The sequence below is a fragment of the Megalops cyprinoides genome, chromosome 3, assembly GCF_013368585.1.
Source record: "Megalops cyprinoides isolate fMegCyp1 chromosome 3, fMegCyp1.pri, whole genome shotgun sequence".
In the NCBI taxonomy this organism is placed as follows: Eukaryota; Metazoa; Chordata; class Actinopteri; order Elopiformes; family Megalopidae; genus Megalops; species Megalops cyprinoides.
In genome coordinates this window covers 43,397,572-43,661,686 of record NC_050585.1, presented here as the reverse complement: position 1 = coordinate 43,661,686, position 264,115 = coordinate 43,397,572, and the positions used below count along the sequence as shown (strand labels likewise).

At 45.5% G+C, this 264,115-nt stretch overlaps 4 protein-coding genes across 6 annotated transcripts; 1 reads left to right on the top strand and 3 right to left on the bottom strand.

Annotated features, from left to right (window-relative positions):
* Positions 1 to 45,592: 45,592 nt before the first annotated feature.
* On the bottom strand, positions 45,593 to 48,733 carry spry4 (sprouty homolog 4 (Drosophila)). The gene is made up of 2 exons (XM_036525770.1): positions 48,562 to 48,733; positions 45,593 to 46,656 (listed from the first exon to the last, which is right to left on the bottom strand). Exon 2 carries the CDS (start codon positions 46,622 to 46,624, stop codon positions 45,632 to 45,634), a length of 993 nt encoding a protein of 330 aa, XP_036381663.1. The 5' UTR covers positions 46,625 to 46,656; positions 48,562 to 48,733; the 3' UTR covers positions 45,593 to 45,631.
* Positions 48,734 to 77,794: 29,061 nt separating this feature from the next.
* On the bottom strand, positions 77,795 to 83,482 carry LOC118775520 (fibroblast growth factor 1-like). The gene is made up of 4 exons (XM_036525476.1): positions 83,384 to 83,482; positions 80,762 to 80,963; positions 79,175 to 79,278; positions 77,795 to 78,283 (listed from the first exon to the last, which is right to left on the bottom strand). Exons 1-4 carry the CDS (start codon positions 83,423 to 83,425, stop codon positions 78,083 to 78,085), a joined length of 549 nt encoding a protein of 182 aa, XP_036381369.1. The 5' UTR covers positions 83,426 to 83,482; the 3' UTR covers positions 77,795 to 78,082.
* Positions 83,483 to 89,406: 5,924 nt separating this feature from the next.
* On the top strand, positions 89,407 to 170,335 carry LOC118774374 (rho GTPase-activating protein 26-like). Its single transcript, XM_036523714.1, has 24 exons — positions 89,407 to 90,049; positions 122,555 to 122,650; positions 124,069 to 124,130; positions 124,511 to 124,582; positions 126,620 to 126,721; positions 127,289 to 127,399; positions 128,391 to 128,495; positions 128,699 to 128,828; positions 129,840 to 129,940; positions 133,136 to 133,230; positions 136,514 to 136,592; positions 137,604 to 137,640; positions 137,971 to 138,036; positions 138,725 to 138,799; positions 141,794 to 141,878; positions 142,502 to 142,560; positions 147,070 to 147,175; positions 149,799 to 149,958; positions 152,837 to 152,981; positions 153,324 to 153,492; positions 165,542 to 165,577; positions 167,692 to 167,802; positions 168,199 to 168,290; positions 170,145 to 170,335. Exons 1-24 carry the CDS (start codon positions 89,896 to 89,898, stop codon positions 170,231 to 170,233), a joined length of 2,337 nt encoding a protein of 778 aa, XP_036379607.1. The 5' UTR covers positions 89,407 to 89,895; the 3' UTR covers positions 170,234 to 170,335.
* Positions 170,336 to 177,587: 7,252 nt separating this feature from the next.
* Positions 177,588 to 242,004, bottom strand: LOC118775732 (glucocorticoid receptor-like). 3 transcript variants are annotated; one of them, XM_036525786.1, is made up of 10 exons: positions 240,756 to 242,004; positions 235,119 to 236,266; positions 194,542 to 194,708; positions 190,590 to 190,616; positions 188,108 to 188,224; positions 186,590 to 186,868; positions 183,769 to 183,913; positions 181,823 to 181,953; positions 178,927 to 179,084; positions 177,588 to 178,170 (listed from the first exon to the last, which is right to left on the bottom strand). In XM_036525786.1, the coding sequence occupies exons 2-10, from the start codon at positions 236,255 to 236,257 to the stop codon at positions 178,018 to 178,020; spliced, it is 2,316 nt and encodes a 771-aa protein (XP_036381679.1). In that variant the 5' UTR covers positions 236,258 to 236,266; positions 240,756 to 242,004; the 3' UTR covers positions 177,588 to 178,017. The 3 variants fall into 3 exon arrangements, with proteins under 3 accessions (XP_036381679.1, XP_036381680.1, XP_036381681.1); XM_036525787.1 differs by lacking the exon at positions 240,756 to 242,004 and adding an exon at positions 239,712 to 240,080; XM_036525788.1 differs by lacking the exon at positions 190,590 to 190,616.
* Positions 242,005 to 264,115: the final 22,111 nt, after the last annotated feature.

Genomic DNA, 264,115 nt, shown 5'->3' with positions numbered 1-264,115 from the left:
TTTTAAGACAATTTCTTGAAAGTTGTGAAAATAGTATAATTTTATCTTCCAGGTAAGTTTATAATACATGCGTAGAATGTATGCTTAGTGATCACAATTCCAGATATTCAAGGTAAGATACAGAGAAATGCTGTAAGCAGGTAAGCAGGCTAAGGCAGTACTACTCGTCTGCACTTTAATTTGCTATTTAGTCCACAGGTCTACTGGAACCTGTGGAACTTTAATCAAGCACCTGTACTGATTTGGTTAAAATGCACAGTGTACACGTGTGACAGTGTACAGTTTTATCGGAAGTCTGTCAGGGGCAGTTAGTGCTTGCCGTTCTGGTCCATGTGCGGTCACTGTAGTCTGGAGTAACTGAGAGCAGACCTGTTCGCACAGGAGGTTGTACGTTTAGGCCTGCGGTTGTCTGCTAGTCCTCAGTGAAAGCACGGGACCTGGGTAGTCCGCACCCCCTGTGAGTCTTCTCGTCTGCCCCAGGGAGCGAACAGTGGCTGAAATCCCAAAACGCCGCTTTCCCCCTTAATTCTGATAATATCATCCTGGAGCAGCAAGCACGTGGCACCTTCTGCTTTAATATTATAATTAAAGAGTCCTGCCTCAATTCAGTTAAAGAAATCAAAGCGAATTTTCTGCAAGGCCCCCCCTACCTGATCCTCTCGTTCTGTGGGTGTCTTCGTTGCTTACAAGTTGACGTGATGTGTCCGTGTCTTTTTTTTCCATCAAATTACAGGAACTTCTTTTTTTTTTTTCCTTGCTCTCGGCCAAGTAGTACTGCACCTTGGAAGGTTTCATGGGTACAAAAAAATTGTACGATTGTAAATATAGCAACACGTCTAATAAATGTCACTTCTATAGCAACTTGACTGGAGCTTTCTTTTTTGGGCCCTTCGCTGTGGGTATTGGGAGGCTTTGACGGAGTTTTCCTGTGTTTTCTGGCCCTGGAGTGCTGCCTTCCAGTCTGTGTGTGTACACCAGTGAGCTGGAACTGTCAACTCTAGATGTGCCATTAGTGGAATGATTATATATCTTCCTCTAACACAATATGGAACATATTTCATGTCACAGCAGCTGTTTGTTATGTTAACCATATAGTGTTGGATTGCTTGTCTTTTAGAAGGTTTTTGCCATAATGAAATGCTAATAATTCATATGATTCATTTTAAGTTTTCATAAGTCTCTGAAATAATGACTTCGGAAAAACAGTGGGGAAACCTGTACCCTAGTACAGGCAAATCGCATGTACTGTTAGGTGACAGGCGTTACATTCACTCCAAGAGTTTTGGTTGGTGAATGGTATTTGCTTTGTACTTTATTAAAAGCACATTTTAGGCTTTGATCAGCATTGGGAGTACGTGGGGATAAGGGGAGTATGACCGCTGCAAATTCACAAAGGAAGCGGGTTACACAACCCAGGAAGGAAACATCCGTACACATTCTGCCACCTGAATCGTGAAAATATATCAACTAAATATCAGCCAAGGACAGAGGCATTATCAAAGGTTGCACAACACTTCCTTTCCGGCTCAGTCATCCTGAAGGTTACGCGCCTGAATGGAAGCTCAAGGAGAGATGAATATGGTTTTACAGAAAGGACAACACTGAATGTGCCGTCTCTCTGATGCGTGCCCAGGAAGCTTCATTGTGCTCTGGCACGACCCGTGGCTATGTGGTCCGGAATGTGGAGACGAATTGTGCACATCGCTGAATTTGTGTAATGAGTTTTAGGCAACCTCTAAAGGTTGTGTTTGCCGAGGATGCTGGTGAGCGGGTTCATTGAGTAAGTCACAATATTGAAAACAGGACAGTTATGCAAGAGGAAATATGAATGTGGTCATTTTATGTGACATAAGATGATGATTGACTGGCCCAGGATTAGCAGGTTTTCTTGGGTTGATTGATGGCATTTACTTGGTTTTTAAATGTATGCCATGGATCTTGTTAGTCCTATTTCCCTGTAAAGCACGGTTCACTTCACTTATTTCAGTGGTAGTATTGGTTTTACCAGCTGTCATTTCCTGATGTTTTGCCCCCCCCATCGTCCTTTTGGAAACGATATTTCCTGCAGATGCACGGCTCAGATAGAATTACGGTGTGTTTCACCTCTTCGGGATTTGGGTGGGGAGGGGGTCGGGGGGTTGGAAAGCTATCTGTGTGTCGTGGGCCTGCCTCAATCTCTTTGTGACATCGTCACTTCCTGCTTCCATGCTGCTGTCACTTCCTGCCGTCTGATTCATCCTGACTCTCTCTCACCAACCCCCCCCTCCCCTTCTCCCCGGCTGCGGCCTCCTGTTCGGATTCCATTTGCGCAGACAGAGGGGGGTGCTGACACTGCACTGATAATGGCTGTGTGACGGGGTTGGGGCGGGAGGGAGGGGGGGAGGGTGATGGATGAGCTGCAGTGAGTCATCCTCGGCCCGGTTCGGCTGTACCGTGGGGATCCTGATGTGATGCTCCATTCGGTCAGCGAAACGCCCCCCCCCCCCCCCCCCCCCGGTGCGATTCACCTGCCTCCCCGGCCCGCGGATGACTCATTGAGTGTGCTCCGTGAAGGGCAACACATTCGTGTTAGGGGTAAAAAAAGGGGATACTGAAATGTTTTTTTTTTTTCCAGCAATGAAAAATCCACACAGCATTACACTTCTGCGGTGCCAGGGTGGGATACACAGAGGCAGCAGCATTGACCCAGCCAATCCTGCGATAGGCCACTTACTACGCGTCATCTCGTACGTTTATGAATGAAAATTCAGGCACTCCCGGGTACCCCCCCCCCCCCCCCCCCCCCCCCCCCCCTTTCTCCCCGCGTGACGCGCTTGTCAGAGAGAGCGCACCCCCCTACACCCCCAGCAGCAGCCGGTGTCACCGGTGTGTCTGTAGCCTCGGGGCTGTGTGCAGATGGGGGCCCTCGCGGCGGACAGGGCCGGGCTGTGCTGCTGCTGCGGGGGGGGGCAGGGAGGGAGACGTCACGCCACGCTTCCGCAGCGCATTAAGGGAAGCGGCCCGTTTCTGACTCATGCTGTCGAGGGAAGAGGAGGAGGGGGCGGTGGTGGGGGGTGGGGTGGATGGGGGGTGCTGTGCGCAGCCTCGCCGGTCGTCCCTCCCCTGCTGAGCTGTTACACTGGTGCAGTAATCCAGGTGACCCCGGCACCGCTGCCACGCGCTGGCATCTCCCTCCCTCCCTCTCTCCCTCCCTCCCTGATCTTCTCTCTCTCTCTCTCTCAGCTGAATGACTGCCTGAATGCATGAATGAGTCTTATTTCTTTTTTTTATTTTGGACTGCAGAGTGAAGCAGTACAGCGTCATTCCTTATGAGAAAAAAAAAAAAGACTCCCAGCGGTAGCTGGTGTGAATAGCTCCGAAATGAGTGGTGATCTCATCCTTTGTCACACATGTAGGCAGCAGTTTTGAATGTGTGTGTATGTGTGTGTTTGGTGGTGGTGGGGTGGGGGGGTCTTGTCCTTTTAACAGTGCCTATTTGTATTAACTTCCACCTGTTATAACTTATTCATCATAGGATTAGTGAAGTGTTCACTTCATGTGTGTGTATGTGTGCATAAGCATGTACGTGTGTGTATGCGTGCATGCATGCGTGTGCGAGATCACTGTATGGGGCCGACGCACTGTGGTGTTTGCTCTCAGTGCCTCAGGGTTATTTAGGAGTCACGTGATGTGCTACAGTCTATACAGCGCATCGAAACACCAGATAATCGTTGCTCTCCGTGATGATTCACACACAGGTTGCTGCAGATTTGGGACTGGCCCAGGAATATGCTGCTTACACAGTGCTCTGTGTTCTCTCTCTCTCTCTCTCTCTCCCCTTCTCTCTCTCTCTCTCTCTCTCTCTCCCCCCTTCTCTCTCTCTCTCTCTCTCTCTCTCTCTCTCTCTCTCTCCCCCCTTCTCTCTCTCTCTCTCTCTCTCTCTCTCTCTCCCCTTCTCTCTCTCTCTCTCTCTCTCCCCTTCTCTCTCTTTCTTCTTTCTCCGCAGCTCAGCTCGCACCCTTGGTCTTGCTTCCTGCTAGGTGATCCTTTCTGCTCCTTTTTAGATCCCTTTTTATCATGGCCTTGCACCCTGCTCTGTATGCACTTGTCTGGGATCCCTGTGTTTTCCTGGACTGTCTCATCTGTCTTTCTCTGCTCGCTCTCCCCATTGGTGGAGCAAATTGTCAGCCAACATTGAAGTAACAGTCTCTTACTGCCATTCCTTGCCTGTTCCCTCCAAATATTTGCCTCTTTTCAGTTTTTTAATAATATAATTCTCTCGTTTGATGCATTGCATCTGCACTGACCTTGTATTGTTCCATAAATATGTAATTTTCTTTCCCCTTGAAGATGTTAATTTATATGCTTTTTGAAATAAGAGTAAGTTAACCTGCATAAATCACATGCCTGTATCTGTTCTTTGATATATTCAAATGTATTTTTAAAGATGGTTCCTTATTTCATTTATCGTAACTTTAATGCATCGTGCATATATTTGAGCAATGGGGTCTGCTAAACAATGTAACATTAGGAATAACATTACCAATATTATTAATAGTCATGATTATGCTATTTAGGGTGATTATAATGATGTATTTGTATCTACTGTTGAAGATCATGATGATGATGAAGGTGGTGGCAGTTCCCCACTCCACTCATTGTGTGTGTGTGTGTGTGTTTGTGTGTGCGTACGCGTGTGTGTGTGTGTGTGTGTGTGTGTGTTTGAGTACCTGTTAGTCTATATGAAAGTGTAGACTCCGTTTTCTGCCAGCAGTTCTCAGGTCTTTGTATGTGCATAAGACATCAAGGCAGTCTGAATATATCAGAGAGCCCAGGGTGTGTGCATGCATGCGTGTACACGTGTGTATGTGTGTATTATGCATGAGTGCACGTGTGTGCACGGAAGCGCACGTGCGTGTCTGTGTGCATGCGCGTGTGTGCGTGCATACATTTGTCCATATGCGTGTGTGCGTGCGTGTGTGTGTATGTGTGTGTGTACACACAGAGTCAGACTCAGGTGCCTCTGCTGCGATCCTGTATGAGTCAGAGCTGCTGGGGTTTGTGGGAGGGGCCGTGGCGCTCCCCGCGAAGGCCGAGCCGAACGCACGCACACCGCATGCTGTCACATCCGGCCCTCGGCTCTGCAGCGCCGGCTATAATTAGCTGCCCGCATAGCTCATTGCTTCGTAATGATCTAACAGAATGGATTGGAAGACGTTCAAGAGAAAAAAAGGGGGGGAGGTGGTTGGAGAACGGAGAGTGGGGGTCTCCTGTGAATAAGCCGGTGTGGGCTGTGCAGCAGGCTGTGACTGGCTCCCCCTCGGCCGAACGCGGGACAGGGGCTGCCGCGTTGTGTGGCCGGGCTCCCTGCATAAACGTGCTCACAAGCGCACGCACGTGCTGTTGTCGTTTCAGTGGGATGAAGTCATATCTGGAGACAGAGGGCAACAGATAGCTTTCTTATGTTCCTGTGTGTATGTGTGTGTGTGTATGTGTGTGTGTGTGTGTGCGCCACGATTGATGTTTTACCGTGATGCAAGCCAGTCTTCTCTTTCTGCTATCATTGCCAAGATTCACAGAGTACCCACTAAGCCTCATTTCTGATACATTACGTCATTACCGCCAATCATGTGAGTACATATAGTACTGTTATCGTTCAGAGCTGTTATCGAATATTTTGGGACTGAGTGTTACCGGCTCTGAAAAGTGGCGATGACAGATGAGCGAAGGGGTGAAGACGTATTCCTTCCGTGGAATTTCTTGCTGCCGAAAGTCAACTGGTGAAAAGCAAATGCTTCCGCTGTGCGTTGTGGGTATTTTTTTTTGCGCATAACAGGTTGGGAAAGTCAAGATAAATGTCATTGTGAAAAGGGGGAACCGCACATGCTTGGTGAAGGGCTGAAAGATTGGCAGGAAATGTATTGCATTGCCTCATCTGTAAGAGGCTTTATGCCTCCGGATGAGGGTCTTCTTGAGTCTAGTGTCCAACATCCAAAGTGCAATGTGTCCAGTTTGAATGTGAGTTGTTTCTGCTCTGGACCTGAGAAGAGCAGACAGGATATTCCCTGAAGAGATTCAGCACCCATCTCTTCCCCAACCTGAGGGTGAATGATGGGGATACCAGCCAAGGTGCTCTCCCCAGCTCCACTCCCCTAACCCACCTGCTGTGTGCATTTATGTAGCTGTCCTGCCCCTCCTCTGCCCAGACCACCGCAAACACAGACAGACCAGGGGGGAGATGCGCATTCTCACTCACATGCAGATACTTGAGAGACTTCAGAAGGGTGAGATATTGGGTTTTGAGGGGTGGTGCTTTGTACATTGCTTGAAGGTATAGCAGTGACCCACCCCTTCCCTGGCCTGTGTGAGATATTGAGCGCTGTTCCTGTCTAACCTTGCTTTTTCTTGGGAGTCTTTCTCTCTAGTGTCATTTCTAGCAGTATATTCTTATTGCCACTCAACATGTTCCTCATGTGGAGCATGTTCCAGGTCTGTTGGCAGACCTTATTCTATGGGTGATGCAGCCACTATACATCAGGAGCGATGCCAACACAGGGCTTTCTTCAAAGACGGGTTGGGAACATGTTGTCTAGCTTGGGTTGCGATGCGGTCCCTTTGACATGTTAATGCATTCAAACATGAGTAGAGAGCAAAGAGACTTAGCTAATATGAAGTGTTGTAGTTAACGCTAGTGCAGTCATGTGGCACTTATGTAACGCCCGAGTTAGCCAGAGGGTGGCAGTAATTACCAAAGCTGTAGAGTAAATTAAAAGGTCAGTTATCCCCTCTTCTTGAAGGTTAGCCAGTTGACTGATAGCTCTTGAGTTAAGCATTTCAAACATAGTGCTTTTATCGCTAAATTGTGCAAGTTTTCACACGCCATCAACAACTTTTTTTGTGCCTGAACACACATACTGTCAAATCTAGTGCTTTTCAAGATGAGTTTGGCAACTTTGAAAAGTGAATTAACTTAAACAGCACAGTGGGTGCACAGTCATAGCATATGAGTAATGGTGATGTCACAGCGCTTAACATTATTATATATGATGTCACACTACAATAAACGTGTCATAGCGTAATCTAGTGCTCTCTGCCTCTCAGCTGGTATGCCTCTAGCAGGATACGGTGAGAAAATATAATATCAATATTTCAGTAGAAGCAGTTGTGTCATCTTGTGAAACTATATGAATCACACTCTGCAACTTAGAATTTCCCCAGCCAAGATACCACAGCAATGCAAAAAAACCTGCCTGGTCAGAATGCTGGTTACTGTTTCATGATGGTAAGTGTATGTTTGCATAGGTAAAAAAGAAAATACGCTTAAATGTTTACTCACATTTGCCCATGTTACTGAGTAGTTAGTATGCTGGCCATTTACAAGATATAGGATTTTAATTCTGTATTAGCTGTATCACCTAATGTTTCAATGTACTCATACTGTACGTTGATACTGCACCATGTTATTGTCAACCTTGTTTCAGTATGTGTGTGTTACCTCTATGACACTGTACACACAAAATGATCAGTATTAAACACTATGTTAACACAGTGCTACCCCCAGTGATCTGAATAGTAGTGCATGCTCATATGTGTGCTCCCTAGCCCTGCTTTAAAGACTCCGACTCTGGTCACTCTTCCCCTACTCACAACAACAAGGGTCCACCTCCACAGCGGAAACTGTGGGTGAGCAGCCCACTCAAAGGAAACAGAATCCACCAAAGGGAGGTCAGGCCAGCTTCCCACAGTGGAAAACCTAAACCATTTTGCTGCACTTATTGGTCAGTCATTTATAGACCAGCACAGGTACTGTGTAGCCAGCTGAGATGTTTTTCCTTCCACCTTTGAACAAGTATCTGAGGATGTATACATAAGTCTGTATTAAGAGGCATGATCTTAGTGAGATATTTGCTCACTCCTCTCTACCAGTGCCATTTCCCCAGGCCATCTGGATACAGGTGTTCTGTGTATTTTTGTCTTTTAGGGTGCATTCCACTGCTGTGACATGGTGAACAGTAGACTTTACTCCATGTGACAGCTGTGTGGACCTGCTGTTTCTGTTTCTCTCTGATGGTGCTCTTAGAGAAACTGCTCTTTAGACAGGTTTTATTACGAATACAGGAAGAAAGCCAAACGTAAGAAAGGGTCACCGCGGTAAACGTTCGGTTTCGTTTGGCGTCAGCGGAGAGGACAGGGGGAGGGGAGATGCTCCACCACGGCTGTTTTGGCGGCACCTTGTCGATCAAGGAGGATCCACGGCTGGCGAAAAGGGCCTGGTTTCCCGATTCAACCGCCAGGCAATGAGAGAAGTGTTGGAATAACAGCCAGTCATTGTGTCAAGTGTCGCGGGCGTTAGAGGAAGTGCCTCTTGGAGGAGGCGGAGGAGGAAGAGGGTTGGGGGTGGGGGGGTGGGGGGCAGGACGGGTAATGAAGGTGTAATTTGGGAACCATCTGTGAGGTGCCTGGAGGGCTTCCTCTCTGGGCCTCCCCCTCTGGAGCAGTGCAGGTGCTGGGGGTGTGGCGGGGAGGGCCGCGCGAGCGTGCCGGAATGGGGTGAAGGGGCAGGGCGCACCCCCCACCAAACAGGGGCGGGAGTACACACAGGCTATTTGTAAAGTATAGAGGGGTCTTGTCACAGAACGTCAGCCGGAATGGGACCCCTTTTGTCCCCTTATCCCTCCTGGATGAGGCTGTGCTTTCAGTGGCCGCGGCCGACTCTAATTGACAGTGACCCCACTTGAAAAGAGGGCGATTATGCAGGTCCCGCTCACACGCAGGGAGACGGAGGATGGGGGGTGGGGGTGGGGTGTTGGAGGGGGTAGGAGCCAGAGCCCTTGATGTGGAGAATAAAGACGTTAAAACGGGAAAGGTCCCAGCCCTTAAGTGGTTAAGCCGGTTATCTGAGTGGGGTTTAATGGTTCAAATTAGCCCCAAAGATAAAAATAACATGCAGGAAGAGGGGGCGCTTTCTACGTGCCGGCCCATATGTTTTCACAGCTTCCGCAGAAATGTTCCTTGACACCCTGTACATGTTGATTTTTCATGTTTTAGTTAGCTCTGTGTTTTTTGCCCACACGTTTTAGGAAAGAACTTAAAGTGGGCCCCAGAGAGATGTGTGTGTGTGTGCGTGTGTGTGTGTGTGTGTGTGTGTGTGTGTGTGTGTGTGTGTTTGTGTGTGTGTGTGTGTGGATGTGTGACAACTGTAGGGGGAGGGGTACTGGGGGGGGGGGGGGGGGCAGTGGGTGGCTCTGTAATAAACAATCAGCATGCTGTCAGCTGACTAGTCTTGCTGTCTGTGGTAAGGGTGTTCAGGACAACGCTGTGACAGACAGCCCAATGTCTCCTTCGCCCGTCACGCAGCTGCCACTGCTCTCACGTGAGGTCCGTTTCACATGGGGGGGTTTGGGGGGGGTGGGGAAGGGGGAGGGGCGTGGCTGGCTGCCACCCTCATCCCTGCTTGTGCACGATGTGTCACCGGAGAGCCCTGCCTCTGGGACAGAGGAAGTCTGCAGCGGCACCGCGTCAAAGTCAACATTCTCGCCTTTCACTCAGACGTGGACGCGTCTGACTTCCTGCCCTGTCACCTCTCGCAGGAGAGCGCCCCAGCTGCAGCTGTAGGCTGAAGACATGATGCTAAATAACGCTAAAATAACGCTGATTGAAATGCTCACCATTTTGACCTGCAGTACTTAATGCTTAATGCTTATGTGCTACTTATATATTTCATATTGGATATTGCCAGTGACCATTTTTCACATTTTTCTTTTTTTTTTGCTAGGCAAATTTAGTTGCATAGGATGGTTAGAATATTACATTACATTATTGGCATTTATCAAACAGTCTTATCCAGAGCAACTTACATACATTACAGTTTCTTTTTACATGTTACCCATTTATATAGCTGGATGTTTACTGGGGCAATTCTGGGTTAAGGACCTTGCCCAAGGGTACAACAGCAGTGCCCCAGCGGGGAATCGAGCCAGCAACCTTTCTCTGCCTGGAATATTAGTATAGAATTAGCGGTTAGAATGTTAGCGAAGCCCTGTCCTGTGTGCTCTCATTTCTTTTGCCACTCAGTGCCTGCCCTTCGTATCTCTCAATCCGTTCCCATTGTAGTGACAGGATTCCTTCCCCTCCAGGGGATGGTGGTAGCGTTTTGGGGGGGGGGGGGGGGGGGGGCTGGTCGGCTGTTGAAAACACCCATTATCTGATAGGTGAGGGAGGTTTGGAATCTTGCCAGCAGAGGTTAAGAGCTTTAATCCGTTTCCGCCCCGCTCTCCCTCCCAGGAAAAAGCGCACGGCGGCAGTGCTGGCGGCGGAGGTGGAGGTGGAGGAGGCGGCGGCTCCTTTTCCTGCTTTGATGGGGCCCAGTCAAGCGTGTGGGCCGCGCTGGTAATGGGCTTAGGAGCCACTGCTGGGCCACCATGCTTTCTCTGAACAATGGCTCCTTCCGCCAGGCCCTGTCCTTCCCGGGGACCGTGACAGGTGGGTGGGGGGTGTGGGGGCTCCTCCGGGCTCCCCTGTCCCTTTTAATGCCACGGGGGGGGGACCCAACCCAAACCTGCAGCACCCCCCCCACCCAGTGCCCCCCAGTGCCCCCAGGTGTGGGGATGAGGTTATACGTGACTATGCTCATGTCTTGTTTTTGATCTTTTGTGGGTAAACCATGCACAGCGCTGCTGTGTACCAAGAACACACCGTTTCCAGGAGGGTGGTAAGGAGCAGGGTTAGTAACCAAAAGGTTCCGGGTTCAATTCCCTGCCAGCATACCCTTGGGCAGGGTACTTAACCCAGAATTGCCTCAGTAAATAGCCAGCTGTATAAACTGTTAATATGTAAAATTGTAACCCACGTAAGTCACTCTGCATAAGAGCATCTGCTAAATGACAATAATGCAATGTAAGGCAAAAAGGGCTGTAGGTTATATTGTGTTGTTTTCCCATTGCAACACTGCGTGTTGGTCTCTGCTTATTGTTTGGCATCTGGGGCTCAGCGCTTGTGAATGAGCGGCTCTTTCCCAGGCCAGGGAGAAAGGGCTCTTACTGGGTTTTTCCTCGGGCTGATCCTTGTTTTTCTCCCCCCAGAGAGGGGTCTCTGTTCATCAGATGGGGCACAGATCCCCCCTAATCTGACATGCCTCACATTCCTGATTTCCCACAATGATCCCTGACTTCTCTGCTCTCTGTCCTGCTCCAGCTGCCCTCACTGGGCCCCACGGGCTCACATGCAGCTGAAGGCGAAGCGGACCCAGCAAACTCACACCAAACAACACTATCACCACATCTTTCACTAATCAATGAGTCTAGCTTGATACTGACACATACAGCCGATACATTTTGCAACACAGTTATCAGATGCACCGTACTGCAGTCTTTTTTGGCCAAGGCTAGGCTATTCAAACTGTCTGTTTGTGTGTCGTTATAAATGCTACGCATGACTGCAGTGCAGATTTGTGCTTACCCATGGCGATTCCCCATTTTCACGTGTTGTTATTTTGTATGCCTTTTACCACAGCTCCATACTGCTAACTTAGCATTAAATGTGGTATTCATACGCCTTTATTCCACAGAAGCTCTAATGTAGACTGGCTAACAAGGTCATATACAGTATATATTATGCAAAGATACATATATTGTATATTTTAGGAGCAGTAAGAACAGGGACATATACTTTGTACAGAACAGTCTTCAATAGTATAGAGAATAACAGCAGTAGACAAAGTCACACATCAGAGATGAGAAAAGACGTAATTTATATGGATACGAACAAACACCTAAATTAAATCAATATTCCACCTTAACTTTGGCTTACAGTTAAAAATGCGACATTTTATTTTAAGTACAAGCAATGTTTTTTTTCCATTCACTGAACTCGCTGAAATGTGTTAGTAAAGAAAAGCAATGACATTTATAGTCACATTGAGTCAGAGTTAATTGATCGATTTGTTGATCAATTCTTAGCTGAAACTGTATTAAGCACATACACAGTGCTTACTGTGATCCTGCTGAATTTTTTGCTCGAAGTCACTCTGGGTAAGAGTGTCTGCTAAATGCATGTAATGTAATGATTATAAAAGAAAGCAAATTACAAATAACGACTGTGATACTGCCTATCAATGACTTAAAAGTAACATAGCCTTTCATTTCAATAATATACATTACAGTAATATACTCAATATACTAATAATATACTGTATTCAATAACATACATAATGTACTCAACAATATATATCTTGTTTGCTTAGCATTTACTTAAATTTTATTCCCGAGAAGTAACTTATAATCTAAAATGTAAGCATTACACACTGTTGAACTCAACATCGCACCATTGCCCCTCGGGTGATGTTTAAAAAGCTGTGTATTTCAGTGCCTGTGTAGAGGCTCTTTGGGGTGGGTTTCAACCTCATCACCATCTCATTCTTTGGCACGAAACACTTCCCTTCTGTCTGTGTTGTCAGTTGTTCTCCAGATGGGGGGCTGCAAACCGCCAGTTGCTTATTTCGGGATGGTGAAATCAGCAATCACAAGACCACACTGTGGGGACCAGCTAACCTGAATGCTATGATGTCATAGCTTTGGTTTCCATTCTGTGGAAGATTCCCGCCAAGCAGCGTTGTGTCACTGGGTCACTAACGAGGTTCGTTAGCTTCTTTTTTGCGGCGCGGGAATCGGGCGTCGATGTGTGCGGGAACACTGCAGATCTGAGTGAAGCAAAACGTAAAGATATAGTGGAGTGTGACCAGATGGTCACCTGTAGAGGGGTCAGAGATAAACTGTCTCTATAGGAAACGATCTGTGAACCATAGGAAGCATAAGAAAGTATATTGATGTGGACAGGCTAAGTCCATGAGCTAGTCATTTTTTTGTAATCTAGAGGAAATCCATTTGTGGATCAAGTTTGGTTATGAAGGATCCCAGAATCTCTCAAAAATCCTCCACAGATCCCAACTAGATATACCATGCAGTAATAATTCTCAGGCTGAAGAAATATCTTCAGTGCAAAGTAATGCTTTTTTTTCTATTTGAAATGTACTTTTAACTCATTTCCAAATGTGCATCCTTGGTCTGCTCGCAGAACTTAAATTGATGCACGCCTGTGATCTGTTTTACTGTGTTAGTCCCATTTAATGTTGTATTTATGGAACGAAATTGCATCATTGGTTTGGAATCAACAGTGAGCAGCCTAAGGCCTAATTTGGACACCCACCAGCTGGGAGTGAACTGTAGCACGGTTTCTTCAATGTTAGATGACATAAATGTCACAGTGAGCTAAGTCTCTTTCCTCCCATAATATTAAGCTGTCTGTGCATTGCTTCTCCTTTTTCTTCAGTGAAATAAAGGCTTTGGGCTAAGCCTTTATGTGAATTAGATACACAAAAGGAGGCAAACCGCCCTCTCAGCGCCGGTGTACCCTTCAAGAGTTAATAGGAGGACAGCGTGTGACGCACTCCTTTGTGTATGTGTGTCTGGGGGTGGGGGTGTCTGTGTGTGTGTGTGTGTGTGTTGTGTGTGTGTGTGTGGGGTGGGAGGGGGTTGATTGGGAGGGCAATGCAGGTCTGAATCATGACTCATCCTGAGAGATCTGCCACATTCATCACCCCCCCCCCCCCCCCCCCCCCCCCCCCACCACCCTCCCTCCCCTCCTCAATAAGAACACTTCCTCCTCGACACCCCCGTAGTGCTGATAAGGAGAAGGTAGTCGAAGTGGTTTCTGCCGTTCCCCAGATAACAGCCGGTTCGTGTTTGTACAGATGGCTGTAGTGAGCTGGAAACACGGATCTTTGAGTAAATGTGTTAACCGTAGAACCGAGAGTCCGTCCTTCACTGATCTGAGACCTGTGGCAGTGGATTGACGTGTGCACAGCAAGGGATGCAGTGACACAGCTCCCAAACCGAACCAAATGACAGCTACAATTTTCGCATTGTATGTCCATGCTAGCTTTGTACATGAGCAAAGGATTTTTGAATAGGACTGTAAGTTCTTGGTAGGGTAGAATTTGACAGATGATGGGGGAGAGCAGAACCAAACTGGGGAATCCCATACCAAAGAGAAAGACCCATGGTGACAACAGGGAAATCTGTTGGCTATAATGTAATGTGTGTATTTAATGTGTCTATTTGGCAAAAAAAAAAACCTTCTGTTGGTCTGGAAGCCTCGTGACAGTGTTACTGGCAACCAGCTGTCCAACAGCACTACATACGGCAGTCAAAATCAGCATTCTATTGAATTTTGGGTGTAACCCCCACCCCAATGGCCCCCATCCAGGGTGGAATACTTTCATCTTGTGTCTGAGGGGTGCTGGACAGGAAGTGAACCCGCAGCAGTGTTTGGGTGGGGAAGGTTGCACGCTAATTTAGCGCCACAAAGCCCCTGAAAAAGTAGCTCTCTGGCTGTGGGGACTACTCTGACAGTGTTTAAGCTCCTCCTCTGTTTTCCTTCTCTTTCTCCTTCTTTTTCTCACTCTCTCTCTCTCTCTGTCTACCCCCCCCCCCCCCGCCCCCCAGGGGCTGTGGAACCTCCCAAGGTGGGACTAAGGTACAAAGAGACTTGAGAGAGGGAGGCGGAGCAGAAGGGTGGGGAGCGGATGTCCTTATTGCTAAACCAGAGCCGGAGCATTCGCTTAGCGCACAGGAGAGATCCCTGCGCTCAGCGAGGAAACCCAAGCCTTCAATGAGCTGTCTGTCTGGCCCGTTCCCTCCGCCCGGGGCCCTGCGGCCCTGTGACCAGGCCCTCGCATCCAGGCGCGAGCGCAGGATATTCGACCACGATGAAGCCCCACAGCACCCCGACGCTATTTTCTTTACCGGGGGCGGCGGTGTAGCGTAGTAGTACGGGGGAGGGCTCGTAACCGAAAAGGTTGCTGGTTCGATTCTACACCAGGGCACTGCTGCTGTAATCTTGGGAAAGGCACTTAACCTAGAATTGCCTCAGTAAATATCTAGCTGTATATACGCATAGCATGTAAAAAAAAACCTGTAACTTATATAAGTTGCTCTACATGTGAGCATCTGCTAAGTGACAATAATGTAATGTAATGTCATGTACGCTGGGTTGGATTCAGTTAAGAGTGACAGCCCTTTTCCCTTCCTGAACGTGCTTAATAACACTGCTCTGTCAGTCACATGTTTTAAACCCTGAACGCAGCGCGCTCCCTGTTCCGCCTGCACCCTCGCAGGGCAATATTTACACTTCAGGCCGAGCGGAGCTCAGCTGTGGCCCTCCCCGCTCCGAGGCGGGCGCGCGGCTCCGTGCGCAAACACAGGGCCCACACAAAACGCGGCGGCGGGAGGGAGGCTTGCTGCCCGCTTAATCAGATGGCAAATAGACGCACCGGAAACGCGAGAACACCCTATCAGCGCGGTATCTCTGGCTCCCCCTGTTTATCCTGCCCGTTTTTAAACTATATATTTTTTTTAAAACGCGTCACATGAGCGCGGCCGGGCACATAAACACGGCCCTCGTGCACCGCGTGCAGCCCGAGGCGAGGTAAGAGCAGAGGAAAACACATTCTGCAGCTCCGTAGGTTCAGCAAAACACACGTCAAGCATGTGTTCCAATGCGTCCTTTGGCTCACGGTTTACAGTGAGAACGATCAGATAATGTAATAAATGCATGTGTACATACATATGCAGGAGGTGCAGGAGAGAGTGTGTGTGTGTGTGTGTGTGTCTGTATATATAATATATAAAATATATAGATGTACTGAACATATACATATACCTAAGCAATATGTGTGTGTGTGTGTGTGCTTATGTGCAGAGTGTTATGTACTGAGATTCAATTCAGTACATTCAGACCCAAGTGGCCAGCAGTTAAGTTACAGAACTATTTTTTGCAGTTCCATCAGTTCCTGTCCCAAATACGTAACGTGCATTTCGAAAGCTAATAACAACCAATCTTCTGCGACCGGCGTTTCCGTTACCTTCGGACTAATCTCAAATCAGAAACAGACTTGTTTACAAACGAAAACAAACAACTTCCTGGAATTAAACATTTTATGAACGGCGTAAACATGTGGTTTTGGAAGGCCCGGGGAAAGGGGGGAGGGGTGGGGGGGGCAGGGGAGGGGGTTTTCGCGGGACGTGGTGTGCAGATTGAGATGCAGGCGACCGCCGCCTCGCAGCCGCGCTCCTGCCGTCGGGGGAAGGGTGGGGTTGGGGGGGTGGGGGTTTAACGAGCACAGCCCTTGATTTGTTTTCCGCTGAATGACAAGGCCCCCACGTAGCTATCAGTAAATAAAAAGAGCGGTTGTAAAATTAGCTACAAGACAGGTCCAACAGGAATCCCTTCCGGCACTTCCTCCTCCCTAACAACCGTAAACAAAGCTCAAACAAGCCCGGCTGGCTCCAGCCCGTATCCCACGACGACAGGCTGGGGTCGTGACGGGCCTCGCTCTGCCTGACCGCTGAGGGACGGGGCTCCGGGGAGCGGGGGGGGGTGACCTCACGTGGGTGCAGGCGCCGCGGCAGACGCTGACGCTTACCTCAGCCTGAATGTTTGCTCTACCACTTCAAACGGCTCGGTAATAGCAACAATAATGATTATAAGGAAGTTCTTTGAGATATTAAAAAAAGTATTTGTTTAACCTCATGAGCCACGGAGTGATTGTCACTGCAATTTTTGCATGTTTAAGTTTGCTTTCTGTGTGTGTCTGTGTGTATGTGATTTGTATCAATGCCATGCCATCTGCCCTATATTGTTGTTTCACCACAGTGTGGTGACATTTTTTTCAATGAGGGTGGCTTGAACCTTTGGGTCCCCTGGTGAGCTGTCCAGAGACAGACGACCAGCGGGGGGCCAGTGGGGAAGATCTAATTTGGGCGAGGTGGGGGGCGTCTGGACACACCAACCGTGTCAGATATGGTCAAGGCTGGAGGTTCCCTGGGTACCCTAAAACCCTAATGACTTTCTGCACAGAGGTCTACAGGAAGGACTTAAGGGTGTGTGCCACCAGTCTCAATATCTGTTTTGCCCTGTAACTTCTGACAATGCCTTAAAGGGCACAATCTTTTGGAAGCATTCCAGGACATCCATGTTTGTGTGTGCAGGTGTTTATGATTGATTTTATAATGTGTTTGAGGTTTAGTTTAATTAAATGACCTTGGTGAACATCCACCTTAATCTTCTCATTCAATCAGTATATCAGACCTATTTCTATGGAAAGCTTGTCTGATAATGAAATCATCTGATAAATCACCATTGTTGTGATGAGGACTGTTATGCATGTTAACCACTCGTGATGAAACAGTGCTTGAACTGGCATTTCCTATGTCAAAAATATCACCTACCTCAGGGGCCACTTTCAGTTCAAATGGACTCCTTCATATACATTTATCCCTGTGTTGCTGTAGCAATGAAAAACAATATGTCGTTTTTTAAATTTAAAAGATAATAAAAATTACAAAGGAGAGTTCGTGGACAAACTTTAAGTTGGCATGAAAAATCCTAGCGTGATGGTAATTACAAGCTGTGCTCAAGAGACAGTATTTATCTGTGGCCATTTTGGCAGGCCCATTATGATGTCAGCTGCTACACATCCTGAATGTTCTATCCATGATAACCAATGGGATATTTTCCAAAGTAACATTGCGAGTATCATAAAAATATCTCAGGTATTCAAACAAAAAGGACAACCCCATACTAGTTGAATGTATTGGCCAAGTTTCATAAAGGTAGCTGAAAAGTTATAGGAGGAATTTCATACAGAAAATCAGATGTAAGTAGAAGAAGAACTAATGAGAACAGTAAGCTGGCTTTTTCAAGCCAACTTAATAATAGGGAAAGATAAATGTCCCACCCACCCTTAAATATATTGACCCACGCAACGTGCCCACTGGTGTTCAGCTATTCACTGGGGGCATGCAGCGTTTTGGTATTTTAACCATGGCCTGTTTTTCCTGAAGTGGTACATGAAAGTAACCTTGTAACCCCACTCCAACATGCCACTGCTATCTGGAATTAAAGACTGTCCTACGTGGAAAAGACAATAATTAACCACGTAATATTTCATGAATAGTATTTTATATGTAAAGATGTATAAATATTTTGATGCGATCCTGCAGCAACTGTACGGTTAAGAACTAAATATTTGAAAAGGGAAAATTGTTTTCTGCGATTACTGGAGACGTTAAATTAAACAATGTCAACACTGATGTTATATATTGCTCATGAACATGTTTGCAATTATAAATTTAAAGGAACACCAGCTATCCGGGCATTACTTAAACTCAGGGTAAACACAATTAGCCATAAATATCCTGGCATAATGCTGTTGTCTGGAAAAGAGAACTAAGCTTGTGTCCTCTTTGCCTTGAGTTAGAAATGCGCATTCTACCTTTGATAACAGAAAAGATGACTAACTACCCATTAATACATTTGATTTAGATTTGTAAGTGGACAAGTCAAAAACAAAAACAATACAAAGTGCAGTAACATGCGCACAATTTGTAAGACCATTTCATCATGTGTTGCTTGCACATCTATACAGCTAGCCAATACACAACATTTGATGCATGATTGTATTCATTATAATTATTGAATTATTCTGATTATTTCCAGCTTGCGTTGTGGCACACTTGAACTCGGCATCTGCAGGAGATAATTGCCTAAATAATTCAGTTCCACAAAATTTAGGCTTGAGGCAATGCTGGAAAAGCAGATTACTGCATCCAGTAATCTGTGTCCTTTGTATACTGTGTTGACCAGGATATTGCAATTAATGGAGTCAGGAGGTAAAAAATATAATAATAATAAAAAATCAGGATGTAGGCAACCACAATTCCTTGGAAGCTGAATGTCTTATGACTTTCTTAATTTAATTTATATTTAAGATGACATTAAGAGGGTAAAATATTAATAATATAGCTGAATAATAACAACGTTGAATCTTAAATCATACCTAGATTAGAGAAGTGTTTATAGTTTATTTACTACAGCTAGGTAACATCTATAAATGTTTACCATATTAGCAAAGAAGCATGGTTGCATGTCGCTAGAGACACAGGGTCCACACTGAGTGTTTGTGTGAGAGTGGGTGTGGACATGTGTGTGGATGTGGACAACAATGTGGGTGTTGTATGGATGTGGGTATGGATGTGGAGGTGAGTGTGTGTGTGTGTGTGAGTGTGTGTGTGTGAGTGTGCGTGTGTGTGTGTGTGTCTCTGTAGTTACACATATGGATGTGAATGGTCAGCTCTGTGTTTTACCGCAATCATGCTTTTATAGACCTGTGTCTTGCCATTCACAAGCAAAACCACATTAATCATGTCATCAGTCAGGGCTCAGGTAGCAATGTGTTTGTTTAGGTGATGGATGCATTAGTGCTTCCACTGTGAAGTCAGCTTCCAAAACAAATTTCTACTCTTTACTCACATGTAAAGCAGCTGGAATACACTTTTTTTCCCCTTGATTGACCTTGGTGCGTTTTTAAATAGCCGCCACCTTCTTTAGTCCTTCAGATTCTATATTGGTGTTCTGTTTTCACAAAGGAATGTCGCAGTGATGCAAGACTCATAGTTTACAGTGAGGTTAAGCGCTATTTACTTAAACGAGAAAAAAAAAGGAAAACCCACTAAAGTTTTTTTTTTTTGCTGTTGTTTCTAAACACCAGTTTTCCATTTGGAAAGAGCAAGAGGAACAGCACTGCAAGTATTTATAGCCTGGTGTTCTAACCAAAATTATCAGTGTACCACAAAATAACTTCCTCTGTCCACGCCGCAAAATAACAGGATGCCTTCAATTGTGAGTATTTATTAATTTTAGCGAGGGATCACCACTTTTATAAATAGCTGTATTCCTGCAGCGCTCTGAGTGGGCTGCGCAAGCTTCCTGTGTGCATTTTTTTTTTTTAAATTCCCCTACTCCTCGGGTTGGCAGCATTTGGGACCGCTGGAGGGGAGGTGGAGTGAGGAAGGAGTCCTTGGACAGCGGTGAAAAGCGTCCCCCCCTCTCCTCCTCCCTCCTCCTCCCTCCTCCTCTCCTCCCCAGGGGTGGCGTCTGGGCTCCATTAGAACTCCATTCCGCCGGGTCAGAGGTCGCTGTGCTTTAATGGGTGACATGGGGGGATCCTTTCTGCTTGGCTGGGCATCATCACCATGACCAGCCATACCCCCCCCCTTCCCCCCCCCCCCAAAAAAAAAAACCCTCTGGACCCCCTTCAAATTTTGACCCTATGCTCAGGGCCTAGCGGCCACTGGCAAACATTAGTACCCTCTGTCCCAGCATCTCTACCTGTGTGGTGCCCTGTGAGGGCTCTTGTGTTTTTGTGATTAAGATTCTATGTGTATAACTGAAATTATAACTGAAGTGTATTCAAGCTCCAGGTGGGCAACTGATATTCATGTGGCAGTGTAGAATAGTGGTAAGGAGCAGGACTCGTACCTGAAAGGCTGCTTCAGTGCCCTGCTGGGGCACTGCTGTTGTTCCCTTGGGCAAGGTTCTTGACCCAGAATTGCGGCAATAAATATCCAGCTGTATAAATGGGTAACATGTAAAAAAAATGTAACCTACAGTATGTAAGTTGCTCTGGATAAGAGCATCTACTAAATGCCAATAATGGAATAACGTTTGATTGAAGCCAGCCTCTGCCCCCATATTTATGAAAACTCTTTTCCAGGATGTTCTCCTTTTTTTCGGTGAGAGACTCGGAGCTGTGTTTGTGTTTCGAGTTTTTCTCTGCGCATTATTGCTCTGGTTCGCGGGGACGGGGATAAAATGACAATGATGAAATTAACAGTCGGAACTCCTCGCTGTCGTTTCAAAAAATGGTTTTGTCATCAGGGTGGGTGTCCGTCCGCCTGCGTCGCCTTCATCTCCATCACTCGTTATACACCCCCCCATCCCCCCGCTCTGCTGACCGCGTTGGACGTCCACCTGGGAGCCTCGAGTCAATAAATCTCGCCGAGGAGATTTCAGCACCGCGTTACAGTAGGACACCGTTCATCTGGGAACCCGCTGAATACAACAGCAGACGGCTCGCCTGGTGAAGATGTTAGAGTCTGTAAGGTACACCTCTCTCTATCGGTGTGTCCGTGCACATGACACTCAACTTTAGCTACATAGAGGTGGGTCAGCTACATAGGATACGGATAGAAACACATAGCTGTGGAAATGGATTGCTACACAGAGATGTGTTTTCAAGTGCATGTGTGCGTACGTGCGTGTGAGCGTGGGGGTGTGCACGCGTGCTCACATGCAGCAGGGAGAAAGTGACTGGCAGTCTGCACTGGTGCTGCGCTTGCAATATGCAATATAAGAGCGTGGGTCTACAATGTGTGTGAGTGCATAAGCATGTGACAATGAGGGCGGGAATTTTTGTGAGCGTGTGTGTGTGAGAGAGAGAGAGAGAGAGAGAGAGAAAAAGAGGGAGTCTGTGGTAGCTGTCGAGTTGCGCAATGAGCGGACTGGGTCCTGTGCCAGTTTATCTCCTCTCCTTCCTGCTGTCACATTTAACAAAACAAACACGGAATTTATCTGCCCTGCTCTGTACGGTGAGCAAGGATTTCTCAGGGACGCGGACGTCACGAAGAGCTTGCCGCGGCCAAGAAACGGGATCATTTATCTGCGGGGCCAATGTATCTGCGCTCTTTATTTATCCTGGAGATGGGATGTGACGGTAAGGATGTGATACAACATGTCAGTGAGGAATTCTTCCAGGAGATTAAAAACAAGCCCGGTGCCATCAGACTCCCTCTACAAGGAAAATCCTTGCCAGACAGCAAAAGCCGTGTTTACATTCTAGATTGAGATGGAATGGTGCAAAGGAGAGGAGGTAGAACGAGCTGCAGCACCACGCGGTTGTTAAAAACGTCTTGGCCAAAATGATTCTGTCAGTGTGAAGGGCTTGCATTTTTACTATACTATAATATACTTACTATTTTCCAGGTGGAAGGAGCTGCTCTTGAGTTCCATTGCATAGATTCAGTCTATGGCCTCCTCCATTCATCTCTCCCATGCACCACTGTACACAGTAGGCAACACATGATGCTGTTCCCTTTATGAGTTTTCTTTTTGATTCAGTGATGCTCTAGATGGTCAAGACTTTGATAAATGCTTGAGGGAGAAGTTTGCTCATTGTTCAGAGCTTGTCATTGATTGTAATCAATGGCACTGAGTTCCAGTCATGTTATTAAACTTCTCTGAATGATCATACCATCCCAGCCTCACACTGTAAGTCAGCTGAGAGCTCTCCATGTTCACGTCAGTCCCATAACATGCTCAACGTCAGAAAAAAGTCAAGTAGTCGAAACAAGAAGAGCCACCTCAAAGCTTATCAAAGACCCCAAAGCACTACAGGACATGTGAATTGGAATGACTTGTTTCGAATCAATGCATTTTGCAAAGGGGACCCTGCCCAGATCCAATCTGTGCAACTCCATAGTGCTGAAGCAGCTCTGTGCTGTCTGAATCGCTCTGGATAACAGCCTCAGCCATGTGATCAAATGTAAACGCAGCGGTGGCAAATTCGCTGATACGGACGTCAGTCTGTTCTCCCCTCGGCCCTTGCTTTTTGGCTGTCAGCTCAGGATCTTTGGCTCCTGGGTGGGGGGTGGGTGTAGGGGTATTTCTAAATTTAAGAGAGAAAAAAAAGCAGGAGCGGTGTGAAGTGCACTCACCTCAGCCCGGACGTCCTGCTGGCTTTATTAGGTGACCGTAAATAGACAGCCCAGTCCTGGATTAGGTTAATTATTTTCCTGTGTTAATTTTTTAAAAGGAGCAGGAGGTCATGCTGCCTTTTACAATCCCGCTCTGTGCTGGGGCTCTGGCAACCAGGGGAGGGCGGCTGGCGGGGCCCGGCACTCTCAGAGACCCCCCCCCCCCCCCCAACACCCCCCCCCCCGCAATCAGCTCCTTTTGCGAAGGGCAATAAATAACAGAATTAGTCCGAGGAAGCGTGATCCATAAAACGCTAAGTGATACCGTCTGCTGCCCCCATCGTCCCTGTCCCAGGGCATTAGCGCTGTTGCTAACGTGCACTGTTGCCCCTCCGCCTGGTCCCGGTATGAACCAGGAAACCCAAGTGGCCAAACTTCAGTGTTTACACCTGAGGCGAGCCTCCCCTTCTGCGATGGGGCTCCACAGTGGTATATTGGAATCTGATGATCTGTGTAATATGTGCAGGGGTTGGAGAAGCACTGCTTCTCTGAGAACAAACAGTTTCTTTCTTGCACTTATCGACCGTGTAACATGTGAGTGTTTTTTTTCTCTCCTACCCATACAGTTTGTCATGTGAGTATGTGACAATACAAACCTGTGGAGTTTAAGGTTGCACAGTCTCATCTTTATGTTGCATGATAGTAGTTTGAGGTTCTGTGTCCTCTGACAGCACTTAATCTCATTGTGGCAATCTTTCCCCCAATGGCCCTGCTTTTCAAACATGGCACTAATGTTCAAGATACTAAGGTATCTGTGTAGCTAATTGCCTAATCTATTGAGTGCACTTTTGTCAGTCACTGGATAAGAGCCTTTGCCAAATGGCCGAATGTAAATATAACATCAGGTAAGACAGAATGTGGTGTGGAAAGATTTGTGTGCTGTGGACAGTGGTGTTGTTAACGAACTGTGCTGATGATAGGCTGTCAAGTTCTGTTTTTCATCACTTCCTCCTGGGCTTACAGGCTACCAGTTAGACCTGTACCGGTCCAGTCTGGACAGTTCCAGTTCAGGTTTTCCTGACCACCCAACCTATAATTGTCTCTCGATTCTGGACAACTTTCCATTGCATTGCAAAACAAGACAATCTACTGGGGCTTGCAGTTTGACCAAGGAAATCACTCATTAACAACACTCTTTCATAGACACATTTAATTTTTTCATATAAGATTTGGGAGAGCTTGGAGCGGGCCAAAAAAAAAAAGGCCTGGCTCGTGCTGTGCTCCCACTGAAAGGACTGGGCACTGCAGTGCAAGAGCTGACCTGCTTAGTCTGTAATCCAGTTTTTCCCCCTCCTAACTTCTCAACACAAACAGGAAAAAAGGTTAGGAAATAGTACAAATTGCTAAACGAAACCTCGCTGCTCTTCTGGAGCGGGTAATGTTTATTCCGTGCGTGGGGGCCTTTGCCAGACTGCCATGTTTGTCCTGCTCCAGAACCTGCTCCGTCTCCCCCTGGGATGACAGCCATGTGTTTTGGAAGCTCTCAGTGAAAAACCACACAAGAGGGCCCTTGCAGGGGGTAGAATGTTCCAGAAAAAGCCTGCTCTGCCGAGCCAAGACACCAGCAGAAACCAAACTGGATGTGGTAAAAAGACAAATTACTAAAGGAAACTGAGGGAAAACCTCAGGCCAGGGGAAAAAAAAGGGAGAGAAGGATGCATTTGTGTTTGACAACATTACCACGTTTCTAAAAAACTAAAGGAAGGAAAAGGAAAAAAAAAAAGGACTGCGGAGAGCGAAAGAGCGAGTGAATGTGGAGACATGGCAATGGGGAGAGGAGGGGATTCATATTTTTCTCGCTGTTTCTTGTTGTGGAGGGGGGGGGGCGTTTTGAGGCTGAGGGTTTGAAAGGCCTGCCATTGCTGTGTGTCTTTTTAAAAGGATCTGTCTGCCGTGGGGTTGCGCCGGCTCCACCCAGGCTCCATCCTTACTGGTATTAGAGGACACAGAGCCTTAACTGCTTCCTCCTCACTCCATAACAAACAGTGAGAGGCCAGGCCCTCCAGGCCTTCCTGAGTCCCACACGCAGCCCACAAATAAACACAATCAGGTTCCTTTTTACTGCCCAGCTTTTCCCCCTCTTTCTTTGAGCTGGGTGGAAAAAAAGGTCTCAAGCCAAACTGGTAAACACTGCTCCTCTCTTGCTCTCTTTCCCCCCCTATCCCTCCCTTCCCCCTACAATCAATCGACCCCCACTCCCCCACCCCCAAAAAAACTTTCACTCTCTGTCTTTTCTTTTCTTTTGAACGGCAGTTCTTCTGTAAAAGCGTGTCGGTTATCTCAAATTTAAAAACTGTTGGTTTTAGCAAATGTGAGCTGTCCCCATTTTACTCCCAATTCAAAAGACCGAAAGATCTTGATTCAGGCCAAGTAAGCGCTGGCGTGGTCTGTGCGCTGAAACCATAAGAAAACTTGCAGTTTGCACAGTAATAGCCAGAGCTTAGATTCATTACGGTACAGTAATCAGGAAGAGGTCCCAGAATGCGGATGGGCTTCCGACGGGTCCTGGCGGACTGCTGTGTGAATGGCGCAGAGGGTATCAGCGATGGACAGGGGAAAGGGGCAGCGGTGTTAACTCATGACTCCCAGAATAAACTGACCGAGGGAGGAGATGGGACAGGAGGAGAGAGGGACGCAGTCTCCCGGGAGCCTGTGGAATGAGGAAGTTCCTGTGTGAGGCGGGCGGAATTCAAACACAGAAAAACAGAATGGGAACTGACCTCAGACATAAAGGAAAACAAACATATTGGGGGTGGGGGGGGGCTAAGCCATCTTCCCTTCCCCACCGGTAACGCCGAAACCTGCGCACCTCTATGCCTTAATACAGACTCTGCATTAACATGGAAACCGACACACCGCTGTGCATTAACACAGAAATGTACACACCGCAGCATATTAATACAGACTCTGCATTAACACAGCGAGCTACATATCACAAGGCCATTAATAGACTGCATTAACACCGGAAAAAGGCACAACTACATATTCATGTATAAATTATATCCAACTGTGTGTGTCGATTTGGAAACCATGTGCCATTGCCTATTCATATATAAAACATACCCACTCTACTGCAAAAAAACATATCCAACCCTGTGTTCTAAAAGAGGAAACCATAAGCTGCTATGCATTCATATATAAATCATAACCAACTTGCTACAGGAAACCAAATGGCATGTGAAAATCAACCATACTCAAGTAAATGCACTTACACTGAAAACACAGCTATGTACTGACACGTGGGTCAGACCCAACGTGCAAGAGTGCGCTGTGCCTGTTTCTGTCCGTGAACGCAGAACCTCAAACCCAGTTCTGCACGCAAATACTCAACCCAGCATCCAGTTTGTTTGTAACTACAGAACCCAACACCCGGCGCTGTTCACAAATACAGAGCCACTTGTCCAGTTCTGTTCATGAATACATAGCCCCTTATTCAGATTTGGTCATCAATACAGAACCCCATCTGCAGCTCTGTTTGTGAACACTGAACCTGTCATCCAGTTCTGGTCAAAACTACAGAACAATACAGAACTCCATATCCAGCTCTGTTCATAAATACAGAGCTACTTATCCATTTCTGTTCATAAACATATATCACCTTATTGAGATCTGTGCATAAGGTCTAGATAAAGAACCTCATATCCAGTTATTTGTGTGATTCCAGAGCCATGTGCCATCCATGTACTCTATGGTAATGAGAAGCAGAATCAGAATCACATTTGATTGGCCAAGCATGCTTACATACATACAAGGAATTTGACTCTGGTTCTAGTGTGTGGCGTAGTGCTTGCATACAATGTCAAAGTGACAACAACAAATGCCAAACAAAAAGCACTGAGCCGAGGAGGCCAATCATGGCACCATTGTCGCGATTTTTTTTTTTTTAAATACCGTAATCTATGGTATTTTAATGCCCTGTAGATATCAGAAGGCTCATGGTTTGTAGATCGATGGCATGGATCACCTCCTTGATGTGTCCACCTGAAAGCTTAAGCGCTCATATCCTGTGTTGAAACTCTGCCACCTGGAAATCTAGGCTCTGTCTTCCCGTCTTCCTGAAGGGCAGCCGCAGTAAAAACAAAACGCGCACTTCCCCGCGCAAATAGCGCACGTTTCTGAGGGAGTCACCGAGGGGGTGAAGCGGCTATCGTGCACAGATGAGCGCAGAGAGGTCTTGCATCAGTCAGGCTTGGGCTGGCGCATTCCTGGAAAAAGCATGCAGGCAGCGCTAATGACTAACTCACATGTGCAAGTCTGGGAGAGAAGGGGGATCATGAGGGAGAGGGAGCACGCACGGGCGTGTGTGTGTGTGTGTGTGTGTGTGCGTGTGCGCGCGCGCTTGTGTGTGCGCGTGTGTATGGGTATGTGCATGTGTGAGAGCATGTGAGCATACTAATGTTTATCTCTTAATGAGGCTGGAATGTCAAGCACATAAACACATGTGTAAATACATGTTTATACTGTATATGCATGAATGTAAATGTGTGCACATGTGTGTGTGCATGTCCATCTCTCAACACGCGTCTGTGAGAGGGTCTGTATAGATGCAAGTATGCAAACCCACATCAACTACAGTAAACTACTGTGTCACATATGTATACATGGATCTCTGAGTGAGAACACATAAGCGTGCGTGAGCATGTTTGCGCATATCCACATATGTGTGTACACCCGACCCGTTTCCGGTCCTGTCTCCTCCGTCGCACGGAGAACGCCGGAGTGGAACTGCCGGAGCGAGCTGCACGGTCATCCGCCCGGATCAAAGCCTGTTTGCTTAAAGAAAAGCACCCCCCTATTAGCAATCACATTGTTTATGCCTCTCCTAATTTGGCCCAATGGCCGTGTATTTTCATAGAAAAAAAAAACACACACACAAAAATGTCCTCTCTCTCCCTCTCTCCCTTTCTCCCTCTCTCTCTCTCTCTCTCTCTCTGGTGTTCATTTCCAGCTTTTCATCTGGGTTTGATTTCTGCTGAATTAATGTAATGCTTGCTGTCAGTTCCTGCGCAGAGACCCGGCCGTCGGATGGGATCTGCGTCAATGTTTTATCGATTCATGCAGCGCCGCCTCTATTCGTCTCTGCTCCGAGGCCCGGGCCCCTGTTTATACGCCGAGGAACGGGGTCGCGTACGAGCCGAAAGGGGGGGGGGTTGGGGGGGGGCAGCCGTGTGGCCCGCCTGCGCTCTGTCTCCGCCTCTGCCCCGCGTCCTGGTCGCGTCTGGCGTCCACATGTTGTGACGCAACCCGGCAGGGCAGTCCTCTTCTGAAACATGGAGTACTTGTGTTGCTCTGTTCGTTACTGCATGCTCCCCTCTGTGTGACCGGTTGAGGCGTTAGGTGCTCGGAGCACATCAGGGCCTGCGTTGAGACGTGGCCTCTTCTAGGCTGCTGTTTGGTTGTAGATACGAGAGGTCTGCTCTTGCTCCGCAGCACTGCATGATGGGAGGAACGCGTGTAATCTCCCGTGAGTCAGGCCTCATTACTTCTACAGGGAAGAGGAATACGGCACAGTCTCTCCAACTGTCTCACTGAAGCGCGTGAAACCAAAGTGGAAGGCTGCAGCTCACCAGGCCATCCGGCAAATCTTAGGGGCATATGCTTGGGAACTGATGATTTTATTGGTAAAAAGTAACACTGACTCCAAATATAAACCCAGTGCTGCTGAACAAGCAGGCCAGCCACTGCTGGTCTGAAGAACGAATGTTTTGCTGTGTATCAGGAGGGGATTGCGTTCAGTTTTGTTCCTGTTTGAAGAACCACGCACTGCAGTTGATCAGCATGAATGCAATTCACAACAGTGTTTTCACCCTTGACTGGTACCCATTGCCTTTGGCTCCTTTGCATTTATCCCTACTATGAGAATGACGTGAGTCTTTTTAAGCTCTGCCTCTACGATCAGCATTGTGATCACCATTTGTATGTGACCAATAAGCTTACCTGTCTTCTAAGGAGCATCAGTGCCTTCCAGTGTCCCTGGTGGGGTCAAACAGGAAGTGGTGTCTATGTGTGCATCCGTACATCCATACAAATCGTTTCGTGTTCTGTTATTCTTATAGATCGACTTTTCGTCTCGATGCGGTTAACCCGTTGACTCACTGGCTCTTACCAGTTTAAGACACAGGCAGTATAAATATTTGAAGGGGGCGTGTGAGTGCATGTGAGCTGGGCTCTCTTGCCCCGGCCCTCTCTGGCCCATGTCACCAGAGATTAATGCGGCCCCACCAACGCACTGAGTGGGAGACCTGAACCCTGCCATTGTTCTGAGAGAGAGAAAGAGAGAGAGAGAGAGAGAGAGAACTGTGATCCTTTCACTCCCATGAACCACCGAGTTCAGCAATTCAGCCACGTGAGGCTGGAGAGAGAGACGCAAAGAAAGGATGACAGAGAGAGAAATACAGTGAGAGAGGGGGGAAAGAGAGAGAGAGAGAGGTAAAGAAAGATATGGAGAGAGAGAAGGATGCAGAGAGAGAGCGAGAGAAAGAAGGGAGAAGAGAAAGACATGGTGAGAGAAGGATGCAAAGGAAGAGAGAAAAGAGATAAAGACAGAGAGAGGGAGAGAGATACAGGGGTAAAGATAGAGAGAGAGAGAGAGAGAGAGAGAGAGCTGTGATCCTTTTGCCCCTGTGAACCACCGAGTTCAGTGATTCAGCAATATGAGCCTGGAGAGAGAGGCAAAGAAAGAGAGACATACAGAGAGCGGGGGAAAGAGAGGCACAGAGGCAGAGAAAGGGAGAAGGAAAGAAGGTGGAAGAGAGAGATGGGGAGAGAAGGATGCAGTGAAAGAGAGAGAGGGGGTAAAGAGAGACAGAGAAATACAGGGGGTTAGAGTTATAGAGAGAGGAAGAGAGAGACAGAGAGAGAGTGAAGGAGAGAGAAGACTGAAACCTGACACAGGAGGTCCGGGTGAGAGGCAGACCTCGGCAGAGTGGAAATTCCTTGGTGTGTTATTAGGAGCTGCTGCAGCTGGAGATAGGGCAGTGCCACTAAAAGGCATACCCGGTGACTGGAAATCAGTTCCTCCTGCTGCTTCCGTCAACTCAATTAATTTAATCAAAAACCAAAAGAGGCAGGGGGGACAGGGGGTGATTGACAGGAGGGGGTCGTGCTGAGGTAGGTCCCCCCGGTCATCCAAGGCCGAGGCCCTTCGGAGGATGCCAACCATGACATCGTCCCCATATTTTCCCCTTGCAGCAAAGTCCTTGCATCCCAAAACAATAAGTTGTGGAGGGGGGGCTGGGGGTGCTTCAAAGGGCACGTGTGCAGGTCTGACTTCGACTGAGGCAAAGAGGGATCTGAACGCAAAGCGTGACATTGCCCCTCTCCCACCCTGATTGCACTCCAAGACCACGCTTCCTCACTGTGCTCCCCCATGTCCTTTGACCCAAACTGTTCCCCGACCGTGGCAAATATCCGCATAACGGAGGCCCTTATGAGGGATTTTATTTTTTTTTCCTTTCATTTTTGTTTTGTTTTACCAGAGGACTTTTTTTTTCGTGGTATTCCGTGCGCCGTTTATGCCACATTGGTGAGACTCGAATGAGCCCTGCAGGAGCGGTGGCCAGTCCCCTGTGTGTGTGTGTGTGTGTGTGTGTGTGTGTGCGCGGAGACGGGGGAGGGAGCCGCACAGAGGGGCCTCAGAGAGCCGGCGCGGTCAGCTTGCTCGTTGCGAGGGCTGCCAGCGTGGGAGAGAGAGAGCCTCGGCCGGCATTGTGCGGGCTGGACAGAGGTGCCTTTGTCTGGGTGGCCGCGGCCTGGCAGGTGCTTTCTCCCCCCCTCCTCTCTGCTCCGGGAGCTCCTGTGTCCCGCCCCGGGCAGGAAAGAGCTGCAGGGAGGGTGTGCGGATGTGTGCCCTATCCCAGCTGGGCCCCCCCCCCCCCCCCCCAAACCCTGAGTCCCACGGGAGAGTCATTCTAATCAGCAGACAGGAAGGACTTTATTGATCAACCTCTTAGGGAGAAAGGAAATACTTCAGCACATGAAGTGGACTTTATTAAACAGCCTCCACATGCACTCTGGGGCCTTATTCACAGAGAAGGGAGAGAAAAGAGAGGGAGAGAGAGAGAGGAAGAGGGAGAGAAAGAGAGAGAGAGAGAGAGTATGTGTATGTATGCATGTGTCTGTGTGTGTACGTGCATGCCTGTTTCTATTTGTGTATATGTATCTTTGTGTATATGTGTGCACATGTGTGTTTCTGTGTGCATGTATGTGTGTTTGTGTGCATGTGCATGTGTGTGTAAGTGTGCACCAGTGTTTCTATATGTGTGTATGTGTCTGTTAGTAAGTACGCAAGTGTTTCCATGTTTCTGTGTGTGTATGTGCACACACGTGTTTCTATGCATACTTATGTACACATGTAGGACAGCAAGAAAGAAAAAATAACATGAGTGGAAGAGAGAGAGTGAGGGAAGGACAGGACTTGTGGGAGGGAGACAGGAGAGAGAGAGGGAGTGAGAGGGAGATTGAAACGCCAGCCTAATCCTCCTGGAAGACTGGCCGGAGCTGGAGGATCAAGCTTGTAAGCATTCACCGTGACCCACCACATCCTGACCAGAGAGCATGCGGCCCACAGCCACTTACTAGCCATTCCTTATTAGCTATTTGCTTAGGAGACACCAGGATACTTACAGAGCACACAGTGCTCACAGTTTTACCTATTCTGCCTCTATTCACCTGCTTGCTTACTGTAAGGCAATTCAGACTAAGTACAAGAGTACTTAGTACTTTGTGCAACAGCAGTGCTAAGCCCAGGATATGACCACTCAACCTTCCAGTTACAAAAGCACCCTCATCTGCTGTTCCTCACTTGCTTCCTTAATCTTGCCCATCTGTGCTGTCATGTTCTCTGTCGTCTTCGCCCCCCCCCAACATAAATCTCACTGTTAATCACTCCCAAGCTTCCATCCGGAATTCCGCCCTCATTAAACATGGCGGCCAGCGTCCCATTCAACGTGCCGATACACAACCGCCTCGTTTGTCTCGGCCGAAATTTTATCTAGTTCGCCTCCCGAGTGGCATGAACTGAACGGCCACTCTGATGGGGGGGGGGGGGGGGGGGGTGCATTCACAGAGGGGCTCTCAGTCAGGAGGCAATTATGTGAGAAAAATATCACAGTGGCTCCAAAAAGCCACATGAACACAGGGAGAGACTCTGAGTCTCCACCTCTGTGGAGGCCATTCCAGCTCAATGCAGGCCTAGAGACAGAATGTGACATACCTGAGACGCCCGGCTCCCAGGTGTAAAAAAATCCCAAAAATCTGTTGAGGGGGATCGCCAAGCTTCCCGTGGTGAGGGGCCCCCCGCGAGGGGCGCCTGGCGGTGTTTGGAAGCTCGGACTGGCTCTCCTTCCCTCTGCCCGAGCGCGCTGGAGAATGTGTTTCAGGCGCAAGAGAGAGGTGCACTCGGAGCGCGCCAGAGCTGAGTGCTGTGTGTTTTTGCCATCTGCGGTGACTGCCAAAGGGCCCGGGTTGTTGACTTAACGTGTGCGTTTGGATCCGTCTGTGCAGGGCCGGGCGGGGGGGTGGGGGAGTGAGGGAGGGTTCGGTGAACTGCGAGAGCTCCCTGGGCATTAGAGCGATGACACTCATGACTGCCTTCTGGAGCCACGCTTGGAAGGGTCGTCTTCCCGGCCTCTGTCTCTGTGTGCTGCCTAAGTTTCAGCTCAGTAGCCCAGTGGTGATGGTGGTGGGGGGGGTGTGTGGGGAGGGAGGGAAGTTTCTCTGAGCCAGTTCTGTTGCTGTCCGGGACCTCTGTGTCCTCTTTTGCTTGTTCCAGTCCAAAGTCTCACATTATTGACGATCTAACATTCTCTCCAACAGGGCTGCTTTTTGCTGAAACAAATTCCTGCTCTCAGATATGGTTGGACTGCATTGCACTGAATGCAGGGTTTCACAGCCTGTCCTGGGAACAACCTTTATGAGCACCTATGGTCAGCTACAGCTGCCTCATGGTCAGAGGAGGCTGAACAAACCGAGCCAAAAAGAGAACAAATTAAGACGGTAGTGACAGTCACATGTCTGTTAGTTCTGAACAAGGACTTTTTCTCCCTGGAAAAATCACACCTAGCAGCGGTCCCAGTGAAAGTGCAGCGGGATTTTATGACATTCTCTCTCACGCAGGTACTGAGCGGCTGGTGCGTGGCCTAGCAGCTGCGTGTAACTTTCAGTCCCACCGGCCAAAATTTCTGCTGAACTGCAGATATCCATGGCAACAGGTTCCTTTCAGCTCCTCGCCGTTTTCTCCCGCCGCCACCACCGCTCTGCTGCTCTGACACTCTCTTTCTCTCCCTTTCTCTTTCTTTCTTTCTTTCTTTCTCGTTCTCCCCCCTCTGTCTCTCTCTCTACTTCTCTCCCTCTCTCTCCCTTTCTCCCTTTCTCCCTGTCTCTCTTTCTCTTCCTCTCTTTCTCTCTCTGTCTTCCTCTCTCTCCTTTTCTTTTTCTCCCTCTCTCCTTCTCTCCCTGTCTCTTTCCTCCCCCTTCTCTTTCTCTCTCTGTGTCTCTGCCCCTGGTACATCAGTAACAAAACAGGCCCCTGATGTTCTGTTGGAGGTTTTGACCAGAGAACGTACTGTCTTCTCCCCAATGATTAAAAGAGCTTTGAACCCACAGGTCACCTACACTGAGAAACCAGGGCCACCTACGTGTTTTTTGTCTGACCGCAGTCATGACAGCATCACTGTGAGTGAAATGTAGAGCACAGAGGACCTTTATCTGCGGTCCATGTGCATGCGAGGGCTTTGTTTGATCTGCTTCCGGTGAAGTCATTCCTGTTGCATAATGGCGTCTTCCTGTTTCACTGACCTGTCACTTCAGCGGCCATTGTGTTCGTTCTAACTTTAGAATGCGTCCCTCAGGAGAGACACGGGACACACCGCGGCTGCGGAGCACGGGAAACGGCCCAAGACGAAATCGACATGGCACATGTTTCTCAAACACCAATCTTTCTACAGCATTCAACCGAACGACAAAATCCTCCCTCTGGACGAGAGAAAGAGAGAGGGAGAGAGAGTCAGTCACAACAATGTAGACCATTCACCTGGAGAATCCTCACCTTTGTACCCATTTACAACCAACCCCTGGTTGCCAGGCAACATCACTCAGACACATTTTGTGAAAGGAAGAGCAGGTGGGGGGGAAGGGAGAAAGAGAGAGAGAGAGAGAGAGAGAGAAAGAAATATTAGTAGTGAAGAAAACGTAACTGATGCATAATAACTGTCAGCCCTTAGAAATGTGATGAAACATATTATATATACATATAATATGTACATAATAATATGTACATATTATATACATATTATATGTATATATAGCTCATATCCTCTGGAAAACAGCAGGCCTGCTATTTCTTGCCCTCCGCCCCCTGTCCACAGGCTTCTCGGCTCCTCAGGAACTTGGCACGAGCAGGCTCTACTCATTGTCTCTGCCCACAGCCCTGTGGATTTGCCTGGAAGGGGAGGGGGTGGGGGGCAAGGGTGTGTGCGGGGAGGGGGGTGGGCGGGCAGACCACACTGCAGCAGAGCAGAGCCTCAAACACAGAATCTTGTCTTCCTCCTTTCCTCGTTCCCCCTCATCACCTTCTCTCCTGCGTCCACAGTGACCTGTTTAGGCGGGAAACGGCCTCGCTGAGAGACGCGCGCTTCACCCAGCTGGCGTGGCGGCTTCATTTCCACGCGGCGTCCCGTCGCTTCATTCATTCTGGGGATAACTCAGCTACACGCGCTACACTTCCCCTGCCATTACTCCTGCTGGCAGCACGTGGAGGGGACGTGGAGGTTCTGTGGGGAAGGTGTGGACAGGGCCCTCCCTAAAGAGTGTCATTTCATAATCTAAGAAAAACATGGGAAAGGGTGCAGTAAAAAAAAAGAGTAAACAGCAACGACTGTGCCCAAAGCCGTCGCCGGGCGCCAGCATCCGCCGCCAGAGCTGTTACCTTTAGACCGAAAAAAAAAAACAGAAAAGTGGTGGACTTCAGCATGGTGGCCTCGTTACCAGGCTACTCCAGAGCTCCTCGCCCCCCTTACACCCGGAAGCCCCTACCAAGTGCGCCTGGACATTGGCCAAATTATTATTCCAGTGCAGTGTCACAAATCTTTCTTTTTTTCCAAAAACGCTGCTGCAGTGTGCGGTTTATAAGCAGGACTAATGTCACCTACAAAACTTTGGGGGAAAGAGAGAGAGAGAGAGAGAAAGAGAGAGAGACAGAGAAACAGAGGCACTAAGGGACAGAGGCGGGCAGGAAAACTAGTCTGTGTACGCCACTGTTTTGTTATGACAGATAAATTCATTAAATGCTCTTGTGGCTTTTTTCTGTTCCGCACCAGAGGAAGTGCTGGCTTTTACAGTGTGCTCACCAGGAATGCACTGAAGTTGAGCAAGCTGAGCCTCCCGTCCAAGTGGGCGTGTCCATGCCGCAGGGGTGGAAGCCAAGTTTGGCTGGCTCCAACCTCCCACTGCCTTGAGGGAAGAGTGTGTTTGGTGGAGGGGCTGTTTTTCGTGCAGCAGAGAGATAAGTGTGTGTGTGTGTGAGAGAGCGAGAGAGAGAGAGAGAGAGAGAGAGAGAGAGAGAGAGAGAGAGAGACAGACAGAGACAGAGAGAGGGAGATATAGTGTGTGTATGACATATCCATTGTAGGGAGATAAAACCATAATGTATATTTCCTTTCCATATGTCTGCTTTAGATGTACAACTGCCAGTTTTGTGCCTGCTGCTGTGTCCCTGAATGAAGGAGAAAAATACACAGTACCCAACATGCCTGCGAAATGTCAGGTCCTTATTAAATGCTGAAATCAAAACAGTAATAGACTAATGCATGCCTCAAATGCAATTCACAGTGTGAATGCACATATGTGTGTACATGTGTTACACATTCACAGCATGAGGATAAACCCATAGCATGGATTTGCTTAATATAGGTATGCTTTAGGTATAAAACCTTCAGACTTAACTACTACATTTAAAAAGGATGGAAAAAAATGGACAAAGAGAACTTGCTTCTAACGATGTGACCCTGAAATTCTAGCATTTAGTTTGGACTTTTACCTTGATTATCCATGGAAAATTAACTCCCACCCAAGCTGATGTTTACATTTTAAAGTATGGGTGGAGCTGCATAAAAGTGAAGTTTTGCCGGGGAAATGCAGAAAATAATTACAGGTAGCAACAACGAGGCAAAAAAACTCTTCTGCGTAGTCATTGCTACCTGTAATTATTTTATTTTCGTCTGACCTGGTTGTGACCCCGTTTAAACGTCTATGACATCTGCAAGTTGCAGGTGGTTCTATTGTTTTCATGGGGTAATTTTTTGTAAGTAAGTAATAAAAAATGGTAACAATTCATAAAACAGTAATCCTCAGGAAAGCAAGTGCAAAGTGGTATGTTCATGCAGCATAAGTTGTGCAGTGAGAAATGTACAGTATATGCCTGGACAGAAGAACAGGAGTTGAATGGAGGCTTAAGTGTTCAGCTGTTAACCTTCTATTCTCTGTGTCTGTTTCCTCATAGATCCTCATAAATAATTGTGCTTTCCTGACACGAAAGCATGGAATACATCATTCCATTCATTCTTGCAACAGCTCACATTCAGAGTTCTGTGTTTTGTGGTGCAGGCAAAGGAACGTAAACTTTCTGTCAGGGATTCAGGACTTTATATTTCATAAACACAAACTGATGAACAGGTGACAGAAACAAACAAAAAAAAACCCAGAAAACCCTTCAAGAGGGAAGCATTCTACATTCTGGAATTCAGGAGGGAGCAATCCCGGAAGAGCGCGGTTAGCGTTAGAGGAGAAGGAGGCTCTCATGAGGCACAAGGCGCTCTCTCCATTTTAGGACTAACTGCATTTGTAGCAAATCAGTGGTAAATTGCGCAGTGAGTTAGAATGAAATGAAAGCCCCCCGATACAAGGAGACTACAAGTGGAGATACGAGGAGCCGGGGCAGCAGAGGAAAGAGGAAATGATGCAAGACAGTAGCTCTTTGTTACAAATGGCCGGCTGGTTGGATGCCATGGAGCGCAGAGATTGAAGGAGTCTGGCTGGTGCACACTGAAACTATTGGCCAAGTCTCATTTCAGGCTCTTGCTCTCTCTGTCTCCCTTTCCCTTTCTCTCTCTCTCTCTCTCCTTCCAGGCGGGGGGAGACTGGGCGTAAATGTGAGTGTCACGCATTAAAAACTGGGCCCATTCACCACTCTGACTCAGAGAAGATGGGAAGTCGTCCATGTTTCGTTCACACGAGGCCTTCTCTGTCACACCGCTCTTAGCCTTCGGGGGCGAAGAACGAATAACGCAGTGGAAAAGGGGGGGGGGGTGGGGGGGGTTACAAGGCTACACTCCCAAACAATACGCACGATGCGAAATGTGCCGTTTCCAATCAGTCCATGCGCGCTCTTGCAGACCTGCTCACATCCCTGCAAAAATCTCCCCAAAAACATTGACCTTGGTGCCCGATGACACCACTAATTATTTAGAAGCACCTCTGTTCACGTCTTCTGTGTTCAGCCTTCATATCTTTTTTTAGAATGAAAGAGAGAGAAAGGGAGGGAGAGAGAGAGACAGAGAGAGAGAGAGAAAGAGAGAGAGAGAGAGAGAGAGAGAACACTGAGTGAGTATTGCACCAGATGTTGTAAGACTGTTGTAATATGTCATCTAAACGACGGGACTAATGTTCTCTTGAACCAAGTCAGTGTGGATGAGTTATCTTTGGAAATTTCACAGCCAGTTCTGTTCTTGCTGCAGTACGGCATGGTACAAAATTGTTTTCCATCTTCCTTATAGAGGTTTGAGGTTAAGTGCGGAGGGGAAGATCTTGTGATAATAGCCAGAGCCGTAATGATTAGCCAGACTCTGTCCTCTTAGCACAGACACACTAATTCTGCATCCTGTCCCCATGCCACAGTCCACTGCTGTCAGACAGTGCAGGGAAAATGGGTTAAGACTTTATTCTCTGTCATCGTTACGCCTGTTGTTCTTGACTCTTGATGAAGTTGGACTTTTATCAGGGTTTTGTGTCTTATAAAGAGAGGGTTAAAGGATCTGGCCAAGCTTGACGGTGGTTATAAATCTCTCTGTGCCAGAACCAAATTTCCTGATGTTCAGCTTTGTTTGTGCGCATGCTCATCTCCTGAAACATGTGCTCCGCTCGGGCTGTCCTGCAGGCGCCCTGGGGCTGCATGGGGGGGAGGGTGACAGTGGTGTTATCTACTGTGAGTGTGTGTTTGTGTGTGCGTGTGTGTGTGCGTGTGTGTCTATGTGTGCGTGTGTATTTGTGTGTGTGTGTGTGCTTGTCTGTGCGTGTGGATGTGTGCGTGTGTGTGTGTGTGTGCGCGTGTATGCGTGTCTGTGTGTATGCGTGCGTGTGTGTGTGTGTGTGTGTGTGTGTGTGTGTGTGTGCGCGCGTGTGTGTGTGCGTGTCTGTGTGTATTTGTGCGTGTGTATTTGTATGTGCCTGTTTGAAGGGAGTGGAGGGGATGACAGACAGGTAGGTGAAGCGGCCTGGCTCTCTCAGATCTCACCTGCATTAGCAGACAGCCCCGGTGCCACGGGCTGTGGCGGAAGCCTTCTCTCACGCTGGGAGGAAATGAGCTCACCGGCTCACTCATCTCCCGCTGCACAGGTACAGATGGATTCACAGCTCTGCCTCGCCTCTGGGGGACAGACACAGGTGGGGCCCGGTGCAGGAGAGAGTGTGTGTATGCGTGTATTCTAGGGTGGGGGCTGCAGTCAGATGCAGGAGCACGCTGTCAGGCTTTTGGTGAGACATAAAACAACCCCCACCCCCCCTTTCCACAAACACACACACACACACCCACTCACTTAGACACACATGCATACACACACATTTTCACTCACACATGTCTCTTTCTCACACACAGACACACACACACGCACACACACACACACTCAATCTCACTCACGCTCATCTCTTCCTTGTCTTTGTGTTCGGCACTCAGGAAATAACATTACCTGCCCCACCGCACACTCTCATATTGTTCCATTATCAAACGGAGAAAAAGCATTTACCCAGTTCAAAGCCATTCTCACATCACACACAGCGAGAACCAATGAGTCCCTTTCATTTGTCTGAAAGCGCAGTATACAGTTACAACAGACCGGACACTTTTCCACTTGTGAGCACTTTTTAAAGGAAGGAAATTTCTGAATCATTATGCACATCTTATATAACATTTTCTGTCTCTCTCTCTTTCTCTCGATCTCTCTCTCTCTCTCTCAAAAAAAAAATGGAGGTCACGCCCTTTTACTGGCATGGATGTCAATGTGGTCTACCATATTTTTATGCTTGGATAATAGCTCTCAAACAAAGATGAGAGATTTAGAAATATAATTAAGTATAATTTTGAAAACCAGAAAATGGTTCTCTTTCAAGCGATGCAGAGACTTCGTTTTGACCTAGATGAGGTGGGCAGAGAGCCAGGGTTGTAGCTGGGTAACCCAGTGGATCAGAGAAGCAAAGAGTGGCATCAGCATCTTATACTGGGGGGGGAGTGATCTCCTTTTTCAGGGGGAGGATATGTGGGGTTTGACATTGCAGCGTTTCAGAAATGCTAAGTTTGAAAAGAGTACACTTTTAGGGGTGGAATGAGAGAGCAAAGGGGTATAGAGTGTCATTACTTTTTTGGATGCTGATGGAGCTATGCATATCCCAGACATGGTGTGCCAGACCGTAACTCAGACATGTGTAAGCGTGGGTCCAGTGCTGATATGATATTAATGTTCGATCCCATTCACACTTGCTGTGGGGGGACAAGGGCTTCCAGCTGCAATGTACCAGCAATGTAGAGCTGAGCCCAAATGGAGTCCACAAGGCCATTTCAGATAGTCTCCTATTCCTGACCGTGGCTACAATCGCAGCCACGTTTGCCTTCCTCTGGGCAAATCTGATCCCAGGCCGAGAGGTGAGATTGGTGCGCTACAGTGAGTAAGGTCTGAGAACAAGTGAGGAAATGTTTCATTATCTGCAGAAAAACATTCAGTTCTAACTGCAAGCCTTTTACACTGAGTCCACATTTAAATAAAGGAGAGTTACCTTTGTGTCATTTTTCCCAAGGAGATAACATCACTTCCATTCACCATTTTGCGGAAATAAATCATTTCTGTGTGCATTTCTGATGTATGCGGACACCTACGGCAGCTATTGAGCTCATACTATATTACCTACAAATATGACACTCATGCAACAGGAAACAAGTCTCTGCAACTTGTACTTCATATCCAACTTCTATCTGAATTGGAGTATTTCCAAGCTAGCTGTGATAAATTATAAGTAGCTATAAAACCTAATTAGTTAAATAGCTTGACATACTTTTCAACACTACAATCAATTTTGGTATGTCCACAACTGATTGTATTTTGAACTCATGAAAACTGACACTGTTACAGTCTAATGGATGACATAGCAGGATGGATGGACTAGTCATAAGGATGGGCATTGCCCTCTAACACAGGAAGGATGGAGTCTGGGGGTACAGAAAGATACTGAGGTCATAAAAAAGCAACAGTTTCTCAGTGTTGGGATTCAGGCAGTTATTATTTCAACTGGTTAGGGAAGATAATTAATATTCTGATGTATGGTGTTATCATGATTTTGATAACCGTCCTACTCATCAAAGAAATTAGTTCTGTATGTGTCTGTGGCACTCCAGCACATTCCACAAGCAAGCAAGGTAGCTGGCTAATCACAGTAAGGCACTTCACGTTCTGCATGTCTTTGTCAGCATTTGTCTTGATGACCAGGTGCAGGAGGTAGCTTGCTTCAAATCATTCATTAAAGCATTTTACAAATACCGCTGTTGAAATTTTAAATGTCTCATTATCAACTCTTGAAAATGTTTGAAGACCTAGTAGTCTTGACACGTACCACAAGAAAAAAACACATTTTTTTTCCCCAGGAACATTGTCTCCACTTTAATCAGACTATTTCTGTAGCACATTTGTTTATTCTGATATTTTTTTTCAGCGGCAAGCCATTAGCAACATTTAATAAAACAAATGTTTTTGGTCATGTTTAGTGAGTGCAGTCATACTTTAATAACTTAGCTAGCTAGTTACAGCCCTTGGTAGAGAATGCAGGGGAGAATTATGTATAAAGGCAACTGGAATGAGAAAAAAGATATGCCAACAATAAATAAATGAATAGTTTATTGAAACTGGATAGCATGACTGAATGAGTTGCCTGTCGACATGGGCATCATAGCTTTATGTATTCTATACTGTATGTACTCTCTATGTGTAAGTCCTCTATTTGCTTCAATCTCATTGTGTTTCATTATTAACTGAAAAATGCTGCTCAAGAAAGGATGAACGTGTATATTGAGAGAGGTACATGGTGGAGATATTGAAGAGGCCCAGGCCAAACATCGTTAGACTGATCACTTATCACCCAATAATTTTTTTGTCTCCTACCCACTAGAAGAATTTCAAGTAATCAGATCTTCTTTCTCTAATAAAGCACCACAAGTGAGTCAACGAAGTGAAGTGACAATTAATCAAAGCAGAGTTTTTAATTTTGTTCTTGCACAAAATGTCGTCCTTGAAATTAGAAAGTAAAGGCTAGTTCTTGGGTCTTCTTGGATCAAATACATTATTGTTCCATGATCTTTTGGACACAAACTCATCCTTTCCTTTTTTGTGGTGACGGAGAATGACTTGAACAGTTTGCTGTTCAGCAAGGACTCCCCATGTGACTGTAGTGACACAAATGCAGAATCCAAATGAACCAATCAGATAGAAGGGGGTGGGAGGCTGAGTGAGCTAACTATGATAATCTCTGTTGTTGTTTTTCTTGTTGTTGTTCCTGTTATCAATGGTACTACACAAGTAATTATTATCGGTATCATCAGTATTATTATTTTCATCATTTTAATTGCTGCTGCTGTTATTCTTGTTTACTTATTATTACTGTTAATACTCTTACTCTTTCACCCTGAAAACTTTAAATGTACTGTTTATGATTGCTGTTAGAAAATGCACAAGACATCATCTATCATTGTCATTCAGTTTACATATATGGAAAAATGCCTTAGCAACACAGAAGTTCTCTGTCATGACAATAGATTTGTGTTTGAAATTGAATTTAAGAGAAGGAAGAAGAGAGAGAGCGAGAGAAAGAAAGAACCAGAAAGAGGGCCACCTCATGCCTGCTGAGTTTGGCAAATCCATTAAGCAGAAGCTCAGTCAGGGTCCGACAACTAAAATTCACCCTAACGCATACTGCTGGGGGAATTCCGCTCACAGCTGACTGGAATGATATCACAGTAATTTCCTAATGAATCTAACCGAACAGGGCCGCGCATAGTGGATGCATTAATAACACGTGCCCGAGGACTCGTTATGTAATCGTACACCGGCGAAAGGCAAAAGACAAGCCCATGACAGCACGCATTATCCCACAGTGCCCATTGACAAACTTTGCTGCAATACTAATGCCCCTGTGAATGTCATTTTTGTGCCCTGTTGATAAAATGCTAAAATGATAAAGTGAGCCCGAAGGTTTAGCAAAAAATGCTTTGCCCAAGGCTGCCCAAATGGCCAAAAAACAGAGCCATGCCTCTCTGCCAAGAAGATCTTGTGTGTTTTTATAATTTGACTTTGATATTATTGGCAGTGCACAAAATAATGTATTCTCAGACCAGCTGTTTGCAATGGTGAAGGAAGGCAAGAGAGTAGTTTGGTCCTGCAAGTACATCAAGAATGCCTGTTCTGTACATCATGCATGGGAAGAAAAGAAAGACACCACACCACATCATCGTATTTAACAATATATATTTCTAATTTCAATGTACATTCCGTTTTTGACATAAGCTTTTTTTAAACTTTTCTTCACAAACAACAAAAGTAGGCATCTAAAATAAATACTATATAAAATAGAACTTCAAAATAAATATATCTCTAAAGGGAAACTTATAAGTGAGATTTTTTTTTCTTTTTTTTTCCTAGAACAAGACAAAGGCGGATAGCTTCTTTTCTGAACATTGAAATTGCAAAGGCAAAAAAAAAAAAAAAAAAAATAGAATAGTACAAGCCAGCTATTTGGAAGGGTTAAGTAGGATAAGTTGACTATCCCGGTGATAAAATTCTGGTGTCCTCTAAATGTGGGCCACAAAAGAGGTTTAGTCACAGCATTTGAAACAGAATGTTAATCTTAGAGTCGTCTTTAAAGGTGATTAATCATTTCTTTTTCAGGCCAACAACAATGAACAACAAGAACAAAAAAAGGAACATAAAAATGGGTAATGGAGTTTTCATTTGTGGGAGAGCCTGACAGTGGAATTGATGGAGGGACTGTAGCCTGAGAAGGATCTCTCTTCCTGCCACTGACTGACCCGGGATGTTCCAGATTTAACAAACCCATGCCACGCAGCTGCATTTTGTCAATCAAGCTGGGGGGGGGGATTCGCCGACGACTTTGGAATTTAAAAAAAAAAAAAAGCGCAACGGCGAACGCAAGAACGGAGAGAGTGGGCGAGCGGGTTGGCCAGAGAGGGCTGGAAAAAAAAAAATAGTGTTTGTTTAGCCGTTTCTGTTGAATCTATGGTTTCAGAGGAAACAGAGGAACCAGGGAATTAGCCTCGCCTCTCTCGAGGTAATGAAGCATGAATAACAAAACAAAGAGGTATTTTTATTACCCAGCACACTTCTCTAAAGCAAGTGCTGTTTGCGCTAGGAAGGCCTGTCTCCCCATCACACCCCCCACCCCCACACCCCTCTCCTTCAAGCTCACGACCTTGCCCCTTTTTTTGTACTGCACTGCAATTATACTGTACCATGCGATTTTACAACTACACTACCAGGCTTGGATCACTAGGTCCTTAAAACTATATACAATAGAAAACCTCACTTGCAGCACCATTTCCTCTTCTTAAAGTGATGGCAGCAAGTTGCAGTTCTGCATTAACTATTTGGACCCCTTTCTCTCACTGTTTTGGCATCTACCCTTAAGCTGAATTGCAAAGAGCCACTTGAAAATGATATTGCCTCATACATTCAAGACAGATCAGTGTTTTTTTTTCTTTCTTTCTCACACTTGCATTTTGCTTTGTGCAACATCACAAGTACATACATAATCCTATATTGAGGGGACAGTAAAGAGATGTAAGGACAAGGGACAGGGGCGGAAGGAGGGGGGGGGGTGAGGGGAGCACAGAGAAACATCCCTTTATGTCGAACTTTATCACCCTGCAAAAAAAAAAAAAAAAAAAAAGGACGCCGTACCTTTAAGAGCTTTTACCATCTGACCAGTGGCCGAGTGCACAACCAAAAAAACGATCCCTTGGAAAATCAACAACAAAATAAGAGGAGCAGCGTACTATACTCCTCTGGCTAAGGTCCTGGCATAACATACAAATCACTAAAATAGACTTTCTGATCAAAAATAAAGATTATTTACAATAAAAGACTTTTTTATTATAACACAGACAGAGCTCAACAGCAGCAAATATTAGATTATGCTTGGTGAAGAGACAGCGGGTGAGGGGCACTCGGTACGCACCCCCCCTCCCAACGCCCTCGTGTGAAACCCACATCCCACCCTTCCATGTAATACTGTGCTTTAGTCGTCATTGGGGTCTGCTTGATCTCCAAAGGCTGTGCAAGTGACAGGGGTGGTTTACACGTAAGGCGCTCCAGATTAACCACAATTTATTGCATTATATATTTTTTTTTCTACTCCTCCCCACCTCACGTGGAAAGGTGATTCTTTACCGTGGAATATTTGACTTTTTTTCCCCTCCATCTCTCTCTCAAGAAAATCCATCTGGGTTTAGAGCCGTTCTTTGCTTTTGGTGCAAAGTGTAGTAAACCTGTCCCTCCGCCCGTTTCTCTACACTAGAGCGACACATGGAGCGAAAACGAACGAAAATAATCCCTGAGGTGTTTTTTTTTATTTTTTCTACATCAAACCCACAGCTAGACTGGGGGGGGCTTTCCCCATTTCACCACTATTTCATGCAGGGCATTTAAACACATGCACTTTATAGATATTTGTGAATGCCGGTTAGGTACAAGTTTTTTTTCTTCTTCTTCTCGTAAGATTTCAACAAGGAAACAATTGTCTGACAATCCTGAATACTGATGATCCTGTGGTGTGTACTCGGATTTCTAGCTACTGTGGTATGAGTCTGGAACTATGCTGTCGACTTACACCACCACGCAACCTTGCTCCCCTTTGTCTCATTCAAAAAAAGCTCTACAACAAGCTTGTAGATGGAAGCTTTAAGTGTTTCAGGTAAAGACCAACTCTTTCCACTGCAAGAAAAAAACCTATCAGATTTGAATATATTTCTTTAGCAAAACAAGATCTGGTGTGGTACTGACACATCGGTGAGTACTCTGGAACGGAGAGACAGGTGGGTGGCATTGATCATCTGACAAGCTGTACAGTTCCTTTAGTCAGGTGGGTGAGTCAAATCTACAAAGCAGCTCCGATTTCCTTTTTTTTTTTCTTTCGGAAAAAGTTACTTTGATTATTCATAGCTACCCAAAGGAAAAAAATCAAACAGTTAGCAAACATTAATTAGGATTGTTTTCAAACATTATTTTCCCCCCCAAAAACCATTTTGTATAAATTAAAAAAAACACAGGGAGAGACAGGTGTCATGATACTGGATAATAAATAGCTGAAAATGCTTAGAGAAAGAGACTTGTGCATTTAGCCATTGTTTTTTTTTCTTGTTTGTTTCGTTTTAGCTTTGTTTTCCACCAATCCCTTCACACCTTAAAGTCTGACACAGAGGCGTGCCTCCATGCCTGCTGTCCTGTTTTACTGTTGTTTACTGTTTAGCGGGTAGAGCAATATCGCCGTGGTGATGATCCGTTTTAATCCTCTGTAAGTACCATGATTCTGCCGTCCTCCGGCGGAAGGGATCAAATCCTCGCAGGCTCTCCTCCGGAGATCTGGTGAAGAGCTAAACAGCACCCCGCGACCATGAGAGAGCCAGGGGTGGAGGTGACGGGGGAGGGGGGGGAGGGGAGGGGAGGGGGGTGTGGTGCCAATCAGGACGACTGCTTCTCCAGCCCCGCCACCTTCCCCTCCAGGGCCTTGCAGGCCTGGGAGTTTTTGCAGCGGCACCCGGGCCGGCTGGCGCTGTCGTAGCACTTCTGGGAGAGTTTGGCACAGCCGGTGGCCGGCAGGTAGCACACCAGGCAGGGCAGCACCAGCGAGAGGGCGGCCATGAAGGACCAGCGGGCGCAGCAGTTCGAGTGGGAGCAGGAGCAGGGCCGGTCGGCGCAGGAGCCCTCCTCATCCTCGTCGTTGGTGCAGTGGTAGAAGATGCCCCTGACCAGGCACATGCAGGTGGCCGAGTCCACCAAGCTCTGCGCCGAGCACAGGTACTCCTGGTTGCACACCCAGCAGGAGGGCAGGGTCCGGGGCAGCGTGCACTCGGTACACTTGCATTTGCCGCAGTCCTCACACAGCAGTGTGTGCGTCTTCTCTGCCCTGGGGACGCCAGCGGCGGCGGCGGGGATGGGGGCCTTCAGGTCCAGGGGCTTGGAGCCCAGCAGCTTGGGCTGGAGGAGGCCCGGGGTGCGGGCGGCGGCACTGACGCCGCCGCCGGAGACCTGGTCGGCCACGGGGGTCGGGGCGGCGTGGTCCAGCAGCCGCTGGTCCGAGGAGGTGCTGCTGCTGCTGCTGATGGAGCTGGGCCGCCCGCTGAAGGAGATCCAGGGGTGCGTGACGTCATGCGGGTCGCACCGCGGCAGGTGGGGGTGGGAGTGGGGGTGCGGGGAGCCCCCTAGCAGGCCCTCGTGGGGCCCCCTGGCGGCCTTCTGGCTGGCCGGCTGCTGGGACACCACGGCCGGGCTGTCGATGTAGTCGTTCTCCACGTGGGACGATTTCATTTGGTCGATGGGGAAGATGGTGAGCGGGTGCTGCAACCTCCCATAAGGGACGCGGCTGTCCAGCAGTGGCTGTACCATGACAGAGGACGAGACTCCGGGGATGTGGTGGGGAACCCTCGACTCCATCTGTATGTCCGCGTCCTTCATATACCACACAGAGAGCCCGGCGTCTAACAATCCTGCAGGAACACAGTGGTGAGCTGTAACTCTGAGCACCGGAACTCCCACGTACGCAGCGCTAACGGCTACAAAGCGCTAACGGCTACAAAGGAGGCAGGGATGCATCATGTGACAAAGACCTGCCTTTTCCAGCAGCAGACCACAATAAGCAATACATTTTGCTGCATGTAATTTCTTTGCATAATAAATTATACAAGCCCTGCTTGATAAATGAGCATTTAACTGCTGTTAATTTGAGATGTAGCTTTGAGCCCTCTCAGTTTGAAAGCAGTGATAATATTCTTTCACTATGAATTTTACTGTTCAACATCAATTCATTTTCAAACACTATCTTCCATCATATCTATTACATATCATCTCAGCTAAACTCAAAAAAGGTTAAGTACATAGCAAAATGGAGACCAAAATCAAAAACTACATTGTCATTTTGAACAAAACTGGTCCCACGCCACTAGTTGCGTGTAATAATTAAAACGTAAATTTAAATGTAGGGCACGAGCACTGGAGATCAAGGCACAGAATGTACATCACCCACTTTCCTTGCAGTTTGCTAGCTAACCACAGTGCCGCTGCTCAAAACACAGTTTTACTTTGGGTACATCAGGTACGATTTTTTCTATGGACTCTGGCGTTCTAACGACTTCAGCCCTTGATATCCAAAATTTCAACTTTTTTTGAAATAAAAACTAAAATATGACAAGATAAGCAAAGTGTTTTCCTGCCAGAACCGTGAGTTTCACCGTTTTTATGGGACTCTGGGTTGTTATGATTGGTACAGTGATACATCTGTACCATGGTACGCATGAATTAGTCTTCATATTAACAATAATAATAATAATAATAATAATAATAATAATAACTAAAGATTTACACAAATGCAGGTTAGGGGATGGTAATATTTATTCGCATAAAAAACCTGTTGCGACATACATTTTGGCGGAGGGACAAATGCATTTGAAATTACAATGCAGACGGAATTGAATCCATTACCGATTCCCTTCTATAGCCCATACACAATACACAGACTTAATGTGCATTTTCCATAAGGGAATGGATAGTGGTATATTTATTAGCAATATTTATACCTCCGGGATTGGTTAAACTGCTTGACCAAATCTACGATCTCCGAAATAAATTTGGTGGACCACCAACTTCAAGCGAAACCGTATATTATTCCAACTGCCTTGCATTTCCATCTGACCGATATCAGCTGAACGTTTTCCTTGCGCTATCTCGCCCTGGGTTGTGTTCAGAAGGAAGGACAAAAAAAAGCAGAACTGCACAAATTTAGCACGTTCGTATAATCGCATCAAATCCTCCCGTGGGCACGCGTTTAAATACGCGATTAGTAAAATTTCTCCTTTACTTGAGTCCTTGATCTTCTCTTAATCGGGAGAAATGACAATGCCACCTGACCCCGAACAGATGATCAGCGAATGCAAACGCTGCGCAGAGCCCGTCACGCAATTATCCTCGATGTAATGCGAATGGTGGGCAACACCGCGCTATGAGACCAGCGAGCCCGTGATACCAGCAGGGTACATTCGGTGTCCACGAGATATTCATTAGAGACAGGCTGAAGACGTTCTCCGGAACAGGGCGAACAGCGTAAATATCGTTTCACGCATCCCTGCTTTTCGCCTATTCTTCGCCTATCTGCTCGCGCTGCTCACACAACCTTGTTACGGTAGGATCCATGGTTAAATATTGACACAAATTGCATAGACAGGAACAGCTTGTTGCAAAACCTGGCCGGTGGATATTTCGGCGTACCAAGAATGACCACAAACCTGAAATCAACCCCTAACACAACCGGTTTGAAATAAATATGATCAATTTATAACAGTCAAAAAACTGCATTGCTGATTATATTTTTCAACATATTAAGACGGAATAAAACTTACGTGTTCCGAAAAACAACGCATTTCCTTAATTGCTGTGCGTGGTTGCATGTATATTCCAAAATACGCGTTCCAGGTAAAAAGCCACCCAAAGAAAATCCTTGGTCACAATCGACTCGAACAGCACTGCAGTAGCGACACAGGCTTTTGGTACGATGTTGCAACTACTTGGGAAAATGGCTTTTTTATGAATGGGAGGGTGAAGGACTTACTGCGCAGATGCCCTGATAGATTTTTTTGTGAATGGGAGGGCATAACGTTTCAGCGCGCAAGTGCGGGGGCTACATTTTTATGAATGGGAGGACTCCGAATTTCATTGCGCAAGCGCGTTACCCGGATTTCATGAATGGAAGAATTTGGAGCTTTCCGTCACAAGGGCAATGTCAGAGGATTACATGAATGGGGTGGCTATGTGCCTCACGCCACGCTTCGTATTTATTTATGTATTCGCCCATTCATTATCCCAAGAGGAGCCTTTGACCTGAAATTGTATGCTAATTTCCGGATATTTAACGCCACGTCAGTGAATACATACACATTCGAGGGCGTAATAAACACACATTTAAACAACATCGCAAATTGTGCATCTTAAATTAAATTGACCCTAAACCATTATTCAGTGATGTGCTGAGCGCATTTTTTTTTTTTGGTCACAGACAGCGGAGCTCGCACCGTTCCGTTTCTTCGCGCATGCAGACATTTAAAGAAACAAGCGTGCCATGCGCATCAAATGTTCCCGTGCCTGCTTGCACACGACAGGTTCGGGAGACGTCCATTGTTGCGTTTTGCGAGCGGCCGTGGAGACGGCCATACCTGCGAGAAAAACGCAATGCAGGGCAGCGGAGAATGTTATATAACACGCTTCAGCCCCAGACCGAGAAAGCGCAGCGGGTAAAGGCGAGCGCGAGTGGGTTTCGTCGCCCGCGGAAATCAGTTCAATTTTGGATTAATTTTTAGCTCACGGACTGTGTGTACTTTATTCCTTTTGGGGGGAATGCGATCCGCTCTCACGGAAAACAACCCACAACGCCGTCACATGCGCCGTGTGTATGGCGAATATGCTGCTGGCTTTCAGACGCACACTTTTACAACATTAGCCGTATTCCGCCAGCTGAAAATGGTTCAAAAACCCATAGGGCAATCGTCAAATGGTAATATTGGTAATGGTAATGGTAAAATTGGTTTCCCGTTATAGAGTAGACGTCAATATATATTACACGTTGGATTTGTTTAGCTGTGTGACTGGTCTAAAATTCCTTTTGGAAAAGAATATGTGACAATGAAGCTATAAAGTGAATTCCCATCAAGGGTGTCTTTGCCCTTAAATGTGTGTGTGTGTGTGTGTTCATACATACGTGGTTTAGATATCTGCATCACGTCCTCAGAGCTTGCTTATGATAACCCGTCCGTTTGTGTTTCTCTGGATACTTAAAATGGGAACCTAGGCGGATTTTCAAAGCAGTTAAAAGCCCGTTTATGGCATCGAACAGAGAAGCACGCAGCCCGAGCGCAAGCAGGCACCCGGGGCTCACAAAAGAGCAGGATGTTGTTGATTTGTAAGAAACCACACGGAGGAAATGACTGTAAATTTCCTTTTTAACATCCTACTGTCTACCCCTCCCCCACGGACTACAGCTAGCTTGCGCTGAGCGCTGGACTATTGCTGTCAAAGGTTAACTGTCAGTCACTGTGCTAGCACAGATTTCCATGACAACATTGCTGTAATTATTCTGTTATGCTGTAATTACTCTCAGAGGTAAGTTAATGGCAGAAGACTAATCTCTATTTCCATCTTGACACATCTTACATTTTAGTTAACATTTCTTTATTAACGTCGTACAGCATAATGAGCTAGTTGCTTAATATAGTGGCAACTGGTTCATTCAGTTCCAGTGTAGGATGCATCCATACACCTAGCTAAAAATGATTATGATGATGACATAAACTTTGGAATGAAATGTCATCACAGCGTTTAGCTTTACGAAAGTTTTAAAACTGATAGAGCTTACATCAGTGGTTTGTCATTATTCTGTATTCCTAGCTACTGGAGGGAGCAGCTAATAAGCTGCATGGCATGAATGTGAAAAAGTCATTTTTAAGGGCAGCAATATTGTAGGCCATTCGTTTTTATTCCAAAATATTTCTCAGTCTGCACTGCCCCCCTCCCCCCCTTTCCCTCCCTCCCCGTTTAATTTCTCTCATTAAATTCAATGAGTCATGATTTATTTAAGGACAATCGTTTGGTTTAGGATTCATGCCTCTGGAGCCATCCATGGTAGATGCCTTGCGCACAGCTAGACTGCCTCATTCACAGATTTATCTGGCTTCCAATGTTTTCACTGATGAATCCACTGTATCAAGCAATCAGAGGGCTGTGTGTGTGGCGAGGGAAAAGTTAATTGGGTAAAAGCGCAGCCTCTCGTCAGACATGAAACAGAGGGGAAATGCCGTCTCCCCCCCACCACCACCACCACCCCATATTTTCCCCTTATGCAACGTTTTCTATTCAGAGTTAATGGCCGCCAATTGGAAATGGGATTAGTCCTTGGGAAAACAGGGCCTTATGCGGCAGGAACCGTCATCAAAGACGAGGGAAGCCGCCTCAGCTGTTTGTTTGCTTTTCAGTCTGAACAATCCTTTGTAGAAGCAAAGTATTTTTTTTTCCCACAATTCAGAGCGCTAATGCACAGCGTACCTTCGCCACGGGCAGGCGTCAATGCGGCCGATGGCCCGTGGCCTTTCATATTTCTGTTTCTGGTAGCGCACACCAAAGCTGCCTGTCCGGCTGGCACGGGCTGCATGCAACATTAGCCATTACATATTACATTAAATTACATTACATTTATTTAGCGGATGCTCTTATTCAGAGTGACTTACAGTACATAAGAACAGAAGTGTATCCATCCAAGCTGAATGAGCAACAGTGTCAGATCAGGCTACATATTACATGTTCAATGGAAGATTGTTTTTTAATGGCATCAACAAAAACAACAGGCATGTGCCCGTCTCTTTCCCTCTCTCTTCTTTTTTCCCTCCTTCTTTCTCCCGCTCTCACTCTCCTTTCCGTCTCTGTATCGTGAACTAAAGAACATCTGTTGGACTGGACGAAAGAGTAGGGGTGTGTGCACAACACCAGGCAGTCCTGCATGTCGAGGTATGTTTGAAAAGGTCGAGTATGTCACAAAGCCGGAACTCGGTGGAGGGACTGTGTCTGCTGTTTAATCCCATTAATTTTGCAAAAGCAGTCTCTCCGATGACTTCCACAGAGAACGGTGCGGTTCTTACATAATTCATACTGTTTATGTAAGAACACAGAACAATAGAGATATTTGAAATGACTGCAGAATGATTTGTCAGACTGCTTAAGTTGATAAGAAAGTCTGTGACAATCTTGGCCCTCTAATAATGTTTTCAGCAGAAATACCCCCTGAGTAAAGACGATCTTAAACAGGGAGCCAGGTAGTTTCAACTATTCAAATATTGACTTCCTGGTCAGGCAGAAAGAGAGGTTTTCAAAGTTTGTCAGAAGGTGTGTTTGTGTGCTTTGGAATGGGGAGGGGGGTCAGTGGGGAGGAGAAGGAAGGGGTGGAGAAGGTGTGTGTGTTTTTACAGGAGGGGGGGGAGATTGGTGGGGGTGAGAGACTGTGAAATGCATTCCCCGAAATTGGCTTTTAAACCGGTAAAGGGCCTATGGTGAAATGGTTGTGTGTGTGTGTGTGTGTGTGTGTGTGTGTGCATGTGTGCGAGTGTGTGTGTGTGCGTGCGTGTGTGCATGTGTCCCCACCTACATGTGTGTTTGTGCATGTGTTTATGAGTGCGTTTGATTGGACATAGTTGCTTGAATGTTATGTCTCTGTGGTTCATTTGACCTGGAGCTACAACTCCCATTGGTGGCAAATGAAATTAGCTTAATTAGGCTGCATGACGTTCCCCTCAACTGTAACACATAATAGGAACCGCATAACTTAAAGAAGGGTTTCTCCCTTCATTTGGTAGTCTGATGAATGGAAACTGTTGTAAACCGTTTCTATTTTTAATCAAAAGCAGAGTGATCACATCTGTCAGGACCTGATGATAAATTAAATATGTCGGAAGTGTGCAGGAATTAGATAGCCCAAACAGTCCGGTTTTAAGTTTCTGCTTTGTTATTATGTTTCTTTTCTATTCAGTTAAACAATCAGGTTATTTTTTTCAACCTTTCTATTCCGCCGACAGAAAATGTATTTATCTTTTCTGTCTAGGCGGGACTACACACAGGTAATTAGCCAAACCAAACACTGGGAGTGATTGGGTACAAATCCAGTGCAAATACAGGTGCAGATTTATGCTTAATCAATTAGCTTGATAAACAAGGTACTTCCTGTCATTAAAGCCTTTAGACCAATACACTTGCTAATCATTTTTTTTTTGTGGAGATTACATTTTACAGTTTTATCACAACGTCCTGTAGTTTCTTTCACTGTTCGTTCTGTACTGTGGCCCTGTTGTTTTCCCAGGGTGTGGGTTACAAGCATATACAGTTGCACTGTTTTTGGTCTGATTTGCTGGGAATTTTTGTGTTGTGAACTATTTGGAACAAAATGAATGTATTAAACAGGAAGGGTTGTTTTAATCCTCATTTGGGCTGACTGAGGGGAATGGGGCTGATAGATTGATGGGGGGGTTGTGATGGTGAATGGATGATGAATCTGAGCGCAGTGATTTTGTACAGGACTGCGCTTTTGGATCTCTGAGGTGCCGGGTGAGCGTTGTGACCCACTTTCCTGAGGCTGTCACTTTTCGCCTCTCCCCCTGGTGGCCTGGGGGGGGGGGGGGGGGGGGTGACCCATAACTCCTCTCCAGAAACGGCTGGCACCCTGGCTGAATTTCTACCTGGTAGAGAGACCTCAAGTGAAGTATGTCTGCCATGTTGGCACTTTGTATGACTCTTTCCTCACTTCGGTTCCTGGTGCATTTCCTTGCTGTCTGAAATTCTGCCTAGGTACCTCTAGTCCAAAAAAAAAAAAAAAAACACAGGGGTCCCATCCCAACCCTAACAAAGGGGTTCCATCCCTCTCCCTAGAGAAAGAGGCAAAGAGGCGCCACACACCTATCTGTGAATAAAAGAGGGGTTGCGTTGCCAGTCGGGCCACACCGCTCTGTGGAGATGCCGGAGCGCGCAGGTTCCCTGGTTCTGCGGTCCAGACGGGCTGATCCGGCCGAGCGCGGTCTGGGCTGGCCTGCCCGGTTCCTCTGTCTGCGTGTGCGGTGGCGGGCTGTGTTTGTTCTCCTGGTGTGGTTCTGCCCACTCAGAAGGGAACCGCCTTCCCCACTTCCCATGCTGCGGCTCTGGACAGGATCATCGCGCAACGGCCTAACCAATGCGGCTCTGCAATTACATGGCTGGAGTTACATGTAGCAGGAGAAGGTCAGCATCCTATGGAAAATATCCTCCTCTGAGAAGCCAGACAGCAGCAGCTCTGCCTCTCTGGCCACAGCTAATGCTTGCAATTAATTGGAATATTGATATCTTTGATATAAGACTCTGGGCTAGATTTTTACCCTTTCCTGGGTATGATTTTCCTGTGTTTATGAACACCATGTTTTGTCATGTCATAGCCTATAGGACTCATACAGGACACCCCTGTGGGCAAAGTCAAATCAGTGCATGTCTGTGTTTGGGCGGTTTCCATGCCAAAGCCCATCTTGTGGCTCGGGATGGCTTTGAGGCGTTCCTCCATCTGAGGGCCTCAGGAAGGCTCTCCCTTCTCCAACCCAGACAGATATCCTCCCTCTCTTGGCAAGGCTGAGGAAACCCAAGGCAGCAGTCGACAGACTGCAAAACAATTCGTGACGTTCCCTGTCATCTTCACGTGTTAAAAAAAAGAGATTTTTTTCCATGCTTCCTGTGTTTAGCGCTGAGCATCCCAGCTGAACAGTAGACCTGGAGTTGCCGGGTACGCCCGGGCGTGCGCGTTTATGTGTGTGTGTGCGTGAGCGTTCAGCAGCGGGTAGAGGCACAGGAGACTCACTGACCTTCATTAGCGGAGCATCCACGGGACACCAGCAGCAGGGCTATATTTAAGGACTGATTCAGCAGCGCCGGGTCAGACTAAGCTAAAAAGATCAGCACTATCCATCCAGAGCGCGCCTTTGTTGACAGGCAAATAGCTAAAATAAGCTGCAACTGGGAGGAGTAGATTTCTAAATCAGCAGCACACTTCCTGTGAGACAGCATTTTCACAGCCATCAGAGGCTTCCCACCCTCATCCATGACTTGCTTCCTCTCAAGACCAGGATGAGCAAGTTTTTATTGCATATGAATTAAATCATATATGTATATCTATCTATATATATGTATATAAATGAAATAAACACAAAATACACACACACACACACACACATATATATATATATATATATATATATATATATATATAACTACATTATTATAGTGATAAATATTATTAGATGCTATTGCTATCATCTAATTATGTCACTTGCCAATGCCAACTTAAAGTGCTCAAAACAAAACAGTTTGTGAGGGGTCACAGCCATCTCTCTTTCACTGTAAAATGCAGCTAGTGAAATGACATGTGTACCATGGCTTATTATAATATGTAGAATGAAAGCAAAAAAATATATACTTCTAAAACAAGACTTTGAGAAGTACTGTTCTGTGTAAGCCTTGTGGTCTCGCTTGCATACATACTTCTCAGTCCTGTCTGTGTCTGTGCACGCCCCGTGTTTTGTGCTATGCAGCTCTCCTCCTATGTTTTGTAGATGGGGGGGGCTCGGGGTGCACAGATTAATCAGATTAGATCCTCCATGCGAGCGGCGAGGGTGTAGGAAACCTCTATTCTTACACTCCGGTCTTTCATCAGGGCCCAAGAGGAAGCCGGTCCTTTGATCCAAGGTAATGACCTGCCAGTGCTGGCTTGTGGACCACTTCCTGGGGCCAGCTGGAAGCCTGTGAGTTTGGCCACCTGAAAAAACACGGAGTCTGCCACTGTGGTCCCTGTCCACAGCGTAACACCTCAACCCCCCCCCCCCCTCCTCCACCTCCTCCCTCACCCATCCCCCACTCCCCCCCCCCAAAAAAAAAACCCAACCACCACTTTATATGAAGTGGGTTCTAATTGGGAGGCTGCAAACACATAAAGATTGGCTGAGCTGTCTCCCATTTCTGCCACCTTAACACCATTTGTCTTTTGTGTGTACTCTCGCACCTCTCCCCAGGGGGCGAGCTCCCACAATTACAATTGATTCCTTATTTGCCTGATGCTTCCCTAATATAGTCTGCTTTTGTCCTAGGCTTCTACTGCTACATATTACACGATATATTTTCAAGCAGAAGCCTTTAAACAAGGAGCCTTACATTGTTTTTCTTATATGCATCATCCATTTATATTTCTGGATGTTTAGTGAACTAATTCAGGGTAAGTTGCAAGGTCAGAGGTTTAAACTCTGCTACCTCCGCTGCACTGGAGATTTGAACCAGCAACCTATGGGTAATAAGTTACATTCCCGAACCACGTTGCCAGTTTGCATCCAAATTGTTCTTGTGACCCCAATCAGACGGCCACAAACTGAGATGCATTCATTCACAACGAGGGGCTGTGGTTTTGCGACTTTCAGTCTACCTCACCAAAGGCAGCAGTCTGCTCAAAGGAGGCTGGAGGTGACAGAAAAAAATGATGATCCCTTTCTGTCCTCAGCCCCTGAATGTCACCACCGCAACGTCGTTCCGTTGCACTTTCCACTCCGGTCATCAAAAAGCGCGTCTTTCACATCTATTTGTGCCGTTTGAAGTTGTTGAAGTTTGCTGTTTGAAGGTGTATCGTATTAGTTGCCCTATACGCTGTAGTTGTACAAATCTGATAGTACTGTGTCCTCAAACAGACCTTGCTCTCAGCTGAGAACTGTCTCATTGTGGAACTGTACACATCCTGTCCCCGTACTGTCGCTATACTTACTGTATGCACTTTTGTAAGTTGCTTTGGATAAAAGCGTCTGCTAAATGAATAAATGTAAATGTAAATGTATTTCCCTTAGCTGGCGTTACCGAGCGAGAATCTTCTGGTCTCATCAGAATCAGATGGCTATCGCAGGATGTTTTTCAGTGCGACTCTGATTTACTGCTTTTTGAGACAGAGGAAAGGAAGCAGACCCCAAATAACAAGAGGCACATACGGCATTCATTCAACGGTAAAACGATAGCAGTGTCGCGCTTGTTTCGAATATCCACGGCAACCCAGAGTGGGCGAGGAGGCCTCTGCTTTGGATTCTCCCTTTTTAAAGCCGGCCCTTGATATCAAACCATGTTTGTCACAGTTCCCTCGCTGTTCTCTCTCTGAGGGAACAAACGCACAGTGACCCTTCGGAAAGCGCAAGCTAAGAGCGGAAGTCGTCGTTTTTTTCTGTGGGAGAACAAAGGAACCCGAGAGACATCGGAGCTGCCGGATCTGCAGCCGACTGGCTCGCCGATGCCGGCCGGCAAGGCTTCCAGGCCATCTCCAGTGTGAGGCCTTTTGTGAATTGATGTGAACAAAAAATGGAAATGAGGTCGCAGGTACTCAGACCCAATCAGATTGCAGTGGGAGGCCTCTCCTCGGTGCGATCCAGACACACTCAGATGTAACCATGGAAACGCAAGCAAACGGTTTCGGTGGGTAGTTTACGGCCAGGGCAGCTTTTTATAGCGGACTGACTCCTGGTTGCGCTGGGACTGTGGAATCTGCTGACTCTTGCTCAGCCTGAAAATGTGATCGGATACGTATCTGATCTGGTCACAGATCCTGTGCCGGCCTGTGATATTTGCCCCTGCTATCTCCTGGTCTGCAGTAATTGCCTCATGATGCTGGATGCTTTGCTTCCGGTGTAATCATCCCAGGGGGCATGATGGGAAAATAAAAATCCAGCTGCCTTCCCTCTGTTGCAGCCTGCAGTAAGCAGGCTTATGTGGTTGTGGCTCACAATGTGTTTGAAGCATTAACTAATAACTGTGTATAATTCACTTTGTCATTTTTCCTCCAGATCCTACAGATGCAAGTTCTTTGGCAACCCAGTGCCTGGTTCTTTGCATTCACGTCCATGAGGGACACAATTCTGGTACTCAGCACAACACATTATGCTATTAAACCACTTCATTAGTTTTAGGAATGTCTGTTGAAACAGGACACTTTCCAGGTACATTTATAAGTAATGCTAGGCAGGTGGCTAGCTACCTGTCTGAAAAGCTAGCTATCTTTAGCCACCTTGCTATGGTATTTCAGCTCTAGTACTCCAGTAGCTACCAGGCTACAGTGAGTAGTTCACCAGCTTTAATGCTTTTTCTTAGTGTAATGGTCATAAAAGCTGCCAAACATGGCTTTCTGTACACCTTCTTCTCATGCAACTGGAACATTTTATTTTTCCATTTCTAATGTTTCCACAGCAAGTAAACCTGGAAACGTAAATGTGATCTATGCGCTTGAAGACACAGATGCCACAAAGCAGGAACTCGGAAAAAAAAATTTGGCTGCTGGGGAAATTTTGGTTGTTACCACAGCCCACAGCTGTCCCTTTGATAAGGCTAGGAACTGCGTGACACGGACACTTCCTGGGATGAATAGTGCCCTGACACATGACACCGAGGCCAGCCAGCTTCAGCAGGGCTCTATGCTGCCCTTTGTGGCAGGGGAGGGGGAGAGAAGAAGAGACACAGGGAGGTCTCTATGGAATGTTTCCCATGTCCCTTTTGCCATTTGTACTGGAGTTCCACATAGTTCTACTCTCTTCAGCCATAACTATGATTTATGTCATTTTTAAAATCAGCCAATCGAAAGCAAACATTTAGAAAAACAAGGCTAATGTTCTTTCACAGTCCCTTTGTCATTGGTGTCCCAGTTCCACATAGTTATTCTCTGTTTAGTTGTGACCATGATTTTTATCATTTTTAATCAGCCAATTGACAGCAAACAGAGCAACAAGGCTAATGTTCTTTCACGGTCTCTTTACCATTTCTTCTCTCCACCGTTCTGATTGTTGTATTTTTCTAACATTTCACCTGTAATCAGCTAATCAACAGCGACAACTAATGTTGGTCTAATAGTGTTCTCAGACGCAGAGCGGTTCAGTCGCTCACTGCTCTCCTACACATGCCGAGTTTGCGGAAACTTGGCATATTGCCAATTTGATGGGGCGAATGAGTGTTTTGGTATCGTACAGGACGGGCATATAACGCCTACCTGCTCACTGCTGACGGTTCCTTATATTGAGCGACGCAAGGATACCAAAATGAGCACTCTGGAGCCGTGGTTTCTCATGAAACAAATGCACACCAAAGCCAAGGACATAGTAAGGCAAATACCAAATGCGCCACTGTTGTAAGCTTGAATAGTTACCCACCACGCCCAAAAACCCTCTCACAACCCCACCACCCACCACCAATATACACATCATTATACCCTGCATGCGCCTTGCATTGCCGAATGACTCGGGAATGTCCGGTGAGTGTACAGGATCTCACAAGCAGAATCACGGGAATCATGGCAAATCGGGTCCCATTGTTCACTTCCAAGAACCCTTTAACATCGACTGGGCAGGTCCCGACAAACCCGGTGCTGTGACCGTAATATAATAGAGCCCATAAAATGTACAAGCCACGAGCCTGACTTGTCTTCAGGGGATTTGTGCATTCAAGGAATTTTTAATTGCGGAGATTTCTGGGATGCGTCGCGGATACCCTTTGAGTAACGCGCTGCTGTCACGCAAAAAGACACCTCTCGGCGCTCAATGGGAACGGGGTCCGCGTCCTGGTCCTGTGAGAAGGTATGCCGAAAAAAACATTCCACGGGACCTTGGGTTTCCTGTTACGTCGCCTCGCCTCCCCTTGCCTATCAGCGAAGCAGAAAAGCAATAAGGCGGCTGGCATCCCAGGAATCTCAGAGGATGTTTCCTCTTGCGCATTTTTTCGTGGAAATGAAACATCCCATTTGTCACAAAGGAAAGACAGATCAGAGAGACAATAACAAAAAAATGGGTGTGTGAGGGGGTGGGGGGTGGTGGGGGGGGGTGCAAAAAAGCCAGAAGAAATGGGTTGAAGACGTATAGCGCAGCAGCTGGGTGAGCTCGCTGACGCTGATGTTCCTGACAGGAAGGAGGTGATGGCCGCTAACGGCCCCACAGGTGCGTTTGACTCACTGGTTCTGGCCGTTAGCGGTGCCGCAGGACGCTGGGCTGGGCTCCGGGTCCGGCGCTGGCCCAGCAGACGCATGGGGGTCGCTTCCCTGGGAAGGTTCAGAGCGCCGCACAAAGTGACAAACCCATCAAAGACACAGAGGTTGAATGGAGGCCTTTTATGACTTTCCTTCAAAGAGCGAGTCAGGAGTTCAAAGCACAGAGAGGGAGCAAGAGGATGGAAAGCTCAGAATCATACAGAGGGAGAGAGAGAAAGAGAGAGAGAGAGAGAGGGGGAAAGAGGGAGGGAGAGAGGGAGGGAGAGAGGGAGAGATGAAAAAAGAAAGAGGGAGAAAACCCTCAAAGGGGATTGAATATCTGTCATGAAAGGCTTTGCGTAACCTGGCTCACTTTGTGTTCTGCTTTGCAGTAAATCTACAGCAAGAGCATGTCACTCCTGCCCCCCACATTCATCCTCTCCCAAATGCACGCAAACACACACACACACACACACACACACACACACACACACACACACACACACACACAACCCCCAACACCTACACACACACACACACACACACACACACACACACACATCCCCACATCCCCTCCACATTCACCCCCCATCCCAGTCCACACACACACACACACACATACACATAACCCTCTATGCACCCGCACATACACACATCCCCTCCGCATTCACCTCCCCAAGCACATAAACACACACACACACACACACACCCTCCACATCACACACACACACATATATATATACATCACCCCCAAACACACACATAGACACATAACCCTCCATGCACCCGCACATACACACATCCCCTCCACATTCACCTCCCCAAGCACACACACACACACACACACACACACACACACACACACGCACACATACACACACACACACACACATATATCAAGTGCTTATGCTTCTTGTATTTGTATTGCTTCTTGTATTGTATCGCTCAAACATTTACAGTAAAGTATAAGGCAGAGGGCACTTCCAGTTCATAGAGAGATCTCTGCATCTGGGTCTAAAATAGGACAGCCTTCCTCAGTCAGTGGAAGTGCATTAGCCCAACAGCTATGCGGCAGTCACTACAGATCCTACTCTCCTGGAAACTGAAATCACTGGCTAATTAAGGCTCCTGGTCACTGGCTCCACATCCTTCCATCCTATATTTGGAAAAGCAGAAGAATATGCCCAGAGAAACCCCCACAGATATACAAGAACACTCCTCAGACAACAAAGGGACCCTTCAAGACATTACCTAATGGCCAAAGATTCTCAAAACGACCAACACCCTCACTGTAGCCCAGATCTAAGATTTGGTAAAGGACCCGAGCGTGCACATCCTTTACCTTTGCCAACTCGACAGCATTAAATCTGTCATCACAGATGTGGAAGGAATCACTCATAAACCTGGGAGCGAATTCCTTGTATGTGGATGCATGCGTATGGTGTCATCCATATGTATTAGGACACACCGAGCTATTGCATTCTTATTTGGGGAAGCGACAGACATACACTGGCTTTGATCAATGGATGCAGAATGGTGGTGTTAATGGCTATATCAACAGATAGCCCAGACATTGGGTGCATGGGAAATGTGGCTTTTGGCTTGTGCCAATTGCAGCCCACTTTTTGGAACTTGGAAATAATTGCAGTCTCTGATTGATCCATATATCCTGCAAAAGTTTGTACATTACTGGCATTTAGCAGACACTCTTATCCAGAGCAACTTATATAGGTTCTAATTTTTTTTTCATAGGTTCTAGTTTTTTACCCATTTTTACAGCTGGATATTTACTGAGGCAATTGTGGGTTAAGTACCTTGCCCCAAAGAACAACAGCAGTGCTCCAGTGGGGAATCAAACCAGCAACCTTAGGGTTACGAGTCCTGTGCCTTACCTACTACACTACACTGCCACCCCACATGCTGTGCTGTTGTACATAGGTTGACCTATCTTTTTTAGAGTTCTGCATTGTAAACACAGGAGACTAAAAAAAACCTTTGGTATATGCGAGCAATGGAAACCAACCTTTGTTCCTCTAAAATTCTGAGATATACATTCTTTGAGCTAGAGCTGCCTTTTCATCGAATCAGGTTTGTTGTTCAAAAATCCGTGCAGTGAGAGGAGCAGGGAGACAGTTTCTTTGGCCCTACTAACATTCCACAGAAATAAAAGATGCACATTCATCACCATATTCTGAATTATGAAGTATGATTGCTTCTTTGCCACTGCTGATGGATGGATGAAACAAATTAAACATGATAGCCCAATGAATTTCATGAAATAATACACCCCCCCAAAAAAATACGTATATAGCAAACGCATATGTCTCTCATTAATTCGCAATCATTCAATGTTTGAATTGCCTTAATGGACAGGGAGTAGTCCAGCCCAGTCCATTAGACCAGCAGACGAAATGGTCATCCATACGTTTGACTTATGTGTCACCAGGGTTTGTTTTCCAGTTGAAACAATATCACGTTACCTCGATTTTTATAAATAGTATGGAATGATTTCCGCTTGAAGATATATAATTCAGGTATCTCTTTACAAAAGCCCCCCACTTCAGGCTGGCTGCATGCCTTTGCAGTGCCTCTGAAAATCCCTCAACCCTTAATCCCCTTAGCAACAAAGGTCTGTTTCTCTGCTTAGCATGAAGTAGGCCTCTGAGGCTGAGTGTATGCCTTGGCCTGTAGGCCAACAGCGTCCTGTTTACAATTTCCCTATTCCTGTTTTTAATGTTGCTCTGAGAGCAGCCACAAAGGGCTAGTTTTGTCCAGCAGGAACAAGGGGGCCATTAGAGGAGAGATGGAGGAAGGAAGGAAGGGAGATTCAGGGGGGTGGTGTTGGGGGGGGGGGGGGGGGGGGGTTGGGGGGGGGGGGGGGGGGGGGGAGCAGCCTAGAGGGGATTAGCCGCCCCAGCTGTTCCCTCAGGGACAGGACTTAAGAGGCATTTTTATACCGAGACGGAATAACTTTGTAGGACATGTAGGAAGAATAGGAAAAACAGTGATCAGTTCTTTTTTTTTTTTTTTTTTTGGACATGTCGCGACACCTTCCCAGGGCATGTCAGTCATCTCCACCCTCTCCCTTTCCGCCTGGTTATTGGGTTAAACCCTTTCACCTCTGGCTCCTCTCCTATACGCCCTGACCTGTCCGGTGGTGAATACGCGACACGGTCGATCAATAAAGCTCTCCCCATCACTCAGCCCTCTGTGCTGTTCCTGAGAGCCGCTGCACCCCCCCCCCCCCATACGATACTGCAGAGTCATCAGTCACTGCCCGTTACTGACACGCACACTGCTGTTCTCTGCAGCAAAATAGATGACTGTTTTTTTTCAAAATGTATATCATATTTTGAATGCTGCTTGATATATGTCTTTGTGATTTGCTGATTGCTGTGTCCTCAGAGCAAGTGAACGAATTGGGATGTCCCTTACCTTAATATTGCAGAAACAGTGAATCAAGGTTATTTTTTAATTCAGGCTTACAGGTTTATATGAAAATATAAGTCTTCAAAGTAATTATTAGCTGGTATACATACTTTTCCAATGCTGATACTGTGTGTAATGTAGTTACTTTATATTTTACACAGCCTTGCAATAATTTATACCCTTACATATTGTCCACATTGAGAAATTGTTTTTTTTTTAACGGACAGCGGTGTGATAACACTCTCTTTGGTCCCAAGTGGAAGATATATTGTTTGATATTGTAATAACAGTGACAACAGAGTCCTTTTAACATGAGCTAAGGGCTCATTAGATGTTATCAGTGAGGGCTTGCATAGAAATTATTTCCCCTGCTGACAAATGCAGATTTTTCCTTGCTTGGTTATCTTTGTGTAATCTGCCCTCCGCCCACTTGTCATTAATATTCTATTTTACCACAACTCTCTACTCTACATGCCTCACTATTCCATTCTGCTGCATTATAATATTATTTTCTGCTATACCACTCGGTTCAAATTTCAGGACCTGATTTCACTCAGCACTAGGTTCAGGGAGGGGAGCTATCATTAGGCGAGGCTTGTGGCAATGCCCAGGTGTATCTGGGTTAAGTGGAAACATGCACTCTGGAAGTCACTATGTTTAAGTGCTGCCAGACTCGGTTTAATGGAGAGATGTTTTCGGGCTGGCGTGGAACGCCCTGGGGGTGCGGTGCACCTGCACCCTCTCCCCGTTGCTCTCCGGGACGATCCGCACTGATCTTTGTAATCTCCTCGAGGGAGGCCGAGGGAACAGCTGCAGGACCCCGGGGTTGTGAATCGTCAAGTGCGAACTGGCGCAAACCCGCAGTTTTTTGCTGAGGGCTTTCGAGTGAGGCTCGCGTCAAACGCACACCTTCGTGGCATCGTTTTTAAGAAACTTAAAAAAATAATAAACGGAAACCCCGTGAGGCAAAAAAAGATTAATAATTCATCATTGCATGTTTAAAAGTGATTCAAATGTAAAAAAAAAATGGTATTCTGAAGAGAAAGGAAGCAGAGAGCTTCTTTCCTTCTCTCCATATGGCAACCATTTGTCTTGAGGAGGTCTTCCAGACATAAATAATACTTAGAGAAAAAAAAAAACGGACCAGAATGCCTTTCTTCCACAGGGACTGACTCTCTGGAGGCCTGGTGTCCTTCACAGCCTTTTCCGCGGCAGGGAGGGGGAGAGAGAGAGAGGGAGAGAGAGGGAGAGAGGGGAACACAACCTCACCGCGAGCAAGCGAGTCAAACACAGGCAGGAAAACCAGTGTACTTCTAGTAGAACAGCGCAGCAAAAACTCGATCCAGCTGTTCTTTTGGAGCAGAGACAGTGAACTGTGGCTGTGAGGAAATGACAGAAACAATAAAAAAATGAAAAAAAAAAAGGTGGCGAGGGGCCCGAACAGAATACTGAATCTTCCAAAGCTCCGCTGCCTCGAAGAAACTTGTTTAATCGACCTTTTTATAGTGCTATTATGTTAATCTGAAACAAACCGGTTTTAAACCGAGAGGAAACAAACACCCAGTTAAGACCTTGGAGGGATTTCAGTCTCTTTTTACTGTTTCCCCCTCTCTTTCTCTCTGTCTCTCTCTCTCTCTTTCTCATTCTCTCCCTCTCTCCCTCTCTCCATCTCTCACTCCACCTCTCCCTCTCGCTGTCCCTGACTCTGACTGTGTCCGTCCAGGCGGAGAGTCCAGACCTGGCTCTGTCCATATGTGTGCGAAAGAGATTGTCATTAACATTCATTCAATCCACAGAGGGACCTGCATTCTGAGCCCTTCCTTCCTGCTGCAAGTGGAATTCTCATTAAGTCATAACTACTTTTCAAGAGCAGCATTCTTCTTTGGAAATACGGGGGCTCCTTTCTAAGACCTAAGAGCTGACTGATTCTCTCAAATGGAAATGGATTGCAGAAGAATGTTACAGACCAGCGCTTTTTTGCAGGTTTGTCTTGAGATCTTGAGAAAATCAATTAGCGAAAATGTCAGCCGACGCTAATGGGGGCTGACTAGAGAGAGGTTTATTTTTACACCCGTGTGAGCAAATATTTCCACACGAACAAAATCATAACGGGCAGATGTAGATTCTAGATAGTAATTCTGTGTGGAATAGAACGTGATCATTTCCGTTCAGCACCATCAGATGCTGAGTTGCAAAGTGTCCGTCAAGTATGTTGTATTTTACATCCAACTAAAAAAACATTAAGGTCATTTTGAATCATTGTTACAGAGCTATAATAAATACATATAAAAATTCATATAAATGATAAAGACACACATACACACACGCGCATCACTTCCTTCCTGAGATATTTATTTTATTATGACAATCTGTGGAAAAACCAAATAGTACAATTCTCATGGGTGGCTAACTATCTTGACACTGGGCTTTTGTAAAGCTTTGGTTACATCAGTTCCTCTTGAATCATTTGATTAGATTCCTTCTTTAGAAAGAGGGTAGTGTGTGTTGTTGGGGGGGGTTGCTGGTCACCTGATGACTGCTTCCTCCCGGCATTGTCCCCGGCGGCCGCTCCTCCCTCTCTCCCTTCCCCGGAATGAACGAGATCGGCCGGGCTAATTGGGTACGGTGCCCCCACTTTGCTCTCTCTCATTTAGCCATTTGTCCGGCTCCTTTTCCTTTTGTGCCATTTCCCCTCGGCTTGTAAAATGATCACGGGCTACTTTTCCCCCCTCCACCCTGGAGAAGAAAAAAAAATCTAGATGTCAGTCCCACAGGAGTCGTTAATGGAGAGGTATGGAAGCTGGAGGTTCTTAAGCCCTCTGACAAGGCACTGGCCTCCCCACCTCCGGCTAAAGGTTTCTCGGTTCTCACACAGGGAGAGCCGGTTGAATTAAGACAGCACAGATGATTAAGGCCAACATGTCCGTACAGCTCCTAAAACCATTAAAAATGACGAGGGCCTCTTTTTTATTATTCATTACCAAATTATACTTTTTCTAATGATAAAACGGTAAACATGGACCTTACGAGGGCATTTTATTGTGCCTCACAAAGGCATTAAGGTTCATGTGATGCCTCTTTTTCTGCTTCTCTCTAGTTTGCGCTGTGTCTTTAACAGGGCTGGGAGTTCTGACCCTGCTGATAGCCATATCTGGGGAGGCCTTACAGTGGGTGCCCGGGTTTTTTTTGCGGGGGGGGTTCGGGGTTGGGGGCGGACATGGAGGCCAGGAGGGGCGACCGGACACATGCCCCGGACTTGTGGATGAGGCAGAAAACCATTGTGAGCTGCTTACGGCTGACTGATCACGCCCATTCAAGTGCTGAGCTGCTTCCCAAAGCCCAGGCTGATGCTTAAATAATGGGGTCTGTCCCCCCACCCCTCTGCTGTATGTATGCGATCACGGGGGGGGCATTCTGAAGCGTGGAGGACGCTTTGCCCTCCTGTCCTCTCTCAGTTCCTTCCTGTTGGTAAACGCCAGCTCAGACAGGTGCTGGCTCCTGGGCTGCCGTATGTTCCTCTGCCTCTGACCTGGGAAAGACCACCTTCCCTCACAGTAATGCAATAGTATGAAACATTTTTGGGTGCACACGTGGTACCCAAGGAACCCCAGTCAGGGGTAGGATTGCGCTGGGTGGGAGGCCAGCTGGAGACACTTGGGGCAGTTGGGGGTGTCTGTTGTTGTACCCCAAAGGAGAATATTTATTTCTTTATTGAGTGATACCATTTTTATGTTGGTCGATTACTCATTTACTCATTCGTTCTGCTTGCGAGGGACCCTCCTGACCCACTTGATGTTGCCATCTCTGAGTTTCCTGTGTTTGTGCAGAGAGATGAGCAAGATCAGCAGTCTGGAGCTACGCCACGCACGGCTTAAAGAGGCCAGTTCGCCAGCACCTTGATTCAAACTATCTCTACAGGAAGGAAACACAGCGGGGCCAAATACCAGCACAAATGAAAGGGGATTACTAGTTGTGAGCTTGTTTTTTTGAATACCTTTTTAATAGCCCCAGTCCAGCTCCAGTCCTGGAGGCCTGCTATTCAGCAGGTCGTCCAGCTCTCTTGAAACCACCAGCGCACTCATGACTGGAGAGCTAAACTGCCTCAGTCCTCGTTCAGATGCTGATTGGTCGAATTAAGTGTCTGCCTGAGACAAAAGTGAAAGGACACTACGGCTCTCCAATGGGCGGAGCTACAACTGACCCCCTTGCAGTCCGCCCTGGCAACGTCTCTGTGAAGTCTCTGTTGGACCCTGGAGTGATTGAGGTCTGCCAGTTTCAACAGCTAAATACCTTCCTCGACCTCCTGCAGTATGCAAATAATACCCTACAAGAGCATGGTTGAGTAGCCCTGTTTTAAGTCTGTAACGCCAAAGTGTAGCAGTGTAGCACAGTGGTAAGGAGCAAGGCTCATAACCGAAAGGTTGCTGGCTTGATTCCCCCCTGGAGTGCTGTTGCTGTACCCTTGGGCAAGGCACCTAACCCAGAATTGCCTCAGTAAATACAAACGGACAACATGTAAAAAACTGTAACCTATGTAAGTCGCTGTGGATAAGACAAAAATGTAATGTAAATTGAGTATTACTTGGTACGATTCTATTGCCTTGTATTTTATATTTATTGACATTTTGGCCTTCAATGGAGAACGTATGCAAATGAAAATCCAGGTTGAGATGAAGGTGTCCAAATGTCACGTGTTTCCAAATGCTGCACAGTGGTGGCTGTAATTAGTGCGTCATTCTTGTCATCTGGGTGTTTAGGACAGGAGTGGCTTTTGTCACCCGGATGAAGAAGAGATGACCGCTTTCCTAAATGATGTGGGCCGAGGAGAGCTCCTCTGACACGTCATTTCCTCCGTTTGCGGCACACTCCCGCCTTCCTCGAGGAAGCGGGGTTTTCCGTTCTGCAACCTGGTCAGCACTTGTCCCACTTTATTTTTGGATGCCTTGCGTACAATTCGCAGGTGCGGACTGCTGACTGGACGCATAGCCATTACACAAACACATTCAAAGTGGAATTTGGGAACGGGGGGGGGGGGGCTGGTTAATTAGCCCCCTGCCAAACGTCAACAAGTAAAAATAGCGTTTTCACTCCCTCTCACTTGAAATACAATGTCATCCTCTTGCAAGACTATGCGTTAGATGTGAAGGAAGGAAACACCAAAAAAAAAAAAAATCAGGTTTGTCCTTCAGAATGGACTCTGTTTTTGATTGGCCTTGCCTCTCCCAGACCTATATGATATCTGTGATTGATTAGGACAGTAGATGAAGCTGTTGCTCATTTGGCTGATATTTTGTCCAGCTGTGAGGCAGTGCTTTGGCCAGCTCTCAAATCCTCATGAAGGAGACAGATCGTATGCGGCCTCGACTGGATGTAAAGGATAATGAATTCCACATGTGGCTGCCAGATTTCTCTCTCTCTCTCTCTCTCTCTCTTTCTCTCTTTCTCCCTCTATCACTCTCTCTGTCACTCTTTCTCTCTGTCTCTCAGTCCTTCTCTCTCTCCCTCTCTCTCCCTATCTCTCTCTCTTTCTCTCTCTTCCTCTATCTCTTTCTGTCTATTTCTGTCTGTCTCTCTCTCTCTCTCTCCCTCCATCTCTCTCTCTCTCTTTCTCTCTCTTCCTCTATCTCTCCCTCTATCACTCTCTCTGTCGCTCTCTTTCTCTCTGTCTCTCAGTCCATCTCTCTCTCCCTCTATCTCTCCCTATCTCTCTCGCCCTCTATCTCTCTCCATATCGCTCTCTCTTTCTCTCTCTCTCCCTCTATCTCTCTCTGTCTATTTCTTTCACTCTCTCTCTCTCTCTCTCTCCTTCTATCTCTCTCTCTCTCTTTCTCTCTCTTCCTCTATCTCTCCCTCTATCACTCTCTCTGTCGCTCTCTTTCTCTCTGTCTCTCAGTCCGTCTCTCTCTCCCTCTATCTCTCCCTATCTCTCTCGCCCTCTATCTCTCTCCATATCGCTCTCTCTTTCTCTCTCTCTCCCTCTATCTCTCTCTGTCTATTTCTTTCACTCTCTCTCTCTCTCTCTATCCCTCTTTTTCCTCTCACCGCTGTTTGCAGGCCACACACTGGTCCACTCAAAGCGAGAGACCTGCCAATAATTTTTCGAAAATTACGGCCACGCTCAAAGATGGGTCCCATTTAGCCCGGGAGACTCGCATGACCTCAGCCAGGTGAGCAGGCTCAGAAGTGCGGGCGGCAATAAGGCGGTTGCGAAACGCTCTGGGAATTCCACGTCAACGGCGTGAGTTCGGATTGTAACCGTGCGCAACCGGAGCCCAGGTCACCGGCAGGTGAAGCGCGCCGCGGCCGTGTTTATTTTCACACGGCGCATATCTGACATAGTGCACATATTTTGAATATTACTTCCTGTTAGGAGAGGAAGGGGGAGGGGCCGCGCGTGGGGCATGAGGTGCATGAGGTACTACGCCAGCCGTCTTCGTTTACTCAATTAAGAGTGTTGAGACTTGAAAAGGGAAAAATAACACTATCGTGTACATGTAACGGTGAAAAAAAAAATATGAACCAACTTTGGAAAAAATGAAGCTTTTGAAATGACCGTGAGGCACTAGGGGAGAGCACTGTGGCAGAGGGAGTCAACCAGAATGATCTAGGCTCTAACAGGCAGCAGTGTGGAGTAATGGTAAGGAGGAGGGCGTGTAACCAAGGAGTCACTGGTTCAATTCCCCCACTGGGGCACTGTTGTTGTAGCCTTGGGCAAAGTACTTAACCTGCAATATCCAGCTGCATAAATGGACAAAGAACTGTATTTGTAGGTTGGTCTGGATAAATGTGTCTGCTAAATGACGATAATGTAATGTCATATAAAATCCTGGGTGCAGTGCCTCAAAGATGGGTACTGAACTTGTATAAAATTTTGTATTAGGATTAAAATAATAACAAAATAAACAGTAGAGGAATTATGACAATCCCAATGGCAAGGGTAACGATAATAACTGGCTTGCTGATGGCCTGCTCCGGGGTAGCAGACAGGGGTAATGAGCTACACAGGGGCAGGGAGCTACTGGATGATGGGGGTGAAGTCATGCCCCTGCTTCCTGGATGTGTGAGTAAGTGTTAAAGTGCGTCAGGGCATGGCAGGGGAGAGCTCTAAATGGCAGCGCTGGGGCTGTAACCTGTCCGATCCCTGCGCAGGCACTTCGAGCTGCAGCTGCTCAGACGTGGACGAGAGACGGAATGTTTCACCGCAGTGTGAGATATTCAGCTCCTCCTGATGGACCTCGGTGCTGACTCCCTTTCTCTCTCTCTCTCTCTCTCTCTCTCTCTCTCTCTCTTTCTGTGTGTCTCTGTGTCCGTTTCTCTCCATCCATTGCAGCAGAATGCAAGCCTCCTCCAAAATAATCTACCACGTCAAATTATGTTGAAAAAAGTGAACATATGCAGAGAGAAGAATAAAATATATGTAGGAATAAAAAAAAGTATAAGAAATATATATATAAATGTGTGTGTGTGTGCGCATGTGCATGTGTAAAACCTCTATGAAAAGGACATGGGCAATTCACCTTAGAAACCCACTCGAGTCTCTCTCTCTCTTTTTCTCTCTCTCTCTGTGTCTCTGTCTCCCTCTCTCTCTCTGTATACATCTCCCTCTCTCCCTTTCTTTCTCCGTATATAGCTCCCTCTTCCCTTTTCCCTCTCCCTCTCTATCTCCCTCCCTTTGATTCTATCCAAAGCTCCAGATGCAAAGCTCCCAAATGATCCACCATGTCATGCAAAATGTCCAGGAGTATGATGATATACAGTCTGTGTGAGGAGTGGTGACATACTCTCTGTGTATGCCTTTGGCTTTTTTTCAGCGCATCTGCAAAGCAGTCTTGTTTAAAAGGCTTTGAAAAGTTAACACCACTCCAGCACCTGGTCTGGAGACAGCCCGGCTTCTGCTTCGAGCGATTAATCTGAGGTAAAGCGCATTCATTGTGGGTTTACTGTCAGTGCGAGAGGATCATGTAACACATACCAAGGGGGCGGAAGTGGGTTCTCATGCCACCTTGCAAGATGGAAACAAACTGTCAGCCAGTTCAGCTTCGATTGACTCTTCACTTTTCTGGAAACACGTAATTTAGACATGTCTCTGCCCTTTTATCTTGACTTCAATCATAACTAGAGGCCATGCAGCAAGGAGGTTAAAGAAGGGGCCTGTAACTTTCTGGCTTGCAGGTTTGAATCCCAGGGCCCCTGGGGCACAGCTGTTGTACCCTTGAGTTGTATGCCTAAATTGAAATACTTCAATGACAGTATCCTGTGCATCATGCTAATGGTTAATATGTCATTTGTAGGCTACTTCATGTATAAGGGCACCTTCTGAGTAATTAGAGGAACAGTATGAAAATGTAAAACAGCAACATGAAAAAAAAACATGTCTGCATCACATTCTCCATACTCCAGTCTGCGAAGCATATGTATACATACTCTGGTCTGTGTATCACATAGCCAGCTGCTAATAATGAGTTCTCACGTATATACTCCGGCCTGTGCATCATATGGCAAGCCAATAAGTCTGTGGTCTCGTTACACACATATACTGCACTCCAGTCTGTGTGTCACACACACACAGATATATACACTCCAGTCTGTACATCACATAAATATGTACTCCTGACTGTGTATTTCTAGGCCAGCTACTAATACTGAGGTCATGTCTCATGTATATATATATTCCAGTCACACACAGAGAGTCATTTATACTGAGGTATCACATATAGCCAGCACCTACTATTGAAGTCCTACATATATATGAAGCCTATATGGCACATAGCCAACCCATAGTACCAAGACCCCACATACAAGGTATAGAGGCCACCAAAGCAAAGTGGCTTATACCAGTCTCCATGCTGAGAGTGCCTGTTTAGAGCAATGTCTGTGATACGCACACACTTTCTCTGTGGGCCTGCTTGTTAATTAAGGTACGTAGGAGCAAGACGGGGAGTATGGGCTTTACTCATCCGTACAGAATGTCTGTTTGCTCCACAGCGCTGTCTCTCAATGACTGTTTCAGCAGCGTACTCACTCACTCACTTACTTAACCCTGACCTGTGGAAACGGGTGACGGGAGACGTGTGGACCTGTTTGACGTGCATCAGAGCTCTCTGCTCATGGTGTTTATTGCTCTGTCTGAAGGGGGGGGGGGGGTTCAGTTTTGCGTTTGCATGACGACGCAAACAGGAGCATCAAAGGAGGATCAAATTCACTGCTTTTTGGGGTAAAGAACCTGAAATTAGTTTTGACGAAAAGCCGCCCCCCCGCCCCTGTCTTTTGTAAAGGGCCCATCAGTACGAGCGCTTGAGAGCGATGTGGGCTGTGTGCTTGATAAATGGAACGGTGAGTTGGCGTTGGCTCCTCAGAAGAACACCGCCACTCAGTGTCATCACCTGGTCAGCTTGGCCATCTACGTCAAACCCCTGACCCGGTGAGCTGGCATTCCTGGGCAAGAAAACCTGTCACACAGGATAGACTCAGTGTTCTGTCAGCCCGCAGGAAGCCGCACGGAGAATGGCAACCTTTCCTTGGATTAAGACAATGGCAGACTTCAAAAGCCTGGGTATTTAGACATTCTTTGTGAAAGGAGAATAATGGTAGGAACTCCCTCCTCAGTCACGGGAAAGAATGAAACTCCCCTCCCCAAGACAAAAAAAAAAAAAAATAACAAGCCCCAGCGACCAAGCAAAGGGGTTGATATTTTAAAGAAGGATGCCTCTGTTTTGGAATCCGAGATATTTGCCATAAATAGGCACCAGTTCGGGGCCCGGCTTGTTTGCTTAAGGAGACGTCTGCATCTCGCGTCTATTTTCTGCGGGGGTTTTCAAACAGAGAATGACAGGAAGGGGAAGTGGAAACGGCCGTGAATGAGGCCGACGGCGGTGGCTGCCGCGCTTCCCAGAAACGCCGGGTGGGATATGGCTTCCCAGAGCGATGGGGATGGATGTGATGCGGGCTCCCTGCGTCCGAAATAGACATTCGTCATGGGGAAATTAGGTCAAAGCGAAACCACTCATCATTACCTCTGTCCTTCCTTCACCAAAAACAAAAAAAAAAACATGACCGTATGATGTAAAGATATCTCTGTGTTCAGAGATAAATTAAAATCTCTCCCCTTACCATTACCCCAAAGTGGGGCAGGAATATGGCATAGTGGTAAGGTCCCAGGCTGGTAACCAAAAGGTTTGTTTGCCTGCTGGGGCACTGCTGTTGAACGCTTGGGCAAGGTACTTATCCCAGAATTGCCTCAGTAAATATCCAGCTGTATAAATGGATAAAACTGTAACCTGTGTAAGTTGCTCTGGGTAAGAGCATCTGCTAAATGACAATAATGTAATGTAATGTAAAACACTGAAATTCCTTTCATGGACCATCATTAAATTACTACAAGCATCTCATTATCTGCAGTAAGATCTGAATTCACCCTTATGTCACAAGGAAAAAAAAAATGAAGGCAGCGGAAATGAAATATTTTTGTCCTTCTCTTCCCTGCCTGCCAAATACGTTTCTATCGGGAAGCAGAAACGCGTGGGAGAGAACTAGCCTCGTGAATCAAAGCTCATTGTCTTTGTTGACTCAGATCACGAGAACCATCCCATAAACGGTCATAGCCTAAGATGTGATATCTCCTGTTGCTATAAAATAATACAAGTAGTTTGTTTGTGTTCCTGTGCCTTTTTTTTCAGGAAGCATGTGTGAGTGTGTGAGTGTGTGTGTGTGCTAGGGTTTCTTTGCGTCATCGCTGTTGTCGGATGTGTGATTAAGCAGGAAGTGTGATGATGGTGCTGCGGGCCTCCAGTTAAAGGTGTTTCTGCAGGATTCTGGAGGAGAACAACACACGCAGGGGAATGTGTGAACGAAGCTGAACCCATTCACTCCTCATCGATCTAACCCGCACCGCCCCCCTCCACTCCAAATCCACAACATCCCACCACACTGTATCCCACCCCTCTATACTCCACGCCACCCAGAATCACTCTACACTGATCCATTTACACCACCCCACTCTACTCAACACCTGCACCTAATCCACAATACACCACCACACCATATTTCACACCAGTATACTCTACCACACTATACTCCACACAACCCCACTCCACACCAATCCACAACACACCACCACACTATGCTCCACACCACCCCGCTCCCTTCTACACCAATCCACAACACACCACCACACTATACTCCAGCCTGTTATACTCTATCACACTATACTCCACACCACCCCACTCCACTCCAATATATAACACACCACCACACTATACTCTATCATGCTATACTCCACACGAGCCCTCCATTATCCTAATTCATGTCGTTGTTTGATTCAAACCTCTTGTGTCATTTTATTTGCTATCGAATAAGAAATGTGTAAATAACAATTTGTTGATCTTAACTGTTCTGCTGCTCAGGTGTTTATGACATGGGGGCATTTATCAGCGTGAGTGGGTTACAAGCCCAGCAACAGCTGAAAGTATTTGGAGCCACAATGTACCATTAAAGTACAGCTCGTGATGTGTGTTTATCTCCTGTCCAAAGGGACTGGTCCTGTTCTGTCCCCCTTGCGACTGTCTGCTCGCGGAGTCGCGGGGCAGCGGACCTCACTCCGGCGGGTGTTACCACCGCCTGGAGTGTGGCATCGCGAGAGAGAGCCGCCATTCCGAGAGTCCCGCGCTGAAGAATGCGTCCATGCAGCACAAATCTTCAATTAAAAATTCTGGGATCCCCGAGAGCTTGTCTTCGGGCTAGCCGCAGGCATGCCACGAAGAATTCTCTGTGCTGTCGCTCTACCGTAGGAGCTAACCCCCCCGCACCAACTCCCCACCCCCCAGCCCATTTCCTTTTTTACTTGCTTCTGCTTGGGCAGTAATGGCATTTCTGGGGGACGCTGCGAAGTATTTAACCAGATAGGCACCAGGGATCTTTAATTGCTGCTCAACTGGCCGGAATGCTTCCTTTTTCTCTGTCTGCACTTGAGTGGTGCAAATATCCATAACATACAAATATCCATAACATCCCCCCCTCCTACCCACAATCCCCCTGGTCCAGCTTGTGGGGACAGAGGCTGGTGGGCACTGAGAGGTCCTTTGGGAGCAGCTGAGTGACAGAGGTTTTGGTGGGGGAGGGGGGGGGTGGCAGTGTTTGGGTGACTGAAGGGAAGATTTGGGGTTGGGGGTGGGAGGGGCTGGGAGGGAATGGGGGGGGGTGCAGAGGAATGTTTGTGCAATTTACAGTATTTTTGTCTTCCACTGTGACAGCAGTCTGTCAAAGTGTTTTATAGAGGCCAGACCTTGGCAGCAGTTTGGCTGGGAGTCCCAGAGGATGTCATTGCTTGTTGAGTTTATGGTGAATAGCTCCCTTCCTGCTCCTACTGTGGCCCTGAGGCCAATGGCCAGGCAGGGGTGGGCGTGGGGCTGAGGTGGGGGGGAGGGGGAATTCGCGCTGGGACAAGTGTACCTCCGATCCCACTAGGAAAACCCCAGAGCCTGGCCCTGCTTCCTGCCGTAGATGCTGTCTCATTGTCCTCTGATCCCACTCACAAATCTGGCCAAGTGAGTCCGGACGGTCAGCAGCAAGACGCTAAACTGCCCTTTCAGCTATGGTGGCCTGCCTGCCTGCCAGCACCACCAAGTCTTCCCATATCCTTTACCTCATCCCCTAATGGGGGATTCACGAATCTGGCACCCACTCACTTTGTTTACAGGTTAGTAGCTGCTATGCAGAGGCCAAGATTACTGATTCAAGGCGGTTTATGGCTGTTAGGGGGCTCTAGCTGTTAGTTACTTTTTGGGGTTGTGTCAGAACAACATCTTAATGTGGCACAGGCCTCTATATGAAAAAGACCACACATTCAAAAAAAGTTATCGCTTTTCCCCCATCTGCTGTAAGGTTTGAGCTCTGATAGTTTTCTCAGGTCCGTGCGGGACAGATGTGCGAGTGCTGACAGGGACCGGGAGAGAACATTCTAGAAGGAAGAATCCTGTGTCAGCCTGCGCTGGAGTTGCGTTCAGCTGCATAGCGCGGCCCGCTAATTGAATTACCAACAGAGATGCTAGCTCTCTGGCTTGGGGCAATGTCTTGGAAACACTCTCGGGCCCAACCCCCCTCCCCCCCCCCACACGCGGCAGGGCCCGCAAGTACGGGTAAAATCGGACAACTCTGTCGAGCCAAGTAGGCCTCTGCGCTTTCTCCAGGGCAACAGGAAGAAGCACATATCAGGGTTTTTTGCCCATGTTTTTTAAAATATTCCTGATCCATATTTCTGATAACTGAAAGCCTGGGGAGAGATTTTCAAAAGATGATTATATTTGATTATATGATTATATATAATATACATTATATGAATATGATAATAATTCATCCCCTCATTAGGTAAAATCATGACTAATTTGTCTTGACTCTCAGGTATTTGTCCTTATGTAGGCTGCTAGCCTTTAATTTGCCAGCAGTTAAACAAATGCAGCTTTTATTGCCTCGATTTTAACGAGATTCCCTCTCAACAAGCCTCCTCAGCTTAGAGACTGTGACGCTGGATCAATGACTGACTGGTTAACCGCTTAAACAGGTACGTATCATACCACCTCCAGCAGAGAATGCAGAGGATGTCACCCAGCACAGAGAGCATTCTCTCTGCTCAGACACACACCCATGAGAGCTGGAGCGCCTCTGTATTTTGCGCTAATTCGTGTCATTTCAAATCCAATTAAGAAAGGAAAATCTTCCCATGAGAAAATCACCTATTTTTGGTGCTCTTTGTTACCATGTTTTAAGGTAACATCATATCTGTAGTTGCCGTTGTCAAGGGTAACGGATGAGTGGGAGGATGCTATTTGGATGCTTTTGCGTAATTACACTAGCTTACCAAGCAGAGGTGGAGGGATTATCAGAATGAAGTCAGGAGTACTGTTCAGGCTCGAGTGATATCCCTGAGTTGGCAAAAGCAGAGCAGAATTATCATGCTTGTACACATAAGGGGGTCCTTTTCTTTTTTATTGTGGAGGGGGTGCTCAAGAATAACCACACAAATGTAAAGAGTTCTGTGAATGAAGAGCTTAGAAACTACCGCCCTGATATGTTGCTAGTGGTGCAATGCTGCCCCCTTGTGGTAACCATCTGTGGTATAATTATGTTGTTGAAATAGTTAAAGGCATTATATACTTACTGTATCTGTTGTGCGAGGGGTACAAATCCATCTCAAGAATGAACACACAGCAGCAAAGATACTTACACAAAAATAGTTTACTCATAATTAACATTTATGGACAATATCATTGACAATAATAATTAATTTCAAAATTGACAAACAGTTCCACAAATAGATGTTTGCTTAAAAAAATAAACTTAATACTGTTTTAAATACATATATTGATTAATAAGTGCAGTAAGACCATAGTGCCTGCTCCATTTAAGCAATGTGTTACTTCAGCACAATACGACCTTAAATATACTGAACTCAAATTTTATATAAAACCTGTGAATTATTACTGCTTGTTGAAGTACAATTATGTCCAAAATGTCACGTAGGATTAGAGCCTTTACAAAAGAATTTTCTCTATGATTGACAACACATGGTTTGTTCTGTACAAAACAATCATGTTCTATGAGGAACAGTAATAAAAAGCTTAACTTGGTCACTGAAGTCTTAAGGGTGTTTAGGTAGGCTACAAGCATATGAAGGCATAAAAATTCACAGGACAGAGTTCATTAGTACTGATGGATACTTTTTTTGCCTTTTTGTCTGTCACTCACTTTGAGGGAGCGATGTTGACATCCCTTTAATATTGCTCCACATCCTTTCTACATTGCCTGATACCCCTTTAACACTGCATGCTATATCTTTAATTTTGCTCTCTGTCCCTTTAAAATTGCTAGCTAGGCAGTGGCTCTCTGGTTTGGTCTCGGTCAGTGGGCTCCCTGTTATCCAGCCTTCATTCACTAGCTCTGTCCGCTGGACGAGGGAGAAAGTAGACAGCCTTCTGCCCGATGTGGGTGCTTGGTCCTGGTTTTGGCTGCCCATTCTTCTTGATTCCCACGTACCAGGCGCCGTCTCCGTGCCGCTGGGACCTGTAAGTGTTGTAGTGATTCTCCTCCATGTTCTCACAGAAGCAGCACTCCTCACTCAGTGTTTTCTGGAACGGGAGAGGGAAAAAAAAAAGGATTCGTTATAGTGTTCAGAAGCACTGAAACTCCAGCTTGTGCTTGGAGCTTCACAATTAGCGACATGATTCACAGCCTTATTCTTCTAAATGCTGGCTTCGAGAAAACGATTCAGAGCTGAGACAGAGCAGAAACCAATCGATCCTCTCTCTCTAGAGGAATGGGGTTAACTTCCATTGCATTCCATTTAATTCAAATCCATTCCAGTCCACTTCTTCCAATGAGTGTTATAAACATATGTGCTGTTTCTCCCTTTTACTGCAGTAGGAATCGAGATCAAAGAGCCCCCTTTTTATAAAGCAATAAAACAAGTCAATCTGAAAGTATTTTGTGGTTCCCATAACAACAACAGTCAAAGTATCACACAGTTCCCAGAATGCATTTCACCATCTCTCCCTGGATTAAGCAGCCATGCAGGTTTACTGGGGACCACATGCAAGGAGAAGCAACACAATCTGAATTAACTAAACAATAACATCCATATATAAATATGACTGTACTCATTGGTCCAGGACAGATCACCCAATATGCTTTAAGGGCTCATACTGACATTGTAAAAATACTATCATCATTGCAGGAAATCTGAAATCCAGCACTGTTCAAACACCAGAGTGAGTAAGATGATAAATGTGTTGAATGGTGATTTGGAAGTCGCTCTGAATAGTCTGCTAAATTAATGTAATGTAACGTATATGAAAGGGGGAACTCAACACCCCTGAAACAAGAACTAGACAAGAACATCTTAAAAAAACAAAGGAATAAACATAACACATTTTCTTTGTAGGTCAGAGTCACTTTAACTAATGCAATGTACCTATGAGCTCATGTCAGCTCTCTCTGATCTGAGATCAGCAGATACTTACCGATCCATACAGCTTTCCATCTTTGTCCATTGCCAGGTAGCGGCCTGCTTCGACGCCCGCAATGATCACCACGCCTATGCTCACGGCTCTAACCCGAAACACACCTGCAATGAGGACACCAGAACAGAGGGTCATGGGTTTGGAGGATTACAGAGCACAGACACAATATAGTATAGTATATAAAGGCTTTGATAGTCATCAGAGGATTTCGATGGAAGGAAGTGAACCTGTTGCGGATTATGCAGTCTGCCTAACTCTGCTAACCAAGGAACAGGGAAATGCCAAATATATTTTGATGTATTCACAAGATTTGGTAAACAATTCCCTAATCTTAAACATTAATTCATGATTACACTGATAAGCCACTACCAGCCTAATTAGTTTAAGTGTACTCTGTGATTCATTGGAAAAAAATGCACTTCCTGTAACGAATAAGCAGACCATCATCATCTCAGTGTCATCTCATACAAGTGCACTATTTGAATTTACATGTAAATGCTTACTTGTTTAATGCAATTAAAATGGTAGCCCTACCTGTACGTTTTCAGACAAAAAGGACGCAGATTCAGAGTGCATTATATACACTGAAGTGTGCATTATACCGTATCTTGACGAGGAGCTTTGCTTTTACAATAAATAAATAATAAAGAAGGGCCGTTGTTTTTCATAAAGTGAAATGTCCTCTACCTAATTATTTACGACAGCTCCCGGAAGCTAAGACAATAGTGAACATTTACTCGGCCCGGTTTAACTACAGTGAACACGCATACGACGAGTAGCTCATCGCTCCTTGGATTTAGTACCCTCTGGTGGTTAAATTCAGTTACTCCACCCTTTTGGCCCATCCGAACAGAGCGCATAACTTTTGTCCCCTGCCACTTATTACGCCATCGACTCAAATCCACTAAGACATCAAAAAGATTTGAATGGAGGCACAAAATACATACATTTTGAGTATAAAAGCTGAGTTCTAAATTTAGGGGTAAAAAGTACTTTTATGTTTAAAACAAATTCTTCCCGTATCTACTTTCTTCAACCGTAGAACAAATAGGTTATGTTTGACGTGTCAAGTATATTTACACAGTTCTTTATTAAATAGAGTTATATGGTTACAGGCACTTACCTGAACTGCTTAGGTTTTTCTCAAAATATTTTACGTAGTAGGTGGTTTGCTTAATAGCGAGATATTGGAATTCATCAGTCCCATTGTTTTTTTCAATTCTATATGAGGTTCACTCATATCAATATATATTGTAAATTTAAAGTCAATCCCTGAATTATAAATATGCTACACAGTCTATATGTTTGTTGGGAAAAAATAATTATCCTGAAAATTATCTCTTTTTTCCTGTGTCCGGAGAATAAAGGTCAAGTGATGACGCAAACTATAGATTACCCTTGATGTGGGGCTCGAGTGTTAATTTTTTGCCGAAAGCAAGACCTGGATAGTTGCACTTTAGTGTGTGGAATAAATGGTCATATCTCCAGCTAAAGGCCAGGAGATATAAGGGGTTAACCCTGTCGCTGAAAGCATAAACAAATAAAAGTTAAAAAATACACGGACCGCAATCCGGTATCCATACTTACAGTACAAATCGTTCTCCTCTCTGTTGCCGTCCACGGTTCCGTCTGGCCGTATCCGTAGATGATATCCGCCATTCAAGCAGTACAGCCGTGTGAGCTGTCTGTAGTCCGGTAGCTGGAAGCCGGTGTTTTCAGGTCCGCATATTATTGTACCTTCGGTCATTCTGCAGGATGTTCCGAAGGCCTCTGCTGCTCGTCTCAGCGGCTGGAATGCAGTTAGAGTGTCGGGAAGACATACTTCGACATTATATAGTTGCCCAAACTATTTGCATTTTGCAACTACCAGTAAATAATACCTAACTTTGGAATCAACGTAGGGTGTGGGCTTTCCGCCAAGTGGACATGTGTTGACTTGTCCTCCGGACTAAACTGAACGTGAACGTTTTACCGATTGCTCTGAAAATTTAAAACCCAGTAGAAAGCCACAGACGAGACTGTTAGAATGGATTTCAATGTGAACGTGCGTTTTAGCGATTGGTTTTGGAAAGATGAAATTGAATCGAATTTATGTTGACTACTGTGTCAGGATAAACGTTTTAGAATTACTTTGCAAAGTCTCATACAACTATTCAGTTTTCATATACACACCATTTTGGTATTGTATTGTTAGAAAAGGTATAAAAGGGGGATAATAGAGCGTTCAAACCTCTTTCGACCATCTGGAACATTAATCTCTGCACAGGCAGGTGGGGCCATAGCGTCAGATTTGCCTTGGAAACAACTGCTTCAACTAAAACTAGCAAGGATTACAGCTGATCAGAACCTAGCAAGTTAATTTCCTGGATTTGTGTTCTGTCTAGTAGTTTGTAGACACAGTAGTGCTGTGACACTTGAATGTGGTCATGTCTAATGTACAAAGGTAATTATTCCACAGTGGAATCAGTCAAGCAAGCTTGTGAATAATGAAAAGCAGGGTCAGGAACATTATCTGTCTCAAGGTGAGTTTTTTGCCTCCCCTTTTAGTAATTCACTGGCCACCATTGTAATGATGGTATATAACAATAGGGAGACCATGCTGAGTCCACTTCTCTGGACTGGCAGATAAAATTACTCATATTGTAGTGTCATACCACAAAAGGCCTTGCTGCGAGGTGGAACTGGAGCCAATGGCTTGAGCTCACTATGTAGGCCTCTACAGGCTGTAGCAGGCACAGCTCATATAGCTAATTATCACCATCATGGTCATACCAGATCAGGAGACCTAAAACAGGCTGGAATTGTTTCTCATTCATTCAACCTCATGTCTGAGCACAATGGTGGCATTTGCAAACACTGTGTAATAACATGCGACTTGAAGCATCTATGATGGGATCCCAAGCCCCACCCTGCAGCCAGATATGCTCAAGTAGCCAATTAGCTGCCTATTGCAAGAGGGTAAACAAGGCATGCTCAGGTCCCAGGAGGTCCACTCATGCTCCACTTCCCCCTTACTCATTACAGTATTCCAGGGCTGGCCTGTGACCCCAGGACCTCACATACCCCTGCAGAATGTCATGTGCAGCCCCTGAATTGAGTTTGAATGGGGAATTATGACTGAGATAAAGGCTGTGATTGAAAGCTATTACTGGGCCATGAAGGGCCAAGAAATTACACCAAACACCATTACAGTGTAGGCAGGCATGGGGGCGCTCTTGAGCAAAGGTTAAGTTCAGGTTATCCCTGCCTTCTCACCAAAAGACCAGCAACGTATGTTTTGCAAAGCAGCCAATCAGTCTCCTTCTCATGTCAAGTGTAAGTTAAAATGGATGTCATACACATTGTTTTCTTCTGATGATGTCACACATGTGAATACATGGATGGATAATGGCACCGTTTGCCTTATTCTCTGTAGAATAAATGTACCATGTGTTAAAACTTTACTTCAACTTTACTTAATATACTTTATTAAAACATTACTACTGTGGCCCTTTGGCAATGACTTTGGTAAATTCCAGCTCCTAGTCTCGGTCATGTTGGCCACGTCAGACGATTTTGACGTAATTAAAGGTCAGTTGACATAATATGACAAAGCCACACGTAATTAAAAAATAACTAAATAAACACAAGTCAAATAACATGGTTCAACAGCACTGTCTGTGTGAGTCATATGTCCCCTTGATTTTGTCCGCTTTGAAACTTTCACCATTTTCTTTTTGGAAAAAAATAATAATAAAAAAGTAGCACACCCTTGTCCTGGCAGCTTGTCCAGTCTTACACTGTAGGTCCTATTCAGAGTGCAGGAAGGAAATAGAGTAGCAGTGAGATTTTGGTAATCTTCTGCCCATGGAAGCTCTTTGCAGCTGTCACACAAGCCGTCAATTAAAGCCAGAACAGTAGCCAATAGTAGCCCTCTTATCATTAGAAACCAGACGCTCGGCCGGTCTCTGCATCCGGAATGTACTGGAAACTGTCAGAGCTGGCTTAGGGAGCCCGACCAAAGGAATGTGAGGCTTTCTCATATAAAGCCTATTTTCCAAGGAGTACATTGTATTACTGGAAAAAAGGCACAGGGCCCTGGTGCCAGAGCACTTCCAGAAAACTCAAGCCCAAAATCCGGAGGGAGCGAATGACGTCCTTATTCTTGAACGACAGCCTAACCAGGCAGCAGTTTAGGGGTCGAAGGACCACTCAGTCAGTCAGACTTACCTGTGGGTAGGCCACTGCGGGGTGCCCAAAGTTAGCCAGCATTTGTCCGATGTGAGGATTCCGCACCACAGATCTTCACCAGCTGCTTCTCTCGTTGATCCCTGCGTGTCCCTGGCACTGCATTTGTACTCAGTCCGGTTACCTCACTCAGCAAGGATCGTCGTCACTGGATACGCCCCGCCCCCCCCCGACTCCGGGTTTATATTTACCACTTTAGCTCAGTGTGTGACGTCATCCGTGTCCAAGGGGCGGGAGGAATGTGCCAGCCGCCTGTGCTTGGAGATGTTAGCGGGAAACCCTGGAGGGATATGTCATGTTCCCGTCTGGTCCCTGGAGACGGGAAAAAGCATTTGTTATTACAGAGTAAGGAAGAGGTGAAGAGGACCCTAACTCTTAGGTTCTTACCTCATGCAATGCTGAGTGGCCAGTTAGGAATCCAGCATCCAGAAACATCCTGGAGCTTCTGAAAATCCTGGTAATTTAGGAGACACCCTTCAGTAATACTACGTTAGATTTATAATCAACACACAGCTGAAGAACAAAAAGACCATCAATATCATGACAACACAAACACACAAAGTTTTATGTACATCTCTACCCCATACCAAAAAGGATGAAAAGATGAGGATGAAAAGATATGGGTCTCAATTCAATTAACATTTGACCTTAACTTTGTGTCAGAATTAATTGCAAGAGTTCCTTTTTTCTTTACAAATGTAGTTTGGCTAATTCAGCAATCACCAAAATGGATTTAAAAAATGTGTGTTTATTGAAAAACAGCAACACTTGCGTTTATATGTCAGTCAAAGTTAAAGACAAATGTCAATTGAATTCGTGCCATGTTTCCAGGTTTATGATCATGGCTGCCATGGTAACCGACTTGTCAGCAGACATGCTGAAAGGAAGGTTACACATAACTTTGCTTTTTATGGTAGGAGAGTGGCGTTCGTAATCAAAATGTGAGGCTGACAAATCAATGAGATTTGCCTGAGTATGCTTTTCGAGTTGTGAGGAAATGCAAAAATATGAGGATGTGCGGTCGTGAAAGTTCAAATGTTCACGACTTGGAGAGATGGGTAAGTTTCAGCTAACCCAGTCACACCGGACTTGTATGGCCTTGACTGAAACACACTCATATCTTCTGGGCATGGGGGAATAAAAGGTTCACAGAAAATGTAAGTTTGCTGTGTTCTTTTTGCTTAAACTTGTCTTGAAGCATGGGTATCCTGCTTGTTTTGTTCTCTTTCTTGTGCTCACTTTGTTTCTCGGGATGCTGACGCACCCATGTCGTACAAAGCACTTGTGGGCAATCACAACCACAGCCTCAAATTATGAGGACAAAAACAGACGGGCAGCCATTTTTTGCCCTACTTTCATTCAGGGCAGGATGATATTGCAACATTTTACACGGTCTCTAATGGCACAAGCATATTACGATATACTGCATCGGAGGTGCTCTTGTCTTGTATGTATTGCAATGTATTGTAGTATACTTGTCTTCCCTTGTCTAGTCAAGTTGCACAAATAACAAATAACTTAGGGTATGGCTTGAAAGGAGTCATGCTCACACTCACTGGTCTTGAGGTGTTGTTAGCCTGGTCTGACACTGTTGTTCATTTAGGTTGAATGGATATACTTATGTTCTATTGTGCTGAAAGTACCTCTGGATAAGAGTGTCTGCTAAATGCATGTAATGTAATGTAATGTATTGCTCCCTGTAAATGATTGAATATTGTGCCTGCACACAGCTTTTACCCTTGTATAGCATTGCATTTCCCAACATGTTGCTATGAATGCTCACATAATTCTGAATAATTCATGCCTGCTTTAATAATTAACAAGAATACCCATGTGAATTTGACTGGAGGTGCATCGATCAGCTTGTGCATAGGCTTGTTCAAATGGTTAAATGGTATAAATTTTCTTGATTTTTGTGATGTAATTATGTCTGAATTTTTACTTTTTTTCCACAGCCATGATAACAAATATTACGTGTCTAGTTTATGTGTTTTATTGGTCAGTATTTCAATATACACCGCTATAGAAGATTACAAGGTCTAAAACAGGGTTTGTTACAAAGAAATAAACATTGAAAATGTCAACGTATTAATATTTCTACTTTTTGGGAATATGTTCGGAATATTAGCACTTTCCAAAGTGAAGTCATGTTCTCACCATTGCAATACACAGACATACCAGTAGATGGCGGTGCGAACCCGGCAAGACTGTAGAAAAAGGAGAATAATTAAACAATTACCATCTTTCTGAACGTTTAAAAAGGATTACACACAGGATTGCATGAATTTTAATCATAGAGGGATATGCAGAATCTGAGGTCTAGAAATAGGGAGACACCTCCCACGCCTCGGGGCAGGTATGTGAAAACTATTCTTGACAACTGATACCGTGTGAAAGCCAAAGATGCAAATCATATGCTCTCACCATCCGATAGAAATGTGCCCCGGGCTATTATTGGACAGAAAAGAGAAATGTCAAGTTCTAATGTGTTTTTCCTCACAATGCTTCTGGAGGAGAATTCTGGAGCCCAGCCGGAATGTTCCAGCTGTGAGATCACTGCTCAGAATTTGAGAGAATTCCCTTAAGTGTATCCTAATTTGTGTAACCCCTTGTCTGCATGACAGCCTCCACAGAAAGGTGCTATTTTTGTCCTGTGATACAACACGAAGACGCAAGGGTCAAAGGTCCTGTGTGCTGCCCTGGCCCTCTACATGCTGTTGTAAGTCAGCATTTTTTTAAAAGGATAAATTCTATCTTGGCATTGAAATGTGCATTGTGATCCAAAGTATAAGAACATTACTGTTTTACTTGCTTGGCAGACACCCAAATCCAGGTCAACTTACATTCCTTCCATTTATAGACATCATCCATTCATACAGCTGCGTGTTTATTGATGCAATTCAGGTAGCTTGCTCAGGGGAGCAACACTGGAGCCCTAATTGGATTCAGACCTGCAACCTTCTGGTAACAGATCCAGTTTCTTTACCACTATGCAGCACACAAGTAGCTGACTGGTACAAATCATACACAATGGTGACAGGCCAAAGAGCTTATGACTGGGAGACATGAGCTAGGATCTCTGGGTTAGGTGATAATCAAAAGGCAGAAAATAGGACTGACATGAAGATACCTCAAAAATATTCAACACATCACTTCCTATTACCTCACCCCCACACACCCTCAAGCCATTTTCCCTGCAGATATATAGTACCTGGACGGCTAAAGAATGATTTAAGATGTCTTCATAACTAAAACCTATAAGTTTAATTCCAAATTCCTGACCATGAAGCTGAACCTGTATCTGGGTTGTGAGGGACCATTAACTCTAATGCCTCTGTGACCATGAGTGCCTGGAATGAAATTCATCTCTATCTGCAGCAATTCTTCAAAATAGTATTCACATTCAGGAACCCATCTGCAGGGCCCAGGGACATATCATGGGTAGGTGTGTACGAGATGGGGAATCACATTCTGGAGGAAAGCACTGGGTTTGGTGATACTCATCTTTAGCAGGTCAAAAGACAAGCAGACTGGACATCATTTCATCGAAGCGCGAGTATATTATTGGGGAACTGAGCACACGAGGTGATGGCTGGTGGATGCTCTCCTGCACCCTGCAAAGACAGGGTACTGTTAAAGAAGCGTGCTCAGCAGCGTTTCAGTTCAGCTGAGTGGCAGGAAACAGCAGCTCGAAATGTACACACAAAGAAGCGCATGCATTCACCACAAGACCACTTTGGTATTTATTTTTAAGATATGCCCTGATGCACACAGCCGAAAGTGGAACACCACCTCTGTCACAAGTTCCCCCTTTTTGCAAGCATCTGCATGTGATGTCCAAAGGTGTACACGCACTTCTCATTTTTAATAAAGTAAACTCATGTAATTACAAACAATACAGTTAATTTGATTCAGAGTGCTTGTGTTTGCCAAGAAATAACACAAATATTTTGTTGGCTGACTGCAGGGATGGCCTGTGAGCTATGCTGCTGATGATGCATAGGTTAAAATTCTTTTTTGCACAGACTGTTCCAAGTAATAATGCATAATACAGTGAGCTAAAAACAAAAAAAAAGCCAATTACAAATGCTTACCAGTGTATCTTAACTGGAGTCATTTTAATGTGATTGCATTACATACGGTACTATGATGAACACACATGATCTCTGCCTGAATTCCACCTAAGGACAGTACGGCTCATTTGCAGTGTCAGTTCCCCTTGACTGAAATGTCATAGCATCTCTGAGGTTGTTTGAAATGTTGTTATTTTAGTCTGGGTGTTAATAGGCAGATACTAGCTCAGATGTATTGAAAATTTTGAAAACTTTAACAACTGATAAAAAGCAGCATTGTGTTTCCAGAAAAGTACACTTTTTTAAGTAAGTACATGTTGTCATGTATTATCAAAGCCAATCAGTGAAGAGGCTTGTGAGTGTCTTGGGTGACTATAATTAGTGATAATTAGCAATTATCAATTGACCCTTTATCAATATTAAAGTAGGAGTGACACAGTGATGAACTTGGCCCCACACACCAGCCAGACCACTGCACTTGGCGTCCTCAGGATGGCTGTTACCCCTCTCGTAACCTTGCATCCCAGTCATATTCACTGTCTGACCTGGGCCCTACATAACAACCCCCCCTGTTTCGGTCAAAAGAGCTGAAACACAGGCCATCTTCTGTCATATACTGAAGATCCTTCCTCAGGCTACACCCCCCCTCCTCTCCCCCAGCCATGATTGGTTGTCTGTCTTATGTGCAGTTATATATGTGGAAATGTAGTTCAGAGTTCTATGTAATTGGGTTTGTGGAAGTTTGGGTGTAGCATGTGTTAGCACTATGTTTGGAATGATATATTCCTTAAGTTGTACGCATTGCTTTACGTTTATATGCCAATCAAGGCATGCATGTGTGGTCTCAGCACTGTGTTTAGCACTGACGCTTGTTCGTGTGTGGTTAGCGGTGTCCTGTTTGTGCAGCTTTTCATGCCACTTTATTAGGTGCGCTGTTAAAGTCGCAATGGATTAGAGTGTCCGCCAAATGACAACAACACAAACGTCAGAGGAATCCAACCTGCCATCTAATGTGACTGCAAGTGGCCTTCCTGGACAGAAGATGAGACCTGGATGACACATTTGATTTTCATGTCTTAATAATCAATACTTTATTATATCAATATTTAATACCAAAAAAAACGTATACTATAACATGTTTCTGGTGGGCAAGATTATTGTCTTGAAACACATCCGCGTGATAACTGAAATGTAAGAAATTACCTCGTACAACGCTTAAACCCCGTTGACCAAGGCCTACTTGTCGGCATATATTGTGAAATAATATACGTTGCATATATAACGTAGAATACGTTATATATGCACTGTATGCACAGTAAACGAGTACATAATGTTACAGGGATTTTAAATGAGTGTGCTGTGATTTCACAAATGTATTCAGGTAGGGATTTCCCATTGGTCTATTTAAGACCATTTCTGTATTGATGTTATTTTCACCCTCTGGCTTAATTTGTGTCATACGTAGGATTCTTTAAAATTTAAGGATATTGCAGGATGCAAGCATTTATAGCAACATTTAAGGAGGCATATGTACCTTCCCTGATCGCTAGGTCTTTAAAATTAAAGAAATTAACCTGCGTCACCTCACAGACACGCAGCTAGTTAGAGGTACACTTTAGAAGCGATCATTAAACAATTGACAAAAAAAGGTTTACGGGCGGCGCGATAGCTTGCCTCAGATTTAAAGGCCAATGTGTGCAGTCGAATTTAGACTCCCCGCCCTAGAATGACTTCATCCTTTTTGACCAACCAACCTTTCTGCGACTCCCCTCTCTCCGCAACAATAGCGGGACGGGATAGGTTCCGCGCCGAGCGGCATGCCTTCACAGCCCTGTTTCGCAACCCGGCGACGCTATTGGCCGAGCGCGCTGTCGATCACCAGATTAAACGTTTCAGGGTAGGTTGGTACGGACGCTGAAAGCTGGACCCAGAAGCTGCAGCCTAAAAAACGCCCAGGGATGAATCCGCAACTAATACGTTTGGGGTGTTTTTCTTCCTGCCCTTGCATTCTGAGTGTGACGATGTGATGAAGAATGCACAGGTTCGCTGCGGATCCTTGACAGCGCGGTATCATTCTTGCAGCACTTTTCTTGGGTTTGAAAAAATGTCTTAACACTTGACTCTTAATTGTTGGGTGCGATTTTGTTTAAGTTTAAAAAAAAAAAAACAGAAAGACCAAACTAACAACGTTTGCTTGCTTGATCTAGATCTGGATTTAAGTTTGCTGTAACGTGATACGAAGACTACCGGAAAATTAGAAGTAGCTTGCTAGCTTGGCTAATACTGTGGCAAGCCAGTGAGCTGTATGTACATTTTCTTAAGCTTTCTCCGCCCTCTAATTGGATTGTACTTCGCCAGTCAAAGATTTCTTCACAGCCCTACTGCTCCCGCTGCTGCTGCGGTCGTGGACCGGGAGATAAAATGGGACTCCCCGCTCTGGAGTTCAGCGACTGCTATTTGGACAGTCCACAGTTCCGGGAGAGGTTGAAATCGCACGAACTGGAATTGGAGAAGACTAACAAGTTTATCAAAGAGCTGATCAAAGACGGGAAGGCGCTCATCCAGGCACTGAAAAGTAAGGTGGCAAATTTAATCGCGCCTCTCTGTGGAAGGGGACTGGTTCGAGGTTGACACATGAGTATCGTATAGCCAACTAGCTAGCCAAGCATCATATGTTGGCTGCAGTTTGCAAAATTAGCTTGCCAGCTAGTTAGGTATAGCTAGGTTTATAGCCCTAGCGAATAAAATGCAAGTAAAGCAAGTCACATATGGCTAGACATGATGCATTTAACTAGTTAACCAGCTAGCAATACAGCATATTAAGGTAGGTAGTTTAGCTTGGGAGGTAGTCAACTAGCTGGCTAATAAGCGTGTTTAAATAGCTAGTTATCTCTATGGCAGTCACAGTTCTTATATGTTAATGGGAGAGGTCGAGAAACTAAGAAAACAGGGGGAATATAGCCTAGATATATTTGTGACGGGACTAACTTAGCTGTCTGATCCAGTGAAACAAGCTGATTCCAAACCTGAGTTGGCACTTTATTTGCAGTGAATGTAGCGTAATAAACCAAAGCCACAGCGAGGGAAGCGATATTCTCGTGTGCCATGTTCAGCCAGCTGACAAAAACCCAAGATGAGCCCTCTCTTTTAAACACCAGTAGTAATACCAAGCCATTCCAAATGCATGGTCCAAGCCCACAGTCCAAGGTCAGATCGGACCTCACTGTTAGGCGCAGGGTGCTCACTTACGAGCATGACGCAAACGGCGGGGTAGGAAATGACAGTTCTGCGTTAACGTTTGCGCGTGGTCAAGTGTGAGTGAAGTGCATTAAACACTCTTTTCTGAAACGTTGACGGTCGTCGCTATGCGAAATTTCCCGTGCAGTGTCATGGCAGATTCTTCCGTTCCGGTTTTGTACCTGTGCAGAGGATGTATTAGAAGCACACCTTCGTAAACCTATTTCACAATAAAACGTTAGAGAAAACAATACGTCTAACCTGTTTAGTAGTACTATGACAAATACCTGGATGAAAGCCCGTACTACGCATCCAAAGACAATATTTTTTTACGACATCGAAGGAGAAGGAATCTTGTCTGTCACGTTCATAACCTATGTTGGCACTAAATTTCAGATGCTATTCTTTTATTGTAGTCAGTCGCTAGACTTTAGGGAAAACAATATTGGTGACCCATTCTGTGCTTGTCAGCAAGATGGTTATTTTGTAAGCACAGGGCAACCTGTCATTAGAACCCAAAATGAAAAGACAGCCTTTTAAGTTCAGGCTTAAAATTATGTTAATTGCACAAATTCACACAAATTATGGTTTACTCTTGCTCCACAGACGCAATCGTTGTTCATTTTGATATCATAATTAGCACGTTATGTGAAGAATAGGTGGGGTGGAATATGCATCTTTTGAAGTGTTGTAGGTCTGAGTTAGAACAACAGTGCAGTAATTTCTCATGGGGAAGATGAATTGGTGAGCTTCACAACATATAGATGTGGTTTTCTGGTTTTGACATTGGTGTTGGATGTTGAAAGGTGTGTGATGTAAGGCCCATCTTGCTTAACCTTCGGTTTCACCTCCCAGCAGTGATCGGTTTCTCAGAAGTGACCAATTTACAGGGTAATGCTAAACATAACTTGTAAGACCACCTGAATGTTACAATGACACACGTTCGCACGTGTCTATTTTCAGAGAGTCTATGGTCAGGCGTGCTGCTCAAACCACACAACGTAGGTGGGAGGCCTGCCTTTTGGTGTCTTTTAGCTTGTATGTGTCAGCTTCCCTGTTCTTACTGACTTCCTTTTCCCTTCATGCCAGCATCTTTCAAATCATAGCTTCACTGTGATCAAACTGAGCACAAGGCTGGAAATGAGGGCTGCCTGGAGTATGCCTAGCTGTAATATTCTCCGCTGGAGTCTGCCGGCCGGTCAGGAAGTGCTTATCTAATCTATTTACACTGTCATTTGTGATGATGGATAATCTGCAAGCGGTCACAAAATTCAGACCGTGACTAATTTTCGGCACAGCGCCGTGGTGTCTTTAAAAAGACTGGGGGGGGGGGGATAAAAAAGAAGAGCCCGCGACACAATGATATCCCGCCTCAATAGCGCACGAACGACCGGCTTTTCACGGGCAAGAGCGCGGGACCCGTCCCATGGTAGCCCCACTCCATCTGACAAAGCCCGCGGGGGGCTCTCTGTCACTGGGAATTCCGCCCCAGCGCATCAGATGGGAACAAAGGAAGGGGGGGTGGGTGGATTTCCTTCAGGAACGCTGCTCGAGTACATCCGGAGAGACTCGGGGTAGGGGGGGAGGAAATTAGGGCAGCACACAGGGGGGTGCTCACCTTAGGGGGAGCCGGCTGCCAGCCTCCAGGCTCTCCACTGCGGTGGAAGGGTAAGGCCAGGAGGGAGCTGAACGTTCCGGAACCTCTGGAACGTTTGCCCGTGACTGGCATTGTCCCTAGGCTGGACAAACGCAACACAATGTTGGCCATTTGTTTGCCTGGTTAAATTCCTCAGAGTAGTGTTTTTTTTCCTTTCCAATTCATTCCCCTTCTATATTTGGTTTGGGGGAGCTCTGATCTTTTTTTGTTTTGTTTTGGTTTTTCTTTTTCTTTTTATGGGGGGGGGATGGAATGACAGTAACACTTTTTCCTGGTTCCTCTATCTGTTTGTGATCCTTCAGGCTAATGCAATTGAAATTCAAAACAGTCAGCTCGTATGCTGTCCCTGCGACGAAGCGCATATTTTGCGTCACTGGAATTCCTCTAAGCAGCATCCAGATAAAAGGGGGTTACTAAACGTTGCCAGCTATGATGTGCAGTGAATCATTTTTCTGTAGCCTGGAGCTTATAGCAAGGCAAGCTTACAAAGACAGCGCAGGAGGCGGGTGAGTTATAGAAAGAGGAAAAGAACTAGAAACTGTGCAAGCCCACTTGTTTCTTTCTACATGTATTCGCCACATCTGGTGAAAAATTGCATGTAGCCCACGGTTTCCTAGCTGGCCTCCTCTCTCTTGCCCGATAACCAGAAAAGAGGAAGCGGCCTTTACACACTCAGAAATGGGATTTAATTTTTAGGACCTCGTTTTTGTTCTTGACAGTCACTTAAAGACAACAGAAGCTCATAGCTCAGGGTAGATGTTTACACCATTGTAAGCCTGTGTACATTTTAACGTAGTTGCAAAGAAACACGTTCCCCCATCTCTCCACCCCTTCGATGGAAATGAGAATGCGCGTATGATATCATTCAGTTTACATGAACGTTCTTGGGGTCTGCCACTATCCTGACACACGGCTGTCGGAAATTCCTACATCTTTGGTGCCCATTTACCTGTTCGCACTACTTTGTGGGGGTTGTGTTCATTTTTCCCATATAGCGACCACGTGGGGTGAGTTACGTGGGCAGGGTGTGAGGATTTAGTGAGGGGAGAGAGGAAAGAAAGAGGAAGTAGAGGTAATGCAGGATCTCAGCTCGCTTATCACTCCTCTCTTTCTCTCCACCTGCACATGGATGCTCTCTCCGTTTTTATAGTCTGTCCTCCCAAAAGGGGAGGGGGGAAGCACCAGTCAGAGGGCGTGCTTATTATCCCTGCTGCGGTTCTCTGGAGTCGGGCGAAATCCCCCCCTAGAGTCAGATAAACGGCGGCTTGCATCTAATCAGCGTGCCCATGATAACGTCAGAGGCGGGGTGAAATCACAAACAAATCTCCTCCGTGGAGACTTAATATCACTGAAACTCCAAAAAAAGGATTGTTTTCTTTTTTGTTTTTGTTTTTTTGGGGCAGCTGAGTTCCTCTCATAGCGGTAAACATTCCGATATGAGAGAGTGCTGTGAAATCCGCTGGGGTTGAAGGGATGAATGCATTGCATAAACCGTGCTGGCGCAAGGGCCCGGCTGGAGTTTCATTGTAGTTCCTGGCACTTTTTTTTTTGTCAGTAGCAGCAAGTATGACAGAGTAGGGCTTGGCAAAGCTTTGTCCTGTGCTGGCTGTAGAGGTGCTTGACATGTCTGTTGTTACATTGCGCTTTGTGGATGCTTGTGATTCAGTCTTTGTTACACAGTGATTTGACCGATGTTACAGTCTCGTCATTCCCTGTTTTTACAGCAACCGAAACTGTCATAGCAGTAATTAAACAAACATGACTTGTGCTTTCTGCGTACTGCTTGTTTACAGTGTCTTAAAAGACCTTCATCTTCAGAAGTGAAACAACACCCCTCGGGGGAAAAAAAAAACATTCTGAACCTTAGACTGTAGCCTCGTTGTGTAAATTTAAAGTAGTTAAAAAGGGATTATGGCTTTTATAAAGTGAAACAAGACCACACAGGCTGCCAAAATACTAAGGCCTAATTTTGTAGACTTACATGAGGCGCTGGTTTGAACTCGGCTCCTCTGAGCACGTTGCAGTTGATCAGTGCGAAAGCAAGCTTGAGTCGAAGTTAAGGTGTCCAGGAAGTGTTCGAGACTGGGTGACACGACCCTGACTGCAGGGGCCAGATGTGGCCGACATGGGCTAAAATAGAGGGCCGAGTGTGTTGCTTTTAAATTTTAGGAGATGAAAGGCAGGAGTCTATTAGATTTCACTGAGGCTAATGGGTGGTTAAGAGCCAGCGCACACACCCCCAAACACACTGATCCAGTGTGGCCTGAGATAACGGCTTTCTTGTGTGTCTGGGAGAGTGTGTAAGATCCCCAGACTGGCTCAACACACCAGCCAGCGTGAGCTATTGCATGACGCTACTGCGGCAGTTACCGTGTTGCGCTCCGTGCGGCTTAGGGTGACGTTTTACACCTTCTATTATGTGGAGCTGGATTTTCAGGGAAGGTGAAACCCCTCTCCCAGACTTTCACAGCCTCTGCCCTGGTGCTGCTGGGTAACTTGGTTTGTTGTGTCTTGTGAAAAATGTGACCTGAAGCGATGCCATCTGCTAGGGACGTCACACAAGAAGTTGTGCCCTTGTTTTGCTGTCGTAATCTAGCGGAATCAAAAAATGTACTGGCATGGACTGCACTGTGCACCGTTGCCTAGTAAGAGGAGCGTGAGTCAGTGCGAGCTGCAGTCTACAGTGAATATGTACTGTGTGCTCAAGTAATTATTGCCTGTCTTTCAGTAAGGCATTTCATAATGAGACATTAGGACAAAAGGTGTCATCTACCTGTGTGAAGCTGCTGTTTATACACCCATAGGCACTTCAGGAATGAGACTAGCTGAGATACTTGGTGCAGTGAGACCGCCCCCTTCCACCTTGCGGAAGGAGTAATTTTCCTCGGCGTGTATGTACCTTTAGTCTGTGTTTCAGCGCCCGCTGCGGATGAGCCTGCTGCAGGGAGTGTCTCCCCGCTTTACCGTCCGGACCCCGCCCAAATTTATCATGGTGAAGCACAGCTGCCAGGCGTATGCTGTGCCTACATGCAGGCGGAGTGTACGGGCTTGACTGGGCGCAGGCCCCGTCAAATTTAATGTGTAACTCGCTTTTGTTGAAGTGATAGCACTGAACGGGGGAGAGAAAAAAAGGGGGTTGGTGCAGATGTTCAGTGAGAAACCGCTTTGATGTCTTTAATTAAATTGGGTTCCGTTTAGACTAGTCCTGCTCCTTTCCCCGCTCCCTTTTGCTTTATATGAAAGCATCAGGTGGAAGAGTGCGTTATGCTAGACGCTTAGTAGGCAAGCTTATCGAGAAAGTCTTGCAAAACCTTACAGCTTTTTACATTTACATCTTTCTTCATTGATACAAGAACATGACCATTCATACAGCTGGATATTTTCATTGAGGCAATATTGGGTTAAGTACCTTGCCCAAGGGTGCAACAGCAGTGTCCCATCTGCGTATCGAACCTGCAACCTTTGGCTTATGAGCCCTGTTCTCTATTGCTGTACCACACTGCGTCAGAGAATGCTACCTCTTGGAAATAAATAGAAATGTAGAAAAAAGAACTTCCTTAACTGAGAGGATGTGAAAATACAAAGAATCCTCATTCAGGCCTTGCTGTAAGAACTGTGGTTAGGGGTGAAGTTCACCACGGTCCCTCGTGGCATAATGATTTATAGGAGCAAACAGGCTTCAGCAACTCTTCTGTCCGGGTGCAATCTGTAGAACATTAACTTCCCTGTTTGCTTTTCATAACCGGAGAATTGTGTCCTGTACACCCCCCTCTTTGTGCAAGTGATTCTGTGCCACATACCCCTTAAGCCCCTGACAGGAGGAAGTGAGAAGAGCGTGCACACAGAATGTTGTGAAAATCACTTCTGTCTGTGTGGTTTGCATCAGCCTGTGTCACGGAGCTGCGTCCAGAGTGTAGGCAAACAGAAGGGCAGATGGCATGAGGGTGACCCAGGGTGATCCTCTCTGCCACCCCACCCCCCCCTACAGCGAGGTCACAGGCTGGAGACAGGCCTGTGGCCTTGAGGATTGGACAGTCATAAACCGCTGACTTTCTGGTCGTTGCGTCTGTCAGTCCCTCTTCCTCAGCAGGCTGCCACTGCAGAGGTTCCGGTTCTGGCCCGTGGGAGAGCAGGCCATGGCCCTGGGGCTCTCATGTCTCGGGCTGAATGGGAAGGTCCTGCTGGGCCCCAGTGTGGCGCCGGGCTGTACGTGGGCCCCCTCGGCGCGGGCCGAGCTAGCAGTGTGATGGAGTGATAAGGAAGAGAGCTCGTTATTGAAAGGTTGCTGGTTCAGTTTCCCACTGGGGCGCTGCTGTTGTCCCCTTGGTCAAGGTACTTAATCTACAATTGCGCCAGTAAGTATCCAGCTGCACAAATGGATAAAATTCGTAAGCTGCCCTGAATAAAAGCATCTGCTAAATGACAGTAATGTAATGTAATGTGTTTGGGACTGGATGGGTATGGGGACGTGTCCTGACGTCCAGTCCCTAAAAGCTCCGTGTCGGTGGGTCTGGTCTGTCACTTCACTGTGGCCTTCACATGACTGATATGGTTTCACCCAAATGCATTTAAGTTCTACTGTAACATTCACACGTCAGGACTGACATTCACACAGCGTAGGGGTTGATAACACCGCCCCGTGCTCTTCTGTCTCTCACGCGAACACCAGGAGTAGACGAGTAGTCCACTGCACTGTCCACTGCACCTTTACCTTTGTGTCTGAGAACGCCTGTTAGCAGAAAGCCGTAAGGCTAGGTCCATATGGTTTTGTGCTGTTTTGTGTGGCCTCAAACGGAATGCTGATTCAGAGAAGCACGAGTACTGCAGCAGCAGGGAGCCAGGCTTTCGCTCCCGCTCTGTGGGCTGTCATTCGACCGCGCTGATTGTTTGAAGTGCCTCCTCCATCGGGCGCCGCGTGGAGTGGATATCGCACTCTTCGGATTACTTCACTAATGAATAACCGCTTCTGAAAGGCCCCTAATGGCCGGTTTGTTTCCGCGTACACCCCAGGAGCCGTGGCGCGATGGAAACTCTGATGACGCTCCCCTCTGCGTGAAGCTGCGTGAGGGCTTTTCCAGACCCTGGCGGTGCCGCGATAACGCAGAAGGTGACCTTACCGTGGCGGAGGAGAGGGTGGTGAATTATTAACAGGGTCTGCCGTGCGGCCCGTGGAGGCCGGTTGCCAGCACCGCAGACTTGGGCCCGCGTTTCCCCCCTGCTCTCCCTCCCTGCCCCGGGTGAGAGCCACTCAAAGCCACTCCGCGGGTGTGAGGCAGCTCTGGGAGTAAAAACAGCCCTAATCCTTCGCCTGTCTCTCATTCCGCTCCGCGCCGCCACTCTCCTACCCTGCCACATGAAAGCTAGAGCGTTGGGAAAACCCGAAAGACACTCGGCCTGCCGTTATAGCCATGGGTAACTTTTCTGGGCTCTGCAGGAAATCCACTTCTTTTTTTTGAAGGGGAAGCGTGGTGTCGTGGTTTTTTTTTTTTGTTTTTTTTTTATTTTTGGAGCTGAGCTTGTTGCCAGAAGTTCGCAAGCTCGCAATCATTGGTGGAGAACTGCTGCTGAACAATTTGTGGGAGGTACCTAACCGGAATTGCTTCGGCAAACATCCAGGTGTATGCAGTACGTGGGTAGTGTACCAGGTAAAAGCAAGGTGCCCTGAGAAACACACCTACCATGTGAAGAAATAATGTTCGAAGTGGGGGTTTGCAGGGCACAGTGAATGGAGTGTGGTGGTGACTTTAGTGAAGACAGCAGAAAGGATTACAGCAGGACCGTCTGATGTCAGCTGGCCAGGCCCTTGGCAGGGTTACTGGAAGATTCAGCCCTTTGTTAATCGATCCTGCTTGCTGTACAAGTGGAAACCCCTGTTCCTGAGCAGTCTGATTGTGCCCTCCTTGCCTGCACAATGAATCACTTTGTCACTGACAGATGAACGCGTGTGAGAATTGGCCGTTTTGGGTCCGAGTCCGGCATCACTGAGTGAGCCTTCTTTCAACCAAAAGGCGATTTTCATGGATTTACGAAAGTTGCATTCCATTATTGTCAGTAGTGTTTTCCACACTGCCCCCACAGATGGCATGAGACCCTCTTTGCGATGGTCCCAGCTTGGCGCGGTTTTCTGTGGCAGCACTTGTGAGAGTTATGTGTACCCTTAGTCGGGAATGCATCCATCCCGAGTGCTTTCAGAACAGCCCAGGAACCTGATCCAGCACAGTCTGCTTCTATTATTGGTTTATGATTCAGGTATGGGCACAGAGTGTGGCGGTTGTGACTGTCATGAATGCTTTGTCACAGCGGAGCTTTGGTTTGGGAGCTGAGTTCGGGCTGCTTTAAAGCTAATTCAGTAGCATGAGTGTTTGGATAGAAGTTTTAGGAGGTTGGAAACTGAGAACTTGCGCACACAAAAGTTTAAGAAAAGTAAAGATACAAAATGTGGAGGTTTTTTTTTTTTGCTTCAGTGCTGTGAATCTCTTACTCAAACAGTCAGTCATTTCTTTCTTTATGGGATGGAACCAAAGGATAACAATGGCTAATGGAGAACAGATCACCTCTAATATTGTCCTCCATTATAGATGTCAATCAAATGATTGCAGTGTATTTGTCATTGTGCATTTTACAGCAGGCGCATCTTTAAAGTTCTAAGTTCTACACTAAACTGAGCTCCGCTGGTTTTTAAACAGGACCCTAAATGGCACCCAAAGCTAGACATTAAGAGCCAGTCAGGGGCTGCTGAGTAGTTCAGTGGTTAAGGCCTCTGTCTTGAGCGCAAGATAAGCTCTGCCACACGGATTCCTTAAGTGAAGGTAAGAGGCAGTGTGCAGAAGAAAGATGGTCAGTATTATTGGATATTAACACCACTACGGTTACTGTGGGTCGGGCTCTTGTCTCAAGTCTTGTTATGTGTGGGGGAGAGAGAAGGCCCTCGCACGTGAGCCGAAGCCGAACCTGACGGCCCTGCCCTCCCTCTTACGGCCCGATTGGCCCACGCCCCGGCGTTCCTCAGCTGTGCCGTGTTTGGGTTTGTGACGCCGCGCAGGTCCGTCGCAGCTCCAGAGCCGGCCAATTAAAACAAACCGCAACACGCTGGCGGAGCGGCGGAGTGTGCAGCTCCCCGACTGTTTCCTCCATCTTGCTCCAAAAATAACCCTCGCAGACCGTTTAAACTCCCAGCAGGCCCCCCCTGCCCCCCCGCCCCCCCGCCAGAGGCAAGGGGGAATGCGAGGAGATGCACAGACACATTTGCACTTAATCGGCAGCACTTACCCGGCACCCTGGGTCGGCGTCTGCAAGAAAGGGGAAAAAAAATCCCTATATATCAAAGTCTATCCTACAGTTATTATCAAAATACAGATGTAATTCATTATCATTAAAATGCAGTAGGAGCTTGAAGTGAGTTTACAGTTTTCCTGTTGTGTTTAAAGTTAAGAAGCATTTGAGAACACGCCAATGCGCCCAGACGCTTTCAGGGCTGGTGAGATAAAATGGCCAGCCAGACATGTTGCCTGGGATTATGTAGGGTGTAAATTCAGGAGAACATTTTAATGATTTCTTTTTTTAATACATTACATTATTGTCATTTAGCAGATGCTCTTATTCAGAGTGACTTACATAGGTTACAGTTTTTTTTAAATGTTTTTTACATGTACATTTATAAACTCAGATGTTTACTGAGGCAATTGTCTTGGCAAGTACCTTGCCCAAGAATAACAGTGCCCTACTGGGGACTGGGATTGAACCAACAACCTTTTTGTTACTAGCCCAGCTCCTTACCACTATGCTACACTTCCGGACTTGCTGCCGTTACATCCTGTTGGTGTGGAAATACAGTCAATGGTATAGCTTTAAATGCTAAGCATGCAAATACCTTAATAAGGTCAGTCGGGTTCAACAGCTTATCGACCACCAGTAGATGTGGAGAATGCTGTTGATTCCATTTACTGTAGGTGTATTTGCAACTGCTGTGTGGTTTGATGCATCTCAGTAGAAATGGTTTTTACCAATATACCAGTATTCACCAAAATAGACACAGTGTGTGTCGTGTTCCCCTCTACTTTCATATGTGAACTGTTACAGTGGAAACTTTCAGCACCATAGCTGAGGAATAAATAGCCTGCTCTGTAATAATGAGGTCCGGTACTTTCCTACCGTCTGAGTCTAAAGGAGTGAACGCACACCTTTTCTGAAAGCAGCTCCGCGCAAACGATACCAAACTCTGTGTAGCGCAGCGCTTTTGTTTTTGGTTTTACTTTGTCGGAGTTGGCGCTCGTAGGAGCTCGGCGAGCGAGTGCATCGTTTTCAAGGCAGCTGTTCGCAAAGAGGTGCGTGTGGGAGCACGCCGCGTGCAGGCAGCAGGGGAGGTTACGCCCAGGTCGGGACTCGCAGCGGTCAGTAAAGACCCTGTGGCACACGCTGCTAACAACATGTCCTGGTGTCTTGGCCACATTCCCGGTTTGGCTGTCTGAAACTGGACATACTCACCCACAGTATAGCATAACATCTCTCCTTCTCCACCTCAGCTGTGAGCATTGTTGTTCGGTATGGTTGCAATGTGAGTGGTGTCACCCCCCCCCATTCGTTGTAGAGCAGTTTGAGGTCCGTGAAAGGCATCTTACAAATACAATGACTATCATTCATTTTAGTCTCAGTTGTAGGGAAGTGACAGGATTGGTTTTGAATGGATCGAGTTTTATTCAGGGTATGGCAAGCTGCAAGGGAACAGACTGATTGAAATCCGCAACTAAATGACGAGGAACGAGGCAGAATCTCTCTGCTGTATTTCAGCGACGGGTCAGCAGAAACGCTAAGCAGCTGGAAGCACAGTCGTAAGTCCAATTGAGAGGACGTTGCCTTTTAATTTTGATAGCTGCTTTTTGTGGCATTGTTTGAAATGGTTGAGTAATGACAGCAAATAAACAAGGCCCTCTAATTTGCTTCCCAGCGCGACTTCGTTTTTGATGAATGTGCATATTTCCATTTATAACATTCATATTGTTTGAGATGTTGGGGGAAAGTCCTGCTCCATTTGAATCAGCAGATTCATTATCAGTATGCGTACTGGCAGACGTTTTTAGGAGCAGGGATAGCTGAGACCAATGCAAGCCGAGTGAACACAGTAGTTTAAGGAACTGCAAGGGCTAACATAGTTAGTATGAAAGGATGTCTCACACATGTAACTGTCATAATGAAATTAGTTGGAGAGCGTGACATAGTCAGTTAAAAACGCTAATTTTGAAGCAGTGTTACTTCTGTATTTGTGTTCTCGTTTTTGCAAATAACTCTAGCTAAATATAATTTTTTTTTTTTGGATTTTCCATTTGCGTTCTGGGCCACAGAGCACCACACCAACCTGCTTTCTTTCACAGTTTACCTGTTGCAAATGTCTATAGAATTAATATGCATATGCAGAAATTGACATATGCACTTGTTTATTGCATTTCTCATACTTAAAATGTGATGTGTTGTTTCAGTGTGTTGTTTCATGTTGGGAACAAATCCTCCTTATGCAGCAGTCTTCTATTGATGAGGTTGGTAGATGTATCCATGGTGTCGGATCTCGGGAACATTTTCCCCCCTGAAGGGTGAGGGTCTCCTGCAGCTGGCGCTCCGGTCATTCCTAAAACGGGCACAGGCCATGAAGCCGCCTCTGACACGGCGTACGACAGCGTACCATAAACCACCGGCTTGCCTCTCATCTGGAAGGGGGTGGTGCTGTTAGCTGCAAGCTTTTCATTTTTGAACAGGCGATGAGCTGTTGTCCTTTATTTATCACATTACATTACATTACATTGTTGTCAGTTACCAGACACTCTCATCCTGAGTGACTTTCTAGGTTACCACTTACACGTTATCCATTTATACAGCTGGATATTAACTGAGGCACTTATGCAGCACTGCCCAAGCAGGGGATCGAACCTGCAACCTTTCGGTTACCTGCAGCCTTTCAGTTACGAGCCCTGCTCCTCACCACTATGCCCCACTGCTGCCCTCACTGTTAGACACTGACGCCCCATATTCAAGCACAGCAACCCCCCTGGAAGAGCGGATCCTCTCTGGGAGGAAATGCAGAGGTTTGAGTGCGGCCGGGAAGTGCAGTCTCTGCACGTTCTCCCGGGGAAATAACTCCCCCGTGCCCTTCTATTCTGCCCCTACCTCCTCTTTCCTGTGCTACTGCTTACTGTCTTTCTCTCTCAAATTCAAGGTCAAAGTCGAATGCTTGGCAGCTGTGTGGCAAGACGATGAGCGTTTGCAAATGGAAGTAAATACATGATGAGATGAGAGCTGACGGATGTTTGAAAAGACAATAGCGATTAACTGCGCTGCCCCCACCACACTCTAAGATGAATGTAAATGAAATGGCAAACATCAGCCTCAGAATTACTGGGGTGCAAGAATGTTCTAGCTCTGTGCAGCCCAAGCGCTCTCTCAGACTGTGGCAGACAGAGGTGCAGTGGGCTGCCAGCTCCTCCTCTCTCTGTCTGACGGCTGCAGCGTTGTAGCTGGTTCCACTTCAGTCGAAGAAACCTCCTTCCTACTGTCCCTGTGTCCAGGACTCCTGATTCAGGCTGACCCCGGATCAGTGTGGGAACAGCGAAAGGCGGCGGGGCAGAAAAACGGACACCCTCTCAGGCGACGCTGGGCCTTTGAACGTCAGAGTACGGGATTCCATCAGCCTGGCCCAAAGCTAACGTTCACGGTTCAAAAATGCAGCCGGAGGCTTCGCCAGGAAGGATTTTTAGAAAGTTTTTTTTTTTTTTTTTTCCAATCTCATAGGAAGTGACTGGAGGAATGCTGTGTTTGGCCACCCCGCAGGCCTCAGGCTTGGAGCGGGTTGAGCCCTACCGAAGTGTATCTGTGCGGCTGGATCAGGCTCTCTGTAGCCGTCCTGACGCTTTCGCTTTGACCGTCAGCCCTGTATATCGCACCCCACGCTCCGCTGCACCGCTTCTTCGCCGGAAATGACTGTGCCAGCAGCCCTCTGAAGCTGCCGTGTGGGCAGACCACCTGCTTTTTTTTTTTTTTTACAGGTTCTTGCGGTGCGGCTGGTGTTAGCACTCGCTGCTTAACCGTCTGCAGATCACATGGTTTTCTGTAACCTGGGGCGACGGTCTCCTAGGCGGACCTGTGGGGGTGTGCCTTCAGAAGAGAGAGACGGGAAGAGAGAGACGGGAAGAGAGAGACGGGAAGAGGGAGACGGGAAGAGGGAGACGGAAAGAGGGAGACGGAAATAGAGAGACGGAGAGAGAGACAGGGAGAGAGAGACGGAGAGCCTTCAGCCCTGCCCTAATTCTGTTTATCAGTGCCAGCCTGTTTCCAGCACATCGCAGACGCCCTCCCCCCATCCTCTCTGTCTCTCTTAGATAAGAGGGCTCCTCTGCCACTCGCTTAACCAGTTTGGTGTGGAAAGGTGTGTTGAGGCTCTGCACGTGCACACACACACACACACACACACACACACTCATACTGACACATAGACTCTCATACTATGACAGGATTCCATGCACATGTATGCATGCAAACAATTCTCTTATTCTCCAGCTGTCACTGACAGAGCTTTACACACGCGCACACACGCGCACACACGCGCACACACACACACACACACTAGGCTTCCATCCACACACATATGCGTGCAAACATGTCTCTTGTAGCCGAGCCATCCCTCATAGAGCTACACACACACAAACAAGTATCTGTTCACCCATGTATGCATGCAAACAGTCCCATCTCAGTAATTATCTCCCATGCAGCTACATACACACACTCAAACACATGTAGAAGTTCTGTGCCAAAACCTCTTGTGGTCTGGGGCCCTCCTCTAAATAGCACATTAACCCTCCCCCTCATCCAGTTTTTACGAAGGGCATTTAATACTGTCAGTTGCCTCTGCTGTAATAACGGGGGTTGCCTCGCTGGCCTAGAATCTCCCGGAGGGAGATGACTAAGGTCCCTGCCGCTTGGAACAGCCACGCCCTGAGGTGGAACCCCTGTGCTGCAGACCCCGTCTCCGAAAACCACCGTCTCTGTCCAACAGGAGCGAGATCGACGATCCGGGAGACAAACCATCGACCCTGACTAATGGCGTTCACACAGTAGAGTGGCCAAGTGCAGGGAAAGGTTGGGGGGGGGGGGGGGGGGTTGTGGAGGGTTCAGGGGATCAAAGTGACTTTTGATTTCTACACACTGAGGGTTTTTTTTTTTTGCCTTTGAAGTGGAATTAGCATCATCGTCTTATTAACAGCTGAATCTCTGATGGCTCGTAAGAAGGAATCAGGCGCTCTGTATCGGTACTGATTTGCTCATTTGAATTTCAGATGTACCTAATTGAACGCCCTTTTTTGATTCGTTCCCTTAGGGTGAGAATTTTGCATTACCCCAGAGAGCAAAAAGGTTGTGATAATCATGTCTGCAGTGAGGCATTGTGAAGGTGTTCTCTCCATGGATGACAGGGTTGGCTTTCTGGAGCTAAGGGTACCACATTCTGTGCAAGACAGTGCTGGGGGGAGAATATTTCTAGATTGAAAGAGCCACAAGCATCAATGAAACCTCTATTTTATTTTATAAACTGATGTTTGATCATTTGTGTAATCTTTCCTTTTGCTGAATTTTTATACTTCATCAGTTCACAGGCCCTCATGTTTCGACTGACATACATTTGTTGCATTCATTTGCATACATTTCTGTAGCTCCTTGCTTCTATGAAAGGCGATGTACATCTTGTTCCAGTTGTAGTGTGAAAGTGCTGATCTGCCAGACAGTTATACTCCAGAGAGGAGGATCTCCTCTGTCAGCGTTGTCAAACTTCACACCCAGCAGGTTTGCATCCACTGAAAGAAGAAGGGAAGACGTGCGTTTGGATGTCTTCTGTGGTTTCCCTTCCTGGCGATAATTGTGATCTATTCCTTCCTGCTCTTCCTCTCAGAGTAATCCCAATCGCAATGCACTACTTCACGGTTCTGCACCAATCACAAAGCACTGCTCCACAGTGCTGCCCCAATAAGAAAGCAGTACTCCACAGTGCTGCCCCAATAAGAAAGCAGTACTCCGTGCTGCTACCCCACTCATCTTCCCCACACTGTGCATTCTCCAGGTTCTGTCAGAGAACCCCCGGCTGCAACGAAATCTGACTGAATGGGGTCAGGATCGCCTTGGCAACCGATCGGCCTGGAAACTGTTGTTCACTTTTCAGGTCAAGAGTTGCACCAATGGCCTTTCAGGCTTCAGTCATGTGGAAGAATTGGGAACGCTGCTGATCAGCAGTCTTTGAGAACCCTTTCACAGCAGGCTTTAAGGTGACCTCTCGGGGGGAGGAAGTGACGTCACGCCCTCAGTTCAGTTGCAGCCATACTGTTTAAAAAAATCAAGCCGTTGTATACACGTTGTAGTACACGTTGTGAAAGAACCTTTTATAAAATAATAAAAATGCATGTAAAAAAAAAAACAAGGTGAAATCGGTTGTGATGAACATTAAAGACAAGCAGAGTTGTGGAAATGTGCTGCGATGCAGTGCACAGAAAACGGCTGTGGAAAAATGGAGCTCTGTGTACTGTACCAAGAAAAACTGAACAGATTGCAGAGAGGGGCTCCCCTTTTCCAGACACAGCTTGCATGCCTTTCATTCCCCTCTCATTGCCACGCAGTTTTTCACTCTTCCAAAAACGGAGCGCATTTGACGCTTTTGCGCGATTGTGTTCTCCCCTCTGCTGCCGACAGAAACGAAAGGATTTCGGCGTTTGCGTGAGCACTGCACGGGCTGGAGCTTCGGTCGAAGAGGTAGCGGAGCTCCAGGTTTTGCAGGCCTCGGAGGATTTTTCCAAAACCGCTGCGACGAATCCCGTGCCAATTTAATAAACGGGAGTTTTGGTTTCAAGCGGCATTCCGCAGGGGCCCGTGCCTGATCCTCGTCTTTTAAGGTGAGGGATCCGTGCGGGCGACTTGGGGAGTCATCAGTCTGCCTCAGACAGGGCTGTTTGGGGCTTTGTGCATTTTCATTATAATTATAATAATAATTATAATCTTTTTAAAGTGTGAAACAGAAAGAGCCGTTCGAGGCTGGTCGTCCTCTCCGGTATAAAACCATGTCCCAGATTTCACCTGCCTGATGGAATCACCTGCCTCCTGGGCTGCAGCCGCTTTGCACCAGAACGCTCTCAGCACGCTGCCTGGGGTTTCTGCCACGGCCCTGACACACCGGCTGATGATTTAGATGGCCAGATTGCAGGAGCCAGATTGGGAGTTTGGCCAGGGTGCCAAAAGCAATGCGCAGCACTTTGCAATCGCCATAACAACCGCCGGTTACGACCTTGGATTGCGCGTTTCATACACAAAACGGTACGAAACTAAGCAAAGCAGACCGACCGTGTATTTGCAGGGGTGAACATTTATTTAAGTGACAACACATGGAGCTCGATAAGGCAGCATGGAATTGTTTGAACTATGCTTAAAAAATAAAAGATTCCTCCTATGGTGCAGTGTCATCGCAAAGCTTAGAATCTCTGTTCTTTTGTGAATCTTACTGCAGTGCTGTGTGTCCTATGGAAACTCTACTTTTCAGAAACAAGAACAGAATGTACAGAATAGTGGAATTCAAATACGAAAAGGGACCGACGCATTAAAAAATACATGGCGTTATGCATTTTTAAATAGCAGGGAAGCTCCGTGTTTAGTACGCCAAGAGCCTTAAAAGCTAAAAATGAATGTGCGGCTTGTTTCAGTCTCTCCCCATTGCCACTCCAAACCTCTCGCTGCGGCAGAGCGATGCTCGGCGTCAGTGAGCTTTTAACTGTCACTGTTCTCTCCAGGTGACCTGTGCCTCCAGCAGCAAAGACTGCTTAAAAAAAAAAAAAAAAAAATGACTGAAATGGCATGATGTCACCAAAGTGAAGGGCTTGGCAGTTTCCCCGGGGCTTTTTGGAAATGGCAGGCATGTTTTGTAAATGTTGCCAGTGTGTGCTGTTGACTGGACCCAAAGGGAAAGGTGTGACATGCGGTGGACATGAGAGGAATCGGGAGGCTTAGGACAAAAGGGTTCCTTCATGCACTGCAACTGATGTCAGATTCCCCAGAACCCAGAGTGGAGTCTGTTAAAGAGTTTGTTGTGGAGGCCTTTGTTTAGGACACAGAATAATGATGATAAGAATGATCAGTAATAATAGCAGTATTAACATTTTACTGTTGTAGCTGACTCATTAAAGGACTTAAGAGTGTTAATGCCTGCCATCTGTTATGAACAATGTCAGGGGCTAATTTTTAAAATCAGGATATGTATTTGTGTCATTGACTAGAACACTAAATAGCTCAATATTTCTGTAAGCACGCAGGAAATATTTGCCTTGAGAGACAAACACAATTTAATTGAATTTATTCTTAGCAAAACAGTAGATATAAGAAGTAGATACATTCGGTATTTTTTTTTTAAATTTTCTATTATTTCCTGCTTTTCCGCAAAGATATTCATGTTGCAATGCACAGCCTACATGGCCGACACGTATTGCTTGCAGCAAAGACAGCTCACAGCTTAGCACCTTCACAGATTTTCCTAGCAGTCCTTTCACTTCACACAGTATCAAACAAATTAAAGCTGGCTAACTGTTTCAGACGATAGGAAATTACAGTCCCTTCTCTTTAAAGCTACCTTAAAATTAGTGACTGATTTGCATGTTCAGCAAAAGTTCGGTTACCTTGTAATCAAAGTAATGACCTTAATTAAACAATTTAGACTGGTGGGGGAATGTCAACCAGACAACCCCGCTGTACTTCAGGAGCAGAACGGCCTGTTCCTGGCGGAAATGTTTCGTATTTCAGGAGCAGCAGTGCGCTGTAGCGTTCACGAGCGGTTCAGAAGGTGGTAAAAGGGAACAGAATTCAGCCGTGGGGGAGAGCTTGCAGTATGACATCATCCATGGAAGTAAGAGTGCAGCGTGTAGCGATCCTGTAGCAGTCATAAGCAGCTCAGAAGGTGGTAATAAGGGAGGGTTACTCTGTAGAAGGACACATTACATTATTGTCATTTCGCAGATGCTCTTATCCATAGTGGCTTACATAGGTTAGTTGTTTTTTTAACATTATATATTTATACAGATGGATATTTACTGAGGCAATTGTGGGCTAAGTACCTTACCCAAGGGTACAACGACAGTGCCCCAGCGGGGAATTGAACCAGCGACCTTTTGGTTACAAGTTCTGCTCCTTACCCACTATGCTACACTGCCGCCGAAACAGAATTCGTCTGTGAGAGCTTGCTGTGCAGGCTTGCATTATGACATCACAAGCGGCTGGAGTGTCATGCTCCTGTGCTGACTGCAGGCGTGTGCTTCACGCCTGGCTGAGTCCCGGCCTCCACCAGGTGCTGCGGCTGATTGGCTGCTCGCGGGGGGGACATCTGGTTGTCCCCAGGGCTCCCCGGTTGCGTCTGGCGCAGACCCAGGAGGGCGCGGCGGAGCCCTGTGCTAATGAGCGTGTGCCGGCTCCACGGCCCTGTGCCAGGCAGGTAACGGTCTCCCTGTGCTGTAACCTGGAGTGTCCCCGCTGAGTGTGGAGGAGGGGGCTGGATGGGGGGGAGGGGGTTGCAGGTGTAGCAAAGGGCGAGAGGACAGGTGGGATGTCAGGTGGAACCCCTGAAAGCATGCTGACCCCCGTCTTACTGTCATTGCCAGTTTCTCCATGAAACCAATGCAAAATAATCCACACTCATTTTTTTGGCTATGATCTGGCTGTAATGGCCACTTGATATGAAGTCAATGTGAAAACAATTGTTTGCTTTCTTCACTGACTAATCAACTATCAGCATTAATAGTATAGTCAATCTTGATGTTAAAGATATTAAATATAGATTAATATAGTTCATACCCCACCAGCTGGGTATATAGATTATGAAATGCTTAGCTAACTGTAAAGTTGAACAGAAGGCTTAATATGCTGTGATTAATAACTGGCTCTAGCCAGCTAGTCCGTGCGGAATGTTCCACATGCAGTGCAGAGTCTGTCAGCGTACTTCCTGTGCTTGAACTCCTGGCTTTTTCCAAGAGCGGGTTGGGCCTGTCCAGATACCCTATGATCTGTGGGAGATCTGCTTTGCGGATCTCACAGTTGCCATCCTCCACTGACATCAGCTGAAAGCCTTTGTCCCAGGCTGGAGAGGGGCTAATCTAAGCCAGCTACAGAGCGCTCTGCCAGCAGGCGACGCCACTCCTGGTGCCGTAAGCAAGAACAATGGAAAAATCCTGCATGCTGTGCCAGTGTTGGTGCTCTACAGTAAGTCCACATTAACTCTGTACTGGGTCAGCGTGTGGGAGCGGAGAGGGGGGGGGGCACTTCCGCAAATCTGTGGATGTGTGGAGGGGGTGGTGATGGTGGTGGTGGTGGTGGGGGGGGGGGGGGGAGGTGTGGTCACACTGTGGGGGGACAGATGGAGGAGCTGTCCTACTGAGTCTTTCCATTCACCCGCACAGAATGACTTCCCCTCTGTGCTGGCACAGGGCAACTTCCCAGAATTCCACTGTGCATATTCCTGCAGTTTGTTATCATATGCACACAGCTCCTCTTTCACAACACTGTGTACATCGTCTACACTCCTGTTTGAATATGTAATGGAATTAGTTTTCTATCTGGCCCGCATGTTCACACACTCGACACCCCCCTCCCTCCCGCCCCCCCACCCCTTTTGGAGTTTTTATTTTTTTCTGCAAGTATTTCGGAGTTTCCTGGTTTCTTCCTGGAATGAATCAGCCTGTTATATCCGCAGTGTAGGAGGTGGACTCCGAGGTCAAGTGCTGGGGTGTACAGTGAGGGAGGCCTCACAGAGGCGGGCCTTGCTGGTTTGAAATTTGCCGCAGATGAGATTTTTTTCGTCTTGCATCCTAGTGCACAAAATATTCTCGTAGACTAAAGGACGCTTTCCTTAGCCAAGGACAAACATTGTGCGATTTCCTTAAGATTTCCTTGGTTACATTTCACTCCCTCACTGTAAACACAGTTTATCTCCTCTTGGCCTTCCCTGGGCTCGAATTCTTTTAGAGAGTTTTATGGTGCTGTTGGACGGACTTGCTGTTTGCACCGTGGCAGTTTTAGGTTTGTTTCAATGCATGCAAGGAAAAAGGGAAAGAAAAATGGAAAATATTGCTGCTACTTTGGAATCCTTTGACGTGGTACTACTGTTTTTTCATGACCTGGTTTTTTTTTTCTCGGTAGAAAACTCCGTATTTTTCTGTTGCTGTGTCAGCAGCGGCCGTGGCGATGTCAGAAACTCTGGAAAAGAATTCCAGCCGCCCCGTTCATCACGGACGCGGCTTTGTGCCGGTTGCTAGGAGACGGGAGCAGTGCGGTCGGGCATTGTGTGGCGGACACAGGCAGGAGAATAGGCTCGGGACAGGGGGAACGGGGCGCTCGCAGTCCGCAAACTCTCTCCTCTCTCTTTGTCAGTCCGTTATACCGTCCCGTGCTGGATATGCATTATTGATTGCGTTATTGTACGTCTCCAAACCAGCCCCTTTCATAGGGTTGTTAAGGTTTGGTATTGTATTTTCTCTGTTTGTAGGGTTGTAGAGTTTTGTGTTGTATTTTCTACTGTAGGGTTGCTTGATATGCGTCATTGTAGGGCTCCAAACTGGCCACTTTCAGCTTCCTCATGCCCCTGCCCAGGAATACTGGGTTCTCTAACGGGGCCTCTGCGGCAGTAACGGGCCTTTGTTGTCTCGGGTTCAGCGGGGCATTGTTAAATTGTTTTGCAGAAAGTTCTGGTTCTGACAAAGCTTTGGTTTTTGAGAAACAGGCAAAGCGCAGCAGCAGTCAAATGTTTAATGCCCCCCAGGCGTTTCGGTAACCGCAGAGTTTTTGGTAAGGGTTTTTGGGAGGGTTCGGGTCAGCATGCCGGGAGCGGTCGTGTGCCGAGGCAGGCGGTGCTGTTCGGCCGCTCCCCCCGCCGCAGGGTGGAGGCAGGCGGGGTGTGACCTGGGGCCGGTCAGCCCTCTTTCCCACCCCACGTCCCTCGCCCCACGCCCCTCTCTCAGAGCGCGGCCCGTCTCGTGGGCCCAGCCTCTGTGCTGACACATGCAGATGTTATGAAAGCCAGCTGTTGACCGAAACAAAGGGCGCCTTTCTAGCGTGCGTTTGGCGGCGTTCTTTTGTCACAGCGGTCTGTCTGGAGCTGCCCGCGCTTTGTTTGTTTGTTTGTTTGTTTGTGTGTGTGTGTGTGTGTGTGTGCGTGTGCGCGTGCGTGCGTGCGTGCACGTGCGTGCGTGTGTACATGCACCTGGGTATGCATGCATGTGTTTGCATGTATGAACTTGTATATGTGTGTGCATGCATGTGTGTACCTGTGTGTGTGTGTGTATGGGTGTGTGTGTGCATATGTGTATGTGTGTGTGTGCGTGCGTGCGTGCGTGTTTGCAGTGTGTATGCGCGCATGTGTGTGTGTGTGTATGCACATGTATGTGTTTGTGCATGTGTGCGTGTGTGTGCTTGTGCGTGTGTGCTTGTGTGTGCTTGTGCATATGTGCTTGTGTGTGCTTGTGCATGTGTGCGTGTGTGTGCTTGTGCATATGTGCTTGTGTGTGCTTGTGCATGTGTGCGTGTGTGCTTGTGCATATGTGCGTGTGTGTGCTTGTGCATGTGTGCGTGTGTGTGCTTGTGCATGTGTGCGTGTGTGTGCTTCCAGAGGTTCATTGCTACAGCATGATGCACGAGTCTGCAGCTGCTGCTCCCTGTGTGGGACATCACACCCTATGATATAATCAGAATTAGGATTCTGTAAGTGAGGAGTTTTACAACATCGTCAGAGAGAGTGTTCAGAGCTTGGTGTTGTTTCCCTGGGACTGGATCGCTGTCAGCAGACAGGCTCATGTCTGATCGCCTCTGCCTTGTCCCTTCTGCCCTCTGCGTCACTGTCAGTCACTTCTGACCATTCTCTGCTGGGAACGAGAGAATTTTCCACCCCCTGCAACTCCATGCTCCCAGCCTCTCCGAACGCACCAGCCCCACGCCGCACGGAAAGGTGAAACCGCAGCCAGGGGTATTTACACAAGTGGAAGTGATTAAGCGCGGCGGTGGCGGAGGAAGTGTGCGGGAGATAGCTTGTGGATCACGCGCTGCCGTTTCCTCCCGCCGCCCTCCAGGGTGGCGCCGTGGGGCCGGCACCGACGTGGCGCTGGAGTGGCACAGGGTCACCATCGGGTTGCGCCAGCATATTTCCTCTCCTCCCGGGTCCTGTGATTGGCTGGGCGGAGTGTAGGTCAGTGGGTTCCCCGAGCTGGGGGTTGGGTTTGGATCGGAATTTGGTCAGATGCTCATCGAAGAGACACACGCATCTCAGGCATTGGGAGTCGCTGAGTTGGAACCCTGCAATTTTTTTCAACGTTTAAAAGAATTTTGCTTCGCATTGTCATGTGTGGTGAAAACGTGTAATCTCTCACATCTCGACGCTCGGAAGAGGAGTCCCCTCGGCCCCCGCAGGATGAACGGAGACGGAGAGCGGCCGTGCTTTGATTGGTGTGTGAAAGGAAAGGGAAGGGGCTTTGATGGCATGCGGCTGTTCCCTCACTCCACTTACGTAACAGAAGGAGCCCTGACGCTGCCCAGTCGGACGCTTTGAGCAGCTCCGCCAAGCCTCATTTTTCCACAGCCGTGAGACATAATGATACTATATGGTATGATACAATGTGGTTATTCTTTGAAAATCAGCATGGAAAGATACACTGTATCAACCTCCAGAACCTCCAAAGAAGTCACTTCATTTTAAACAACCAGGTTGTGCTAATAACCTATCATTATCGATATTATATGATTATCAATAATAGTAATAACCCATCATCAGTAATATTATAGTTCATTGTAATGTTTTCCTCCACTGGTCCTATTAAAAATAAATTCACTGTGTCCAACCACAAGTGCACCAGTAAGCCTGTTCTATGGTACTGTGCATGGTAAATGTAATCTCATTTTCCATAATATCCGTTTAAAGTGTGGGGTTTGATCTTTGATGTAGGTTTTTTCTCATTTCAGCCCATCTTAGGCCCCAGACATGTGCCTTAAGTCTTTCTTGAGAAGCCTAGCACTTTGTTTCGACTTATACAGATTTAGCTATATATATATATATTTAAAATATTTAAAGTATTGCAATATATTTCTGCTAGACATTAATATATTGTAAATGTATTTAAATATATTGGGCTGAACAACACATTTCTCAGTATATTACGATATATTTCATTTTCATATGGGATTTTTGACTATACAGCATTCCTTATCAGCTTTTTATCACTCTGAATATCAAAGTTGTTGAGTAAGGAATATTTAGGAGAACAGGAGTCCTGATAAGATTTCACTGAAGTGAGTTCAGCATAATTTGGCCTTATCAGAGGCCTTGATTTTCATAATTTTCTCATTTCCAAGGAGGCTGCTGTCACAGAACAGTGCCACCTCGACTGATGTCAGGGGTAAAGCCATCGAGACAGGCGTTTGCTCCCTCGGCACTCTATGTCCAGCACTTGCTGAAAGTCACTTTGAGGAAGAAGGGGACGATGTGTGACTATGATGAAAACCCACGAGGCGAGTCAAACACCTCTTCCCTCCCCCGGTTCGGGCATGACTTTGACACGAGGCAGCCTGCCAGCTCCTGGCAAAGGAAAATGAGATTTCACGCTCATTTACTTCCCCCTCGGTCTCCATGGAGCCGCGGCAACCGTCCGGGGACCCAGCGTCCTTTCCTGCCACGAAGAGCGGCGCGGCCTGATCTGCGCGCCCCACGTCCGGGGAAGCGCGGCGGCGGCGTAGGTTTTTTTCAGAGCGGCGTTCGTTTTTAATTCGCGGGGGGGGGGGGGAGGTTGGGGAGGTTGGGGGGGACCGTGCCCGTTTGTGTGCTTTTCATTAAAAAAAAAAACCCACCAAGCAAAAGCACACAAACAGATGAGCAAGAATGCAGAGCCCCAGACTGCCTCCCCGGCCGTGGCTGCAGTCCTTCCCTCTGATTTAAGAGTAAACTTTCCGTAATAGGCCACCAAGGGATTGGCTCCAGTTTTGGACCAATTTAACAGCGCTGCGAATTCAGCCCGCTCGGGTTTATGTCAACAAGATAAGATTAGAGAAAATGATGCAGAAGGCCCCAGATCGGCTTTTGAGATTTGTGGTGTGCGGTTTTGCCTCGAGTTTAGACGCTCGGAGGCCCTCGCACGTTTGGCATTTAAATTCTCGCCCATCGCTCTCTGATACATAACCGAGGTGCGAAGTGCGGTGTGAGAAATAAGTTTTGTTTCGTGTTGGTCGGATCTCAGATACTCCCCGCCTCAGAGATGCTTGTAGTTTCCGTGCCGAACTACAGCTCCCTAGCGTGCAGATACGCTGCTCAGAATTGCGGACTGTAATTCGTACAAGCACTCAACTCTGTGGAGGCAGATTGCTTATTTTTCTGAAAAAAGGGACCGCCAAACCACCCCCAAAATAGGGGAATCTTAGCCAGAATCCCGCTGTGCGTTCCTGTTCCGCTCCATGCGCCTGGGCTAGTGTGATACTGTGAGGTCATACCGCCAAGCATGCTAAACGTCGAACTGGCTGTCCGGCTGTTGGCTAGTTAAATGGCGTGCAATTACAAATGTCCCTTTGTGTTATTCATTTAGGAACATAGACGGTAACCCGCAATCGTTTCTGGCCACCAGCCATTTCGTTTAGGACGGTTTTTATTTTAGCGGTAGCACGTTGCTAATAGGGAAGTGAGCGGAGAAAGCGGAACTGCACACACCTTTTTTTAAGGTTTATTGAAGGATTACATATGTTATTTGCCACCGGTCTGCATAACCTCAGTGTCCACATTCTGAGTACATATGAATTAGCATTCAAGTGCGCATAAGCAAAAGAGCTCGTACTTCCTTTTCTACGTGTACATCATACAAGGGACAGGTAAGGTCACGCTGGTGACAGGTGTATAATGGTGCAAACGATCTGCTTGAACTGAAAAGACCTGCGACCGGCAGTAAAGGGTGGAAAGTGAGTCCTGTTTCATTGCTTCTGTAAAACTCCTGGTCCGCTGCCAACCGTAGCATCATTAAACACGAAATATGGGACGTGCAGTCACTTCGGCGGGATAATTCAGGGTATCGCTTTATAAACCGGGTGTGAGTTTTACTGTCCGTGTCCTTGCTTACTGTCAATGTCTGTGTGGTGTGATAGTTACAGGTCTGAGCCTTTGACCTGAAAGTTGCAGGTTTGATTCCCATGTGAGGCACTGCTATTGTATGCTGGAGCAAGGCACTTAACTTTTTTTTAACAGTTGTTTGAGTAAATACTTTTCTGTATAGAATAGATAAAAATGGATGTAAAAGATTAAGCTATGTAACTGGTGGGAGAGCCAATATAAGCAAATAAATAAAGTCGTCTTTCTCCAGTGCCTGCTTCCGCTGCAGGCCCCAGAAACGCAAGATTGACGTTTTCTTTTATGTTTACGGTTGCAATTCACAGCTTCTCGCTCCAGGCTGCCATTTCTTTCCCCACCAATTCTTCTCTGACTTGCCTCTTTCTCCAAAAATGGATTGTGCAAGAATTAGACCGGCAGCTACTATTCAGACCGGCCCTTGTTTCCAGCATTGAAAGGCGTTCCTTTCTACATTTTTAGTGACAAAGCTTTGTGAAAGACTCTTTATATCGAGGATATCCTGTTGACAGAGACGTACAGTGCGGGGATTTTCTTTATTCTGAAAGCTACTGTGCTTAACTGCTCGCTGACTTTTCGGTTGTTCAAGGTTCTCTTTGTATGACCAAGAGTACAATACCGGCCAAACAGCCGCTGCACTGTACCAACGCTTATGGAGCGCTTACAGTAGTTAGATCCTATGCAGTGGAATGCACCAGGCCTGTATGACAGGGACCGCTTTCAGTAAATTTGCATGAAGCGGTAGCGTTCGCCAGACACGATGAGCTTCTGTGACGCCCTGTGGTGTTTTCTGGCCTGTGCTCCGTGATCGCGCTGCGTCAGTTCAGCTTGGCCGCCGCGCGGGTGCTTGGCTGGGTCCGCCGTCGCTCGGCGTCGTCCAAAAAAGTGTGCGGTGAAAGTTTGCTCTGGCGTGTCTTCCTCTGCTGGTCCAAGAGCTGACGAAGAGGGTCTGCATGGATTTATGAAATAAACTCTTATGGGCTGTTGGTCTCTTTAAAGTAGATGGCGAAGCTGTGACGGACCTGCTTGGTGCGGCCAACCAGTCGATATACCTAGGTTTTATTTTCAGTTATTGACTTGAGACGGAGCGCTGAATAACTCATATCGTGCTCCAGTGGGGTATACTCGCACACAGTGCACCCATCATTGGTTTCTGATGGTGTGGCTGCAGTGTGGCATGGTGGTTAAGGAGGTTGCAGGTTCAGCTCCCAGGAGGGGGCTACCACTGTACCCTTAAATCAGGGATGTGCACACCTTCGTGCTATTGTTGCCTGGGCAACGGCCCATTTGCCCTCTTTTGGCCAAGCTACCCCTCTGAAGGATTTTGAGAGCAGGAATTAGCCATTAGCAGCACTAGTACATCATTGGTGAAGTTAGGCCAAATTAAATCCCCCTATTATTTTATGTTAAAGTTATGCGGACACAGGACCAGCGGTACATACGGGTGAGTTTCACCATAGCTGTTGTCGACAAGAGTGATGTACACTGTATGGCCGAAAGTATGTGGACACCCCTCCTAATTATTGAGTTCAGGTGTTTCAGCCACACCAATTGTTAACAGATGCATAAAATCAAGCACATAGCCATGCAATGTCCATAGACACACCTTGGAAATGGAATGTGTCGTACTGGAGAGCTCAGTGACTTTAAACATGGCACTGTCATAGGTATATAGCATATAGTGGTCTGGGGCTGTTTTTCAGGGTTTGGGCTAGGCCCTTAGTTCCAGTGAAGGGTAACATTAATGCTATAGCATACAAAGACATTTTAGGCAGTTGTTGTCTGTATTAAGGCTTAAATATAGTGTGTAAAGCCTCAGTAGCTATCGAGCTGTGTAAAAAAGAGTAAATAATAAAAGTAAATAATGTAGTGTAATGTAATTAAAGAGAAAGGGGGGTTTTCCCATTCTGAGCATGCTCAGACTGTCCTGTCTCTGCACTGCCAGGGGGAACCCGAGCACCACGCCCACTTTATCCAAGCTGTCGCACGCAAGATAACTTCCCCCAGCGGTCCAGCCTGCTCTTTCTCTCACAAGTGTATGACTTGTGCTAATGAGTTAATGTGTTGACAACTTAATGTCGCCCGCCCAACAAAAACACGCGCACACACACGGACTCTCATCACCGTGTCTGATGGCCTGCAGTTGCCCTACTCTGTTGACAAGTTAGCTCCCCGCAGGCATTTCCATGAAGGAGTAATAGGGTGTCAGGGGGAGGGGGGGGTGGGATCCTCAGTGTAGTTCATGTAAGCAATTAAATAACACCCTGTTCCTTAAAACAAAAAAACAAAAAAAAAGCAACAAAGCAAAAACACAGCACTGTTTAGGTGCGCGGTATATGGGCTGTCATGTTTGCGTGCTCGTCTCTCTGCTCAGAATGGCTCCATTGTTGCTGGGGGCCTGAGGTGTGCGGGCCAGTTTTTTTTTTTTTTTTTCACGGCACAGTCGGTGACTTTGTTCAGCGGTTCCGGAGCAGAATTGCACGGCTCCATTGTGCGCCGGCAGAGATCAGGAAACAGAGGACAGTGCCGGAGAAGAATGGAGGGGGATTTTTTTTCTTTTTTTTTTTGGTTAAAGAGGAGGGGCAGAGGTTGGTTGGAGAGGGAGTTGCTGGGGTCACTTATTTTTAGCAGCCGGCTTTGTTATCCTTCCCACTGCCCCTCGGAACATGCCGGAAGTTCAGTGCCAGAACAGCCAGGAGTCCAGGGTCTTGTGTTAAATAACACGTATCTTTCTTTTCCCCCCGTGTCTGTATTGCTGTCTTTCTGCATCTCTCTCTCTCCCTTTCCCTCTCTCTCTCTCCCTCTCTGTTCTCTCTGTAACAAATAAATACACACACATACACACAGAAATGGAATCTGGCATCTCATTTAGATTTAATCTAAATGCAGTGTCCTTTGTCCTTCAGCCCTCGAGGAATGAATAATGGAAGTTTCATTCTTTCAGCTCTTACGCATTTTCGTTCGTTAAGTTAAGGCACAGTAAAGGAAAGTAGCACACTTGCTATAGTTTGTTCCTCAAAGTTAGGGGTAAAATGCCTTCTGTTAAAACTGAGCCTGTATATGCAACCTCCAGCAAAAAACTGAACACTGTTTATGTTTTTACCTGTTTTAAAGTACCAAGTGGAGATAAGAGGTCTAAACCCTGCATGGTTTACACTTGGCGAAAACGTGCTTGTGGAACACAGGCGACTTACTCAGATTTGAATCACAGCGATAGGGGTAGGCTGTAGAGCTTTAGTTCCTCACTGTTTGGGTTGTGGTCCTACGTGTCTAAACTGCTGAGAATGTAGCCTTCACACAGGACGTACCACCGACAACGACCGAAGTGAGATTTCTGCCTGCTCAGCTACAACGTTTGTGCACTGTTTATGTCCGACAGGAGAGGGGTAAAATGCAAAAATGGTGTTTTTTCCTATTTAGGGCATTTCTGAGCCCGCGTCTGCAACCACTGGAACGCATCATGAATGATGCCATTTTTAGTTATTGTTCGCTTACCACCAGGATTTTCGGTACATATGAAATCAATAAATAAACGACCGCTCCTGACTCCTGCCATGCGAGTCTGATATTGTGAAATCTCTCAGATGTTTGGATTTAGGGGAAATGGTTACAGTGTCTATGTGAATTTACTTTGGTGAAATGGAGGCAATCAGAGCGACCAATTTAGGACCCCCTCTGTAGTTTCAGGTTGTTATATGGTCTCCCAGGTTGGCGTATGTGTGGCATTTGGTTTTGGTTGGGCATGAGGGCAGCAGGACATGTTCGGAGGAGGTCATCCAGTGGTTCTGGGGTAATCTGTGGTTAAAAGGTCAGCAAATGCACTCCAGGAACATCTGTCGGTAAAGAAAACAGGATGTTGGCTCTCCCAGAATCGCAGGAACCGTGGGCCAAATATTTTTATTTCTGCTTTAAACAGAACCATGCAGAGAAAAAGGTGTGTTTCCCCAGTGTCTCTAAGGTAACAGGGCCCTGTGGACTCTGAACCTGACGCCCGATTGGCTGCCCGGCAGCTGCAAACGTGGCGTGGGGTAATGTTGTGAGGTGGGTTACCTGGTGATCCACATAACAGAACGCTACCCTGTCCTGTTCTGGGGGCCTCCCGCGAAGCTCCCCCTCTGTCGGCTGCTGCCTTTCTCTGATCCAGGTCAGACCGGAGCCTTCTACTTCTTCATCTCTGTCAGGTTAATTTCTGACAGGTTCACCTCTGTCACATTCACTTCTGTCAGGTCCATCTCGGTCAGGTTCATCTCTCTCAGGTTTATCTGTCAGATTTATCTCTCTCAGGTTTATCTGTCAGATTTATCTCTCTCAGGTTTATCTAACAGGTTTATCTGTCATATTCATCTCTGTAAGGTACATTTCTGTAAGGTTTGTCTCAGTCAGGTTCATGCTAGCCCGACTGCACTGTGACCAGTATTCCTCTCTGCTGTGTCAGTGCTGTTGTGTAAATACATCTCTTGCTTATGGTTCACTCTTTAGCCCCCTTTACCTGTTGTACACAGTTACAGCTGAGGTTACCAGTAAAAGCACTCTTTAGCAGGAAACCAAGGCATGTTTTTTCAGTAGTGAGGCACTTACCATTTTAGACATTGTCATTGCAGCAGAGTAGCCCTGTCTTAAGGCAGGGAATGTAGATTGGTGTAATTATTGTCCCAGAGCTTAACATTTAGCTGGAAGTCATCCATAATGATATCTTCAATAAGCTGCAGTGGTAATGAAGACTCCTCTTTCACGTGTCCTGGGGCACCTTCGACTGTGTCTTGTCCTCTCCTGTTCTTTTTCCATCTGAAACGCTGCAGTTTTGGATTAGACTCCCCCCGGTTTTAACAGTTGGGGGTATTTACAGTGGACGGATCAAACCCATTAGTTTTGTGAGTAGCAGGAGTTTTTTATTTGTCACAGCTGTCATTGTCAAACATTCTGTGCAGATATTGCATAGCGTTGTTGAAAGCATTTACTGTTAAATGTTCAGCTGCTCTTCATTGCTTACATTTTTTGAACGTATTATTCATTTCCTGGATGCTTTACTGAAGTGATTTGGGTTAAGTAGCAGGTTACAAAATCAGTGCCTCATCCAAGACTTGAACCCACAGCCTTCTGGTTGTAAGTGTTGTATCTCACATCTGATGGGTGCATGGCTTGCTGTGCTGCACAGTACATTGGGTACAATGGGTAGACCACTTGGTATATTGTACCCTGCTCTGCACTAGAATGACTCAGCTTAAGCCTGTATGGAATGCAGTGAATTTAAATGCATTTTTTAAAATAATATCTAATATTTTGGTGGTGGTGGGGGGGTGCTATACAGATACATTGTATGTTGCATGGCATTGTACAATTTCCCTGTGAATCCCCACCTTCCCTTTCATCTACATGAGATGCTTATTATTAGCTAAAAATAAGAACAAAACAAATACATAATAATTAGAGGATTAATTGAAAAGCAGCTTGTTATAACTACAGTTACTGCATGATTGGGGGTTTTATTGCCATTAGTGACTCTGAAAACACAATATCTTAGTTTGGAGCCTCTGGTTTATTGTTAGTCTGGGGGGGTTGGGGGGGAGACCAGCATTAGGGAATCATTTTATTTGCAACTCTCATGCCTGCCGAGCTGAGTTTCCGCTCCCTCTCTGTAATTATGAGTGGAGCCATGGTTCAGAATAAGGGCAGTGTCATGAGGGAGCTGTCTCCCAGCAAGGACAGAAATCATGTTCATCACACCAACCAAAAATCTGTCTGTGTCTGGACAGTTCCCGAAGGATGCACGATGTGCCTCGTGTCCCTTGATTAGGTACAGACGGGTTGAAGGGCTAAACTCATAAGATGTCTCTTGCTTGGGCTTATAGGCGTTTTGCGGCACATTTTATGGCTAGTTAATTGATGTCTGGGGTTCTTTTAAGCACTAAAGACACTGTCCCAAACTATATCCCAATTTATGACTCCCGTCTCCTGTCCCCTGGGATAGATATTTGTCCCGTAGCTTCAGGCTGCAGAAAGTTTTGGTGGAGTGCCCCATAAGGCAAGCATTTATCCATGTCCCCTTAGCAGTTGCTCTCAGCACTTGATATACTGCTGGGTGACATGTCAAGTCAGTGCCCCAGGGAACTTTGTAAGCCGTGAAATGCGTTTTTGTAAATTTGCATCACTTCTTTTGTTTTGTGTAAAGCATTGCAGATATGAAAATCATACCAATTCAAAGGAGCATACAGATTTTCAGCATTATGGGCTGTCGGCTGGAGCCCCTCTTTACGGTTCTCGCAGTACTGCCTGGTCCTAATCACCAGCCTGTTCTCACAGCCTCCTGAGCATGATCCATCCCGCTAAATGGTGAGAGGAGTAGGACTGACGTACAAGGCGATGAGGATTGAAACCGCAGCGAACATTGTGGGAACAGTCTCCCAGCATGCCTCTAGTTCAAACAGTCAAGAGGTTCCCACTCCCCCCCCCCCCAAGCATATGCACTGTCAGCCCTGCGCGGGAAGCCGTGTTTGACACAACGCTATCACCAGCTAATGCTGTGGCTGAAATTTTCCAGCTTGTTCCTGTTAATAATCACTAAATCTCCTTACTGGCTGCATATGATTTAAAGCCAAATTGCGATGTCAGTTCGCAAAATTCCTCCCGTTCTCGACGCATGTAATCAGAAGAGTGATTATGGATTTAATGTTCTGCACTGAGCTCTGGCGCCATAACTTGATACGGAGGTGCGCTTTAAGAGGGTAATATGCTCCGACCCGCTTTACAGGGTCAACCTTTGAGCCCCATTAAAGAACAGTAACGGATGTTGTGTTTTTTTTTTTTTTTTTTTGTGGTGAGAATGTGTCAAATTCAAAGGCAGCTAAAGCTTGCAGAGAAAGTTGGAAGCCGGGGGCTTGCGTTTCATGCATTCGAGCCGGCGTCGAAAGCAATCTCCCCTCACACGTAGGCTCTGCACGCAGAGCTCTCTCGGCGCTCATGCAAGCCCCCCCGACAGCTTCACACCTCCTTGCGCACATCTGTCGGTGACGAAGGCGTCTTTCTCTGGCTCTCCTCTTCCCCTGCAGACCTGTCGACGGCCAAGAGGAAGTTTGCGGAGTCGCTGAACGAATTCAAGTTTCAGTGCATCGGGGACGCGGAGACGGACGACGAAATATGCATTGGTAAGCAGCTACCGCCACCCCCCAACCCCCCCCAGCTTTAGTGAGGGCACTGTTGCCTAGTGCCCCCATGTCAGCTGCCCCTCTTTCTGCACACACAGCAGTGTGGCTCTGATTGCTTTGTTTATTGTGTCAGGTAAGCCATTACAGCTTATATGACCCTTCTCTGAGTTGAGCATAAGCAAAAACGTAACATGTTGCACTGGAAGTGGCCTCAATCAGTGTCTACCAGTCGACCTTCTTGGGCCAAGTCCAAGAAGTGCGCTCCCTTTTGGCCAAAAGTTACAGTTTTTTGAAAGGGCATGTTTTTTTTTTTTTTGTCGAAGCACATTTTCATGCTGTAACTCTGGATCCTGTAAAACAAGAAGTGGGCGCGTCCGCAGAGAGCGCGTTATCGGGCGTGTTGAATAGCAGAAAACTGGAAATGCCATCAAAGCGTCTTTGTTCGGCATGCTGCGTGGTCGTGGACGATCTGGCTCGATTGTCTGCCGGAGGGCTATTTATAGTCAGTCCTACTGATTGCATTCTGTTGAGGAATAATGCTACACTTAGACACGCCCACGCCTGCGACTTCCTGCTTTTGGAGACGAATTAAAATGACAAATTTGTTGTCGTGACGTGCTGTCAGGGTGCCCGTTGGCATGGAAACGGCATCGTCTGCCCTCCTGAATTGCAATTGCTGGAATTACTTGGAATGCCCTGGAAACGCCTTTGGGTCATAAACGACATGGAAAAAATGCTTTGGCCTCAAGTTATTTCCATTTTGCTACAGCTGTATTGGAGATATTTTTTCCATAAAGCTATTCATCTTTCATTGCTGGAACCAGAATGTATCTATTGTTAGAAATGCGGTTTAGTTATATAAATCACATTTATTTGTGTTTAGAGATAAGATCTAAGGTTTTAAGTTTCTTTCCTAACAGACTTGGAGTGTGAGGGTTGTTGGTGGGTGGTGGATTTGAAGTATAATTGTGGTACCAGAATCAATTTTGGAATGCATATACCAGTGATGGGAGCTTGAAGGGTCATGAACCCCACCATCACTGGGGCTGTTATGTGGTCTCAATGGCTCACAGTTCTGAGCCAATCATAGTGTTTTTGTCACAGGAAGTAGATCTTTAGTCTTTCGATTGGTTATTGAGAGGGGTGATACCACGGCTCCACCTATTGTTAGGCTGAAGCCTGAAGCCTCATTTTCCCATCACTGATACAGTGGGTCAAACAGGGGCCGAATCATTTTAGAGTCAGAATACGCATTACAAGTGAAAATATTTCCATCACATTCTTTGATACAGCATTTAGTCATCTGTGGGAGGAACTTGGTGATTTGGGATGTGCTGTCAGCATTTGGCAGTAGGGGTTTCTGGGAATTTGGCCCTCAGGGTCATGGCCTTGCTTTTAACTCTCTGCATCCTCTCCAGCGAGGTCACTGCAGGAGTTTGCCGGCGTTCTGAGGAACCTGGAGGACGAGAGGACTCGGATGGTGAGTGACAGACACGCAGGCCTGGAGGCCTCTCTGTTTGAGACTCAGGACCAGAGGGTTGTGGGTGCGCCTCTCTTGACCTTAAAAACTTAGGAGGGGACTCCCCAGAAGATGCTGTCCATTATCTTTCAGACAGTCAGTATGCATTCTACCATGTCTCAAACCAGCGTTGCTGATGCATATCTGACTCTGTCTCCCAGAGGATGAACTGTTTGCTGTCATTCAAAGAACAGGGCTTTGGTGTATTATTAGAGGCTATATGTGGAGTGAGAGCGGGACCTTTGTCTCTCTGAGGATCGGAACCATTCATACATGGCAGAAGTACTCCCATCAGGGCATGAACCCTGTCTCAGTCTGCCTCTCTTGTTTCTCACCACCAGATCGAAAATGCCAGTGATGTCCTCATCACGCCGCTGGAGAGGTTCCGGAAGGAGCAGATCAGCGCTGCGAAGGTAACCCTGCTCTGGACCACACCAGCCTATCGGTTTTCAGAATGGACCTCTTGCAATGATTAGGAGAAATAATCCCTCATGTGCAAGTCATGTTGGCTCTTACGAAAAGATTATATGTTTCTTTTTTCCTGTCACGCCATGCTGGGGCGTTTCAGTAAAATTTGATAACACTGACACCCCCTGGCCAACAGAGGTATCACATTTGGTCTGTGTCAAACCATACCTATTAGGGCAGCTAACCTGTTATCCTTTTCTACAGTTGGACGTTTAGTAAATTAGTTCAGTGTTAGTACCTTGCTCAGTGGAACATTAGTAGTGACTCACTTGGGATTGGGGGTCTGAGACTGCAAATCTGATTGTTCCTCATTTCCTCAGCCAGTATACCTTTAGCAGCCTTATACCAGCCAGCAGGTACACTACTACCACTACTTTTTCATGCATAATATGATGGCGTTTTTGGTACTTTAGGGTATTGTATGGGTATATATACTACACAAAAACCCTTAAAACCCTGAATTGTTTTGACTCTCCAAATTATAGAAGAACAATGCTATAAACTAGTGATTACTGAATTACTAAATTACATGAACGATGAATGTTGTGTAGTCAAATATAATATTTATGCATTTTTTGCATAAGATGTAAGCATTGTTTAAAAGCGGGTCAAGTCTGCCCCAACATATCCAATGCTAGAACATGGTGACAAAGCCCTAACGCTTTGTAAAACTGGATTTAACTTGAAAGATTGTGAAACCTGTGACACACATTGGCTCTCAGAATTGCTACATTGAATTGGAAATTGTGTTGTGTCAACTGTTGCTTTGGGGATTTTCAAGGAATTCTTGTTTATGCGTATTAGCCAATCGGAGTGAACTTCAGGAAGGGCGTAACCATGACATCAGAGAATCCAGTGAAAAAACACTGCCCAATAACAGCAAAGGATTCCCTTTAAACATCACACTTGTGTCAGCTGACCCTTAGCTTTAACAGCCCAGGAGCTATTTTTATGCTGGTCTGACACACCCTCAGTTGTGCATCAGGCGCTAAATAATGAAAAAGATGCCATGAAATGTTTATTTCCTTAGGAAAACACCTTTATCCAGGGACAACTGCACACAGTAGCTTTCAGATAACATCTTCTCCATTCGTACAGCTACTTACTTAAGCTATTCATCTTAAATGCGTTCAGGGGCTCCAAAGCAGTATCCATTCCGGTACTTGAACCTGCAAACTTGCAGTAACAAACCCAGTTTCCTAGCCGCTAGACCACTTGACAGCATGGTGCTATGATTTTTTTTGTGTTCTAAGCTATGCTATAGTGTTGCGATTGTGCTACTCAGAGTGTTCGGTCAGGGAAACGCTCTGGCAGCTGTCCGCAGTGAGGGCTCAGCGACCGTGTCTCCCAGGGAGGCTGGAGGGATATGAAAGGCAGGATTCTGGGAGGGTTTGGGGGGAGGGGGGCGGATGACATCAGGATCCGCAGCAGGTGTCCCATCAGCGTGTCCTTGGGGATAATGCGAAACAGCTGGGGGAAGGCCCCCTCCGCGCTCTCCCTCGCCCCGCTCCGTGTGGCCGCCTGTGGGTCTCTAGCACTGAGAAGTGCCCAGCTCTGAAGAGTGAAAGCTCCTCTCCCCAGCACCACAACTCCACTTTGCTTTCTTTGACATGAACAAGAGTGCTGGCACTTTTAAAAAGGACACACTTGGATACACACAGGCAATACACACGTGGGATGCTCAGTAAAAGTGTCCAGCCATCGCCTGTGGTCGCTGTGGTGTATCCTACATGTAGTCTGCCTGTGTGGCCCATGTGGTTGCCTGCTATTGATGGCCGTTGTTCCCAATTAAAAATATATAAGAGTTAGCCATCAATGGGGGTAATTGTCATACATTATCTGCACCACCGGAAGCTCCTCAGCCGACCATTGTGTGTGTGTATGCGTGTGTGTGTGTGTGTGTGTGTGTGTGTGTGTCCAGATTTGCAGGCCTCTCTTGTACTCAACTGAACTTCCTACTCTTTTTGTGTCCCTCCTCGCAGGAGGCCAAAAAGAAATACGACAAGGAGACGGAGAAGTACTGTGCCGTACTGGAGAAGCACTTAAGCCTGTCCTCTAAGAAGAAGGAGTCCCACCTGCACGAGGTGAACACATCCCCGCCCCAGTATAGCACTTAAACATGCTCTTGATGTGCTGTGTGCAGGCCTTCATATAGCTGGGTAACCAGACTGCTGTCACTACCTGGGCCCTTCTCTGGAGTATTGAATGTGTTATTGTGAGTTTAAGTGCTGGCAGTGCGGTATTGAAGGTGTCCGTGCTGACTGTACATCACTGAGAGTCATTATGGACACTGCAGTGCTGAAAGCGTTAGTGCTGCCTCTGCAGTATATGACAGTGCCAATCCTGAGCGCTGACAGTGTGTTGTTAATAGCTTCAATGCTAATGGAGTGGTATTGAATATCAGTACTGACAGTGGAGTATGGAGACTGTCAGTACTGAAATGTTCATAGTAGTTTACATAACCAATTGAGAATCTATTATACACAATAAAAGTACTGACAATGGAGTACTTCTGTGCATGTCACTACTGACATTATAGTATAGTTTTCAGTGCTGGTAAAACGGTGGATGTCAGTGCTGACAGTACAGTACGGAGACATTCAGCGTTGATGACATGAGGGTTGAGCGTGTGACATTGGCTCTCCCCCCAGGCCGACAGTCAGGTGGACCATGTCAGGCAGCACTTCTACGAGGTCTCCCTGGAGTACGTCTTCAAGGTCCAGGAGGTGCAGGAGCGCAAGATGTTTGAGTTCGTGGAGCCGGTAGGGAATCTCACACAGTCTGTACTGGAGCGTTAAGACTCACGCTGTTCTCAGGCAGTTATGAGCCACCCTCCGTATGTGAGGCTCTGCTGTACAGTATTATGTAACTGATTGTAAGTGCATTCGAGCAGAATGTGGATAATCAGGATACATATGTGTTGTGAAACTGGCAAATGAGCGTGCATTTAAGCAACGTAGAGCTAAGGCATATCCATTTCATAACTATTGATATGATGGCAATGCAGAAAGGCAAACTGTAAAATTGCAGGAGAAGCTCCATGGTAAACATATTTTAGTTAATGCTGCCCCCTGCTGGGTGTGTTGTCATTTGCCAACATTTAATGAAGTCAGTCCCCCGTGTCAGAGCTGCTGAGGCCGTTGCATTAGGAGCAACTGAGAAGGAGCGTTTGGAAGATGTCTCAGTGAACCATAACTATAATTATAAGTTTTTTTTATTTAATTTGTATGCATTACATGACCGTGGGAAGCTGAGGGAAAAACAGCACCCCATGTACGGTGCATCAGTGTTCTAAATGCAGTAATGTGTTGGCAGAACATTTAATGTCACCTGAAGTTACCTTCGAAGTCTTACTCTATGATTGACAAACCATCTAACCCAATACATTTTGGTCAGTCATGCGCTGATTTTTAGACATCTGTAGTAGGTTTTCAGTGTGGTGTAGTAACGAGGACCAGGGCTCCTAATAAAAAATGTCATTCGTTTCACTCTTCTGAGGTGCACTGCTGCTGTACCCTGTACGGCTAGCCTCTTAACCTAAGCCGCTCCAGCCATATAACTGGTTAGTGTGGAAAATGCAAGCAAAGTCCCTTTTGTTAAGAGCTTCTGCCTTGCAAATGTAATTGACCTTCCCTTCTCTGGCATGCCATTGCTAGTCAGTACATGCAGGTTGTCCTTTTGAATGGGTTTCAGCACACTGTCTCAGAGTGCAGTTCCTGACTGGCTCTTCCTCTGTCTGCTTCTCCATTGTAGCTGCTGGCTTTTCTTCAAGGGCTGTTCACCTACTACCACCATGGGTATGAGTTGGCCAAAGACTTCAACCACTTCAAGACAGATCTCACCATCAGCATTCAGAATGTAAGGGGCTGGAATTTGTGGCGTGTGGGAAAACTGTTAAAAAAAAGCTGAAAATAACAGCTTCATTCATGTCTTCCATTGTTATCCACCTCCTGTGTGTCTAGTGTAATACAATACCCATAAGGCCCTGGTGTAGAGACTGTTGATGACACTGTTGATGTTGTTTGCGTTCTTGTGACCAAACCCCGCCATCCAATCTCCAGACGAGAAACCGCTTTGAGAGCACAAGGTCGGAGGTGGAGTCCCTGATGAGGAAGATGAAGGAGAATCCCCACGAGCATAAGAGTGTCAGCCCCCACACCATGGAGGGGTATCTGTTCGTCCAGGAGAAGCGTGAGTATCCTGTCCCTCCTCTACCTCCCTCCCTGCTTCTCCACAGGGTCAAAGTTCATGTGGGAGTGCACGTTACAGTCGGTGCGCAGGTCTCTGTTCTGAGCTGCTTTTCCGCTGACCTGCCTTTCAGCTGACTCCACCTATCAGATGGCTCCGTCTTCCCACTGACCACACCTCTCACTTGACCACACCTTTCCATTGGCCCTGCCTCTCCGCTGATTGATTGCAGTTTGTGAGAACCAACAACAAATGACTGTGGCATTGTCCAGCCTGAACAATTCTATTTTATAGAAGCATCTTGTAAAAGATGCCTAATGGGGTTACATTACATTACATTCATTTAGCAGGCGCTCTTAATCAGAGTGACTTTCAGCTGAAAAGCACACAAGTGTGTCCATTCAAGCTGAAGGAGCAACAGAGTGAGACCAGGTTAACAACACTCCCAGACCAGTGAGTGTGAGAGTAACACTAATTCAAGCCCTACCACAAGTTAACTTGTGCAACCTGACTAGACAGCCTGGAAACTAAGAGAAGCCAACTACACACTGCGCTGACTGTTTTTGAGCCTAGAACGTCATGTTGGAAATCCCCCATAGTTTTGCTTTGTCAGGCCTGTGTTTATTGATGTCTCGGGGTGTTGGCAAACATGCTGTCATCCCGGGTTAATTTACCGTGAAAACGCCTCAAGCTCACCTCGGGTATAGTTGACTTCATGCTGAGATGGGTTAGTGGAAACATGACTCTCTTGTCTGCACGGATGAAGGGGTTGTGCTGATGTGGCCTCCACAGTGTCCAGGGTCCCTGTAAGCCAGTTTAGAACACCTTTGCTTTCACTTTACCTGCCAGAATTGTATTTTTTTCCACTAAGACAGAATGGGAGTGAGAGAACCTTAGAATGGGAATTCAGCTGGCAGTGATGTCACAAAGCAACAGTGATCGTGCTGCAGCCATGGCAACCCTTGGCAAGTGTCCAATTACTGACATTGCCCCGCCCCCTCCTCTGTCTCCCAGGTTCCTTTGTGTCCACCTGGGTTAAATACTACTGCACTTACCACCGAGAGCCCAAGAGGGTCACCATGGTGCTGTTTGACCAGAAGTCTGGGGGCAAAGTGGTGAGTATTCACAGTGGCCTACTTGCAAAGGTTCTGGGGTGAGTACCCATAATTCTGTTCTGCCTGACCTTGGTCTCAGTCCCCAAAGTGCTTTTCTTCCTAACCTTAGTCTCAGTACCCATAATTCTGGTCTGTGTGATATTGGTCTCAGTACCCATAATGCTGTTCTTCCTGACCTCAGTCTCAGTACCCTTAATTCTGGTCTGCGTGATATTGGTCTCAGTACCCGTACGGCTCTTCTTCCTGACCTTAGTCTTAGTACCCTTAATTCTGCTGTGCCTGACATTGGTCTCAGGACCCATAATGCTGTTCTTCCTGACGCTGGTGACACTGGTTCTGGGACTGATGTGGATTCTGTGCCCTGGCATGCCCTCTGTGTTCTGTGATTATGAACAGATTAACACACTGTGAGAAGTGTTAATGAGAACAGGCCATTTGGCCCGTCTGGGCTCATTATTTCACCTGTATCTGTGTGTTTTAATAACAGCGATAAGCTTCATTTTACACGCCACTTCTTTATGCAATAAAACCATTAAAAGACAGCTCTGCTCATGCATTAAAAAGTAACCATAATACCAGCAATAAATATTGCACTTACAACTTCTAAAACAGATTAAGACCTGTCAGGCTGCCGTAAAAACGATGAAAGCCGATTAAGATAACAGTGCATCGAGAGTGAAGGGATTGCCGTGTGGAGTCTGGTCTTGAGGGATCCAGGGAAGTCAGATTCCCCTGCAGAATCACGGCCAGATGTTTAGCGCTGGAATAACTCTCTGTGTGAAGAAAGACTTTTTCTGCCGGCGCGAAGTTTACTCTTAACTAAATTATGACTGTGCCCTCTGGTTCTGTCGACAGCACTTAGCCTGAAATGGGTTTTTGCAGTCCACTTTATTAATCCCTTTCGAGTTTTTTAGAAACTAAATCAAAGTGAGTGAGCCTTCTTTTATTTAAACAAGTTGATTTAACTGCCTTAAGTCTGTCTTCATAAGTCAACTGTTACATATATATTTGAGTGAGTGAGTGTCATTAATATCCATTATGTCCCGATTTGTCTCATTCACTTCCATCTACATTTTTGTGGTAATGTGTGAGACACACTTTTGTACATTTGTACATTAAACTAGGAAGTTATGGACTGCTCTGGAATGATCTGTTACTGATATGGTATCAGGCAGTGGTGCACAATTTTTTGAAAAGGACAGTGGGAGTGGCTTTACCTCCTCTATTGGAAAATAGACTAGCATCCTTGTAACACACCCAGAAAAGCACACAAGCACTTGGCTAGGCACAGTAAAATGTGTGGGGGTATGTGTTTGTGTGTGTGCACGTGTATATGTGTGTGTTTGTGTCCGTGTTTGTGTGTGTGAATGCACCGTGTGTGTGTGCGTGTGAGTGTGCGTGTATGCATGTTTGTGTGTGTGTTTACAGCATGTGTGTGTGTCTCTGGGTGTGCATTTGCATATAAATGTGTGTGTGTTTACAGTATGTGTTCGTGTCTAGGTGTGTGTGTCCATGTAAGCATGTGTGCTGGTGACGTGCCTGCATGTTAGAAGTCATATCAGGCCAGTGACAGGGACTATCCATCACAAACACTGTCTCTCTTAAAGAAGCCAGGACACTCCTGGAAAAAGCCACTTGCCTGCCTGCTGGGCCCTGTGCCCTGTTAAGGCTGAGCACCTCACAGCCTCCTCCGGCTGGGTTTCTCTCACAAAGGGGCTGAAAGAGCTCGGGTTCCCTTGTGTTGTTTTTGTATCGTAAGCGCCGCTGTGGACGGTTAACTCAGCCCCTGTTTGGCGCAGGAAGTTGGCAGCTGCTCAGAAGTTTCCGCAGTGCCGCTCTGAGGGGGATGGGCCGCTGGCACAGAGCTATAGGCCACGCCTCAGTGTCCCCAACAGACACAGAGCCCCACTCCTTCTCTCAGCGCATGGCCCAGAGTCTCCGAAACGGAACCAGAGATCCACACCTCTGTTTAGCACAGAGTCTTAAATGGACATCCCTACACACAGCATCGAGTCCTAAACAGAGGCCTCCACACGCAGCACAGACTTCTAAACAGACACAAGCGCACACAGCACAGAGTCCTTAATGGACACACCCAGACACCCCCACACAGCACAGAGTCCTTAATGGACACACCCAGACACCCCCACACAGCATAGAGTCCTTAATGGACACACCCAGACACCCCCACACAGCATAGAGTCCTTAATAGAAACACCCAGACACACACACACACACACAGCAGACAGTCCTAAACAGTCACCCCTCAGACAGTGCAGAGTCCTAAACAGACACTCCCCCCCAAACGCTTAGCACAAGGGTTTAGACTCCATCACAGAAGTTGTAGCTGTCATGTGGAGTCGATGTTAAAGACCGCCCTGGGTTCCTGGGGGCCGGCAGAAGCAGGCCCTTTGTCACGCAACCTCACATCCGCCCCCCCCCGAGGTCCCCCTGCGGGACAGTCCTTGCCGTCCTCCGGGCCGGCGGGGTAACGTCAGAGCGGCGCCGGGCCGAGTTTAGCCCCGTGCGTGTCCTGAGAGCCCCCTTCACCTGCGCTGAGAGAGGCGGAGAGGCACTGAGAGGAGAGGTGTCAGAACAGATTAGAGTCCCCGCGTGAAGGGCCGCCGCGCCTTGTCTCCCAGGGCCGCGAGAGAAGCCTTTTTTTCTCACTAATGCACTGAGCAGGAGAGAAAGGGGGGAGGCCTCGGTGAGGCGCACTGAAGTAACCCCTGATAGCGCCCTCCCAACCGCGCCATTTCGCCATGACATCACTCTTTATGCTAATCAAGCACCCCACTGCGAGCGTTTGCGACATAATGTCTCCACTGAGGCAAGTGTTGGCCCTGTGATTTGGGAGTTTTCTTTTACATTATAATATTGGCATTTGGAAAATGCTCTTATCCAGAGCGACTTACACTGGACACAATTTTTATGATGTTATCCTTTTTTACGGCTGGATATGTACTGAAGCAGTTGTGGCTGAAGTACCTTACCCAAGGTTACAGCAGCAGTGCCCCAGTGGGGAATCAAACTGGCAACCTTTCGGTTACAGGTCCTGCTCCTCAGCACTGTGCTACACTGCTGCCCCTGAAAATGATAGTGTTCATTTGTACAGTGTTTGGCGTGAAGATAATAAGTTTTTATTGTTAAATAAATGTTTTATTGCTAAATAAGTTTTATTGTTTCTTCCCTCAGGGAGAAGAAGAATCATTCATCCTCAAGTCCTGCACCAGGCGGAAGACGGACTCCATTGAGAAGAGGTTCTGTTTTGACGTAGAGGCCGTGGACCGGTGAGTCCCAGAGGCAGTCGCGATCCGACCACCAGGTGGTGCTGTTGAGGCTGCCTGGGAAGCCGGAGTCCTGGGGGGGGGACAGGCATTAGGATCCTAAGCGCTCAGAGGATCCTAATGCGGTGCAGATGTTACGACTCAAAACCCCAGGACACAACAAATGGCCGTTATTCTTATCTTTAATGTCAGGCTAATTACAGACGAAGATGGAGTGGTACGTTCCGCGGGACGGCCGGCGCTTAAATCCCCTCGTTCGTCTCGGGGATACGTCCCGTCCGTGACGGATGCGGTGGCTAGCGGTGCAAGGGGGGCGGTTAGACAGGAAGCGGGAGGAGAGCTTAAGAGTGTCCCTTTTCCTTCGCTGGGCTGCGCTGACTGCCTCTGGCCTGTCTGTCAGAGAGGGGCCGAACGGGGCTGAGGTTACTGTACGCCGGCACTGAGCCGGTCCGCCTCGGCGTCCTCCCCTGCAGCTCAGAATCACCTTCTCTCCGCTGCGCCCTGCGGACCTGCACACCCTCCTTTCATTATTCATTGTGTTTGTGTTTCCCCTGCTGGGCTTCTCTGTGGGGGGAAACTGTACCTGTGTGTGTGTGTGTGTGTGTGTGTGTGTGTGTCTGTATACATGCTTGTCTATGTGCTCAGTGGGCTCTGGTGAAGGGCACAGTCCATGTAGAGAAAATGGATGCCTCCGAGTGGCATCTTTGCACACACTCGCACGCAAATGATATACACACACACACACACACAAATCATACACATGCATGCATACCCCCACCCAAAAATATAAATACTCACTTGGAAAGACATAAAGACATGCCCACAGGCACTCACATGCGTATTCACCCAATACATATACTCATACATGTACATATTTGTACTCACGTAAACACACAGGCATACAGACACAGACACACATACACATAGACGTGCACACACACACACACGCACACACGCATACACACACACGGGCACACGCGCACACACACACACACACACACACACACACACTGCAGCTTGGACAGCTAGCTGTGGCAGGAGCGATGCCCTGGGAAAGATAAATTGCGCAGGAGAGCCGTGTGGCAGCTGAAGGTGAGAGGCCTGCCAGGCTGGCTGTCTCAAACGGGAGAATTATGGGAAACGTGGGGAGCGCCGAGAGAGAGGAAGGTAATTGAATTTGGGCTGGAAGCAGGTGGAGTGCAGAGAAGACAGGTCTGAGGCGGCCGCCCGCCGAAGTATGGGAGAAAAGCAGGTAAGATCAAGGATGACGTGTTTTATAATGTCAGCGATCGGGAGGGGAGGGGCGGACCAAGCGTGATTTTCTCCGCCAAAAAAACGCTCTCTGCCTCCAAACACGGCAAGTCCCTCACAGGTACACATCACGTACGCCCTGTATGTCAGTACAAACCCATTTCAGTGCCCTGACACGCCGTAACTTTTTCGACCACGGCCTCATGTTCTTCACGCGCTGAAATGATAAGCACTACTTGTAAGCATAGAGGAGACAGTGGGTAGCATTCTTTACGATTCGTGTCCCTTTTCTGTATGCGTGTGAGGTAATGTGTATGTGTTAGTTATTAGCTGACCTCGTATTCATAAGTTGCATGTGGCAGAGCTATTTTTGCAAGTATGAATGTGGTGACTAATGACATATACATCTGCGTGTCCTGGCTTTTTTTTGAGTGCCGCAGTGTCATTTGTCATGGATATCTTGTTTTCGTGGCTCACCTTATCAGTGATCAAACGCCGTCTCCAGTGTTGCTGTGTGCAGTCCAGCGGCGGGAAGTGTTAGCAGGGGCCCTGGAGGATTTGTGACGATGCAACGCAGGGAGAACATTAAGATGGAGAAGCAGAGAAACGCAGAAATATACAGGGAAGAACATGCTGAGTGGTCCAGGTCTGGCCATTTATTATGTGACCCTGGACTTGGGTCCAGACTCAGACCTCTGGGTCATTGTGGTTATTTCTCTGGAACACCCCAAAAAGGTCCCAAGACTCTACTCTGTAGGTATGGGGTATACCTTGCTTACCTGGAACATGCTGGGTGGCAACCTTGCCATTTGTTATTATTATTATTATTATTTTTTTTTAATATGATTTTTTATCATTTTCTTTCTTGTATCTTGTAATACATATATGGATCCTAGTCCAAACAATGGCCTTTGAGTGCTGTCAGACAGATTGTCTTTCATGTAATGGAGAGCCCCCTCTGCAAAATGTGCGCTGTTCCTAGGAGGGTTATCTACTTGCTTCTTGGATGTTTGTGTTGCTTGGAATCCTATGGATACATTTTTCCAAGCCTTTTTTTTTTAAAAAGTCCTACAGCTCCTATAATCACTTGTATAATCTCTCTGGACATTCCCCACATCCTTTTGATCTCAATCTCAAGGTCTTTGTACTTAGGTTCTCAGTTAGCTTGGCAGATACGTTTGTTACTATTATTATTACTATCATTATTAACAGTGTTATTATCATTGCTACTAATAATACCAATGAGCAAAAAAACAATCCTTCTTTGTATATTATTATCAGACACTGAAATCCAGACTGACTTGCACATCTTATGCATGACACTATACAGCTGGAGATTATACCGATAATAGTTCATAGTTCAGTACATTGCTCTCAGCTGTGTCCTCCCCTTGAAGTTCAACCCTGTAAATGCCTGGTTACTGTCCCAGCTGTATCTCGTATCACTACTCCACACTACAAGTGTTTCATGTCACTGTTGTGTGTTTGATAGAACCATTGTTTTGTGTGGTCCAATGATGATGCTGTTGTGTTGTGTGTGTTATAGTGACAGTGCTGTTGTGCTGTGTGTTGTAGTGATGATGCTGTTGTGTTGTGTGTTGTAGTGATGGTGTTGTTGTGTGTGGTAGTGACGGTGCTTTTGTATTGTGTGTTGTGATCATGCTGTTGTTTTGTGTGTTATAGTGATGGTTTTGTGTGTTGTAGTGATGATGCTGTTGTGTGTTGTATTGAATGTGCTGTTGCGTATTATGGTTACTGTGCTATGGTGTCGCGTGTTGTACTGATAATGCTGTGGTTGTGTGTATTGTATTGACAGTGCTGTTGCGTATTATGGTGACTGTGCTATGGTGTCACGCGTTGTACTGATAATGCTGTGGTTATGTATATTGTATTGACAGTGCTGTTGTGTGTTGTGTGCTGTAGTGATGGTGCTGTTGTGTCACATGTTGTATTGAAGGTGCTGTAGTGTTGTATATTGTATTAACAGTGCCATTGTGCTTGTTGTGTGTGTGTGTGTGTGTGTGTGTGTGTGTAGGCCAGGGGTGATCACCATGCAGGCTCTGTCCGAGGAGGACCGTAGACTGTGGATGGAGGCCATGGATGGACGAGAGCCGGTATGTTCCCCGGGAGGGGTCCCAGGACACTCAGGACCTACCCCCACCCTCCACCCCTACCTGTCTGAAGAACACCAACATCTTTTTCTGTTATATGACATGACCCCATACGTTTTCATCATTTCACTAACAGCTGTCGAACTGTCGCCTCTGGTCTTAAACAGTTAGGTCCAGATTCCATCTGGCTGTAGTGTATTTTCTCCTTAACCTCGAGTGGATTTTTTCATGGAGTTTACACAGCACTGCGTTCAGTGGGTGCTGAAAGTAAAAAGTGTTGTATGTTGAGCGTTGAAGAAAAGAATACAAACATTGCCAAAATTCATTACTCACAAGTAAAGAATTGTCGCAAAACTGCAAAGGCCAAAGGACATTGGCATTAGGTTCATTAGTTCTCATTATGATAATCATTCATGCTTTATACATATTAAGGGATTGCTTTGTAAATGTTGAACAGTTGTTTTAAAACATGACTAACATTCCCTAGCGTGCTGCCATGAAGACCTGTTGTTGGTGGAAGTTCCTCTTTCAAAAAAGCTTTGAGATATTTCACAGATGTTGTGGCTTAAATGTGTTTCGCTTCCCAAGGGCCACAACACACAGTGCTGTTAACTGCTTACATTAGGAAGGCCGGGAGCTTGCAGCTCCAGTGCAGTAACTCCATCAAGCCTGACGTTTTTTGAAGGGAGCACAGTATTTACCAGGATTATACATTTAATTACCATTTTAATTGGAACTGTAGGGAACACTGTTAAATGGGTTTTTTGGTTTGTTTTGTGAAAAAAAACAGCCAGAGAAAGCAAGGGAAGTATAATGTTGTCTGATGGCTCTTCACTGTTGCTTTTCGCAAATTTCTGTTGTGTGTGCCGACCCTGACTAAGCCTCCGTCCTTTATTCAAGTTCCCTTCTCTGGAGCCATTCATTCTCCTGTTAAATTCATTAATTGTAGTGGTTGGTAATTGTCACAGACAAATAAATGCGCCTTTGTTAATGTGCGTTATCTGTCTTTTACAGGTATACAACTCCAACAGAGACAGCCAAAGTGAAGGCAGTAAGTATTGTCCTTCAGAGGCCATTGATTTAATGTAGCTGTGGGTTTGTCCGCTAGGAAGTGCTTATTTTTAGACATGTCACAGTTGACTGGCCACCTGATCCATATAGGCTCTTTCTGATAGCATCTCTGTGGTATACTCCCCATCTGCACGTGTGTATCATGATATTGATTAGTGTTGATTTATTCTCAAAGTTATGAGTGATGCATTATTTCCATGTTTGTATAGGTTGTGTTATTGTCATAATCGCAGGCATCTTGTGTAATATTAGCTGAGCTTTTGGCCGCGCTCGTATCGATGAGCGGTGTGTTACTGTCGCATTCTTTCAGTGGCCCAGCTGGATGTGGTCGGCTTCAACGTCATCAAGAAGTTCATCCATGCGGTGGAAACCAGAGGTAAAGCTGTCTGGTGGGATGGGGCAGAGGGTTGGGCCACCGGGAGGTTGCGGGGTCAGATCCAGGGTAGGACACTGCTGTGATATGCCAGGGCAAGGCACTTAGCCTGAACTGCTACAGTGAGTGTCCAGCTATATAAATGGATAATGTGTCACATAAGCTTTTTGATTTGCTCAGTAAATTCATAATGTAATAAAGCAAACTGGATCTAGTTTTTTCCATTATATTACATTTGTTTAGACGCTCTTATCCAATGCAACTTCCAGCACAACAGAACAGAAGTGTATTCATTCAAATTAAATGAGCAACAGTATCAGACCAGGCTAGCAACACTCCCACACCAGTGAGTGTGAGTGTACCACTATTCAAGAGAGAGCCTAGAACCTAAGGGAAGCCAAGAGCACACATTCCCATACATCACAATCGCTAGATCACAGTGTCTGTAGCACATCACGATACTACGCATAAAATAATCAGCAAGTAAATACCAGTAGCAGGCATTAGGGGGTCAGAACTGTGGTGGAACCCAGATGCAGTCTGAAGAGGTGGGTCTTCAGTCTGCATCAGAAGATGGCCAGTGATTCTTTTTTTGTATATGAATTATATAATGGCTGGGGAAGTTTAACAAGGCGCATGCGCTCAGTTGTTGGAGTGAAACACCTGTCTCTCCCATGTCCCCCCCCCACAGGTATCGACGAGCAGGGCCTGTACCGGATCGTGGGGGTGAACTCCAGAGTGCAGAAGCTGCTGGGCCTGGCCATGGGTGAGGGCGCGGTGTTTTAGCAGCAGTGCGGGGGTGTTCTGGGGGCGGGGGTGGGGCCGTGCTCAGGGTTGGGTATTTCAGGTGTTCAGGTCCTTCCTCCTTACAGGTCCAATAAGCTGCAATAAGAGCGGCTTCTGTCTGCCGAGTCGCCTGCAGCCGTGGAAACAAACGGCGAAGCCGATGCCGCTGCTCGTCTCGAAAGCGACACATGGAATTAATCTGGTTTCCAGGCGTCGGTTCGCTCAAAGCCCCTGCGGTCAGGGTAATGAAAAAGAAGGGCGTTCATGCTGTCCCGCGACTAATGAGCGTTTTTAAAAGTCTGTGTGACACTGGGATGTGATTCAGCTGGCAGAGGCTTCCAGCTGTGAGTGTTTCTGTCTGTGCGTGTGTACGTACAGTCTCGTCTGTGTCAGTGTAGACACGAGATTGTAAGCGTACATGTGAGTGCTTGTGTGATTGGTGAATGTGTGTGCGCGTGAGTACGAGTGTAGGTGTGACTGTGTGTGTGTGTGTGTGTGTGTGTGTGTGTGTGTGCGTGTGGGAGCATGAGAATGTGTGTGAGTAAGTGTGTCTGTGTGTCCCTGTGTGTCTTTGTGTGCGTGCATATATGTGTCTTTGTGTGTGAGAAAGTATGAGTGTGTGTGATCGTGTGTGTGATTGAGTTCCACCTTGTGTGAGTATGAGGATGTTTGTGTATGTATGTATGTTTGTATGTACGCATGAGAATTACTGCGTGTGTGCGTGCGTGCGTGTGTGTGTGTGTGTGTGTGTGTGTGTGTGCACTGGGTGGGATGGGGAGCTGTGGTATGTGGTGCCAAATCCCTGTCCCACTGCAGGGAGGAGCAGCTGTGCACCCCTTTCAGCAGCTCCAGGCTGCCAGACGTGCCCCGCCCTGAGAGCACTATAAATACCCCTGTGATCCACGCCCCGCCCCCTATCCACAGCATACGCCCCGCCTCTCCTGGACACGGGACCCTACACACACCCCTGCCTCAATTCCCATCCATGAAAGGGCTGCTTCTGCCAGAGACTCTCTGAGGAAACAGAGTCCAAGTCATGCAGTCTGTCTGCATCCTGAAAGCCCTCCCTGCTAACAGCTAACAGAGTGTCACCTTTCTGGAAAGTGGACACATTGGGAGCAAAGCATCATGGGAAAGGAAAAAACCAGTCCTTCCATAATAGGAGAACTGGTGTACTAAGCTGAGCTCTTGTTTTTATTTTTTTTATTTTTTTGTCGGTCTGCACATTTTTCCAGCATGTAATATATTTTTCTCTGGATTTTCTCTGTGAGTGCTGATTTTTGGATAAATAATAGCAGACCCAAATCAGGCTAGGTTTTTAGATTGTGAGTAAATGCCACTCTCTTCAACCCATGCACATAATAATAATTTTTAAGACTACTGTCAGTCACTGTCTGCTGCCATGATGATGTTTTGTACTCCAACCAGCATGGTTACAGTATGACTACAATTTGCATTGGGTAAGAGGAGGATCTATTTTCTAAGGCTGATTTGCAATAAAAAAACATTCTCAAACGCATTCACACCCACACCAGCCGAATTTATGAAAGGTACTTTGCGTTACCATAGAAACGAATAGTCATCAGCTCTCTGTCGTCAGAATCATGTGGTCCCACAAGGTGGCTGTAACTGTTGAAACAGGGCTCTAGTTGATAGTCTTGTCCACTGCTGTCTTTATGAAAAAGGGATGGCGTAGACAGTCTTGACCCTGTTCAGTCAGACGTCTGAGCGGAAGTAGGGGTGGCAGTGTAGCGTAGTTGAAGGGAGCAGGGCTCCTAACCGAAAGGTTGCTAGTTTGATTCCCCTCTGGGGCACTGCTGCTGTACACTTGGACGAGGCGCCTACAATTGCTTCAGTAAATATCCAGCTGTATAAATGGATAACATTGTAACCTATGTAAAGCGCCGTGGGTAAGAGCGTCTGCTAAATGACAGGGAGGAGGGAGCAGCGGTCGCACTGGTGACAGCGGGTCCGTCTTTGCATGCAGCTGTGGGGATTCTAGCAATGCCCCTTCTCTTTTCCCACCCTCGGCAGCGGCTTCTGGGAAATGCTGGAAGACCCAGAGGGCCGCTCTGTACAGGAATACTAAACCCACCCCCCCCCAAACCGTCTTCCCGTGGTGTCCCGAGTGAGCACGGACAGGGAGTGCGGCGAGCGCTCTGTCAGTGACTGATGGGGCGGGGTGGAGGGGCGGGGTGGAGGGGCGGGGCGGAGGAGCGGAGCGGGGGCTGATTAGGGCACGGTTGCGGAGAGTGAGAAACGGCTCACGCTGGACCGGGTGCCCGCTGACTGAGCGGGCCATCAGTCTCCCGCCGGTGCACCGAGTCGCAGCGATTCTCCCTATCACACATCACTCACTCCACTCCCTGGACACACCGTCCCCATAATCCCCCCCCCCAGCTCACCCTAGGCCCCTAGGGGCGGCAGTGTAGCATAGTGGTAAGGAGCAGGTCTCATAACTGAAAGGTTGCTGGTTCGATTCTTCACTGGGCCGTTGCTGCTGCACCCTTGGGCGAGGCGCCTACAGTTGCTTCAATAAATATCCTGCTGTATAAATGGATAAAATTGTAACCTATGTAAGGCGCCGTGGGTAAGAGCGTCTGCTAAATGACAATAATGTAATGTAAACCCCCTTTGCCTACTGGTGACTGTGATTACACTCCACTGTTCTGCTGGTGTGTACTCGTCAAACTGAAAGAGAATGCACTTGTGATGCCACAGTGCCTCTGCCTCCCTTTGTGTTCCTGTAGTTGAACAGAAATGTGTCCATGACAGAATCAGTCTGGACAGAACCAGCTGGAGACCATCAGGAGGCAATCTGAAGGAAGTACAGATTTGTGTTCTTCAATAACAAACTCCCTTTCCCTACCCCCCCCCCTTTCCCTTGCAACCACCCTCCCCCACTGCCTTGCTACTCGCCCCCTGTCAGCCCCCGCAGGGACAGGTTAACAGTTTCCCCCTCTGTCACACACAGACCCCAAAACCTGCGCGGATGTGGAGCTGGACAGCCCAGAGTGGGAGATAAAGACCATCACCAGCGCGCTCAAGCACTATCTCAGGTAGGCCCCCGACTGCCCCGCTCTGGGTTTCGCCAGTGCTGAAACGGGCCCTGAGGCTCTGACAGTTGTCCTTGCCAAGCCCGTTCCTCCTGTGGAGCAGGCGGCGTAAGGGACTCCAGTGCCCCCAGCTTCTGGGGCCCAGCCCGCTTAACCGCCTGATTCGATAAACGCTTGATTTGATTGCGCCAATTAAAGCCCACTTTGCCAGTTTGTGGAGGATTAGCGATAAGGAGGATGCCAGAACTGCCTGGCCGGTTCAGTGCTTGGGAGTGCCGCACTGGGCTGAAGGGCTCCTTCAGAGAGAAGCTCATTGCAGATATGCTAATATAGGAGGCAGAGTGGTATGGTGGTTGAGGGGTTGGACTTGTAATCCAAAGGTTGCTGGTTTGATTCCCAAGTGAGGCACTGTTGTTGGACCTTTGAGGAAGGCATTTAATCTGAGTTGCTGCAGGAGATATCGAGCTGTATAAATCGTTAACATATAGAAATGTAGGCTAACAATAGAAATATTGGCTAGATAAACCTCTGTATAAGGGCATCTGCAAGTATGCAATGTAAAATAAGGGGAGTTTTCTGCTGTCAGTGATGACACCCTGTCTGATTGTCATTCTGATTCTTTTCAGAATGCTGCCTGCACCTCTCATGACCTATCAGTTCCAGCGGAGCTTCATCAAAGCTGCAAGTGAGTGCCACCCCCCACTCCCCTCTCTACCCCCGCAGCCCCCTCTTTACCCTCTCCACCAGACCCCTTTCTACCCCTCTCCACCCCGACCTCTCTCTGTCCCCCCCACCGCCCCACCTCCGTCCACCCCCTCTCTAGCCCCCTCTTCCCCCCTCTAGCCCTCTCTACCTCCCTTGACCCCCCCCCCCCCCCCAACCCCCTCTTTTCTAAACCCTCTTTCCCGGGATTCGAGCAGCTCGCAGGGATGGTGTTGTCACAAAGTTAACATGCTGGAAAGGTGCGGCTCGGGGGCTTTGGGGAAACCCGTGGCCAGGAATCGAGAAGCCGGCTTCACCTGGGAGACGTTTTAGCGCGGGGAAATAATCACAGATCTCATTATTTTGCTTCCAGGCACTGTGTGAAAGATATTTCTGTATTAATAGTGAATCTCATCTGAGAGATTTGCATCAGCACACACTTTCAGAGAGAAAACTAAATGATATGAATAAACCCTCCCCACTTACCTTGGGCTCATGTTCTCATGGTGGAGTATTAGAATTAGGGAGCACCTGGTCCCACTTCCTGTGTTGCTGAGTAAAAGCTCTCCTCTTGTCTTGGCATGGTCTGTGTTTGCCTGAGCTCCCGGCCTACATTACATTACAATCATTTAGCAGATGCTCTTATCCAGAGCAACTTCCAACACAGTAGGACATGTGTATCAAGTGTATCCATCCAAGTTACTCCTCTTCCTGCTGTGTATTGCGATCGTGTTATGCATAGTTGATGGTGGACAGTGTTTTTCTGTGCCGGGTTTGGCGGGGTGGGGCGGCAGTCTAGCATAGTGGTTAACGAGCAGGACTCATAACCCGAAGGTTGCTGGTTCGGTTCCCCACAGGGGCACTTCTGCTACACCCTTGGGCAAAGTACTTAACCTGCAGTTACCTCAGTAAATATCCAGCTGTATTTACATTTACATTTACATTTATTTATTTAGCAGACGTATAAATGGATAACGTTGTGAAAACTTGTAATTGATGTAAGCCATTCTGGTTAAGAGTGTCTGCTGAATGCCAATAATGTAATTTAATGTAAGGGGTCTGAAGGGTATATTTCAGTGAAAGGGGGCGTGCAGCTCACCTCCCTGGCCACCAGGGTGCAGCACCTGGGGCACGTGTGACTCCCGTTTGCGCAAGCACTCCATCAGCTGAGATGGATAGACAGGGATTTATTTAGCCGGTTAATTTGGGAGATGAGTAGATGGCTAGATTTAGAGATTAGGAATTTTGCCAGGAAACCTCCCGCTCTTTGCGATAAGTATCCTGGCACCTTTCAGGGCTAGAGGGAAGAGTGCCCCCTACTGGCCATACAGGGCCATCTGTGTCTTTGCTGTTACTAGGTCTCGTGTCAAAGTATTTACGAAGCCCCGTGCCACTTAGCTTCAACTGCCAGGTGGAGAAAAGACAAAACAGGAGTTTTTATTTCATGTCTTGTTGCAGTTTTGATTTGGCTGTGTAAAACGTAATTGAGCAAATTATTACAAGTTATTTTGATCAGTTTTTTGTACTACTGTTTCTAGTGTTATTCCACATGCGTCTGATCTGTTTACTGAGATTATCTTTGTTATTGTTGCCGCGCCTGTCAGGGCATGGAGGAGAAACGCAGTATGGTTTGTGTCTGCACCAATTCATGTTTATGTTTGGAAGGCAGACGATGGATTCCAGAAATACATTTTAAAATATTCCAAGCCCGCGTCTGCCCTGTTTTCCAGTTTCCTTCCCCTCTCCCCCCCCCCTCTGTCTCTCAGTCCGCTCTTCTTCCCTTCTGCTCCTCCCCCTCTGTCCCCCAGCTCATTCCCACTCTCCGCCATCTGTGTCCCTCCATCGCGTTGAATTTGAGTCAGTTAAAACGTAGATTACGGCGGCACCCCCCCTGTAGCTAGCCCAAGGTCTCGAACCCGTTTCCGCGAGGAGGGGATTAATAATGAAAACGCCTCTCGGAGCTGGCTCGCTCTGACCCGCTGTGGGTTACGTTCGCCAGGGGGCGCCATAGAGTTCCTACCTTGGGCCCGAGGCTGCAAGTCAGGCCCTCGCCACTAAGTGGAGCTGCACGTGCGCTTTGGGATCCTCGGAGCGTTAACGAACCTCAGAGGCGGTAAAAGCACAACTGTTGCTCTGCTGGCAGAGGTTAGTGGGAAAAACTGAATTTAACAACCCGTTTTTTTTTTCTCTCTTCAAAATGAATGCGCTTTCCAAAGGGTGGGATCGTGACAGCATATGAGGTCACCGCCTCGGCAGAGAGGGGGACGCGCTCTCTGCCCCCTAAGTGCAGATGGTGCCGTGGCGTGAGGTCCCTCCTGTGTGCCGGGGTGCCTTCCGTGAGGCCGGTTTTTGGGGAGCGATGCAGCATCTGTTGGGTCTCCCAGGCTGTGGGACGGTGGAACTGCGTGCCAGGGTGATATTTGATGTTCGCACGGCACCGATGTCAGATGTCACAGCCAATCGCCGCTCACTGTGAAAAAGGCCTGCGGTTGCCGGGGCGACTAGGGAAACATTCGCTATTACAGCGGGCCAGGAGGCAACAATCGTGGCCCCAGGGAGACGACCAGAAGGTTATAGGTTCTAGAGCGGGATTTGACACAGCTGCCGCGCCTCTGAGCAGGGAGTCGGCGGGGCAGCTTGGATTTGTTTTTCTGTTTACATGCCGTCACTCGGCAGATGCTCTGCTCCCGAGCGGCTTGCAAAACAGCGGAACAGAAGTGCATCCAAAGCCACAAGAGCAGCAGCGAACGCATGAAGAAGGTTAGCGCAGGGCACGATTTTAGGCATCGTCTAGTCTAAACAGGGTGGGGAGGAACTTTGGGGGGGGGGGGGGGGCCTGAAATTGTTTCCAGGATCTTGCTTTGTTCACTTCTGATTTTTTTAAATGCCCTTCGACAGACACTTTCTCGTCTCCCTGTGCGGAGCCAGAACACACCCACTTGATTGCTGTTTACATTTCCGCATATGAAATGCACACATGCATTACTGTGGGGATCGTATACTAATTTGACACATTACATTATTGTGTTACGCATTACTCAGTGCCAAAAAACCTAAATCGTTTGGTATTTACCCGAAAGCCCCCAAGCTCTGCCTGTGTCCGTGGAACCGTCACCCGTGAAGGGTCAGACGCTGAGCTTAGCTGCAGCTTAAAAGCATCTTTGAATCTGCCTGGGTTGAGTGCTGGCGTTTAATGTGCACATTAAAGACTTACGAGCTAAGATTAAACCCAGACTTTCTATTTTTGTTCATTGAAACACACTCTGTTTTTCCTCGCTCGGTGGAACGAGCTCCAGCTCAGATAAGTATTCTTCCTGTTTTTGATTATGCTGATGTTGTTTACAGGGGCGGCCCCTAGGGGTGCTGTCGGGAGACCAGACGTCCTGTATCTTTCCGGCTGTCATGTTCGTGACCAGGGCCGCGTTTGCACATCACCACGATCTCCATTCTTTAATTAATGTGTCATCCTAGATGGCTTATTCATCAGCTTTAGCTAATTTACCCTCGTGCTGATGAGTGAAGATTTCCTCTGTGTCTCCTTCGGCCCTTGTGATGTGAGATGATATCTTGTGATCCAAGATATGCGATAACTGGCTGTAGCGAAGGGTCCATAACAGTCCTTGGTCCAAACTTGTTTCAGTTCACAGCCGCTACCATCTGGAATTTTTTATACACAGAGACTGTAATTTTATCTGTTACTGAGATCTGAGATCAAAACCCATTTGACTGATGTTTGTACGGGCCGATTTGTTGTGTGTAGTAACTCGTATCTGCGGCTCCATTTCGATGGGTTGTGTTGCCTTTGCTGTGTTGCTAGCCTCTCGGATGAGCTATAATTGGAAGTGGGACTGGTTCTCAATTACCTTGCCGGGCCAAATTAAGGGCGATTAAATAGCCCAGTAAGTAAACATCAGACTGTCATTGTTACTGGGTTTATGTGGTGGAGCTGGGTGAAGCCAGTGTGGAATCCCTCTCCCAGCCTGGATCCTTATGCCGTAGTTCTAGGGAGGAAGGGGATTTGTGGGTGTGTGGTAGTACACTTGGCTTTCCTTGTCAGGTTGGACAAGTTAACTTGTGGTAGGGCTTGAATGGTGTTATGCTCACACTCACTGGTCTAGTCTGACACTGTTGCTCATTCGAACTTGAATGGATACAATTATGTTCTATAGTGCTGAAAGTCATTCTGGATAAGAGGGATGGAAGTGTAGCATAATGGTGAGGAGCAGGGCTTGTAACCGAAAGGTTGCTGGTTCAGTTCCCCCCTGGGGTACTGCTGTTGTACCCTTGGTCAAGCTGTTTAACCCACAATTGCCTCAGTAAATATCCAGCTGTACAAATGGATAAAATTGTCGCCTATGGATAAGAGCATCTGCTAAATGACAGTAATGTAATGTAATGTAATAAGACAGTCTGCTAAATGAGTGTAATGTAATGTAATGTAATGAATGCCGAGTGGTGTGATGGTTCTGCTGTGTTTCTCGTCCCCCTCCAGAACTGGACAACCCCGAGGCCCGGATCTTGGAGATCCACAGCATTGTCCACCGCCTCCCGGAGAAGAACCGACAGATGCTGGAGCTGCTGGTGAAACACTTGGCAAAGTAGGTCGAGATTTTTTTACTCCCGCTTTACTCGGTTACAAATCCCCCCCCCCCAACACGCGCTCTGCCCCTGGCGCTAAGAGGATTGGGGTTGTGAAGGGCTTGGCGCTGTCGAACGGCGGTGTAACGGCCGCGCCTCCCCTCCCGCGTGCTCCCTCTCTCAGTTCCAGAGGAGGCCGTTCGGCGTCCTTGGTTCTCCCGAGGACGCTCGTTATTTCTTAATTGGGACGGGGAAATTTGCTCATTGTGTGTCTGTTGACACCCTGGAGCTTGTGGTGTAAAATTTAAACTTTAATAAAGCAGTGTTGTTAACTCTTCAGAACAGAAAGCCTTCAGGTTTCCCTCCGAAAGTAACTGTTCAGGGGCAAAAGTCACGAAAGGTGGGACTGGGGTTCATCCACATGGAAATGTACAGTACCAGTCAGAGGTTTGGACACACCTACCCATAGAAGGGTTTTTCTGTATTTTTACTGTTTTCCACATTTTAGACATCAAAGCTATGAAATATGTTTGTAATTGAAAAATGAATATAATGAATGTAACGTAAATAGCACAAATTTATTTTTGGAAATAAATTCATACATCTAACAAACAAATTTCAAGCATTTAGGCGTAAGTCTTTAGATCAAAATCTTTTTGAATGCATGCTTCCCATTATGTTAATCAGCTGTCTAAACTTCACTGGTACTGTAGCTTATTAGCTGTATAGGTTGACGTTTCTCATACAGACCTTAAACTCTGCATAAAGGAATACTGATACAAAGTTTTTGCTCAATAATGGTGTCACTCTAAGTGTCACGCTGTAATAGTGTCCGTGATGCAGTTTCTGTCTATTTAAACACTGCAAAATACATTATGGATTTGTTAGGCTTAATATGGAACTGTTTGTTTCTGATAACTGCCCTTGGTCTTTTGAAATTTTCATCTGAATATGACCTACAGTGATTGTGTAGTGACAGCCATATTACAATTGCTTAATATAATTGCACAAAAATCTCTTGTAGCCTTGGTGTCGTAGCGCTTTCTGTGTTGCAGAATGGGTGGGAAGCTGAAGAGCATGTATTCATCGTTCATGCTGTTTCTTGCATATGTGTTTGTCACACATTTATTATCGCACTGTTATTGCTTTTATTTTCTGATCATAAATGTTGAGGCATACAACGGGAGACGACCGATAGCGGGGTTGGATGTTTTGGTCTCCAGTGCGAGGAATGAAATCCTCTTGCAACAATGTTGCTGTAAACATGCGTCATGACCGTAGCGTGAGGCAGCGGCAGGAAAGAAACCTCATGAAAACAAGCGCGCTCCGCGAGCTTTTTATGTATTTATTTTCTTAAATGAGACCTGCGTGTCGGCATGCGACCTTGGCTGCCAGCCCCCCCCCCCCCCTTGGAATCTCAGCAGGGCCGGGGGGGGGGGGGGGGGGGGTGTTGACTTGACGGTGGGACGATTCCTGTCTTTTTTATTTTTCCTTTCTCGCTCTGTTTTGATCCCGCCGTTGCCGGAGCCTCCCGTCACCACAACAAAAGCAAGTCGAGGTCTGGATGCGGGTGTCCCCGGAAGTGACTGTGGGAATTCTGGGGGAGGGGGTTGCCACGCTGTTGTCCCGAGTAGGGTGGTGGGAGGGGAGGGGGACGCTTATGGCAGGGTGGGGCGGTGGGTAGGGGCAGGAAGAGGAGGTCGGGTGCTTCGCCGCGGTGCACCGAACAGTTAAACGCTGGCTCTGCCCACCAGATGGGCTGCTTATGTAACAGGCTGCGCGGGGCAGGGCGGGGTATGCTGGTGTCACGGATAAAGAGGAGCTGCTCCTCTCGTAACCCCCAGGTGGGGCACTACCCATGAGCGAGGTACTTAGCCTGGGATTGCGTCAGCAAGAGAGCGGCAGCATAAATGGATTACTCGTAAAAATGTAAGCTGGGGATAAGGGCATCTGCCAAGCAAATAAATAAATGATAATGTAGGGCCGTCTTCAGGCCCTGCTGCTGAAAGTCCCTGGTACTGTAGGCACCTCTACTGAAAGGCCCTACTACTGAAGGGTCTTGATACTGAAGGCAACCCTGCTACTGAAAGACCTGCTACCGAAAGAGCTGCTACCGAAAATCTCTGCTACTGAAAGCCTTGCTATTGAAAGTCCCTGCTGCTGACGGCCCTGCTACTGAAAGCCCTTCTACTGAAAGTCCCTTCTACTGAAAGGCCCTGTTATTGAAGGCCCCGCTGCTGAAAGGTCTACAGGCTTTTATGCCCTGGTTAGGTTTGCTATAAGCCTTCAGGGCTGAGACAGGTCCAAACGTCTTCCTTCTTGAATATTCAGTTTGTCATCCGGTGCTGTATCCTCTTCAGTACTAAACAAAACTGGATCACCCTCAGAGAAAGACACCCTGGTGGGAGGCCACGTGAGGAGAGCTGGGGGTGGGGGGTGGGGGGCTCCAGTGTGGTGATGACAGGGGTCGGGGTCGCTCTAATCCATGTGACATCCGCTGCCTCTTATCACAGCAGTGCAGCGATCACCCGTGCCCAGCCTGTGTGGTTTATCTCCAATGTTCTGTGTCTCTCTCTTTTTCTCTCTGTTTCTCTCTCTGCCTCCGTCTCTCTGTATCTCTTTCTCCCTCTCTCTCGCCCGCAGCGTGGCCAGTCACCACCAGCAGAACCTGATGACCGTGGCCAACCTGGGCGTGGTCTTTGGCCCCACCCTGCTGCGCCCGCAGGAGGAGACGGTGGCTGCCATCATGGACATCAAGTTCCAGAACATTGTCATCGAGATCCTCATCGAGAACCATGAAAGGGTAAGCGGCGTAGTGCGGTGTGGCCGGTCGGTCCATTCCCGCCCCCATCCCGAGCCTTGAGGCCGGAGGCCCAATGTCAGAATGCCCCGTGCCTCATGGAGAAAGCCAGAACGAGCTCCCGCTAAAACCCCGCTCTCCATTCAGACATGCAGTCCCTCGGTCAAACCCTTCCTCTGCTAGAGGCTCCTGGGCCAAGCTGCTTACTCAGGTCGCTATGGCAACTGGCTTCTCATCCCCGTGTTAAGTCTTCACCGAGACCCCACATGACTTTGAGGGACACTGAAGCAACTGGCGTTGGGTGGGTGGTGGGAGGGCGTTGCGGAGGTGAGGGGGGGGGGGGGGGGGGGCTTCCTTTTCTTGCAAACCCAGATCTAAATTTGCCTTGCACTGGAAGAACATACAGTGGTAACATACAGTGCAAGCCACGGCTTGATCGGCAGCAGCAGATAGAGGTGCCAGATTGATTTGTTTGTTTTTTTTTTTACCCAGAGTTCCTTCCCAATGTTCCGTTGTCTTTCAACTCCATTCAGAAAAGCATGAAAACGATGTCTGAATGTGTCCTTCTTGTATCTTTCATCTATCTATTTCACGACATACATTCAATGTGCTCAATTATGTGCACATAAATAGTTTAAGGTGTTCTCATTTTTTAAACATGAATAGTTCTCTTAAAATAATCTTTTTAACATCCACGGAAAACATGCATTCCGCAGTACACCAATTTTTAAATTTTTTTTTATTTTTATCCTATTGAATGTAATAGCACAGAGACCTCTCCACAAACACAACACCAACAAACACAGCAGGAGCTCGTCCAAGCTAGAGCAGTCGAGCACGTTTGGTTTTTTCAACATTTTATATTTTTATGAAGATGAAAATGCAACAGCCACTCACAAGGAAAAAAGCTCAGAATGGAGACATTTGCTTCCTCTTACAGTGCTTGAAATCATTAGCTTGAATATTTTTTCCACTGCATTTTAGGCAAGAACTCCTACTTCTTCAGTCAGGAAATTATAACTGAGGGGAGAGAGCTATTAAACTGTGCTTTCTACATTGATTTAATCTGCTGTCTGTTCTATAAATTGAAGATGGCTGATTAGTAAAATTCAGTAAAAAAGCAGTATTTACAAAAATGTTAAAACAGTATGCGTAATGGAACCCCTTTTAGTTTTTGTGTCTGTGTATGCGGCTCAGGAGGTGGGGTAGTGGAGAAGGGGTTCTGACATGGCGCCCCCTGATGAACTGTTGTGTAGCCAGAATCACACACTCAACCAAACAGCACAAGAGGTGTGTCGGTCCTCGCCTCCTCCAAAGGAAAAGGGGGCATGGTCAACCCCTGCCACCGGTCTACCAACGTCAACGAAGGGGCGGGGCCTTCCACATCAGCGCTCGCTCCATTGGTCAATCAGTCAAGGCAGGCTGGCCCCAGACCAATCAGAAAGCCTCTGTTTTTTTTTTTAGCTGTCTTGAAACTTACTCACCACCACAGGGGCATATAATGAGAGAGCACGGAGCTAGTAACCCCTTACGCAGGTGGGGCTTAAAGCAGTGAGTTGCATGTTCAAATTGCAGGTGGGGCATTAGTGGTGTACCCTTAACCAAGGAAGGAATGCAGTCTGCATTGGTTTGGTAAATGGATTTAGGGTAATATGTCAGTGAACATGGGGGTCACTTCACACGAGGGCGTCTAATCGAGATATAATACAGGAACAGTTTGGGAGAGACAGAGTGCTGTGGCTGCTTACGAGGTCCTGCGAGAGCCCGGCTTTTCTTTCCCCCTCTCCCACTGTGAAGGAGGGGTTTGATGAGTAAGCCCATAATTCTGCTCCGTGCTAAAACTTAAAAAAAAAAAAAAAAAAAAAATTAAATAAAAAAAACCACGGTGTCATGGAGACGCCCAGCGCAGCACAGTGGGATATGAGCGCTGCATGCCAATCAGAGCTGATCTGCTGCAGCGTTAGCTGAGTGACGCACGAGCTCCTCTGTGCAGCTTGGGGAGGAGAGAGTTTCGGCCTGCTCTGAGGGTGCGCTTGCCTGCTGCACAGCACAGCCATGAGGGCTCGTGAGCCTTTTAGGGCGGTAGTGTGGCTTAGTGGTAGTGAGAAGGGCTCGTAACCGAAAGGTTGCCGGGTCGATTCCCTGCTGGGGCACTGCTGTCGTACCCTTGGGCAAGGTACTTTACCCAAGATCTCTGCAGTAAATAGCCAGCTGTATAAATGGGTAAAATGTAAAAATGGTGACCTTTGTAAATCCCTTTGGATAAGAGCATCTGCTAAGTGACAATAATGTAAGGTATAACGGTCTGCTGCAGACACTGAGCATAAGAGCACAACTCAATTCTGAAGGCTGGGTGGAGAGGGGGGAGGCAGCAGTGGTCACAGTGGTGATAGTGGGCCCAGCTCTGCACACAGCTGTGGGGAAAAAGGGATTCCACTGACAGCTATATAAAAGGATAATATGTAAAACTATATGTAACCTATGCAAGTCACTCTAGATAAGATAAGAGCGTCTGCTATGTGACAATAATGTAATGTGATGTACACGGAGGGCGCTGAGAGAGGCTGACCTAGCCTACAGTGCAGCCCAGCTGTAGAAGGTGGGCCTCCATGCTATACCAAACCGACCGTGGAACACGCGTTTGGATCGGAGCGGGCTGATGCTGCACTACTCAACCGATACAAATACCACAGTATGAAAACTGAATCTCAAAGAGCTTGTTTCGCTGAGCGCGCAAAGTCAGTGGTATATCGATTTCCTGACGGGAAGACCTGCATTAGTATGTATCACCTTGGGTATACGCTTTGAGTGTACACGGGTCAGGCTTTGGTCCAAGCTCACCTAAGATTCACTCGTCGCCCCCAATGTCCTCCCTCCCCAGATTTTCAAGGACTCGCCCGTCCCCGGGGGCGGGACGCCAAACTCGCAGCTGAACCTTCCCCGGAGGAGGAGCTCAGAGAACAAGGCGCCCTCCTGCAGTGAGAGGCCCCTCACCTTCTTCCACACGCCCCCGCCCGCGGAGAAAGGTGAGGAGATGCCGCGCGCCACCCGAACTTCTCCCTCCTCCGCCCACAAGCTGTCACTGCAATCAAGTAAACTTGGCTTTTCTCGGGAGATGCTCCTGTCCGATGTAACAGACAACTCCTTACGTAACACAGGAACATTTCCAGAGGAAGCAGGTCAGGTTAATTGCTGAAATGTACAAAAGTGGTACTGTTTAAGATGAAGTCACAAGGGTTGTGCCCTGACCGCCGCTCCACACTGCCGTCAGCCCCTAAGGAACCGTGTTAGAGATGCAGGGGAACCTGAGGAGAGTTCAACACTCTCTGTTTTTTTTTGTGTGTGTGTGTCTTTGTGCGTCGCTGCAGTGGAGAAGAGGAACAGCGTCGCTCTGAACTCCAGCGCAGACTCCATCCTGACGCACACCTCGGTCAACTCCAACAGTACACACGGCCGCGCCCACCTCAACAGCCTGACCGGCAGCGAACCGGACCTGGATGGGGTCCCGACGGGGAAGCAGAGCCGGCCAAATTCTCTGTGAGTAAAACCTGGCTCTGTCTTTGGCCAGATTCTCTGTGAGCACAACCTGACACTGTCTGTGGCCAAATTCTCTGTGAGTAAAACCTGACACTGTCTGTGGCCAAATTCTCTGTGAGTACAATTTGACGCTGTCTCTTCCAGACTCCATATTCCCACCACAGTGATACCCTAGTGCGTCATGCTCCTTATGCACCTCTGCGTTTTGTGTGCCCTTCTCCCCTAAAAAGAGGGGAGAGGAGACACTCTGTGAAACACTTTCTTGAACCATTAAATGTCTTCACATGTCAATAGGTTTCCAAAACCAATGAAAAATGGTATTATATTACACAACACTACCCCAGAAAAAGAGATACATCAGATAGTCCTACACCAGCCCCCCCCCCCCCCCCCCCCCCACCACCACCACCACCACCAAAACAAAAGGTATTACATCCAACAAACCCCCCAGGTTAGAGGAGGAGGTGAGGAGGGCAAAGAAGAAGAGAGGAGGGAGAGAAGAAGAGTGGAGGATGGAGGGGAGTGGTCCTAGTTATAGCTTTTCCATTTCCTCTCTCAGGCTGGGTAGTAGATGCAGGTAATGGATTTTTAAGCCGTGATGTGATGGTGATTTCAGATGCACTTAATTCCTCTCCATTAGAAGTGGGCAGAGATGAAATGGATGAAAGCGACCACTGGGAGGTTTTGTCTGTGAAGAGAGGGGGTTTTCAGGCGCTCTGCTGTAAAAGAGATCGCTTGGGTTTGAAGACTGAAAACGGGTGTAAACATTATATTTAAAAAGAAAATGGTGTAACAACAACACTTCCTCATCCCCATAACTCATCATCCATGATTCACAATTTATGTCTGTGTTTTTATTCTTTTTTTTTATGCAAAGGAAACCTATGCTGTGTTCATAATGAATCAGCACTGTTCTGTCTGAAAATTGTCATTTAAATCACAGCGATGGTTTGCTTGTTTTTGTGAAAGGAAGCCATTATGGCCACATAGAAAAATTGCAAAATTGCCCAAGTAATCAGTGGCAAACAAGGTGATCAGTTTCGTGTTCAAGCCATACCCACATTTTATTATCTGGGTATATTCTGCTGCAGTGCTGCATGGAGGCACTGAGATGCAACACTTTTCTAAAGTAAAATGTATTTTTCTTTTGTGATTTGCTGCTTATTACGTGCCAAGAGGTGGCCCGCTCTAGGGAAATTTAACATTGCCACCATAGATGTTAGAGCCAGCACAAGCCTAGCTGAAGAGATTAGCCCAGCTTATCTGCATAGTGTACTGTACTTGTCTCAACCCTCTCTTGGCTAAATGTCGCTGTTGTTTTTCCTGTATGTCAATATGGCATCAAAACCAGTGCTAGCTTGCTAACTATTCCAGGCATTCCAGGGGGAAAATGTAATTCTCCATAATTACCCTGCTATAAAACCGGGCTCTGTGGAAGTCTCTGCTGCAGAGCCAGCGCTGAGCATTCTTATCGTATTGCTAACGCGCGCTTCTCTGGAGAGGGACTGTAGATCTGGGAAATGAGTCGGCCGAGGCAGACCGTAAAGCGGCTGACAGGCTCTCACTCGGGTAGTGGCAGTGTGGCTTAGTGGTAAGGAGCAGGGCTCGTAACCAGAAGGTTGCAGGTTTGATTCCCTGCATGGGCACTGCTGCTGTACCTTTGGGTAAGGCACTTAATCCACAATTGCCTCAGTAAATATCCAGCTGTATAAATAGGTGATGTAAAATTGTAGCGTATGTAAGTTGCTCTGGATAAGAGCATCTGGTAAATGACTGTAATGCAGTGTACTCAGTACAGGAGAATAGGCAGACAGTGGAACAAATGTGAAAATGTTTGGTTTTACATTTTGGTATCAGATTGGAGCAAGCCTGGTACAGACTCGCCCCTGCTCGCCAAAGCGCACGAACGGCAAACAAAACCGCCAGCTCCCGTTGCCGTGGTTCAGCTGCCCTCACCGTAACCTTAAGTGGTTCAGCCGTTACACTGATACAGTAATATCAGAAAATCTGTGATTTTACTCACTGCAAAACAAATAATGGAATTGGCATGGTTTGTCACGCCTGTGGGAAGGTATACATTGACGACACTGAGCTGATTTTAAACCAAATGCATTTCTGAACACAAGTTTGATAAGGTACATTGGAAAGACCTGAGAAATGCTTAGCTTCCCCTGACTGCTACTGAACATCATGGTGAGCTTCCTTGGGATATTAAAAGGGTTTATTGAGCATCAAGGACATGGGGCATATGGCAAGTGTTTGTTTTTGTGACACTCAGGGTTTTAGAATATTAAAGGGGGCGGATATTAACCAGATTCAGTACAATAGCAGAGTATATACATTAAACTTTTTGCACAAATTTACTTAATTTTTTATAACTTACTACCGCCACTTAGTGCCTTCTATGTTGTGCTGTCACTAGTCTTCAGTGTTACATGCTAGCAGGGCCTACCTCAAGAATTTCAATGCTCAGTTACCCTGTGTGATCTGTGCAAGTGACAAGTAAAAGACTTTGACTCTGACTTTGAGACACAGGTGTAGGCGGAATCTCGCCCCCTGAGATTAGCACATGCTGTGTCATGGAGCTCGCTGTCTGCTTTGTGTCTTTGTCAGTTGTGAGCGGCTGCTGGTCAGAAGTTGAGTGGTGCTGATGAAAGTAGCTTCTGGAGGTGAAAAACATTTTCTTCTTCCTGTAGCTTCTTTGTATTTGTTTTCCAGAGAATGGCTGATGATGGGAATCGCATCGCAGCTTTCAGATGAACTTTAGATGAGTCAGTTTTCCTGTCTCGTCGTTACATTTGTTTTTTTGTTTTATGTTGGTGGAGGCAGGGGTGTGCTGGCTGATTTTTGGAGTTCTTCTGGTAAGAGCTCCCGAAGAACCTTCTCCAGGTCCATTTCTCTCCATTTTTTCAGTCTGTCCCACTCAGACACCTTCCTCATATGCGCCCATTCCACTGAAAAGAGAGCTGTAAAACCAGTCAGAATTACGGAATTATGCAAACGCATACAGGCGTTTTTAAAAGAAAGAAAAAAAAAATCCCCAGTGACTCAACCCTAAAACATGTTCTTGGAAAGCTGTCACTGAAATATTTCCCTTTTTTTTTCCCCTTCTCTCAGCCACGCAACGGAGATAAATCGTGCTGCTAACGTGTCCGGGCCTGTCCTACAGTTTCAGGACCGACAGTTTTCGGTTTTCATCAGGGCTTTGTTTGTTCCTGCGCAGACGGGCCGTGGATGGGCTCTGCTAACGTCCTCGTCCTCCGGAGCCCCCCGGGGGCCTGCCGAGGAACCCCAGCTGATAAATCGGGTGTCACCCGCGTGTCACTTAATCAAGGGAGGGCGCCGGCCAAAGACGATCGATGGAGCGATCTATAGTCTTCCCGTTCCCTCAGCCGTGAAGGATAAGGCGGCAGGATATTAAATATGGCCGACCCCCCCCCCCCCCCCCCCCCCCCCATGCAGGCTCCTCCCCTGGCAGAGGAAGAGGTGGATAAGAGGGATCAGTCAAACCTGCGTGGCGATCGGCGATGCGTTTGAGGGTTCTCGTGGGCGGGGTAGATCTGCAGACACACGCGTGTGATTTACCAACACGCCCCCCCCCCCCCCCCCCCCCCCCAGGCGTTTGCGGACACGTAAAGAACGTGCGAACACGCGAAGGATTAGCAAACAGGTGAAAAGATTTACAGACATGTATCGTGTTCAGAAAAACGGAGACAAAATGTACGGACACTCGACGGGATTCACTGGCGATTTCGGCACCGCTGACACGATTCATAAATTCAAAGAGCATGTGGACGCCATACAGATGGCAAGCAGTTGTGTGGAGACAGGCTGAAACCTGCCAGTGAATTCTTATGCCCCCTCAGACTTCCAGATTCGATGATTAAAAATGCACATCTCTATTTCTGTGTCCAAGGTTTTCATTGTATTTTTACATTGCAGAATCTCAATCTAACAGAGTTTATGCGCATACAGGAGATCTGTTTTCGTATAGTAGGATCTCACTCTAACACAGTGCTTGTGTGTGCAGGATCTCTCTTTTTTGCGTGCACGGCTTTGGTTTTCATACTGTAAGGGCAGGTGCCTGTCTGTTCCTGTCTCTTTCACCCTGTTGATAACATCCAGTGGTGTTGCTGCCACCAGAGACCCCCCCCCCCCCCCTTAGGTAGGACAAGGCACCAGGGCAGTGATGTAACCCGTGATTAATGTTGCTGTCCCGCTGCGCAGCTCCCAGCGTCCGTCGGACTCTAACTGAATGCTATCATGGCCGATTGATCGGAAAGCTGGGGTCGATGTAATTACAGCAACACAAGCAGGCCTCGTGGACCTGGGTGGGCGGGGCAGGTGGACGCTAGGAGAGAGAAGTGAAAAGAAAACGCGGATGCGGACTGCCGATTGGCTGATGTCTCCCAACACCACATCAGTGTTGTGATGGACTGTTTCTGTTTAGTTGCTTCAAAGGCAAGAAAGGGGAGGGATAGGAATGCATGCATGAGCCATAGAAGTGGCTGGTTGCTTTCTTAAAGTGTTGGTAAAAAGAGACAGACAACCTTTAGAAGAAATGACACAGTACAATATGTGTTCAGCTCCTGATGCTGGGCTTTCAGAGGACTCCAGGCATGGGCGTGAACAGCCTTCCCCACATGGTTGTAAGGTGGCTGGCAGTGTAGCATAGTAGTCAGGAGCAAGGCTCGTACCCGGAAGGTTGCTGGTTCAGTTCCCCACTGGGGCGGTTGCTGTACACCTGGGCGAGGTACTCAACCTATAATTAACTCAGTAAGTACCTAGGACTATAGATGGGTAGCATGCAAAATTGTAAGGTATGTAAGTTGCTCTGGATAAGAGCATCTGCTAAATGACTGTAATGTAAAGATCACAAATACATGAAGTTCAGTCTTTTCTAGGGTTTGGTGTTCCAAACTTCATTGATACTGGCCCAGCTCCCTGGGTTTATCACACCTGAACCAGCCGGGTGTTTAAGCTCTTCCTTCTGTTCTTTTCTTTGTGTGGTGTTTTGTTTCTTCTTGCGTGCTTTAAAACGTGACTTTTTCAGAATTTTTTATGGATTCCAGAAGGTGTCGGTGGGGGGTGGAGTTGGGGGGTAGGGGGGGGGGGGGATGGGGACTAGTGACCTCCCATCACCTGCCAAATGAGAGCCAGTCACTGATACCTTGGTGCCTTCACACTACATTCACATCAGAGGAGGGGGGGGGGGGGGGCACTGCTAGAGCGGTCGGGATCTCTTTGATCTTGTGCCACAATGACAACACGCCTTGTCCCCGTGCCCATGCGCTGCTGTGACAATCAAAGAAGGGCCGCTTCGGAGGTGGCATCGGCAGCTAGACCCCGCTGCTGGTCACAAGGTCACCCTCCTTCCATCTTCTAGCGTCGCAAGGTCACACTTAAAGCCACCTACTACTCCCTCTGTTCCTCCGCTAGCAGATGCCCCATCCTTGCTGATTGTGAATGTGTACCAATAGCTTGACCTGTGTACCCTGCTGTGCATTGCGTGTGTGTAGGGATTACAGGGTCATGCTGAAGTGCTAGGGAGTTGTCGCGCAGATATCACCCTCGCCCCTTTAAGCGGGGCGGGGGCGGGGGTGGGCGCGGACATTGCAGCGCCTAAACCGCGAGCCGAAAACGGGGGAGAGCAGACGTGGAAGGCTGCTCGGCCGCCCGGGGCCAAAGCGCCCCGCAGGTTTATGTGGAAAATGGAGAGAGCGCTCTCTTCTGCTAGACCTGTCTGGACAGCTCCGCTGCTGATGATCTAATTCTTTCCTCCTGCGTAATCGCTGCCGGTTGGCAACCACTGTGCTTGCGTGTGTGCGAGAGATAGAGAGAGAGTGTGTGTGCGTGTGTGTGCGTGTGTGTGCGTGTGTGTGCGTGTGTGTGCGTGTGTGTGCGTGTGTGCGTGTGTGCGTGCATGTGTGGGTAGAAGGGCACGATTGTGTATGAATCAGTGGTGACCGGCTCCACCTTTTTGAGGAGTGTGTGTGTGTCTGTGTGTGTGTGTCTGTGTGTCTGTCTGTGTGTCTGTGTGTGTGCGCTCCATTTGCTAAGCTTTGTTCCCAGTCATAATTCATCCTTGATTGCTGCATTAATAGAATTAACTGTGTACTTTTAGTGTACTCAGTTTGCTAAAAAAAAAAAAGTAAGCCTCAGTTACAGAGATAAAATGTACTTTAAGACCAAAAATGTTTCCGGGGGCTGTACATGCAGACATGCGTGCTTGTCTGTGTGTGTGTGTGTGTGTGTGTGTGTGTGTGTGTGTGTGTGTGTGTGTGTGTGCACGCACATGTGTCTCTGCTTGTGTTTCTGAGTGTCTGTTAGGTGTTTGTGAATGCATTGTGTGTGTGTGTGTGTGTGTGTGTATGTGTCTGCCCATCTGTCTCTGCGTGTCTGTTAGGTGTTTGTGAATATATATTGTGTGTGTGTGTGTGTGTGTGTGTTTGTGTATGTGTGAGGTGAGCCTAGGTAACATGGATGGATCTGTTTAATATACTGACTGCTTATGGCATGCATGTGTCAGTTCGGCTCTTTGATCGCGATGGTTCTGCGTGTCAGTGTTTGAGTGAAGCCGTCTCTGCAAAGCCAGTTTGAGCTGGTACAGATCTGGAGACAGTGACTCACACTCACTGTTGATGAAATAGTAAGAATGCTCACATTTCTGACTTGTTTCAGCACACGCTGTGATATGTTTTTTTTATTATTTCTGTGGGCGCATTAATACAGCTACCTTTATGTTATGATGTACGGCATTAATGGGAATGTAATTATTTTCCCTCACTGGGAGGTCAACAAGGTTAGTCTGTTTAATATTACGGAAGTGAAAGGTTGAACAGAAATGAAAAAACCTTCACATAAAACAGCAGCAGTGTTCTGTGTGTTCGCATGGAGACAGCAGCTAAAGGCGTTCACATTAAGAAATAAGCATCTGCATGTGAGTCTTGAGTGCAGGAAATGGTTCATTGACAGTATTATTTCATTCTAGGTGCTGTTCCCTCGTTGTCAGTTTTTTTTCTGTAGTTTTTACACATTGTGCTCTTTCAAAATGAATGCTTTACAGTCCAGTTCAGTGCGATTGCGGCCCACGCCGGCCCTGGTGGAGCACAGATGTGGCCTCGGTCATATTTGGAATTGCTACCTCAGAGACAGCGCATAAAGGATCTCGTCCCCGACTGAAGAAGCTCGTTCATTTATCTGAATTATACATGTACTCCATAGGTTGGAGGGGAATAATATGGTTACAGTAAGCATGTGATCGCAGCCTGTTGCTGAGATTACGCTGTCCTCAGGGTTAAGGGGGAGGATGTTATTGTGTGGTCTGAGCTGGAGAAGACTACTGATTCTGTGGCCCGCACACTCTGCAGGAGTGCACTGAATGTTATTCATGTATTATTCTTGAATGGTTTTGCTCTGTGGCTGGCTGTAGTGTGGTAAGCTATGCAAGAAGCCGGTCTTGTGAAGGTTTGGATCCCGGACGAGCCACTGCTCACATACGCCCTAGGCCGGGTTACTCGATTCCGGCTTCTTCAGTAGATATCAACCTGCGAGATACAAGCTATGCCAGTTGCCCTGCGCAAGGGCCTTAGCCAAGCTATTAAATTATGCAGTGTTAACAGCTGATTCGGTGGCGTGCTGGTGGAGGGCAGGGGGCTACTGATGTCAGCAAGCTGGTGTGGAGTATAGCTGCTCTTAGCAGTACTCCTGTTCAAAAGTCTTAAGGCCTTTGCACGCCAAGTCCGTATTTTTCGTATGCGTTTTTTTAATCCGTCATCTGATAAAAATTGTTGCGTACAGAAACCTTGCACACTGAGTCCGATGCGTTTTATTATTCTGTTGGTTGCAAAATTTCACAGTACGAGACAAAATGGAGTCGTCAAGCAGTGAAGATGATTTTGTGGTCCTTTCACTTGAAAGTAGAAAAAGAAAAAGAAAATATTGGGTGCATCCAATCCTGAGAATGCGTCAAGAGGAAGGAGAGTTTCACCTGCTGATAAAAGAGCTGCGGAATTATCCACATCGTTTCCAGGTCTATTTCAGGATGTCAGTGGTCCAGTTTGATATGCTGCTAGCAATACTGGAACCGCACATTAAAAAGAAAGCCACCAATTTCTGCGATCCAGTTGATCCTGAACAGCGGCTGGCAGTATGGTAGGGACAAACACACACACACACACACACACACACACACACACACACACACACACACACACACACCCACCCACACACACACACACACTCACTCTCTTCATGAGTTTAATAGGCAATCCAAATTGTGCCATCGGAAAAGCGTGCGCTAGGTGATCAGCCTTTCGACCGGATCCGCAGATATTCAGCCTCAAAACGCTGCAACATGTGCAATATCACGGTCACGGATGTGAAAAAAACACAGAAAACCTGTTCCGAAAACTTTAACGACGGGCGAGAGTTTCGGAGTGGGGTGTGCGAACGTGATCGACACAACGTGAGGTCGTATTTATTTTTAAACGTGGGACAATTTCTGACGAAAACTATGGACTTGGTGTGCAGAGGCCTTCGGCCTCATTCGGGAGTTAAAGTACATAGATGCATGTACCTTGGCGAAGATGGCGACAGTACCGTTGCTGCACGATGAAGGGAAAACGCAGTGAAATAGCCCACATTGCGCGGTATCCAGGGCGTGGTGTCCGAAACACAATCGGCAAGTACGGAGAAACATCATCTGTTACCGACACACCTAGGACTGGGGGGGACACACAAAGAGCTATCTAGGAAGGATGAGCAATATTTAATGACAGTGTCCTTAAGGAATAAAATGAAGACAGGCATTGAATTGATAACGCGATAACCTGGCAGAGGGCTCAGGTGTCCTTCATCCATCAAAGGCAAGAAGGTCGCTCTCGAAATCGGGACATAAAGCACGCATTGCAGTAAGAAAGGAGGACGAGATCAAAAGGCTGAGATGTTGCAAAGTTTTACCCTCCTTATCCAGTAGTAAGTAATAAAAATTATATTTGTTCCACAGAGTGAGTGTTTTATTTCCAAATAATATTATGTCCTCGTCTGACGGAGAGGAAATTAAGGGTTGCAAAGTTTCCTAGTATATTAAATACTACAAATTTTGAAATCATAAGCTTTTAGTCAAAATGAGACATTAAAGTCCATTAAAGTGCATTAAAGCAGCTTCACACAGAAGAAAAAACAACGAACCTCAGTTTGTTTGGTAAAAGAGGATTGATTTTTGAGCATAAGTACACTTGATCAATTCCAGTCCCCCAATTCCCCGGGCAAATAGATTGAATGTCTTGATTAAGGAAATTCAGACAGTTTCAGTCGTCTAAAGGTCATGAATGGAATGGAAATCATTTCAGAATGATTGGTTACACAGCCTATGATGTCATAATAGGTTTATTCAAAGAACAAACAAACAAAAAACCCCATTGATTTTCAGATCTTTTTTTCCCTCTGAATATTTCTCATGTTATAGTGTGCTGGTGAATGGAGAGAAAATGAAAATAGTCTACCCAATAATCATATCCAGAGATTCAGTTTTTCGCACGCGGAGACTTGTGTGCTTATATTGACGCTGAAGGAGGCATACCGCTGCACTGCAGTGCTGCAGGTATACAGGATGAATGTGAATGAATCATGGGAGTGGGAGGAAGCTGACATCTTGCACCCACAGCGGCGTTGCTGCTTCAGATAACACCGCGTGACGTATAAATAGATGATTCCGGCGGGGAAACGTTCCAGTTCAGAGAATTTTCTCGAACACCTTACAGCGGCCTTGCACCAATGTTTTGGGCTGCAGTGTGATGTGGCGTTAAGAAGCAGGGCTTGTAACCCGAAGGTTCCCAGTTCACTTCCGAGGAGCACCGCTGTTGCAGATTATCTCAGGAAATAATCTGTATAAAGACATATGAGTTGCTCTGGATGAGAGTGTCCCCTCAGCAAGTGTAATGCAAGTGTAGTCACAGATGTTGGTGCTACAGTATGCGAGTTCTACTTTGGTGGACATTTTATTCTATTCTCTTTAGGGCTGTCCATACAGTAACCACTGTAATAAGGTGTACTTACAGTAACACTTGTAATAACTCAGGAGTAAGACCATCATAATGTACAGTCGATTTGTTTTGTTGTAAGTGGTGGTTGTAGTTATTTCACTCGAGATTTGATTCAGTTTTGTTATGAAGAGTGGGGGGGTGATTGGATGGCTGCAGTGGGCAACAGTGTGGCATAGCGGCAAAGAGCAGGGCTGGACAAGTTACTTAATCCACAGTTACCTCTATAAATATTCAGATGTATGAATGGATAAAATTAGAATCTACGTAAGCCGCTCTGGATAAGAGTGTCTGCTAGCTAACAGTAATGTAAAGTAATGTAATGACCAAAGTGCTATGCCTGTACGTTTACAGGGAAACTGTGTGTCGTGTCGAAGCAGAGCGGTTATTCTGTGGAGGCAGGTTGTCGTTATTTATCCTGTTTTTCTTTCAGTCGTCACCGCCGCCGTGCGGAGGCTAATGGCTCGGATGACTAAAGCCTGGGTCAGCAGGCGCGCTGTGGAAAGATGCACACAATAGACACCCGATTCCTCTTGACTATACATCTCCTTGGTCACAGCAGTTAACCCTTTCTCCCCTGGCCTTAACGCATTGTGTTTGGAGCCTAGCTCTCACTCGCCGCTAATACAGCACAGATCTCGGAAAGGCAGAGACAAACAAGCAAAAGGAAAAAAAAAAAAAATATCACAACATGACCTTTGTTAGCTGTCTGGTTCAAGTCGTATGCATTCTGTCAATAGAGCTCCCAGCGGTTTCCATGGCAGTGGGTCCCACTCTGCCCCCAGAAGTTATAGAGTGTCCGTGCCGTGAGAACGAGAGGTTCGCAAGTAAACAAAGGAGCTGGATTAAGGTGGCAGAAGGGCGGAGTCACGAGCACTCACACACACACACACACACACACACACACTGCTCTCATCTCTCACTAGCACACACACACTGCTCCGTGCAACTCCATCTCTCTCTAACACACACACACACCACACACACTGCTCCGTGCAATTCTATCTCTCGCTAGCGCACACACACACACACACACACACACACACGCGCACACACTCTCACAGGCAGAATGCAAGCCTCTCTCAGAATTGCTCAGCATCTTCCAACGCTGACTAAAAGTACACGTGTTCAGGCTTCACCTTGGTTACCAGAAAATGGACCTATTCTGAGCCTAGCAGCCAAGCAGTGTGATTAACCCCCCTGAGGTTAACTCTGACGTAGGGTAGTGTCACTCTTTCAGATCGTTGGTAGTCAGTAGGGGAACAGCAGCATGGTGTAAATGAATATACAAATGACTGTTTGGCGCCATGTGACAGCTGTTTTTTCAAGGTAGTGTTAATATAATGATCATTCTTAGGTGCTATGATAGCTTGAGAATATTTTTACTCATTAATAATAATTATTACCCAGCTGGTTCCCTGTTTGCTGTTCTGTGGCTCTGAACGTCTGTACTTATTCCTGTCCGGTCCTATAATACACATATAATGCATCACGCCACATTAGCCTTGAAAGTCACCCTGGATTTGAGTGTCTGCCAAACAAACACATAAATAAAAAATAAAAAAAAATCATATAGCTCCTCTTTCACAGCTGACAAGGGCGAGGAGGAGTGTGTCATTGGGTCAGGAAATGAAATGAGCCACATTAATGCAGGCGCAGTATAGATTTGTCTATAAAACATTCTTCTTGGCTCTAGAATTACAGCCTTTTACTTTTAAGATTACACGTGCATACACATTTTCATAACTACATGTAAGTTTCACTACCTCACCCCAGGGTACAAGAGCAGAATTTCGTTGGATTCAAACCTCCTTCATTCTATTGCTCTGATAGCTAACAGTGCTGCCCCGGTGAAACTCACAAACAAGGTCTGATGTTGTGAACGCACTGGGGCTTTTGATTGACTGTTTTTTTTGCTGCATGTGGTCGTGTTGCAGATCAGAGATGGAGGCGACACAGGTGTACAGGTTTGTCACTGCGACTCTTCTCCTGTTTTCTCATTTCAGGCTGAACCCGAAGAGCCGCTGCAGCGTCCCAACAAGGTATGGCAGGCGCCTGCACCGATGCCGTCACCCCCACCTCCCCCACATCACCCCCCCCCCCCTTCTTAGACGCAAGACCGTTGCTCTCGGCAACGGCACAAGGGAGAAAGTGACTCAGGCACCGCACTAATGAATCACCGGCAGGCCTGCATGCATCCAACAGAGCCCCCTCAAGGTCGCCGATTCTCAGCGGCGGCCACACTGTCACACGTCAGAGGCGCGGGGATTCAAGGACCCTGTATCTCATGATGCAAGAGTGGCCCACGCCCCACTCCCTGGTCAAGAGCCACAGATATGACTCCCTTTTTTGAGGAAAAGGGATTCGCTTGTCTGACGTCACTTAGTAACAAGAGACTCAGCTGGGACCCTGAGGTACAGGTGTGAAGGGCTGTAAGGCAATAGGTCCAGGTAGGAGGTAGCGTGAGGGGGGGAAGGCAGGAAGTAGCCAACCCCCCCTCAGGGACAGGCTTTTAAAAGATGCTTGACCTCAGCGTGGGTGTGAGTCTCATGTCACTGCATCCCACGTACACGTGGCATTGCGTAATTTATGCACACGATTGTCAGCAGTGTGGCAACAGTGTAGTGTAGCGGTAGGGAGCAGGACCCATAACCCAAAGGCTGCAAGTTCAGTTCCGCTTTGGACGGCTACTGTTGTACCCTTGGGCAAGGGTACTTCAGCCACAATCGCCCCTCTGTAAAGATCCATCTTTATGAACGGAAAGAATTGTAACCTATATAAGTTTCTCTGGCTCAGAGCATCTGCTAAATGACGATAATGTAATGCAATAATTACAGTCGCCGCAGTCTAGGTTCGACTTCCCTTTGAAACCCTGGAAACAGATTGTGTGTATGTGTGCATTCTTTCACTGTCCGCTTCCCCGAGGGGGTGTCGCAGGTGATGAGCCGATCCTTTGCCCCCCCCCCCGTTCACATGTCTCATTTATTACACACCGTGTCAGTTGGACACCGAGGCGTTTCGGCTGGCGGCGCCAGGGCCAGCCTGGGGATTGGCCCGTCCGGGGAGCCGATTCGCGTTGCATCTTTGATTTCACACCAGCTTTTTTTTTTTGTCCCGCTCATACTATATGCTCTTATATACGTTCTTTTATCCTCCTGTACACTCCCAGGATGGAGCCCCCCCCCCATGCTTTCGGGATCCCGTGTGCGTTTTCCAGCCCCGCGCCTGATTATCACCGGGTGTGTTCTCTGCCCCATCATCGCTGGAGTCTGGGAATTTGCAGAGATCGCACCTCCGGTTTCCTGCGAGTTTTTTCACGTCACGGGAAGCGCGTTTGGCTTCCTTTCACAGCCTCCCTTTCGTTTGCGCGGGTTTCCATGGTTCCCACTCCCTTTCTCACTCACATTGTTGGGGTGAAAAAAAACAAAAAAAAACAAAGATGTGGCAAAGCATCTCTGTTCAGTGTGAGTCAATTCTCAATGAAACAGATGAGAACGGCGTAGTTCATCAATGAGCTAGGTGGCAAAGCACCCGACAGGGAGTCATCAGAGGAAAAGAAAAATCAAATTTTCTGGTTCTAAAATGTAATGTATGCCTTTTATACTACCATGCACTTTGGCTTTCATGTGACTTGTCTGACGTTGAATAGCCCCCTTGTAGACAGAGACATAGGGGAAAAGACCAGGACTTTCAGCTCGAGCGCAAACACTCTGGTGTTGTTAGGTTTTAGATGCATATTTATCCCTGTCCTCATCTTTTCAGCACATTTAGGGCTGACTGTTCAAGTCTCTGGGAAGTGAGTTTAAATGGTAGCAAAGTGCTGTTTACCACAGTGGAGGTTTTTTGCTTTTTGTCTGGACTTCACTGGCGTGAAGTGAAATGAAATGAAATGAAATGGGGTCGCAGGCAACATAGACGCAGACAGGAAAAAGAGGGCCTTTCTCCAGATGATTAATCTACAGCATACAGCGCGGTTAATGTATAAGCCGTCCTAAAAGTAAAGGTCACCCTGATGGGCTCTGAAGTCTGGTGCACGTGTTATAGTGTCACTGCCTCTGCTGGTGTCACCCGGGTCACCCGGCCGCCACCCCACACAGGCCGGTCCCACACTCAGCCGTCACTCGGGGTGTGTTCGTGTGTTTTGTGTGTCCCCCAGCCCGGCTTCGCCCAGCCCCACGTCTCCGCGCTCGCCGTCCTGGCCGATGTTCTCCGCCCCCTCCAGCCCCCAGCCGGCCTCCGCCGCCTCCAGCGACTCCTCCCCCGTAAGGTCCGTCTCCCCGCCCGCCTCGCGCCTCACACCTACCCACGATACCCCTACCCTCACCCCGCACCTACCCACAATGCCCCTCACCGCACTCTGCACCTACCCACAATGCACCTCACCTCAGCACCCCCCCTCACTTTCCCCCTGCCTGCCCACGGAGGCTGGCGGTTTTACTGCATAAAGGCAGCACTGTGCTGCGGAGACATTACACAGTGGCGGCAGGGCGAACCGCAGGGGTGTGAGAGCATGCTGTCCTCCCTCTCTCTGAATAACCTCATTTAGCTGCCTGTATTTGCCCAATTTGTTAATTGGGTTGAAGGGCACCTGGGGTGGCTGCTGCTGCTGCTGCTGTGTTCAAACTGTGTGTTCTGAGTGATGATCTCGAAATCCCCCCCGCAGCCCCCCTCTCCGGAAGGCACGTGCCCTCTATGCCTGCAAGGCGGAGCACGAGTCCGAGCTCTCCTTCATCGCCGGGACCATCTTCGAGAACGGTGAGCATCATCAAGGGGCACGCACTGGGATCAGCGGGGGTCGGGAGGGGGGAGTGGTTGATGGCGAAAGGTTGTACATGACGCTCCTTCATTTATGGCAGATGGTTTTTCATTTCATTATCTGTTCCCCCCATCTCCAGCAATGACGACTTACCGGTGCGTGCCGGTGACCGCGGGTACCGTCGATCGCGGTGATATTCCATTCCTGGCACGGCGTCTGTTCGTGGTGGGAGAGACAGCTCAGGTTATAAAAGTAGCCTCATTTGGCCCTGCTCCCACTTTAAAAAAAAAAAAAAAAACCAACAGGAGGCTATACAATTTGCTGACATGTGCCACCCCCCCTTGAGGAAGGGCAGTGATGAAGTGGCCTGTCGGGGGTGGATGCTGTGGGATGCTGGGATATGGAGCGTCTGTGCGGGAGGTGACAGATCTGGCTACCGATACACCCCCTCTCCCCCCCCCCCCACCGCTGAGACGAGCGAGTGATAACGATCCTCCCGCACACACACTGTGAATTAGCTGCACTAAACCTCTCACGGCTCCACATCTATCCTGCATATGGTATATGGCTCCCTGTATGTTACCCCTCCCGCTGTTAACCCTTCGTCGCCAGTGTTCCCATGCCGTGCGTTTGTTTGCGTGCCCACCGCCACGGGGCCTCATCGGGTTACCACACGTTGCTCCCAACAAGGTGCGCGCTGATGTGAAACGGAAATTTAACTCCCGTCATAGCCGTAGATCAGACATCACGCTGGAACCAAAGGTGGAACGCAATTTAATAGTTCTGTATCCTTCGGTAGAACGGTATCCATTCGTCTCAATGGTTGTTTTTCTTCCCTGCTCTGCGACTCCCCAAGAAGGCCGTTTCTTGAGATGTTTTACAGCGTAGAATTTATGTGCTAGGTTAGTGCACCGAACAAATCCCCATTGCAGAGATTCAGAGCTTCAGCATGCCCTCTCACCGTGTTAAACGTTACTCTGTATTGCAGTGAAAAATGGAATTCCCCCCCAGAGCTCTGGAATGCATACAGAATAATGGGATGACGAAAAACTTCATCTACCTTTTTTCTTTAATAGACTAAGGGCTGGATACAGTAAAAGTTCATGCTAAATTTGACTCAGTTGAAATACAAATTTTTTTCTTCACAAAATGATGTCATGTCCTGAGAGCAATGAATTTTTGTATGTGAAATGAAAGATCAGTATTGGCATTAGTTAGGCAAAGAGCATTTAGAGCACATGGTGATTTAATCCAGGCCTAAAATGATATGGCAGTAGTGGATTAGAGGAATACATTTCCCTGCATGCTTTTGTACCAGGAATGTTTTTCAGACATGAGGCAAGTCTTGCTTGAGGGTACAACAGCAGCACCTCACCTCAAAACCTTTGTATGGAGTAGATAACCTGTGGTTTACAAGTCCATTTTAATAACCACTGTACCACACCGTTGCCTGAGACCAATTAGGTATTACGGACTGTTAGGGAGTTCACTCAATGCAGATCCAAACCTTAGTCACTCTGTCCTCTCTGTTGGCCCATGGGTGTCAGCTCATTCGCCATTTCCTACCACGTCTTCGACAACAGCGCGTTAAGGCTGTCGTGCTGGGTTTGAATGCAACCCCTGTCTCCGAGTTCTTTTGAATGTACTCGCTACAATAAAAAGTTCCATTCTTTCATGTTCTTCCGGGGGGGGGGAACCGCTACCCCTTGCTTAAACTCCAACCTACCAACACCAAAGTGTAGCACCTGCCTGGGAGATGGCTGGCAGCCATGTTGTTGAGCTGAGGTGAGGCATGCATGCCTGACACACTCTCTCTCTCTCTTTCTCCCTTTCTCCCTTTCCCTCATTTGCAGTGCACCCCTCCAGGGAGCCAGGCTGGCTGGAGGGCACCCTGGATGGCAAGACAGGGCTGATCCCGGAGAACTATGTGGAATTCGTTTAAACCCCCCCGCCTGAGGTCTGAGGTCACGCTTTTTGGACTCCGCGCCCCAAATCGTCTTATGGAAAAAGGCTCTGCGAGCCCCCTGGAGGGGCTGCTGTGGACGGGGAAGCCTTCAGAAAGGATGTGCGTTGTGTGTGCGTGTGTGTGCGTGTGTGCGTGTGTGTGTGAGTGTGTGCGAGTGTGTGTGAGGAGCGTGTGGGAGGAGGGTGGTCTACCTATGTTGACCAGTATGGCTTAAGACGTTGGTTTTCAGGCCTGCTTCTCCTCGAGTGCGGACCTTCCACTTTGAGCTCTTTTTGAATTATCCACTCAACTTCAGATGGTTTTTCTTTTATTTTGCGGGGTGTGAAGGCAGATACCCCTCTTCTTCTTCAAGTGTAGAACTGGGGTTCTTGGTGTCCGTGCAATGTGACACCCCCTGATGTGTTCTCCATGGATAACGCTGGACAGACGAGGAGCCCCATGTCAGCCAGGGCTTTTCCTTGGTCGACCCACCTGACGGCTCAGTTGCAACGAACACAGAAAAGCGAATTACCACAAGATCATCCCCAACTTAACATGTATTTGTGTGCTAAGTTAGTCCACCGCACAAATCCCCACTGCGGCAATTCAAAGCTTCAGAATTGGAGCCCTCACCTGCATGTTAAAAATTACCCTGCAGAGCAGTGGAAATTAGAACAACCTCCCAGCACTCTGTAATGGACACTGAGCAACAATGTGAGGAAGAATATACTGTACCAGTCAAATGTTTTGACACGCCTACTCATGGAAGGGTTCATCTTTATTTTTCCTATTTTCCACAATAATAAAGTCATCAAGGCTATGAAATATCACAAATGGAATTATGCAGTGACCAAAAAAGTGTTAAACAAATCAAAACTATCTTACATTTTATAGTCTTCAAAGTAGCCAAAAAATATTTTTTTAAATTAAATATTCTTCTGGAAAGAAATTAATACATAGGCATCAACTTCACTGTATTTGTCTAAGAAACAAATTTCAAGCATTTAAGAATAAGTCTTTAGATCGACATGCCTTTGAATGCATGTTTCCCATTATCTTAATTAGGTGTATCCAAACTTTTGACTGGTATTGTACATTACCTCTTCAAGATTTAGTAACTTTATCTCACAGTTAATTTTACACTTCACAAATAGTTTAGCATGTTCAGAGATTGCCAAAAGTAATGAACATTTTTATCAATGGAAGCAATTAATACTTGCTTTAATAGGATAGTCCAAGTTAAGGGCACATGTGATTTAATCCAGGTAGTAATGGATGAGAAGAATACATTTCCCAGCATGCCTTTGCACCAACAGTGTATTTCATATGCAAGGCAATCCTTGTGCATTTATTGTGGATGTTGAAGTGCATCTTCCTCTCTGTTTAGTTGATATGATTATTACTTAGCTAAGAAGCAAATAATTGGAGGGAGAGATTAACAGCACACTTCAAAACTAAAATGCTGAGTATTCCAAATTTCCATTGAACATGGATGCACTTTTAATTGTATATTTAGATACAGGAATATCAATCAGTTTTTACAGTCTCTATTACAATTTATTGTGAATGATAGCATTTAAAAAAATCTGATCTGATATCATCTGATAGGCACCTTTCTCTTTTCACTGTTATGAAATGACTTTCTTCTTTGTCTTTCCGATACGAACACAGCTATAGTCTGAGTACAGGAACCAATCAGAATGCACAATGCAGAGCGGACAAGACTTGCAGGCTTCAGGTAGCATACTGGAGTAGCAGTAGCCGTAATGTAAGTAGATACGGCCAGCGGTGTTCGTTGCGATTCAGCCGACAGGACTCTCATTCACATGCAGTATCTGTAGCTTCCTGAATGTCTTTCCATTCCTTTGTCAGGCTCTAATGTCTCTGTTTTGCTAAGAACTACTAAGAAGAATCTTGATTTGTTAAACTTGGGGAGGTTCTTATTCCTAAACATAAGATGTTAATGATTTTAAGATGTTTTTTTCTTTCTTTTGGGAAAAAAATATTTTGTTAATTTTTTTCCTTTCTTTACAACAATAAACATTGGGAAATTGTAGAAAAAAAGACATTTTGTGAAACTGGGCAACTTTGGGCTTATGTAATCTGCTATTTATACTACATTGAATTAATATTCTAGGATGGGATCCTGAAATGGCTTTATTCTTTTAGGTGTGTATGGTATTAACATTGTAAATAGTGACATTTGATAAGGTATCATTTTTCTAAGTAAAAATTTTTATATTTTGTATTGTAGCATACTAACTTAATTTTTTTTAGTGATTTGATTTTATGTGTCAATTTTTTTTTTTTGTCTGCCTTACTATTGTTCCTCTGAGATTCATGAGCATTGTTGTACAGATTTCCTTCTCATTAAAGACCAACACAAAGGGACTGTGAACATGAGTGCGTGTGTCAACATCTGTGCCAGTTCATCCTTTCATGCTGCCATTGTGAAACCTGGTTGCTGGAAACCTGGAAACTATTGCTGCCTCTGAAGCAGCAAAGTGGTCTACCTATGTTGACCAGTATGGCTTAAGACGTTGGTTTTCAGGCCTGCTTCTCCTCGAGTGCGGACCTTCCACTTTGAGCTCTTTTTTAATTATCCACTCAACTTCAGATGGTTTTTCTTTTATTTTGCGGGGTGTGAAGGCAGATACCCCTCTTCTTCTTCAAGTGTAGAACTGGGGTTCTTGGTGTCCATGCAATGTGACACCCCCTGATGTGTTCTCCATGGATAACGCTGGACAGATGAGGAGCCCCATGTCAGCCAGGGCTTTTCCTTGGTCGACCCACCTGACGTGTCAACATCTGTGCCAGTTCATCCTTTCATGCTGCCATTGTGAAACCTGGGCTATTGCTGCCTCTGAAGCAGCAAAGAGCTTAGGAACATTCACCTTGTTAAACACAAAACACCATAACCAAACCTTTCCTGTGAAGAACAGTACAAATGTAACTCTGTCACCATCATGGCAATATACACACAGTCCTCTCCAGGACGAGTATCTGGTTTATGCTTATAGGTCCCTTTTATGCCGTTTAATGAAAACTTATGTCAACTGATTAATGGTAGTGTATAATCTAAAGGCTTTACTGGGGAATATGCAGGAGTTAATCTAAGGGATTTTGCTGTTTAATGCAGTGTGGAGTATATGGCTCAGTCAGGACTGGCAGCCTGGACCATGAGGGTTTATTGCTACCATAGCAGCATGTCCTTGATGTTTCTTACGGTGGAAAAGCACCAAGCAAAGAATCTTTAGTCCAACATTTAATCAAGTAGGTGAAAAGATCAACATTGACTACAGAAGAGGTGTAATACAGAAGTAATAGAAAACTATTTTTTAAACAAATAGACATTGTATATTCCTTACATTGGATTACAATTACAGAACTGAAATACAAACAAAACAGACTTTAATGAAAGCCATAACCAGTGAAATACAATCTGCCCTTAATTTTTAAAGATAATATTTGCATGTATCTTATACAAAATAGACTTTTTCAACCAGTATTAGGGTAGTGCAAATTCTCAGGCTCTTGCTGGTAGATTACTTTCACACACAGTTTATAACTTTATGAAGTGACTGGTTAATCTTCTTCACAGTAATTTACAAGAAACCAAAGCCTAAACCATTACAAAATCTAGATTAAAAAAATAATAAGTGCTATAATTGATAATTATGTAGAAGTGCTATTGTAAATATAACTGCTTTATGAATACTCGTTTTCTGCTTGGCTTTGGTCAAATGGTTGTACGATATAAAATATAATCCAGTTTTTCCCCCCGCTTATTAAAAACATGGTATTCTTTCATAAAATCTTTCCCATTGACATAATTTACATTTATGTACAAGCAAACGTTTCATCAACACTTTAAATACATTTTGCATATGGTTATCTTGGTCAAAACGCAAACAAAATATTGACTTTAATCTTAATGGATTAACAAAATGGAGATTCATATTGAAGAGGATTCACTTCGATATGACTGACACGGACCATAGCTATGAATAGGATCGTGATTCTTTTGCTTTCCTGAACTCGAACTAAATTTTTGGGGAAATAAAATCAAAATTTTACATACAGATTCATTACTTTTTAAACACATTTGTTTTCTGCTGTATATGAGTATGATTTCTATAGTGATACAATGAGCTTACGAAAAAGGTTTATATATATTAAAAAAAAAAAAGGTTAAACATGGTTTGTCAAATTGAACCCCCAACAGGAGCTCTGACACTGTATGTGAAAGTAACCCAAAATGCATAAAAACAAAGTTGTCTTTAGTGAAGCACAAGTAGAAAGAACAAGCATTAGAGGAAAATTTGTGACATATCAATACTGATTTCTTTTTCTGAATGGGCTAGCACTTTGCTTATTTTTGCTCAAATACAATTCTACCAGCATAGACTGACCGTGCGGAAAGATGGCTTCTGAAAATACAGGCTTGACTGTCTTCATTCATCCTTTCTTTAACCAGGTGGTCCCATGAGATTTAAAAATAAAAACAAAAAAATCAATTTCAGGAGAGACCTGGCCCTTTTTCAAGAGAGACCTGTTTCTTACATGTAACATGAGAAAATGTACAAATCTTAAAACTGCCACGTCATTCACAATTTGTTTCCACTCCACACGCACACACATTGCCTCCAAAATGATGTCAGTTCAATTTAAAATTCTGACAAAAGTTACACAAGCAAACCTGGTTTTACCATTTAAAATGTCAGGGTATTACCTTTCATAAACTAACAATTTTAGTTTGTGGCAGACAGATTTAGGGCAATTGTCACAAATGTATGCAAGATAAAAAAAAAAAAAAAAAAAAAAAGCGTCACCTCAGCTTCCCTCTCTCAAGGAAATGACATGAACTGTGAATTAATACTTTTAAAAGGGTAGTCGTTTTCAATCTTTAGATAACTGCTTGCTGCTTGAAGTGAAGTAGCATTTTGCCATTAAAGAGTTGTCTTGTTTTTGAAGATCTTTTTTTAATGCATCTCCCCCCTTGACGCAACCCTGTTTTGGAATCACCAGCTGTATACTAGGCTTGTTCCACCAGGAAAACCTCTGCACTCTACCAGGACCACCCAGGCGAGATGAATGCAGTTCTGCGGTACACTCGCACGCACCCAAATGGCTATTTTTCGCGGGGTTCCGCTAACATCGTCCAAGCAACTCTCAGGCACCTGATGAATAGCAGGGGCAGTGCCTGAGAGCAGTGAGACAAGCTACCTGGCCGACCTGTCCGACCCCTATCCCTGGTGGAACGAAGCCGATTAGCCGATTTGTTGCCGCCGCTGTGAGATCCCGGTAACTGTCTGCAAATGACATGGCTGGCTTGGAATCTGGGCCACAGGGCTCAGTCTGCAGTCAAAGCAAACACCAAAGCAAACACCGAGCCACTCCTGACCCCAGTTTAAAGATACCTTTAAGTATGAAATCAAGCGCTAACTTGCCTTCTCAAAACCGATACTGTAGCCTCCAGGTGATTTCATAATTAAATCAAAAAATGAATCAGGAATCTAGGCTATGTTGTATTCTCTGAATGTATACATAACCTGACCAGGGTTTAGACAGGAAAAAAAAAATCTGGTGACCAAATTAAAAATGCATTAGAACACATCTTAACACCTATCTATATATTCTAAAAAAACATGTATATAAAAAGGGCTTCATAAACAATTAAACAATGCTGAGAATAATTATCAATAATACATTTTTTTGTCAGCTGGAGCAAATCATGTCAATGTATTCTGTATATGGATGGATGAATCATCCTCCCGCACATGGGAAAACCTGAGCAGACACAAGCATGTGATCATCTTGAATATCTCTAAACCAAGAGGAGCAAAAAATACCAGCTTTTCTTTGACTCTTCTTATATATATATATATATATTTATAGATTTTTTTTTATACTGTAAGAGAACCCTAATGTCAAATAGTACAAATACAAACGCTGAAAACGCTGTTTGGCACTGGCAGAATACAAGCTGTGGTGCATCTTGACAAAGCGATGGCCAAACCAAAGAGACATGTTTTCTTCGGCCTTTCAGCGATTCTGGAGGTTGCCAGGTGCCTGGGGAGTGCTCTGTCTCCCTCTCTCCCTCTCTCTCTCTGACTCTGCCCGACACATTTTAGTTTGACTGATCGATAAGAAAGGTCGCGAGGGCGTCAACAAGAAGGTCAGGCGATGGCAAAATTCGCCGTACGGAGACTAGAGGCTAAGAACCCCGCCCCTGCGCCCCCCTTCACCCACTCAGGAAAGCCGCTGCAGCTCACCCCGCCCACTTCTACTCTGAAAGAGAAGGCAGTGTTGTAAAGCTACTGAAGGCGTATGAGGGGTATAAAAGAGACACCCCAATGCTGACTGTACAGATGACACCATCACTGCCCCCTAACCCCTGAAAACGCACGCGCACACACATAGAGCAGCGGGTAGGACTGGACCAGGTACCAGAAAATCGTGGACGGCTTAAAATTTGAGGTTGGCAGAGGTTTCCATTTTACCAGGAGGGCAGATCATGTCACATTGTTTTTTTTCTTCCCGGGCCTTCTGTGTTCTGTTTGTATTTCTCATGAACGAATGCACTTTTGCACTTTGAAGACTGATCCGATATGCAACCTTGCTACATACCCTAGTTTGTCTGTCATCTTGAGAAAAGAAAGTTGAAGATACTGCGCCCAATTCATAACCAATTCCTGAATACCTCTGTGACGCCAATATTTAACATATTGTCAGTAAAGTACACTATATAATAATAATAGCAATAATATTACTACTAATAATAGGTGACATACTGCTGCAGACAAGCTGAAATTGATAATGAAGGTAAAAGGCATGCTGATTTACTGTTCAAAGTATTCATTTTACATACAGCACAGGGAGCCTCCCCTGTTACTTTGTCCTTAAGCTGACATCCAAAAGCACAGCTTAACAGATGCTGAAAAGTGCTGACGTTTCATTGGGCGGGGAGACATGAAACATGAAACCAACAAGGAAAAAAAAAAAAAAAAAAAGAAAAAGTGTGTTGTAGATTTCCATACCATGTATGTAAGGATCACTTGTTTTAGTTCACCACCTTTCAGCTGCCCAGATCAGAAAACAAACATGGCTATTTAATAAAATAAAAAAAAAGAAAACCAAAAAACTGCCAGTGCAAGTAATATTTAAAAAATACATACAAACACGATTAAGAGCAATCATTATGTATGCAAAATACTTGCCTTGGAGAGTTAGGGAAACTTTCTAAAAATCAGACTGTGAAGCTTAAAAAAAAACAAAAAAACAAAAAAAAAAAAAGGCACGTGTTTTCCCTTTTTCTGATGTGTACTTGTAAACATTTTAGCAGTGTGCATGCATAAAATCAATATTCTAATCATATAAAATATTCTGCTTCTGTTTTAAAAGTACAATTTGCTTATTATTAGATTTTTTTCTTCTCTTTATATATTATAGAATTTCTAGCCAATTTTTATCCTCGTGTGTTTGTGTTGAAGCATCTTGTGAGAGACAGCGTTTTCCCAAAGGGCTAAGTTCTGACTTTCCTGTCCTGCGCTCTGGGTTCTCCTCATTCGCTGGGTGTCCGTGAGGGGGGGTGCACTGGGGGGGTCCCGGGGGACGCGCGTGTAGCGCACTGTCACAGCAATCGTCCTCTGCTGCGGGTGATCCTCCAGAGAAATCTGAGCGAGCTGGTGTTGGGGGGGTGGGGGACATTAGGGGGACGGGGACTTTGGGTGGGGTGGGAGGGGCAGTTATTTAAGGCATTGCATCATGCTGTAAGGCAGTCATTTCTGATGAAACAGGAGGGGCTTCACGCTCCCGGCTTTGAATTTTGGTAACTGGTTGCTGATGATCTCCGCCAGCATCTCGGGGAACTCCACGCTCAGGGACTTATTCACAAAGGTGTAGAAGCAGAAGTTCAGGAGTCCTCCCACCATCTGTGAAGAACAGGAAGCCAGTGAGCAGAACGCTCAATGCGCACTGCCGATCACATCTGAGCGCACGGCAACAGCCGCAGCAACGCAGTCACAGGGTGCGCAACTACCATACAATAGAGTGTGCTCCCATTTAAAGTACATGTTCACTAAACGCACAGATGCCATGGTGCACATTGTAGTGTGACAGAAGTGCGAGCCAACAGTAAGCTCGCTCTCCAATCTGAGTTAAGAAAACACAACTCTTCTCATTACTTTGCTGATGTTGGATGGTCCCTATCCTATCTAACTTACTGCACATCTTGGCGTATTACTCATTTACAGACGTTTGAATGGTGTTGTGCATTCACTTGCTCAGAGGTAAACATGGCAGCATCTTTATCTGAGAATCCATCCTCTAACCATCTACTAATGAGGTATTTTCCTTACCCACAATCCCACACTGCAGCTAAACATCCAGCTGCAGCACACCATAAAAGCTTCATTACAGCACTGCCATCTAGCAGATGCTCTTACCCAGATCAACTTACATCGGTTAGTTTTTTTATAATGTTATCCATTGATCCAGCTGGGTATTTAATGACGCAACTGTGGGTTAAGTACCTTGCCCAAAGGCACAGTAGCAGTGCCCCAGTGGGGTATCAAACCGGCAATCTTTCAGTTATGAGTCCCGCTCCTTAACCGCCATGCTACACTGCTGCAGGTATTTCACGTGCAGCATGCACCAGGCCCTGCCCTGCCCTGCCCTGCCCTCCTCACCTCCTGCATGGAGTCCAGCAGCTTGGTGAGCTGGTAGAACCTCTGCCAGTTCTGGCTGGAGTTCTCCTCGCGCTTGACGATGGCCTTGCCCAGCTCCTTGATGTAGGACATGCGGATCTCATCGAAAACGGCCTGGCTCTTCAGTCCGTCCTTTGGTACTGCGGAGAGGAGAGGACGAGGGGTCAGAAGGCAGCAGCCCCGCGCCACACGAAGCGCTGTTCATCTCAATGCGTAACACACAGCCAGGCCATTAAGACTGTGCACGTAGCACATGCTAACTGCAGTTGCAGTCAAGTGGCTGCCTCAGTGACACAGCAGAGCCCCAGCCATAAACCATATTCCAAACTCCTTTCTTAGAGGTCTAGGATAGACTGCAGCTAAGTGCATGGTAATTTATGGCACAATTATAATACAAAGCCTCTGAGATCCTGCAGTGTTTAATGGATTTTTCAGTACGTTACAGCTGACCAGGACTTAGCAGCGGTAAGTATCACGTTCCTAGAATCCTCTCTGTCTCCCCTGAACCACATCATCCCCACAATCCCGTCTCTGACTCTGTTCCCCCAGGTCATCTTCCCAATACTCTACCTATTCTTCCCAAATTATCATCTTCCCAATTTTCCCTGTAACTCCACTCCCCAAGTATCATCTTCCCAAACCTCTCTCTGCCTCCACTCCCCAAATATCATCTTTCAAAGCCTCTCTCTGTCTACACTCCCCAAATATTACGTTTCCAAGCCCCTTCCTGTCTACACTCCCCAAATATTAATGTCGCATTCCTTCCCTCTCTTCTCCCAGTCCCTAAACGTCTCTCTCCCCCCTCCCTGTGTGTTCCCTGCCAGGCCCTATGCAAAATGACAGGTAACTTCAATGGCTTCCGTTGGGGCCCTACTCTTCCCTGTGCGGGAGCAGATGATGGATTTACACCCCTGTGTCTGAGATTCTGGGATCCTGGACCGCAGCCCAGGCGTTCCTGCCGCCAATTAACAGGGGATTATGCAAAACTCTACGGGAAGGAACAGGCAAAGCTATGCGTCAGTCTTTTTTGTCTGATCGGACAGATAGGAAGGGGAAAGTTTCCACTGTGTGTGAGATCTGTGTACAACCTCCTTGTCCTGCATTACTGGATTTTTGTATTATTATCGTCACTGAGGAATTTTGGGGTATTAGCTCGGCGTTAAGAGCTGACTTGCATCATTGGAAAAACTGATGTATGAACAGGGTGATGAGAATGTCCACTGAATGTTCCTTACTGTACAAGCTGGTCCTAGTTTTGATACGCCCCGTACCGGTGTAACCTAACCTTGGTCCGAAGGGCACACTACATTCTGGTTTGATTGAGCTATTATTTCCAATACTGATTGGTATCAAAAATCATCACATTTAATCCCCTGCCCATTCTATGTTGTTACAGATTAAATTCAACCAACATTGAAAAAGTAATGTTGAATCAACAATTTTTTGGTAACATTTGCCATTTAAACAATCTCAAAGAGGTCTCAAGCAGGCTCACTTAACCATTAAATTCTAGGCCCAAAAACAGTGATAATAAATAATATAATCAAAAAATAAGATGAATTGGTTGTTTTATTATTATTAAATGAACAGTGATTTGTGTTATTACTTTGTTGAAGAGGTAAATACAAGCAGGGTAAAAATCTCTCGTATCTTTGTGATAGCACAAACACCCTTCCAACAGCAGCTAAGTGTGGTAGGATATCACATTCAGGTCACCATTCAGGTAACAGCCCAGCCTAATAAAACTGAACAGTTCAGACAGAACAAATCTCAGTGATGTTTTTGGAACAAGGCTGAAAAACTCTGCTCCATGGTATTAACACAAGCCTTGGTAAAGATGAATGAATACAGTGCTGCTTTTTCACAAAAAAGACAAGAATCTGAAATAACCCCCAAACTGCTCAGAGAGCTGAAAGGAAAGGCATTACAGAAAAAGCGAAAACTGGTCCAGGCACTATCAATATCTTGATCTTTTGAAAATGTAATTTTCAAAAAAAAAAAAAAAAAAAAAAAAAAAAAACACACACACACAATTCAAATACACTGAAGTGCTTATGTCCCGATTTGTCACTTGGTCAAGGTAATCTGAAAACTAAAAGCTTTTCTTTTTTAGTTAATGTCAGCATCATTGCAAATGAGAGTGTATTGGTAGTAGATTATTCTATAATGGTTTTTCACACTGTGATGAGCAAGGAAAGGAGTATTCACAACAGTTTTTGGCATTTGTAGATGTGCATTTAAAGATGTACACGTGCATGCATATACCATACATTTAAAAATGTGCAGTCTCCATATGTGCTGTGTAAAGACATATACAGGCCACAGCTAAGAATTAAAGTTTGGCATTTGGATATTATCAACATGTTCACATTACTTGCTTAGTGGACACCCTTATCCAGAGGGAATCCATTTATTATTATTTATTATTGGTGTACTTTATGAAGTACCTCCAGTTACGTACCTCCAGGGTACTGTGTCTCACCCCACCTTATCCATTATGATGCATCCTGCAAATGAATTTCTTCAGTGTGTTACCTCATTTTATACCCCAGGGAAACATTAAACCTCTGCAATACTAGTTCCAGATGCTTCCATTTATCTTCTGAAAAGCAAATGATGGTATAGATTTGTTTGCGCAGATTTTATGTACAAAAGATTACCTAAAAGTAACAATGAAGGTTTTATGGAATGAAATTTATTATTCCACATTATATTCGTATGCAACTTTTGCTTTGTGGAATGCAACATGTATCATTTTTGTTATCTGTGCTTTTAAAACATGCAAAGGGCTCTGTATATGCACAGCATCACGTGGAGACGAGAAAATACCAACAAGAGACACAAGAGTCCGGCAGGACAGAACGAAGGTGAGACCCACCTGTGCTGAGCAGCAGCAGAACCTTCATGCACAGGTACTCCTCGTGGGACACCTGCAGCCTCACAAACTCGTTGGAGATCTTCAGCATCTGCTCGCACTGATCGCTCATGTAGGGCAGCTTCATCCTCTCCCTGTACCAGGGGAACGAGCACACGGTTACGCCCAGAAACAAGAGCATCTCAAACGCCAGCAATGAATTTTTACTGTAACACTGAAAGACCACAGCCTGAAAACGAACTATTCTTGCGTTGGTATTTGACACAGTTGATAAGTATGTTGATAACTAGGTTTTTTTTTTTTTTTTCCTTGGGTACAAATGCAACATAAAGTACATGTTCAGACACATACAAAAGGCTATCTATAAAAGTTAATCATGGATGTTCTAACCAAAGAAATACAGGGACAAAAGGGACTAAATATGAAAATTCATAATTCTCATAAAGCTTGTGTTGATAACAGTAATGATCACGTCTTAACTGTGACCACCATATGGATGCATTAAGCTATTTAATCAGGATACCTGTTAATGAATGAACACACTTAATACCTTGAGCCTTACAGAAAGTACATTTTCAACAGACATTCTATAAAAAATCTGCCATTAAAAAAAATCACAAAAGAAGACCTACAAAAAAAAAAAAAAAGAGCAATGTGTGACTGTCACCCTCAAGAACAACAGGTATGCTAAACCACATGAGCAACTTCCCCTGCAAAGCTAAACCAAATAAAGAATCAGAAGTAGTAGATGGGCCTTCCTTGTAAATATTCACATATCCTAACATAGTATACATTAGGCTGTTTTTATCAATGGTTATTCAGGACACATTATGACACTGGTAAAATTACAATCTTACAGATTTTTAATAAGATAACAAGCCATGAGACAGATGGCTTGTCTTTTTTAATTTCAATTCTTAATTGGACTCAAAGAAAAGGCACAAACACGAATGCATGTTAACACCCACATACGGACAGATTCCTGCAAATGCCTACAAACAACGAACACTGAAATACGAGAACACACATACAAGTATGAGCAACAGTGGAGAAAAGGAGGAATGAGGACCTCCTATCCACTTGTTTTTGTGCATGAATTCTAATTGACTTCAATTAGAGAAGCCAGAAATAAAAAAGTGTGTGAATTGGCATTTTACAGTTTACTCCGTTAGTTAACAAGCTTAGCATGCTGAATAGCCATCACTGCCATGACTTCAAGCTGTCATTATTCAGCTAGATGTGTCTTCACTGCAGCTAAGTGATCAATTAACTGAATGCTATTTTGAACAGATAAAATTAAACATGTTCTTAGCTAGCAAACTATACATCCGCCAACACAGCTCACAACGACTACGAAACAGTTTCAACGATAACAGTGCAGTGCAACAACAGTAGCTGCAGCAGGTCTCACTACCACTATTGCATGTTAAAGTTCAATATAGGCTCTCCATGACCAAAGTAAAGGAACAAGACCAGCATGGAGTATCTACTGGGTCAACTGGTGTATGGTGCTGTATTGTTAATACAACTTGACAAGGGTTCCGATGTAATCCTGCTTGTTCCCTATGTTCTTTTTTTAAGAATCGTTAGCACAATCAATGCTATTTACAGGGCTCGGCGCTATGCCTGGATTTCAAGTTCTGATTGTGCATACAAGACATTATATGCCACACTTGGTTTAGGTATTCACTCATTCTCGGGAACATCATTAAGCTCCAATTCATCCGAGGCCTGAGGCTGATATTGCCTTGACAATGTGTGATTACATAAGCCCAAGCCTCCATGTTGGAGAGCCTCTTTACGTTCTGTCAATAGCTTTAAGACCTGGGGGGGGGGGGGGGGGGGGGGTGGGTGGGGGAGGAATGCTACCTGATCTTAGTCAGGGAGAACAGAGGTGAACAGAGTGAGGGAAGGAGAGGGGAGGGAGAAGACAAGAGGTGCGCACTTACTCGCTGATGACGAGATCGGGGGCGAAGCAGAGCATTCCCCCGTTGCACTGCTGGAAGGACCTCCAGCCCAGGCTAAAGGACATGAGCACCAGCCAGGAGCACTGCAGCAGGGTCATCTGGTCATCCAGGTGCAGGTTCCTGAAGCCTGGGTGGGACAGAGGCAGGTGTTGGCTCTTATCTTCAGAATGCCGGGTTTCCGCACATGTGCAACCACCCCACCCCAGGTTCACCACCTTCCCCCGCGGAGGGTCACCGCTCATCTTATTAGCCTTTCAGGTGATTAGCGTGCAGGTACAGCTTTACACTGTTAAAGCACTTCAGGAATTTGAAAAGGAAGGAAGAAGCTAAGACAAACTCACTACAATTCTACAGACAGTAGTTCGATTCCAGCTGCACATTCAAGGCACATAAAAATTTACAACCTCATTGCAAGAGAAGGATACATGTATGTCCGGATACTTCATTGTCATTTTTCCCTTACCAAGGTTTTGCATCTGAGCATTCTGTCAAATACTGTTTCCATCAGTAGTAAACTATATGAAGATTCTTTATTCTCAGTACATATTTTTTGTCATTGAAAATGACAAAATACAAAATGTCTACTTCACGTCAGTTGAAATGATTTTTATTTAGACACATATTCAGTTGAACAAACTGAGACACCAGGCCTTTCTTCTAATTACATTTTGCTGTATTTGTAACCTACAGCAAAGAATCTGCTTGGGAAGGTCATTTGCATTTTTTACATATACAGTGGAATTCATGTTTTTTTTTTCCCAAAAGCATATTTTTGAAATCACCTCAACTCCTCACCTCAAAACAAATTAACACGTCACTTGCATTTATATCCTTGTATGTTCTCAGTCTTAACTTCCTCTTCCAGGATGCTTTTCTTCTATTTTCAAACGAGTTTACCTACCCACTAGCCTATCTACATCGTCAAAAAAGTTATTATAACCCTAAAACCTGCAACAGTACCGCTATAAATGAGCTGGCCATCAATAATTCCTTCCATTCAGAATTTTGTACCTCCCATTCAACTGCAACTGCTCTTCTATCAATAATTAAGTAATCTCTCTGGCCTCGCAGCTCCGGTTTCCTGTGTCTTAATATGTATCGATCCACCCTGCCTCTCTTGTTACCGTAAATCACTCCATTTGTTCTTCGATCTGGAAATCCGGATTGTGCGGAGAACGCGCCAGGTTCTACCTTCATCCTCGATGACCATCAGTTCTCCAGGAGGGATCCCTACTCTACCCATTACAACTGACTGGAGTACCGCACGGCTCCGTTTGTGGTCCCACTTCCTTTTCCCTCTCACCACCTTCCCAGAGTACCAGTTCTGCGCATATGAGTTATTTGTCTCTTTTTTTCCCCCTCCCTTCTGACTCTCAGCTTCCCTCTTGGCTCAGTGCAGCTATCAGATTTCCTCCTGGATGCATTCCCGCCATGTTAAATTTACCCTCCTGCATATAGGAGCCCTTAATTCTTCCCATTCCTTCCTCTCGCTCTCTCAATCTCTCTAGCGTGCTCTCACCATCACGTCGTCCCCTTCCACACCAGGACTAATACTTATCCCTGACCTTCTCTCATCAACTGTCTTGACTGATCTACTCCTGTTTTTTGGTATTATGCAATATTTTATTTGTTTATAAATTAGGAACAAATATTTAGAAACAAACAAAATATAAACTACTATAACATATATATATATAATACATAATAAACTACTGTTCACACACACATCTGTTTAAAACAGTACTTCTGTATTTTTCTCCACTATATAAATTTCTGTAATTTACACCACACTTCTAATGCCTCCATTTACATAGTCCTTATATCTTTCTGATAACCCATGTCATTACTCCTCTAATGGCCTGCGTTTTTATTCCCTTTTGGAATGTACAGCTCCTTGGCAACAGCTAACAGCAACCCCAAGTAAACCTGAGTCTGAGGACTCAGGTGCCATTAAGGTAACTGCAGCTGGCCTGCAGCAATGCTGTCTTCGGCTTTCTCTAATTACTCCATCTGAGCCGGGCAGTTTTACCTATTAATAGCTGGGTGGGGCAAACACGGCTAATGCTACAGACCTGTTTTGCCAGATATCAACAGAAACCCAAACATATTTTCTTCATGTATTTAAACATATGTGGGTGGATGGATGAACAGACGGACATTCACATATTAATTTCTATGCGGAAATTCAAACACTGTTGCAGCGGAGCAGAAACATGCAACCAACTACTCTATTCGATCTGTTGTCTAGCCAAAATGTTATCACACAGCCAAAAACATCTGACGGATTGAAGTCCGGTCATATGAGCTCTCCAAGGCTGTTTATAACAAAACAAACGCACTCCGGGTGTCAGTGTGTTCAGGCACACAGAACACTAACAGATCAAACCACTAATTAAATACCTGGAGCAATGAAAGCAGAAACAAAGAGAAGGAAGAAAGAAACACACCTGGGACATAATCACTTTGTGTGAAACTGAGGAAACTGTTTTGTTTCGCCGACTCCTACGCAAAATTTTTAAATTTATCCTACTGACTGCTGGACTGGCAGGGAAGTGCAAGGGTGGATTTTCTTCTGTACCTCAGAATTACAGAGGTTTACAGAGCACCCCTCCTCCCCTATCCCCCCTCCCTCCAAAAAAAGAGGTATACAGAGCACACCTCCTCCCTATCCCCTGCCCCCCCTCAAAAAAAATCCCATTCCTACCCCCAGCCTCTCTCTTAATTGCATGTGATCTGGATTATGAGATAAACAGAAAGTGAGAGAAGGGCTGGGGGCGGGGGGGAGAGGTGGGCGTCTGCTTACCTGGCAAAGCCTTGGCCCACTTGACGGCGGACACCACCTGCCGGCCGCCCAGCCTGTTGAGGGTGGTCATGAGGCGGGTGGAGGTGTCGGGGATGGTGCTGTCGTAGCCGGCGTACATGGTCTCGGGCTCGATGGCCTTCAGCAGGGACAGCATGGTAGGCATCAGCTGGGGCATGGACTTGGGCAGCAGGGCCCGCGTAGCCTCCTCCGGCATGGGCGGGACAGGCTCGGTCGGAGGCTGCTGCGCCTTCATCCGGATCAGCTTCTTCGTCTTCCTCGCTGGAAACCGGAGAGAGAGAGGCGCCCGTTAACCTTCCCCGCCATTTCTCCGTCTGGCACCGCTAACAACTTTGCATTGTCCCTTCTTCCACTGGTTGGACGAGAAATGCGTTTGAGGTGCTTATTCATTTTAAGGGATTTGATTCTTCTTCTCTAGCCGACACCAACCTCAAAATATGCCTTTTTGTTTTTGTTTTTTTGTCACACCTGTTCTGAATTGCAATTATTTGTACTTAATGGAATGTAAGGTCTCAGTCAACAAAACCATCTTTAAAATAACATCACGGGTATTACACAAAGACCTGTGCAATGTATTAGCAAACAAAGACAAATCTGACAACAGTATTTACAATACAATATATCTTCCTCTTTCAGTATTTGTGTATTTTTCCAAGGTTTTTATTCATAATTCATTCATTGGCTGCTACTTATAGGAGGTCTTTTGTATGTTTTGGGTTTGGCGTTTTGGGTTTTTGAAACCACCTGATTGTATTCTCAACAAGGTGAATGAAGAGACCACTCATCTATCACAAACTGTACTGTACATCTGGGGCTAATAGGTTAACATCAAATATTATTGACTTGCTCATTTTCTTTTTTTTTTTTTAATGTCCTCTGTGAGGGTTTCTATGGTAGCTAAAAGCCTTTTTAGTAGAACCCAGGATTCAGTTTTCTAATGACTCACTCATGTTTTTGTTATATTTATTTATATATTTTTTTAACTGAGCACACAAAACAACCAAATTCATAGCCTTGAGTACTTACATTATGGCAGTATAAATAAAATTTAAAAGTACAGCATAGCTGTGTTTTTATTCTGATTGCCAAGTCTATTTCTACTCAGTGAACCTTATAAGAAAAAAAAAAAAAAACGCACAAAGGTACATTGCACAGAGAGAGAGAAAACATTATCCTGCGCTATTTGTTAAAGTCATTTTAAATTGCTGACGTGAGCCATGTCTTATTTATTTAGCTCTGGGAAGCCTGCGTGGGCCCTGGTGAACAAGCTTCCTTTCGTAAGCAAGGTCATGGAAGACTCTTGCCCAACATGCGGATGGCCGGAACATACAATGTAGTGACAGGAAGGAACGTGAGAACATGTACGAAAAGAAAAGGGGGGGGGGGCAGCAACGTGGCTTGGAGAGACCCCGTTCCTACGTCATTGTTAACGGTTTCCACGGGTTTGGGGCAAACGAGGGAGCTTGTTCATATCCGCAGGCCGGCCAGGTAAATGTTTACCTTCCAGGTTCATCCCGGCCTGGAGACACTTGCGGAAGCGGCAGGCCGGGCAGTTTTTCCTTCGGATCTTGTCGATGATGCAGTCGTTCCTCCCCGCACACAGATAATTGTGTTGTCCTGGGAGGAGAAGCAGCGCAATCACAAGTTGGCAAACATACTTCTGAGAGTATTATCCAGCACCGCGCGCACACGCACACACACACACACACCCGCCAAACCCCCACTCCCCTAAACACACAGACAAGCTGTTGTGAGCAAACCTGCTTTCTGCCATTAATCTAATAACAGTAATCTACCTCAGGCATTTGGCTTGCATGACAGCCAGTCCAGTCTCCAGAATTAACGTTTGAAGGCCATCTACTGCTGTCCTATGAAAAATTACCTATACACTGCCTGACTATTTTCATTGTATCTCTGCGTATCTAATTGGATTGTGGAACCAAAAATCGGATGGAGGGCCGCAAGGGTGAAGCGTGTTATCTTATTTTGGTTAGAGGCACGGGTGCTGCCTCGCTCATTTCCCCCGAAAACGTACGACCAGCCTGCCTGAAATTTCTGAATGGGTAACTGGCGCAGCCGGTGCCAGCCATTTAACCTGATCCGCGAGCGCTAGAAATAGACAGGTATAAAACAGCCAGGTGCGTGGTGCAGCCCCGCAGCAGGTGGCCTATGGTGTCCGCTAAGCCGTTGAAAAAGTAGCTCGTCTCTCTCTCTCTCCCAGGAAGATGGGAATGAGATCCCTGCCCCAGGCGCCGCTGCGTAAATAAGGCTTCCTCCCTGTGCAGCCAGAGCTTCCTCTGGGCCTTGCTTTCCTCGCCTCCTTTTCCCCCGGCATCACATCATTAAATTACCTGCTGTGAGAAACAGCACGTAATTGACAGTATTTACCGCTTGATTCAAGCCGCCGCTGGGGATTACTAGGACACCCAGTCCCCCCCCCCCCCCCCCCCCCCCAAATCCAAGGGGTGTCTTTTTTTGCTATTTGTAATTTATTTACTTTTTGGAAAACTGCAAAATTTGAAACGGGGAAGAAAATGGAGGTGGCCCTCATTGAGCTAAAGGAGTACACCGTTTGCAGTTCTTCTGATTGCTCCAGCTACTCCGAGCAATAACAGGAACCGTACAAACGGTATTCAAAACCGACCGCTCGGAATGTGCCTTTGTCTCATTGTAATCTGCTGCCAGGATGCTTGGAAGTAGGTGGTCGGTGAAGGGCACGCTCCCGGTGACCGATGATCTATGTGTGAGACTGAGAGGATTCACTGTACCGTGACCGAGCCACCGGCAGACACCAATAGTCAGCGGTCACTGTTACACAAACTGCATCTGGTGTGTGTGTTTGTGTGATTGCATGAGTGTTTCCAACTGAGGGTTTCATTTGAGTCGTCGGTGGCAGGACACTCTCTTTTGTGTTGCTGGACCTGCGCTGTCTTACTCCCAAGTCTGATTTAACTTCTATTTAATTCTTTTTTTATACAGCACAGTAAAGTAAAGCATTACCCCAACATCTAACATGTCCCGAGCGTCTCCAAAGTTACAGAGGAGAAACATAATAGTATAAGGGTGCACTGTTGCTCTTTTCCACCCCTCCAACACATTCCTCATTGTGAAGACACTTACAACTCTATTCATGCTCACTCGCTGAGCCAAACAGCTCGCTGAGACCAAATCAGGGGATGTCCAACAGCGGAATATGCACACTTGTCTATCTCCTTATTAAGTACCAAATGAGTGTAATAATGGATTTTAGACTGGGGCCTCTGGACTCTGGAGAGCCCACTGTGTAGCTAATTGTGGACTGTCCCCCATTCATACTGACACAACTCCTGATTTCACACCACATTCACTATTTTGCCCCCAAAACAATGGACAACAGCACACAGAATTCATCTCTCACTTGTTTTCATGGCTCTGAGGCTCACAGCCCAATTCATCTGACAACTAATCGACTCTCTCTTCTTTATGGTTGATACTGAGTAGCAAGAGCTGATAAAGAGGGATCAGAGATGGGCTTTGCATACCTATGTCATAGTTTGTATATTATCCTAATCTGTCGTTTCACTGCGCCAGGGGAAAAAAGGACACTTTTACAAGCAGATTTTTCAGGTTAAAATATCCTCCCAGGCCACAGCAAATTCTCTATCTTTCACACAGTCTTTTCGTTCCCTGTTCAGGACTAAGCCTTAAGCGACTGTGTCTTCAGCATTCTCTCACAATCGGATTATTCTGCATGATCAAAGTTCCATTAGTGAGGTGACAGGACAGAGATTAAGAGAGGAGAATTCAAACTGTGGGAACAAGGGCATTGATCAGTCACTCAAACATGCATTTATTTTTTATTTTTAAGTTTTTTTAAACATATGACAGGTTGTGCATGTTAAATCTTGTTATTCAGTTAAAAATTTTTGTGAATGAAGCAGAAGAGATCTACACCCCATAAGGGAAGCAAAAAGCATTATTGAAAGTAAAATATTTCATTTACCATCCGTGTTTTGTCGAGCTCTCCATCCTTCACCAAAGCGAGAACAACCGCAGAATGGGGGAGAGAAACAAAAATAACAGATATAACTTCTTACTACTCAAAAGACAGGTTTGGTCAAATATCAGACATTGAGACATGTTTGCATGAATTAATTCATCATCAGTGGCCATTACAACAGTGGAAAAAAATCAAGTGGGAAAATAAGGTAGATCAAATTATATAAGCCACAATCATATCTGTTATTTTTGCATTTAAACGTACTTACTTTGCATGTACTTGTATTCTTTATACAATATAAAGAGATTTTCTGTAGAATACACACACACACACACACACACACACACACACACACACACAAAGCATTTTGCCCTCTTGCCCTACTGTATATCTGAAATGGAAATTGCTTTAAATCTCCCAAACAAAGCATTAAAACAAGTGTTTGTTAGAGGGAACTGGGACAGAAGAGACACGGTGTAACAAAGGGTAGCAGGCAATTCAATTTCTGCAAAAGTACAATTAGTTGACAACTGTAAGTATCATAACTGAAAGTGCAGACAATTTGCAGCCTCACAGCGTACGTTAGTGTGCCTTTCAAATGTTAATATGCCCTAGGAAACATCCTGTTTTCCAGTAAAGCGGAATGCACAGCACACCTTTCCCGTGATTTCACCCAACTACCCAGGAGCCTATCACAAGGACAACATTACCTACGCAAGACTATTATGCATAATTTCCTGTCATTAAGCAAGATCAGGCAAAAGTACAGTACATACACCTATATGACCCGAACAGAGGAAGATTACTCCCTGAAGGGTGAGCTGTGGTTGGCCGTGATAAGAAAGACGAAAAAAAAAAAAGTCTCCTTTTTAATGGCTTACAAAGTAAAGCAACAGACACTGTCTCTCCCAGACACAAGAAATGTTGAAAGGAATATTGCTGGCACATTCCATTCATAGCTCACGTGAAGAAGTGGCTTAGTACACCAGCAGCTCTGAGCTGCCTGCTGCCTGCTGCCTACAGAGCAAAATGTCTACTGTTTTGCTTATTTTTCTTCCTGCTAACTGTAGCGTGTCTCTCCATTACTTCATCATAAGTTCAGGGTTGCAGTTTGCACAAATTCAGCTTTTTCAGAAAGCTTTTTTTTTTTTTTTTGGACAATGCCAACACACTGTATCTGGCAATTGGTGGGGGAGCATGACAGTCCTTCCCCAAGGCCCCACCCCTAAAAACTGCCCCTAGCCCCCCAAGCCTTCCCCACACCCCCCCATCGGGGTGACTTACACGCTAAACCTGACAGCAAATGCACCTTGTCTGATCTGAGCCTTCGCTGCAGTATGCTACCTAGCCAGTTACAAACTGTGCTTGTTTAGGAATGTCTCATGTCGAAGCAACCTCTCTGAACCTTTTTACACTTGGAAACAATGCCATAGGCGTGCTTTTGCACTCCCGTGAGAGTCAAACGGGGTTAGACAGGGTTAACTTCAGGGTTTACATAACTTCAACGCCTACCATTTACCCTGCAATTTACTAAGGTATTCGTGATTACCCCCTCAACATTTCAAATTTAACTGTTCAGACGGTTAACACTACTCATTGCCTCTTGCAAAGTGGCACTAGGGTGGTGCATATGCTAAGTAACCACAAAACGCAACCACAACACATTTGTGAAAAACCTGCGGCTCAAAAAAAAAAAAAAATAAATAATAAAAAGCAGATAAAATGATTCTGAAGGATTTTTAAAAACTGCACAAGGTTAGCATGGGGCAGTGAGCTGCTCTGATATGAGTCCCATTGTATTAAACTCAGAAAATGTCATTCTGAGGCCTTCTAACGATGAAAGCAGCTGAACTTTGGTTTCATCAAGTCCAGAGAGCAATCCCTGGCGGTGGAAACATGGTGTAAAAACAGGAACAAAAACACTCTGGTCTTGCTCCGAATTAGGAAACAATTTCAAAACATGAGATACATGCATCTTAAAACCGCTGCTTCCAAAAAAAAAAATCCATGTGGCAGACTCCCCTGTTCGGGGAGTAATTCTCAAACACAACACGTCCTGTGAAGGCAGCCTCACCCCTTGGCACAATCCAGTCCTTTGATCCTCCAAGGAAACCTACTTTAAAGCATGGTTTTACACTCCTCCCTAGTGCAGGCATCCAAACAGAAAGCCTAGAGTCTTGGCAGACTTGAACAGTCATGGGTGCCAAGCCATTAGCAGTACATACACACACAGACAGATGCCATTATTTTCTCTCAATCCTACACACTCTTGACAAGAAGAGAGATAACCTGCACCGCTCATTACATTGAATGCCACCAAAGCAAGAAGGGAAAGAAAAAAAAAAAAAAAAGCGTGTTTGTGTTTTTCTCCCCCTTTTTTGATGTCAAGATTTTCTATATGCGGACGGCCTTTATCTGACATGCGAAACGGAAAGTCCCTGGCGAAAATCTCGATCAAAGTCGGCCCGCGCCAGGCTGAGCGAGCCGAGCTTCTTCTGCAGTGGCGTAATCTGGAAACTACCTCCCCGCGTTCACGTCTTAATCTAATTACCGCTTCATTATATGGGTTACATCCGATCTGCCCGAGCGTCTCCTGGCCCGGCTAACGCACACGCTTTCTGCTGTGGGCATGGCACTGTTTACACACAATTGTGCAACGCTGCAGCGGGTTTTCAGTGTGTGGGATGTACTGCAATTTCCTGTACTGTCCATTTATCCATTTAAGCACATTATTAAACACAATGCATACCAAAAAGTGCCATTCTTGATCATCTCAAGTTTCTCCTTTAAGACTACAAATCTACTTGTTAATACAATCCTTTTTTTAAAATCAGGGCCTTGAAAGTGCTTCTATTAATCTGACATGCCTGACTACATACATCTTGACTACTTTTACCTTCAGAAGGTGTATCACAAAGCCCAGAGACATTCTGGCCATTCCAGAAAGTGAGATGCACCAAACACCATAACACCATATTGGCCCAAATACAAGGTGGTACTGATTATACAGGGGCATGTGAAATACAGAAAACACAGGTGTTTGTGTCCAAAATAATGTGTTAGAAATGTAATAACACCTGTAAAAACATAACACTCAACGTCCCAAACAACTGAGATGAAAAACAGTGTAAAGACATCAAACAAACTGCTGAGAGCTACTTTCCGTCTGTGTACAGACAAATGCAGTAAAAGCTTTTTGCTTAGCTCTTGCCAGCTTCCTACAGTAAACACCGCAGTCACCAACGGGTGTACTGAAATACCTTAAAAAAATCAACATGCATTTCTAAGCATGTCTCCAGAAACAAATAAGCCATGTCAACAAAGACCATTTTTAATTATGTCTGCAGGGGAAAAAAAACGTAAGCACATAAAAAAGTGAGTGTAAATGGACACGGACGATTAGCATTAGCAAACAGGTATGAAACGGCACTGCTGGCTTTCCGCCTAAATCAACTGCACTCTCACACAAGCTGAGAGGCGGAACTGTGTATTCTCATCCTGTACTATCCCTTCTCTTCTCAACAGACTCAGAATTCTTTGTGTTGTACATCCCTAACAGGCACCTATTACAAAAAAAACACAATACACAAAACTAACATAAACTATACTAACAGAAAATTTACATCTTGTGCCAAAAGGCGCTCTGGATAAGACTGTCTGGTAAATGAATGTAATGTAATGTAAATAATGTAATAATGTAACAATAGTAATAATGATAATAATAATAATAATGTAACTAAATAAACATAAATAACTAAACACACAAATGGACGTGACCCCTCCCCTCTTTACACACACCAGGCACACGAGGCAGCACACAGCAGAGGGGAATAGCACAGCCCTGACGTTTAGCACAGAGGAGGAGGAGGTGGGAGGAGGTGAGAGGAGGATGTGGCAGCAGGAGGTGAGAGGAGGACATGCTCGGGCTGCGGCTCAGCTCGGCTGGGTGGCTCACCTTCCACGGCCCTCTTGAAGAACACCTTGCAGCTGCCGCAGGTGAGCACTCCATAGTGGCAGCCCGAGGCCTCGTCGGAGCACACCAGGCAGATCTTGTGGGCCGGGCCGCCCTGCTTCCCGGGGGCCACCGAGGCGGAGGCGCTGGCCTCGGGTCTGGCTGCGGGGCTGAGGGACAAACAGGAGAACCCTGTTACATGTGTAGCGGCAGTGTAGCACAGCGGTTAAGGAGCAGGGCTTGTAACCGAAAGGTTGCTGGTTCAATTCCCCACAGGGGCACTGTTGCTGTACCTTTGGGCAAGGTACTTAACCCACAATTGCCTCAGTAAATGTCCAGCTGTATAAATGGAAAGCATTGTAAAAACCTGTAATTGATGTAAGCCTGCTAAATGCCAATAATGAAATGTAATAATGTACATGTCTGACAACTTCTACTCATTTCATTACATTACTGTCATGGGTTACAGATTTTACATGTTATCTGTTTATATTGCTGGTTATTTACGGAGGCAAGTAACTATCTAGCAGTATAAATGGATAAAATTGTAACCTAAGTCACACTGTTTAAGAACCTCTGCTAAAAGACAATAATGCAATGCAATAATGACAAAAATTTGTGAGCCAGAGGCAGTCAGTTCGATTCCTCAGTAGGGAACTGTTGCTGTGCTCTTGGACAAGAACCCAAACCTGTCATAGCTGCATTAATGGATAACAAGTCACTCCGGGTAAGAACACCTACTAATAAGATGGAATGTAACTGTGTCCAGCCACAGCGCAGATGCAATGGTAATTAAATCATCTGTGCAGATGCTGTGTGGTGTTCTGACGAAGGCCGAACCATGATGAACCGCCTTTCAGATGATAAAGTGTCAGACATGACGTGGCGTGAGTAAGCCGTGTCCTCCTCGGAAAGCAGCGAGGGTTTTGGCTTTGTGGATGACAAAGCAGAGCGCCCACATAGCGCTGTTACTGGGAAGAGCACCCGGCCCGCCTGTCATTCTGCACCAGATCTTTTTTCGCTTGTTAAATTCATCTGAAAAGCCAAACACCCACCCAGAAGTCAGTATCCCTGACGCTGCGCTTGTGAATATTTGTTGGCTTTCCCACACACAGGCCCTAACAGACTGCAGCCATGCCACACTTCTGTCCTGGTTATGCAAAACCGTATGCAACCTTTAAGATTTTGACCAACTTAGGGGCTACCCGAGCTGAAACTACGCTATAGTACTGTTGTGAGAGAAATGTAAGACAATATAAACCTTTAAGTTAATATCAAATCTTCAGTGCAAGCATTGCAAAAGTAGGACTATTACGGTAAGTACATTGATACTTAAATAATACTAAGTTGAAACTGTTTTGCCCTTTAATTCGCACTATGACACATAAATAAATTGCATGTGTTTACCTGAAACATCATAGTCACAGGAGACCATCATGTGATACGACCTCAGACGCAAACCTGCCTGACGACTGTGAGGCTTACTATGCAAAACCCTTTATCAGATAAAAGCATTAGGGCTACTACAAAGAGAGATTTCCCTCCTCCCCTCAAAAAAGAAACACTACCTCACAGCCACCTGGATCACATATTCAAGCTCCATTTATGCTGTTTAAACACAACGCCTTGTCTAATTTTAGATGGACAAGACCACAGCGCAAAAATCAATGCACTGCAGGCAGCAATGCGGTGTAGTGGAAAGGAAGAGGGTTGCTGGTTCAATTCCCCGATGGGACACCTTGGGGCAGGGTACTTAACCTGAATTTCCTCACTAAATGTCCAGCTGAATAAATATGTAACATGTAAGAACTGTAAGCTATCCCTGTTGCTCTAGATGAGAACATCTGTTAAGAGACTGTAATGTACTGTAATGTAATGACCGCATGTCACTTGAGACTGTTCAGTGGTCTTATCACAAAATATGGAGCATAAACTGTAGTATCTATTTGATACACACCAATGGGAAAAAGGCTAGTGAAAGGACGGATAGTGTAAAGATGGCTTTTTGTGGAAAAGAAGGTCAATCGAACACGGCCAGGCTGCCTAACTGTAACTATGGCGACTCAGAATCTGAGTCTGTGGAGTTTTGGACAGGCTTGAACAGAGGCGATCCAGAGGAGCCCAGAAGTTAGCAGTGGAGAACGAAGCCGCGGTGAAACTGCCAAATGGATGCGACTTTCGCGGGGCTGTGTGTATTACCACCATCACAGATATTTGCAACTGGAAAAAAATGTAGGCTGAAAAAGAATAAATCTTGCCAGAGAATAACATAAGGTACTCCTCTTTCCAATTAACACTCAAAGAAGTGTAACTTTATTTTTTTTCTGTTATTTATTTTTTATAACCCCAGGGGTAGATAATTACAGGACAAGATCTGGAAAATGTAACAGAACACACAAGTAAGACACATTACCTCCAGTCCACTGCAATAACAACAGAGAACTCATTCAGATTCTGCTACAGTACATGGCAGTCAATGACGGAACGTTGTGCAGCACTATCTGACCAATCAAATGAGTCCTACAGGAAAAAAAAAACAGGATCATCTACCTTCACTCTGAGCAGATGTATTCTATTATGACCACATATTCAGCTGCTGCAGTCCTTCCAGCCTCTGTCCAGGGGGTTCCGTTGCTGTCTGTGTTCCTACAGTAACTACACATTTTCTGTTCAAGACCACACCCATTCAAGAATGAGCCATCAAATCAGAACACTTCAGCAATGGCAGAGACAGCACTTTCCATGTAGCGTGTGATGAGCTGACTATCTGGCCAATATACGCGAAAAAAAAGATGAGATAAAGGCTGTAGTGAAGAAGCCACAGCAGAAGGAATTCTAGGAGTCCAGGAAGCGCTTTCTAATCAGGCCACCAGGTGGCGTCTGACTTAATGCGCATAGCATTTCCTCCATGTTCACCCAGTCCCTCTGCTCCGGGGCGCTCTGTGGCTCACAGCCTGACTGTGTCAAGCCTCATTAATGCCAACGAACGCACGCCTCTTGGAGAGCGCACCAACAAAACCGCCAAGATACGAAAGAGGAATGCGAACGGGTGGGTTCCAACACGCTGACACGTAAATCAAGGCCCTTTCTAATATTTCAGCTGGAATTCTGCAGTTTATTTGCACTCCGCACAGTGTTTCCACCATGATTTTCTGTCATATACGTGGAGAAACTTAGCCCCCCCCCGAAAAGAACAGGCCCTTTGAGAGGTAGATGTATAGGCTACGATGCAAGATGAAAATAAAGCAATCCTGGTGTTTTTCTTATGAATACATGCTGAATTCAAACGTTCAGGGTACAATCCTCTTCAAAGAGAGACTCGACTGTTCGCTCACTTCACTTTATGATGTATGCATTTACTCGGCAGCCGCCCTTACCCAGGCTCTCTCAGCTTATGTAAACCTCGCTCAAGGGTACAATGGCCCACCAGGAAATTGGACATGGCTACTTGTCGCTATAAAATCCACTCTTTAACCACTGTGACACTGCTGGCAAGTTTGTGCAATAATATAAAATGATCCTAAACAGCTGTCTGGAATAAAACCATATTAAAAGTAAAGGCCAATATACACATAACACACATAAGAAAATCACTCACAGTAACAGTACTCAGAAACACTGTTTTTGTTCTTTTGGAATACTTGCATTAAATGCACCAATAGCATGCCATTTATTGAACATCACGGATGAATAATAATTCAAGCAACTTCTTCTCACGTTGCTACAAAATCTATATTTACAACATAACAGGCTAGCCACTTGTATTAATTCTATACTAAAGTTCCCTCCTGTGATTCAGTTAAAAAAATGCAAGCTAATATGGCGACAGTATAGCTAGTTCGCTGTCTACCAGTAATAAGATTAGTAGTATCATCTTGGATATCCCCCACCAACTCTAACCACATTTTTACATGGCCCTAAAAATCTGAAAGCCCTGTTGCTGTGAATATGGCCTGCAAACACGCAGACCTGGTCACGGTTCTTCTAGCGAAACAATTGCAATATTCACTAAGAAACAAAGTGAAAATGACAACAACAACAACAACAGCGTCAGTGACTGCTCTGATTACTGCCGTTTGCACGTGATTCATATAGTAATCTCCCGGTGCTACTGGCTGCAGGTAACCGACACCCTTTCCCTCAAAGTCAGGGCTTATTTCAGCTCTTGTGTTCTTGCTCTCCCTGCTTCCGGGTGGACGAGCTGCACTTCTTTTATAGAGGGTGGGTCCTGCTGCCAAGAGGAGGAAGCCAACAAAAGGAAACCGCATGAGAGATTATTTCCATAATGGAGTTTTTATTTGTTTTTTTTTTTTTAGCTCGATAATAATTCAGGTTATTTTATGGAGGCTAACAGTTTTTGCTTGATCTTGACTAGCCTTAACTTCGGGTGGGGTGGTCACTCAACTGGAAACACATTACTGGTAAGCATCCAGGCTTTGTACTCGTTTAAATGGCACCCTTTACACAGCAAAATGCTACGGTGCTCACCACATAAAAAGGACAAACTCCGGAGTGGAGGCGAGAACTTTGCTGTTTCTGGATTAGACAATCTCAGAAAGACCGCAGTTACAAACAAGCGATTCAGAGGTTTTTTTTTTTTAAAGTCAGCTCTGTAGGTGTTCTCCCTGAAGATACACTATATGGACAAAAGTATTCGAACGCCTGACCATTACATTGTAATGACATTGTATTCATATACATATACTTTAATATGGAGTTGGTCCCCCTTTTGCAGCTATAACAGCTTCCACTCTTCTTGGAAGGCTTTCCACAAGATTTCGGAGTGTTTCTGTGGGGGTCAGGCGCTGATGCTGGACGAGAAGGCCTGGCTCGCAATCTCCGTTCCAGTTCATCCCAAAGGTGCTCGATGGGGTTGCGGTCAGGGCTCTGTGCGGGCCAGTCAAGTTCTTCCACACCGAACTCATCAAACCATGTCTTTATAATCCTTGCTTTGTGCACTGGGGCACAGTCATGTTGGAATAGAAAAGGGCCTTCCCCAAACTGTTGCCACAAAGTTGGAAGCATAGCATTGTCCAAAATGTCTTGGTATGCTGAAGCATTAAGATTACCCTTCACTGGAGATAAGGGGCCTAGCCCAAACCCTGAAAAAGAGGTGTGGCCAAATACTTTTGTCCATATAGTGTATGTTGTTCCTCTCGGGCAGGTGAAACTAAGACATTACTGATGTTCATTCAAATACATACTGCTGATAATGTTTCCCGAACCTCAAGTGGCAAGGGTGCAAACAGTCAATAATCATAACTGTTTAATTGATTACACTGCTTTAATAGTCAGATCCTTCTGAAATCAGACCACTCTGAATATGAAATTCTCCAACTATTTAGCACCTTAGCAAACAAAACTTGTGGATAGTACATCATGGAATTTACCAGTCACCAACAGATTTTGGTGGGGGGCTCAGTGTACAAGATGCTTTGTATTTTTGACTTCTGATAATATTAAAAAAGTAAAAATGCCAACGTGTGTTGATAATGGACAGTGAACACCACAGACAGTGGCTGAGAGGCTTGTAACCGACCGGGTGCAGGTTCACATCACAAACAGGTTTTAACATACCTTTCAGTTAGAGACACTTCACCTGAATTGGCTCAGTAAATATCCAGCAGCATAAACGGAAAAAAATGCAAGCTATGCACGCCTAACTCACCCCAGCGTAGGCTAAGCAAACACAAGGCCGGTATCGGGAACAGTCATCTCAAAAAAGGCAAAGCAAAATACTGGTGAGCCGTTTGGTATTTTGAATTTCACAGATAGCTTCGGACAATGTGCAGGTGTGGGAAACAGTCATACTATACAGACCTAAGAACCTGTAAGCAAGAACCTGAGGCCCTTTGGAAGCAGCATGAAGATTTATTTCCACCCAGTGTCCCAAGGCATAAGGGTAAACCACAATGCAAAATGCACAAAAGCCTCTGAAGGGTTCTCTCCTATTGCGTTTCGGTCTACATTACCGCAACAAAGGAAGTGAAATGATCTGAACTTTGGGAAAGGGTAGGTCATGAACCGTGGAAAAGAAAAGGAAACAAAAAATGTTTCTGAGAAAAAAAAAAAAGGATGAATCAGGAACACAAATAGAAAAAGAACTGCAAGTGTCAGGTCTGCCTCGATCAATTCATTCATTTTCAAAACACAATGCGATTTTGACAGTCTTACAAGGTGTGAAAGAGATATCCGATAACCCCTCCTAGAGTGCAACACCAAACAGTTCAATTTTCATTTTGAAATTTGTTCTGAAAGGCTCTATATGACAGTGCAAGGACCCACCAGCCCAAAAACCTCTCCCTGTGCTCCTGAACTCCTTCCTCACTTCTCTCTCTGTGCCGCTCAGTGCTTCCTCACTTCTCTCTGAGCCGCTCAGTGCTTCCTCACTTCTCTCTGAGCCGCTCAGTGCTTCCTCACTTCTCTCTGAGCCGCTCAGTGCTGAGCCACTCGGTGCTTCCTCACTTCTCTCTGAGCCGCTCGGTGCTTCCTCACTTCTCTCTGAGCCGCTCGGTGCTGAGCCACTCGGTGCTTCCTCACTTCTCTCTCTGAGCCGCTCAGTGCTTCCTCACTTCTCTCTCTGAGCCGCTCAGTGCTTCCTCACTTCTCTCTCTGAGCCGCTCAGTGCTTCTTCACTTCTCTCTCTGCTTCTCCCTCTCTTTGCAGTTGGGAGCTGTAATGTGTTATATAATATTCACATCACTGCGTCTGCAGCACTGCTTTGCACCCCCTCAGCCAATCGCATCCCACTACACACAAAGAGTACAAAGGAGGTCATGCAGACCATGGGATTATCCGATTCATCTACCCAGAGACAGGCGCGCGCAGACAGGCACACACACGCGCACACACACACACACACACACACACACACACGTACACACACACACACACACATTCACCCATACACACATACACACACGTACACACACACACACATTCACCCATACACACATACAAACAAGTGCACACAAACACAAACAAGCAGACGCGTGCACACATAAACACAGTCAGTCAGAAAATCTCTTTAGTCTGTAAAGACACGCACACACCCAGACACACACGCTCACATGCCATTCACACACACACACACACACACACACACACACACACACACAGGTACACATAGACAGACACAGGCACACACACAGATGGTCAGTGGATGCCTTTGGTCAGTAGAGACATATACACACACATGCACTCTCACTCTTTCTCTCTCTCACACACACACACACACACACACACACACACACACACAAACAGCGCTGTTCAGGGGGCGCCTTTCGGTCAGTGGCGAGAGAGACACCGGGATTAGAAGGCCGCTCTTGCCGCCGGAGTCACGTGACGCAGCAGAGGCGTGCCACGCCGCGCCAGGCGGGTCACCTCACTCTGCCTGACTCTGTGCCCCCTCTCTTCCACGCAGCGCCATGCTCAGAGCCGCGGATAGCAGCGCCGACGCACGCCTCCTCCCCCTGCTCTTACACAAACACAAACGCGACCGCTCTTCCCTCAGCCCCCGCTGACCAACACTGGACTTTCACTCCAGCCTCCCTACGCTCACTCTCTCTCTCACTCTCTCTCTCAGGGCCTCACAGTTTTATTATGAATTGGTCATTTACTGGCCCACGTTACTGAGAGAGGCCCTTTTCACTTCCACTGAATAGAGTCCAATTGTTTCGGGGCTGCTATATTTAACCATGTCCTCGAATAGATCTGCACCAGAATGTGGGCCATAGTCATGTGCTGTGGAGGAGGACAGGAGAACTTCACTCGAAAGCTTATAGGGCTACTTTTACCAGCAGGCAGCTAAGTCAGGCATCAATGAAACAAAGTCTGACTCTGATCTGATCTGATCTGACTTTAGGGCTCACATGTAGCTACATCATGGGTGTAAATTATGGGGGGAAGGGGGGGGTGGGGGGGGTTGTAACCCCCCTAATAATCAAAACCGGCCAATACAACCCCCCCAAATAATCATATTCATGGAGACCTCAAACCCCCCCCCAATGTTCAACCCAAAGTTACGCCCTTGAGCTACATTCAACATAAACCTCGATGTTCGTTCACACGGACACGCAACAATTCCGCAATTAACTGTACGAACTCCATCATGAGTTCCAGAATCCTAAATCGGGGTGATGAGACTGCCCTGTGCTTTCTTGAGCAACATCTGACAGACTCACTATCAAAGACACCGATCTGAACAGCTCAGGAGTACAAGAATGAACAACAAACACAAAGCCCGAGCTTCAAGCAACAACAAGGCAAAGCCAGCGCTCTGTTTAACCGACCACAAAGCCTGCAAGACAGCAGCCAAAAATCTGAAACCAGCTTTCGCTAGTTTAGTGAGATACTGTACTTTTCCCAAAACAAAAGCAATAACTGTTTAACTCCTTCCTGTGTTTGAAACCAGAATCTCTAAGAACATTTTTTTTTTTTTTTTTTGTAGCTGTGAAGTCAGAAAACCCGGTTTGGTTCTATCATCCTCCAAAATCAACCCTTTGCACGTACATCACAGAATCACAGCTGTCACAAGTTACAATTTTGGAGGATCCAGTCTGGCCGCATACCTGAGGCCCTCTGTACTCAACGACACGGAAGTTCTGTTTCTTTATTGGAAAAAAAAAAGAATGAGAAAGCAATCTTGGTTCCCAGGCCAAGAATCTTCTCCTTTCATCTGCAGGCGTGGTAACTACCTCAGCCTGAGTGATCCAACTTCTGTGCATCTCATCGTATTTCATAGAAAACAACCTATCTGACTGCAGAGACCCAATCCAGGACCATGAGATAACACAGCGCTAAAGGAGAAAGCTTAGGAGAGGAACAGTAAGAAATAAAAAAGGAAGAGACTGCGAGGATAATGTAGAGGAAAACTGAGGGATAAAGGTTAGTGAGACAGACAGAGAGAGAGGAAGAGAGCGAGAGAGAGAGAGAGAGAGAGAGAGAGAGACAGACAGACGGGCTAGGGGAGAGACAGTGAGGTTGAATTCAGGCTCCCTCACAGTGAAATGGCTCCCGCTCCCATTTCGCAGAATCTGTGCGAGGATGAATATCCCGTGCCAAGCATGACACGGCACATGGAGCACCTCCAGCTCCAGCGGTTTCCAGAGGGCACCGAGCACGTTTTTTTTCGGGGTGGGAGGAGTGCCGATGGTCCAGCCTGGTCCAGCCCGGTCCAGCCACAGACAGCAAGTCCCTCTCAAAGGCTCAGATCGGGATGCTGTGGGGCGCCCCTGACTGGACCGAGCACCACTAAACCAAAACCAACCAAGAAGTACAAACCAAGAGGAAAAACCACCAACCAAGAAGGAAAACAAACACCACAAACCAAGCCTGAAACACCCAGGATGAAAATCTACATTTTGTGACTTATACAAAACATGAAAGAATGACTGAAATGTTCATTTAAAAACTGGAAAAAAAATATTTTTGGATGTTTTTAAACAGCCAAGGAAGAAGTGAAATACTAAAACCATAACTTCACAAGCATTTTCAAAGACCTTCAAAGCAAAAATGTAAAAATAAATGATGACACATATGCAGGAGGTCTGTCAGGTTAGAAACACTTCTAGCACTGTGACACCAGGCTGTTGAGCATTCTCAAACCCAGCACTATAGCAGGGTTAATCTGGCAGCTTCACTGTATGACAAAGCAACTCTCAAATTAGGAAAACAAACGACCAAGTTGCCACTTAGTTTATTTGGGCCAAGAATGCATTAATCCATTTCAAAATACAGCCATGTGCAGTTAAGGAGCCTTTCAAATGTGTCCAAAATATTGCTCAAAATAGGCTCTTTTGTCCAACTACTGTCCAATGTCCACTGAATTTTCAATGTTTCATTGGAATCGGGTGATGCTAACAGGAGGCTGTAAGATATAGAAAAACAAAGAAAGAAAAACACTTGGATTCTGCCCTTTGGTAGTGAATCTCTTTAGCCAACAAGACATCAAAAAATCTTTCCAACACATGGGCTATTTTAGAACAAAACATAAAGTGTAACAGTACAGAACACTGAAACTTAGCAACTGAGGCCACTTTAAGCTGTTACTGTCATTTTAGAGAATAGACGCACGCCTTTGTAATATGAACAAAACAAAAAAAAAATAAATAAACAAAGCATCCTATACCCAAAGACAACACTGTTTAAAATTAATACTCTTAAAATACTTCCATGACAAATAAAACCAGGAGACTCAACTTGCATTGCACACATTATACTAACTTTCCAAGAACCATGAGTAACGCTGATTCTCAGTGATTGTGAAATCAAGGTTGGAACTGACCTTTCGAAACGAACTTCCATTCTCAAAACTTTCCATTCACAAAAAGAATTTCCATTTTAATGGGGTGTTTCACAATGAAACTGTACATTTCTTAATGAAATCACGGAGTTTCCCAAGCCACTCATCTTATTACATGAGTTAATGAGTTAAATAGTGTGTAGCATTGAATTGTTTACACCAAAAGAATAGTTTGGGGGGGGGGGGATAGGAGTATATTGATTTATATTTAGCTGCACTTCACAGGAAGGATGAACTCACTAGCTGACTTTCATGGTCTGTGCTGGGTACGTTACCACATCAACACTGAAGAAATTACGGTGATGTTTCGCATAAATATATGGTGCTGACAGGAATAACTGACAGGAACAGACAGGCAGAAAATGCCCATCAAAGACCATTACATTAATGTTCTGCTGCCATCTGCTTTAATATAAATAATACTCAGTTTAAAAATTAGCATATTTCATTTCCCATGGACCCCTGTGAATCCAAAAACTGTTTACAAGGTGCCTAAAACAGGGCAGATGCAGTGCTGGAATGAAGAGATCAAGGCAGGGGAGTTTTTTGGTTTCAGCTGGCCAAGCAAGGTTAAGAGTTAAGAGTATGAACCTGCAATTACAGTGCTGAAACACTTTAGGATTTCCCTGCCTTGCAAAACAGTAAAAATGGTAAATAACTGTAACACGAGTAAACACACAAAAAACATAAGTATTCAGAACACTGCTTAAACACTTAAGTAAAATCATTATGAAAAAAGTTCCCTCCAAAACCTTTGCCGTACAATTTGTAAGTTTTGCCCCCAGCCCTAACAATAAAAGTACAGTTAAAAAAAGTTTGACTTGGGAGATATAAATTTCATTCCTGCCTTCTGGGTCAACAGCGATCTTTGTGTGCCCAAGAGCGCTTTTCAGGCACTTTGGAGCAGCTGTGGAGGAAGTGTGAAAATCTGAAAGGAGGGTTTCACAGCAAGCAAAAGAAGACCTCTTTTGTAGAACGGCGCTTAGATCAATCCAGCTGCAGCCGCTAGGAGACAAAATGAGAGACAAGTTGAGGCATGTCTGTCACATGACCGTAATACCGCGAACCCTGATGCGGCCCTCATTGCAGGTAAATAAAAAGCCCTCTTAGATTGGGCCTCCACACTCACGCATTTCTTTTCCCCTCACATTTTTTCTTTTTCAAAAAAAAGAATTTTTTTTTTTTTTTTAAATCTTGACTACTGCACCAAAACGTTGTCAGGATTAGTGACAGAACTGACAAAGCTGTGGAAGAAGTAATGTAGTTCTCATGCAACGTGCTAAAAATATGCTCCCATAAGACCAGACCACAGAAACTAACTTTGTTTAAAATGAATAGGACTAGATCACTGCATTGAATAAAAGATTAATGGCGTTAGTTTTCCATTATTTACAGAAACTTGAAAGCGCTTGCATATCAAAATGGATGTCACTGGAAACACAGCGCTTCATTAACGTGGTTGTGAACAGAGTCAAATTAGTTTTGGTGTGAAAGATTGCACCTCTGCACACAACAATTCATCTTTGTGGTAGAGATCACTGTTTACTACCACAGGAACGGGGAGCGCAAGGAACAAACGGGGTTGTTTGAATGTACAGAAGCGATTCATTTTCAGAAGAAAAGCAAGCATTTTTTGAAAACCATTGTATAATTCTATTTGTAACCTCGCCATAACAGAAGCCAAATTCAGACATATGTGTAAGAACCAAGTTTTACTTGATTCCTACAAAAGGAAGTGGGGACAGGACAAACAACCACCACTTTCGCTGTTTTAAATATTTTTTTCAGGAGAGACAGTAGAGCCACTGTATTTGTGGTCAGATGTAAATAATGTTGTCTTTGTGTCCTTGCCTATAGCAGATGGTGGATGTCAATGGTTTCTTCAGACGAACTGTGCTCGCTAGCTTCGTGGCTTACCTCACGAGAACCCACAGCTTCTAATAAAATAATAGCTGTACCTTCGCAAACACTGGTTAGAGCGTCGGTCCACATTGCTTCTGTGCATTTCAGAGCAATAAGATTTAGTACACAAGGGTGATTTAGGGAATATTTCAGCATACCCTTTGCGCAACAATAACAGAAAAAGATTAGGGAAAGATAAGTGTTTGGTCAGTCAACAGATACACTGGAGACCGCAATGCTGGCGACAAGCTGACAATGATTTTAATAAGATCGAGAATGGCTGCCGCAGTACTGCAGTGCCGTAAGGGAAGAACACAGAGAGGATGGACTGAAGGGAGAAGAGAGAAGGAGGGTGTGGCCCAACTCATCTGGCTCAAACTCTAATTTAAAGTATAGCACAGGCCTACGGGACACACGCAAAGACAATAATGCATCGTAGCTTTAGCGCAACATATGATTGCAACTGTTTTTGTTTTCTGGCCGAAACAAAAACGAGAAGCGAAAAGGAGACCTGAAAAACATTGACTAAGCCCCTGCCTTACCTCTGCTTTACCATCTTTCTACACATTACTCAGCCAAGCCGCTACTGATACCAACATGTGCTGTTTGTTTCAGGAGCGTTCCCGGTTTGACTGTGAGAGACACCTGCCTCAGTCTTAAAGGGGACTCTCCATCACCTGATGGAGAGGCTGTACATGTATGTATGATGATGACGACATCAGCTGTAGCTGCTGTTCAACACGTATGCCAAAACGGCGGAATATACCACTCAATGAACAGCTCTCATACCAAAATGCATCCACTGCTGGTTTGGCGTCTGGAGACCTGAACGCGGAAGTAACACAGAGTTCTTCCAAAACGCTTCTATTTCATAGCGATCGATCTGTACAATGTCACCCTCAGGGGTCTACAACTGCCTTTTAACGCACACAGTGCAATATGTTCTTTTCAGCACACTGATTTACTCAGATACTAATCACCACTCCAGGTAACCGGCTCAATCTTCTGAATCTCTTACCTTTGTGTTCTTATTTTCTTTGCCATTCCCCTCTAGATCAATAGCTAGTCATCATTTAACTGTGCTGCGCTTTCACGTTAAATCCAAGTTTGAAATTACAAAGCTGTTTCACTTAAGGGAACAAACAAAAAGCAGTCTAGATACATCTGGCATGGAAATGGAGAAGGCCTACAGGATAATATCTAAGTTTTCAATATATCACTATATCTTTCGGTTTCAATTGCAGTAAAAATTTCCTACCCAACTGAAAGTGACAGGATAAATGGTTAAAACGACATTTTCGTTTTGGTTTTTGCACATTTTCTTCAAAGCATTTCATGCTTTTTTTGGTCTTTTGTATCTTGAAGTGTGCCTGAGAACAAGCACTTGCCCGTGTGAAAAATCCACAGCAATACTTTCATGGTAAGATCAATGTGACATCATTTTCCTGTAGAGAACAGCACTTTCGTGATTGCTCCATTTCAGCACGATTTGTTTCCCCATCTATTTCTTCACGTACAGTTGAGGATTGTGATGTCACTTTAAACTTTTCTGCAAGAAAGGAGAGGACTGACTTCCTATGGTCCATGCTTTTTTCTTTTCTGAGACAAAAAAATATACATTTGAGAAATTGCATTTGAGAAATTACCTGCTATCTAGGACAACCGCTACAAAATCTGCAAAACAATTTTTTCTCATTTTGCTGAATGAGGTTGTATCTTTTGTGCATGACATTTATGTTAAACAAAAAAAAAAAAACCAAAACATTTAAAATAGCTTAGCCTCCCGGAACTTTCTAGTCACATTTTTTTGCATAAAGGTCACTACACAAAAAGCGATTTTGGGTTCATATGTTGAGTGTAAACAAACTAGGCCATATTTACAATGGAGAACTATGCATGAGCAAATATGTACATTTCTGCTATACAATGAACTGATTAAGGTATGCTTGAAATTTGTATTTCTGAGAGATGCTTAGTAATTTAAATTTTTTTTATGTCTAATCATGCTGTTTCATAATTACGCTCTACATTTAATTCCACATTTGGCTCCCTTAAAGCATAAGTAGTATGCACATTTATATATGGCCTAAATGGCCTTTAGAGATACAGCCTAAATATAAAAAACACTCAGACTTTCTTCAGTTTTGGTTGCATTCTTATGATCCTGGGTGCACTCTAATCTCATTAGCTAATCTAGGTAAGCTCAGTTTCAGGAAGCAACCAATCAAATCCCTTTTACTACATGAGCTCATCCCAGTTGCCTATTCCAACGGCACTTCAGGTTGTTTCTCTCCTTTTAAGGTTGTCCCATTAAATCTGCTGGTGCATCTTTGGTAATTACTAAATGCAGTGGATGTCAGATGTCATTCTCAGACGACAGGAAGGCGGGGTCATTAAGAAAAGAAAACGATGGAAAGGACGAGACCGATGGTAACTGTTAGCTGGACGGTGTTGCGTGATTTTTCAGGATGTCGGTCGAATACGCCTGCCAACATTCTGAATTCAATATCAGTGTAACGGGAGAGTGTGGCGTGGCTACCCAATAGGTCAGGCGGAGACCGGGTCCAGCCAGTGGCATAAAGATTTCATGGCTCTGACGTAGTAAATCTCGATTTGCTGCCACGCTGATTAGATTTGCCCCTGACATGTCTTCAGCACTAAAGCGGACAAATGACTGGTGCATTAGAGCGGCCAGCACAATTTCCCTGCTTCCGTTATGTGATTACCTTTAATTTAGCACATCAACTCCCCACCACCGCTGATGAAAACCTACTGTTTATTGTAGGTGGCGGGAGAGAAAGCGGCATGGGTCGGACGGCCTTGCCGACACTGCGTTCGGCTACGCGTGAGATTTTCCCATTCCTGCCGTCGGAGTCAAGAAAGTACAAGATGGAGGCTTGCATTAACTAAAACCAAGAAAGTACAAGATGGAGGCGTACATCAATGAAAACCAAGTCTCAATACCACTTACAAACATTTCTGTTGTCGTGCCATTCCATCCTAAAGCATCTAAAACGCAGAAAAATCCCAATCAGATGGAAAAAAACCTGAATTCAAAAGAACAGGTGAACAAATTTACCAAAGGGATGCACACATGAGTATTCATACACAGCCTCAGACACAAAACAGCAATAAGATAATGCCATCCTTGCAGAATAACAGATGTTGTTTCCCCTAACTGAACTGCGCTCCACCTGTGCATTTCTTGGATGCCATTTTGTTTTGGCTTTTTATTTCGGAAGGGGGTGGGGGGGGGGGGGGGGGGTAACCCATTTAAAAAAGAGGCAGGTAGGTGACCTTGGCACAGATGTGCTTAGAAACCAATGAATGTTTGGACTTGTGCAGTAACAATTACATGCCTGAATAGAAGAGTCTAATTGACAGAATTCTTGGATTACCGCCTTGGTTAAAACCAGGACAAACAAGTTGGGAGTGGTGGAGGGCAGAGAGCGTTGTGCCCTGCTTCTCTCAGGCCAGAGCTCCTCGGCCAGATTTCTGCCTTTTAATGCCGCAGCTGGGCCAGATATTTTCCCACTTCCTATTTATAACGCAATGTGCAAACGGCTAGTATGCACACGTGCACGCCAGTAAGTAACTCGCGTGGCTTAATTTCACCGCATTTGAAAACAAGGCATCGCCGTCCACGTTCTGTCCGTTCCTTCTGCGCCCAGATCTCCACCTGGAATAGGTAAGCGCTTACGAAAACAAACAAAAACAACACTGGGAAAGCAAATATTCCCCACCGCCAAACGGTAACAATTAGGAAACCGAACGAACAGGAACAACAGTGTGCATCAACAGTAGAGAACCATCTGATTGTATTTACCTAGGCGTCGGCGTCCTGGACATAATAATAACCCCGTTTCAACACTACGCACAATGAAGGCGACAAAGACAAAGACTGACAAAAGAAAGTGTGCTGTCGGCCTTAAAAAGAGCAGCGTTGTTGGTCCTGCAGTTCAGCCCAGTCCTCACGGTGCAGACGTACAGCAGGAGGGGGAGGAGAACGCCTGAGTCATGCCTAAGGATGGGTTAAACGCTGCCTTGCGCTCTGCCTTAGCAAAGGTAATGTGATTTACTTTGCATCCTCTCACCCCTCCTGCTGACAGAGAGGGTATCTCTGCCACTGTAAACAAACAGGAGAGGGAGAGAGTCAGAGTACGAGAGAGAGGGAGGCAGAGAGAGAGGGAGAGAGGAGAAGAGAGAAACAGACGGGGGGGGAGTGAGAGAGAGGGAGAGAAAGAGGATCCCATCAGCTCACTAGGAGACTGGAGGCTCTCAGTGATGATCAAACTACTGCCGCTCTATCGCTCCGTCTCTCTCTCTCTCTTTCTCTCTGTCTGTCTCTCCCTCCCTCCCTCCCTCCATTGTCAGTCCCCATTTTGTTTTTCCAGCTTCCATTTTTGTAACCTTGGAAGGCCACTGATTGCAGAGACCTCAAAATGCATGCCTATATTTGCCTATGCAATGCTGTACACTGTTATTTAGGTCAGTACTGTAACCATGACAAAGGGTACACACACACACACACACACACACACACACACACACACACACACACACACGCACACAGAGCCATCACAGGGCACAAACATCACAAGATATAACCCCTGACCTACGAAAGGTCAACCCCGCACTCATTGTACAATTCTGGCCTTTGTCAAACGCCTGATCATATTTGCCACAATCTTATGTCTTAACAAAGATGCACACTAAATGATTTTAACTAAACACAAATTTATGTTTAAAGAAGGAAGGAAACCAGTCTGAATTCGTCTATATAGCAGAGATAAAGAGTCGCAACGAGACAGTGTTAAACGTTCAACTTTGGCCACTGCAGCTGTACTAACCACATCAGCCGTAAAATATGCCCTAAATGTGTCTCCGCAGTGATTAAGTATTTGATTAAGGAACTGGACCTAGTCCACCCCGCTTGGCTCCCATTGATCAAGAAGCTTCACCTCAACTGCTTCAATAAATATCCAGCAAGGGACAGCGACAGATAGCATGTAGGACCTTATCTGCTTCAAGGTCTCCGGGATGAAAGCTGCTTTCCTCAGAGAATACGCTGTGGTAGTAATTTCTGCGCTTTGCTCTGGTTATAAGCCAGTCCCAGGAATCCTACTGCAACAAGTTAACCAGATTAATAACCCAACAATACATACACATCACGTCAGCGGGTGGACGGAACAAGTGCAGTGAATTTGTCAACAGCTCACAGCCCAGCTCATGTACGACTGGAGAGCTACCACACCATTTAGGTGCATTAGTTAGACAGAGCTTAAAGAGTAGCCCAAATGAGCAGAAGGTGTTTTTAATTAAATAAGCGGTTTTCTAACTAATATTGCCCCAGCTAATTTCCTCTGTGTTTTGATACAGCGGATCAGAAATAGAGTATTTTTATTTATATTTATATATATATTTTTATATATTTATATATATATATATATGTAGACAGATATTTGACTGCAGCGGCGCACAGAAAACACTCTGTCTCTCCATCTCGGTTTTGTGTGCGATGCGTCGGGCCGCCCTTGCAGACAGGAGACAGGGGAGAAGAGACAGAGGGATCTTTTCAACATGCCCGGGCCTCCATTTCCAAAGCCGCCGGCGCTCCGTTCACATACATCCCACGGGGACCTGAAGTCCAGAAAACGTTATCTTTTTCTTCCTCATGTGTGCGTGAAGGCGGACACAGGTGCATGTGTATGCATATCCGCGCGTTAATACGACTGCTAAGTTTTGACACCGGAATCAAGCTTTTTTTTTTCCCCCCCAGAAGGGAAACATTTGTTGTTTGTATTAAATAGAGTCGACCATTTTGAAAAGGGGAAAAAAAAGAACAGAAGACAGCTAAAGAAAATGGGGAGCCTGCCAGCTTGCATTTTGAGTCAGGCCAGGCCTCCATCCGCGCGCGTCTGCTAACGCCGTGAGAACATGACTCAGGCGGCAGCCTCTGCAAGCCGTCGGCTCCGTGGGACACTTTCTGCACAGGATGTGGGGTAAGCTACAGTTTTATCACCCCAACGGCCGCACGGCCGTGTGGCCACGAGCAGAAAAAAACAAATCACTTTTTCCTTTTTTTTTTGAGTAGCACTCATTAGATTTGATATGCTCAGTTTTAACCAGGACAATGATTCACTAAGAGCCGGAGCCGCGATGACACAGAGGGAAGATTTGTTTGTGGAATTATTTGACCGTTTCCCTGCCATGGCGGGATAGCGATAACTAACCCCTCTGGCGCCGCCACCTTCTACAGGAATACTCTGACCGCTGAACGCTTTCTCGTTCAATGCCTTCCTTACTGTGAGCGCTGTTGCTGGCTGCAAGAGCAGGGAGAGGATTCAGCTAGACAAACAATCAAATCTGCTACTGAAAACTTGCTGTTCTTGCCTGTGTGTGTGTGTGTGTGTGTTGTTTCATGTCTGCCACCACCAAATCCAGCCAGCAGCTGCCTCTGTGTACTTATTACAGTGAGAACCCCCTACCCACACAAAGCCCGAGGCATGTTTGCAGGCTCATTTTTTTTGTAAACAAATACAGAGATCTGTAAAAAAAAAAAAAAAAAACACTTTTACTTAGCGAAATGGCTTCACCACATTAAAGCAGTTCATTTTTAAAGGAACTGCCCCCTCCAAAACAACATGCACACAAACACACACACATACACACACACACACACACACACACACACATCCACACAGACACACACACACAAAAATATATAGATATGACGCTGGAGCCAGAGTGACAGTCTCTCCATAGCAACCGATGCGAAAAGCACACCCCTGCACAGAAATCAATGGCAAGCGTTCAGCGCTGCAGCTTGCCTCCGCTGCAGGGGTGGCATACACTGCCTCTGTGAACTCGCCCCTGACCCGATAGAGATCAGCCGGCCAATCGCTGATTAGTCCCTGTATTATTAATCTAATGAGTCAACAGGCCCGGAGGAGGAAAGAATGCTGGCTCCCTTTCTCTCCCTCCACCTTTTCTCATTCTTTTCCTTTTTGTATCTGGCTGAGGCCTTCTGGAACGCTGCTGGAACCACTAATGCTTGCAGTGAGCTAGCAGCGCTAGCAGGTACTGTGGGCTCAGGGGTGTCCCTTCATTTATCTTACAGAGCCAGAATGCAAGCCGATCCCGGTTTATCGGTCTTCATTCTGGCCTGATCAAAAATGCTCAGAACCGAGATGTAACCCTCGACACAGGCATAAAAGGACCCTACCCTTGTGCAACAGATGCCACGTTGATTCTGATTAAAGAAAAAGTGTTTCTTCAAAAGCGCTCACACCGCGACACTGCTTTCAGAAGCTGGACACCGCTGAAAGGATCTGTGTAAGAGTTAAAGTTCCTTTAATCTGCTGTAACAGAGAGAGAGGAAAAAAAAAGCAAACTAACTTGAGGGACATTAATCATGTATGAAAGAGCAGAGCGCTGGACGAAACCGAGGCACTCTGGGAAAAGGCTCCATACGGCTGAGAAACGCAGAGAGAGACAAAGAAAACGAGAGAGTAAGTGAGTGAGCCTGTCAGCCAGCCAGCCAGTGAGGGAAGGAGGGCAGAAATAAAAGCATTCAGGTTCCACACTGATCCCAGATCAGGTTAAAATTAGGGGGGGTTATATAATTTAATGTAAAAGTCATGAAAAAGCACTTTGCAGGGAGTGGCTTGTATGCTGTATGCATCTAAGTGGGTGCAGTGAAATATTGTTGCCTGCTCCACTGAGGCCTTCTCAAACAGATGCAATGAAATGCTGACTTCCTGCAACTTATTTGCAAGCACTATCTTATGCAAGGAAGAAAAAAAAAAAAACAAAAAAAACAGTTTCATCTAAAACTACGGACTCTAGCAAAATGTACACACATACACCCACACCCACACACACACACACACACCCACACACACACACCTCAAGTCTGGAGCCAAGCTAAATTTACCAGCGAGAGGGGAGAGCAAAGAAGAAAATCCATCAGAGCGCGATGCAAAACGAGAGCAAAAAAAAAAAAAAAAAAAACAGTGAGGAGAGAAGAGGAATTTTCTTGAGCTCGAGGGCGCAGCAAAGTTGTAACTCTAGTCCAGCTGGCTGCTGGCCCATTTACAGTAAACTACTTAATGCTCCTCGACCAATGATATTCAGCGGAGCCAGAAAAACAGGCCAGGCGCTCCCTGCTTTAATAAGAGTCACAGCCAGAGCAGGGGCAGCCACGGCAGGGTGCTTCTCCCTAACCTTTTCTCCCTCCGCGAGGAAGCACGCCGCTTCCAAAGGCACCCATAATCGGATAACGCGCAAAGGCACAGACGCCATCGACACGCCGTGCACACGGCATCCGCTGTCAAAAAAAATCATACCGCTGTCAAACGCAGAAAGGTACCAATAATGTGCACACATGTATATAAAACTTACATTTCACTCACACACACACACCTCAATTTAAGTGTTCAGGAAAAAAAGGCATATATATATATATATATATATTATATAGACACACACACACACACACACACACACACACACATACATAAAAATATATGAGCCAAAACATTATGACCACTCACAGGTAAACCGAAAAACTTTGATCATCTCCAAACAAGGGCACATGTCAAGGTCTGGGTAGATTAGACGGGAAGCGGGCAATCAGTTCTCGTAGTCAACATGTTGGATTCAGGTGAAATGGGCAGGAGTAAAGACCTGAGCGACTTTGACAAGGGCCAAATTGTTATGGCCAGACGATTGAGTCAGAGCATCTCGATGCGCGAGGGTAACGAAGGCTATCCCGTCTGGTCCGAACTGACAGTAGGTCTACTGTGGCACGAAAAATTTTAATGATGTTACCGGAGGAATGTGTCACAACACACAGTGCATCACACCCGTATGGGGCTGCGTAGCTGCAGACCGGTCAGAGTGCCCATGATGACCCCTGTCCACATTCGAAAGCGCAATGGGCACGGGAGCATCAGAACTGAACCTTGGAGCAGTGGAACTGCTGGCACCAGGATGCACTGTGGGAGGACAACAAGCCGGTGGCGGGAGTGTGATGCTCTGGGCAACGCTGGGAAACCCTGGGTCCGGCCATTCACGTGGACGTCAATTTGACACGTGCCACCTACCTAAACATCGTTGCACACAAGGTACACCCCTTCATGGCAATGGTATTCCCTGATGGTGTGGCCTCTTTCAGCAGGATAATGCGCCCTGCCACACTGCACACATTATTCGGGAATGATTTGAGGAACATGATGAAGTGTTCAAGGTGTTGTCCTGGCCTCCAAATTCTCCAGATCTCAATCCGATTGAGCATCTGTGGGATGTGCTGGTCTTGTAGAGTCCATATATATAATAATAACAATAATAATAATTATTATTATTGTTATTACATATATATACATATATATATATATATATATATATATATATATATATATATATATATATATATACATATATATATATATATACATATATATATATATATACATACATATATATATATACATATATATATATATATATATATATATATATATATATATATATATTCATTCACACACAGACACACACACACACACACACACACACTCTGATGAGGCAAAACATTATGACCACCTGCCTAATATGCTGTTGGTCCTCCGTGTGCTGCCAACACAGCACCGACCCACCGAGGCGTGGACTCTACAAGACCCCTGAAGGTGTCCTGTGGTATCTGGCACCAAAACATTAGCAGCAGATCCTTCAAGTCCTGTAAGTTGCGAGACGGAGCTGCTGTGGATCGGACTTGTCGGTCCAGCACATCCCACATGTATATAACACAAACTTACATAATACTATAATATATTATATACTAAGCCTTCCAAAACAGCATTTGGTATGCAGATGAATGGAACGGCATTGAGTCAGCCAGAACTGGGGCACAGACTGCTATCCGCGCAAACACAGCAGATTAGTGAGACGGGGCTTGACTGTACACCATTTCTCACAGCAGGCAAACACACAGCGACTAGGCTGGCAGCTGGAGAATTCCTAAGCCTGCACTGTACCTGGGAAATGCGGTTTGCTTTCTCCTCATCAGGCGTTAGACGAGGCATAAACTACGCCCTTTTGCCGGTGCGAGGGTGTGACGTAGTGTTTCACACACTCCTGTTTGCATTGGTCCTCTGGCTATTTTCGAACGTACCTCCGTTTTTCCCGTGAGGACTGTTGTGATTTTATGATAGTCCTTGCAAACTATAGGTTACAGCACCTTAGATCACAGCACATTTATGTGAGTGAATGCATTTTTCCATGGCCTCTCCCTTATTCAGTTATGCCCTAACATATTTCCAAATACGGCATAAAATGGCTGTTAAATGTGTCAAAATATGTATTTATTACACAGCCTGTAAAAGACAGATAAGCATGGACACTGGCCGGTGCAGTGCTCAGCTGGATTAGGGTGGATTTTTGTGGTAAAGGTACAGAATGTTTTCTTGCATGGCCCCTTGCAATGCACTTTAACCCCCTTCCAGACCCAGATAGGGAACCCCTGCCTTAGATACCTTTAGAACATGTCACCGATGACCTACCTCTGCTACCTGCTATCTGAGAATGTCTTTTGCCTGAAACCGCACTGTAAACCTGCTCAGTCATTTCAATTATTTACTTGCTCAGCATAAGGCCTCAACCAGGGCAATTTACATGCCTTACATTTTACATACAGCATATTAGCTCCACGCTCACAATTCTGTTTCTTGGTAACAAAACAGAGCCTACCCCCAAGTTCCAACCTGCAGCCCTCTGGCTACAAGAGCAGTTTCAACTTTCAAACGTCTTTAAAAAAAATTTCTTATCTGTCCGCCACCTTCCTCTGCACCACGCTGTCTGTAAAGGTGACTTTCCTGCTAATCCATCTGAACGCGCAACAAATCTTCTGCTGGCTTTTAATGTGAAGTGGAGTTAAAGTGAATTACTGCTGTTTGCACAGTACTGTACTCAGTGGAGGCTGCTCCCCTGGAATCACAGAGATGGCTGCCAGAGAGCCTGTTAAAAGACTCACAGAACGCTGACGGCTGACTTCTCATACGTTTTAACCCTGTCACTTGGGCAAAGCTCTCAGTTTCGAGCGATTTTATGGACTGTTTCGACGTACGGTTCGCCCATATTGCATAAAACACTCACTGTGTTTTAAACCTTTTATGCAGAACATTACACATCATGGAGAAGGTCAAAATTATAAAAAGTAATGAATGCCAGTGAATAAATATTCACAGGCATGTGAATGAGGAGCCTTACTTTAGTATACTGACCCACAGCACACATGAGATAAATTACAGACCTACTGATTACGGACCTACAGTTTCTGTGTATATTTTATTTCTCAGAGTGAAAAATGGGAATTAAATTTGGCCCATACATTTTCTTGGATGAGTATGATCAAACAAACTATTGTGGGGACTTGCTAATTACACATTTTGTTTGCTGAAAATGATAAACACACAGTATTCAGTTATTTTAGTAAATCGCTCTAGTGCCATATTTCATCTAGAATCAAGTCAAAGCTCAAAGCAACTGTTTCATTGGCTGTTTCAATAATCACAAAAAAAAAAAAAAAATCTACACGAACATCCATTTTTTCCAGACGTCAAGCAGCCTTGCCCTTACACTGTGTTTACTGACCTTTCCAACGCAAGGAGTCGACTGTGTTAATAATGTGTCATGGAGGCAAACTTTCATCACCAGAACAGCTGCTGGTGAGACACGCATTCGTTTCATTCGTCTGGCCTGGCAGGTTTTTGAGTCAGTTCCCCGAAAGGCGTTGTTCATGGCCGATGAAGATGCATCATAAAATATTCACCGCTATCAGATTTACGCATGCATGTACAGTATGCCTTGTCATTTATTCATGCCGAAGGAAATGGCATTCAACTCCTAGAGGTTGGACTTAAATTAGGTTGGGAAAGCCAAGCCAATGACATTGTGATTTGCACACATAAAACAAAAACAAAAGCCACGCTTTGTAGACAAATGACAAAACCACATCTGTGCACCAACGATCGCAAATTTCAACTCTCTCTCTCCAGGCTCAGCTCACGTCATTGAACCTGAAACAAACGGCGAAATACGCCTCCCCCGAAACTCCACTTTCAGATGACCTGTTACTCATACAAATTCAACAGATTCAATTTATCGCTGAGGGCAGGGAGTTACGGAAAAGAGCGACGACCGTGTGTTATAATAAATGACCTGGACTACGGCTTCCCTTTGAGCTGGGGCTGCAGAGCAAAGTTCAGTCCCGGGTTCCGATTCCAGCTCTTAATAAATCCCAATCCCCTGATGAACATGCGGGCCTTAGTGAAACTATCTCTTGAGTAAGTGAATAAAACAACGTTAACATTAACCGCAGTATTACCGACCCCTGCCATATCCCAGGAAAAACACCCGTAATAATCTATCCATGGGTCCACTCCCTACCAGTATGGCTGGCTGTTCGGGCAACACTACTGATGGTACATGTGACTTACAAAGTGAAAGGTTTAAAAAGGCAATGGCATGTATAGAAAACAAGAAACAACATCTAAACATGTCACTCTGTTACGCAACACTACAATTACCGGTGTTAAAACTGAATGCAGCTACAACAAAAAAATTTCACAGAGTCAAAGAGTCAAGGTGTAATGACACCCTATGGTAATTTAGAAGAGGGAAGATTTATGTCTTTCAACTTGGTTACTTTTTTATGCTTTCTCACTGCAGAACAAGTAAGAGCAGACACAGCAGGATCAGTTCAGCAGGATAAGGTGTGCTACCTGTCCCCAGGTGACACCAACCCGAGGGGGGCTATTTGGGTTGGCTGGTGTGGAACAGGAGTATCTCACGGAGGCCCGGACATTGCGCCAAACCACCGACCAATCCTGCTGACGCAAAAACCCAGACACCTTAGACGGCCAGTTTTATAATAAGGCCTAGCAGTGCAGCACTCGAGAATCCGGCAGGACATTATCAGATTTCACCCGCCTCAAGCCAGGGGTCAGAAGTTTGTCCTCCGTGTCCGTTTCCGAGTAAATGCCACCACTCCGTGTTCCTTCACAAAATTTACTGAAGTATGACATTCGGCCCACATCTGTGTCTCCTTTAAGATGGTGCACTCTGCTCACGCGGGTGTCAGTGTGAGATATGATCCGGACCCACAAGCTCAGGGGCCAAGCCGATCCGTCTCGTATTTCCATAGGCCCACACAGAGTTTTCTGCATTTTGATTGGCTGTCCCGCTCTGGTGAGGCAGGATTTTGGAACACCATTGGGTAGAGAAGTGAATTCTGCAGTAAATGAGACTTTCAGACCATGACAGCTTTGCCCTACCACCGCTTGCAAAGCGTAGTTTTGCATCTTCATTTTGTATGTCTGTTCAGCTGTGCCACTGAGACTGAAACCTGCTATTTGTGCTTTCTGTGTACTTCTCTGAAAGTAAAAGCTGGGGACGTCCAGCAGTTCAAAGGCTGGATCTAAGCAAAGGAGGCTGCAGGAGTTCAGCAACTCCAGAACCAATCAGCGCAGAAACCGCAGCCTTACTCCAGTGTGCCGCAAAGCAATATTCAGCCAAACTCCTGTGGGGTGGGAACAAAGTACAGTGCGAGAGAAAAGCAATCGAGCAATCAAGTTAGTTATGTCTGAAAAACTGTTTTGTGAAAGAACATGGCAGTTTTTAATGGGGCTGTATAAATAGCTACCTTTCCTTGCTTTGTGTAGGTGTTGAGGATTTCGACAAATAACTTCTGCTAGCACTGCTTGCCTTTTATTCTCTTATTAACACACGTGATATTTGATGTGCCCTTGGTTAGACAGCAAAGATGCAATTATGAATCATGCCTTTGTTTTCATAAAAAGGAAGCACAGTTTGCCAGTGTACATCATTAAAAGGACATAGGCCTTGCGTGTAGACACAAATAGGCTTTCATTTCTCTTTATACATGAATGAGCGGCTGGATTTTTCACACCGTCACTAAACTGCTCTAGAGAGAGGTTCTCGTTCACAGCAAGAGCAGATCTGTTTGCTTTTTTCTAAGCTTTTTTCTTTTTTTGAGGTTTTGCATTCTCAAGGGTAAATGCAGCTTTTAAGATTGACTTGTTATATCTGGTCATCTGTTTACTAACCACTGAAGCTCAAACAGTTTTAAACTAACCGGTTCAATACTGTGTGTACCCTCACTGTATCATTCCGCTTTATCTCATAAAAATCACTAATAATCATAGTAATCACAAGCATCACTTTTTCTTAATGCGCTCTCTGGGACAATGGCTTTGTTCAGCGAGCTATATTAAACAGCATTAGATCGGTCCACCTCATAGGCACTGTGGCTAGTGATACAGTATGAATCCGGTCTGTCAATGTTTGGGTCAACCAATCTGTGTGAGGCCATTTTTAGCCTCTGACGTGATGTGAATCTGGACGTGAATGCTGTGCGATGAGTAATTCTCTGACTTCAGTAGGTGGAGAAGCAAAGCGGCAGGAGCTCTCACATTTCACTGGACGCTATTTTCAAGCAGCATGCTTTTTTGGTGAAAGAACTGCCTGCAGTTATGAAAGTACTTTTCTGTAACAAATATAACCATTTCCACCTGGCAGATGTTTAATATGCTGAATAATCAATGTTAAATGTTGCTGAATTTACATCTTATGCGAGTAAAAATTTGGATGTGTACACATGGTCTTAGGTTAGGCTACATAACTGGGTTACCCTTCATTTTTCGAAAACAGACAATCCACGTCTTGTGGGGAAAGTTATAAAAAAAATAAAATAAAACAGAAATCAGTGGCACGTGTCTTTACATCTAAAAGTGCAGATGTTCAGATTTGGATTTTATCAAACCACAAACGAAATTCACATAACATATTTTAAAATATACCCCTCGTTTTTTTTTTTTTTTTTTGTTGTTTAGGAAAATCATTTTTGTCTGCGCCGGACACTTCTACAGGACATGTTAAAACCCGATCATTGCAGTAAAACAAACAAAGAAATGCATTTATGCTATTCCATTTCCCCACCCCTGCCACACGATACCTAATAAAGTAAACCATGCGACCTCCCAATACGGCCCCCAGCCCTGCAGACAGCACCGGCCCCCCGCTCTCCCTCCAAGCCTCGCACCCTTTCTCAAGCCCACCGCTTTAATGAATTTTCCTGCAATATTTGGCAGAGGCGAGACAGGAATGTCTTCTGCAAACAGCGCGCTGGCCCTGCATAAACAACACAGATGTATCCGTGTCTGCTGCCTTGCACGCTGAAAAAGACAGGAAAGCAAAGCCACGTGATCCACATGGTGGCTGTTAAAGGGCAGGAACAGGCAGTAACAGCAGGAGCAAGGAGCAGTTTAACCAGGTGCAAAGCAGACAGCCACGATCAGTTAGGAGAAATTTAAGAAAAAAAAAAAAAAAGGGGGGGGGGGGAAGGTGCCTAAACATTCCTGACCTCAGCTTTACCACCTGCATCAGCTGATGGCAAAATGTGCGTAGTTTGAATGCATAGCTGCTGCTGCTGCTGACTCATTGTTGAAACTAGTCGGAGGCGGCGAGGGAAGACCTCCTTCCCTCCAGCGAGTAACGGCCCACAGAGGGCTGCCAAACACCGCAGAGGCCTCCCAAGTTAGGGGAAGGGCTTCACTTCACCGCAGTCACACTGGACAATCTCTGGACATCTTCAAGCCTGCCACTGACAGAATGACACAATTACCAGTAAAAAAAGTATATAAATATATGGAAGGTTTCTACATGAATATTGTAGATATATATATATTATAAAATATTATAAATATATATACAAACACCCACACATACACACACACACACACATATATTACATTGCAGTTTCTAGCAGATGGTCTTATTCAGGGCAACATATACAGTTTACAATTTTTTTTATCCATTTTTACAGCTGGATATTTACTGAAGTAATTGTGAGTTAAAGGTACAACAGCAAAGCCCCACTGAGGAACCAGACCAGCAACTTTTTGGTTGGGAGCCCTTCTCCTTATCAGTATGTTTATTTATTTGTGTATTTTAAATTTTTATATACATATGCAACAATGGGTACATCTGCTAATTTCCACTTGCAAAAAAAAAAAGACGTATTGTGTATCTCTGAACAATCAGCAATTAATCCTTTCCTGTAATTCCTGTCTAAGGAGGCAGCCCATAATAGGACTCCCCACCAGAGCAATGACGTCTGCACATCACTATGCCATCCACCTCTTCGGTCCCACCACAATTACCCCAACAGACCCAGCTTAAGCCCTGACACAACACTCACAACAGTGATATTAATAAAAGCAGTTACAGAGCGCCAAACAATGGGAAATGCAGACTAAAAACGTACAGAAAACGTACAGAAAAAGCTGTCAAAGTCATTTCTGTGTAATATCATATATCAACTCTAGAAAGACAATAGTAAACTACTCTCACTACAAGAAAAAAGAAAAAAGACCAATCATCTCCAGGTTACCTCTCTAGGGTCACATCTTTCTGCACAAACTGAAAATTGAAATTACTGTTAAATTATATTAGCAGCTAGAGGTAAACAAACATTTCCTTTCCATTTTTTTTTATATCAGACAGAGAATATCAAAGCTAATGTTTCCTTCCATTTTTATCTTCAGCTTTAAAGTCAGTTCTCTCAAGCACAGAAATGTTTTGTCAACATAACAAACCAACTAACTACTAATTACTTTTTTTTAAATAAACTTCAGTTCTTAACACTATAGACTAATTTATGGATCTTTAAACATCTGAAACGGGTTAACCAATTACTTTACTTTTCTAAATCATTATTTATGTTCCCCAATAAAGTGAAATTGAGTGAAAGTGTGTATTACTGTTCGCACTACAGGGACAGGATGTTGACATGTGTCTTATATCAGACACTTCATCTGTCATAGCTGGGCCCGCATCCAGCACAGATTGGTGGTGCCGTTGATCTCGCCTCGCAGATCATCCTACCCGTGTATTTAAACAACTTGCGTCAGGCCCTGTACCTCCGGCACACGTACTCAAACTTTCTTTCAGGAGTTCCTGCCACTGAAAAGATGTTAGCGAGCCTGTTGCTGTTTAGAGCACCTCCATTTTCACCATGTGGCACACTGCAGAGGGCTTTCACTCATGTACATGGCTGCGCGATATGGCCGCTTCACTCGGTGCCTGCAGTTGCTTAACTGGTTTGCGAGCGTTGAGGGCCGAACTCTGCTTTCCTGAAGACTCGGTCATGAATCTTACAAGCGTCAGACGGACCAAGTAATTCATTCTGACTGGTTCGCCCCTGTGTGTGACCACGGGAGGAGGCTGATTCGATTTTCATTTTAGGCGACAATACTGAGCGGAGATAACAGCAACACAATGTAAAATAAATGCAGCCGACTGCAACTCGTGCCTTTAGGCAGCATTTCAAAATAACACGAAAAAGAAAACGGCACAGAAATATCAAATCATGCTTTTTATTATTTTGGTCACACTGTTGTTAATAAGATAATGTTCTGATTCAGACTTTATTAAACCAAAATCACCTCTTACTCAAACCATGACAGCTGGACTGTAACTGGATCACTGAAGAGTGTGTATAGTGCCATGGCCTTGCAATAATGTCACATGTCTGCGGAACGCAATCTAGTTGTGCAATCAAATCATGGAAGTGTGTATGTGCAATTACCAAGGTGGGAGTCTACACCAAGCAGTGATTCTTAACCAGTTCCTCAACAATGCATGATATGACAGTCCTGGTCTATAGTAAGGTTGTGCTGATGGACTCTGACCTCAGACAGCAGTGATGTGGGACTCCAATTCTTTTCAATGGTTTCCCCATTTGTTGGCTAATCTCCTACATTATACAATAATTTTCATTTCTTGTCGGGCCTCCGTGGTGCTATCTGAAAAAAACTGTGGGCTTCAGTCCAAAGTAAACTACTGTATAAATCCATTCCATTATTATTATTACGAAAGAAACGATAACCCACAGTGATCAGAGAATGCTGCGTCACAACAATCTCGACTTCGCACGTTCTACAGGCCCTGTATATCCACCTATAAGTGAAACTATCAAAAATAAACCAAAAAATACCAAAAGCTTGTGCATTGGCTTTTAGTTTGACTCCAGTTTTGACTGCAAATTAGAGTTAATAAAATGCAGTGTTAATGACATATAGCGCCTTTGTAATACTTCACAACATTACCACGGTCAAAGTGAAGAATTTCGCTTTCTTGAGCGTGTTCTGAGCTTTGCACTTTATTAGACAATTTTGGAATGGTAGGCTTTGTGTTTCCTATCTGGGGCCTCATATCCTCAATCAGCCGTTTCTGTTCCTCACTGAATTCCTGCAAGCTCCACCAGGAGATGAACTCCAATTGCCCATGTAAATTGGTTGCATTCCATCATTTGCAAATATTTCCCGCTTGCAAAGAGTATGGGTAACGTCGCTATGATCTTTCTGTTCCCTTTTTTCTTTGGTTTGAAAAAAAAAAAAAGAACTGTCAAATCGGAAGTGGTGTTATATTCACAGGCTTCACACATAAAGCTTGTGTATATGTATAGTGTTACATTTTCACAAATTAAGAAGTTTTGGAAATTATTAATAGCTAATAATAATCTATTGAACTAGATCTGTGAAATGAGATTTGTAAATGATTAGGCCACATATAATTTTATGTCCATTTTATCTTTTTATGAATTAGCTATAAATGAAAAAATTAAATAGAAATCGAAACATGAACAAGAATATTGAAGATGAGCAATTTTTGCCAGAACAATATGATGAAGTGAAATTTCTGACATTGCCCAATCCTAGTCTTCAGTGGTACCTGGCCTGCTAATTAATCATGACCTAATTAGTATTTGGAAGAATGTGGGAGGGCCAGTATCCCAAACGCACCACTGTCAGTGGATCACTCTAAAAACATATCTTTAGCTGTTGAGTGAAAGGAGAGTAGTTCAATTCTTGCAAGTTGGTGCAGGACTGACTCGTGGGAAGTTGGACAGAACACTGGAGACAGATTACAGCGTGCAACTGTTGTTTCTTGTTTTGTGGTTCGTTCCTCATGTGAAAAGATCTAAAATAAATCCACGTGCACAGAACCGTCCTTCCCTCTTTTTCCACTGATCTATCCTCAAACGTCATGTATAGACATTTTTAGGCAGCTACTCATGTGTTTTGGTTGTTGGCCTTTTTATCTGTAAGATCAAACCCCCTCATCTCTGACTGGTGTACTGAAATTAACAACCATTTGAAACTCCCACAGTCCAACCTACAATTCTTAAATCTTGCAAAAGAAGGCAACTTACTGCATCACAAAGAGTTATTTCTCATCATGTTTCCTATTAAACACACAGGAAGTGAACATGTAATGTACAACAAGCGCATCTAATACTTTTTAATTACCATCTGCAACAGATAAATATCAGCCATGTGGAGATGAAGCCCAAACAATCACAGTGAGTCATTAGCAGTCACTACTTTTCCAGCTTTGTAGTCCTTTCATCTATGCTGTTCCAAATACATAGGCATTTATATATGGGACAGATCACCCTCTGAAGGGATGACCAGAGAAAACCTGGGTGGACACAACATGAAAAAAAAAAAACATTGATAATGATGCTTCTCCCTGGTTCATATACACATTTATGAGTGAAATGTGTTCTGTTGGGGGCCAGGGAAAAATACATCAAACTGAACACAGGAGGAGAGAAGGAAGTAAGTGCTCAGAAGGCATCTATGTGAAGTGCATAATTAGCCTTTCTATTTGCTGTCAATGACTGAACTTTCAAAAATACTCCTGCAGGGGCCTTTGTGGACCTCACTCGTTTGATAAACTTCCCATCAAACCAGTGAAGTCTGAGCGGCGTTTAGCTCTCGTCCGTGTGAAGAGTTCAGTTAATCATTCTGTATCAAACAGGTTTTGTAACCGTGGTGATAAAAATAGAATGTTTTTGTGGGTGGTGGGGGGGGGGAGCGTGGTGTGGCATGGTCTGACAAATCAAGCCTGCCAACCACACTTGCGTGAAAAGCAAGCGACTGAAACGCCAAAAAAGAAAGAGGGAAACCTCTGCAGTTCACAGAAATGCAAACTGGGCAATCAGATCGGTGGCTACACTGGAGAAAGAGAGGTGGAAAAGCAAAACAAGGGAGAGGCAAGAAGTGGCCGGTCAAGCCTCTGATTCAACAGCTGTGGCGTGAGAAGAGGACGCTTTGCGGGAGGGACTGGTGCCCTAATGCCAACACCCCAGGGCAGAGCGTGAGCGCCAAACAACCCAAGGGCACTCCCACACAAGCCTGCAAACCGCAAAGGGCCTCCCAATTGAACCCACATGTAAATTGCTGTGTTACATTTCACCATCTGCTCCTGCTCACTGTGGATGAGAACTCTGTATCACTGCATTAACCAGCGAGTGTTTTTTTTTTTTCTCCTGACATTTCAATTCAGGGATTATCTGACACGTTGCAGACTTTCTTTTCTTTTTTTTTTTAACAGTTTGAAACTTTTGCACTTCATTGTGATAATGGTAACACTGTATTAGCCATTGTGCAGCATTCCCAATGTGTGCATACTCTTCTAATAATAATGCTTATTTTTGCATATAATTTGCAACATAAATTGAATTTGCAGCTGAATCTTAGCTGTATTTTACAGAATTAATTGTTGAGGGGAAAACAGACAACATAAAAAGATTTGTGTCAGAGAGCTGGGGAGAAGTGACAGGCTCTACCACTGGGCATCCCTAAAGTATACATTTGGGCACCTCCTCTACTGCCCCTATGCCAACATGGGAGACGGCCCGCCAACCAGACTAATCCACGCTTGAACTTGGGGAAGGCCAAAAATGGATTCATGCAGTTAGCTAGAGAGCACAAAGGCATGTGAAGGGTGCGCAAATCCATTTAATAAGCATAATGTCGTTGTAGCATTATTTGTTGGCATTTTTAGAGATATTTTTTAGAACAACCTGGGGTCAAAAGGACTGAACTGCAGAGCAATATGTAGTTTTCGCTGTGGCCTGCTAGCTCAACTAATATTTAAGTAGTATTGTTCATGTGATACATTGGAAACCAGTCAAGTGAAGAGGAAAGACTAGTCCTGTATCAAAACAAAAATGAGTCCACGAACTAACCAAGACTTTAATTCAAGTGAAAGAATGAAAAAGATTGATTAGATATAATGAACAAGCCATGCCCATGTCTGCCGTCTAGCGCATCCAAATTGAAATTATTTAAATTTGCTAGAAATTATACAATGATAATCTATGTTACAGCACAGTAACAACAAGCATAAACAGCAGAAAAATACCTTGAACAGGTATTTTAATTGTTAAAATCACAGGAACACATATTTATAGTTTCATAATAATTCCTCCATGCCAGCAATTACAGAGAGTGGCTGACTCCTCATGCAAAAATTACAGGGCTCATTCAAGTCTACCAACACAAAACAAAAAAAAAACAAAAACCGAAGATTCAAGAACAGTTTCAAAGAAAGCAGACAAAAGCAATTTAACTCTGTACACGGCAAAAGCAGCAGCCTATGACGCCAGGGTAACAGGAAAATAATCCAATTATGAACTGCTATTAAACTGTACTAGTGAGACCGATCGAGGTCTATTACATAGATGGCTGAAAAAAGAAGAAAGTCATGAGATGCACCGGCACACGTTACTGCAAATGGCAAAGGGGCATGCAGCATGGTACAACGCTAAAGAACAGAACTTGTAACCCAAAGGCTGCCTTAAAGTTGAGTAAGGCGCCGAACCCATAAATGTGTAACATGTAAAAATCGTAAGCTATGTAAGCTGCTCTGCAAAGAACACCTGCGAAGCAACTGTAATGTAATGGCATGCATCCTAGGACTGGGCTAGCTATTTAATCCACATTTACATCTAACAGACGAGCAGATGTATAGAAACAGCCACCCAAAATCAAAAGTGTTGCCTGATGTGATAATCAGCAAAACGTATGGGCTTATGATCTCTCTTATCGGGTGAAAATTTTCACTGGCATATTCTAAAAAGTGCATAGCGCGCTCAAATATCATTTAGCAAAAGCATGCTAATTTGCCTTCAGTGCTATATTGGCTCTCACAGCCTAGTGTGAAACATATTGTCCCACAGATTTGACCTCTTGAGCCTTAACCAAATGGGGAATAGCGCATCTTCCACCTGTCGCTGCAACATGCGCTAGTGAAATCTCGCATGCTTTAAAAATGCCTCAGCTGCACACCTGCCTAAACCAGCGATTACGGCGAAAGGTAGACACTGAGGTAATGGGCATTTGAACTGCGGCCAGCCAAGGAAGACCCAACTTGATCAAAACTGAACTGAAAATTTGAACATGTCCCCCCCCCCCCCCACCAACACCCATACCACGTGTGATCTTGCTTTCAGTTGTAACACACACGCAGACTGTCCAACAATTCAGATGGTGAAATGGTGAAGGGTACCCCTTTGTTACTTTCATTACACAGACCTAGCAAACATGCACCACATGACTGATGCGCTAAGCTGACACCAAAGGTTAATTGTAGGTTATCACGATGATGCGATGGGCTTTCATGCTGAGGTCTGAATCTACACCATGCTCAGTGCAGCCGACTAATGGCCCAGCATTAGATGAGGTCACTCGGTACAACTGTTCACCATTGCCACAGATGCTTCTTGTGATGAAATTCCTTTCTGTCCTACAATGCATGTGGCAGCATGACTCAGTTTTACTTTTTTTTTTTTTTTTAATTCTGAATATTATACTGCAGTTGAAATGTGATTTCTGCTCTCATCAACACCACAGGTCACAATGGTGAGAATTTTTTGCAGCCTGACATGTACTGTATCGATACCAATTAACAGGTGGTCCCGAGTAGCTCAGTGGTTAAGGCGTTCGCTATGAGCACATACTTAGCTCTACAGTCTGTGTTCAACCCCAGCCATGTCACAAACCAGCAATGACTGGGAGCTAACTGGCCCTGTTCCAGCACGTGTAGGGGTGGGTATGTTGGGGTTGCTAATCTCACCAGTCTCAGGCACGCTGTGACTCTTCAAAGCACCTGGAGGTTGTGTAAATGATGTTGGAGAGGCTCTGCCCCTCCTAAAACTGGCCTCTAGATCGCTGTAGTACGCTGGGCAGCTTGCAGTGTGAAAAACGGTTGCGGTTAGCGTGTGTGTATCGCAGGATTGCACTCGCCATGCTCCAGTGCTTCTGCATGGGAACAGTAGCTGCTACAGCGAGACAAGCATAGCATACTCAATGGGCAATTCCAAAATCGGGAAGCTAAGGGAGAAAAAAAGACATTAAACAAACAAGCCCATCTTTGTAACTGTAAAGCTGTTTTGTTTACGCTAGTAAGAAATGAAAAAAAAAAAGAGGGAAAAACTACTTGCACTAAAAACAGCAGGGAGAAGAAAACTGCAGCGTCTGTGTTGTGTTTGTGGCATAAAACCGAATTTAAAAACCAGCCAATGAAACACGATTACAAGGTGTGAGTGCCCGTTTCACACGATTTGGCACGGCCGTTAACGGCAGAAACGAAGCCGACAGCCCTTCCTGTTCTCTCACCTGTAGGCTCTACGGCACAGCTCTGATGGGGACGGTTTTTCACGTGGGGCCCGTGTCTCACCGTCCCGACAGGGAACGGCACACACCCTCTCTCTCGCCGCTCTCTTTAGCGGAGCTGGCGCCCGTATTGTCCTCGTGGAACCTGAGGATGTTACTTAGCTAATCCCGCAGAAACGAACGCATGGATTTCAAGCTACCTTAGAGGGTTCCCCCCCCCCTTAAAGGACACAAGCAAACGAGCAAACGCGAAAAAGCAGACGGACGTTATCCGTTTTTAAGAGCAAGAAGCATACACACTGCTCGCCTCTCTTAAAATAAATAAATAAATAAATAAATAAATAAAAATATGCAGAAGCTGGCCAGGAGCCAATACAATTCTAATCTGCCTACCAGGATCCCGAAGGAGAAGCTGGACAGACGACCACTGTGAGTCTCACTCTACTGCGGCATGAGGAATGAGCTCACCACTGTGCGTTTTAGTACGACCCAATTCCTGGCCATCTGCAAGGACAGATGCCCTTATTGGCAGCGGCCATCGCAGCCAAGAGGAAAGAACACACACACACACACACATACACAAAACTCCCCTGCTCTTGCTGTGATCACCTGAGGTTTGCGTTTTCAGTGCCAAAACCGTTAGGTTAGATTGCCAAACAGGCGGATCTCATCATTGGGCGGGAGGAACACACACGCCGAGCCACACTCACATACACGCGCACAGACAGTCAAGGGAAGAGTCAGCTGGTGATCCCACTAGTAATCCTGGCAAACGATTAAAGGAAATCACCCCCATAACCTGAAGGAGTGACCTGCCCTCACTGCCCCGGGAGTAAACCCACAACCCTGACCGAATGGAACCGTAGCTGGGGGCCAGAGCATTCCTTCTAGAACCCTGCAGATCAACCGTATCGCCGTGGCGAAGTGAAGAAACAGCAGGTGGTGGCATCTGGGAAAGGGGGGGAAAGATGGGCAGACAGGCAGATGGACAGATGGACAGACGCGGGGCTGGAGATGACATTTCTCCTACAGCGGAGACTCATATTCGAGTGCTCGGTGGGACTCGAGCCACGGCAGGAAATTCCACTCCGCGGACTCTCAGATTAGGAAACAAGTTAAAACACAACCAAGAATTTGAGAGGAGAAAGGGGGGGGGGGGGGGGGGGGGGGGGTTGGGAGAGACAGGGAGAGAGAGAACTTCTCCAAAATTGAAAAAACAGTAGTCAGCGCTCTAACCCTTTCAGAGCTTAATGGTATGAGTTCGGTTCATTCACGTACTAACAGACAAATGTACACAAGCCAACAGAAGTCAGGCTCAGAGCCCAAGAGAAAACTTCCGGCCTGCATTTGCCACCTGCGAAAACAGACAATCTTGCTTACTGCAAGTTTTGCCCTGGGTTTAGGGGATTCTCGGGAGGCTAAAGAACAGAGCACAAAGATAAATAGAACCTAACAGCACACCCATTACAAATATTTAATTGTGCATGAAAGTGATTAGTTATCTAGCTGGCTGGGGATAATCTGGGGATTATGCTCACTGGCAGTGTAATCTGCATTATTATCCTTTAATGGCAAACCACCCGGTCGATGAAAGTGCCCATCAAATTTTAGGAGCCTGAGTGATTTCCGCACCATTATTCTCAGGCAAAACTGTTTGGAACAGTTGTACGCAGCACCAGCACCACAGAGATGAATATCCGAACTCAGTGTTGTCTTTTTAGCATCACTGTTAACTAACACACACATATATATTATAACACGCGTATATATATATATATATATACATAGTGGGTGGCAGTGTAGCATCGGGGTAAGGAGCAGGACCCATAACTGAAAGGTTGCTGGTTCGATTCCCCACTGCGGCATTGCTGTTGTACCCTTGGGCGAGGTACTTAAGCCAGAATCACCTCAGTAAATATCCAGCTGTATAAATGGGTAACATGTAAAAAAACTGTAACCTATGTAAATTGCTCTGGATAAGATTTCCTACCAAATGCCAATAATGTAATGTAATATAACGTGGCTTGCCATTATATTTAAAAATGCATTACTGTGAATCCTCTTGTCTTACTATCTTGTAATATCTCTGAGACAGCATTTAGTTAGACAGCTGATGTGTTAGTATCACAACTGTGCTTTCACAATAAATAGGTCTGGTTTAAGTACAACCTTGTACAGAAGCAAAAAATTATTTTGCAAAGAACAATCCACTTACTGTAAAAATAAGTACATCACTGATATTCTTCAAAAAGATCTAATTATAAAGGTCACAGCACTTAAATAAGGTGCTTCTTAATTATTAAGTAAAGTTTAAATGATTAAATTATTAAATTAAATGTTTCTTAATTAAGTGTTTCTTAATTATTTCACACTCATTCAGCTCCTTATGCCACTCTTGTACACCTTTGTTTACAGGGATCTGAAAAGTTCTTGGGTAGCTAGTTTAGAGTTGACAACATTTTACAGGGAGATAATGATCAGAGACATTTAATTAAAACAAACAAAACCAATTACACCTGAAACCACAGCGCTGTGGGTTGTGTGCACTATTTTGACTTCTTCCTTGAAAAAGGTTAACATTAATGGGCTACTTGCATGATATGATTAAAGTGTGTTTGAAATAATTTTGCAACATGTAAGATGATTAAAGTGTGTTTGAAATAATTTTGCAACATGTAAGAGATGCAGAAGCAGACCGCTGAAATAATGTCATATTTAATGACAGGCAGAGAAATTACAAAGCAGAATGCCACCCGTGGTCTGATACTCAAGGAAGAAAATCATCCTTTTATTAATAAAATCTTTGCTTATAATTCTCAAATGATTTCTTCCCAAGGGTACCATTTCCCGCTTTGCAGTGTCATTAAAAAAAAATATTAAAAACAGCTAAGTTTAGGAAACACAGGGAAGGTCCATCTGTTACATTCACTTTGTATCTCATTCATTCTCCTTCCTTAATGATTACTTTCTCAAGAGGTCATAAAATGGGAGGGTCTCCACGAAAGAAACCAAAATGTGTTTGATTTGGCTCTCCTGCCATACGAAAAATGAACAAAAAAAGGCAAAATGTTTTAAGAAAGGCTTTGACGTTTGCTGGAAAAAAAAAGCGAACATGTGCCTGCATTCCTCATACGCTCTGAGACATGCAGTCAGCAAACATTTTACTGACTAGCGTGATAGTCTTTGTTGGCACAGGACAGATGACCTAGTTTTTGAGGTACTATAGCCATACAGCCCATACTGTACCCGTAAATGCAGCCTCTGCTTATGTAGATAAACCACAGCTAGCAATTAGGTTGCATTGTCGGGAAGGTAACAGATAGTTAACTTCCAGTCTCTGAATTAGCACACACAACCGCCAAGGGAGACAGAAGAGAGGGAGCGGGAGGGAAAAAAAAAAAAAAATCTTATGAAATAAAATAAATAACATGTCACCTCTTTCCTATACATACTGTATGGGCCTCCTGAACTCAGCATTCTGGAATGCGCCGCTTCAGAATTACGCAGTGAATCATTTTCATGAACCTTCCAACTCACGCCGCTTTATTAAAACAATACCCCCCAGTGGTGTTATCTTCAAGAGCAAGGTCCTAATTCACAGTCGTGTGGGGAGGGCCGAAAGCAGCCCCCGTTCTGTCCCCGAGCCTGTGGGACGCGCGTGCGAGCGTGTTTTCGCCTCGGTGCAAGGGGAGGTCCGCGGGTCCGCATGTTTGCACTGAAACCCCGGACGGGCGGGGGGGGGGTCGGCACACCGAACCAGATCTGCAGCGCCCTCTGTACACGTGGCCTCCCAGCTATGGGGCGGCCCCGGCTTACACTAATTCATATTGACAAACGAGGGCTGCAGTGGGCGCGGGCAATCTGCTGGGGATATCTCGATGCGGCGGACAAACTCGGGGAGTCAATTATGACCGATTTCCGTCACGCGTGCTCAGATGCTACATCGCGCAGCATCTAACCGAAGATCTGTGAGCAAACTGGAGCTCAAGCTTAAGAATCTCGGGCCAATTTTTGTCCTTACTGTCCTTGCCTTTGATAAGAATTTTTCTTTTCCCCCCTGAGAGATGGCACCACATGTGTTGTATTTGCTGAAAAGCAAACAACACAAAGCTGTGTATGCCTGTTCCATGTCAGCAGAAGTCTATAATCATTTCACCATGGCGTTTAAATACAATGTTTACATTAAAAAATGAAATCAAGGCTCTAGGTATTTCTACAGAATTATGCAACAAATGCCCAATGGTAAACAAAATGGTAAACAACTCCTGAAGTGTTCTTCAGCATATAAAAAAAAAAACACACAAAAAACTGCCACCACGAACGGGTATTCATTGTAATGTTAAAAATAATGATTTGCTTATATGAATTCAAGTGAACAAAAGTCAGCAACCACACTTCCTGATGGCATTTACCAATAAAACACCCACATTCCTTTCTAGTTCATTCCAAATCAAGTACGGCCCAAAGACACAGAGATTTTAGACATGAAAAGTTGTCCTCTGTAGAAAAAACCGGAAACATTCTTGCCATTTCTAAATGGTACACTTCCAAACCAACTGAAAATTGACCCTCAAAGATGGAAACTTGAGAGCTTCAAGGACGTTATTCACTCCATATCTGTCCTAAAATGCACACTTCACCTGGCTCTTAAAAGGACTGACCTGGATTTCTTCCAGTCGCACACAAACAACACTAACAGATATGGGGGAGAAGAGTTACTGCCTCAATCAAACAGAGCAGGGTCAACTTCCAACCAGCAGCTAAGTGGCCATCAGTCCCAAACGTAATAAAAACGTGATTCAGCCAGTTTACATCCTGACCACATGTCTTACCTGATGTAGCTGGCGGGGTAGTTCTGGGAGATGGAGACGAGCTCATTCCCTCTCGGCATTTCCGTGGCGTCCCCATACCCCTTTCCCCTGGCCCAGCCGTCCCCTGGGGGGGCGAGCGGAGGGTACAAGCCGAACACGGGCTTCTGGTCCTGCTGCTGCAAGCCCACGGCGGATGAGGTGTTCACTCCGTAGTGGTAGCCCTGGCCACCCGAGGAGCTGATGCCACAGACCGAGATGGGGGAGTGGAGGGGGCTCTGCAGCTCGGCCCTGCTCATCTGGCAGTAGCTCCTGCTCTCCTTCTCCTGCTTGATCACCCCCGGGGTGCACAGCTGGATGTAAGGGTCCTTCTCCGTCTTGATGACGGGCATTGGGCCGGCCGGGCCCAGAGGCTGCTGGTCAGTGCCGTTCACGCCGGTGCAGCTTGTGCCGCCGCCGCCGTTGCCGATGCCAATGCTGGGCTTGGCATCCTTGAGAGCGCCGACGTCACCAATGAAGGCATCGTCCACAGCCAGGGAGGAGAGGAACGCGGCCTCATCCCCGACGTAGAACTCATTCAGGTCTGTCAGGGCGCCCGGCAGCTCCAGGTCCTGCAGGATGTCCATGGTGTTGTCGCCGAACAGCCTCTGGTTCATGTCGGTGTCCTTGCTGGCCTGCGCGAACGAGTCCTCCACCTCCGCCCGGTCTTTATCAATGGGGGAGAAGTCCTCTGTCTTCAGGCGGAAAGGGGCGGGACCCGGCCCGCCCACGTGGGGGTCCACGGAGGTGGACGAACGGTTGAGGTCCGCGATGCTGGCTTCCAGGAGGGAGAGGTTCTCCCCCAGCATGTACGGGCCGAGTGGCTGTTGCTGCTGCTGCGGTTTCGCCGTCCTCAGGCTGCTCCCCATCATCTTGGCGTCGGGCTCCTCCACGTAGAGTCCCATGGAGGCCGACACGGCGCTGGTGAGCTCGCCCTGGGGGGGCATTTTGCCCAGCCCGTTGGAGATGTCTCCGGAAAGGGGCGGGGGCATGATCGAAGTGGAAGCGGCGGACATGGCGCCACTCGCCTCACCTTGGAAACCTCTCTCCTCTCTCCCGCTGGGGTTCCCAAAAGATAAACTCTCTTCCCGGCTGCTGCTGTATTTCAGTCCTCCTTGATCCATTTCTTGATCCTGTTGAACAAAGAGGGGTGGGGGAGGAGGGAATTTTAACAAATAATAGGAAACAGACAGACACACACACACACACACACACACACACACACACACAAAGGGAGCACTCACAATCCACCCTTGAATTATTGCGACCTTTGAGTGTCAGACAACACATGATGAACTGGATTAATAAACAGAAGCTACCTAGTATCGTAAAGCACAAAGTGCAATTCAAAACCGGTAGACAGTACCTCTGCAACAAACATTACTGAAATAAAACTGTCTGAAATACTGCACTTCCAAACTCATTTTAAGTATTATAAATAGGATTTCAATAACATTTACAGATTATTTCACAAGACCTTACAGGGGTAACATCTCAGAGTTCACAAAAATACTAACAACATGCAGCGCAAATTAGCTGTTACAATGCAAAACAAGCATTAATGTAAATTAGACATTGTGCTATAAGTCCCCCCAGCAAGATCTATAAGATGCTCGTAAAACAGTTATCCATTTCAGAGCCAGGTAACCTTGTTTTGAAAGACTTCGAATTCATCAAATGTACAGTGTAATATGTACATACTTGGCACTCAAAGAGAAGACAGCAGGAAGTCTTTCACTATCTTACACAGCAAAATACGGTGATGAAGTTTCTGGCACACAACCATTTCAAGAAAACTGACATATTATTCTCAGAAGTTGGAGGCGGCTATCCAGAGGAAAGTGCCAAAAATAAACACTTCAACCTGTAATGAAACAAACAGTGGATGATCCACAGGCTACAAATTCATAGCTCTGGTTTGCGTTCCGGTCGACCATCTGCCATCTTGCTGAAGAAATCTGATGCCTCCTGATTAGGCACTGGAAGGCTGAGCAAAACTGTGTCAACGTGTGCAACCACCAAAGTTCAAACAAAGTGAACTTTCGCAGGGCCAATGCACCACATCGCGCTTTTGATGTCTGTGCCCACAGCTCTTGCACGTCTACATTTCCCGTGCCACCCAAAAGGTAATGGCGTGCACTGCACTCTTGTGCGACTGCTCACTCTGCATACAAGCCGAATTTTGTCACGAGTGGCAGAAACTGCACGCCGTGTACCCTGTCATGCGAGGACAGTGGCAATGGGGGCTGGACAGTGAACGGGCTCTAACGGCATCTAAAGCAAGAAATAGCAACAGTGAACAAGACAGTTCAAAGTTCATAACAACTATGTGCTTACATCAATAAAAAAAAATGAATTCATAATATAAATTAATATGCAGTAGTATAGAATGTGTGCTCCCGAGTGGCTCAGACATTAAAGGTGCTTGTTCTTTGCACAGGCCGAAGCCTCGGACAAGGGACCTGAAACTGGCTGTATTATCTGCTGATAAGGACTGAGAGCCCACAGCAGTAGAGCATGCTGGCTTTGTTCCGCTGGGGATAGGGGTCAGCAGGTCGGCCAGGGATCGCTCGTCTCACTACTGACACTCGGGCACCAAGGCAGTACTCTGATAACGCCAGGGTTGGATGCACCTATCCTCCAATCGGTGCCTGGCTCTTGGAACACCAGGTAATGTGTACTGTGAAAAGACATTCCACTGGCTTATGGGTGTACTGGACATTACCGTCAGAAGCTGTCACTGTAGGACAATCTTCATGTTCAACTGCCTTTTGTGAGTAGTTGGGTAGAAAAAAGGTGAATTAAAAAATGTACTTAATTCACTTTTTGTTTCCTAGCATATTTACTCAGTCATGTATTTACTGATTCATTCTTGTATTTGTATATCTATTAATGATTCACTCTAATACTTATTTCTACATTCATCTATAATCATTCAGTTTTACTTTGTTTTTTTCATTTTGAAAGGTTTAGCCCTCAACCAACACACTGTTACTGTTAATAACACTGACGCTAGAGCAGTTGCATTTTAGTGATACGGGTTCATTTAGTATTATTCAGTTGCGGTACCTTTAAACTAACGTGAACCAAGTAATGATGTCCATGAGCATGCATGGAAATCTGTTTGTTTAGCTACTTTACTCAGTGTAAAGTTGAATACCCCACTCACGGCAATTCCTGCTCGTTATTAAGCTTCCACTGTACACAGTAATCTCTGCACAGTAACAATCAATTACTCGACATGAACTATCACTTTCAGTGTTCACCTAAATTACAATTACTGTAGCACAGTGGTTAAGGAGCAGGACTCGTAACCGAAAGGTTTCTGGTTAAATTCCCTGCTGGAGCACTGCTGCGGCACCCTTGGGCAAGGTACTTAACCCACAATTGCATCAGTAAAAATATCCAGTTGTATAAACAGACAACATTTAAAAAAATAATAATAATAAAAACTAACTGATGTAAGTCGCTCTGGATAAGAGTGTCTGCTAAATGCCAATAAGGTAATGTCATTACTTCTAATTACAATTTATGACACTTCAGAGCAGCAATATTATTATTATTTATGAGATGGAAAATACATCATTTCAAAGTATTTGTTAAAGAAATAACTATTTTAAGATCATAACCACAGACAGCATCCGAGAGCTATAATGACATCAGATATTTAATAAATGTACTGTAGTGTTAAGCTGCAAGGATTAATGAAGTAGGTAAAGCCTTGATCATTTTATGCAGTGTTTTGTTCTGACATTTTGCGCACATTATGGCATTAAAATCTTAAAACACCCAATGAACCTAATGCATTCATTTCAGAAATGCACAATATATCCTAAGTGTAGAGACAAGCACGGGGTGTCAGCCATTTGCAGGCCTGTACAGTTGTGCATCGCCACACAGAATTACTAAGTGGAACTGCGGCTACGAGATGCACATAAACGGCCTGTCGTCCAAAATGACCAGATAGAGAACAAAAAAACAAACAAACAAAAAAAAACACGCAAGAAGGGTGACACATTTGGGGGATTGGACCTACCAATACCGTGACACAATAAACATATTTCAATATATTAATTATGTTCATTTTAAATATATATGTGGCCTTTTTTTAAAAACAAAAAAAGGAACTGTTCAGAGGCTGCGACTGCTTTGGTGGATTCCCCCTCCCCTCCTTGTGGGAAAACAGAGGTATTGCTTTTACGGGGGGGGGGGGGGGGGGGGGGGGCACAGACAGTTTCTTCAGCAGAGCTCTATCGCTGAAAATAATTTGAGATACTGTGGTAGCGAGATATAAAACTCGTACTTTTCAAAATCAGTAAAAATTTATCGTTGCAGCCGACAGATAGTTGGTGTTATCGGACACGTCATTTGTTAAACACAAAACTGTACTGACCAAAACACACAGCGACAATGCTGAATTCTATGGGCCAATAAATTACCCCAAAAGTTTTGACAGAAGTCACAAGCCAGACACTTTGGGTTTATTTTGAATCAGCTACTTGGTTATCTGACACTTAATGTTTTAACACACTGATCCATCGCGATATTTTCAGTAAATAACAGTAAATAAACGCTTACCTTTCTTCACGTGGTTTACTATGCAGCATATCGAAATATATGAAGCGCTTCACCTAATCATGCCTTCTTCCCTATCCATCTAATTACCACAAAAAGAAAACGTCATTTATCGTCGTTTCGCCTAGACAACATGAAATATTTGCCTCCTCCGACTACCCAAAGCCCTAAAAGGCTGTATACCTAGTTAGATAACGTTAGGTACGCTAACTTGTTTAGCTACATGCGTCATATTTTGCCGTGTCTCTACATAAAACCTTGAAGCGCACAGATATCTAATCGTTAAGGCGTACCAAATTTAGACTTTATAAAAACCTACACCGCGAATTCTGCTCAAAATACAACTTTATGCTGCAGCGTGGTTTGTATTGCGCTGCGTCTGCCCTTGTCAAGCAACTGGCTTACAACACAGCCACACTGGTGCAACCTGTTGGTTGAGAGCAGCTACTGCATTTAAATTCCATATTTGTCAGAATATAGAACATACCTAACACAATCTATCTTTACGCGTTGAAGTTCAGCTAAATAGTCATAATAACGTCGTAGGATACTACATCGGATGTACTAACATCGTGTTCATTTCGTAAAACACCACGGATGACTGGTTAAACAGCTATCCAGCAAGCTATCGCCGCTTGCTGTACCGACAAGGAAAAAAATCCAGAGGTGGTTGTCAAAGTTGTGACACAAATAAAAAATGCTGTAGGCGATTAGCCAGCTAGCTAACTGGCTAGCTTTGATGTGATCAATCTCGATACATACAGGCAAGCTGACGTTAGCTCAACAGAGTTAATAACATTCTAGTGTAATCTGCTGCCTATCTTTGCATTAAGACGGCGCCAAACTTTTGTTCAAAACAACATGAGGCGAGGTCATAGCTGCCTAGCTCTGGCAACTAATATTTTGCCAATTATATCATCCAACAACCACATTTTGGAGAGGGTTTGCAACCTAACTAGTCAATTTCCAAGTCTGTGCTAATAAGGTACGACAGATGAAAACAAGGTAGTACACTAGCGAATAAAAATAAAACACAAATAAACATACCTGTTTTTGAAAGCAGAAATAATTAGGTCATGTCGAGGATGACAGTTCTGTAGCTATCACCAAACTGGATTCTGAAGTCAGTAGCATCCACTTAGTACGGTTCCCAGCACGTTTTCCAAGTCCACTGTCCGCATGTAGAATTAATGTAGAAAAACTAGGCTGCAGTTAAAGAAAACTAACTAGCTATCTTCTGATCGCTATTTGACAACGACCCAAAGAGTATTCAAATGCAGCTAGCTGCTATCACGCCGGACTTAACCTTCATCGCTTGTAAATACATCGCCAAGTTAACTGCAAAGCATCGTTATGATTTCAAAATTAGTTGCGATAAATTACTATTACTGGCACCTAGATGCAGATCGGCACAGACAGCTGGCTGGCTAGCAACAATTACATCCGCCGGGTATGTTCATATAGCCGACTACTCTAGCTAGCCAGCTAGCGAGCAAAGAGTGTTTACTGCAATGGCTCACACGCCCCACTGAGAAACAGGACTCGCTACCTTTCGTTAGCTGCGTTGATGACAAACTATCTAGCTTGTAAACTGCTGGTAGCTTGCTGGCAATATTGTTTTAAGACTGCCAAACTTACGTGTGGCTCGCACGGATGCCGATTATGACAGCGTACGTGTCGGCAGCACAGATAAAGATAGCAGACAGCTCATGGAATCAAGATATATATTGCAGTCAGCTACAAGGCGGTAAGCGGCGTGAGTTGAAACGCAGCCTAGCCACAGCTAACGTTAGCTGTAATAAAACAAACACGCAACACGGGAAAAAGGGGGGCTGCGCTGCTTCTCCGCGGACGCGCAGCTACCCTTGCCTCGCCAAATCGAAAGCCGCAAAGCGGCGCACCACGCAACTTCCACGAAAGTCAAACTTTGCAGACATCCTAAGATTTTTCTGTCACGCTAAACATTCGGCGGCGTCGTGTCATTTTTACTTCTTTGCAAAAAAGGATAACAAAGTTTCGAGATAGGATAAGATAAGACGTGCGGGATTTCAATGACGTAGCTGGCTAGCTAAGTACAGGCGGTAGGTAGGAGGACGAAGGACACGTTCACATTAGCGACTGGATATAAACGCGACCCGTCTGAAAGCCATTATAAATCCCACGGAGAAGAATATTTCCCCTTGAAACAGTCCATCTTCAGAATGCCAACTGAATATTCCGTTTGACTTCTAGCTCTCACATAGCTGAGCAGACGCCATAAATATGGACACGGACCGAAAATTACAGACGAAAGACTTTGAACTGCTGGCAAATGGACCTTTGCTAATTTGCCAAGCGCTGACATGCGCAGAGTGAGACCGTCAGCTAATGCCAATAATTCATGTTTACGCTAAGTTCAAAGCGCTCAGGCGCAATGATTTTAAGAGAAAAAAATATTAACTTTTGGTTTGATTGTGTTATGTTATGTTTCTAAAGGAAACGACTGGATTTTTTAATTAAATGTGGCAACAGTCATATTTTCACATTTGACGCTCGTTCGGTTTTCCGAAGCAAAAGCAGTTGGCCAGCTGCTTTGGTCTTGCTTCAGAAAAAATACAAACAAACGAAAATCAACACGTGTTAGGCAGTTAGCTTGTCTGCATCACAAAGCAGCTTCCAAGCGGTATAATTTCCCAGTTGTCTTTGGTTAGAAAGAGTTCAGAAGGTAACTATTTTCAAGGGTTGTAGGCTGTTATATAAATAACGATATCAATAGCAAACTGCTTGCACCGTGTATGTTGCGTTAGTATATCCGACACAATTTATACATATTTACAGTTTGGGAGCAGCGACCTGTCATTTGTATGGTCATTCCACCGTTTGAATATGGCTAAAAATGATATTTTTAAGAATGATATCTTTGCATAGCAGTGGTTCTGTGGCTTGATTCAACCGAACCAGAGAATTTCCTCTTAATCACTTATTAATGACTTGCCTTACAGAGGGAAACATTTTCTTCAAAGGTACCTGGCAAAGCTAATGTCTATCAGATGTTTCATCCATAATATTAACCAGATAACCTGTGTAGTACTATTGTGCTATACGGTGAAGATTTAGCAATTGGTAAACAATGAAATACATCATTGGAGTAGGCTAATTATATGAATAATACAATATGTATATAACAATAGAATGACAAGGGGAACATGAACCGTGTTGTTACACAAAGGGTAAATGTACATACTACCCATTCGCTCAATGCATACACTACATATTATATTGTGGTGCACGAACATGGAATTTCTCAGCGTGATTTTGGCCAGTGAAACGTGACAATTGGTGCATTTGTACTGTAAAGTATCCTCTATTCATGACGTGAAGATATACTGCTTAAGTTTGCCGACAGTGAATTCGAGTGAGATTGTCATATTTCGAACGTCATATTTAAATGTGTGACACGCATGGATATCATGGATATGAACTGGCGATACATTAATCTCGTATATTGCGTTAGGAGGCTGCACTTTCTAAGGACTTCTTTTCAAGTCTCATTTAGCTGTTTCTTCTTTCTTTCTTTTTATATTCTTTTCTTCCTTGCTGCTTTTTTCAAACATTTCTTTGGTGACAAATTTTACCCTATCAGTTGATCATAAAATTTATTTTGTTTGTATTGGTTGATTTAATCTGTAGAATAATCAGAACTGTTTTATGTATTGGTATTTAATTCCAAAGGGTGAATGGTTGATTTCATATGATTTTTAAAAAGTTAGTACAGTAGGCCTACTAGCACATTTGGACAGTCATATATACATATGAAGCAATTATATAACTATATGCAGCCCTTCAGGGAAAGTAGTATCACCAAGCCTACACTGGAAGACCTTTTGATATATTATTTGGAATGCAGACCAAATGTGATGTATGTTTTTTCCACTAACCTAATAACATAGAAGAGTGAAAAGTGAAGTTGAGATCTGGCCTGGCATGTTGCCAGTGTCAAACATAGGCGGAGGGTGAGAGTTGCCATATTTGCATAATTTCTCCTTAGTAGTGGGTGATATATAAGTATGTCCGACACATATTTTTATATCATTTCTCATTATTTCTAGATGATGTATAGGTATGTCCAGCACATATTTATTCTGTAGTAGAGGAGGAGGGTGAAGTGGAAGTTAGGGGCCATAGTTGGCCCTCTTTATGTGACAAATCAAAGAGGAAGTTTTTAAGCAGAATGCTGAGGTCTTGCATTTTAGAGTTACTTTTCAGATTTATTAGCATTAACAAACTTTTTGTAAAGAAATGTATTTGCATTGTTTTAAGCAAGTTCTGAGTAACACTGATTGGTATCTCAGATTAAATAATTCAATACAGTAATTCAATAAATATGTTAATTGTTCTCAAGAGAGCACAATTACAGAAAGGTATTTGGTTCATTTTATGATGAATATGTGAGAGAACAGACATAACTGTGGACTGATTCATTAATTCATTCTGTGTTGGTTAGATCATTTATAACTTGTGATTTTTTTCTTTTCAACAACCTCCCTGAACTCCTCAGTATTCTATGGTCATCTGTATATCGCAAAATGCATTCAATTTTTCTGGATAACAATGAAGTTTTTTTATTATTATTATTTTAGTATGTGAAAAGTTAGGCTGAAAACAATTGGCCGACAAGAAAGCTGGTCTTAAATGCTGTCTTGGCAAAATATAAAGAAAAAATAATTTCTCCAAAAGATAAAGTTTGTAATGTATTGCCTTCTCCAGTTACATAAAAATAGGAAACTTACGTTAATAGGCAAACAGACAAAGGACAAAAAAGATGTATGAAAACACACCCACTCTATATTCGTGTGACTATGCACATACTCTTACACATATTTGCTGTTGGCTTTGCAGAAACCCTTACTCACAGCAAATTGAAAAAAAACTACTTATTTAATGTTACCAATTTATACAGCTTCAATGCAGTCCAGACAACCCAAGTTAGATACCTGTCTCAAGGGTGCTGGATCAGTACTCCATCTGAAATTTAATCCAAAAACTCTCAGGTTATAGTGCCAGTTTCCACACCACTGTGCCACTCTTTGCACTGAGAGACCTCACCTTTTTTTTTTTTTTTTTTTTGAAAAAATGGTAGGATTTGAACACGTTGTCAAGGCAACCGATGCTGCTCCAGCAGAATGAAGAGTTCACAAAGACAAAAGCTAATGTGGGTGAGCAGAGCGGCAGCAGGGAGAGCTATGAAGGATGCCAGTTTGTCTGGCATGGGAACGTGTGGGCTCCATAGGGGCTCTTCTGACTCCATCAGCTTGTCCATACAGCCATCCCTATACATGTACATACATCCACCCACTCATGCACACACACACACATGTATATCTGAAGTATGCAGAGACACACACACAGACGCATACTGTGTATTTAAAGTACACCCACACCCACACACAAACACACACACATATATGTACATCTAAAGTCCACACAGACACACACAGATAGACACATGCTATTCATTTGAAGTACGCACAAGAAAACACACAAATACACACAGATGCACAAATACTGTACATCTAAAGTACATACACATACAGAGACACAGGAAACTGTATCTGCATACACAAATGTAGACAATGAATCTATTATGTGATCAAGATTTTGTTAGAAAATAAACAGTGGAATTGACATACAGAAAACAGAATGTGGTAAAATAGTGATTCACATTAACAACAGAAGTTACCTATTTACAGTATTGATAGACTCAAACATAATTCTTGCACAAGGCTAACATTGACTTGCAAGTACAAATAATGCTTTGCAATAAATTTAGTCATAAACTGAATCATTTTCTGATTCACTAAAGCAACAGCCGCCCTATGAGACATAAATGCAGTTTCTGCACACACACAAAATTTGTTTGGATGCTAATATCCACATCAGAGATTACATATCCGTACAAAGACAGGATGAGATGAATAAATAAATAAATGAATGGATTCATATCAAATTCTTAATTTCGTAGTCCAGGCAACCTCTGGGTATTCAGGGTGTAGATCTAACAGGACTTGAGGTAGACGCCTTTTCCATTCTAAAATATTTCAATCCAACTGTCTTGTGCCGAGCACATAAAGGTAACACCATTTAAATTTCAGAAGTGATTTTGTCCATAATGACTTGGTGTGAATCAGTGAAATGAATCAACATTCTGTAAAACTATTTCCTGTAACTAATGAATCTTTTCTTCTTCTATGATGCATCTTTTCACACCTTTTTTCACTAGCAACTGTATGGTTAACAAGTTTGTAGTTTACGCAAACCATCATTGTTTAAATAAAAAATATTGTTTATACTGTACTTGTTTATGCTTACACAGTTCTGATCTGTCTGGTGTGATTAGATATGTACTGTGTGTGAGCTACTCAACACTGTTGTAAATTCCAACAGAGAATTATTTAGGAACATTAAACCAGAATGTATATGCCTATCTAGCTATATTCTATATTAAATTATATGCTCGACCCAGATCTTGTGAGTGAAGGGCAATGTTAATGTTTCAGCATACTAAGACATTTTGGACAATGCTATGCTTCCAACCTTGTGGCAACAGTTTGGGGAAGGCCCTTTTCTATTCCAACATGACTGTGCCCCAGTGTACAAAGCAAGGACTATAAAGGCATGGTTTGATGAGTTCGGTGTGGAAGAACTTGACTGGCCCGCACAGAGCCCTGACCTCAACCCCATCGAGCACCTTTGGGATGAACTGGAATGGAGATTGCGAGCCAGGCCTTCTCGTCCAGCATCAGCGCCTGACCTCATAAATGCTCTACAGAATGAATGGGCACAAATCCCCACAGAAACACTCCAAAATCTTGTGGAAAGCCTTCCAAGAAGAGTGGAAGTTGTTATAGCTGCAAAAGGGGGACCAACTCCATATTAAAGTATATGTATTTGAATACAATGTCATTACAATGTAATGGTCAGGCATCCGAATACTTTTGTCCATATACATATATATATATATATATATATATATATATATAAAATTTCATTTGAAGCCTTCACAACAAACTGCTACTGTAGCATTAAGCAAGTAAACTCAACCACAGATCACTTCAGTATTCTCAGCTGTATAAATACATAACTTGTAAAATATAAACAATAACATCACCCTATATGAGGAAATGATTATCCTCTACCCCACTTGTACGAATTTAATTATCACACTCAGATTGTCATAAACTGTGCCTCACAGTCCTTGTTCAGCATGGTGTATGGGATTATGACAGAAAAAAAATCCGTTGCAAACGAGCACACCAACAATTACAGTGGTACAATATTGATGATTAGTCACTCAAGTTATTCTGGGAAAATACAGTGTGGCTCGCCAAATGCCATCACTTCCAGCTCTGCCGTGAAGACAGAGCAGATTTGACTGAATGGATGAATACCCCCAGGCATTGTGCTGAGGGGTTCGTTTGACTGGAAATAACATCTTATTTGTTCCAGACTGCTGAAAAACCAATCACATGTTTAGCATGCAAGCTGCATGAGTTGTGTCATAAAGCATTTCATGTTCCTACAGGATATTCTCTGTCTGCTTTTGGTGGGAGAGGTGCTTGCTGTTTACTGTTTTACCCCAAAACAGCTGCATGGGAGCAGACTGTGTAAGTATTGCGAGCTGGTCAAAGTACCAAGCACTCCTGTCATGATGAGTTGTAGACACGGGAGGTCATTTAGTGGAACAGCGGAAGAGTAAAGGGGTGGCACTTTGGGTAAGACACTCGACCTATTACCAGAAGGTTAAGGTTTAAATCCCATGGGGAATTTCTGTCATGTCCTGAAAAAAGGGTACTTAACATGAATTGCATCAGTGCGTATGTAGCTTTACAGATGGGTATTATGTAAGATGCAAGCTAAGCTGTAACGAGGCTCCACAGAGAATGACATCTACACAGCAAATAGATAATAAAAAGACTGAGAAGATGAAATAGAGAAATGAGCAGAAAACGGAGGCCTTTTTTTGGCTGGGGATTTTGTGAAACATTCATCCCCCACAGTGTCCAGGAAAGCTCCTTCCTCCACGGTTTCAGAAACATATTCCACAGTGCATATACCTCTCACTCAGACCCTGCCATTCCAGTGCACTTTAAAACACCAGTGGGAGGAAAGAACACCCACAGCAAATAAAATTCTTCCAGCAGTTTGAATGCACTGGCCTTGTCGGGTAAGAACCATGCACAAATTACTGTGGTGTTTAAGAACTGAAATAAAAGATTATAATAACATTGAATGAGATTGAGCTATCTACGCTAATGGCAGCAGGAAAAGATAACGGGTTACTGCAGTTAAGCCCAGATGAGCACATCATTTAAACAGTTCTGGTCACGTGTCTAATGCAGCCTCAGTCATGAGGCCTCACGGGAGAGATCATGTCATCTGAGACTTTCTTATCCTTGTTGCGAGCTTAATATTAACAACATTTAACACGTCCAAGCAGCCAAAACACTTTGATATACATTTCGCCATATTTGTTTTTCAGCATGTGCCTTGAATTAACCTTGTGATATACTGTCAGCGACAGAAATAGTCCCTTCCCTGAAGAACTGATAATATAGAGTGGGAACCTGGATGTGAGCCATTCAGTTTCTCCCATTATGAAATCATGGGCAGGGAGATTTCAGCACACTAGATCGTCAAAATGGATAACCTTGAGGGAGAAAATTGGCTGTTTTGAGTGCGTGTGCCTGCGCATGTGTATGTGTGTGTGTGTGTGTGTGTGTGTGCATGCATGCAAGTCTGCATTCTTGCAATGCATGTATGTGCATTCATGTATGTTTGCATGTGTGCATGCAAGGAATTGTGTACGTGCATCTTGTGTGCATGCACATGCTTGTATGTGTGCACGCATGTAAGTTTGTGTGCATAAGTGTGTTGTTTTAGTGTCATTTTGCTAGGACTGATCTGCGATTGGTCTTCACAAGCAGAAGCAGAGAGCACTGAGAGGAGAAATAGCTGGAGCTCTCAGAGGGCGGAAATCTTTCACAGTCAGTGAAGTTGGTTTTCAATGATCTCGCTCCGGTCCTTCCCCCTCTTCCTCCACCAATCCGCCTGCCCCCCACCCACCGCCCACCCCGTCCCCCGAGATCCTCCTCACGGGCAGTTCTGGGAGACTGCGGAATGGCCGCTCACTGCAAGGGAGAGGCAGGGAGCGCTGCTGCGAGGGGGGGGTGGAGCTGGAGCGGGGTCTCGGGGCACAGGACAGGAGGAGAGACAGGACCATCTGTGGAGCTGAATATGTGCACCTCTTTTCACGGCAGTATTCATTACAAGTAACAAAGCAGCGTGAGCCGCTGGTGGCACATTCCACCACGGGTTACTGACCTCTTCCAGACCGTCAGCTGTGCAGTTCGTATTTCTCCCTCTCTCTCTCTCTCTCTCTCTCTCTCTCTCTCTCTCTCTCTCTCCATCTCTCTCTCTCACACTCTTAGAGTTCAAAACAGTACCTCTCAGCCGTCCCCCATTTCACTGCAGACTGTTAAGCCTGTACTATTCCATGTAGCACCCAATCAGTCTCTTTCTCAGCTTGTTGAAGAAGGTCATAAAGAGGAAGACTTTGCACACTTACTGTACCCGGCAGACAAAGCATGGCTCAAAATACCAGAGCCCCTTTTGGAGAACTACATTGCAATTACGCTGTGTGTCTCAAGCCCTGACTGCTTCAACAATAATGAGCCAAGAAGATGCAAATTTACCTCTTTTGAAGTGAGACTCTCCAAACTTAGCTAGACAGCAGTTAACAGGTGTGCCAGAGTGGATTAGGCTGACCCACCTCGCATGAGGAAATCGTTACATATTCAAGGAAATGATCAAATTTGCGGGCGTCTGCGTTAATCGGCATTAGGTTTTCAAAACGATACAAATATTGATAATGCATAAAGGAGAAAAATCATGCCCTGGGATTGTGTGGACGTGTTAATGGGGGAAAGGGCTGTTTTTGCGTGGAGTGGAGTCTCTGCGGGGAGAACAGACGAGGCGGGCGTGGACTCCCATGCAGACGTTCTCATTAGGAAGGGACGGGCATGGTATGGGTATGTGCGGACCTAGTTAAGACGGAGAGCTGCCGGAGAGAGGCAGGAGCATGCGCACACCCCCCTAGGGCTTCAGAGGAAATCTCATTGTTCCTCAGCCTCCCGAAGAACCAGCAAGAGAAACAGAGAACAGTCTGCTTCTAGAGGGATAAAATGGGACCTTTGTCTGAGGCATGATGCCATTGGTAACAGTGGTAATGATCGCAGCCAGAGCTACTCTTCCAAGATCTTTTCTTTTTCATTTATTTGGATTTCAGAGGCCTCAGCTCACGAAAAAAAAAAAAAAATTATGACAGGGCCATTTTGTATCTCTGCAGAGGCAAACGCATACAATACCAAAGTACCTGAATCTTATTAAAATTGTATTTTTTTCTTTGCAGACACCCTTACATAACTCACATTTGCATATTATAAGAACATAACCCATCGTGACAGATACAGGCTGTTCAGCCCCTGTTTGTCATTGTCCCATAATCTACATTGAATTTCTCACCGGGTTGAGTGTGGTTCTGAGGGATCCCAGGGTCTCTGATTCTGCTGAAAAAAATCTCAGTTATTCTGTGCATAAACCAACTCTCTGCCAACAGTTAGTTGTGTCTGTGGGAAATTTACAACAGTAATTTCCACCACTGCCCTTTTGTTCCATTGACTGAGCTTGAAATCGCTTCTGTGGTCAATTGAATGAATCATTTCTTTAATATTTTCAATCATGTACTAAAGTGTTCTCTTACTAATGTGCCTTCAGTCTGGGGCTCCTCTTGCTACCCTTTTCTTTACTTTTGCCGCTGTTTAGTGGCAGTGTAGCATAGCGGTGAAGATCAAGACTCGTAACTGAAAGGTCGCTGGTTCAATTTCCCACAGAGGCACTGCTGCTGTATCCTTGGGAAAAGTACTTTACCCAGAATTGCCTCAGTAAATGTCTACATGAAAATCGTAACCTGTGTAAATTGCTCTGGATAAAAGTGTCCGATAAATGACAATAATGTAATGTTTACAGGGAACACAAACTCTTCACCAGCAGCACATCCACACAAAAGGAATATTTTGAAGATTAAATCATTCACATCTGGTGTCATGAGCCAGCAAAGTTGTTAGCAACAACACCAAAATAGAGGGATACAAACCGCTCAAGGGGATTCTGCATTCCACTTTAGGCTACAAATTATCCTGTGAAGGAAACACCACGGATCAATAAATAGCTACTAGCTAATCAACATTGGACGTTTTGCATGCGTGGTAGCTGCTGTTCTGTCCTGGCTTAACCTGACTGGAAAAACAGAAGGACAAGCTAAACTAATAATACTGTTATGCCACTACTTACTTTGTTTGTGCTTCGTGGGGTAACATGCAGCTAGTTACAATGCCTGCGGTTCAATACTGTTGTTTAATACTATTCCTTCTGCTATGTGGTGACTGTCAGGGCCCAATGACTGTAAAAAAAGTTAGTCAGAGACTGTATCATGCAGGGAGAAGACGACTAGTTTGTTTATGGATGACAGCAAAGAGAAAAAGCAACGCATGAGTGAAAGGTTTGTCATAAACACATCAGTGAGTGTTTCAACCCAGAGGAAAAGAACAATGTTTTTTCCTTCCAGTATTAGATTGTGATCTGAGTAACATTGTAGCGTGTTCTGGGTAATGAAATCAATGTGTTGTGGGTATGTGTGTGCTGTTTTAACGCTGAACTTTGGAATCAAAAGCCAAGTATTTCAGAACGTCCAAAGAAACAGGACCACATGTTAGCATTGAAAAAAAAACAAAACAAAACAAAAATCAAACAAAAAAAAAAACAGTTTATTATTGTGTGGTTTAAATAATAGGAACAAAATAATTAATTTTACAATCTACTGATATAAAGTAGATTGATTTATATCTAGAAAGATGCAGAGAAGTTCCCCACCCAGCGTCTGAACCGGCAGCCTTGCCGGTTACCAAATCTCTTCCCCAACCACTATGTCACGCTACTGCCTTGAACACTAGCCGCATTGTGGAACATTAGCCTTGCTATGTGTGAAGAAGGGTAAGAGGCCCTCCGTTAATGCTGGGCTTCCCAGGCTTGCTTATTGCAACAGGCGACACATGCGAACGTCTGTTGCATGCATCTGCTTCTGTCCGAGGGGCCCCCTGGGAGCAGCTCCTCCGTCCAGGCGGCTTGCGTCACCTTCCTGTGGGCAGGCTCGAGCCAGCTCAGCGGATCCTTCGCCGCTTCGGCCAGCGTTTCCTGGCCGACGCTCCAAAGCCTGTGCGCATCGCTTCGACACCCAGGACTGCGACCCGCGGCACATTATCACCGCAGAAAATTACACTCATCAGCCCGTGGTGAGACCGTGCACGCTGAGTAATGCAAGGAAATAAGCTGAAATGTTATTGCTGAGGGGCGTGGGGGCATGGAGTGGAATGGCCTAGCAGGCCAAAGAAGTTAAATGTCTAAAGTGTGTTGGTCAAAGCACTCCTCAGTGGTGATTCTACGGATTTTAAAGCCTGGGTGGAGCGGGGTGCCGTTCGTAGGTAGTGGTAGGGCGATTTCTTTTTCAGAAATGTCGGGAACTCCACTGACCTAAATAATTAAACTGTTTGCTCAGTCTGTCCACTGGGGTCTGAGCATAGTTATTTATACAGCGTGATTTATGATTCTGCAGCCATGGATTCTCTCTGCTTTGCTCAGATTAACAACCTGGAAGACTGACAACGGGTGCTAAGGGTGCTCAGGAAGGACATAAGACTGTAGAGTTCTCCTCTTTTCTCTGGAGCAGAGCAGTATTTCAGGCTGATTTGCTCAATTTAAACAAACAAGAACACAAACAGCAGGAACCTGAGATTCAGCGGCTCCTGCTAATAGTTATTAGATGTAAACACTCCCTAATGCAGCCTCTGTGGCTGAATGGATATACACTCTTGTGCACTCCTATGAAAGTGATTTGTAGCCTGGAGGGCAGAGGCAGCATTAGCTCCTTTATGTAAGCAAATCATGTTGAGTCAGTATCCTGATTTCCTGGCACATGCTCTCAGCCACATCACTGATTCCTTAGCCACGGTGCATGCGCATGCGCATGCGCATGCGCGGACACAAACACACAAACACACACACACACACACACGCATGCACGCACACATACATGTGCACACACACACACACGCACACATGCACGCACGCACGCACAAACACATACATGCGCGCACACACACACACACACATGCACACGAAAACACACATACACTAGCGTACACACACACAGTCAGACACACACACAGACCAAGGAAATGTCAGAAATATGTTGTAATACTGAAATACTGTTTGACTAAAAGCATTTGTGCATCTTTGACTTTCTGAGAAGGTGTGTGTCATGCTTTTATTCATTTATTCATTAGAAATAAGACATATTTGTGCAATAGGTTTGGATATAGGTTCAAGTTATTATCTTCCTCCTACTGTAGGCCTACATTAATTTAGAAGGCTAAGGTTAGCTAGGCTTAAGGTTGTTTAAAAAGCTCTACCTGCAAGGGAAGACGATTGCTGGAAGAGGCAGCGGAGCGAGAAGGCAGTTTATGACTGACAGGGGCATACTCACATTACTCCAACCAGACCTTTATTCCCATGCGCGTAAAGAGCCGAACATCTGCAGAACTGCCTGCTTTATCAGTTATCGTTGTAACATTGTTGGGAAAGACACGCCTTCAAATTCAAGGAAAAAACGTAGCATGGACCATAACCTTTCTGACCCACCCAGCTTTGCCCCAATGCTTCCTGTCTCCTGCCCGTAATACAAGTAATGCACCTTATTATATTTATCACCCTGATGAGCGCTATTTTAGCCGCAAAGCGTCATTCGCTAGTAATTTTAAATATGTTCTAGCCCAAAGAAAAGAAAATTATTTTAATATGGAAAGGAGAATAATTTAATTGCACTTTATTTTTAATCTCATTGCTGTCATGTTGAAAGATAATGCTGTAGCTCTGAGTGGAAAAGGTTGACAATTTGAATGTCGGTTTATCTGTCCGTTCAGGGTGCTGATCGCACATTCATTGTTCTGCTTTGTGTCTTTTAATAACAAACTGACAGTATAAAATGGCGTAAATCTTTACAGTTGTTCACCTCTTCTCTACATTGTTTTAAACTTTTTGACTCTTTTTTTGCCCTCTGTGTGGCAGTTTGACGGTGCTAATCTCGTGCTGTTCCATTGAATGAGTGGTGATCACATGTGTGGACGTGCAAATATTTTTGCAGTTATGAGTACAATAGAGTTTACGTAGTAAAATGTACCTGTGTAAGATATAAGAGATAAGATACAGCTATTATGCCTAAGTGATGCGGCAAATACATTTTATTTGGTTAAAGAAAATTTTAAAAGTTGCAAACCTTTTTGGTATACTTTGATAATAAATTTTTAAAAATCACATCTCAGTTCCAGTCTCTTTTTTGTCATCTCCGTGAAGCAATCACACATCTAACTTTGTTTCTGTCTGAACGAACACCATATTAGATTACGATAATGGAATAATTTTACACCGTAAGTATAATTTAAGTTGTGATCATGGTATAAATTACAGCTCATGACTTACCAGTTACACACAAAAACTATAATCAGGCGCAATAATATTTACTGTAAAAGGGTGTTCAGTTGTATGCATTTAAAAAAGCCTATTCTGTGTGTTGATTTACACATGTGAACAATGCTGCATTATATTTGCCACGTGCTATCCCCTGTGACAGTTGTAAACCGCTACAAGCTGCTTGAGGCAACTTTTAGTTATTTGGAAATGTTTTTTTTTTTTGGGGGGGGGGGAAGAAGCATTTCCTTAAAATAAGTTAAGCCGTGTACTGAAAACACTTGATTTAATTAAGGTTGTCAAAATTATTTGAGAGAACACAGTTTCCCCCTCATCAAATTCCACTTAAAATTAATCAAAAGGCAGATATAAGTAAAACACTTCATAAGTAAATACGATCTGCTCAATGAATATTTCAGATCTAGGAGATATTATTTCACCGATGATAATTCTGTCAGTCTTCTGTCTCAGGTAATTCTTTATTACAATATCATTGATAGCAAAGGTATTATTTTTTTACTGCATACAATGAGGAGTATACTCATTAGAGTATACTATGTGTATTATGCAAGTGAATTTATTCTTAGATGCCCATGTCCAGGGCAAAGTACACACTTTATATTTACCGACATTTGACCTTGCTGCTCATTTTTCTGCGTTTGACAGAATGAAAATATGAATGTGATTTCTGTGTTTTCTGATAGATTACGATCAGCAGTCCTTTCCCTGCTTCGGAGTAATTGGAGGGAGCTGCAGTCATGCACCCATACTGAAGTTGAATGCAGGAGCAACTAAGTTCTCAGGATAATCCAACTTCTGAGAGTTACATTACATTACTTTTGCTTAACCAAACACTCTTACTCAGGGCTACTTATGATAGCTTATGATTTTTACATGTTGCCCATTTATGAGCTGCCTGTTTACTGAGGCAGTTTGGGTTAAGTACCTTGCCTAAGGGTACAACAGCAGTGGCAACCTTTGGGTAACAAAAGTAATCAAATGAAGGGGTTATTGAGAGATCAGACTGTAGTTGTTTTCAACCTATTAATTTCAACATGGTAAGCTACATCTAGAACTGTGTCAAAGCAGTGATAGTGATGCCTCTGGTTTGCCGAAATGGTCAGAGCTGTCATATGTTAACAATGACTAAATGATCTAAGCCAATCAGTGGCCAATAACCCTACAGGGATATTGTATATGTACAAAGATGATAGTGAAATTATTTATTAATAATCTCTTTTGAATTATGTAAATTTAGAATTTGGAGCTGATACATACTTGTCCGAAAGAAACAACTACCATATGGCAATTCCTTAAAAAAAAACAATTATTGATCTCTGATTTTATGGCTTTTCCAGAAAGCCTTAATTGCATTTCAGTCCCAGATGTGCACAAAATGATGAAGCCCTTTTGGCCTTGTAATCAGGAATCCATGATCTACTAACCACGTACTAACTTTGTAAGCTGTAATATCTGGTTTCATTTATTCCTGAAATGGTGTCTGTCTATCTATATGTGCAGGTGTCCAATATACTTGGAATGTATTTAGCTTGTTGTGGCTTTAAATTGAGCTCAGCGTGTAACAGAAACTGATGAAAAGTTTATACAATGTTGAGAATACATAATTCCCTCGGTAAGGTCACTTAGAATGTGCCAATTTAAGCCTTCATTCGGTTTGTGTCCCATAGCCTAACAGAGCAGGCCAATGCTCCACACATTAAAACCCTTTAAAACAATCTTTACAGGGTCCAAGATAAATGTATTTGCATAAATAGAGTTTAAAAAATACAAAAAAAAAAAAAAAATACAGCAAGGCCGCCAGCCTGATTTCAAAATCCCAAGCCAAAGTGACACGATCTGTCAGCCAGAAAAACCAGAACCATAATATTACGGAGCCAGAATAAAAGCTCAACAATGTTCCCTCAAAGTGAAAAGTAAAGTCGGGGTACACAGCCATCTTTCACTTATAACTTAAAATGCATGTTTTTCTTGAGCTGATATCATTTTTGGAAAAAAGCCAAAATGCTGACAGCCTTTTCATTCCCACAAGCCAGTGACAATTCAGCCAGTTTTAATGGAAAAAGTCAATCCTAGCAGACAGTTGCAAAACTGCATATTGCTTTGGGCCAAATAGCAATAGCCCTTCAAACGAAATGTTCTCAAAGCACACCTGCTATTATAGCTTTGGCTAATTAGGTATAATTGAGGTTCAGAGGAATTAAGGTGCACAGGAGTTCCAAAATTACACATGCCTGTTTTCAATTACACGGGAAGGACTACACATTCACTGTTAAGCCAAATATGGACAGTCTGTCGGGAGGTATCTTGTGTTGCACACTTGAGTAACTTTTAAGACATTCACACACAAATTAAATTTGGATTCTCTGTTCCTTGCCCACTCAAGTCTTGTTTCGCCCTTTGTGTTACATCAATTGGAACATAAAATGAATCCAGCTGGATGACGGTCGCCAAATCTTCTCATTTTCTCTCAGCTATTTTGACAAATACGGTTGCAAGTGACTGGGTGTAATACAGCAGGACTTGCTTGTGAGGACTTGCCCCCATCTGCCTCCAGGAACACACACACCATTTGTCCCTGGGTAACCTCTCTGTCAGCAAGTGGTCTAACACAACACCTGGTAGCCGAACTGTCATAAACACATTTTAAATGCTCCACAGTGCCTGGGACAGCATAACTCATGCCTTGAATTCAATGTGGTGCCTTGATTCCACAAGCCACCTCCCAACCCTAGTCCATCTCCCATCATCCTTTGTCCCTGGAGGTGCTCACACCTTGGCACGCATTGATTTCATTACCTCAGACTTCACCTTGAGTTACTGCAAACCTCACCTTGGCCCACAGACTTCATTAACTACCACTTGGCTCTTGACAGTGAGAGGTAATATTAGCTGTGTCCCTTCCGTTTGCGCGGAAGAGAGGGCACTCCCTAACACTCCTCATCACACCCCCCCACGTTTGGTTTACCTGCAGCTTCACCTCACCTGCAGACACTGTTCAGTCGCGGCTCATCTCCACCTATGCAGACCTTCGGCCTCGCATGAAACCTTTCACAAATAAAAAGGGAAAGAAAATTTCATGATTTTTTTTCTATCCTGCTGAAACCCTATCTTAACACCTCCCTGGTCCATTTAACCTGAATGGAGAGAGTAGCCTCGTGCGGCTTTAGCATTGAAATTTTAATCACGGAGTCAAAGGTGTGAATCCTGCAGGAGGCATTGCTGTTGTGCTCTTGAGCAAGGCACTTAACCCAAATTGCATCAGTGAAAGCCCTGCTGTATAAAGGGATGTGTGCCCTGTCTTAGCTGCTCTGGATAAGGCCATCACTTAAGCAAATTTGTAATGCTATCTGATGATATCGCCTCTGTAGTTATTTTTGGCCAAATATTTCTTCTTAATTGAGCAATAACAGTCTGAACTAACTATAAGAAACATGTTTGAGTTTTCAGCAGTGTGTATTCATACAGATTGAATGCTATCCTCCCATCTCCTGTCAAACTAAAAGTGAAGAATGTGAAGAAATTCAATTTTGGGCCACTGCGGACACATCAGGAATGAACTCCCACGCGTTAAGCCCGGGCTCTTTTTTTTTTGCAGGAGTGAAAGTATGTGAAGTTTTGAAAGAGGCACTGCGTAGGAGTTCCCTTTCGCTTCCAGTCAACAAATCCTTACCTTCCACTGAACTTGCCAGTTTTGAGGTCTGTGTGTCCCACTCTAATATCCATCGCAAGTACTGTGCATCATTAAACTCCACGATCTTGCATTGTAAAATCAATGCTGGAAATCAATCAGAGGAGAGGTTAATTCAATGTCAATTCATTACATTTAAGTACTGGACTGAAAATCAGCCAAACCTTCTCTATGAAGACTTTTCAATTCATTAATTGACTTTCAAATAATTCCCCGAATTTACTGAACTGTAACGGAGCTGACCTCAACTCTGCCAGCCATGAACACATGGCCAAAGAAAGGTGAGTAACGCTCGATAATGGTTTCTGCTAAGCGTGTAAAAAAAGGAAATGTTTTAAACCAGAAGATAAAAAACGTGCGATACATTTTACAAACTGCGGGAGAAACACCATCCCTGCGTGCTGGGGTCATGACGGACAGCACCAATTACATCTTTGTCTGGGAGCTGTGGCCTTTCCCGTCAAACTGTCTGGCCATTGTCCAAGCTGCCTGATACAGTGCTGTGATATACTACCACATTCCCAATAAGTGCCGCCTGACGAAGGCTCCTGAAAAGATCTCATTTATTACCTCTTCTAAATGCATCCATAGGCTGCGCAGCCAGCACTGATTTTAGCCACAGTGTAGAAAGCTTTATCTAATAAAGTGTATGTAGAAATTTATTTTAAAAAATGTATTATTCAACATCTATTTTGCTTTCAAATCCTCACACATCAAACCACAGCTGTCCGTATTCACATGCCTCTATAGAATATCGCAGCAGTGATAAGCAAATACAGCCCTTAGGATTCTGCTGTATTCCGCACACTTGAATTATTATATTTATTTAATAATTTACTTATTATATATACTCTACCAAAAATAAATTTATGCTACTGTTATTTAGCAGACGCTCTTATCCAGAGCAACGTAGGTTACAATTTCATTCACTGACATGACTGGATATTGGTTGAGGCAGTTGTTGGTGAAGTACTATGCCCAAGGGTATGAAAGCAGCACCCCAGCAGGGAATTGAACCAGCAACCTTTCAGTTACAAGCCCTGCTCCTTACCACTGTACCACACGGCTTTATTGGTTCAGGTTTTATGTTGTAAAGCATATGATTGATTTTTTTTTTTATATGCAGTTAATTTGAATGACTTCTTTTGTAGGAGAGATTCTATCATCACAGGAATGGTGTGTGTGTGTGTGGGGGGGGGGGGGGGGTGGTTGGCATTGGTATGCCTTTCTCCCACAATCCTATGCTTAAATAGCACGCTAGTGCTGGGAACAGGATCCACAGTGGAGTGCCATGACTGTGGATGGAAATAAATGCCAGATTGGTATCTGCCAGTATCTGCTCGGCAGCGGCTACGCTGGTATCACTTTCTATCCAATCACAAAACCCGGGACCCAGGCAGACGCATTTACATTGATATTCCGCGGGCCTATCTCTGCCTGCTTTGCATTCAGGTGGCCTGGCGCTTCCCCCTGTGACCTGGCACGACCCACGCGGGCATTGCCAGACAGGAAACAGAGCCATATGCTTATGTGTGTTCTCGCTCGTCATCGGTCAGAGAGAGGAACACTGGTCTTTAGGAGGTCCCTTACAGGGTATGTCGTTCCTGAGAGAGTTCACACCTTTCCGTAGCACGGCGCAATCCTCGTTTGCCAAGAAATGTTCACGGGTCCAAGAATGAACGGCGTTCAATTACAATGCTGTGAGTGTGATTGCCAGTGGTGCCAGTTTCCTTGTATGTCATCAGAGTCTGCTGATTAGAGGAGAAAAGGGGGAGGAGTCAATTCTGGCGAAGGCAGCGGGGATCAGGATTGAAATAGTAAGCTGCCCTTCAAAACAAAGCAGTTTTCGCCATTTTCCAAACCTTGGTTTGAAGCTGCTGCAGAATTGGAAGACATAAAAGTAAATTCCGGCTCCTGCTTGAATTCTGTGTCCATGGGTGATATGGAGTATATTAACTAAGAGTATATTATCAAGGGTACTTTAGTGTGTCACGGGGTCAGATTTGTGTCAGGATCTTGATTTGCACTCAGTTGAAGAGATTGGTTTAAGACCTCAAACACCGGGAAAAATTAATCTGCCCCATAAGTCAGTGTGAAAAAAAAGTGCTTGATAGCTCACGACAGTAGTTCTTAGAATCAAAAATTGGTTTTTAAAGACTGGCACTCCTGATTGGCTCAGACAGAAAGGTGCTTTCCCTTTAGTGCAGGGTGAGCTCTGTGACCAACCCTTGCCATCTGCCTACGATGACCGGGAGCCCACAGCGGCAGAGCAAATTGGCTTCATTTCTCCTGCTGACTGGGATGTGTAGGTTGGCCAAGGCAAACTCGTCACACAGCTGGAACACCCTTAAACTTCCTTTGGCGCCTGCAAGTTGCTTGGATAGCGTCAAGGAAATGCGTCTTCTGGAGTGCTGTGGGGCTTAGCAGTACAGGAAATTGGCTTGCACATCTATGAAAGGTGTGTATGCACCTTTCACTAGAATCTGCTTGGGTGACTTTGTTATAGTTGGATAAGATTCATGTTCAATTGGCATTTATCAGTAATTGTCTACAAATAGGGGAATTTTTTTTAGAAAAGGATACATGAATACTGAATACATTCCCTTTGCATGCTTCATATTAAAGCAATTCAAAAGAGAGGTAACAACTGCACCCTCCCAACTGCTACATCTGACCTATGATGAGGCATCCGTGATGGGAGTGTCTGTGAATGGACATTGGGTTTTTGCCAGCACATGACCAGGGCCTTAGAGGAGTGTCCTCATGAATAGTGTAATGCAGTGCAGTGCCCCCCCCCCCCCCCCCCCACCTTCCTGGTTGGGGGGGGGGGGGGGTCTCAGTAACCCCCCTGTAATGAGGAAGACATTTTTGTTTGTCCTCTGGTTTTTGACAGACTGCTCAGTCTGACGAGCACACGCACTCACAGGCTCCGTTCCTCAGGTGAGGATTTTCCGCAGAACTGGCAGCTTCTCTGAGCGGCGATATGCAGACGGCCCATTGGCTGTCAGGCATCAAGGTTGTTTGCTTGGCTGCGATCCATTTTGACAGCGTGGTGACAGATGAATTGTTTTAGCTTATGCAGCCGCTATACTCTGTGGATGTCCCGGGGGGAGGGGGTGGGGGGGGGGGACTTGGCGTGACCCTCTCCCACAAGGGCATGGATGTGCACCCACCAGCTCAGCGATGCAGCCAATAAGAAATAATGGAGCCTTCAGCAAAAATAGACACAGAATGCTGATTTCCAAAAACCCTGTTTCTTTGGCCCCTTTCAGCGGGCTCCTGATTTCCATATCTGCACACCCACGTGTACCTGAACTCCCTGGCCTCAGGTGTCTTCCAAACGTGTGACCAAAACCTGCAGTTTGTTGATCAACACCATGCAAACGATGCACATTTAATCCCAGCATCTCATCTCATCTTCTGTCGGAGGGCACAGTTCACCCTGGCTACGTTTTAGCGTCTCACTGCTTTTTCCGTTTGGTTGAGCTGAAAAGAAATGGCATTATCTCTAAATCTTTTAGGGGGCAGGTCCTGCTGACAAAATCCCAGCGAGGGATCACCACGACTTATTAAACGGTTCCTCACGCAGAAAAAATAAGACCGGGGGTGTTTGTGTGACAACAGCCCTCAGCAGGCCGTTATAAATAATTTGGTGACCTTTTAAGAGGGGATTTTCACCATGCCTGGCTATGAATAGCCGACTATCCTGGCATCAACAGATTTGATACAGATGTTTGGTAAGTGAAAGCGGTGAACCTCTTTCTTTAAAAAAAAAAAAAGAAAGGCAGCAGAGCTAGACGTTTAGGAGTGGAAAACAGTCTTGAGGCATCTACCTGAAAGGGCACAAAAGCGTCGTGTGCAGTAACTTTTACGGTAAACAGCGCGGGACCTATAGCTGGCTCAGTGCATGACTATCTCATGCTAAGTAGGATAAGGGATTCTCTGTGTCTCCAGAGATCCTGAGTTTGACAGCATGCTTCGTTTTTAAAAATAATGAAGCCTCTGAATCATTGTTATTTTCGTCTAGCCTACTGTATGACAGAACTCTAAACCTACATTCCCCGATGGTTACAGGGCGCATTGTTCGTGGGCCTCTCCGGTCACGGCGCATTAAAACATTTATCAGGGCTTCCCGATCACTCTTTAAAACCAGCCCTGCTTCCTCGAATAACTACCAGCCACCCCCCCCCCCCCACCACCACTTAGAAGGAGGAGCCAGCAGTGAAGAGAGACCTCTCTGTTCACTACTGCAATGTCATATAAAAATAGTGGCGGGAGAGAAAAGGTCACAGACAACCAATTTGTGCCATCATCTGCTCCTCTGCGAAACCCGATCCATCCCGGCGAGGGCAGGGGCGGGCAGGGAGGAAGCATTCTGGACACGCGTTAGTGTCAGCCTGCCACCTGGTAAGAAATGGGTGCGGCGGAGTCCCGTGGAGAAACCAGAGGAGGGGGCATCGGAGGTGGGGGGGGGGGGGGGGGTGTTTCTCTACCTCCGTTGTCCTCATTCCACCACACAGACAGATCCTCTGTAAGCAGCCGTCACCCACCCTCATGTACGCTATAGCTGAAGTGGTTTCGAAGGTTTTCAGCCACGCTATACATTTTTAAAATTTTGCCTCAGGAACTAAAACTAAACTTCACTTTTTTTGTTAAAATAACATCACAAAATATGCCTGGATATCGGAATAATAACAATATTTACTTTAACACAAATTCATGACCACCCTGTCCTCCCCCCAAAGACTAGTTAATGCATTCTTGTTGCAGTAAGGTCAAGGTCAAGATCACGGTCACGGTCACAGACTTGCACATCTCTGCTGCTGCTGCAGGGAGCTGCCTCATTTGCTCTCCCCCGGTCGGTTTGACATTCAAGCACAGGATCCTCAGAGACAGCCTTTCCCAAAAAGAGTAGGTGGGGATATAGAGTGCTCGGAGACAAGAACCTCTGCTGATAGCATTGACCCCGAAGTAATCCAGTGTTCAAACAGCAATAACACAGAATCTGCATTTATTATGCAGTGAGCAAACATTTAAGGTGAAATGCATGAGAAAACCGATGGAATGTATTGTTTTTATTGTATCTGTTGCGCAGATTACGGTTATGATTATGATTGTGATCATAATGATTTCATGACGTCTAATTGGTTGACTCGACACTGCGTGTTATGCATGGGGGAATTAATCAGGGAGAAATGCTACACAACAGGAAACGAACGGTCATTTGCCAACGGTACAAAAAAAATTCTGTTGCCGCTTATGCCCTTACGCAAAAAAACTAGTTTTATGGGTTCCCAGAAACACGTTTCGTGTTGAAAGGTAAACCGCACAACAGCGGTGTTGCCTTTCACGCGGTGGCAGATGCTTCTCAGCGTAAATCACCCGCGAGATTTATCTTTCAAGGAAACGGCGGTGCCGACAGAGGAGGAGGAGAGGACTGACAACGGCAGACGAAGCGCCGGCGGATGCCAGTATAGCCGGCCAACGCTGACATGTGAGCACGGCAATGTAGCACCGCAGCGACGTAATCACCGCTCACGAAAAGAGTGTTAAAAGTCAACCAAAAAAAGAGTACACCTTTGCACTCTATACTGAGCACTGAGTACTGTTTTCTCCCCTGGTAAGATCATTGGTGCCTGCAGATAGGAATGAACTGTTACTTTCCAACAGATGAAGGTCATCACAGTGCACAAACAAGGAGACTGGATGGTTACGAGATTTAATTGAGAGCTGAAAGAGTCAGTGAGGAGCATTGGAAGAGGATGAGGAAGGGGTGGATTCAGGAGTGGAGTGACACATGTGTGCTTGGAAAGGTAAAACACAGATATACCCAGCTAAATGCACAAGGGTCCAGTTTACAACATGTAATTCATTACCTCACGAGATGCTTGTGAACCAGTGGAAAGCCATAAAAAATACAAAAATACAGCTTTTTCTTTGCTTTTAGGCCTTACAATCTGAATAGCTTTATTGTAACACATCTGACCTCAATATCCTAAAAAAAAACACACACTGTACGAACCATATGTGGAATGGAGATGACAAATTTGTCTGGGAATGGTGGCAGGCAAGACATTTATTG

Bases quoted from the DNA above. Each gene is read 5' to 3' on its own strand.
- LOC118775520 (XM_036525476.1), bottom strand. From the start codon at position 83,425: ATGCTGGCTAACTTTGGGCACCCCGCAGTGGCCTACCCACAG. The intron at 80,964-83,383 runs GTAAGTCTGACT...ACTGCATTCCAG, and splicing joins CCGCAGTGGCCTACCCACAG to CCGCTGAGACGAGCAGCAGA. The intron at 79,279-80,761 runs GTAAGTATGGAT...TCCTCATTGCAG, and splicing joins AGAGGAGAACGATTTGTACT to GTGTGTTTCGGGTTAGAGCC.
- LOC118775732 (XM_036525786.1), bottom strand. From the start codon at position 236,257: ATGGATCAAGGAGGACTGAAATACAGCAGCAGCCGGGAAGAGAGTTTA. The intron at 179,085-181,822 runs GTGGGTCTCACC...TCCTCTCCGCAG, and splicing joins TCTGCTGCTGCTCAGCACAG to TACCAAAGGACGGACTGAAG. The intron at 178,171-178,926 runs GTGAGGAGGGCA...TGTTCTTCACAG, and splicing joins TGCTGGACTCCATGCAGGAG to ATGGTGGGAGGACTCCTGAA.
- LOC118774374 (XM_036523714.1), top strand. From the start codon at position 89,896: ATGGGACTCCCCGCTCTGGAGTTCAGCGACTGCTATTTGGACAGTCCA. The intron at 124,131-124,510 runs GTGAGTGACAGA...TCTCACCACCAG, and splicing joins AGGACGAGAGGACTCGGATG to ATCGAAAATGCCAGTGATGT. The intron at 128,829-129,839 runs GTGAGTATCCTG...TCTGTCTCCCAG, and splicing joins TCTGTTCGTCCAGGAGAAGC to GTTCCTTTGTGTCCACCTGG.
- spry4 (XM_036525770.1), bottom strand. From the start codon at position 46,624: ATGAAGGACGCGGACATACAGATGGAGTCGAGGGTTCCCCACCACATC.